This window comes from Sebastes umbrosus, chromosome 1 (genome assembly GCF_015220745.1).
Source record: "Sebastes umbrosus isolate fSebUmb1 chromosome 1, fSebUmb1.pri, whole genome shotgun sequence".
Taxonomy (NCBI): domain Eukaryota; kingdom Metazoa; phylum Chordata; class Actinopteri; order Perciformes; family Sebastidae; genus Sebastes; species Sebastes umbrosus.
In genome coordinates, this window is record NC_051269.1 from 9,632,845 (window position 1) to 9,921,202 (window position 288,358).

General features: G+C 40.0%; 11 protein-coding genes and 1 long non-coding RNA gene across 30 annotated transcripts; 8 read left to right on the forward strand and 4 right to left on the reverse strand.

Annotated features, from left to right (window-relative positions):
• Positions 1-21,385: 21,385 nt before the first annotated feature.
• Positions 21,386-63,135, forward strand: cfap20dc (CFAP20 domain containing). 5 transcript variants are annotated; one of them, XM_037787351.1, is made up of 18 exons: positions 21,386-21,589; positions 21,758-21,847; positions 22,468-22,517; positions 23,678-23,771; positions 23,857-23,929; positions 25,139-25,253; positions 25,421-25,568; positions 25,972-26,118; positions 28,779-28,951; positions 29,059-29,167; positions 32,097-32,195; positions 32,914-33,048; positions 34,474-34,796; positions 42,682-43,023; positions 44,529-44,783; positions 51,381-51,442; positions 61,577-61,671; positions 62,515-63,135. In XM_037787351.1, exons 4-18 carry the CDS (start codon positions 23,741-23,743, stop codon positions 62,634-62,636), a joined length of 2,229 nt encoding a protein of 742 aa, XP_037643279.1. In that variant the 5' UTR covers positions 21,386-21,589; positions 21,758-21,847; positions 22,468-22,517; positions 23,678-23,740; the 3' UTR covers positions 62,637-63,135. The 5 variants fall into 5 exon arrangements, with proteins under 5 accessions (XP_037643279.1, XP_037643270.1, XP_037643289.1 ...); XM_037787342.1 differs by lacking the exon at positions 22,468-22,517; XM_037787361.1 differs by lacking the exon at positions 22,468-22,517 and having other exon boundaries at positions 21,758-21,791.
• Positions 63,136-74,224: 11,089 nt separating this feature from the next.
• si:dkeyp-67f1.2 (uncharacterized protein LOC556106 homolog) lies at positions 74,225-76,687 on the forward strand. Its single transcript, XM_037763960.1, has 8 exons — positions 74,225-74,237; positions 74,494-74,559; positions 74,654-74,771; positions 74,855-74,913; positions 75,743-75,793; positions 75,907-75,991; positions 76,067-76,193; positions 76,297-76,687. The coding sequence occupies exons 1-8, from the start codon at positions 74,225-74,227 to the stop codon at positions 76,399-76,401; spliced, it is 624 nt and encodes a 207-aa protein (XP_037619888.1). The 3' UTR covers positions 76,402-76,687.
• A 2,731-nt stretch (positions 76,688-79,418) lies between these two features.
• Positions 79,419-85,910, forward strand: LOC119495282 (actin-associated protein FAM107A). 2 transcript variants are annotated; one of them, XM_037781628.1, is made up of 6 exons: positions 79,419-79,615; positions 80,792-80,825; positions 83,114-83,312; positions 83,392-83,548; positions 83,699-83,807; positions 85,102-85,910. In XM_037781628.1, exons 1-6 carry the CDS (start codon positions 79,592-79,594, stop codon positions 85,209-85,211), a joined length of 633 nt encoding a protein of 210 aa, XP_037637556.1. In that variant the 5' UTR covers positions 79,419-79,591; the 3' UTR covers positions 85,212-85,910. The 2 variants fall into 2 exon arrangements, with proteins under 2 accessions (XP_037637556.1, XP_037637566.1); XM_037781638.1 differs by lacking the exon at positions 83,699-83,807 and having other exon boundaries at positions 79,433-79,615.
• Positions 85,911-87,231: 1,321 nt separating this feature from the next.
• camk1a (calcium/calmodulin-dependent protein kinase Ia) lies at positions 87,232-112,531 on the reverse strand. The gene is made up of 12 exons (XM_037781616.1): positions 112,199-112,531; positions 110,681-110,799; positions 100,675-100,806; positions 96,133-96,207; positions 94,973-95,111; positions 94,760-94,886; positions 94,404-94,479; positions 94,207-94,319; positions 94,047-94,125; positions 91,887-91,974; positions 91,596-91,767; positions 87,232-89,759 (listed from the first exon to the last, which is right to left on the reverse strand). Exons 2-12 carry the CDS (start codon positions 110,764-110,766, stop codon positions 89,656-89,658), a joined length of 1,191 nt encoding a protein of 396 aa, XP_037637544.1. The 5' UTR covers positions 110,767-110,799; positions 112,199-112,531; the 3' UTR covers positions 87,232-89,655.
• A 3,480-nt stretch (positions 112,532-116,011) lies between these two features.
• On the forward strand, positions 116,012-133,622 carry pbrm1l (polybromo 1, like). 6 transcript variants are annotated; one of them, XM_037764179.1, is made up of 30 exons: positions 116,012-116,157; positions 116,489-116,666; positions 118,031-118,128; positions 118,315-118,462; positions 118,584-118,733; positions 118,853-118,969; positions 119,060-119,128; positions 119,223-119,321; positions 119,409-119,494; positions 119,929-120,020; positions 120,108-120,324; positions 120,816-120,957; positions 121,145-121,230; positions 121,393-121,672; positions 121,774-121,879; positions 122,430-123,069; positions 124,087-124,307; positions 124,413-124,604; positions 125,297-125,454; positions 125,561-125,803; positions 126,818-126,963; positions 127,072-127,229; positions 128,091-128,274; positions 128,391-128,589; positions 128,986-129,184; positions 129,263-129,418; positions 130,877-131,032; positions 131,401-131,465; positions 131,734-131,929; positions 133,187-133,350. In XM_037764179.1, exons 2-30 carry the CDS (start codon positions 116,523-116,525, stop codon positions 133,348-133,350), a joined length of 4,911 nt encoding a protein of 1,636 aa, XP_037620107.1. In that variant the 5' UTR covers positions 116,012-116,157; positions 116,489-116,522. The 6 variants fall into 6 exon arrangements, with proteins under 6 accessions (XP_037620107.1, XP_037620123.1, XP_037620133.1 ...); XM_037764195.1 differs by having other exon boundaries at positions 129,263-129,334; XM_037764205.1 differs by lacking the exon at positions 130,877-131,032 and having other exon boundaries at positions 133,187-133,622.
• Positions 133,623-134,877: 1,255 nt separating this feature from the next.
• Positions 134,878-148,838, forward strand: stau1 (staufen double-stranded RNA binding protein 1). 3 transcript variants are annotated; one of them, XM_037764237.1, is made up of 15 exons: positions 134,878-135,091; positions 137,990-138,304; positions 139,034-139,155; positions 139,275-139,431; positions 139,534-139,690; positions 139,797-139,968; positions 140,075-140,170; positions 140,608-140,820; positions 140,901-141,044; positions 141,171-141,317; positions 144,154-144,229; positions 144,329-144,642; positions 144,753-144,875; positions 146,880-146,959; positions 148,059-148,838. In XM_037764237.1, the coding sequence occupies exons 2-15, from the start codon at positions 138,112-138,114 to the stop codon at positions 148,144-148,146; spliced, it is 2,082 nt and encodes a 693-aa protein (XP_037620165.1). In that variant the 5' UTR covers positions 134,878-135,091; positions 137,990-138,111; the 3' UTR covers positions 148,147-148,838. The 3 variants fall into 3 exon arrangements, with proteins under 3 accessions (XP_037620165.1, XP_037620172.1, XP_037620182.1); XM_037764244.1 differs by having other exon boundaries at positions 137,994-138,304; XM_037764254.1 differs by having other exon boundaries at positions 134,879-135,091; positions 139,275-139,419.
• Positions 148,839-150,212: 1,374 nt separating this feature from the next.
• Positions 150,213-159,597, reverse strand: LOC119496039 (retinol dehydrogenase 10-A). 4 transcript variants are annotated; one of them, XM_037783098.1, is made up of 5 exons: positions 159,016-159,597; positions 157,205-157,303; positions 156,838-156,983; positions 150,885-151,016; positions 150,213-150,775 (listed from the first exon to the last, which is right to left on the reverse strand). In XM_037783098.1, the coding sequence occupies exons 1-5, from the start codon at positions 159,466-159,468 to the stop codon at positions 150,655-150,657; spliced, it is 951 nt and encodes a 316-aa protein (XP_037639026.1). In that variant the 5' UTR covers positions 159,469-159,597; the 3' UTR covers positions 150,213-150,654. The 4 variants fall into 4 exon arrangements, 1 of the variants encoding a protein (XP_037639026.1); XR_005208653.1 differs by lacking the exons at positions 156,838-156,983; positions 157,205-157,303; positions 159,016-159,597 and adding an exon at positions 154,067-154,085; XR_005208637.1 differs by lacking the exons at positions 156,838-156,983; positions 157,205-157,303; positions 159,016-159,597 and adding an exon at positions 151,943-151,961.
• LOC119496176 lies at positions 153,586-157,044 on the forward strand. The gene is made up of 2 exons (XR_005208666.1): positions 153,586-153,806; positions 156,850-157,044. It is a non-coding gene; the product is annotated as an uncharacterized LOC119496176 (long non-coding RNA).
• Positions 159,598-163,978: 4,381 nt separating the features above from the next.
• On the forward strand, positions 163,979-174,403 carry si:dkey-7k24.5 (somatomedin-B and thrombospondin type-1 domain-containing protein). Its single transcript, XM_037787328.1, has 5 exons — positions 163,979-164,312; positions 165,764-165,955; positions 167,863-167,941; positions 168,052-168,234; positions 170,076-174,403. The coding sequence occupies exons 1-5, from the start codon at positions 164,066-164,068 to the stop codon at positions 170,191-170,193; spliced, it is 819 nt and encodes a 272-aa protein (XP_037643256.1). The 5' UTR covers positions 163,979-164,065; the 3' UTR covers positions 170,194-174,403.
• A 1,169-nt stretch (positions 174,404-175,572) lies between these two features.
• kcnb1 (potassium voltage-gated channel, Shab-related subfamily, member 1) lies at positions 175,573-215,038 on the reverse strand. The gene is made up of 3 exons (XM_037784323.1): positions 214,692-215,038; positions 211,304-211,958; positions 175,573-179,564 (listed from the first exon to the last, which is right to left on the reverse strand). Exons 2-3 carry the CDS (start codon positions 211,877-211,879, stop codon positions 177,645-177,647), a joined length of 2,496 nt encoding a protein of 831 aa, XP_037640251.1. The 5' UTR covers positions 211,880-211,958; positions 214,692-215,038; the 3' UTR covers positions 175,573-177,644.
• Positions 215,039-217,295: 2,257 nt separating this feature from the next.
• ptgis (prostaglandin I2 (prostacyclin) synthase) lies at positions 217,296-225,698 on the reverse strand. Its single transcript, XM_037784333.1, has 10 exons — positions 225,557-225,698; positions 224,900-225,023; positions 224,263-224,438; positions 224,027-224,164; positions 223,507-223,619; positions 222,863-223,044; positions 220,126-220,288; positions 219,646-219,827; positions 218,211-218,362; positions 217,296-217,640 (listed from the first exon to the last, which is right to left on the reverse strand). The coding sequence occupies exons 1-10, from the start codon at positions 225,616-225,618 to the stop codon at positions 217,481-217,483; spliced, it is 1,452 nt and encodes a 483-aa protein (XP_037640261.1). The 5' UTR covers positions 225,619-225,698; the 3' UTR covers positions 217,296-217,480.
• Positions 225,699-232,704: 7,006 nt separating this feature from the next.
• On the forward strand, positions 232,705-278,140 carry LOC119490136 (SLIT-ROBO Rho GTPase-activating protein 3-like). 4 transcript variants are annotated; one of them, XM_037773356.1, is made up of 23 exons: positions 232,705-233,284; positions 243,335-243,530; positions 248,702-248,864; positions 252,436-252,498; positions 257,462-257,653; positions 257,750-257,821; positions 257,939-258,067; positions 258,200-258,421; positions 258,552-258,653; positions 261,314-261,511; positions 261,615-261,699; positions 263,364-263,391; positions 264,502-264,604; positions 267,495-267,555; positions 269,104-269,181; positions 269,516-269,650; positions 269,746-269,851; positions 269,925-270,152; positions 271,681-271,754; positions 271,857-272,037; positions 272,854-273,000; positions 273,108-273,417; positions 274,765-278,140. In XM_037773356.1, the coding sequence occupies exons 1-23, from the start codon at positions 233,215-233,217 to the stop codon at positions 275,227-275,229; spliced, it is 3,408 nt and encodes a 1,135-aa protein (XP_037629284.1). In that variant the 5' UTR covers positions 232,705-233,214; the 3' UTR covers positions 275,230-278,140. The 4 variants fall into 4 exon arrangements, with proteins under 4 accessions (XP_037629284.1, XP_037629298.1, XP_037629292.1 ...); XM_037773370.1 differs by lacking the exon at positions 264,502-264,604 and adding an exon at positions 266,144-266,174 and having other exon boundaries at positions 232,706-233,284; XM_037773364.1 differs by lacking the exon at positions 257,750-257,821 and having other exon boundaries at positions 232,706-233,284; positions 274,765-275,229.
• Positions 278,141-288,358: the final 10,218 nt, after the last annotated feature.

Consider the following 288,358-nt stretch of genomic DNA (forward strand, 5'->3'; position numbering starts at 1 on the left):
TAGATCCTACCGGACCTGAAAAGCCTCGACACATCTCTCTGTGGTCCATGTGCAGCTGGTTGTATTTAAGACACACAGCTGGTGAAGTGATTCAGGGTGCTTTCACATCAGGGACCCGGGCCCGGCTCCGAGTACACTTGTCCCACAAAGTCCAGTTCGATTGATTAGGGTGAACGCTCCGTACCGTACTCGGAGACGACTAACGACGGCGGTTTTGGTTAATTTTATTTTGTTTCTGTCAAGTTTGAATGAAGTGTTTTACGATGCTCCACCAATAATAACAGCTGATCTCAACATAAACAAATAGAAAAAGCTGAGCGGAGGGGGGGGGAGCAATCGTACTCGGGCACGGTACAGATCAATCGTACCTAATGTGAAAACGCCCTCAGACTACTCATTCAAAACATTATCTGTCAGTGCTACATATTGCTCCTTTACCGCATTGGTGTGGTATGCCCTACTTCTTTCTTTTGTTACTTTTTTATTGCACCCAAAATAAAAGAACTGGAGAGAACGTGAACAACAGAGAGATTGAATGTGATCAAGCGTTCAATGAACACTTCCATCCAAAAGAATTAAGGACATTGGAAATAGAGTTGAACTATCAACAAAAGAGAAGTGTTCCCTTTTTTTTGATAATGAATTCATAGACAATCAGATATTTTCAGTTCTGCTTCAGATTTTTTTAGCCAGCACTTAAAACACCCGACTACACATGTTTCTGTGAACCGGGCAAACTGCAGAATGGCCCGTGGGATCACTTAATATGGTGCATGAGCACCGAGTGTATTGTGTGTCTACAGCGGGCAAAGGAATGACCTTACCTTCCCTTAAAGAAAAACATCCTTGAAGTAAAATAACTGTGATGCTCTGGGGCTCCGGAGAAATCTCCATCCCCAGAAGAGACGTTGGCGCAGGCAGACCTGCTTTGGGAAGAGGAGCGTCGGAGGGCCCCGCGGGCTGATGACTCACTTTGAGGCAGATCTGAGAATACCGTTATGGCTGCAGGGGCTGGAGGATTGTCAACCACGCCGTCTTAAACCTGAAGAGCTGCAGGAAGGAGGCTCCCCCACACTTCCTCACTAATATTAAATGACAATGAATGAATCATTTTTTATTTTAGTTCGTATTTATTCAGGACACAAGTTATTGAATTATTTTAGCTACTATATGCTCGCACGAAGCAGAGGTGGATGCTCGGAAAACGTGTTTCATGGCAAACACAGAGGTGTGTTTCTTATAGGGAAAAAGAACAGGGCCAATGACAGTGTTCAGGGAATAATAGTCTCTAGACTTGCAGATAGTAAAGTCAAGATTTAGCTTTAAGTTCAAAATGCCAAGCGGCAGAAAATGAAAAAATTCAGAGTCTTATCTGTCTGTGTATTAGAAATTACTTTTTTATCTTAAGAAGACGGTAGAAACCGATGAACTAAATGCAGTGCATAAGGTGTCCGCTAAGCAGAGCAAAAGATTACCTTACTCTATTATACAGTAATTTGAAAGTGAGGTAAAGGTTAATGATGAAAGGAGGGCCACTGTCTGTGGCTAAAGGTGCCACACAGGCAGACAGGGGATTACTCATGAATGTTTTACAGAAATGACTCCACGCTTAGAAAAGGTTTTCAGTGATGGGTTAATCACATGTATTCATTTTTTTTTTCTCTTTTTTATTAGTATTGCTGAAGTTAATTCAACTCTCCTTGCTGATCATCTGTCTTGCTGTCCTCCTGTTTATAGTCAGCTACAATGAAAACCATGTGGCATCTATTACGGTCCATTATTGTGTGATGGAGGATTTAAACATATGAATCATTGAAGGGGTGACAGCTTTGTTCTACATTGCATTCAAGAGAGGAGATGAAGTGTTTCTTTGATCATGTCAGAATGCTTTTGGTTATTGAGAATTCAAGGTCCAGTGTGTCGGATGTAGAGGCAGAAAAATAGCAGACATGGAATATAACAAATAATATTGGTTACTATGTTTTCATTAGTGTAAAATCACCTGAAACTAACTCGTTGTGTTTTCTTTAGCTTAGAACGAGCCCTTCATATCTACATAGGGAGCGGGTCCTCTTCACGGAGTCCGCCATGTTGCACCGCTATGTTTCTACAGTAGCCCAGAACGGACAAACCAAATACTGGCTCTAGAGAGGACCTTTAGCGTTTTTACGTAACCTGAAGGCCACCATAGTTCTCCGACACACTGAGCAAAGTGGTGTGAGCGGAGGAGTATTCAGTTAGTTGCCATCTGCCACCTCACTGCTAGATGCCACTAAATCCTACACTTGACCTTTAAAGGTATAATATGATACATTTGTCGGTTGGTGTTTGTAAACACAGCGAGTTGGCCCCTCCTCCACGGCTCAGTGATGGTCGAGCGAGCTGCAGTGTGAATGAAGAGAGGGAGCGTCGTTACTGACAACAAAGCAGTGAATCAGAGAATTAAAACATCATTTTTTGTATTGTTTCCCAGCGGTTAAGTTCTAAAGTACAAATAAACACAACGACATTCAATTAAAGAAATTCCATTTCTTGGAGTTGTTGGCGACTAACACAGTTTATTTCATTATTTTTTGATATCATCGTAGTTTCCTGCTGTCAGTCAGTTTGGCCTTTGAGCCTTTCTGCCCCCAGGTTGTGAAAAATTCTTTAAAGCAGCTTTTATTAATTGGGCAGTGATAAAGTTGCTAACCAACCTAGATTCATAACCATGGCAACATGCAGAAACAAGGGATTGCTAACTTTTTGCTTAAGAAGACTTCTCAGTTCAACAAAAATATGTGTATTTGATTTTTTTTTTCTTTTTTGCCCATGAGTCATATTCAACAGCTCCTTATGTCCACATCTTGTGTATTCAAATCATCCACTGGAGACATAGTAGAGCAGCAGTTCCATTAAAGACACAGTGAAACAAAAAAATAAATACATTTACTAAGCTCTTAGCTTGTGTTTCTGGGAGAATTGTTCAGTTATCTCTTGTTAGTAAAATGTCAAAATACTAATCTTTTAGTCTATTTTATCTCAAAGTCCCTCTATTTTCTCCTCATGAAAAATAAATATTTTTGATGACTCATCCTACATACACTCATCAAGGGGCATATACATACTAAATGATTTATACAATCAAACGACGCTCTAGCGAAAGTTCATTCAGGAAGAATATAAGATAAGATAAGATATTTCTTCATTAGTTCCTCAGTGGGGGAGAATATGCTTTTGCATGTTAAGGCCTGTAGTTTATTTCTCATTCATTGCTCTCCTCTCACGCATGCTCACTCCTAATTTCCTGCTGTCATTGTCTGGGGCCGTCCATCGTGATATCAGCTGCTCTCATCAGCTGGTCCCATCTAGCCAATAGCACAGTGACACACCTACATTGTTAACCTATCGTCTTGCTGCTGTCTCTTCTTAATGAGATTCTCTCTCTGCCTTTACGTTCATGCTGCTGTTACGCACGCCCCTTCGCCTCCCCATCACCATCACCATCACCACCCAGTCTTTGCAGATTCATCAGCTTCATGATTTCATCATCCTACCAGTCTCAGCAGAATCATCACCAACACCACAACCACCAGTGTCTGGACTCCATGGGGGGATTTATCTCACTGCTGCTCAGGGCAGACGCCCCTCGATTACAAATCTCACTGTAGAGTTTGAGCACCAAAGACGTAATGTCTAGACTCACATCATCTGTTATAATAAACAATTATCTTCATTCACTTGTCTCTCCTGATTGAAATGCAATTTGGGGTGAATAGCTTGTCTGCCCATCAGAAAAAAAAACACTTTAGCACATTGGCATGCCGATCGTAGCAGCTAGCAGAGGACAACCTGATATCACACCAAAGCATGTAATAGATCCGCCTGTCCACCAGAGGATAGCGTGTCAGTGTCACGTTTTTCCTCGCCGAGGCATGAATATTTCACGCGTGTATGAAGGTGCAGTAGCCTACCAGCAGGGGGCAACAAAACAACTTCGTTAGGATTAGGAAAAACGTCATGGTTGGGCTTAAGATAAGTACGTAAACTAAGTAAAATATGTACGGAAAACACGTCACTAACGTAACTTACAAAACAAAACCGGTCTCCTGGTTGAAAGTCATGTGTTTGTTGGACCCATACACCTCCCCTCCTGCTCTCCATAAGCAGTCTTTTTCACTTTTTATTCTTCGTGACTAGCTCTAAGTTTATCATATTCATGTGGATGCGTTTACATTGCAGTCAGTACTGACTACATGGCGACACAAAGGACACGCCTAAAGCAAGAACGGCGTTCTTATTATGTGCTTTTGCCTTCCGCATTATCGTGTCTTTCGCACGCCTTTTCGTGCGACCGGGCTGCAGAGGAACATCATGGCTCAGAGGTGCGTGTTTGGATTTCTGTTGCTATTTTAAATATCAAGAATGTGCTGGTGCTCTGATATATTAATTTCTCCCTCTTTCTCCTCCTCTGCATCTCTGTATTCACCAAACCAAAAATGTTCCTTTGCTGGTGCTTATTGCCACCTGAGATCCTGTTGGATTCTTTTATTTTTTAAGTTAAGAAAGTGTTTGACCCCAGTTTGAGGTCAAGCCCTCTGATGCTACGTGCTAAAGAAATAATCCCAAAGCATTAAATTGGTCCTAAAACAACAATGTGTGTTTTTTCTGTATCTTTATGTGTTAAAGCAGGAAACTTGACTTCACAGCTTTTCTAAAATCTATATCTAGGTACACGTGCAATGTGTTTCTATGATATAAAAATAAAATGAAGGCCACATTAATAATGCAAACGAGTTGACCTCAGGACCAACAAATCCAAGAGGCGGAGGTTACCATGGCAACGTGGAACAAAGATAGCGGAGGCATCCACAAACTGCATGTTTGACTGAGATACAACACAAACTGAAAATACTACAAACTGAAAATACTACAAAGCAACACGGCAACGCTCAACCCGAGATGCAACACAATGAAAAGTCTCTTTGTGCTGAACACTGCCAGAGTATCAATACACCTGAGAAATGAGACCAGCTGAATGTAACGCACTGAATCACTTCAACAATATAACTGTGTGTGTGTGTGTGTGTGTATTTAAGGCAGGGAGCAGTAAATGTAGTGATACCAACATGACCTTTAATGTTACATGTTACACCTTGGTGCTGAGCATTACAAAATGCCAACAATGGAGCCATTGTGTCCTGAACTAACTGTTGTTCACTCAGCCCAGTTTTCTTTTATATTGAGCCCTGGCTGAAATGCACACTGCATATAAATATCCCCTTTCCCTTAGAATACCTTGCTTGTAAGACTTACGTTGAAAGAATCCGGCCAAATGGACAGGTTTCCTCTGAATTTCATTATCAAGACCTCTTGGAGGTCTGCGAGATGCAATTCTCTCAAGTCTAACAAGCGGATTACTGACCTGTCACTCACACAACAAGAGCGATATCCAGAGCCGGCTTCTGTATTTGGAGATTTTCATGTCTCCGAGGAAACAGTTCGTCACCGCTCACAGCTCGTCCTGAACCAAGGAAATGAGACGATACAATTAAAGAAATTCCATTTCTTGGGATTGTTGGCGACTAACACAGTTTATTTCATTATTTTTTTGATATCATCGTAGTTTCCTGCTGTCAGTCAGTTTGGCCTTTGAGCCTTTCTGCCCCCAGGTTGTGAAAAATTCTTTAAAGCAGCTTTTATTAATTGGGCAGTGATAAAGTTGCTAACCAACCTAGATTCATAACCATGGCAACATGCAGAAACAAGGGATTGCTAACTTTTTGCTTAAGAAGACTTCTCAGTTCAACAAAAATATGTGTATTTGATTTTTTTTTCTTTTTTGCCCATGAGTCATATTCAACAGCTCCTTATGTCCACATCTTGTGTTTAAAACCGCCAACACACATCTCACTGTGTTGTGCATCCTGGATTATTCCTTACTTACACAACTTTATACCACTTAGGAATAACTATATTACATTAGACAATCTCAGCTTGTGGCAATGCAAGCATATTAGGTGAATAAATTCCCCCAGCGGACTGGACATTATTATGTGCAGGCATGTGTTCAAGATATAGCTTGCTTCAGCAAATGCCTCATACTCAGCAGCAAATTAAATTAAAATGACCGATGGGGATTGTAGAATAGCACGAGCCAAGTTAAACATTTTTTTTTAAGTTTCCAGCGCTAATGAGAATAAACCACGTGACCTGTTTTGATTAACATGTCGTATACATTAAGTGACTCAGAGATCATGAAAACATAACTGCATTTACGGTCGCATGAAGGGGTTAAAACAAAGGTGTGTTGAGCGATTTGGCAGCTCCTCATTAAAAGTGAATAAAACCTAACGATACTCCATTTGACAGCAACCATTTCCTCTCATCATATTGCAGTTACACAACCCTGATTTCCTCCAAAACAACAACAAAAAAGCCCTCTTGTAAGTGAATTGCAGCTGATTGCCATTGACTTTTAAAGGATTATATTCTTAGAAGTGCAATTCATAAATCACAGCTCAGGATACTGTAAAACTTTTTACTGTAAAATTACAGTAGAATACTGGCAGCAATTTCACCAGCAAGCTGCAATTTACAGTATCTCTACTGTATCAAAAGAATAAAGCAGCTTACTGTAATCAAAGCATACAGTAATTTGCATTAATAATTAAAAAATTACAGTATTTTACTGGCGGCAGTTTCACTGTACTGTTCAATTTACAGTATCTCTACTGTATTAGAGAAATACAGTAACTTATTGCAATTGAAATGTACAGTAATTTTGTGTAATAATTCCACATATTACATTATTTTAAGCATATTTAAAAATAACAATTTAGAACAATAAACACAACATGACATATATGGGGTCAGATCAGTCTCAATATTATATTTTGGAGAAACTATAAATGTTTGCAACATGTTCAGAATGGACAGCAGAGAGGTGAATTATGCAGCACAAATAGTTTGTGTGAGAAGACTCTATGGGCCTTTTTTTTTTTTCAAGCTGACCGCAGATGCTGAATCTATACTGCAAGGGCACATTTTGCATGAAATATTGCTTGAAACTCACATCCTGTTGTTTCCATGCGGTGAAATTTTCTCCCAACCAGGATTCACTCTGAATCGATAAAAACATCCTAGTGTTATTATTAGGACTGTCAAGGTTAGCGTGATAATAGTTGTACCAGGCTCAGTTTTAAAGCTATAGAGAGAAGATACTGGTATCATATGAAACTAGAAAACCTAGTTGATGATGGTGCTGACCATGTCATACTAGCTCGTGGAAGGAGGTTAAATAATGCTATGACGCCATACTTACGCTAAATTTTGGTGAGGAAAAACTGTCATGGACATTTTCAAATGGGTCCCTTGACCTTTGACCTCAAGATCTTTACAGACAGGCCCACTTCGACCTCTAGATATGTGAATACAAATGGTTTCTATGGGTACCCACGAGTCTCCCCTTTACAGAAATGCCCACTTTATGATAATCACATGCAGTTTGGGGCAAGTCATAGTCAAGTCAGCAGACTGACACACTGACAGCTGTTGTTGTCTGTTAGGCTTGAGTTTGCCATGTTAGGATTTCAGCATATTTTTTATGCTAAATGCAGTACCTGTGAGGGTTTCTGGACAATATTTGACATTGTTTTGTGTTGTTAATTGATTTCCAATAATAAATACATACATACATTTGCATAAAGCAAGCATATTTGTCCACTCCCATGTTGATAAGAGTATTAAATACTTGACAAATCTCCCTTTAAGGTACATTTTGAACAGATAAAAAATGTGTGATTAATTTGCGATTAATTACAATTAACTATTGACAATCAAGTGATTGATCGCGATGAAATATTTGAATGGATTGACAGCCCTATTATTATAACACATAGCGTATAGACCCCTATGCACACAAGTGACGTAGGGTTAATGCCTCTCTTATGTTACATGTGCATATAAAATCTGTGTATTGTGATTGCTTTTGCTCGGACACAATGAGGGCTATTAACAACAACAAAGCAAACAAAGCAGCCCCATAAACCAAATTGCTTGCAATGCAAATGTATGTGTTTTTTTTTTTCTGCTGATATGAGCAATCTGCAGGAAGCTACTAACAACCACAACATTGTCACGCTGCCAAGCCCACCTCCAGGGCGGTATACACAAACACACGCACGCAAGCTGGCGTCGGTGAGGGATCAAGTGCAAGAGACCACCTCCACCGAGTCGACATTAAAATGAGAACCTTTTCAGATGAAGCTGAATATAGATCAGATATATGGATCAAAAAACAAGAATGACAGGGCAAAGGTAACACTGTGATCATTTCAAAATGACAGAGCATTGTTTACTGGCAGGTAGCTGTGGGGGTGTACTGGGTAGCCAGTGATGTGCAGCTGTCGGCACCGCTGAGCCATAGCAGGGTTAAACACAACCACCACTGAGCTCTCAATAAAGCTGTGCCAAGCACCACAGAAAATAGCCAATTCTTTCTGTCTGTCTCTTTCTCTATCCAACTCACACACACACACACACACATCTACAAAATGGTAACTTTCACAAAGGAGGGTCGAATAAACCAGTCTGGAATCTATTCACAGCTGTCCAACAACATGAAAAGAATCGAGGTGGTTAGAAGAAATGCTCTTCCTTCCACCGCTTCTCAGCTGTCTTGACTGTCCAGCTGCAGCTTACCTCTCATTAAATGAACACAAAGCCTCCTCATAGTTACAGCTTGAGATTTTGTGCTTGACTCAATTCATAAAATATCAATAACATCAATAAGACGAGCAGCTTATCATTTTCCTTCTTCAAATCACTCTGTGCACATAGACTACAGCGCTACCTGGAAATGATGTTGCAAGTATTGGAAAGAAAAAAAGTGTCACGGAGGACACAAGAACAAAACAAATACAAACTGAGAAGGAGCCAAACTATTTTTAATGACCGACTCCACGACTGGAGTTGTGAACCCAGCTGGCATGGGTTGTCATGTGCCATGTAGATATGAGAATCAGAATCAGATTGATTTGCCAAGTACTGTACATACGGTTTTATATTCTAATCAACTTAGATAGATATTATAGATAAATATATATAGTCTTATATTAGATGTATAATCAACTTTAAATCGTATTAGTTGCAAACATAGACTGTATATAAGAAGTGGATGTAGTCGCCGTGACATCACCCATTGGTTTGTGGACTAACATTTTGAAGTCTTGAGTTTGTAATTTTGTTCGTCGACATCTTGGTTTTTTGCAACCAGAAGTGTCACAAGAAGGTGGAGTTAAGTACAACCGAAAGCTGGCTAAGACATTTTTAGGCGACCAAAATGTTAATATCAACTTTCGTGAACTGAAAACACACTATGAAAGGATTAAATGAAAACACAGACAAATCCCAGACCAGACAACGCCGTGGTAGCGACCTGTCAATCACAAGGTAGCCACGCCCTAAAGCATCCCCTGCTTTATGGTCTATTTCACTCTAAATGGGACCATCATTTACTAAATGAACATCATGCTGTATTGAAGAAGACTTGAAACTAGCGATTGAGACCATAAACTCATGTTTACAATGTTTACTGAGGTAATAAATCAAGTGAGAAGTAGGCTCATTTTCTCATAGACTTCTATACAATCAGACTTCTTTCTGCAACCAGAGGAGTCCCCCCTGCTGGCTATTAGAAAGAATGACAGTTTAAGGCACTTCAGCATTGGCTTCACTTTTCAGATCCGGAGGTTGCCTACTGGTTGCATAATGTTGTTTGTTATACTAAAATTCAATTTAAAAAGTTGCATTGAAAAGTGTCAATCCTAAAGAGATGGGTAGAATTTTAATCATGTGTAACTGTACAACTTTGCATCTGGGAGCTGCCACAGCTGCCTTCAATCATTGGCCGCTGAGCAGCAACGATTCTGTTTGCCCATTGTACGGTTTACCGGACCAGTGAGCAAAAATGAACATGCTTCATTGTTACTGAATGGTTTTACTGATCACAACCTGACAGAAAGGTAAATAAGAATTCATCAATAGATGAATAGTCAATACATTTGCAATATTTGATTAAACGTATGACTTACTGCAAGGAATAGTACTGTATACAAAGAGGAGCCCTCAAATGATCAGATTTAAGGATTTCAGCAAAAACAAACCAGTAAGTTAAATCAGAGTGGGAATTAATGAGGCCTCTAAATCTCCCGTTTATCTGACTCACCATTCATCCACCCAGCCAAAGCTTTAATAGAACCTGATGAGAACGAGCTATTAGCTTTGCCAGCGTACAAGTTCGGTGTTGCCAGCTCTTGTCATGTGGAGGGAGATTTTGCAGTAATTGCCATGAAAATCCTCCAGCTCTAGCCCCGTTTTTTGGACACCTAAAATGATGTAAGACAGGATACATCATTTTCAATCCAAGGTAACAGACTCTGTGTTTGCCTGTTTGGATTGGTTTGCGTGGAGGGCTTTATCCAGTGAGCAGCACTGGAGTTTCACAACCAGTACACAATTTTTTAATTATTAACAAAGGGGACGGACCGAGTTTGTTTCGTTGACCCGCAAACCGCCCCATGAATGACTCTTTTGGTCAGAGAAACAGTCACAATTACAAATCTGTCTGCTACTTCAGCACCACGGACAGCACCTTGGATTTATCAATACACGGCACAGTTAGGCTGCTGATATTTCAGAGTCATGGTCAGGGCTATAGATTCTAACACAAACCTCAGTCAGATAAAGGATCAATGAGTACGGCAGTCTAGACTAACATATTCAACTAAACAACCCCCTCTGCACTCTCTCTGCTGCCAGGGGATGGAGAGGAAGGATGGCAGGTTAACATCGGGGATGCATTTTGGTCATTTTGCTAACAAGGAGGATGGCATCCCCCCTCATATGCCCACTGGGTACATCAGTGCATATCAAAAAGCACATTGACATCTCATTAAAAAAAAACTTACCAAATGCACAAATGCTTAGAAGGAATGGGCAATACCAGAGGCCTGTACTACGAAGCGAGTTCAACATACCCAGGGTGTCTTCTCGTTATCTGGTTTAACTAACCCTAACAACCGCGATCCTGTTAAACGGTCATACGATGCTGGTTATCAACTCAGTAGGTCAGCACAGGGTTTCTCAATCTGGTTATGAGCGCGTCGACATAAAAGAGGGCAGTGTTTGCAGCATGTGACCAATCACAAACATGGACAAGTTTACGGTCAGCAGAGCGGCACATTTTACAAAGGAAGAGAGATATTCCAGGCTAATAGTAACACAGTTGTAGCTCCCAAATGCAGGAAGGACAGCTGGCAAAAGAAAAAATTGCAGATGTGCGAATGCGCAAATTAACAGACTTATTAATTTAACGGAATACTAAAAAGTCAGATATTCTAGTTTGGGCAGTGATATTAAAATACTTTTCAAAACAGAATGGATGAATACATTACAGTAGCCTACATCATGCCCTTTGACAAAAATGTGGCATGTATGACTATTTCAGACTTCTTTCAGCTGAGTCCCAAACTCCGGGGGTGTGAAACGGACTTGAGAGCAAGTAAAAAAACAAATATAAAAACATAATTCAAAGCTGTAAGCACCCACAGCATACAGCCAGCTGTCCGTCCTGCATTTGTCGGTTCAAACCGTGTTGTTTTTAGACTGGATTATGACTTAAACTTCTTTGTATTTTATGTAATATTAATGTAATGTGATGTACATAATGTAATATTATCATACAATCTGTGCACCGAGCTTTGAATGGTCAGTAGGCGGTGCTTTTATATAAGTTGATCTCTTATCTGGAACCAGACCTGCTGCGGAGCAGGTTAGGTGTTCAGCATAAATTACCATGGCGATCTACCCCGGTAAGAAGTGAACCACCGTCGTAGGACGGAAAACACAGAGTTAACCCTGAAGTTACCTCGCTAACCCCAAATCCTGCTTCGTAGCACAGGCCTCTAGGCTAGGATTGCAATAACAAAATAGATACTGATACTTTCTCAAAAGTTTTCACATTTAATAAATGTTCTGCTTTTACCTCTTTACCCTGTGTGGCGTTTGGCATGCCAGGTTGTGCTTAAGGAGCAGAGAGAGAGAGGGTTAAAGAGTGCTACCTTGAGAAACGTTCACTTTTTTCAACATTGGATGATCTTTATAAGAAGTAAAGAAACAGTCAAGTTTTTGTGTCAAGAGGAATCAGAAGCAGTGATACTTCATTACCGTTCTGCCCATCCCTAATGTGAATGAGTGGCAACATGGCGAGGGGCACCTTCTGTGATGCAAGTTTCAATTTGTGGTTGCAGATCTTTAGAATAGCAAATTGGCCGGCAAAAAATACAATATCGCAGCAGACTGTAGGCCTGGCCCTTGTCGGAATTGAGGTCTCGCGCGTGCACGGTAACTGTGCGGCTTATGCTGCAATGTTTTCATCCTCCTAGGTAGAAAATAATATTAGACTGGGGGGTTAGTTGAGCATGGGTGACTTAATGTGGCATAGTTCATATTTCATCATTTCCTTTTTGGAGCTAAGCTACTGTTACCTGCTGCAGAGCTCTCCGCTTATCTTCACAAAGATCGCAAAGGCAATGTATTTTCATCATGTGCCTCGTGGTCTTAGCCAATACAGAGATCGCCAGCTTAGTGTCTGCATTTCACAGACACACTCATCAATCGCCGCCGCTCCAAAGCCTTGTCTCAGGGCACAGTTGTGTTAAAGATGAAGCACACAGAAAGAGGTGCTACTTTAGAGGCACTACTGTGTGTATTCTGTCCATTTATCTGCTACCCTGCAGCCTGAGCAATAAACCTCTCTCACGACTGACATGATTATCCACATTCAGCACCTTAAATACTGCGAGCAGCCTGTGCGTCTGCAACCAGGTGAGTTACTGCCCGTCATAGAGGTGACCCATTCTTTCAGAGCAGAAAGGAAATGTAATTTGGAAACCGCACACTTTGACAAATTAATCAACACTCTCCCTCGTGTCAGATACTTTACTGACTTTGGCGTACGCCTCAGGCTAATTTTACTGAATGACATTGCCTTCCTCATTATCTGCTTCCAGCTCACTTTCTAGAGCAGGTGTTCTCTTTGAGGGTGATACTTGATAAGATCGCAGTGGGTTGTAATCCAAAATGGCAATGAAATGGAAGAAGATAAAATAAAAAACCATTGGAGAGAATTTGTGGAAAGATTGATTCACTGCGTTATGAGTTGAAGCCTGAATATTGATATTTCATTGCATAGCTTGTGTTACATACAGTAGGGAATAAAGGCACAATGATTTTTATTTCTTTATCGAATCACTTTGGAGTTTCAGGTTATTTCAGCACATTCGGTATCAGCAGAGGGATTGTCACTTCTGTTCAAGGCGGAGCAGGTCTGATTCGCCACCCCAGAATCCAATGTTAATTTCAAACCAAAGAGAAACTTCTTGGTCACTTAAAATGCATTAAATGTTTTCCGTATTTTAATAAAATATTACGTCTGCCTTGCAGGATAACTGACAGCTGAGGCAAAATAAATACAGGAATTATCAGGAATTAATGGACGACATACAGAACCGCAATTTCCTGATTATGGACACCTCGAAGAGCATTATCTATACCAGTGATTCTCAAAGTGGGGTCCCCCAGGGGTCCGTGGCACTCTGTCAAGGGGTCCGTGAAATAATTTGCCATAAAGTTTAAAATTGTGCTGTATCATTAAAATGTGCATATCTATCTACAGATGGGGAACAATTTGCGCCAATAAAAAAAGCATATTGTGTCCATTACTCCCGCCCACATTAGCTTTGGGCCAACACACAGCAATAAGCCCATTATTTTAAAGTTGAAGCACTAACTGAAAGTCAGACTGGTAAATTTAAATATTTGGATTTATTAGGACTATGTCAGTCTTGCTAGTGTTCATTTTCTGAAATTGTTCATCAATTATTTGAAATGTAGGCTATAAATGCTGTAACGTTTAGTCCAAATGCAATTTGAATAAAATCACCCTGTGTTTATAAAGGTATATAAGTGGTATTAACATTCAATAATATTACAAATTTCCCCACTGTGGGACTAATAACGGATTATCTCATGTTACCTTATCTTATATTAACTTATCTTAACGTGATTCAAATTGAAATGTGTTTCTGTTTATCACTATGAAACGGGTCTGAAGTATTTAAGTTGAAAAGTTTTAGAATACCAATAGCTCCTATGGCATCTAAGAGTACAAATGGTAGTAAGCTTCTGCGTTATCGGTGTTAGGATTAAGGGGGGTCCTGGGGAAATTCCCTCCACTGTAAGGGGTCCATGGCTTAAAAAGTTTGAGAACCACTAATCTATACCACATCTATATCACTTGCCAAAAAAAAAAAAGTTAAAACCATTAATTCATATTTTTATGCCTTTTGCAACCAAAATCTAAAGTTTTTCCTCAATCCCTTCATTCAGTTTCCATGGTAACCCTGTTTAATACCTGGAAAAAATCATGACCATCCCATGAGGTTCATATGTAATGGAAACGTTGTTCACTGCTCCAGGTAATAGGACGGACCAGATACGACTTGGCAACGGGAGATATCTCTAGTCCGCTCAGCTAAGAGCCAGAAAACTAACGTTATGCTAGCAGGATTCAAAGTCAATAACATTGCATACGGTTGAAACACGGTAAATATAATGTCAGTATGTTTAACAACAGGACTAGCTAGCTATCCAGCCCTGTCATTGTCCCCAAATCAATATCAAGATTTTCACAAACAAATGATATAGCGCTATATTTACTACTGTCAGCCTGAAGTAGTGAGTTGAATAGCGAATGTGAGAAGATAGTTTACTGTATGTTGTACAACAACAGTAAGTTCAGAGGGGCAGTTTAACTTATTTTTTGCAGCTTGTGTGTTACAGTCGCTGCCCTGTGGTGTTCAGAGGATGAAGAACTGAAGGACTAGTTAACGTTACACTTTGTGTTGTAGCCAGCGCATTAATTTAGAACGGTGAACAGACAGTTTCACTGGAACTACTTAGCAGGTGTACTGGTCGTTCTCTTAATACATCCATGGTGCTGGTACCATGAGGTGTACATTATCAGGAATTAATGGGCACCCGGCAGCCAATCAGAATGGAGTATCAACCCAGACCAGGGTATAAACCAAAATACCTGTTTATAATTAAATTAAATGTATTTATTTATTTTAAACATAATCTCTTTTAAATGAGTGAAACCGAAGCTATCTAGAGCTATTTCTTGATATATAATGTTTTTGTATTATTAAAGTATAGACTACAATCAATAGCAATATATACTTCAACTAGTCTTAAAATTATTTAAAATACATTTTACTGATAAAAAAAAGAAGAAGAAATAATTGAGGTAGTTAAATCTCAATTGTTACCCTTCAGCTTCAGTGAGTAAATATTAATAGGCCTTTTTCTAAACAGCAGACATTTTTACTTGTCATATAAGGAAACGTTTCTAAAGACATTAGTGATGGATCTGCTCTATTCAAGTGTCCCAGTAAGCCATGACAGTGGGACAGTGAGCTCGATAAGACCCTGAAACTGAAGCCGCTACGTGGACTTCAGCCATTAATTTTATTATTTATAAATAGATTTGAGAATTTTTTCTGTGGAAAAAAGCCCTACAGTATATGGCTTATGGGATAATAATGTTTAAGTAAAATGCTCTACAGGTTTGGATTTCTTTTAAGAAAGAAGTACCCCTTAGCTTGAACAAGAACACAAACACATTAAAGTCACAGGACAGATGTTGTAACCAGTTGATCACCATTATGCTGTTTAACACCTCGCAGGCCATGATTTTAATCCGGTTTAATACAAATGTGGTCTCATTGTCAACTCATCTCAATCAGAATAGAGCTCTTACATGTCCAGAAGAACCAGATAGTGATGCTGTATTTAGTTTAAGAATGTCTCACACTGACCTACTGATAATAATCACAGTAGACAAGCTCAATACAATCCTGTAGAGAAAACAACAAAGAGTGGAGTGACCTAAATATGTCCCCAGAAAATAAAAATAAAAGAAGGACTGGTCTTCAAGGTGATAGAGTTTATCAGGCCAGAGGCTGTGCCCCTCCACTCAGACCCCCACTGCCCCGTTAGATAACTCACTATAAAATCTGACACAATTTGAACACAAAGTCTATAATGACAGATTCCCCAGAGAGCAAATATTGGCAATAATCTAACACGGTTCAAGGATGTGGGTCAGAGATTGGGGCCTATTAGATTCAAAATAATAAGTAAATTAGCACTTGTTGGGGAATATGAGCAGACACAAGGTATATGATAAGCTTTCTGGTTTTCCTAGCTATTAAGGTTAGAATCATGGCTTTGTGGAGTACAAAAAGAGGTCATAGTGGTTGAGAATTTGTCCCACTTGCCACCAGCGAGAGCAGGAAGTGAGAAGAGGACGGTAATGACCCTGATTACTGACTTCACACTTTGATTCGTTTGTCTTTGTGAACTTTTGACAAGTCTTATGGCAAGTCTCTATAAATAGATGTTGCACATTCAAGGTTGCACATAGTGTCCAGACACTGTTAAAGGTGACTTGAACAGTAGCTATTTTTTAATTTGATTAAAGTAGGTCACAAATGGAAAAAGTGAAACAAGCATGTAACTTCTGATAAGATTGTTGTAATATTAATAACATATGGGGCAGGACAAATCATGCCAAAACCTCCTAGAAATGGACCTAAACTGTCTTAATTCTACCTAGCACTGCTACAAAGGTGGTTCATACTAGGTTGTTGAATGCTATTAGACTTCAGTAAGTCTCTGGCAATTACATCCAGCACTTCAATAGCTCAGAAGAAGTACAATTTGCCTTCATTGTAGTTCAGGCATCAGACAAAATTGCGAAACATATTTAGCATAACAACAAGAACAGTTTCAAAAATCATGACATGATTTTAAACGCAGACAGTCTGCATCGCAAATTGAAATTAACCATAAGGGACTAAAGGCGAGACACGCAGGGCAATAACAATGTTTTTCATGCACTGGTCAATTTTGAGATTTTTGGTTATTTTTGCTTTTATAACATGTCTTCTTTCAGACGAGTAGAGAGTTAATACACATTTAGGTGTTTATTTTACTACATATTTGAATACTATATTTGACTACTTTGTCTATTTGTGTCTGTTGATTTCTCCTAAATTCACCAAAAGTTAGCATTAGATAATACCTCATTTGCATATTTAAACATAAATGTCAGAAAAAAATAAATACAAAAAATAATTGTCTTAATGTCAGTAATCAACTGGGGAAGTTTCCTGGTGATATCTATTTTTTTTATTTTTTTTTACCCTATTCCCCTGTAGTGTCTTCGCCATGTATGGAACGTTATTCATATCTATAAAGGTTGTTTTCTCAAAATGAGCTTTTTCTCAGACTCTGAGCCAAATATCTCCACATCAGTAGCACTTACATACATGTACACCAAACTTTCCAGTTTCATTTCTATTATATTCGGAAGGTTTTTACAGAGGCGTTTGTTCATATATTATTCATACTGTAGCCTGGTTTATAGAACATTTTATTCCTAAAAACATGGTGAAAATTGTTTTTTTTATGGCTGTATGGCAACAAAATGAAACAAGAATTTTGAACCTAGCTTCATCCAGTGTTCATATTTCTGGAAATTGATGCAAATTAGATCATATTTGATAAGATGATGCCTCATTTACATATTTAAACATAACATTTCAGAAAAATTGTAATATAAAAAATAATTGTCTTATTGTCTCCATCAACTGGTGGAGTTTCATGCTGATATATATCAGTTTAATAGAACAATTTTTACACTGATCCGGGGTGTCTCCCCTTAAAAGACACACAAGGGGCTGACAAATGCTGCTAAAACCTAATATGTCCCCATTTACAGCAATGTTTGCTATGGTGACTGAAAACAAAGCCTCCTCACTTTAATGGATGGTTCACTCATACTAATAGATTCGAAAACAGTAGCTATTAAAAAATGTCTTTGGTTAAATGTCAGAAATAATTCACATGTGGAGGATATTTATTGCGATGAGCTTTTGTGTCATCGGCACGTGATAAAGATGAACTTTTCTTTGTGAGTGCAGGTGTATGTATATGTGTAAGTCGGGTTGTGGGCATAGATTTTTGTGGGTTTTATTTGTTGTTATGAAAAATATGTCAATAAAAAGTAATATTCAAATGTTAGAAATGTATGCAATGCACGATAACAACAAATGTTTTAGCTTTGGATGTAAATGGCTTTACGAATATACTGCACAGTATATTTGGCCTGCTGGGAAACCATTTTTCCACACTGTCTCGTAGTGATTACATTTTTTACTTTGAAAGAAGCTTCTGCTTCAGTGATGATGAGCATTAGGAAGAGGAACACAGACTGGATCAATACAGATAGGTTTACAGTAGAAATCAGCTGCTGTATGGAGCATCTGATCTACTCTGAGATGGAAGGGTCGATCCCTGCTTCACTCCTTACCCAAAAAAGGAAAGCTGAAATCAAATGCTGTGTAAATGCAACGCTAATTATCGGTCACGGTAATAATAATAATTTTAAATTTAGACCCCTTAATTTTATTCATAGTTTTATCATAATACAAATGCTTTGGGAATATCAGCCACATGAATGTGGTCAACAACAATGACAACAACAGCTTGTGTCGCTGTCACTCTGCAGTACATCAAAACTAACATTGTCTACACTAATTGATGTGTTTTGACTGATGCAAATGAATAGATTCTTTTCAAAATAATGAGTGAATAATTAGTCATAATTAAGTGTGCTAACAGGCGCTGATTTATTAACTGATTTCTCCATACCGCCGTCGTCAGCGTTCACTGCATGCCAGGCTTTATTTTAATGATGCTGTCTGTCCCAATCAGTGTCAAGCCATTCCTGTAGAGAGAAAAAAGTTAATTATGAAACTTTCACTGTGCCATGCTCTGTTGACACTGTTTCTATCTTACACAGTTCTGCATTGAGTGCCATAATAAAGGCAAGTAATACAGAGGGGACACTCTACAGTGATTGTAAGTCCAGAGGTGATGCAGCTAAAGGAATTACCAGGAGAAGTACTTCACATAAGTGCTCTTCATTACAGTTAAGAACGAATCACGATAAAGTTAAGTGAGCTTATACAGTAGTTATGCTTCTACATAGACGTACATTTTAGTACATTCATTGTACAAAAGTGCAATTCCATATGTGAAAATGACTGGCGTGTCAACGTGAGCAAATGAGTGAGGACATAATGTTTCATAAAGGAAGATGTTAGAAAAGAAACTCCTTAATTTACAGTCCTGTGAATGTGAAACTGGTGCAAGGAGAAGCAGCCAAAACAGCTCAAACAGCACATAAGATGAAGATGAACTATCTCAGATTAATTATACCCTGCCGAGTTGACATCATCTGGATACAGAGATATCATATAGAAAATCCATTTGCATCTTTTGACCTTTCATATATGTGTCCTAAAGATATGTTGTTTGGCACATCCAGCAAGGGTTGAAACAGGATTACCAACTATTTGGCATCTTATTCCTCTTTCCTATGTATTCTTATCATTCATTCTGAAAATGTTTTAGGACAGAAATGCTTAGTTTCTGCCACAACATCAGAAGAGCTTTTTTTAGTATCACGACAGCGAGCCTGAACACACACAAAAATCCATGAAAATGCAAATGGGGACAGTAATATTAAACGTTGTAGTGGTGCCTGTTCAAGAACAATAAAACTCACGGCAGTCATAGGTGTGACTGGACAGATTTCATTTTTTTTGTGCTGTCTTTTGTTCTATATCCATAAATAACTGAGACCACCTCGTGTTTGAAGTCAGATACATGCAAAACATGTTAATAAGCAGTAAGCCATACCGTTGTACTTCCGGATGTGGTCTCCCTCTGTAGCTAATTAAAAAGACATCTTTTTGATCTCATAATAGCCCTGCTGCCAGGGTAAACAAAGCAAGTGACAATGACACAAGAATGGATTTTTGCATTTCAAGAGAAGATACAACTTTAATACTGGTCTATTTTTAACTCAGTTTGTTTTTTTAGCAACATCTTTATTCAAACATCCCATATCACAATCACCCTATGGTGATTTTTTCTGGTATGATAAACTATTGTTTTGTTCTCAAGGAGTCCAGTGATGAGATTGGAGGGTGTAGAGTAAATACAGCAAACATTTTCTATCAACATTTAGCAGCCAGTCACCCCCCTGTCTTTCTTGATTGACAGATTATTGTGATGAAAACAGGAAATATGAAATAAAATGGCTAATGGGAAAATTTGAATTGTGAATTAATAGCAGACTGTGGAGAATGTTGATTTAAAAACAGCTGGAATATACATTGATAAAAAATAACCTGCAATAAAGTCTGTTGTTGTGAAAAGAAGCAGGATGATATAACATTTTATAATGTCAAGCTGAGTCAAAATTTCATGGTCATATCATATATTTTGTGAATATTTATTCATATGAATATTTATTTCACAAATGTGTCTTGCTGCTTTATGTTGAACATTTGATCCTTGGATCCCCAAATACAGATGGGGCTATGAACTGAAATACAATACTGTTCTGTACTGTAGGTAAATGATAACAAAGTCCCATGCAAGTTACAATAACGTTATGGCAATAAGTGGGCCAGGCCTAATGTTGGTGGGTTTAAATTATATATCGATAGTCTTACCTTGTGTTTCAATTACCCGACACGCACAGTGAAGCACTTAACGTCACAAAACAAATTATGTTTGAAAGTTCAATGTTTTCTTCTTAGTTACTGATAATATTGATTTTTGTTGTTCTATCATTATGTACTGTTTGGTTTCCACAATAACAATAGTAAAAAATTGTAAAGAATTATATATAATAAATTTGATCAGAATTTTGGCAGAATTTCACAAGGTCAAGGTCAAGGAAAACTTTATCATCCCCTAGGGGCAATTTGTTGTACAGTCAGCAGTACCACACAGTCATAAAAAAACAATAAACACAATAAATAGCCTATTAAAGGCAATAAATCAGATTCACATTCAAATTCAAATTCAAATTCAAATTTCAAATTCAAATTCAAATTCAAATTTCAAATTCAAATTCACATTCATGAATTCAAATGTAGTCACTCTAAACCCTTATTTATAAGATTTGAAAATGAAACCAAACAGTACATTAAAATATTTTGTAACCTTGGCTCTGACATTGTTTGTCTGTATTAATGACTCAATTATTTGTATATGTTTTGTTTGCAATAACGAATTTATTTAAATAAATAAATAAATACAAGTAGTCTAATAGTTTTCTTCGTCTACTTCCGGTGAGTCAGACATCGGTTGCCTGGCTGGTTGCTGGTTGCTAGGGTAGCGTCAGGTAACCATGGAGACACTTCCTGTGTTAGCTAAACTGTTGTCATACTACTGCGTCTTTACACCTTTTATATTACCTGCTTGTACAAAATGATAAGATAAGTTGCTTTCCAGTGTATCTGTCAGATATTAAAACTATATTTTATCTCGGTAAACACGCACTTCAATATTGTTTTCAACAGTTGACGTGACGTCACGTAAGATGTTCAGGAATAATTATCAGGTGAGTTTATTTTAACCAAACTAACCTCTGCCTTCTATTACCTGAACGCCTCGCTCTTTGTGAATAACATGCTCTCTGTTTGGGGCTCATATGAGTTAGCATGTTGTAGCATCACATTAGCTGCAGGCTATAACAGGCTAATAGTGAAACTAATGCTGTGTCTGGCAGGGTGGAGCTGTGGTGGAGATCTTCACTGGACAAGGTAAAGACCCTGTAGCCAGATGGAAACTGTATGGAGGTCCGTCAGCCATACATAAGGTGAGTTTCCAGATCTGCTAGTTTACCATAGCCTACTCTTATGGTGATTAAACGCACTCATTATTGCCCATAATCAGTTTAACTAGTACAGGGGTCAGCAACCTTTACTATCAAAAGAGCCATTTCAGACAAAAAAAATAAAATAATAATCTGTCTGGAGCCGCAAAACATTTGATCATTGTGAAGAAGGTAACACAGTTTATAGTCTTAAGTATATAGTATAGAAGTCTAATGCAGTGAGGGCCAAAGTGCAAATGTACTACAGAGTATTAACGCCACATTGAGGGAAAAAACATCTGAGATTTCCAGAATAAAGATATAGTATTATGAGAAAATAGTCATAACTTTACGAGAAAAATAGTCATAATATTACGTAAATAAAGTCATAACTTTAGGAGAAAAAAAGAAAATAACACGTAAAATTACTACTTTATAATATTATGACATTTTTTCTCGTAAACTTATGACTTTATTCTCAAAATGTCAGATTTATTTATTTTTCCTCAATGTGGCCCTAATACTCGGTCGTTCAGTCGTACCATAGACCTACAACAATGATAAATTAAAATTAAAATGTAAACAAAAAACAGTTATTCATTTCCATTTTTAAAAATCCACAGGGAGCCACTGGAGAGGAGCTAAAGAGCCGCATGTGGCTCCGGAGCCGCAGGTTGCTGACCCCTGAACTAGTCCTACATGTGTCCTTTACGTCAAGCTAGCACACAGGATAGACAGCAACAACATGCAAGCTAATGCAGTCCAATAACACACCACAGGTTACAGTTACCCAGCCAACATGGTTATGTGGGCCCCACATGGGTTATGCTGCGGGTACCTGGGTACCAAGTGGGTATGGGCCCAAAATGGGTATCTTATCAACTAAGTTGGTCCCACATGGGCTCCCCATGTGGGTTACCCAAGTTGGTTCCTAGTGGGTCACTAATGGGAAATTAGTTCATGGGCTCAGAATGGGCAACACAAATGGCGCCCACTTGGGTCAACTAAGTTGGTCCCAAATGGGCTCCCCATGTGGGCTACCCGTGTGCGTCCTAATTGGGTCACTACTGGGAAATGAGTACATGGGGCCAACATAGAAACTGTGGACAAACCCACTTACAACCCATATTTCAACCCATGGAGTCCCCATGTAGTACCCACATAGAACTTAAAGCTGGGACCAAGATGGGTCTTGGGTATGTTGCCCAGTTGGGACCCACATAACACCCAGTGTAATCCTGCATGGAATCCATGTGGGCAATTGGCATTGGGTCATTATGGAACCCGCAGACAATCCCATATAGGGCCCATTTTTCAGCCCATTTACTACCCACATGGGCCCCACATACAAATGTTGGCTGGGTAATGCAGTCCAACACACACCACAGGTTACAGTTACTAGTTAGCACAGTCTGAATGATTACCACAGGGCTGAATAGTGCATCAAACATTGAACTGTAGAGTTAAACTTACACTACAGCAGGGCTACATTGTTTTGAATTGTAAGAATTCACATGGGTGTCATCTTTTACAGCGTGCATTTGGGATGCTATTAGTAACGTTACAGTATACAACTTGTATGAGAGATTTGTTGAAAACTGTCAAAATGAGGGAAAATACAAACTCATGTTATCATTAAATTGTGTTATAAGAGAAATAGTAGATGCCACGGAGTACTGTTTATCTGGCTATACATTTTCCCCTTGCTCACATTGTATTTTTAAGCCATAATAGAGCTCTGCTCACATAAAACATGTGCTGTCTGCTCAATGACACAGTACAGGTACACAATCAGAATATAGCAAGGCTTCTTATGTATTATTTCTTCCTTAGGAGTACAATAAAGAAGTCAAAGGGTTTGTTTACTGTCTGGAGGGCAGCAGCCAGACAGTCAAGATGCAAATGCCAGAGAATGGGAAAATGTCTCGTAAGTCACGCACCCATTTGCAAATTCTATGTTGTCACACTCACGTGTTAATATTAATTCACTTCTTTGCCTATTTCTTTATTAGTCGGACTGCTCCAAAGATTCTTGGTCCTTCAAGTGAATATTCCCCAGTGCAAAGACTTTTCCATTGAGCTTGTGTGAGTACAGCAAGCTCAATATGTTTTTTTAAATTCTTTTTTTTTTATAGCATACACTGTTGTAGATCTCAGTAAATCTTTAATTCCATGGTTGATAAATGACTTTTATTACTGTTAGTGTGGCTCAATATGGTAGCCACAGTAATTAATGGAGTAAATTAACACTTTGTTACATAAGAGAATAGTTAATATTATAATGTACAGTGAAATATAGAAAATAATCATTTTGAATTCCCCCTCAGACCACTGAAAAGTATGATTAAAAGATATTTAGCTTGAAAACCCCTTGAACCACTTGGGAAATTGATTATATTAGCAATAACTATTGTAATTTTCTTAAATAATCATTTATGATTAAGATATTGTTAAACTTCTTGCTACAAAGCAGGCTTTTATCTTAAGGTAAGATAAAAGGAATAGGTGAGGAATAGACGGGACTGTTATGTACACAGGTAGTGAAAAATAGGTTTATATATACATATTATAAACATATATATATATATATATATATATATAAAAAACACCAATGACCAACAATATATTACAAATACAATAATAAGATAAAACGTCTATATACAAGTCAAGTGTTATGGAAATTGTAAACAATACAAACAGTGCAAAAAATAATTACTATTTGTAAAACACAGTAGCTTATAATGTTTGAATGTTTATTAATAGAAAGAAGAGTGTCTCTCAGTGAGTTACCACTGTTCTTATGATCAATAAAATACAGTTTGTGCAATCAAGACTCTACAAAATCTATATTTAAAGTGTTTATGGAGTCTTTTATTGTGCTGTAAACTCTTCATGTATGAATTCACTTCATGGTAAAATTCAATTTACTACAGACTCAGGCTGTGGTAGTAGCAGTGTAGGTGCTGCTGTTTATATTTTGTTATGTCATGGGAGCAATACAGAAAACAAACTAGGAGGACATACTGTCAGAAGTTGAAATAATTTCTCACTATAAAGTTACTTACCTACTTTTTTACTTACACACTACATCATTTTAAGAATCTGGGGAAATATTGCTGGTGTTGTTGTTCCTCCATTAGAGAGTGTCATGACAGCACTACATTAAAGTGAAAGCACCTTTAAGAGCTTACCTTACAGACCAATAAAGCTTGTGACTTCCTCTGCTCAGGACTTCTTAATGACACCATTGATGCTGCTGGTGATAATTTATGTTCTGTTGTCTGTTATTCGCAGGATAACTGATTCAGAGCATCTGAAAAGAAGACTTCACTTATCGACAGTACATAAAGAGTTGTCTGCTACACTTTTGCACGCAAAGATACCTTTTGTTGGACTGAAACGCAATATTGTGAGTATCTAACTCATCCTTGAAATGTCCTTTTAGTACTTTTAGATTCGCAAATTTCAGCTATATGCTTTATCGTTGGTATTCATATCTTATAATACGTATTGAGCTGCATCTCGAGGAGATCCTTTTACTGTAACTACAAAATCCTATGTTTTCTGTTGTCTCAGTGGTCTACTTTGTGCGTCGACCTTGTATCGTTCACCGGTGAGCTGTTCAAAGGGTTTTTGTCGCTGGATGGCATCACTTTGTTTGCTACCTGTAAAGTCCGCAGAATCTTCACCATGAAAACTGAACCTGCAGGAATGTCACATGATGGTAATAACTAACGTCAAAAAGTTTCTTTAGTCTACCTTAAAGTTCCCTCCACAAGTAGTTATTCAAGAGATACAATAGCTAAGCCCCGAAGTAAGTCAGTGGTCTTCACTTTGAGTTGATTTATTCTGAGTTTTTATGAAATTGTGTGCATGTGTGTGGAGAGAGAGAGAGAGAGAGAGAGAAACAGTTGGCTGTTTTCTGTGGTAGTTGGCTGAGAGATCAGTGGTGGTTATTGTTTAACTCTGAAATGGCTCAGCAGAGCCAACAGCCGCACTTGGCGCTGTCATTGTCATTTGTGTTTTTTTTGTTAATCAAACTGTTACCTTTGTTGTATGATGATATGTCACTATGATGTGTTTTGGTTTATTCTGTAGGCTAAATATCAGATTGTTCTCTTTTCTAGATATGTTTCTCAGTGGTGCTGGTCTCATGGACTTGATCCCTCGCAGTTGCCAGTTCCCACCAGATGTGAACCACGTCACTCAGGTGTTGAACATGGAGAATTTGCGGAAGGCAGATACAAGGGCTGGACTGTTGAGCTCTGACTGTGGTAGGTAAGAGCAAATCACAATGAACAGTGGTGGAGAGTATCTAAGTACATTTACTCCAGCACTATACTTAAATACAATTTTGAGGTACTTGTACTTTAGTATTTCCATTTTATACTGCTTTATATTTCTGCTCCACTACATTTTGGAGGCAAATATTGTACTTTTTATTGCACTACTGTACATTTATCAGACAGCTTTGAAGCCGTTTCACACCAAGCACAGATTTCCGTCGGAAAAATTCACACGGAAATTTATAAAAACAGATTTTGTGGGTTCTTATGAATGCTTGCACAAAAACATATTCAGACAGACCTCGATTTCAGCGGATTTCATCTGCGGAAATATATATTTGACCAATGAAATCCTTTGTTCCAACGGATCGTTGTCATTTGACATAATAATTAGCCATCTGCTTCTGTTTGTTGCACAGATAGTGTATATTTTCAGAGCAATGGGCCTTGGAACAAATGGGCTTTTTCCGGTCCAGTGGGACATTTTTCGGACTATTGGTGTTTCAGAATAACAATGGGCCGTCCCCTTCTCAACACCCAATAATGTACGACAAACACTTATACCTCAACAACCAAATAAAGGACAATATATGGCTTGAGATCGCCCAGCAGCTGGGATATGACTAAGATGCTAATGTAGCTGATATGCACTTGCTAATGTTAGCCACAACAGCTAGCATAAGCATCACATTTGGGGTCTGATTACTTTATGAATTGTATAGTTAACGTTAGCCCCCTTGACATTCTCTGTTTGTGTTTTTGTTGTGTGGAGTTGACACGGCACTATTTAGAAGGAAACTCATTGGGCCTTGAAGAAAATGGAACACAGCAACGCGGTGTGCATAGTTGTCAATGCGGAAAATCCGAATGCGGATTTTCCGCACTGGTTAGAAACAGCTTTTAGAGTGGCGGCTATTACAGCAGCATCTTAAAACCCATGGTTTTGAGATGTTCACCAATTACATATGAGTTTAAAATGTATGTATCCACATACTTTTGTCCATTTAATATACGTCTTCTCTAAAGTATCACAACATGTTGTAACTTATGACAGCCATACTGTAGGTGTGAATTTATACATTTACAACACAAGATAGCAGCCATAATCTACCAGTGAATCGGTTAATATAATACATCATGGTGCAGAAATTGTTGCACATAGAGAAATTGTTTTCTACGAAGAGACTGTGATGATAATCGATTTGTTTTCCTTGCATGAAATTCCTGTGGTCCTCATTTTTGTGTTCATTTGCACCTCACCTGTACTCGGAGAGCTGCAATTATCTCCTCATATAAAAAGACATGCACCAGTAATCCAGTTCCGCCGCCTCTGTGGCCTTTTTTATCAGCGCTTATTTATTTGTTCTGACAGCTGTCTAAGTCATGTTGAGTCAACCGGCAATGCCCATAGAGGAGAGCAGTAACTGCTCACAAGAAATAGCTTTTCATAATTAGCATCTGCATTATTAGCATAACATTCCTAATCATAATTAAAACGATTGCTATTAAAGTAGGCATCCATTTTAACTGTGACGAAGTCGCCTGGTGAATATCGTTGCTTCAGTATTCAATCTGTCAGAAACTGTTAAAAGTAAGTTTTTATCATGCAGCAACAAACAGACTGTGATTATCTCCCACACCAAAGACATTCTGTTTCAAGGTCGATGAATTTTATCACAGATCAAAATCCCTGCTCAAAATGTTTTTTTTCAGTCTATCAACTATCGTACATCTCATTTTATTCCTTATTGTTACCACATTCTTTCATGAGCCTTTGCAGATTTGAAGTACACTGAACTTTACTCACTCCTAAACTTGGGTCATTTTCTGAGTGTCGAATCGGCTGCATCAAAGGAGTGTGACTTCTTCTTTTTCTTCACTCTCAGTACACCCGACTCAGCTCCGTCTTTATCATCTCGACCATCTTGTGTGTTTTGTGGCATGAAAGTGTCTGCTCTCGCCTCTGATGATCAGGAGGAGACAAAAAGTGTGTTTTTCTGTTTCGTATCGGCGGAGTTGGTCCTAATGAGCCCTGGCACAGATACAGCAGGGTCAGTTCGTGGCCCTATCATCACTCCCTCCACAGCCCATTATTTTTACATGATGATAGGGAGCAGATTGATGGATTAAAGAAAAACACCAACTCAATCAGTTCAGCAGGAGAATCTAATTTATATACGACCATGAAACCCCAACCGTAAAGAGTATGTTGTAATCAATAGGTTCTAATTCAAAGTATAAAAAATGCGTGTTTATAAAGTTTTCTATTCACTGTAAAAAGAAAAAAAGTTTGAAAGGGCTTTGTGACTAGTGTGGAGGCGGCTTCTTGCTGATCTTTACAATGTTCGTCTGAGGCCTTCACAATGAACTGGCTTTAAGCCTGCATTTTTCATCTATATGAACTAAGTGACTTTTGCATATCTGAAGCATAACCTTGGGAAGTTTCCGCGGCTACTTGATCATTAACATGACTGACAAAAGATTAGGAAATTGCTTACAATTTCCAGCCCTACTTGCCAGGTAGTTTAGGTCTGAGGATTTAGAAAGTATAATCTTTTATTTGTTTATTTAGAATATGTGTGAGCATAAGATGTAAGAAAATTCGTGAAAGAAACTCTCCAAACAACAAATGGGAATTTCTTTTGCAGTTCCTGATCAGTCTACCACTGCCAGATCAACCAGTTATCGACGCTCCAGGCCCCAGGGTGTTTTACACACAGCCTCAGGCTCCAGGGTTTCAGGGCCGCCTCCTCAAACTGGAAGAAAAAGCAGTGCAGCCCCAGACGGAACGGATAGAAGTGTACTCTTTATCTCAATTGTGGTAATCTCATGAATCCCATAACAACATATATGCCTATATGTCTCACATTACCATAAGTACAAAATGGAACATGTTGTCTTTGAACTTGTTTTTCTTCTTCCCCGCAGGGATCCGCGTCCAGTAGAATGAACCAAAAAGTTGCTGCAGAGAGTGAGAGCAATGCCAAGCCGAGTGAGGATTTATCACACGGAGAACCTGCCCACATTCTTCTTGAGGGTAGATATGAATATGAGTTCATAGTGTTGTTTTATCCGGTCTGCATGCTTCCTACACCTACACCTATACATGCCCTGGTTAACTATTACTGTATATCACAAAATCACTTTTTAATCACTCTTTCAATAATTTATTTGTTCGTCTTTGTCTTGCATGCAGAGCATGGCGAGGACTTTAAATTCAATGATGAAAGGCTGTGTAGGAAAATTGGACCAAAGCTGGCTATTAACAGTGTATTTTTGTACAAGGTACTGCACATATCTGGGTCCAAATTTTTGTTTGAAGTGCATGTGCCAACCATCCTCTGGTTATCTGGCCAAATATGGAAGCTGCTACTCTTCTTTTTCTTTTTTCTTCTTTTTAAACACTCACAGAGTGAACTGTTGGCCACAGTAATCATCATCTCGTCTGTTATCATTTTTTTGACTTTTTTTCTGTGGATAAAACACAAGACTTTACTATTCAAATTCAACACATATAGTATATATGTATAGGACATATTAAGTTGATTAAAGCTGCAGTATTCCATAATAATATTTCAGCATATTGTAATTCAAGTGTTCTGAGAGAAAACTAGACTGCTGCACCTCCTCATGGCTCTGTTTTTAGGCTTTAAAAAATGTAGCCCGTGACGGGAGACTTTGACCAATCACAGGTCATTTCAGAGAGAGAGAGAGCGTTCCTATTGGCTGTGCTCCGGCTGGTGGGCGGTGCTTGGTATTTCTTCAGCTGATCTCAACATGGCTGCCGGGTCACACACTTTCTCCTTTTACAGCTAAACAGTACACTACAAGATGTTTCTGAAAACATTTGAGGAGAGAAATAGTCATTACAGTAACAGAATATTGATTCATATTTGATCAGCGCTGCCTAGTTTGAGCGTTTAATCGGAGTTTGTGAGTGATTGACAGGCTGATTGGTTGTTTTCCTCCGGGTCTGTGAAATCTTGCATATGCCATTAGGAGTACCTGAGGACACAGAGGCACATGACTTTTTTTACCTGTCACATGCACTACTGTCAGGATATAGTGACCGTGTAATAAAAATAACTTTTTTAAATCAAATTTGCTCCATTTCTACCCTCTGCTGCTTTAAAACAATCAGTTAAACAAAAATACTTAACACCAAAAAAGGAAAATAACGAAATGAAATACAAAGTGAGCCTTGTAGCAAATCTGTATACTCACACTTTGTAAGATACCGAGGACTGGAGCTGCCATCACATTCGCACACTGATTCACAGCACAGTTAAGAGGTGAGGGGGGTGGCCATTACAGCAGTGTTAAATACAGAACAGCAAACAGCAATAAAAAGCAAAGAAACTCATTAAATATTCAGTGAAATGAGCAGAGCAGAGGCCTGTTAGTCTTTAAGTCGATTGTTTTCCTTCTCCTGAGATCAGCTACTATGTGTTTAAAGACTGTGTCACTGGAGATCATTGATTGTTCAATTTACGACTTTGGCTCTTGCTTTCCAAAGGCGTGTATTCATGGCACACATCACCAACCAGAACAATCTTCTTTTAAAAAGCCCGTTCATAACTGTTTTTATATCCGATTGGGTGTTAAAACCCACAGCGGCCATTTTCATTCTTATCTCTGTAGTTCGGAAGCGGTGCCGTTGCTGTTCTTCCAGGACACCAATAAGAAGCAGCTAACATGGAAGCAGATAATGGGAAAGAAGGAAAACAATTGTCATATTTATAGTCTATGTTGTAATGTGGACCCAGAGGTAGAGCAGTTATCTTAAAAGGCAGTTGATTGCTTTGGTCTTTGTTCAAAAGCCTGGTCAATAATAGGTAAGCAATCAGCGAAGGCAAACGGAGCCAGAAAGGGAGCTGACAGGGAGGCATATATAAGGCACATAAGACAATTTGGCAAAGAGAATGAGTTGGTGGACCAGTACTGTATTTGTACTAAGTGACTGATAGGTGGGAATAAGGAGCGGAAAATGTGAAAATGAACTAAAAAAGAAGCTGAACCCAGGACAGAAATATAACTGACAAGTTATTGGAAGATCTCCAGACAATTACAGTTGAGCCCTGTAGCTAGATAACGTGATTCGGAGCAATGCCCACTGCCTATGCTCACATTTTTGCACAAGTGCTTGCAATCATAATTGATTATTAGGGAGATACTACTGTAATATCACCACCACCCAAACCAACATTAGTTCATAATGCCCCCAGACATTGTTTTGAGTACAGAGCTCAAATACCACTTTTTCGGGTGATTGTTGTGTTTGTGAAGTGGTTTCATCTTGCTTTTGTTGGTATGCAGGGAAAATGTCATTAACTGATCAAGTGACATGAAAGCCAATATATTATTTACTAAATTTAAATATGTAAATGGTTAATAAAATGTAGTGACTAGAGAACGAGGAGCTAGAAGACTTGTTAGTGAGTCTAGTTAACTTTGACTTAGTACCTCTAAATGCCACGGGTGACTGAGAATCTTCATAGATGGAAATCACTCAGCTTCTTTTATTTCCTGTCATGTGAATATAACGCACACTGTTCCTCTCATTACAGCTCTTCTTGGCCTTAACAATGCACCCGATTATTCTCGTGCATCGGTGAAAGCATTACATATAAACCAACAAAACAAGAGCCCGGCTCTGTCAGAGCATGTTCTCCCAAGCACCTAATAACAGCTTTTACAGTTGGTAATACACCATCCTTTGAGCATGACTGAATGCAAAAACCCCGATGATTAAAATTCCTTAATTCAGCTGAACATAATGTGGCTAGATGTATTCTCCCTGCGCTGAATGAATGTAAGAAGCTCAGTTTCTGAAATGCCTTCATTAATAGGGATTTTCACAGTGCATAATCAGTTCACAGATATGCTTCTGGCAAGCTATAATAACATTGTTGTTTGACTGTTTTTTTTGTTATAAAGCTTTTTCTAATGTTGAAAGTACTGTGTAGGAACACTATGCAGTTTGCAACCCCATCCCCCAAAAGACAAGCAGGGATCCAAGAAGCTACGGGTCTACAGTGCTGGAAGAGAGAGGTTAGCATCGTCAGGTAAGCTGCATTTTATATTCTCTGTGTATGTTGGAATATAATACTACGACGGAGTATTAGGGCCACAAATTAGGGGAAAAAAATCTGATATTTCAAAAATAAAGTCATAATATTACAGGAAAAAAGTCGTAATTTAATGAGAATAAAGTCATACTATTTCAAGAAAAAATAAAAGTTGTAATATTATGAGAAAAAAGTCATAATTTTACGAGAAAAAGAGTCTTAATATTATGAGAATAAAGTCATAACTTTTCGAGAAAAAAAGTAATTTCCTCCTCGCAATTTTAAACGCAATTTCTTGCACAATCTGGTCCTGATACTTATTATGATAATGTGGTGCTGATGTGCCAAAAGATTAAGTATTTCGTTATTTGTGAAACTTAAACTAAAGTATAACGTCACAAGATGCTCCACGTTCCTCATTTTCACACAGGCAGCACATTGCTCTCTTTCCTTTCTAAAATAACACGTACAATTACTACTTTATAATATTATAACTTTATTCTCATAATACTACAACTTTTTTATCTTAAACTTCTGACTTTATTCTCATAATATTAAGACTTTTTTCTTGTAAACCTATGACTTTATTCTTGAAATCTCCGATTTATTTTTTTTCCCCTCAATGTGGCCCTAATACTGTGTTGTAGGATATACAGTGTGGTTTGGTGAATGTGCCGAGGTTTAATATGGTGAGGTGTTTCATTCTGGTTAACAGCCTCTCCAGATGCTGTATCTGGTGGCCACAGACAGAGAAGTAAAACCAGAGAGAGGTGCACTCATCCACCCAGTAGGCAAGAGAGCACGCAACACCCTCTGACCCTAACAGAGAAGACAAAGCAGCTAACGGCAGGTGAGCATCACGTCTGCTGTGAATAGACAGGGAGCATGACAGCAGGAAGCAGCCGCAGCTTTCAGACAGAGTGAGTGGTGGTTAGAAAACTCTAAAAAGACAGCGAGGGATGGGACAAAAGAGAATAATATGCATATTTGACTGCATGTTCGGATTTTACCAAGGAGCTCCTTTTATACTTGGGAAAAATACCTATTTCTACTTTATAAATTAAATCACTTCAAAATAGTGCATGAATTTTAATGAGCCTCATTCTATGCTGCGTACACCGTCGCTTTTGTTCCCCCTTTTTAATTTTGCATAGCCCCCGTCAAGGCCATTTGTAGGATTTTTGTAGGAGTACCTTCTCCCGCGCCAGCCTAAGAAATCCCACCACCACCACCACTGCTGCCGCCGCCGCCACACACACGCACACACCAGCATTGTCCTCACAAAATGAGCGCACGTGCTCTGAAAGCTCATTTATGGATGTTTCTCCACCGCAATAAGCTCCTTTGCCGCAGCCCTGCCCACAGACGGAAAGTAGTTAGTTCATTAATGGTAATGTGGCACATTAAATAAAAGTCAGAGGGACATCTCCTGAGCCCAGGGTTTGCCACACAGTGGGCAATTAGAGAAAGTGATTATACTGTCGAGAGGTTCAAATGTGCTCACTCATTCAGATAGAGGTGCCTCTTTCTTTGATCTCAGGCCCATCGTGGAGTTTAAGGATTCAGTGTGTCTTTCACGCACACACAAATGTATGCATCTTTCATTTAAAAAAAAAAAAAGATTGTACCGTTATATTCAGGAACAAAGTGTCAGATATTGTAACACTGCTGTAAGATTTTCTCTTTTTAACAAAAGTGGAAAAACAAAAGATTAAAGCAGAATGGAAGCAGTGTTTACTTGGAAAAATAATGTTAGCTAGATTTTTAAGGATGTTTGGACAGATCTGTCATTTCATGAGTGACAACTTTGCAGTAAACTGCTGTTCTCACTGCTGATTATGTTGTTTTTACATTGTTATATTGTCATTAAGGTATTAGCATAGCAGAGCTATTAACAAAACCTACAAAAATGTCAGTGCGGGAGAAATGAATGTTCTCTTTTGGCAAGCAGTGGAATTCATTACAATTTTGCATATTGCTATTACGCATTTTTATGTGCATATAATCAAATGAAATTAGAATGACGTTAGTCCCATGATGAAAAAATTTGAAAAGGATTTATTGCTCACTGTAATTAGATTCCTATCATTATTCTCTACTCAGTCTTTGTGGCTAAGACCTTCATGTGTATTCTGAAAGACTTATTCATGTATTATACAATTTGTACACTCCAAGCCTCTTTATTTTATAGCATTCATGTGCAACAATGTTTCAAATAGAGGATTTACTCCTGCTTATGTTAAAGCTGTCTTGTTTTTGTAATCTCTTATTTTAGATGAGCGTGTCTGCACTCCTGCCAAGGAGAGTTCACGAGCTGCTCCCACACCAGCAGAGCCTCTCCCCGGCTCGATCTGTCCAGGTTCGTCCGGTGACCTGCGAGTCCGCAGCAGCTGGGAGAGTAACGAGGGGTGCGAGCCCCAGCTCACTCTGCAGGAGGAGGTGTTCACTTTCTCATCCCAGCCACACTCGCCCAAACGAGGGCAAGGCCAGGGTGACCAGGAGAAGATGGAGATGGGAGATGATCAGGTTCAGAGCAAAAACGCGAAGCGGTATGAGGCCCAGCCTGAGGATGACTTTATCGGCAGTGAAAGTGATGAGGTATGTTTGCTCTCGGGGAGAGACACACATGCACACACATTTTGCATCTTACGGTATGTTGCAATTTACGGTATGTGTGTTGCTCTGGCACAAGATATATTTCTCTGACACTAATGACCATCTGCCTTAAATAAGCAAACTTGTGTTACACCGCATACACTAACAGTACAGACAAACACCAGATTTCAAAACTGTGATTTGTCCATTTTTAGGGATGTTTTCCAATATGTGTGATCTATTTTAATCTCAGTTCATCAGCAAAGATTCAGTGTCTTATAATATCTCGCATTATGTACACAGTTTGACTTGATTCAGTTGAATTTGATTAGTTGCAGTTTACTTTAACTTCAAAGGTCAGTGGGGTTATTTATCATCAGATAATTTATTAATGTCTCCGAGACGTATAATAAAGAACAGTAGTTTTCTTTATGCTGAGCAGGGAAATTAAACTGTTGAACTGAGTATGAAGATGACTATCTTCAAAGAAATGCTAATTGCTTTTACTTATTTAAAATATTATAATAAGTCTGATAATTCAGACTTAAGAAGCTCATTTTGTTGCACAGCTGATTAGTTTAGTTTTAATTTTAAAAAATTGGCATTGAAGTAATGTATTCTATGCACCACATTAAAGACAGAACTCCCCCTAAAACACAAAATCCTGAAGAAAAACAGATACTGGCAATGTCTGATGCATGCATGTGTCAAATCTGATGGTTTGATGGTGTATTTTTTAACTTGATTACATCCAGAGACTGCATTCCTGTATGATGTAGATAAGGTTCCAAACATAGACAACATCAAGGTCATTTGTAATGAAGTCAACAAGAGAAAATCCTCTTTAAAACATTAATAGTAGATGTTTTGGTATCAGTGACTCAGGGCTTCTCAAGACTCCCCATTGACAGTGTGTTCATGTACAGATGTGCATGTATAGAACTCACATCAGGGTGATCTGGTTGGAAAAACAGTATAAGACAGGTTCTGTTTGGAGAAAATGTGATTCTTTTTATGGTGACCTTTTGTAAACTGCCGGTACTATGCCTGCAGTTTCTTTGTCTTCTGCAAGCTACTCAGAGTTGACATTTTTCTTTAGAATTTGCATTACTTTTTGGTTTGGAGAATGGTTTTATGTCTTTATTCACCTTTGCTGAACATGCACAACCTTTTAATTTTCCTTCCTCCATTTTACATTGCTCACAAGCCAAATATAACATATTATTAGCTTATTATCAGCAGTACCTTTTGGTACTACTTCCCAAAACAACCCCCCACACCCCTTTTAAAAAGACAGCTAGGGAGCTGCTTTATGTAAGGTAGGGAGAAATCATACAACACACACACAGATTGTGAGACAGGTTGCCTTGTTAAATGGCAAATGATCACATAGTCTTTTCAAACACTGCCCTAATAATGAGCCATCAGAACACTTCTATAAGTAACAAACACCCACCCGCCAGAGGAATGTATTGTCTGGACTTTGATTAGTAGCATATTATGTGCAGTGTGTTTTCTTTCTCTCTTACTTTCGTTCTTTCTCTCTGTACCCTGCTGTCTGAACCAGGACTTGCACTTGCTGTTGCCATTAATATTGTCATGCCTATAGCTATAGAGCTTATAGAGTTAGTCATTTTCTCCCTCCACTTTCACATGTGAAAACCACTAATGCAACTTTTTAGGGAATATCCATCGGCATTCTGGGAAATTAACTGATAGCAACTGTGTTAAACAGCCAAGGTTGAAAGAAAATTACAACATTTCACAATGAAATAACACAGACAGTGTGTGGGGGGTGTTTTAAGGAGCACTTTTCCAAATTAGCACATTAAAATCAGCTTCCGGTACGAACTGTGGTTAGAGGGTGAAGAAAGAAGCACGCCATTTCATTCTGTGAAAGCAGAGTAAGCAATTTGATCCAGCGCAATACTGTATTTTGAAACTACCAGCAGAAAGAAGACAACTTTTCTTTGAGATGGTCATTTTGGAAGCGAGGGGGAAAATGAGAGCCACACTTGTTTGTAATATCCAAAGAAAACACTTTTTTTTCTAAAAGGACACAATGGCTATTCCATCAGGTTTCACAAAGATCATATATTGGATAACCACAACTACTTTTTCAAGCATTGACTGCCCTCCAACAGGCTAGAGTATGCTCAAATGTTTTTCTCTGATAGATTTTTATGATTGCTGATGAAGCATTCTATTTGTGGTGGAGCACAAATTGCATATTGCCCCAGATGTGGTAGGAACATATTGTGGGCTACCTAGAGGTATTGTAACATCTTCCCTTTGGGCTAATATGACAAACATCGACTGAGAAAGTTCATTTAAAGGTTCGCTGGGGAGCTTTTGACCTCTAGTAGTGCCATAGACTGTATATAAGAAGTGGACGTAGTCACCCTGACGTCACCCATTGGTTTGTGGACTGCTGTTTTGAAACCTCAAGTTCTGCAATTTGGCCATCGCCTTCTTGGTTATTTGCAACCAGAAGTGACATGAGAGGGTGGAGCTAAGTACAACTTAATGCTGAATTAGAAATTTTTAGGCGACCAAAAAGGTTATAATTAACTTTCATGAACTGAAAACACACTGTGAAAGGGTTAAAGTTCTAAGACGAAAACACAGATTTAACAACAACTTTGCTGTGGTAGCGACCTGTCAATCACAAGGTAGCCACGCCCTAAAGCGTACCCTGCTATTTGACTCTAAATGGGACCATAATTTACTAAATGAACATCATGCTGTATTGAAAAAGACTTGAAACAAAGCGATTGAGACCATAGACTCATTTTTACAATGCTTACTAAGGTAATACAGTAAATGAAGTGAGAAGTATGGTCATTTTCTCATAGACTATATATACATCCGGGGCTAATCGTGTTGAGGGATTAGTTAGCTTCTCAACAGTGGTAAATAAAGCACAAGAATTGTTGATGACATCCAGTGTGTTGGCTGTGTGTTGGTCCCTTCACATGCTGCAACAGATCAACAGTTTCAAACAGACAACAGTATTCGCGAGCAGGATTATCACGGTGAATCATGTTAAAATCGCTCCATCTGTTGAGATGTCAGAAAGCAGCTCAGTGACGTTATCGACGAAATCCATCAATACTTGGTCTGTAAATTGTTATCAGCGGGATTTTTTTGTGTATCTTTCAACACAGTGCAAAGATATTCAGAGGAGATGGAATCACCACATGAGAACTGCTTGCATTGAAATGGGTCTTTAAATATAGCAGCAACGCCACCACCTTTCCTGTCAGGTGGAGAAGCATTCATAGAATTAAAGTATGGTGGGGCTGACTCAATGAGAAGTGATGTACTGCCACTGTTATCCAGCCAGGTTTCAGTAAAAAGACTAAAATACAGATTACATAAATGATGTAACGGCGACATATTTGTCAAAGCTGGCCGGGGGCTTAAAACCAATGGTGGAGGTGGACGCCGAGGGGCGTTAGGGGAGAGAAAAGTCCGAGGAGTCCAAGGCAAGGCAAGCTTATTTATATAGCACATTTCAGCAATTCAATGCGCTTTACATAAAACATAAAAAATTAAATGCATCGGGACAAAGTGCAAAAGAACCCATTATAAAAGATAAAATAATAAAGTAAGATTAAAATAATATGAAATAGAATACATATCATCTTATGCATAACATAAGATGGAAAATAAAGCCCACTGAATAATAATAAAATTAAAATCAGTCTACTCTGTTCCTTTCTTTTCTACATCAGTGGTGGAGATTTGAATTTTTTAAGACGAAAAACTCAGAGAGATGAAGAAAGTTAATCCTCACAGGTGGTAATTGGCGTGTGGGGGTGGAGACTTTCTCTCTCTTGGTTCTGACATCCCTCATGTTTTAAATTCTCTTCTCTTCCTCTAAAATGGCTCTCAAGGTTTCTGGTGTGTTGTGTTATTTCTCGTCGTTGTTTTGAATCCTCTTGTCTCTTGTCCTTGGCAGAGGGAGCAGAAGGGTGACGCAGATTGGAGATGAACAATTTTACTCATGACAGACCGACCTCCTGTTCCTCAGTAGACTTGTTGGTGTTAGTTAGCTGTGTGTTAGCATCCTCCGGTATGGTAAAGTGGTATGACGCCCACACAGTCCATCCACCTCCACATTCACTTCTAATCAGCGGATCTTCATGCGCTGCAATATTCTGGAGAAGTCTGTGAAAGTTAACTAGCATCAGCTAATCTCAGGTTTCCAGTCACTGTAGTTCAGTGTAGCGACCCAGCAAAAGGCTTGTTCTGTTTGTAGGCCATGCTTGTGTAGTGCTAAAGAAGTAATAAAAATGTCAAAAAAAATATGGCCATAGCCTTCTGTGTCCTTCATAAATTAAAGTCCTAGTGATTTATACATATCCAGGAGCCTCTGTCCATAATCTTTAGCAGAAAAAACAGGAATATCAACAAAAGAATGTAAGCAGAGCTGAGAGCAAACAGCAAAGCCAAACATCAAGATGAGGACGGCCAAAATGCCGAACTTAAGGCTTCAAAACGTCAGTCCATAAACCAATGGATAACGTCACTGTGACTACGTCCAATATGCTTGCGCATGACAAAAATGGCATTGTAACTACATCTGAGGAGTCCAAAAGCCCCACTAGTGGCTGTGCTGCTCTGGTTTAAACAGACGTACTTACCTTTCTTATAGAACACCATACTGTCATTAGCAGTGGTTATAATTGAGACATATTTCTAAGGCTATGGTAACATAGATGTACAATATAAAGTGCAAGACATGCAACACAGAAATTGTTTAACTCATCACATAAGCTTTGCATTCCTAGTAGCTTAATCTTGCTAAGCCACCACATTCTGCCACCCTGACTATAGTAATGCATCAGACTGTGGTTAGCCATCTGACACACGTTGGCCTGATTTTCATTCATTTATGGCAGGTTGCTCATTTTTCAACTTGGAGCAATATCATCTTTCAAGGTGTTGCATCAGTTTCATGCAATTCTTTTGAGCTAACGTTTGTTCTTAAACAGAGAGAAATATTAAAAGCAAAACAAAGCAATGAACCTGTGGTGTATGAGCTATTTTGAAATGTATGAGATACAACAGACCAATGTTAAATGTGTTAAATCATCAGGGAAATGCAGTTATCTTAATGCAGTAATAACCGAAAGAATGGATTATGCAGTAGTATAGCAACTGACACTCAAATGCTAGTCAAACAGAGCATTGCTACAGTACACGCCCCTCCACACACAGGCTGGCACACACACTTCATCACACACACAAACAATGCAAACCCACGTGCTCACATCCACACCCATATAAGGCCTTTCAATAATAAGAGAAAACAAATAACACATGGAGAAGGTGAGATAAAAACCTCAAGGGGCTGATGATAGCCTCTCACCCCGAAACAAAGGTCAGAGATGAAAGAAAACGCCTCAAAAAGAGACAGCAGAAGGAAGTAATAAAGAGACAGAGAGTGCAGTTCAATCAGTTTAATTCATGAGAAACAAGGTCTATAATATGAACTAAAAAAAGTCTAGGTGTGCTTGCAATCTGACTGGAAGTAATTGTGCTCCTCTGTATTTCATGGAGAATGGAAAAGGCTGTTGTGAAAAATTGGGAATATATTAATTACAGCATCGTGTGTTTTACATTTGACTGTCTCAATTCCTTTGAAAACAGGCTAAATCAAAGTATAACTCAAATTTGATATACTGTATCTATTTGTCAAACTAAGATATCAAGTGATCAATTATTGGTCTTGTCATTGTAGGGGTGTTTCATCGTGATACAATATTATATTGATTCTTTGGGCAACGTTACAATATTTGCTGATATCACAAAGTCTGCCACGATATGTTTTCAATCAGAGGCCTGTGATCGATATGAGACAATATCATATGCCCATAGAGTGCTCCAGGGACGACGTATTTTTGTAAGCAAACCAGGAAGTTAGCATCGCTATGGGTTACCTCGACAAAAAGCCAATGGGATTTTTCCATTGTGTTTTGGATCGTCGAGAAAATAAGATCTGTGGCTAACACACGTTTATGATACTTACATGATTTGTTCAGCAAGATAATCTTCACAAATGAACACCACTTTTAGGATTTTTGAAGCATGAATGCAAACGCCAGAAGTAACTTACGCTACGCTATAAACGAACTACACCACGGTCGCACACACAACAAGGCTGTAAAGACGGACGAGTCGGCTTGATGACGTCTTGACGTGTCATTTAGCCACTTGTTAGCAACAGCCTTTTTTAAGACACATAAAGGCTTCAAAATTCACATAAAGGCTTCATAGTGGGGTATTTATTGATGCATTTTATATCGTAGAACAAAATGTTAAAATCTCTTTAGCTTGTGTTAACCACAGACCTTATTTCAGGCATCTAACTAAAAACCCATTGACTTCCAGACGAGGGAACAAGAAGTGCTAAAATGCTAACTCATTGCCAGGTTTTAGGTCTCATTCCTGTAGCACTCTATTTAACACAATCAGTTACATTTATATCAACTCACAAAATGCAACTAAAATATGAGTTGATAATTGTATAACTGAGCTCTTACAGACATTTAAATGAAAAACAATCTGTTCTTTTTAATAAAAAGAATAAATATAAAGTGTAAATTTCCAAATAAAGGCGTATCTTAAAGATGATGACTTGTATCGATATTTTCACTTTGCATCGATGATATTGGATCGTTGATCACTGAATCGATATATCAATCCAGATGGATGTATTGTTACACCCCTATGAGATGGTGCAGAATGATGCCATTAAAGGAACACACCATCCAAAATCGATGTTTTGAATATGAAACATTCGCCCCTGTAGGCTTGAATGGTGGCTCTGAAAAGTGTGTAGCTTTCTCCTTCGTGGACAACAACAGCTGTAGTTTGTTTTGATTCAATAGTTAAAATGGATTCCAACTGTGACCCAGTTTCACGCTGCAAAAGACAACATATCAAAAATATCCACAGAAACTTTCCTCCAGCATCAACATGCTCTGTCCACACATGTTGTATTCTCAGTTTGGTCCAAAACAATCATATTTTCTCCAGTATGGCTAATTGTCCAGCTTTCATGTGCTGATATTTTGTGTTACATCTACTACACTTGCATTATTATAGGACATTAATACCAATTAAACCCATTCTCACTTTTTCAACTATTCCTACTACGTCACCTTCTGCTGATACATTTTAGCCAGCAATTCAGTGTATCGTCAGCTTTTCAGCATCCAGCATTCACACAGCAATGTCTTCAGAATGGTCCTTTGGTTTACCTGTGTTGTTGGTGACAGAAGTTGCAGGATTTTTTTGGAAAAGTTTCCATGGCCTTTTTTTTTTCTGCTGTGAAACTGGGTCACCATTGGAATCTATTGTTACCGTTGTGAATCCGGCTCCCGTCTTCAGTAAATGAGCAAGTTACAAACTTTTTAGAGTCACATATCTTTCTAGGGGCGTGTTTGATATTCAAAACTTTTTCAGTTTTCAGTGGAGTATCCCTTTAATGTTTAAAAGAGCCATGTACCGTGTCTGCATGTGCAGTGTGTCATGTAGCCTGATTGGTAGGCGACACATTGTGAACTGTATCGCTGAGTGTTAACGTTGGATCTGAAGGTGGGAAAGATTAGCAGACTTAAAGAAAATGCCATTACCCTCTTGAAATGTGAGGTTAATTTAAAGCTAAGCCACCAACACCTGGTCAATCCCAATGACTGTTTGCCATCTCATTATCATACTTCATTGAGCACATGTCAATCTAAAGGGCGGAACACGACATTAAAGTTGGTCAGGTAACATTAGAAACATTAGAAACAGTCTACCATATAATCAGGCCATGACTAATCATCCTTTTTACAATCATTTAAATCAACATTTGTCTCCGTTTTTCTCTCAGGACAAGAGCTACTCCACGTTCAACACTGCTACTCCCAGATCTCCAAGTCCAACTCTGGATGTGCAACTTGAAATCCATCTTGAATCTCACAACATTGACCAAATGACAGTGCTCAGACCAGCTACCACCGGTATGCAGCCTCCATCCAGTGGGAGAGCTGAACCAGCCGGGATCGCTCCCACACGCTGCCTCTCACCCAGCGCGACACCCGGCAGACAGGAACTCAAGTGTTGCCCACGTGGATCAGAGGTGGTGAACCAGGTTGTCGGTGAGAACAGCAGTGTATCACTTTCAAGGAGACTCCTGCAAGAAGTTAAATTGGATGACTCCCCACAGCAAAAGGTACTGCTTACATCTACAACAGGCTATGGCTCTATATATATATATTTTTGTGACAGAGAGACAGAGCTGAGGATGAGTTGTGTAAAAGTTTGTAATACCGTGCTGAGAAGGATCACACTATAGTCTGTTACAAATTGAGGTTGGCCGCTGCTCCAGTTGAAAGGATCCACGATCACAGGATAGTCAACTGGAGCGATCACAAGGCCTGAAGGGAGATCTGTCACTTGGCTGTTGCTTTCTGCATTTACGCAACTCACTGCTGAGACGTGTCCCAGCATCCTTCATCACTGCAGCTCTTGACTGCTGATTTGTGCCAACTCCAGCAGGCAGCATGCAGTGAAGGCTTTGACTGAAAGGTTGTCAGGGAAATATGACAAGGAGTTTGTTTCCCTCCCTGCAGCCCTGGTTTATTGACTGCCATTGATTCAACACCAGAGCAACACCAGGCTTCCTTGCACAAATCAAGTTAGCATAGCTCTGTCTTAAATCAATAGGTCCGCTGTTAAGAGACATTTCCTCAGAGGGTCAAAACACAGAATTATGTCCAGCACTGCCTTGAGCTCTGTCTGGGACTACTGTCTGCTGTTTACTCTACTTTGTTGGCTGCACACAACAGTGTATCAACTTTATGGCTTGAGTGTGTATCAATTGACATTTTTCGTGAATCCTGTTGGTCACGGGATTCATTTCACTAATCATCACGTAAGGAAGTGAAGTCAATGGGAGCGGGCGGGACGGGAATCACAACAACTATATAAGCCAGTTTTTATCAGTGAGCAACCTCCGGTTCTGAAAAGTGAAGCCAATGCGGAAGTGCCTTAAACCTGCATTCTTTCTAACAGCCAGCAGGGGGCGACTCCTCTGGTTGCAAAAAGAAGTCTGATTGTATAGAAGTCTATGAGAAAATGAGCCTACTTCTCACTTGATTTATTACCTCAGTAAACATTGTAAACATGAGTTTATGGTCTCAATCGCTAGTTTCAAGTCTTCTTCAATACAGCATGATGTTCATTTAGTAAATTATGGTCCCATTTAGAGTCATATAGTCCATAAAGCAGGGGATGCTTCAGGGCGTGGCTACCTTGTGATTGACAGGTTGCTACCACGGTGTTGTCCGGTCTGGGAGTTGTCCGTGTTTTCGTCTTAAAACTTATTATTCAGCGTTCGGTTTTACTTCGTCACTTCTGGTTGCAAAAAACAAGATGACGACAGCCGAAATGTGAAGATCGAGGCCTTAAAACGACAGTCTACAAACCAGTGGGTGACGTCATGGTGTCTACGTCCACTTCTTATATACAGTCTGATATTTTATATATGAATATGCAGTTCTATGAATAAACACGGGATGGGAGTCATTCTTCCAGGATTGTTATGGGACAGGAGGTTTTTGTGGGAGTGGGATGGAACAGGAGTGAAAATCCACTCCCATGTCACCCTCTAGTGTGTATGTGTGACCGTGATGAGGTGTAATTGCTTCCAAATAAGTTTTCTTTTTTTTTTTACAGGTGATTGTTTTAAAGGAAAAAGAAGATAACTCACTGACGCCTCTTGACTCCAGCGATTACAACTCACACCTGCTTAGCAGTCCACGGATGCACGGGAATGATGATGACGAGCTTCGGATGCTGGCAAGTCTAAAAAGGGAGCAGGAGGAAGATGAATGTAGAGCCTCAGGCATAAGTGCATCCCAGATCCACCACTGTAATGTCAGCATCAGCATGAGCAGCGACGACGCCTCTACCTGGACCCACATCTCCACGGTCTGTACCGTCATCCTCTGCTACTCTTGATCTTCTGTTGTTGATTCTTCACTAACGAGCAACATTCATGTGCAGCTAGTCTACTATTTACAATCATTAGCGCGTCGTCCCTCGCTCCATCTCCCGCCTGGAATAATTTTTTTGACCCTGGTTGATCCTCACCCTTGTTAATTTCCATTTCAAGCCCCCAACTTATGCCACCGTGAAGTGCTAATGCACCTCTTTCTCCTGCATGTTTTCTGCATTACAAAAGATTATGGAGATAGAAACACATTAATTGGCCTCTTACGGCTTTTAAAAGCACACTGGCATAATATCAACGGCTCCCCCCGGTGACTAAAAATTATTTAGGTCATTTGAAATGATCCCCAGAAGTCTTTTTAGAATTCAAAGATGGTATGGTTCGCTCTTGGTGATTGAAGGTCATTGAGATCTATGGCCCATTAGCATAAGCACATTGCTCTTATGAAGAGAGAACACTGCCCTGGCTGGCCCTACTGGGTCCACTGTAGGATCCCCCGGTGAATACAATCATTACAGATGCTAGGCCTGTTACCATTTCTGTACACGCAGGTATCCATTAATAGACTGAGATTCGAGAATAGTGGTGCTACCGCAGGGATTATCATCTCACAGTTCCTTTCAGAGGACACAGTGGTGTGGTCACCAATAAACACATGTATCTTTAGACCGTACAGTTGGTACGGTTTTCCACGGGGACAGGATGAGATTTACATTTGACTTGATCAAACCCCCGAAGTGATGTTTTCCGTATCAGCCGCAGTGCTTTACAATTGTAAATACATATGGCAACAGCACCACCATCAGCATATTAAGAAAAGGCTTTGCCAATAAAGAGAGAGGAACAGACATAAAGAAAGATGTGGGAGTAATAATGAATACAACTTTTAAAAGGATCAAATAAGTGTCTGTGAAAGATAAAAACAGGAGATGGTTTTGGGACTCAGGTAGAGGATAGTCACTGTCTGGGGCCGTGACTCCTCCACTAAAACTGAAAAGTAATTTCTAGTCCCTGGGTGCTGTGACTGGAGTGGCCCTGCTGTTGACATCTCTACTGTTGCTGCTGAAACTACTGTACCAGCCCAGACATACAGTAACTTCACCCCCAGGCGATTCTACACTATGCCTCAGTTACTAGGTTGAACACAAAAGACTCACCTTGTATGATTGTGTCAATCTAGATGAAGTCAAGTCAATTTAATTTGTATAGCCCAAAATCACAAATTTGCCCTTCACAATCTCTACAGGATACATCACCCTCTTTCCTTTACAGTGCAACCCATATCCTTCGATATGTGTATATTGTGTCAATTCAGAGTTTTTTTTTCTGTTGAACCATGACATCTGATTACAGCTACGGATGAAAAGCATTCCTTCCTTCACTGTGAATTTGTCAGTCACAGTGAACTCCAGTTGAGATGTTGAATAGTTATTTTCGACATGGAGGTGAACTATTAAATACATCTTGTGATGGGAGGAAAGGTTTATTCAAATTTTCAACCACTTTTATTAATAACAGGAGGACTTTCACACTTCATTACTGATGAGAGTAGTTTGAAGGACTAAACCCAATCTCAAATGTTTTCACTAAACTAAATCTGCACTTTAAAAATGAGATAATTATCAGATTTAGCTTTCATATAAAGATGATGATACAACTCTTCTGCTCTCTAAAACTCTGCCAGTCAGGGTTTTGTGCCAGGAGCTCTCGCAGCTTTCCTCTCACTGATACATTCAGAGCAACTTAGTCAACGTTCTGAAGATGAGTTGAGTAATCATACAGTGAGACAACTCTTTACATAAATCTATATATGTCCTTTACATTTCCTGTCAAAATCTGATGGAGTTATATTCAGCAACACTTGTGTCTCCGTTTGAACCCGCAGTGTAGCTACCCGGATGTGCCTGTGCCGTCTAAATCTCAAGCTGGCACAACCGGCATTATCATAAAAAATGTATGAGTAGACTCAGAGTTTTCCATAAGTGTCGGCTGCCGGCCAAACAGCCGACTATTCATTTAAGTCCAGCCGGCTACTTTATTATATTAATTTTTTTCATTGTAATAAAATAGTTTGGATTAATAAGTGGCGATTCGCAATGTGTGTACATTTTACGACCACTAGCCTCCACTTCAAAACAACGCAGGCATGATGATGATACAGAAGCCTGTCTGTCTGTGTCAGTCCCGCCTCCACATGCTCTATAATGTGTGTGTGTGCGCTCAGCTGAGAGTCAAGTCAAGTCAATTTTATTTGTAAAGCCCAAAAATCACAAATCACAATTCATAAATCACAAATTTGCCTCAGGGGGCTTAACAATCTGTACAGGATACAACACCCTCTGTCCTTTACAGTACCACCCTCTCCTCGGATAAGGAAAAAATCCCCCCAAAAAAATCCTTTTAACAAGAAAATGGAAGAAATTTCAAGAGGAGCAACAGAGGAGGGATCCCCCTTCCAGGATGGACAGACGTGCAATAGATGTCGTGTGTACAAAGTAACAACATAATGAAAATACAACATAGACAATCCATATGACACAGAATGATACATATAATGTGAATATACTGTATGTGAGAATGTGGATCCAGGAGGATGCCAAGCAGCTTCCCGGCGTCGCCAAACAGATACAGCCAGAGCAAAACGACCTCCTCTCCACGCCAAATAGATAGAGCCAGAGCAACACGACCTCCACTCCACGCCAAATAGATAGAGACAGAGCAACACAACCTCCTCTCCACACCAAATAGATAGAGCCAGAGCAACACGACCTCCTCTCCACGCCAAATAGATAGAGCCAGAGCAACACGACCTCCTCTCCACGCCAAATAGATAGAGCCAGAGCAACACGACCTTCTCTCCATGCCAAATAGATAGAGCCAGAGCAACACAACCTCCTCTCCACGCCAAACAGATAGAGCCAGAGCAACACGACCTCCTCTCCATGCCAAATAGATAGAGTCAGAGCAACACAACCTCCTCTCCACGCCAAATAGATAGAGGCAGAGCAACACTACCTCCTCTCGAAGCAAAATAGATAGACCCAGAGAAACACAACCTCCTCTCCACGCAAAATAAATAGAGCCAGAGCAACACGACCTCCTCTCCACGCAAAATAGATAGACCAAGAGAAACACAACCTCCTCTTCACGCAAAATAGATAGAGCCAGAGCAACACGACTTCCTCTCCACGCAAAATAGATAGAGGCAGAGCAACACGACCTCCTCTCCACCACGGAACCTTGAGAGAGGACCAGATTTTTGTTTTTAGGCCACAGTTGCTTGGTAATGTAAACATATGTTTCCCATGCCAATAAGCCCCTTTGGACTGAATTAGCACAGAGGTCGTGTTCAAAAGAATTGATGACAAAACACATGAAGAATTGCATTGATTGCACAGACAGGGGTCATGCTCAGTTAAGGTGTAAATATATAGTAAGAAAAAAATAAGGTTGAATGATTTCTTAATTACAAAACCTCTGATGAGTCAGGAATAGGTGTGGTTTTAAATATTTATTATATTTATTATATTATATTTATGACTATTTACAGACTGTGTGGGCTAAAACACACTAGAAGCCTAATTCTCCTTTACAATAATCGGGGTAGGCAAACTCATTAAAATATGCAATAATTAAGATCAGTGCATATGATGGAATAGTGGCATTAGGATGAGGCCACCAAATTTGGGCTTTTACGTGCAAATCTATCTCCGGGGGAGTCATGCCCCTGGACTGTCTTCGCTCACTTTGGTTCTTGCACACATTATATCCCACAGGCCTACCTAAATCTATATATTCCTGGCTACATGGTTGATTTGAACACTGGCATTGAGCCAGGTTCCTGTGGGAATAAAAACGTCTGGTGATGCTTCATTAAATAACACATGTACAAAGTGAAATTGGGGAGCAAGCTCCTTATATTTAGGTGTGCACGGCTGAGTCCAAGATATTTCTTGAAATAAATGAAGGATTATTAATATTAGATGTGTTAGGAGAGGTAATAATATTAAGAGGGAGAGTGGTGATAGGTCTGATATTCACTAATGCAATACTGCTCAGCCCTGCGATTCTGCAAGGGCAGTTGTACAATGGTGGTTAATAATAGGAATAGCATATACAGAGGAAAAAACAGCCACTAGAGTGGAGCTGATCCACCAGCAATCACCTGGAAACTGCCTTGATAAATAAGGCAGCAAGATGGACGTTAAAAAGAAATGATCTGGCACCAGCACTGTTTGGTGGAACATCATTGCCAAACATTGTTGCCAAACAAGCACAGAAATGCTGTGCGGCGTAGTTTCACAAACAAATGTTTTGAACCAAAGGCTTCTGCTGAGTTTATGTCTCCATGACAGAGGGCAGGCAAAGCGCCAGAAATGATTGAGTCTACGGCGATGCTGATCAGAGACGAGCAGAGCTCTTTGAGGTTGTTCTGATAGTTGTAGCATCATTTGACCCAGCGTGCAGGATAACAGATGATGCACAGGGGTGGATATGCAGCTCGAGCACCAGGATAGCTAAATGTTCAAGCATCAGTCAAAGAGACCGGTCAAACAATAGAGGTGCCAGCTATAGAAGTTGGGCTGTGTTTGGGCGTAGCCATATACCTGGTGTGTCAGTGACCTTTTAGCCAAGACCTACCCTGTGTTTTCTCTGGGATGCTGTACAGCAGGTAGTGTTTCAGACAAGTCATCACATTCACTGTACAGCTACAGGCAGCCAGTAGCTGCTGTGTTCACTCACCGTGCTGCTGAATAAAGAGGTGATCAAAATAAGTAATGCACTTCTGTTAGCAGCAGATGTACTTCTAATTCTTTTGGACCCAAGCCTTCCCTTTTTGATTATGTCGTTCATGCAAGTTTAAATGACCATTTGAGGCACTGGGGTTTAATATTACAGATCGAGTACAGAAACGGTTCAGCTCCCACCTCCCCAAAATAGTTTTCTCCCATCACCCGACAGGTAGCTCATCATCATCAGTACATATTACCTGCAGAATTCCACTGGGTACAATTTTAGGTCTCGTCTTATTTTTAGAAGAGGATTACATAAAGAAGGCACTGGAGCGCACAGATAGCTAAACATTTACTTAAGCCATGCGAGGACTACAGCTTCAGGATGACTGCTTCTTCATCAACGTCATGTAACGTAATAGCCTTTAAACAGGCACTAGATTTAAATAGCCTCCTGAGGCTATAATATGGTTTTTAGCTTTGACAAGATGGAGAGGCTAATGCACTTGTGTTTCGTACAGCTGAATATAACTATATATTGAATGTGATAGTATTCTTATCTTCTACCTCAGTTAAAGGTCTCTCATACTCACAGCTAACAAAGAATGAGGGTTTTAAAAATCAAAAATACAACCCAGCTCTAATCCTTTGTCACATCTACATTTCTGAAGGCATTATAGATTTTACTGATCCTTGATCTTTGTTTGTTCACCCTCCATTGTTCACTCATGTTTTTCTGTGTCTTGCTGCGCTCTCCATCTTTCCTGTGCTTTTCTCTTGTTGTTTCCAGAGAGGCAGTGATCTTTCATACTAGCCAGTTAACATGGCACACAGCAAAGAAGAGGGCTTTTTTGTCCTGACCTGAACAGGCTGCATACGGATTTCCATAAACTTAAGAAGCTTTAAGCTTAATTTAAGCCCGTACTAAGGTTTTTGTAAAAATGTTCCTTATCTTGCTTGTGCTCGGTAGGGCAATGTTGTTAATGTGTGCCTGTAGATTTCAATGAGGCGTTGTATGTGATATTGGGCTCTCCAAGAAAGACATATTTCTCCCTGTGACAGTTCATCTGTCATAAAATATACAATTTCTGTTGAGAGACAACAATCATTTGTCAAGCAATTAAGCTTAAATAGTAGTCTGATGGTTGTGGATGCGATGGCCATTACTGGCTATTGAATGAAACAGGTTGTTCTGAACCTGAAAAAAACATTTTCTATCTTGAACTGCTGTGAGTGTACATTATATTATTTTTATGCCCCGACTTAAAGGAACAGTGTGTAAAATTTCGGTGGATCTATGAGCAGAAATTAAGTTTATTATGTTTTCATTAGTGTATAATCACCTGAAACTAAGAATTGTTGGGTTTTCGTTAGCTTAGAATGAGCCCTTCATATCTACATAGGGAGCGGGTCCTCTTCACGGAGTCCGCCATGTTGTTCCGCCAAGAGTGTTTCGGGTTTTTACGTTACCTGAAGGCCGCCGTAATTCTCCAACAAACTTGTGAAACTGTGCTAACGTGAGCCACAGAGTGTAAAACCGTGGTACCGCCAGCTGCCATCTGACTTCCGTTGCTCCTAAAGTAGTGTTATTATGGTTAGGATGACTTCTGAGTAAGGTGAACAGCATTACCACGGTTTTGGAGGAGTGAGCAGAGGGGTCCTCAGTTGTTTGCAATCTGCAACCACACCACTAGATGCCGCCAAGTCCTACACACTGTACCTTTAAAGGAGATAATTGAATATTGATAATTTTTGGAAACATTTTGTAAGTACTTGAGTTATGAGTATTTGGTGACATTTTTAACACAACCTTTGTCTTTTTCCTTTATATCACTGATCCAGCCAGCTAATCAGGGTCATCACTATCAGAAGGAAATGAACCCCCTCCTACAATCAAACCCCAGGTACGTTGGCATGTGTCACACACATTTGTAGCATCAATTTTTTACTGCACTGTAAATTTATAATAAAATGTACACTACAAGACAAGGTCGACTAAGAATAGAAACAAAACTCTTGTTTAGTGATAACACACATTTACATTATATATTGTGCATGAAGGTCAGGCTATGAATAGAGTCGTTTTCTTTAAGAAGAACTGACACGCTGTCTCCAGAACCCTCTTTGGTTGTTAGTAAGTAAGTCTTGGTGAGTAGAAGGCATTATAATTGTAAAAAGTCCAAGCCATACTGATGTATTTCATGTACTGCCTGACAGAAAATGGCATGTTTTTTGTATTTGGTTGCATGTACATGAAACTCACCCCAAAATTCATAATCAGATGGTAGCCAGTGACTGCAGAATTAAGGCTAAATGTCAACTGTCAGATAGATATGCAAATTGGGGCTTTTCTCGCTCACAGATGAGGATGAATAAATTGAGTGTGTGCCAGGTACTGTAGTTTTCTTCTCCCTTAAGTGCTGTTGTCATTTTCACAAGTGCAGATTATTGGGTGTGGATGCTGGGAGCAATTAGGACATCATTACTATTACTTTATCATTCATATCTTTCATACTTTCAGAAAATAGTGTTTTCTGGGAAATTTTCTGCATTCAAATTGATGGGCGGATCGTTCAAATTTGACACTTTTTCAAACATTTTTCATGTATTTTCATTTGCTGATATCAGACAGAATTATCAACTTGTTACACTCCGTTTCCATCTTCAGTCTGACTCCACTCTAATCCGTTTTTCCCTAACCAATCACTAGAGCCCAACGTATCCGCCTGAATCTAAATGCATTTCAAGTCAACACTGTCAACATATTGGTTTTGCTGGGGTTTTAAGAGCGGAGCGAAGTGAGGAAGCCAGTAAAAACAAACTGCAATGTTGGGCGATATTGACAAGACATGCCGTCTACGGCGCACAGCTTGACAAAGCTCAACAACAACTTGAGAACGGCGTTAGTTCCGCCCATGCCGCACATGCTGGTCTGGACCAAGGAGGGTGGAAAGAGGAGATGTCACGGGTCATCATCGCGTCACATCTTTGGAGTACAACATATGCGCAGTAAAATCTGGTCTGCACTCGCCAAAATTGAGCCAATCGCAACGCACGACCGCAGCTCCAGTTACATTGCGCATGTGTTATACCCCAAGACCTGTGTCCGCCCGTGTCCCAGCCTCTTTCAATAGGCCTTGGTCTGGACCAAGCACCCAGGCACCGCGCTTTGAAGTAATTTTTACATGGTGGCCAAACGATGGAATTACAACCTCCGTATCCTTCACATGATGCCATTTGGCCCAATAAGACTTTTCCCAATAGACTTACATTGGGAAAGAGTCGTCTCAGTAACTCAGCGGATTTCTTTTTTTTTTTAGGTAAATCAACTTCCCAGTACGAACACTTGAATAGTCCTTATTTAAATCATTAGGTCCTAAAAGTTGTAAAATACACCAATAGCTGAATCCAGAGTTATTTCCCTTCCTCCGTTCATGTGAATGAGACCCAGACCGAGGCTGAACCGAGGGCTAGGAGGCGAGGTTGAAGGAAACACTACTGCCCCTGCTTCTACTCATTCATACATTCATGTAGAAACTCCATTCAACTTTAAAATGTTCCATATCTTTCATACTTTCTGGGTATTATTCAACTTTTAAAGCCAGCAAGTCAGTTTAGTGTCAGCTTTTGAACAACCCCTCACATATTCCACATCTTTCATTCTTCAGAAATTGCCCTCTAGTTAGGCTACTCACTTAGTATTGTGCTTGTCAGATTCATCCCTGGCACTTTTTATCTTCTAGATGATTGATGTTAGACAGAAAGTCCTTAACAATCAAAAGCAGGGGTTAAACTCACCATTTAGCACTGCCTTTCAGCAGTCATACAAGGAGAAATCTATCATTGATTAAGCAAAGGCCAACTTCTGCATGGCAGCAGCCTCAGTAGTTCATAATGCAAAGCAGCCATGAGACATGTTCCACCTGGTTTCACCTGCCTACAGGTTAAAAGCAGAGTACAGTTAAAGTTCTAACCTCAAAAAGAAAACATATTGATGAATGGGCTTATATTACTGGAGGAGGCAGAATAATTTATAACTGCTATTATTTGGGAAAGTGCATCCAATATCAACTTCAGGCAAAAACAATGCTAAGAAGAACACATACCCAGAAACAACCAAAAGAACTAGAAGCTGGCAAAGTGAAGAGAAAGAGAAAGTTGGCACATCAAAATGGTACATTACAACACGTCATATGAAAATATGCTCTGACCATAAACTGTATATAAGGAGTGGACGTAGTCACTGTGATGGCACCCATTGGTTTGTGGTTGTCGCCATCTTGATTCTTGTCCATCAACATCTTGTTTTTTTTTGCAACCAGAAATGACGAGGGTAGAGGTAGGTTGAATAAGACATTTTTTGGCTACCAAAATGTTATAATCTACTTTCAAGAACTGAAAACACACTGTGAAAGCGTTAAAGTTATGAGACGAAAACGCAGACAACTCCCAGAACGGACAACGCCGTGGTAGCGACCTGTCAATCACCAGATAGCCCCGCCCTAAAGCATCCCCTACTTTATGGTCTATTTAACTCTAAATGGGACCATAATTTACTAAATGAACATCATATTGAAGAAGACTTGAAACTAGAGATTGAGACCATAAGCTCATGTTTACAATGTTTACTGAGGTAATAAATCAAGTGATAAGTAGGGTCACTTTCTCAGAGACTTCTATACAATCAGACTTCTTTTTGAAACCAGAGGAGTCGCCCCCTGCTGGCTATTAGAAAGAATGCAAGTTTAGAGACGAGCTTTCAACCGCAGGTTTCCACCAGGCGGCGCTTCGCTGCGCACACTGGCTGCGCTCACTGGCTGCGCCTGCACCGTTCTCCGCACTGCGATTACCTCATTAACGTTTTGGTTCCCTTATAGCATTGGGTTTAAATCTGAAATATTGCCAGATGAGCGCTTTTCTTTTTCGTTTTGACACCAAATCCTCTGCCATCGTCTCGTGTGTGTGAAATCTGAGTCCTGCTACTCTGTGCTGAGACTCCGTACGGAGCAGACACTTTCACTTTCAGTTTGTAGTGTCCGTCGTCCGACTATTGGTAACATGGCGCTTGTATGAGAAAATTAACTAAATGGGTTTTATTTCTATAAAACAAGCAAAACAATAGTAGGGGCTGTGTAACACCGACTACAAGCCTTGTGTAAACCTAAATAGCTCAGAGTCAAGGCCCGAGTCAAATTGCTTTTGGAGGCAGGTTTTATTTGTTGAATCAGAGGACGTTGAGGTAGAAGAAACTCTTCAATACTATCATTAATAATACAATATCACACATTACCATCTGGGCAGTATCTTAAGGCTTACAAGCACTGTATATCCATCTTGTGTCACTTCATTGCAGCGTATGGATCCGTTGGTTCCCTTTGAGGTTTCTGGAGACCCTGCGTCACCCCACTGAGCCCCGCTCTGCACATCTCCATCTCTTTGTGGGTGTACACAAGCATGCGGCGTGTTACAAAACAAGACAAAGGGATTGCATCATAGGTCCGCTGCTCAAATTATGCAACCAACACCTTTCAAACACTTCTGATTTATTGATGAAAAGCGAAGTTGCCTGTTGTGAACATGTGTCAACTCCCATGTATTTACATAGCTTCAATGCTACAATGTTTTGGGGGCTGTTTAAATATTCAGTGAGGTTATGCTGTTTGATTGAATGTCCACTGAAATGAACATTACTATTGACAGCTCCCTCAAACGTACTCCTCGACTTGTCTCACACAGCACCACAGCATCCGCAGCTGTACTACTGAAATTAGACTTCGAAGCAAGCCTTGATTTACATATCGTAAGAGCAGCTGCACAGGATTTGTCGTTGTTTTCGCTCCTTTTCTTTTAGGCATTGCATTCTGAGACACCCTTACAGTGAATTCTATCATGGTATTATTTGAGCATCTTGGCATCACTGCAAGGCTTCCTCGCTGTTGAGAGCTACAGTTTTCTTGACAGCTAAAATGCTCCTGTTGCTGTGCTTAATGTTTGCCAGGGCTTTTCTAGCATTTTTAACATGTTTCTTTGCGTGTGATACTTGTGTCTGCCTTTGGCTGGAATACCAAATGTGAAACCACAAATCAGGCTGTCACAGAGACTGTGAGTAGCAATTGAATTGTTTTTACAATAAAGACAATTGTGAAATTCAGTACAATTGCCAGGGTGTCAGACAAACAGAGTTCTCTGACAGGGTTTCACTGGGAGATATTTGGAAAGATAAATTTCAATATACTCCATGCTGTGGAAAAACAGTGTACTCACTCAAATTAAATCAAACTAATTTATTCCCTTTATCACAGGTTCTTCCGTATCTGGATTATAATGACTTGAAAATCTAAGAATTTAATCACTCTCGCCAAGTTCCTTTTAACATTTGAAGTTCAATTTGCAGCTCTGTGGAGGCCTTTGTCCTTGAAAATTGCTTTCATTAACTTTTGTGCTATGTTCCTGCCTATCACACAGTCAAAGGGGTGTCAGAGTGGGGTAAATGCCTTTGTTAGAAAGAAAAATCAGCCTCAGTAGAGATAATGTACTTGGTCACTTTAAAGGCATGGGTTTAGAAATAAAGGAATCTCTAATCCAGGCTTAAATGCATGGAAAGTATAATCTATTTATAATCTATAAATGAATTGACCTGTATGTAGGTGTTAATGGGTTGGCATATTTTAGATGTTATTCAATCGAAAGCTGTGCATTTTACTTTTCACTATTTCATACGGTTGTTACCATATCCTTTATTTGACATACTATCAAACCGCTCTTTGAGGTAGCGTTGTCATCTTTGGTATTATTACTTCACTAGTGCAGATAGTTCCAGAAACCATCTGACTATAAAGCAAGGAATCTCTGTCCTTCACATATCTCATGAACTGTTCATCCGATCAACTTCACGCTTGGTGGGTGTATCGCTCAGGATCCAAGGGAGCACGGTGTGGAATGTGGTGCAATTTGGCCAGAGTGTGGTGCTATAACAATGACCTTTACGTTTTGGCCTGTAACTTTTTAACCATAACTCTGAGAAACAAAATTCTTTATTTCTGGATCTTGTGGGTCCAGACCATGGATGTATTAAGAGAACTGGATACAGCGTTGTAGGTGGGCTCCCGTTCATTCCTATGAGAGTTCCTCAGTGGCGCATGAAGCCAAAATGGCTCGACTGCCAAGTGATCCATTGGGCCCATAGAGCAGGGGCAGTAACGTTTTCCTTTAACTCCACCTCCCAGCCCTCGCTCCATCCTCGGTCTGGGTCTCATTCACATGAACGGAGGAAGGGAAATAACTCTGGATTCAGCTATTAGTGCATTTTACAACTTTTAGGACCTAATGATTTAAATAAAGGCTATTCAAGTGTTCGTACTGGGAAGTTGATTCACCTCAAAAAAAATGATCCGCTGAGTTACAGACGTCTCTTTCCCAAAGTAAGTCTACGGAAAAAGTATTTTTGGGCCCAATGGCATCACGTGACGGACACGGAAGTTTTAGTACCGCCGTTTGGCCGCTACGAAAATTTGCTTCAAAGGGGGCTTGGTCCAGACAACTCTATCCATATAAGCCACGCCCATTTGCATCCATCCATCCATCTTCAACCGCTTATCCGGGATCGGGTCGCGGGGGCAACAGCTCCAGCAGGGGACCCCAAACTTCCCTTTCCCGGGCCACATTAACCAGCTCTGACTGGGGGATCCCGAGGCGTTCCCAGGCCAGAGTAGAGATATAATCTCTTCACCTAGTCCTGGGTCTTCCCCGTGGTCTCCTCCCAGCTGGTCGTGCCTGGAACACCTCCCAAGGGAGGCGCCAAGGAGGCATCCATGCTAGATGCCCGAACCACCTCAACTGGCTCCTTTCGACGCAAGGGAGCAAGGACTCTACTCCGAGTCCCTCACGGATGACTGAGCTTCTTACCCTATCTCTAAGGGAGACGCCAGCCACCCTCCTGAGGAAACCCATTTCGGCCGCTTGCACCCGCGACCTCGTTCTTTCGGTCATGACCCAACCCTCATGACCATAGGTGAGAGTAGGAACGAAGATTGAACGGTAGATCGAGAGCTTTGCCTTCCGGCTCAGCTCTCTTTTCGTCACAACGGTGCGGTAAAGCGAATGCAATACCGCCCCTGCTGCTCCGATTCTCCGACCAATCTCACGTTCCATCGTCCCCTCACTCGCGAACAAGACCCCGAGATACTTAAACTCCTTCACTTGGGGTAAGGACTCATTCCCTACCCGGAGTAGGCAATCCACCGGTTTCCTGCTGAGAACCATGGCCTCAGATTTAGAGGTACTGATTCTCATCCCGACTGCGTCACACTCGGCTGCGAACCGATCCAGTGAGTGCTGGAGGTCGCAGACCGATGATGCCAACAGGACCACATCATCTGCAAAAAGCAGCGATGAGATCCTCAGCACACCGATCTGCAAACCCTCCTCCACCCGACTACGCCTCGATATCCTGTCCATGAATATCACGAACAGGATTGGTGACAAAGCGCAGCCCTGGCGGAGGCCAACCCCCACCGGAAACGAGTCCGACTTACTGCCGAGGATCCGAACACAGCTCTCGCTTTGGGCGTACAGGGATTGGATGGCCCTGAGAAGTGCCCCCCTCACCCCATACTCCCGCAGCACCCCCCACAGTATCTCCCGGGGCACCCGGTCATATGCCTTCTCCAAGTCCACAAAACACATGTAGACTGGATGGGCATACTCCCAGGCCCCCTCCAGGATCCTTGCGAGAGTGAAGAGCTGGTCCGTTGTTCCACGGCCAGGACGGAATCCGCATTGTTCCTCTTCGATCTGAGGTTCGACTATCGGCCGAACCCTCCTTTCCAGCACCTTGGAGTAGACTTTACCAGGGAGGCTGAGCAGTGTGATACCCCTGTAATTGGCACACACTCTCTGGTCCCCCTTTTTGAAAAGGGGAACCACCACCCCGGTCTGCCACTCCTTAGGCACTGTCACCGACTTCCACGCGGTGTTGAAGAGACGTGTCATCCAAGACAGCCCCTCCCCACCAGGGTAATTGATGATGGTCCCCCATCAGCTTCCAGCTCTGCCTCTACCATAGAGGGCGTATTGGTCGGATTCAGAAGTTCCTCAAAGTGCTCCTTCCACCGCCCGATTACCTCTTCAGTTGAGGTCAACAGTGTCCCATCCTTACTGTACACAGCTTGGATGGTTCCCCGTTTCCCCCTCCTAAGGTGCCGGATGGTTTTCCAGAAGCACTTTGGTGCCGACCGAAAGTCCTTCTCCATGGCTGCTCCGAACTCCTCCCACACCCGCTGCTTTGCCTCCGTCACGGCAGTGGCTGCTGCTCTTCGGGCCCGTCGGTACCCTGCAACTGCCTCCGGAGACCTCCGAGATAACATATCCCGGAAGGCCTCCTTCTTCAGTCGGACGGCTTCCCTGACCACCGGTGTCCACCACGGTGTTCGAGGGTTGCCGCCCCTTGAGGCACCTAAGACCTTAAAACCACAGCTCACCGCCGCAGCTTCAGCAATGGAAGCTTTGAACATCGTCCACTCGGGTTCAATGCCCCCAACCTCCACAGGGATGCCAGAAAAGCTCCGCCGGAGGTGTGAGTTGAAGATCTCTCGGACAGGGGCCTCCTCCAGACGTTCCCAGTTCACCCTCACTACGCGTTTGGGCTTACCAGGTCTGTCGAGAGTCTTCCCCCACCCTCTGACCCAACTCACCACCAGATGGTGATCAGTTGACAGCTCCGCCCCTCTCTTCACCCGAGTGTCCAAAACATGCGGCCTCAGATCAGATGATACGATTACAAAATCGATCATCAACCTTCGGTCTAGGGTGCTCTGGTACCACGTACACTTATGAGCATCCTTATGTTCGAACATGGTGTTCGTTATGGACAATCCATGACTAGCACAGAAGTCCAACAACAAACGACCACTCGGGTTTAGATCAGGGAGGCTGTTCCTCCCAATCACGCCACTCCAGGTGTCTCCATCGTTGCCCACGTGCGCGTTGAAGTCTCCCAGGAGAACTATGGAGTCCCCTACTGGAGCCCCATACAGGACTCCATTCAGGGTCTCCAAGAAGGCTGAATACTCCGAACTGCTGTTTGGTGCATACGCACAAACAACAGTCAGAGTTTTCCCCCCCATAACCCGAAGGCGTAGGGAGGCGACCCTCTCGTCCACCGGGGTAAACTCCAACGTAGCGGCACTCAGCCGGGGATTTGTGAGTATCCCCACACCCGCCCGGCGCCTCACACCATGGGCAACTCCAGAGAAGAATAGAGTCCAACCCCTATCCAAGAGTACGGTTCCAGAACCGAGGCTGTGTGTAGAGGTAAGCCCTACCAGATCCAACTGATAGCGCTCCACCTCCCGCACAAGCTCCAGCTCCTTCCCCCACAGAGAGGTGACGTTCCACGTCCCCAGAGCCAGCCTCTGCCGCCCGGGTCCAGTCCGTCGAGGTCCCTGGCCTTCACTGCCACCTGTGTGGCAGCGCACTCGACCCAAGCGGTTCTTCCCGCAGGTGGTGAGCCCACAGGATGGAGAGGAGGGGGGTGCCACGTTCCTTTTTCGGGGTATCCCCGGCCGGGCTCCGTGGCAAGCCCGGCCACCAGACGCTCGTTGACGGGCCCTCCGTCTGGGCCTGGCTCCAGACGCCCATTTGCATCTAGATTAATTTTCCACCATTTTGAATTGTGTCCAAATCTGATTTTTTTGCTACTCCTACACATTTTGAATAATGGTCACCAAATTTGTTACAAGACACCTCTGGACCAAGCTGGAAAATTACCATAGCTGCCCTCAAAGTTAGCTCAAATGCTCAAGGGCTTACATTGCAAAAAAATATTATTGCGACCACATTTGGTGCACATGTGTAGATATGATGTGAGTGACCATGGCAGATTTGGTTCCATTTGGCCAATAGGTGGCGCTGCAGCAACATCATCTAACTGTAAAGGAAGGAATCTCTGTCTGTGTATGTATGTATGACTGTCGCGTATCTCGACAACCGTTCATCCAATCAACTTCACACTTGGCGGGTGCAAGCAGCACTTCTGGGGGCCAAGTAATAGGCCCATTATGGACGGGCACACGCTCCGAACGGGTACTGCACTAGTATTGCTAAAGGTACATATACCTATGTTGTTATAGTATTTACTGTAATAATGACAAAGAGGATTCATTGGCACCCATTAAAACCCAACATCCTGTTAAGTCTACAATGGTAAAGTTTATCAGAGAAGATACTAGAATATGTAAATATTTTGAACGCAGCCTGCTGAACGTATTATTAACATGTCACGATTTTTAGTTTAGTGAACATACTATATCAATGTCGTTAGTGATTGTATTTTGTTTTCAGAGGGAGTGACATTATCAATCATTGATAATGAACGTTTGAATTGGGCGCTGTCAGCTAAATGTTGTACAGAAGAAGATTATAGCACCTCATTAAATATGCGATGATGTGCACTTATGAGATGTTATGTCCAGAGGCGAAAGATGTAAATGGATAATATTGCAACTGATGTATAGCCTAAAATGATTATGAATTCTGTTTAACAAGTGAATCTCGCAGTGCTTCGAGTAATAATTCATATTGTGGCATTTTTTTTTTTCCTCTTCCTCTAATCTGTTGCTCCGTGCTAAAAGAGCAGTGTTGCACTTTACTGGAAAATGATTGATGTGTAGTTGCACCCTGTGTTGCTCTCAGACGGGGAAGATAAACTCATTTAGAGAGAAAGGAAGTCCTGCTCTCACAGACACGGGCAAGGTTAAGACGCCTACTCAGGGCCAGAATGTGGACACTTGGAAATCACAGCTTGAGTCAGAATCTAATAAATGATCCTTCAGGTAAAACTGTGAGGCAGCGGGGCTAAGTGTGCAGGAGAAGTGGCTCAAGGACAATGGAGGCTTAGATGGGCTTCTGAGAGCGCACGATGATGGGACTTCATTGTTAAAATGTCATATGGAGGCAATTTGACGTTGGCGGTACAGTAGGATGGTGCGTGTAATGGCATGTGTTGTCATAACTGCGTGCTTTTATGGTCTCTTCCCCAGGGAGTGGATGGATGTGCTCAGCCCTCCCATCATGCCTCCCAGCCAGCGGAGAAGGTCAGGCAACACTCGGAACAATTTAGAAGATCTAATCGGAGGTACAGTAACCTTAATTCTGGTCCTTTTTGCCCCCAGACATCCTTTTATGTCCTTTAAAAGGCATACAGCAAACAACATAATACCTTAACATTAACCACACTAATTGCGCAAATGCATAGAGCTAATGGAAACATTCGCTGGTGTCAGAGCCTCCACCCAACAGACTGCACTCAACACGGTGGGAAAGCATGTGAAACGGTATCTAATTAAGGGTAAAAACCTATGAAAGTGGAGCTCTCTGTCCTCCACATAACTCCATAGGTCAAAAGAGACAGGCTCATTACAGGTCTGCACCCCCAAGACACATCGACAAGGTTAATTGATGAAACCTTTCCGGTTTACAACATCATTTTTAAACCTCTTACACAATGTGTCTCATAATTAGTTTTCATTATCGTCGCCATAGTTCTGATAAGATAAAATGTTCCTCCTGGAGCATTCCATAACCTTTTTAGCATTTAACTGCCTGTCAATTTAACGGCTAAATTCTCGCACTTTAAAGTAGCGGGGATTACAGGGAATCTCTTTACAGCTTCATAATGTGGTACAGGGGCTGAGCGTCTTGGGTCTTGATTGATGAGAGAAAAAATGGCAGCGACAGAAAACTTTTAAATCCACCTGAGTCTGAAGGTCACCTCGCCATCCACGCTTCTCATTTCATTCCGGTAACAGCTGACAGAGTAGGGCCTTACTCATATCTGGCATGGCTATGCTACTGTACATAGAAAATACAATATACATTTATGTATTTTTTATACGGGCAAACTTAATTGATTTGAATTACAGATGCACCGTTATCTATGTATGTTTTGAACAATTACCATCCTCTTGCGTTATCACAGGACGGGATGAGTCGGTGAATGAAGAGGAGAAGGAGGAGGACGAGTATTTGAATCTGCTCTATGATCCTTGCCTGAACTGCTATTTTGATCCAAAGACGGGGAAGTACTATGAACTAGCTTGACTTGAAGCTCAAGAGAATCTAGATTAATAAATCAGAAGTTATTGACAGAGGGTGAATGGTTTCATCAATTTCTTGAGGCCTACATGAATAGCCCAATTCACAAAAAAATCCTTCCATGTTGCTGCTTTTGTTTTTGAGAAACTAACGGGAGATTCGAGTCTCCATAAATAGTCATGTTAGTGTCTAAGGGAGTGGCACTCATTAAATCAGATACATGCTTTTTGCAAGAAATGGAGTAGTTGCCCATTCAGAAGCACATCTGATGGCAGAAAGGGTCTTTTTTTCGGAAGTCTTGGCTAGCAAATTAATATGTGCGCCTTTTGAAAGAACATCCTGGAGCTTCTTTTTACCAAGAAGATTTCTGACATGTTAAGTTTTTGCCTGGATTAGTATTACAGTATAGCTCATTTTTGTTCTTTATTTATCATAATGTGTGAAAAAAAAGTCATTGAAAATATATTGTGTGTATATATTGTTTGAATTAAATGTGAATTTAAGTGACCGTGTTGCTGATTTCATGTGTGGAGTTTAATGAAAGTGTCCTTGTAAGGCTAGTTGGACAGAGCTGTCCTTGCCCCTTATTTAATAGCCCAACACTTATAAAAGAAGATGGTTGATTTTAAATGTATGTGTAAATTGAATATTGAATTCCCCCCAGTTACAATTATGCCTTGTTGTAATAACTGTATTCATAGGTGAACTAGTTTTTTATGTAACCAACGGTAACAACAGACGGGGAGCTCACGGGGCTGGCAGGTCTTTTCATCAGTCTTGCCAAAACACTGATCACAACTGATGAGCGGCTGATACGAGATTGATTCATCATTTTCAGCCTGAGATGAATTGTCGCTTCACAGTGGCAGAAAAAAAAAATGAAATGATGAGGAAAACCAACATTCATTCATCAAATTGTGATTCCCAGTGGTTTTAATCAAACAGTACTCCCAACTGGATCAGTGGCTGACCATTCAGTCGGCCCAGCCGGCATACTGGGACAAGGTCAGATGACACTCTTTCTGTCAAATACTAACATATGGACAGCATATTCAATTACTTTACATAGGAACTGTCACAGAAATCTATTCGTAATTTGTGAAAAACACTTTTCACACAGTTTATGTTCAGTATTCGACAACAAACTGTTTTTCCAATCACAGTAGCCTAATAGTCATCGCTTACCAAACAAGACCTTGGACATATAAATCAACAATTTAGACACAAAATTGAAAATGGATTTGAATATACTTATGTGCCAAATAGAAGTTTATTCAAGTGTGCTATTAGTAGAGCTAAGTAGTACTTATTTCAGCCTTAAAGTAAGAGAGTATACTTTCAGTTTACTTTTTATGTACTTATCAGAGATATACTTAAGTATACTTGGCTCATACTGACAGGTATACAGGAAAGCCTAAGTGTACTTGGCTTATACTTGTACTTAATGTTTTGATTGAGATATACTTTAGAAAAGTATAATTAAGTATTCTTGCCTTATAGGCCTAAAGAAAGGTATACTTGGATGGTAGTTGTGCTGACTTTTTGATAGAGTAGCCTATTAAAGCGTGTGAGAGTTTGTAAATGGATGTTTTGATATGAATTTACATAAATTTGTATTTCTTTTTTTATCATCACAAAACATCAAGTCAAATAGCACTTGGGGGAAATATATTTAACGTTACTTAAAGTGGCAGAACGCAGTATATTTTTTGGCATCATTGGGCAAAAATTCCATAATAATCTTTCAGCATATTGTAATTCATGTGTTCTGAGAGAAAACTAGACTTCTGCTCCTCCTCATGGCTCTGTTTTCAGGCTTTAGAATATCTGGCCCGTGACGGGAGACTTTGACCAATCACAGGTCATTGAGAGAGCGTTCCTATTGGTTGTGCTCCGGCTGTGCTCATGTGACTGGAACTTGGCGTTCCTTCACCAGATTTCACAATGGCGGTGGCATCACAAATGTTCTCATTTTACGGCTAAACCGTGCACTACAAGATGATTCTGAAAACATTTGAGGCGAGAAATAGGCATTAACTTAACATAATATCGATTCATATTTGATCAGCGCTGCCTAGTTTGACCGTTTGGTCGGAGTTTGCGAGTGGTTGACAGCCGGCTCTCATAGACAGCAGATGGACAGCGGACCTCGTCTCAGGTCTTACTGCTTGTTTTCCTCTGGTCTGTGAAATCTTGCAGATGCCATTAGGAGCACCGGAGGACACAGAGGCACATGATATTTTTTCAGGTTACCTGTTTCATGTACTACTGGCACGACATAGCGACCGTTTTATAAAAATAACTTTTTTGAGTCATATTTTCTCCACTCTCGCCTACTAAAGCTTTAAGTATACTTCATAAAATAAACTTTAAGTGTACTACTTTCTTCTTGTAAGGGCTGTCATATGTTTTCATATGCTTAATCTTATGATGCATGACTGACTGTAGAAATGTACATGTTTTTGGCCAGACATTTTGCCTGAAATGAGCTCCTTTTACTGAAAAAACTTGAAAGAACTTGAGGCTAAAGTTATAAAGTCCAACAATGTATTAGCTTATGTGCATCAGAAACTACAAGCCTGTCTTGAACGTCTCATGAGAGAGCCACGTGACGTATGCTGAAAGGGGGCGTGGAAACACCTCCTGTTGTAGGTGAGAGCAACCAGGAAGAAAACAACCGGGTGTGTTCGACCCCCAGCACGGTTACATCCAGACAGACAACACTTGTATTGAATTATTAAGATGTTCCCCCACTAGTTTGGGATTTAATTCTGATTAAATAATCTATAATGAGCTGAGTTTACCACCAGGCTCTAAAGTCACCAGGATGTCTGCAGAACAACAGGTAAATAAAAACATCTGTTAAATTCCTGCTGGAACTGTCATTGGTTTGCAGACAGAATCCTGAACATGCAAACATACAAACAAGTCATTATTATGATCGTTGTGTCCCACAATATACCTGTAACTGTGTCTATTGTGCTCAACGTGAAGCTGTTTAAACTAGTTGACATCTAGTATGTGGAAGTAGAAATAAGGAACTATTTCCTTATTTATAACACAGGCTGCTATCATGACATTATGAAAAATGGAGGCACTTTAGAGGAGAAAACATACACTTTTTAGAACAGCTTTTAATGTGTAATTAATGTTGTGTTTTTATATTATGGTGTTCTTTTTTATGATCATTTGAACTGTGTAAAGTGTCTTTGAGTCTCATGAAAAGCGCTCTATGAACAAAATGTATTATTAATATTATTATTATTATTATTAATAATAATAATAATAATAATAATGTTATGCTCTATCCTCTTTTTTTGTTCAATTCAATTCAATTCAATTCAATTCAATTCAATTCAATGCTTTTATTGCCATGTCAACCCACAGTTGATTGGAATTTGTTTCGGTGCAGTGCTCATTACAAACAGACAAAAGCACACACATAAAAAACCATAGTGTACATAGGAGACAACCACCTGCATTTATACAATCATTCAGACCAATACAATCGTAAAATACTGTGAAGAGCCTCGTGCTATTGCAACTTCCCCTAAAGTGTCTAGTGCAAAACATTCCTAACTGTGTGTTATTGCACAATACTCACTATTTTACAGATCTATCTAGAATCATTCATAAATGCATAAAGAACCTTCTGCAATAATAATAATAGCTGTGGCTGACTTTGGGGTTCATGTGTCAAGGTCCATTCATGATCTTTCTGCACAGACTGCACATGCATGATGGAGCTAATTTTATAAGAAGCTACAAATCTGTCATTATCTTATAAAATGTATCAAGATAATGCCAGATTTGTAGCCTACAAATCTGGCATTATCTTTCTTTGAAAGATGCCTTTCAGCTAGAGCTGTCCCCAATACTATTTTTGGGGTTTCGGAGCTTCGGTGAGTAATATTTGAAGGTATTCAGAGCTTTGTTTCGCTTGGCGGCACGCTGCAGCAGGCTGACATGTTCTTCTGTCTGTCTTCATCTTCAGTGCCCGGGACAGTGCCGCTGCCGCACTACTGTACACACACACACACACACACACACACTTTTACACCTCTACACACAACAAACAGCGATATCCTTCTGAGAATAACTAATAATAATGAATGTTGAATATGAATTGTGGGATTGTTCCTTATTTCATGGGCTAATTAGGGATTTATACATTATTATAATATACTTATATATAAAAAACCGAAGCATTCGAATACTGATTCGGAGGTCGATTACCATGGCAACGGTCTACGCTTCGAAGCATTCGGGTCAGCCCGACTTTCAACTGCACCTTACATAAAGATAAAGCATCATGAATGGAATGACAGGCCAAAAATAGATTGATCTTACAAAAAAATTATTTGGATCTGTTACAAGTGTGGTGATATCTCATCACAGTTTCATTGTTTTTCATATGACACCTCCTCACGTGTGTGATTAATAGTTGAATTGTAACTTTTTGGACCGTGTGAATCCCAATTATCACTACAAAGATTAAAGTTCTCGCACTCTACTCATCACCTATGATCTTATGCATAGCTCTGACGTTAATAAAACAGTGGCTAGTGATCATATTTCTGATGCAAGTGATCATTTATTGTCAGAAATGTCCTGCTTGGCCTGTGATTCACACCCCCGCTGTTGAGCTTTTTGGTCGTCCACCGGTGTGATCCATAACACACACACGCTGCTCAGCTGTCATATCTCCTGCCCGTATTTCCTTTTTTATCTGAGCCACACATCATGAACTGAGCTGTTAGGTTTATGGGCTCTTTAACTACCCCACTGTTAGATCTTATTGGATTCATTTGTCTTTTTAGGCCGGGTTAAGGCTTCACCCCGGGATTATTGCATCGGTGGTCTTCGTCGCCGTGGCGGCAATAGTTGCCGCTCTATTGATCATCCGAAAATACTGCTACCCAGTCAAGTAAGCAGACTTCATTAATGAGCCGTAACAAGATTATTTTAAATTCTTATTGCAGTAAAAAACACATCACTGTCACATAACTTTATTTCAGTAATGTGAGATACAGATACTCCCAGCTGAGGCGGATGGAGGAGCAGGGTTCAGCGGTGACAGAGGGCGAAGGCGACAGGGGGCCCTCCACAGTGGGAGAGGAGTCAGACGAGGTCAGTGCGTCGTGGCTGCCCTGATTGCAGCTTTCACTGTCATCCGTCCCACCATACAGGCTGACACAGCTGTAACTTTCCTTATCACTTCACATGTCATTTTATTTCCTTCTGACAGGATCTTCTGGAATAGATTTCGGATGGGGATGCTGCTGGACCGCCTGAGAAGGAGTTTTTATTGTGGATGAATTGTGTGCTTTAGGGCTGCATATAATGATTATTTTCATTTGGTCAGCACAACTTCAGGAAACAGTAAGAATATACCCAGCACAATTTCCTACAACCCATGGTGACATCATCAATTGTGCTGTTTTGTTCAATCAACAGTCCAAAATCTTCAGTTTAGCAGCACATTTTCACATTTTAGAAGCTGGAACAAGCAAATGTTTGGCATTTTTTCTTCAATAATAGCCTAACCTAAACGATTAATGCGCTATATCATTTTCTGAGGACTGACTAATTGATTGTTTGATTAGTTACGCCTGTGGTGGGGTTTATGTTTCTGGATTTGTATTCATCGTCTGGCTTGAATTCTTATCAGAGTGTTATTTTTTGTGCTTAATGTGAAACGTGTTTAATCTGTATTATCACCGACACCAATGACGAGATCCTTTAAAGTGACACTTCACCAGTTTTAAATATTGAGGTCTTACTCCGTCTGTGAAAACAGTTGTATAATTTGTTCTGTGACTGTGGAGCAGCTTCTTAAAGCTAGGGTTGGTAATGTTGAGAAACTAGCAAGAGTACACTAGATTTTAAAAATGATTCAACTAAAACACCGAACCCAGTGTTCCCAACTCTTTTCCAATGAAAGTAGCTATCAGCACTAGCTCCAGGAGTCCCTAAATCTAGAGAGAAAATGGCCACGTCGGCAACACTGACAGTCCGTCGCTTCATGCCTCCCTCCAGAGCTACTCACCCAAAAATTATCATTATGAACGTAAACATATCATAGTGAATGTAAACAACGAACATGGCTATTGTTAGTATTTACAACTGTCAAGCTAGCAGCTTGTAGAAAACTACGGTGACACGCAATGAGTGCACGCAGGCACATAGACAGGCAGATAGCCCGTCCAATCATTACATTTGGGGCGAATGAAATGATTGGACGGGTTTATTACAGTCCTGCGACAGCCACAGATACCAGATTTCTTTTTCTTTTTTTTGGCCAGAGCATTTGATTTGTTGATTGCTATCAGCATGTAATGAGAATCTCAACAAATATAACAAAAAATGTTTTTAAAGAAGTTGGTAATCTTCTTCAATGATTACCAACAAAAGATTACGAAAGATCACCAACTCTAGCTTTAAGTCTGACAAAATCACCCTGATGTAGCCATGATATAGACAGGCATTTTGGGAACGCAGGATCCAGCATTTATTGGAGAAGATACATAATCGGTACTACAAGTCAGGATATTTCGGCCTTTGCTGTAGTCCCTCAACTCTGTGGAAGTCCAATACTATCTCTTTTACTGTTACAGTTACTTGCTTCTTCTCGTCCTCGTACTGTCCAGCTGTCAAAATACAGTTGTGAGAAAAGAGGAGCTGGTAAAAATGTCAATATGTTACACTGACAGCAATAAGCGTAAAGAGCAGTTGGAATTAATTAGTGACTTTTTTTGCCGTTGGATTCACCTCTCAGCTCACCTTTTTTTTTAATGTCAGATGTATAGGTTTCTCTTAAGAGATTTTAAAGTTTTATTCTATGATATAAAATGCGTCAGTAAACATCCCACTCGTGAATTTTGAACAATAAAGTGTCTTAAAAAAGGTGGTTGCTAACAAGCGGCTAAATGAGACTACTAGACATCGTCACGTCGACTCGTCCGCCTTTACGGCCTCGTTGTTTAAACTCGCGTTCACACCGTGGTGGAGTTTGTTTATAGCCCAACATTAGCTTTTTACTTCCGGTGATTGCATTTACGTTTCAAAAGTCATAAAAGTGGTGTTCATTTGTGAAGATGATCTTGCTGAACAAAACGTGTAAGTATCATAAATGTGTGTTTGCCACAGATCTTATTTTCTGCAATAATCCAAAACCCTTTTGGATCGGCTTTTTGTTGAGGGAACCCAGGGCGATACTAACTTTTCTTTTCTGGCCTACAAAAATACGTCACCCCTGCAGCAGTCTATTATTGGCAGATTAATACACATGCGAATAAAGAATGGAAAGATTTAACAAAAAAACCTGTGGAAACAAACCAAATAGTTGCTAGGTAAGAATGTAACAGCAACAAGGTAATAATTTGCCTAAATGTGGTTAAATAAACCTCAAATTATTAAAAGCAAAGTGTGTAGCATTATCTCACTGGCAGTGTAATGTGCATTCACTCTGTCATTATCCAGCGGTCATGAAATAAGCCGTAGGAGATTTGACATTTCAGATGTTTCAAACACCGTAATTGACTTGCAGCTAAACATAGTCCCACAGTGCTGCGAACCAGTCGGCCAGCTCCCTTTGAAATATATTTCCCTTTTCATGCTAACGTTAACCCACTTAAAGTAAATTTGCTGTAGAGTTCAGAGTCCACCGCCTCTTTAATGGACTTTCTAGGCTGAGTGATAATGCGTGATATTTTTTGACAGCTACATTTGCCACAAAGAAAAAAAAAAAAACCTTTAACTCCACCTGCGAGAGAGAGAGTCACGAGTGAACATTATTATGTGTCAGTGTTGCAGGATGCTGGTTGACAACTCAACCCAGTAAATCATTAATCAGAAAATCATTTCACTGTGGCTTCTGTTTTAATTCACAGTTTGTATGATTGTATTAAAAGTTCATGTATTATTGCAAATCTAAATGACAGAGTTTGCTCTACAGTTGTTGCTGATGATGACGTCAGTGATGACGGTGACGGCTGCATATTTTTTATTCTGGTGTACATATGAGAAATATTTATGTTGGTTATTAAATCTATTCATCCTGTTTGCCGTCTGCTTGGATCGTCCTTGTTCTGTTCAACTCATGACCGGCATGATGCATTCTCCCATGTCTCTTTTCTGAAGAGCATCTCTGCTTCTATTTTATTATTGCTTAAGTGGACAGGCACATTGTTTACAGGAAAGGAACAAAACATGGATATTTTTTTATTCACTCATGATTCTCTGAATGCATAATGTTCCATCTCATCAGTAAGAAGTGGTGCACATAGACCCTCTGCTGGTTGTCTTTACTATTACACTATGAGGATGCTGTAAACACCGGCTGTTATAATGCAAATCCCGTCATATGTAACACTAACAGCCCTCTATTTTGTTATTACACCAGGTTTGGGATGGATGTGGGAAATATTTTTCAATGGCATTTACTGTATCTAAACATCTAATCATCTAATGTTAGTGCAATCACGTATTGTAAATATGTAAATTGCTTTCAAGATTTGTCCTTTAATTCTCTCAGTAAATTTAATTTGTTATAGTCAAAGCTGGGTTATAGACTGGGCAGCTGTCCTAGGGCCCCAGACCTTTAAGGGCCCCAAAGGCTCTGTATTCACTGTGTGACAATTAGTTTGTGGTTTGATTAATGAATATAAATTCAAATGAAAAGGGGTTTAAAGGGATAGTTTGGGTGTTTTGAAGTTGGGTTGAAGGTTTTATCCATAGTAGGTGTATTACTTACAGTGATGACGGTCGGCACTCCAGAATCAGACAGGAGTACCGACACCGGAGCAAAGAGATACGGTGCTGTGGACGGGGCCAGCAGCAAAACGTATTTTAGCCACCTAAAAAAAAAATCTATATCCGTTTAAGTGTACGCTATATTTAGAATATTTTTCACCTGTTTTACCTTGGCGTCAGATAGCCCTTTCTGACAGGGAACTGAAAGTGAAACTTATCTATGCACTCTCAAAAGCCAGCAGGCTCAGATGACAGTATAGATACGTTTCACCTTCAGTTCAGTTCGCCATCGGAAAATATTCTATAGTGTACACTTAAAATGATATTGATTTTTTTTTTTTTAAAGGAACAGTGTGTAAGATCTAGCGGTGAGGTTGCAGATTGCAACCAACAGAAGCTTCTTCCATGTGTTAAGCGTGTAGGAGAACTACGGTGGCAGACGCGAAAGGCCCTCTCTAGAGCCAGTTGTAAGAGGAGCGAAGGTCATCTGGAGCAGAGCCAGTGTGTAGAGTGTGTGTGTACGAAGGAAGTGAGAGATGAAGCAAGAGAGAGAGTGGCGGCGATGGGAGCGAGTAATACTATCAACTCTGGCCCAAGCTGTTTTAGGCTACTGTTGAAACATGGCGGACTCCGTGAAGAAGACCTGATCCCTATGTAGATATACACGGCTCATTCTAAGGCAATGAAACACAACGCTTGTTATTATCAGGTGATTATACATTAAAGGTCCCATATTATGCTCATTTTCAGGTTCATACTTGTATTTTGTGTTTCTACTAGAGCATGTTTACATGCTGTAATGTTCAAAAAAAACTTTATTTTCCTCATACTGTCTGCCTGAATGTGCCTGTATTTACCCTCTGTCTGAAACGCTCCGTTTTAGCGCATTTTGACGGAATTGCAACAGAATTGCGATGCTAGGCAACAGCTTGGGTCCATGTTTACTTCCTGTCAGCTGATGACATTCACATACACTGCAACCAGGAAATAAACTGGGACACATTTAGAATGTGTACGTTTAAAATTATGTCAAGGGTCTAAATATTGTATATTTGTGACATCACGAATGGGCAGAAATCCTGACAGCTTGTTTCAAACGCAGAGTTTCTGAATACGGGCTGTGTGTATTTCCCCGTGGATTGAATGTTTCGATACTTTCACAGTAGTTATATAGGACTTAAACCTGCTTTATAATAAAAAAAACGTGGAAATCTCACTTTTTTATAATATGGGACCTTTAATGAAAACATACTTATTAATATTATATTCTATTTCTGCCAATATATTACCATAATGTTACACACTGTTCCTTTAAGTGAGCCTTTCTTTAAAAGACATTTTGCTGCTGTCCCCGTCCGCAGCAGTACATTGCTTTGCTCCTGTCTCGTTACTCGATACTCTTGTCTGCTTCTCCAAGCTGGGGGCGTGCCACCCATCATCTACTGTAGGTAATACACTGACTATGGATAAGCACCTCAAACCACCCCACCTCAAAACACACAAACTATCCCTTCAAAGTGAAATAGTCTTGAGCCCCTGTCTCATAGAGAAGCCCTGTTCCAAAATCAGTTTTTAATACTTACTTTACTTACTGTTTTTACTTACTACTTTAATACTATTATATTTATACTATTTCAGTTTGTTTTAAGCTCATGTGGTGCAGCCGAAGCTGTTATTTAATATATTTTGTGTTCATTTCCTGTAATTTGTCAGCCGTCTGCCGTCTGTATACGTGTGGTTCATTTGTCAAAATATGGCCGTGCAGAGGCTTTAACACCCTAATCAGCTACTCAACTGTTTCTTGATGGATAAATAATTACCTTATTATGATCTGGCCACAGTAAACTTCAATAACAGTCATAACATCAGTTTGTTACTGCCTGTAGGGAAATGCTATTCTAATTCGGAGACCTCAAGGCAGGTGAAAAGCTCGGACTTAGCTGCTGTTCCAGGATCAGCAGGGCGGATGCTTACTGACACCAGGGCGTGGCCTCTGGGATTATCGTGCCTTTTACCATTTGAACGTCTGTTATGAATAATTCTTGTGCAAACAGTGTTATACTTTACTTCTTGACAAATACGCCATATTGGTGTTGTGTTTATTGAAATAACTTTTGCACTCCGCTCTTGGCCAGGTTTCCTTCTCAGTGACATTTACTTGCAGCACAGGTACAAACCAGGGTAAAACGTTTTTGTAAATTGATCTGTTTTTAGTTTTGTTTTTTAGTTTCCGATTTTGTGTTTGTGCCTATTTCATGTTTATTTATTTCCTCTTAGTTTCTAGTCTGTAGCAGATGTTGTATATCAGCAGTTTCATACAGATAACTCCACACATCATGTGGGATTTACTACAAATTTACATACAAATAGAAAACTCTGATAAATGACAGAGGGATTCTATAAACATTTCTTTTTCATTTACACATCCAATTTGAAATATGAAGCTTTTGGCTTTTTTTTCCCCCTCCTCTTTGTGTTATTCCCTCTCCAGGTTTCGGATGCTTGTTTGCGCACCACGCTCAACACAATCTGCTGTTTGCAAACCACATTGTTCGCCACAGACAGTATCTGTTACTGGTGGATATTGTCCCATTTTTGACACTGTAAAAGAGAGAAACTTGATCATCTAGTTCACAGTGGGTGTGAATATATATATAATACCACACCCAGACCCACAAGGCATGATGGTAGGAATTATAAGGGAGCGTGTTCACAGATGAGATGACACCAAAGCTCTGCTGTATCTACAATATTTTCGTGTTGACAGGAAATACTTGAAGTGCATTTCAAAGGTCTCAGCTCTTCCTTTTAGGAACCGAGAGCTCTGAGTTTTTGCAGATATGAGATATCGAGGTGAGATTTCACTTTATTTCAAAAGCATGTAGTTTTGTTTGTGTGTCTGCCAATCTTCATCTCTTTGTGGTTGACAGCTGTTGTGCACCTTGCTGCTGTAATCGTTGTCCTCCTAATAACCTGGGGAATCGCCATCAATTCATTTGATGTACGGCAGAAAGCAAGAAATATTCTTGGTGAGCTCATTTCTACTTATTACATCATAAATCCTGAGCCTCCTCTTCTCATTCAGTTTTATTTGCCACATCTCAATAAGACTGCCTCCATTCTTTTATTTTAGTGTTTAATGACGCAGATCAAATCAAACCAAAACTCCAAACAGGTAAATTCAATCATCTTTTTTAACATCACTTCCACATTAACTGCATGTGGGACTTCCTGCAAGATCAGAAATACTTTTCTATTTGCATTTTCAGCTGCAAGAAAACCAAAGTGCGGCCTCTCCAGAGTCTGTCCGTCTGACCATTTTGCTATACACATCAGCAGCGGAGCAGCGAATGTTGTTGGGCCAAGGATCTGTTTTGATGGTGAAATGTGCGTGTTTGATATGCTAGTACCTGAATCAACTAAATGTGTGTGTGACTGTGTGAAACTCAAACTTATTGATATCTCAACAGCATTATGAGTAACGTGCTGAATAATGTGGGACCAGGACTGAACATTGTGGTGGTAAATGGTGAGTAAAAATACTCCCTGACAGATTTAAAGTTTCTTTAAAGGTGCAGCGTGTAGGATTTGGTGAGATCTAGTGGTGTGGTTGCAGATTGCAACCGAGTACCCCTCCGCTCACTCCTCCCTTTCCAAGACTGCGGTAACATTAGCCGCAGAGTGCAAAACCGTGGTAACGGCGTTTGCCTCACTTAGAGGCCATCCTTACCATAATAACACTACTTTAGGAGCAACGGAAGACAAACAGCGGCTAGCGGTACCACAGTTTTGCACTCTGCGGCTCACGTTACCGTAGTTTCACAAGCGTGTCGGAGAACTACGGTGGCCTTCAGGTAACGTAAAAACGTGAAAGTCTCTCTCTAGAGCCAGAGTTTGGTTTGTGCATTCTGGGCTGTGAAAACATGGCGGAGCAACATGGCAGACTCCATGAAGAGGACCTGCTCCCTATGTAGATATGAAGGACTCATTCTAAGCTAACGAAAACACAACAATTCTTAGTTTCATGTGATTATACACTAATGAAAACATAGTTATGAATAATATACTCTATTTTTTTCTAATAAGGCTGCACGGTGGTGCAGTGGTTAGCACTGTTGCCGGCTCCTATTACATGATTTTCATCAGCAGATGAAAAGGTGGAAAAGTCCTTAAAGTGCTCATTAAAAAAACAAAACATTTTAACCTTTTAACTTCCATAAAAATTGGGCAAACTCCATCTTCTGATGAAGATCAGGTGACATGATCAAAAGCTCCAGAAGAGCTGAGGTGAGGATCTTTTTTGGTCAGTTGTTAATGACTAATGTTGTGTGTTTGTTGTGTGTTTTTTCCCACCTCAGGTGAAAATGGAATAGTGGAAAAAGTTGACTACCTTAATATAAAAAATGGAAGTAAGTTTTTTTTGTTTTTTTTTACCTTTTAATCTTGTTTTTAATTTAAAAGTCTATTGAACCTTAAAATTATGTTTTTTTTTGTTTTTGTTATTGTTTTTAATCAACGAAAGTCACAAAAGACATCCTGGCGTACCTGAAGGAGATAAAACCTGGAGCGATCGTCTTGGTGGCCTCGTTTGATGATGTGACAACAAAGTGAGTCCAAATCTCAATGATTCAACGATTTCATATCACACAACAACGTGACCCGCTTCTACTACTTTGTGGCAGAATGACAAAAGAAATGAGGGAGGTGTTCGTCGGGATGGGAAGCACTTTGATCAACTCTGTGAAACGCAGAGATAGCTGGGTGTTTGCTGGAAGAGCAGGGACAGGAAACAAAAGCCTCTTTGAGAAGGTTAGTGAGCCTGTTCTATTTGTGTCAGAAAAGACCATCTATTTTAAAATACGCTAAAAGTAAAGCTAAAAAACAAATGTCTTCTTCCCTGTTCACCTGACAGCAAGCTGTTAATGATGTGAAAACCAACATTTATGAAGGCTGGCCGGACATGGTGGAGGTGGGCGGCTGTTTCCCCAAGAACCGAACTGAAGGAATGAAACCTTAAAGGACTTTTGTGATGAAAAGGAGAATATGACTTATTGAGACCCTACCCTGTAAATATGATGCCTCTCCGAATAGTTTGACACTCCTTCTGAAGCTCAGAACTTAAAGGTGCAATTGTTGACATCGATAACATTTAGCCGTTAGATGTCTCACTCTTCTTCCCTCGTTCCATTGCTTTCACTTCACAACAAGTGGTTGCCATTTTATGGTTGAGTGGAGTGAGACTTAGACAGTCACGTCAGGTCATGAATCAGCTATAGTTTTTCCACACTAACTGGCAACTTGATTGCTGAGGACACAGAGACACCATGTGATACCAACTAGAGATGTTCCGATACCGATTCCGATACCTGGACTTACGGTATCGACCAATACCGAGTAACAATTTGATATCAGCATGATAAATATAATATCTTGGTTGCTTTTGGGCTATCCTTTTGGAATTTATATCGTTGTTGGAATCTGGTTTCCAATGTTTGCTGATGCGGTTCGTCCTTTTTTCCTGTTTGCCTTGTTGAAGTCGTTGTGCTCTTTCGCGTGATGCGTCTTCATATGTTTTATAAGATTGCTGGTGTTGAAATTGGCAACACCCCTCAAAACGGAAGCCTTACTTACTGTACATACCTTTGTTTTACTTGGTGGATTTTCCACTGTGAAATATTGCCAAATGGCTGACATTTTCCTCACTCTGACTACCGTTACCAAAGAACGTATATTGCCAAAAAGTTAAAGTAAATTGTTCTATTGCAACATCAGCGCCCAGCAGCAAAGCTACACTTCTGCCATTTTGGACTGAAGGCAGCTACCGGACGGCAGTAAAACGGCCGCCTACTGGTATCAGTATCGGAACAACTCTAATACCAACGTTGTTATACTATTGGCTCACAAGCCTTGTTAGAAGTGGGAACCAAACGTCAGATATATTGCACAGAGATAAACAAAACATTAGTTTTGGAACCGCCAAATTTTGGTTTTTAATGAATAATACTTTTTTTAGGAAAAGCCATACTTTTATTCGGCACCTAAAAGCTCTCTATAGGTGTATTATTTGTTATCAATAAGTCCTTTAAATTACTGGAAATACTGTAGATAGATAGATAGATAGATAGATAGATAGATAGATAGATAGATAGATAGATAGATCGATCGATCAATGTCTGAGTCAAGTTTGTCATTTGTGATTCTAGGCTTTTAATAAAATTGACTGGACTTGACAAGTGCTGGTAATAGTAATAGAAAATGTAAAATTAATGTTCAAAGAATGGAAAGAAATTGAAACATTTGACACTTTTGATAGAGGTGACTGGATACTGTGAAGTTATCTACTACTGGTTGCTAGGCTATGGAATATGCCAACAGTTTTGTCCCTCTGGGATAAATGAACAATATTTGTTCTGCTTCCTTTCAGGTGGAGGATCATTTATCATTTCACTTTTAGAGCCATCTGCTCTCTTTTATCTTGTATCTCTCACTTTTTTCATTACTTTCCATGGAAGCACATTTGTTACATACCTTTCCATTTCATCCTGTAGTGGTGGAGAAAGTACTCAGAACCTTTACTTTAGTAAAAGTACAGATACAACTGTGTAAAAATACTTTGTTACAAGTATTACTCCTGCATTCAAAATCCTACTTAAATACTGAAGTATTATCAGTGTAACAATTTGTAATCAGTTTACTGTTGTAGCTGGTGGAGGTGGCGCTAGTTTTAACTACTGTATACTACTACAGTTAGATAGTTTAGTTTACTGGTTACCAACAAAGGGTCAAATTCTAATGTGAGGGGTTAAGAAAAAGATGAAAACAAACTTCTGGTACACAAATTTGGATTAATTTTTTTGACTTTTCAACAAAGCTTTATTTTTTTGTGAATATTTTGACCCTTCTGGGCATCGAGTAGTTAGACTAGACACTTTTACAAGGGGTCAAACCAAAACCACTGATTTCATTTTTAAAGAGGACCTATTATTCTCATTTTCAGATGCATACTTGTATTTGAGGTTTCTACTAGAGAACATGTTTACATGCTTTAAAGTTCAGAAAATGCATTGCTTTTTTCATAGCGGCTGTGTCACTGTATGCTCTGAAACGCCTGGGGGACAAATTATTCTGTGGATAAGCGATATGTCAACGAGTGGTACCGGAAAGGAAAGTAGGCTGCCTGGCAACAGTAGTAAACACTAAACACCGACGTACAGTATGTACCGCCAAACATTGCATTTGCGTATACTGTAATTAATACTGTCGCTTATCTCCAAGTCCAAATGATTTTCTGTCTCTCTGTGCTTCCCCTCGGGTCGCCACTCTTTCCATGAGACCTTTTTTTAGCTTTTACAAAATGATCTCTCATATTCTTTCACAGCCTGCAGCAGAAAGCCTCTTCTTTCCCCCAGTGTGTTGCCTTGTTTCTTTCCAAGTATTTAATGACATGTGACTGTCTCTGTGGTCTCTCAGTTCTCTATGAACAGTTGTAGAGATGTCCGTACAGGCAAACCTGCTCGGCCAGTCTTCCCTTGAAGGTATCCATGTTGAAATAAAAGCCACAGCACGTGCAGTGGGCGTGTAGTTACAAAAACTCAGAGGTGTACAACAAAGCGCCTATGGCGACCATAAACCAGGCTTAACTAGTTTTGTTCTAGGCCATGCCAAACTTGCCACTAGGCATGTATTATGCAAATGTGTTACTTGGTGACATCAGCACGTTACGGAGGAAAAGGCGGGACTTCAAGCAAGGAGTTTCAGTCAGTTCAGGAGCAGTGTTTCTGTGGGGGAGAGTGACTCCCTTAGGCGGGGACTTTGGGGCTTTGTAGCTTTTCAAACCATTCACAAAAAACTATATAAAACACTAAAGGAGAGGGAAAAAGCACAAAAGCATAATAGGTCCCCTTTAACAATGCAGTGTAGGCCTACTTTATATGCCGCAGGCTACTTGAGTACATGTACTTTCCACCTTCCACCACTGCTGTACATTAAATATTCTTGCAGCACTTTTGGCCTGTTCTCCAGGGTTTGTCTTCCACTTGGTTGCTGCTTCCCGGGAGAATCATCATTGGTCCAAACACAGAGCAGCTTCCTCTCTCTCTGCTGGAGTAGAGAGAGAGAGAGAGAGAGAGAGTCAAATTATTATTGCAACTCTGTCCGCTGTGAGACCAGGAGGTGTTTGTGCAGAAAACTAAATCTGGACTGAGGACATGGGAGTCACCCATGGAAAGAAGGTAAATTTGTCTATTTTTATTCTTCGTTTACTCAGTTTTCTCTGTGAGACATGTCTCGCTAAAATAATCCAGCAGAAGCATCCATGTGGCAGAAATACTTTCTTGGCATGCGTTGTGTGTTTGAGAAGATTAAGCCACTGAAAGATAATGAAGAACCAACTGTTACAGTATGTCATAATAACAAATGATAAATACAGCATTAATTGCGTCACATTTAAGCTTTTTGTTTGGCAGACAGTTTTTCCTGTGGTACGTTTATCTGTCACTGTTATCTCTACCTTTTTATTCCCAAAGACAGCGAGTGCTTGAACCAAACACAGGTCTTTATCCAATGAAAAAAAAGCCTTGCCAAGACTGGAGAGTGGGCCTTGGAGAGGGTTTACCCCGTCATGTCCAATTAATTCTTCCCCACACAGTATCCACTGTCTGAGCTTCAGCCAAACAGCACAGCTCTTCCCTCATCAACCAAACAGCAGCCAGCAGCAGAGCTGTCATTAAAATGCCTCATCTAGATCTCACCTTTTCCTCATTCTGACGCTTTACTATCACTTTTTGAAACACATTTAACAATGCTATTAAATAACCCAGACACGGTGCAGCTGAACTAATGCCAAGACTACTACAAAACATTATGTGCACGGATCAATAATGTAACTGTATAATAGATGGTGCTTAGAGCAAAAAGTATAAGCTGCCAAATTTTTTTTTCCCACATTCGAATGTTCAAGAAACAACAAACACTGAAAGAATCTCTTTATTCAGCCGTCCAGTCTGAGTCCCACGGGGGGAATAATTCCTGTCTGGACTATTATTTCTGCTCAAAACTCCAGCAAATGAGAATCTCAGTGGGAATCAAACTGTGTTGTTGTTTGATCCTTGTCATTAATGAGGTGGCAGCCCTCCACCTCACCAGTAAGGGCTCTCGCTTCACTGGACATGTGGAACCAGAGCTGACACTTCATTTGTCTGTCAGCATCATAATACGGCTTTGTGCTGCCGCCATTTGCATGAAACTGCACTGGTGACCCGACAGAGAGATGTCTATCTATTTGGAGGGCTATCGTGTGTCACACTATGTCTACACACTATATCAAAAACCTATATCACAGGGATAACTTGGTAATATGAGATGTATTCTATCGATTTGACATGTCATTTAACCTTTTCTGTTGACAGAAAGATTCTTCAGAGACACGCCTGAATGGGTCTGGTGAGAAATCATGATTATTATCATTATTATAAAGAGACAGGATAAGCTGTTTGTCTGTTTGTGTGACTACAGGGAAGAAACTGTGCAGAGGTAGCACACGTATAGGTGGATCTGTGTTATAAAAGCACATCTGGTCACCGTCGTATTTGTTGCAGAAGCATTTTTATTGATCCTAACTGTCATTAAAGAGTTAAAAAGGTCCTGCAACATATCAATAAACCATTTGCCTATAGTGGCATTCAACATTCAAGCCTGTATAATGTGTTTTAAAGGTTCCACATTATAAAAAAGTGAGATTTTCATGTTTTTTTATTATAAAGCAGGCTTAAGTCCTATATAAATACTGTGAAAGTATCGAAATGCTCAATCCACAGGGAAATACACACAGCCCGTATTCAGAAACTGAGCGTTTGAAACAAGCCGTTAGGATTTCTGTCCAGTTGTGATGTCACAAATATACAATATTTAGACCCTTGACACAGTTTTAATTGTAAACATTCTAAATGTGTCCCAATTTATTTCCTGGTTGCAGTGTATGTGAATGACATCAGCTGACAGGAAGTAAACATGGACCCAAGCTGTTGACCTAGCAATGCAATTCCGTCTCAATTGCGTCGAAATGTGCAAAAATGGAGCGTTTCAGACAGAGGGTAAATACAGGTATATTCAGGCTGACAGTATGAGGGAAATAAAGTTTTTTTTTAAACATTACAGCATGTAAACATGATCTAGTAGAAACACAAAATACAAGTATGAACCTGAAAATGAGCATGATATGGGACCTTTAAAGCAAGAGAAATAACACAATCATCCTTTTATAAATGAATAGATGAATTCATAAGCAACAAAACTCACCATTTCAATACACTCTAGGGGTTTTGTTGCTACAGACTTACTTGCTCTGGTATGACCAGTTGCTTAACCACTTACCACTATGCCTTATTTTATTAGAGGTGTAGGGGGTAGGGGACGGGATGTTCACGGATAGATAAATTGTCAGCAGTAGATGTCACATAGAAGTGTACATCATCTGAAAGTTGGGAACCTGAAGATTCATTTTGAGATGCAGCTAACACTGTGTGTGAAGTTGTTCTAGTCATTAATACGAAATGAAAATGAATTATATAAAATAAATTGTGAAAGTGTATAAGGGTTTAGAACATTATGATATAAGTATATGATTTCCATTCCCATGCTCTATTATGTCTCATGAATTGTTGCAGCAGTTTTTGGGTTGATATCATTTGTTACACAGATTTGGTGCTAAATTTAAAAAAAATGACCACTCGATAATTGATAAATCAATAATCCCTCCAAAATACCACATTAAGACACCAAAGACCTTGAGGAACACATAGAAAAAGCCATGCTGTGATTTGGTATAAAAAACTTTTGACATTTGGAGATTTCTGCATGAATTGTATTTTTAGGTTTCAGTCAGACTGATGAGCAGATCAAATGTTTATATCACCATTGCACTCCACCATATGAGTAAGATACTATCAAATAAGAGGGCTCCCAAATAAAAAATAAAAAATAAAAAAATTATAATCTTGACCTTGACGTTTTTATTGACCTTGGAAATAGCAGGCTAAAACCTGTTAGCTCAGGGTCCACTTACTGGACATTTTGTGGAGCGTTCAGCTGCATCTGATGTCATTCATAAACTGATGGTGTTTGTTTAGTTGTCACGTGACAACATAAAAAATGTTTATCGTATATATTTTTCTATATCGTTTCTATCGCAATATATTCTAGGCCTATATTTATTTCTTTTTTCTCTATGATTTCACCACTGTCTCTGTTCACATAATAATCTCTCTGGTGTCCTCTATCTTTTGACAGAGTCACTTAAAACTGATATAGTATGTGTTGTTAATACGGCTGTGGCTCAGAGGGTAGAGCAGGTTGTCCACCAATCGGAAGGTCGGAGGTTCAATCCCCGGCTGCTCTGGGTCACATGTCGATGTGTCCTTGAGCAAGACACTTAACCCCAAATTGCTCTCGAAGGCATAGCCATCGGTGTGTGAATGAGTGTTTAGATTAGATCCTGATGGGCAAAGTTGGCACCTTAGCAGCCTCTGCCATCAGTGTATAAATGTGTGCGTGAATGGGTGAATGTTGACATATAGTGTAAATATAGTTGGAAGACTAGAAAAGCGCTATAGAAATGCAAGTCCATTTACCAATACTTAAGCAGATGTAATGGTGAATGTTTAACTTGTACGATGAATACTGTATCACACACAAAGTAAAATGACCTTTATACTGTATGTTTTTCTCTTTAGCACCAGTAAAGCAGACAGACCAAACTGAACAGCAACAGACCGATGCAGAGCGATGCAGTGAGCTTCAGGCTCCTCCGTGCCAACTACAGAGTGAGGAGGAGAGCAGTCGACTCATCAGACCACAAAAATCTCTCAATCCTTTAACGGCTTCCAAGAGCCACCGGGAGCTCCACAAAGAACTGAGGATGACCCACAAGAGGTTGGAAAAAAGACACACTCTCACACTTCTCTTTCATTGTTTATATATGAATCATAAAGTCCTTCTGTGTTTCTGTCAGGAGAGTGTCTCAAGAAGGAAAGTCTGAACTCCAGCGGGCGTTAGAGAAGAGGAGATGGGAACAAGGGATGAAGGCGAGCAGGGATCAGGAAGAGGCCAAGATGAACAGATCACCACTTCATCAGGAACTGCAGAAGAGACATCAGAGGCTAGAAAAGGTTTGCAAAGCACACAGCTCTATTTATTTCTCACTTTTCACAAAGAAAATGATCTAACAAATCATCATAGTGGTTGACATTAAATTAAATTATCTATTCTGAGAGCGTAAATTACTGTGTAATATAAAAAGGTTCAGTATTTTCTCACAGAAGATTGACATTGGTGGTGTATGGAGTGTATGGTGGAGCATCATGTTGTTCTGCAGTCAGCCAGCGGAGGGCAGCGTAGACACTCTGCACAGGTCCAGTCTGGGCTCCCGTAAGAAAAATCATTCATCTGATAGACACTATACTTGTTTTGATGCCTTCTTGTGTTAAAGTTAAAGTTATATGAACTAAAAGACAGCACATAAAGATATATATTTTTTAAAATTTACTAACCATTTACAAATATTCATCTGTGTTTACAGTTTTTCTCATTCGCTTTAGCTCAATTCTTGTTTTTTTCAAAGTTCAACTCTCTGAACAATTAGTTTGTAGTTCACAACAGATCTGAATTTCTCATTCATTCAAGCAAATTGCACGTGTGCTAAAGAGTAAGTACAACAACCACTTGCACACATCTTGCTGATCAAAACAGATGAGTTGACAGTGAAATTGTCGAACTCTTCACAACTTCTAAACAGTATTTCATCGTTTGAGCCATCACATGCAAAATGATCCATTCAATTATCAAAATTCTGTCAGACATGCATGTATATTACATGAATATCTATGATGAGGAGGTACAATTTGTTCTTTTTGAACTGAACCACTGCAGGTTTTTTCATTGTTGCAGGATTGTTGTTGTTGTTGTTGTTGTTGTTGTTGTTTTTGGCATAGATATCAATTTGTGGCAAAAATTCTATTCACTTACATGAAAGATCAAAAGAGAATTTTCTATTTACAGTATAATACATGTAACACATTGTTACACAAACAAATTTACTGTATACATACAAATGCACATATCCTTTTTCTGTCTAGCTATTACATATTGACATTTCCCAGTAAACTTTGACCTACTGTTGAAACGGGAATCTGAACAGCTCAGTGCGATACACATTCAGCCAGACAAAACTGACATGCTGGTATCGTACAGTAAGTAGTCAGTGGGAACAGAAAAGTAGAACAAAACTGAATTTTGTATATAAGAAACATTTCCAGGGTTGACTGCCATGGTGACAAAACATCTAAACATTTTGACCAGTACGGCTTACACGATGACAAAACAACTTTTCATTTCGGTGACATTGGCCAGTTTACTGACACAATAACTGGGTTTTGAAGCATGAATAAAGTGTTTTAGGTGATTTTCTACCTTTTGCAGACATGCAATAGAGTTTCCATCAAACAGTTGTGACAATTGTACAGTTCAGAGAAAGTTAAGGCTGTTTAAAAAATGAGCCAAAGCGATTGAGAAAAACTGTAATATGCATTGTGTGGATCTTCCAGGCCTTTAATTTTAGGGACTTAGCTCTAAACCCAGACATTTGTAAAATATTGTGTGGAAATGGTGCTTGTTTACTGTGACTACACATAACTGTTATGTGTATATTTTCATTTGTCTTCAGCTGGAGAGCGACACAGGACAACAGCAGCGAGAGGGGCCAGAGTTCATCCGAGTCAAAGAGAGTCTGAGAAGGACAGCAGCGTTGGAGGAAAACAAGTGAGACAGTTCTGATTTGTGATTGTTTAGTGTCGACAGTCAGCACAGAGGACCGTTTGGGAACAAGGGACAAGTGGGTGGAGAGACTGATCTTCACTATAAACCTGTACAGCAAATAGCTAATACTAATGCTCAGCATTCAGGATGAACACAACAATCAGATGAGGCGGTGCAGTAAGACAAAATCAAGTAAGCAAATTGTCCCAGTGATTAACAGAGGACAGGTTCTAGAGAAGCAGCGTTCAGTTCTTCTGTTAGTAGAGATTAGGCTTGAGTTGGTTAAGATAGACTGCTGGATCATGTAGACAGTGATGACAGCTGAAAACTGGATGTGTCAGCGGCTGTAGTATCGTTTCTCACTCTATTCTCCCAACAATGCAAACAGAATTAATATGTGTGACTATTTTGTAACATCTTTTTTATGTGTCTGTAGTGACATATTTTGTTTCTATGATACTCGACAAGACGCACATTTTGCTATGCTGTCCGTATAATAAGGAGCGACAAAGTTTCACTGCACAATTTTATAATGTCTGTTTTATGATGTTTGGAAGTGTAGCATCGTCAGTATACTATAGTCAAAAATCTGGTATTTGTCTGGCAATGTGACTGATGTCCACACTGAGAATTAATATCATACTGAGATGACTATTAAGATTGAGTCTTTTGTGTGTCCTTCAATAATATTCACATTAATAAAAGATATTCAATAACTTGAAATTGATATGTTGAAATATTTTCTCGAAACAAATGAGTGTAATTCCACATTGATGAAACAGGAAAAAGTCACAACAGCTGGTTCTTGTGAACATTTACTTAATTATGATCAGTGGTGGTACATTTACTCAAGTACCGTACTTAAGTACAAATTTATGATACTTGCACTATGCTTCAGTATTTCCATTTTATGCTACTTTATACTTATACTACATCTAAGAGGCAAATATTGTACTTTTTACTTTACACTACATTTTCCTGATTGCTTTGGTTACTTTACAAATTAAGATTATTGCATGCAAAACATGCAAGGAGCTTATAAAATATTATGTTTTGTTAACAGTTTATACCAATGCAGCTGAAACGTTTAGTCGATTAATCAGATGATTAACAGAAAATGAATTAGCAACTGTTTCAACAATTCTGAAGTCATTTTTCATTTTTCAGTTTCTCAAATGTTAAGATTTGCTATTTTTCCTTTAATTAATTAAATAGATTTTTAATCATGAGGTTCGGACTGTTGGTTGGACAAAACAAACATTGTGATGACATTTCTCACTATTTTTCGAATTTTTACAAACCAAACAATCAGTCGATTAATGGAGAAAATAATCAGTAGATTAATCCATAATGAAAATAATCATTAGTTACAAAACAGTTAAAAACGAGCACCACCTCAACCAACTGCAACAGTAAAAACCTGCTGTTACATTAATGCATGAATAATAATAATATGTTAAATACTTTAAGTACATTTTCTTACTGTGTGCTATTAGCACTTTTACTTAAGTAAGGGATCTGAATACTTCTTCCTCCACTGATTATGCATGACGGGAGGGGAAGATTTCTTTTGGAAAATAATAGGTATAAAAAGGTATAAATCTTCTTATGAAATAATAATTATCAGGATACAAGTATACCATTTATACCAGAAGAATCAAGCTCATATTTATCTTTAAAAAGTCCAAGAACACCTATATAATAATAATAATAATAATAATACGATCCATAATAGTAGTTTACTGTGGTCATTGTTGAGGCTGTAGTTTACAGAGGTGCTATTTGGGTTGAATTATTGTACATTTGTTCATTGTTTCCACTGTTTCTTTGAGATCACTAGTTTTGCATATTGCTCACTCAGTGTGACAACAGGAGGAATAAGTAGCCTAATGCATAAAGTAGTAAAGAGGTAAAATAAGTAAGTAAATTCAGTAATCTGCACGTCATTAGTAATCTGCACAGTTTTTTAATGTTTGAATCGACTCCACTTCTTTTCAAATCCCGGTGAAGTTGTTGCATAATGACAGAACACACAATGCATAGACAAGGAAGTTTTATTTCATTTCCTGCGATCAAATCTCTGTGGGTACAAATCATTGTATTTTCTCACATCTTGTTCAATAACCCATGATGCATTGCATCCATACATTTGTAGCTCAAAACAGCTTTTACAAAAAAGGATATACAATATATACTTATATTTATATATATAATATACAGGTGTTTCTTTTATGCATTTAGATGTGTTTTTGTAATGGGTAAAATAAGATTTTAAAAAAACACAGCCGAGTGGAAACAAATCCCAGGTAAGGTTCAATATTACCAAACAAATAATAGCCAGGTTATCAAAGTGGTCAACGTTGGCTATCTTACAGTTAACATGAAGCCCTTCACACAGTTTGCATATTTTCCACAATTACAGTCGTGTAAATCCAGAGTGATTGCCTTCTTTTATTGTACTATGGACCTGTGAGTGTCAATGACAGATCAAGGGAACTGGTTTTATGTGGGCAACAAAAGTTTTCATGGATCTCTACAGCTAACTATTAATACGGCATTGTGTCGTGACCTTAAATTAACAATGGTATGATTATTATCAGGATTAAAGTATTTTCAGGGAGAATTATTTTTACATGAAATATTGTGCCAAAACCTCGCCATCCTTCATCTGATTTGTATGTTTATAAGATGACAACATGTCTGAATCTACGGTAAAACATCCCCCGAACTTCAGTGTATGGCTTTATAGTTCATCTACCCAGGAGGACACATCTTGCACACCCCCACGGCAGACAGGTGATGCTTCCAGCACCGCGATTTCCTTTTTTTTTTTTTTTTTTTCATGTTTGTACTGTGGCTGGCACCTGTGTAAAATTAGGATATGTGTATTTTTTTCTGTTTGTGCCAGAGAGGAATAAATAGATTCTACATAAGCAAGAAAACAGACTGAAAAAAATAAGATTTGAGTTGTAAATATACAGTTGAAATGTCACTCAGGTAGACTTGACTGTCACAGTCAATGCAAATGATAAGTCCACTGTGCTGTGTTGTACTTTGTCAACAACGTTACTTCTGGTGTTACTCACTTCACATTATATAGCTCAAAATTACAGTATTACACTTTTTTTTTTTTTTTTTCAATACAACAGAGTAGTAATAATAATCATGTGTGTTTATACTAATTGATCATCATTCATGTAAACATATTTAACCAGGTCATGCAAACAGTAGACCAAAACTTCTTCCACTAGAGGTGCACAGCACGGAGCAGGCGGAGCGCCCAGACTGAGATCCCTCCGCCTCGGCGTAAAAAGACCCAGCAGGCGGATATTTAGACGCTGGTCAGAAACAGAACAGGGAGGTGACGAGCGTGATATGAATGTGATTGTTATCTTCCCACGCATTCTCAACGCAATTGCACCTTTTAAACCTCCTAACATGATGTGAGCCCACGGAGGAAGGTCAGATTCCTGTGATTTAAGGGGGATCTCAGTTTGAGCCTCTGATAACAGAACAGCCATAAAACAAAAAAAGAAACGTCTCCTTTTGATATTCATACATTTTCGATGTTTTCCCAAACAGAAGCATGCAGACACTCCAGGTCAGAACCGCTCTTCACAAACCCAGTCTGAGCCAGAATATAGAGTCCATAACCCCCACAATTAACCTCTCCACTCTCCAAAAAAAACATAAACCAAAGTAGTAAATACTTATAAAAGGACAGAAACACTTAATATGAGGAAAAAAAGACAAACAGAACAAATGGGGAGGTGGCATCGGCAGTGAAGTCATGCCTTGAGATTTAATCAACTAAACAGCTACTTGGTCAGTGACTGGACCGAGTCACATTGATGGGTGAGGAGGAGTATAAAGACATGCAGGAGTAGCTCTCAGCAGGAAGCGTTCCTCTTCTCTTTGTGCCCTGTCTGGCCAGATTTTTGGAGAAAGCTGCCAGTAGCGTAGAGTGTGGGAGCCAGATGGAGGCAGACAGACGGTAATTGTGATTAGAGGTAGATGTGACTGATCATGTGAGAACAAAACTAATGGAGAAGACTGCCTTTACGCCACTGCCTCGTCTTTGTCTTTAGGACTCAAGAGGCTTCCTGAAGCTAACATCCAGGACCACACACTGTCAAATGACCCGTCAGCTACAGTATAACTGCACAAAGGACAACATCGCTAATCATGTAGACTGACCCTTTCTATAAATCACCGTCCACTCGGAGCGGCCTTGCATTCTGGTCTGCAAAAAAAAAGTAAAAACGTGTGTGTCTGGAGTCGGGTTGTGTATTTTTTTGGGGGGGGACAAAGACTTACAGTATGTTTCTCCACACTGTGACAGTGACCTGCTCGCTGTGGACGCACTCTGCCTGATAACTACTCTGCATTCCTGGCCAGACTGGGCGGGCGGGCTCTGGGCGCTCCAGGGATTCAATGTCACCATGACAACGGGAGGTTGTGCTCAAACGCGACTGGCTGGCCTGCAGCAGTAGGTGCAGCTCCTCAGGCTGTCCCGGTCTGCGCTGCCCTCTGTGCTTCCACGACGGCCGTCCTCGTAGTGGGACACTGGAGATTAGAGGGAAAACAAGGGAGCGTGTGAGGTTAAAGGGACATTCTGGTTTCATTCTGATTATGGGTCATAATAACTTTGCCCTCGGCACGTCCTTTGTAGAGATATGGGTAATTTGACTGCTGCAAAACAACATATATTATGGCAAGCAACCTCCTAAAGCTTTCCAAATAAACTCAAATTTTAAAGGTGCTAAATTCAGATATTCAGAACATACCTATTAAGTCCACACAACATGGCGACAACTGAGCCAGGGGCTGGAAGCTAACGGTGCTAACAGCGCTAACAGCGCAAACAATGGCAACACTGACTGAGCTAACAGTGTTAACCTGAGGGGGAACCGGAGGGTGGGCATTAGTGATTTGAGGGTCAGGTTTTTTTTATTACCCACACTCGCCCGACCTGTTAAGGGAGCCAATCCGCATCACTCGACCCGCAAAAATATGCGTTAATCAACCACCCAAACCCAAACAGACTTGCAAACCCCCAACTTTATGTATTATAGTAGCACAATTGTCGGGACTGAAGTCTGAGATAAGGACAGAGACAAGCGGACATGTGCCGCGGCTCACGGAATCTCACAGAAATACGTGAAATGACCACGACCCCTTGACAGCGCATTACGTGGTGGTGGATACGTTATTTCTGTAAGTTATTAATAACTCACTTGGAATGCTACCGTGTCACTTTTTGACCGGCGATTGACCTACGCATCACTAGTGGGCACCACGTTATGAGCTGTAACCGCTGTATGAGCGCAGTGCAGAGCAACGGCCGTGAGCTAGCCAGTCGGACATGCTTACATTCACAAACATGCACTAAAAGGGTAGTGTCTAGAAGGTGACCCACAAGTTGCGAAACTCTCGCGTGATGGTTAAGGTTCGGCATTGACCTCGAACAGCTAAGGTCAGGATAGGACGTTGGGCGGCGAGTCTCGCGAGGAGTTTTTACAATTTGTGGGTTACCTTCTAGACCACGATCACACTAAAAGGCACACGCAGCCGGCCCGGCTATGTAAACAAAGCACGGAGAAGCTCAGATTACAACACACACAGAGGGAGAGTGACTTCATTCTCTGCTCAGGTAGACATTACACCTCTATATCTTTACATAGCAAATAGTTGTTTGATGCTACATTAATGCTCTGGAAATTGAATAGAGAACCTTTAAACTTTTCCTTTCAGTCAAGAGTTTGGTGGTGGAAAGTGCAAGGTTAGCGCGACCAAAAGACCACAACTTTATGAGAATAAGACCTATAATTTTAAATAATTTTTAAAAATACAATCATTTTCCTTCAACAAGGTGACTTACTGTATGTTCAGGAGCCTCAGCTTAACCTGTCATCACCTGTCTGCCTACTTACAGTATATCTGGTTGACCCATCCTCTCCTGTTTGTCTAAGGTTTGTCGATTCCCTTCTCTTGCCTTCATCCACTCACCTCACTCCTCTTCACATTCATTCATCCCCTCATCCTCCCTCTTCCATTCAATCCCATGCATGCCTCTCCGATCTTCTCCCTCTCTGCTCGGTACTGTCTGTCCTGTCCTTCTTTTCTGCCTTCTATACATTTGTCCTGCCAAACCTGCATCCTACTCCTCCTAATGCTGCATCCCTGTCACATGGTAGAGATGGTAGAGATGAGAAAGATTCCCACTACTTGCTCAAGACAGTTGTATGATTGCAAAGTTGACCGCAAGAGGGTTGAAATACTGTGAATTTACAATGTAGCACTAAATCCATTAAGGCATGAATCTTGTAAGTGAAGAGAGCCACCCGTCTGAATAAGACTGAAGGAGAGTGTTTGTTCAATCACTGTGAACTGGTAACTTACAGCTCTCCTCCTCCCCGTTCCCCAAATCGTCGTCCTCCTCCTCCTCCTCTTCCTCTGGGAGCAGATGTCCATGGCAGGGACTGGTGGGAGTAATCTGACTGGGTCCCTCGAGACTAGTGCCCAGCTGCAGCTTCCGCATGTGGCGCACCACCGCTGTGGCATTAAATGCTTGCTACAGAGAGAGAAAGGGGAAAACTCATCTGTGTCTGACAGTTACTGAGGGAGAAAAACAGCAAAATGTGCTCCTACCAATTTGAATACTGCTCTTTCAGCAGGCTGCTCTGCACTGACCTTCCATTTACTTTTGGCAAAGTTCTTCTTGATTTGAGCGCTGACAGATTCGTGGATATTCTTGTCCAGAGCGGTGTCTCCACAGATCCTGCAAAGTCAGCAAGCATTAGAGGATTTACAGGTAGTTGCGGCACCTGGCTGGGACTTATTCGTTGTGTTATTCGTCGATTAGTAGATCGACAGAAAATGAATCTGCAACTATTTTGATAATTGGTTCATTGTTCCAGTCATTTCTCAAGCAAAATAACAAACTTAAGCTCGTTCCAGCTTCTCAAATGTGAAGACTGGATGCTTTTCTTTGACGCTCAGTAGCCTGTATAAGTGGTTCAACCTTTTCGAGTCGTGACCCTCCAGTTTTGTTTAGTTTGAACTGCTAGCGACTAGGTGTTGCCCAATATGCTCAAGGACATTTGTCTCTCCTCCTGACCTGCCAGAAATCCCCCTTCAGAAACTCATCTGCAGGTACACTTTGACTCTCACAAACACTCAATAAAATCTATTCTGAGGCCAATTATATCACTGGTGAAGGTGATGTCATGTAAAAACATTCCCCAGCCTAAAATATGTTAATTTATTTTTAATATGTTATTTGATTTTTTTCTCCACAACCATCTGAGGAGGAGATCAGGCAGGCTAACTCTGTTTTGTCTTTCAAATATCTTTAAAAAAACATACTCCGATTTGCTTTCTCTTAATCAGTTCTTCTTTTTATTCTACTTGTTCTTACTGTGTTTTAGTACTTCATACCTTGCTTGTCATTTTAACTGCATCAACTCTTATTTTTATTTAGTACTATCTGCTAATTTATTTTGCTTTTTATGTCTTCATAAAGCACTTTGTAACTTGTTTTTGAAAAGTGCTATACAAATAAAGTTATCGATATTATCTGGCGACCCCAGGAAATTATCTCGCGACCCCCTTGGGGGTACTGACCCCCAGGTTGAGAACCACTGGCCTATATGATAGTAAACTGAATATCACTGTTGGTCGGATAAAACAAGATGCTATGGGAAGCTATACTTGTTATAGACAAAGTGATTAATCAACTATTTGAGAAAATAATCAACACATTAATCAATAATGAAAATGATTGTTAGCTGCAGCCCTGCTGTCGATTACTTTTTCAAATGAATTGATTAATTTCTTTGTTTTTTCAGAGTTTTTCATTTTATCTGTAAAATGTCAGAAAATAGCTAAAATGGTCAGAATTATTTTCAGGAGCCCAAAGGGACGTCTTTAAATTGCTTGTTTTGGTTGACCAACAGTAATTTACAATATAAAAGCTGCACATCCTCACATGAAGCTAGAGAATGCTTGATAAATGTCGGTAAAATGATTAATTTATTATCAAAATAGTTTTTTCAGTTAAAGGGATAGTTTGGGTGTTTTGAAGTGGGGTTGTATGAGGTACTTATCCATGGTAGGTGTATTACCTACAGTAGATGAAGGTCGGCGTGCCCCCAGCATCGAGAAACAGACAGGAGCACCGACACCGGAGCAAAGCAATACAGAGAGGTGGATGGAGAAATGTATTTTAGCCGCCTAAAAGAAAGGCTTACCTAAAAACATCAATATCCGTGTAAGTGTACACTATATTTAGAATATTTTCACCGCTTTATCTTACCGTGAAACGGCCCTTTCCTTTCTCCTTTCTGACAGGGAACTGAACTGAAAGTGAAACTTATCTATGCTCTCTCCAAAGCCAACAGGCTCAGATGACAAAAAACGTATTGATACGTTTCACTTTCAGTTCAGTTCGCCGTCAGAAAATATTCTAAATATAGCGTACACTTAAATGGATATCATTTTTTTTAGTTGGGCCTTTTTTTTAGGTGGCTAAAATATATTTTTCTGCCGTCCCCGTTCACAGCACTGTATTGCTTTGCTCCGGTGCCGGTGCTATAGACTGTTTCTTGATGCTGGGGGCACGCTGACCGTCATCTACTGTAGTTAATACACCTACTATGGATAAGTACCTCATACAACCCCACTTCAAAACACCCAAACTATCCCTTTAAATTGAAATTGTTCCGTTTTTTCACTTCCTTCAATCAACTAATTGACAGATAGATTTCAGTCCTACACACAACCACATTGAGAGGGATGAGTATGAGTGTATTTTTTTTTATATAAAGACAATCATTATTACGGTTTTCTCACCATGGATGCTGGAGGGCCTGATCACACGTATATCTCTTGAGAGGTTCTTTCTCCATCAGGTGACAGATGAAGTCTTTGGCTGCAAACAAAAATCAAGTTCATGCTGTAAACAGTCCACTCTGATTTGTAAGATGTCACTATTTGTAATAGTCGGAAGTACCTGAATCTGAGATGTCGTCCCAGTACGGAGAGTCAAATTCATACTCTGCTTTCAGAATCTGCTCAAACAACTTGGCATCGTTTTCATCATAAAACGGAGGATATCCACACAACCTGAGGGAGCGATATCAGAACATATTCAATACTGGAAAATGGTCGCTTTACGTACTTTTCAGTGAGGAATGAGCTCAGACTTACAGAATATAAGAAATAACTCCTATGGACCAGCAGTCCACTGCTTTGCTGTAGGGCTTCTGAGCGAGCACCTCGGGAGCTGTTACACACACACACACACACACACAGCAGTCATTACAGACAAAATACTGTATACGACTCACAGCAGCAGTGGGGGTGAATTCAAGTAATCTTGACCTTTCGGTAATACCGTGTGATCTGGCGGGTCACGTTAAAGAGGCAGAGAGCACTTGTGAAACACTTGCAATTGACTCAGTAGTGGATGAAAGAGCCTCTCACAACGCAGTGAACAAAGAGAGGGGATATGAGCTGAAACAGCGAGCGCTGAGCTCACACGAGGAGAGAAATAAATACCTTACCCACATATCCAGGAGTACCGCAGGCTGTGGACATGACGCTGCCCGATCCTTCGATCTTTGACAGTCCGAAGTCACTGATCATGATTTTGGAGTCTTCGTCCATGCTGTAATACAGCAGATTCTCTGGCTGCAAAGACGAAGAAGAGTGATCAAACAGGAAGGTTTGCAAAGGGAAAGGATTGTTGTATTTCCGTCTTCTCTGAGCAATGATACCTTCAGGTCTCTGTGGACGATCCCCATATCGTGGAGGTATTTGACTGCGTCCAGGATCTGGTGGATGAGTTGGCTGGCGTCTCTCTCTGTGTAGAAACCTTTCTCCACAATCCTGTCAAACAGCTCACCTCCAGATACGCTGCCAGGAGAAAAATCACAGTGGTTTTGTGTTGAATGCAGCTCCTGCTGTGCAGCCAAATATTGTTCAAACCGCAGAACATTGTTTTAATTGTATAGATATATAAGTTACCAAATATATATAATTTGACAGAAATTATGTATAAAATGGTACACAAGACATCTACAATATTTAGTGCAGTTAAAGAATAACATCTTGAGTTTGAGTATTTCAGTTGATAAACTATATATGATGCATATGTGTTATATGGAGCTGCAACAATAAATCGCCAAGTAATCGATTAATCGGTTGAGTAACTTTTTTAAGAAAAAATTCTCTGATTCCAGCTTCTTAATGTGAATATTTTCTGGTTTCTTTACTCCTCTATGACAGTAAACTGAATATCTTTAAGTTGTGGACATACAAGACATTAGAGGACGTCATCTTGGGCTTTGGGAATCACTGATTTTTTGACATTTTATAGACCGAACAACTAATCGATTAATTGATAAAAAATAATCAACAGACTCATCGATAATGAAAATAATTGTTGGTTGCAGCCCTGGACCAGTATGTTGGTCTGCAAGAATGAATGTGTTAAATCCTGATTAGTTACAGCCCTAGTGATGTATATGAATATAGATATATATAACACTAGAATATGGAATAAGATGATCCTTAATGCTCTTTGAAACAAAAGGGAAAACTATATGTTAACTGATAATGTAATAAAATTACATAAATAAGTAGAAAACGAATCACAAGTTCTCAGATCCTATGGCGACATTTTTAAATGTCTTGCTTTGTCTGACAAACAGTCCAAAACCCCAAAATATTAAAATTTAAAGTGATGTTAAACCGAGAAAAGCAGCAAATAGTCCCATTTGAGACGTTGAACCAGACAAGGTTTGGCTTTTCTTCTTGATAAATTGATGACATTCAATTTGCAGTAAATCCACAGAATCGTCTACAGTAAAAATGCACGCTTCATAAATCTTCTGTTATGTAATTGTCCCTTTCTGTAAGATGAAGAGGAACTCACAGCTGCATGACGAGATATAGGTGGGATGTACTTTCAAAGATGTCCTCCAGCGTCACAATGTTGGCGTGCTTGATTCTGAGGAGGATAAATGGACAGAAATCATCAGATGGAATATGTTGCATTTTCACTTTCTCCCTCTCGTGACTAACTGCTTACTGTCAGTCGGTCACCAGATGGCATTCTTGCTGCATAATTCAAATTCAGAGTGCTCTCTTTTCTATGAAAAGCTATACAGTTAGTTTAGATCAAAACTTTGTGTTTGCCCTCTTCTCCTTAAATACAAACTCTCATGACTATGACCAATGTTCTGCAGCTGGAAAGATCAGCTGTGGAGATTATAGCTAAAGGGCTTAACAGAATGGTAAATGGTACACGGACGTGCATTTTATATAGCGCCTTTCTAGTCTTCCAACCAGTCAAAGCACTTTACACAACATGTCAGCATTCACCCTTTCACACACACATTCATACACTGATGGCAGAGGCGGCCATGCAAGGTGCCAGCTTTGCTCACCAGGATCTCATCTAAATATTCATTCACACACTGATACCACGGCTTTCGGGAGCAATTTGGGGTTCAGTATGTTGCCCAAGACACACACAGGCCCTTTTTTTAATCTAATTTCAGGAAAACTGTCATAGTATAAAGAACACACTACCATATGCATAAAAGCTGAATAATTTTTTTTTCCTTTTTTTATGCAATCAGAAGAGTGGGTCCTGCATTTGTATTTACCCCAGTCCAGAGGGCACATACACTAAGAGGGTGCATCTCTTTGCAAATGAAATACAGTATTGATAGAGTCAATCTTTGCATGTAAACTATTAATTAAAAATTGATAAAATGTTTTTGAGAATCAATACAGTATCATAAAACATAATATTGGGATATTAAATTTGTTCTATATTTTCTTACACCCCTACAGCCGTGGTTTATTAAAGAATAACTATTAGTCCATCAGCCAGACCCCACAAAATTTGGCCGTCGTGCCACTTTGGAGGTGCCATGTCTCATAGAGATTTTTTTAAAGGTCTATGTCCCTTGTGTTGGAAAATGCATGATAGCATTACAGCAATGGTAGCTTTCTATGTGCTATCACTCCTTTTTTCATCCCTTCATCATTAAAATTTGTCCATCTTTATTCGCCATTTTACACATAGATCCAGTATAAAAGAGGGTAACTAACACACCATATCATGAAGTCATATATCGTTGTAAAGCTTAGACTATAATCTATCCTTCAGTCACATTGTCATGACACTGAGGTCAAGCGAATTTGACCTTTGACCTTTTATGCTGCAATGGGGCAAATTCTGAATGCAACTCCAAATGCCCTTATAACTAACTCCATATTGATCGGATGTGCCCATGGATAGTTCCAGCATAAAGAGCACAAAAAGAGCTTTAAATTTATTTATTATATGACTAACAACATTTCTTATCAGAATAAACGTAACTATATGCAGTTTGTATCTGATAGAATGTTCAGAACCTTGCATTGGATTCTGTTATTGGGGGCGTTTGTAAATGGCTTTCTTAGCAGCAGAAACACAAAATAATACTAAAACTAAAAAAACTGTACTAAGAAATTAATTCTCTATCCATTATTTTTTTCTCATTGTCAATATAAACATGTTCCAACTGATGAGGCCCTGACTCAGTGGCAGTGGGTTATATTCCAGGTGATATGTGAAAATGATGTTCACTTTTTTATAAAGGCATGAAACTTGGTACACTTGAACAGTTTGGAGCCCTAAACATTTTGAGACATGGAGCCATCGCAACAAAAATTACCATAACCAAATTATGTATTTTGCATCATATCTCCTGTGCCAAACATGATAACACAGAAAAGGTGATGTCTATCCCTTTGTTTGGATGGCCAATGTTTACAATGATACCATTCACAATATCATAAACTGTTCAGGTGAATAGTTAATGGTGAATTCAGTGATGTTGTATGAAGCAAATCACACTATCTGAGAACCTAGGCTAGACTTTATAATATCCTGTCTGTTGCATATAAAGTCTTAATCCTTTTGATCATTAATCCTGACAATACAGTGACTGTGAAGAGTTTAACAATACTTTTACTTTTACCTTAACATGTTTGGCACAGGAGATATGATGCAAAATACATAATTTGGTTATGGTAATTTTTCTACCAAACAACTGATCAGGCTGGAACTAACAGTGTCCTGGAAAGAGCATATGGATGAAGCCAATGAGAGGAAGCGAGACCAAGTACAGGGAGCTAGTGTAAGAATGTAGAAGGCAAGGCTGGCGAACTCGCTGTGAGCCTGTGGAGGTGGGCTGCAAAGCATTTGGGCACTGGGCAATGGGCATCACCGGGGAGGCCATAGAGGAAGGCCATTAGATCCATTACTGAAGCTGCAGAGAAAGACACCAGACTGGCTTTGGATCAAGAGGCTAGATCCATGGGCGACTGCTGCTGGGACTCAAGCTGGGGTCTGATCAACCCTGGCTGGGTCGCCTGGGTGAGAGTGTCTGATGTTGAAAGACCCGAAATACCCAATGACCCCAGGTTCCATCACTGATGATGCATCCCGGCACATCTGCAGGATGTATCTTTCATCTTTTGTGTTTGACATTCTTTTTAAGCTTTAAGTTGTTATGGTCATATTGAATATTGCTCTCCTCTTAACAGTCACTGTATTGTCAGGGTTAATGAACAAAAGGATTAAGCTTTTTAAAACTCTATACAACATACATGCACATAACAGACATGATATTATAGTCTAGTTAAGTAGTAATAGTTAAGTCTAGCCTAGGTTCTCAGATAGTGTGATTTGCTTCATACAACATCACTGAATTCACCATTAACTATTCACCTGAACAGTTTATGATATTGTGAATGGTATCATTGTAAACATTGGCCATCCAAACAAAGGGATAGACATCACCTTTTCTGTGTTATCATGTTTGGCACAGGAGCTATGATGCAAAATACATAATTTGGTTATGGTAATTTTTGTTGCGATGGCTCCATGTCTCCAAATGTTTAGGGCTCCAAACTGTTCAAGCGTACCAAGTTTCATGCCTTTATAAAAAAAAGTGAACATCATTTTCACATATCACCTGGAATATAACCCACTGCCACTGAGTCAGTTGGAACATGTTTATATTGACAATGAGGTAAGAGTGAGAAAACATAAAATAATGGATAGAGAATTCATTTCTTAGTTAAGTTTTTTGAGTTTTTGTATTATTTTGTGTTTCTGCTGCTAAGAAAGCCATTTACAAACTGCCCCAATAACAGAATCCAATGCAAGGTTCTGAACATTCTATCAAATACAAACTGCATATAGTTACGTTTATTCTGATAAGAAATGTTGTTAGTCATATACTATATCAATTTAAAGCTCTTTTTGTGCTCTTTATGCTGGAACTATCCATGGGCACATCAGATCAATATGGAGTTAGTTATAAGGGCATTTGGAGTTGCATTCAGAATTTGCCCCATTGCAGCATTAGAGGTCAAAGGTCAAATTCTCTTGACCTCAGTGTCATGACAATGTGACTGAAGGATAGATTATAGTCTAAGCTTTACAACAATATATGACTTCATGATATGGTGTGTTGGTTACCCTCTTTTATACTGGATCTATGTGTAAAATGGCGAAAAAAGATGGAACAATTTTAATGATGGAGGGATGAAAAAAGGAGTGATAGCACATAGAAAGCTACCATTGCTGTAATGCTATCATGCATTTTCCAACACTAGGGATATAAACCTTTAAAAAAATCACTATGAGACATGGTCCCTCCAGAGTGGCACGACCAACCCCCTGGCTCATGGACTATATAACAAATACTATTCTTACTCACACACACACACACACACACATGCACACACACACGCACGCACACACACAGAACTGGATCATTTATTGTTATGAATGAGCCAACAGACAGTCGAGCATCTCTCTTGGCTCTCAAGTCAAGCTGACACACCATCGCTGTAACACATCAGCAGCTGAGACGTGACTTTCAGCAGAAACAGAGAATCCATCTGTGTTTTTTTTTTCTCAGATTAACTTTCTTCTCTCTCGCTCTCTCTCTCTCTCTCTCTCTCTCTCTCTCGCTCTCTCATGACTCTCACATTTATTTAACGGTGACTTTAAGTATTTGGCTAAACTCCACTCCTCCCATTCTGCCATATCTCTCTCCTTCCATCGTACCCCACCCCCCTCTCCACTTCTCCACCCTCTATGTCTTTTTCTCTTTCTTCAATACACTGCTGCGGGGAACTCCACACCATCTCCGCCTCTGTGTGCTGTTGCCCTGGCAACAGGGACACTAAAAATAGGTCTATGTTCTTTACTCCTGACATTTCCGGTGCACAATCCTACTGTTTCTACTGACACCGTGCATTTAGTCGCCCGTTCAATTGACCCCCCCCCTTGCACGTATTCTGCATCTGTGTGCATGCATTGTTGGGAGAGGCCGCCCTGACTAATTCCTCCCGGTGGACACGAAGCACAAAGCTGACGCATCACAGGGAACTCAGGTGACCTCACCTGTGTAGTACGGCGATCTCATTTTCAATGTTGTTCTCTTTGCCTTCCAGTGCTTTCTTGGGGATGCACTTAATGGCCACCAGCCTCTGGGTCCTCTTCTCCTCAGCTAGAACCACCTCGGAGAAAGCTCCCCTAAAACACACACACACACACACATATGCACACGTTGAAAGAAAGAAAATGTGTGGGAGTGTGGGGTGAAATGGCCAAGATGGGAGAGTAGGATTCATTCTTTTTAGGCCTTGATGGATTGAAAGTGTTGCACAAAAGAAGCTAGAATATTAGAGCTGCCTCCTCTTAGTCGATTAGTCAACTAATCGGTTGTTTTGGTCTTAGTCGGCGAAGATTTCTTCAGTCAATTAGTCATTTTTCATGCTTTTTTTCATGCTGAATGATTTATTTCCAAAAAACCTATGACCACATCTCTGGTGGTAAACACCAGATTTAAAGTGGCGCTTTTGTGAGATTCTTTGTGGAGAAACTCATCTGTCGATTAAATCAACTATAATCGGTTAGTTGACAAAATTGTATGAGTGTTAGTCAACTAAGAATTTCTTCGGTGGAGGACGGCCCTACAGAATATTCAGAGCTTTTCATGCAAATCATTTTATAATTCTTGATATCTTTTTTCAGTGTAAAGGTGTGTTTTGGGTTGATTCCCACACTAAATAAAGTTAGCACATATTTTTGTGGCCTCCTAAAAACGGTCTCTCAACTAACCACAAGGTTTAAAAAAAAGATCTCCAAATACCAGCCATCTGTGTGCGCGTGTGTGTGCGTGAGTGTGCGTGCGTTCGTGCGTGCGTTCGTGTGTGCGTTCGTGTGTGCATGTGTGCGTGTTCATGCATGCGTGTGATGAATAATTAAAAATGGTGACATTACCAAGAGTTTTTTGGGGGGCTCAGGAAATACTCAGGAGGTGAAGCATCAGTTGCGCACAGACATTTATATCACTTGTTTTTTTAAAAAAGGAAAAAGAAACTATTTTTGATCTGTTCAATAATAGATCCAGTAAATGTGGTGTGGCTGTTTCCGAGGGAGACCAGACTGCATTATGGATTATGGTGATGGTGAGAGGCAGAATAGTGTGTATTTACACAGTCTCCCCACAGGAGCGTGGGAGGGAGCTCAGGAGGAGGCCTGAACGCACAAACATTGTTAGCGACCGCAGGGATCCTTTATGTGTGTGTGTGTGTGTGTGTGTGTGTGTGTGTGTGTGTGTGTGTGTGTGAAACAGCACCGTCATGCAACACACAATGGGAGTTCAATGTTCATGTTTTAGCAAATATTCCCTCTTCTCTTCCGTCTGTCACACTGCGGAGCATTTGAGGACTTCTACATCTTAAGTGTGCAAACTTAAATAAAAGGATGCCGTTGCCAACAACAACCATGTGATAAGGAGGCAAACATCTCTCACTTTCTGTTTATTCTGCTCTTAATGGTTATTAACAGATAATTACAGAGCGGAAGAGTTATTGTGCAACCCCGAGCGTCTCTCGGTACACCTCCTCCCATCGTCGTGTCATAATAAATGTGGATCTGTGGTAATCCTTGAGATGGCTTTGTGCCGTGGCCATCTTGTGCTCAACGAACCAGCGCAGCAGAAACGTTTGCATAGAGAAGCTGATGGATGCATACGAGGAGAGACGATTCTCACACACATCTCCGGTTTCATTTTTTAAACGGCCCTTAAAATAATCTCAAAGCAAAATCACATAAAGCTCCAATTCTCATCGACCCATAAAAGCATTTTAATGTGTTTAAATCTGCCACATTTACAGTGGGAGTTTCCTGAGAGGGTCAGGAGCGTCAAAGCTCTGTTATAATCTATTTAGTCTTATTGGCTGTTTAAAATAGAAGGGTCAATGGGCCAAGATGGGGAGGGTGGGGGGGGGGGGGCAGACAGGTAAGACCCTAAAGGTGGTGACTGACATGTGAATTCATAACTGAAAACAATGTTTCTGTTTCTGGCCATTAATGGAGAAAAAGCTTTGTTGCTTACAGGGCTGCAACTGATGATTATTTTTAATTATTTTCTAGTGAAAAAATGTCTGTCACGCTGTCCAAGAACCCAAGGTGGGGTCTTCATCATACTAACAGTTCAAAACCCAACAATATTCAGTTTACAATGAGAGAAAAGAGGCAAAATCTCACACTTGAGAAGTTGGAACTGGAGAATGTTCGGCTTTTATGCTTTAAGTTACGGAATTATTATTTGATTATCAAAATAGCTGCCACTTCATTTTGTTAATTTACGATTCAATTAATCCACTAATCACTTTAGCTCAAGCTGGTTAGCTTCGAAATAAATCAATCTGAGACAAGGAGAAATGGTCATGTGACCTAATGTTAAGCTAGAGACGAACTGCACCACGGAGTCTACACAACAAGGCTGTAAAGGCGGATGAGTCGGCATGATGACGTTTTGTACTCTCATTTAGCCACTTGTTAGTAACCACCTTTTTTAAGACACATAAAAGCTTCAAAATTCATGAGTGGGATATTTACTGACATATATCATAACGTAGAACAAAACGTTAAATCCTCTTAAGATTGTGTTAAACAGAGACCTTATTTCAGGCATCTAACTAAAAACCCATTAACTCATTTCCTGGTTTTAGGACTCTTTCCTGCAGCTCTCTATAAGAGCCTACTACACCAGTAGTTTTTTTTAATAATTTAATCACATGGTACATCATAGATAGAATGTATAAAGAAACATGACAGCGACCTCTAGTGAGCGTAGTAATTATGAGAAGAGCAGAAGCGGAAGTCGGGCGCTGTAGTATTGACAGCGTGAAACTCAATAGGGGATGGAGGTCGGGGGCGATGGATGGGACACAAAATGCAGGGTTTTCACCCAGGAGGCCAACAACTAGTTGTCTTTGTGTTCACAAGCGTTAAGTTTCACTTTTGAAACGTAGTTATTGTAAGCCAAAACACGATGTTTTCCCTAAACTTAACTGTTTTTGTTGCCTAAACCTAAAGAAGCCTTTTTTCTGTGTGTTCAAAACGTAACGTTTTATTTAGTTTTACATGTTAGAAGGTGTTGCTTTTAAAGTAAACTATATGTAACGTTCAGAAGATCCTTTTTATTAATGACACCTGTGGCCGTTAAGCGAACTGCAGTCAGCATCCTGACATCTCTCCACGTCGTCCATTAATTCCTGATGATGGACAGTTCATCGGACATTATCCCTTACATGAGGTTCTGTAATGTTCCTAGATTTTATTTTGACCATTGGCTCCATGATACTAACTAGCTTGCAGCTAGCGAATTACTTTATCAGCTAATGTTATGAAGCAACCAAACAGATCCATGCTGCATAGCTACTGTAAGTCACAGCAAGCTGGCCAACCATAGCTTAAGCACTCAAGACAGTATTTTACTATATTAGCTGCACAGTTTTGGCGTTTTAGGGGAGCTGAAGAGAGGCAAGGCACCCGGGATAAACGTCATATTCTTTGGATTTTCCCAGCAAAACAATTCCAAGTATACTTACATAGAAATCAGTCCACAGGTTGTTATAGGCAACTGAAAGAGTCGGCGAATGTCTCAGTTTTTAAGTTTCGTTACAATCCATACACATACTGACAATATGAAGCGATTAAAACACGTATATTGTTTCATATAGTACCTTTAAGTTTCACTTTCACAACGTAGGAGTAGTACGCCCCGAATGACCCACATCTATGTTGCTTATAGCGACCGATAACAGTTATTTAATAGTCCGATAACAGTCAAATCGAGTGCAGCAGAGCAATGCAATCCTCAAAATCCAGCTAACCAGAACATTGTTTTTTAATGTAACAGACCGTTAAACATACAACTGAATAATGTCCTTTTCAGTCTTAGAAGAACCAATTATGACAGTAACAATAGAAACAGTATAGCAACAGTATCTGTTATTTTATCCATTGTCATCGCTCCTGTTGCCAGAGCCGTATACTACAGTAAATATCTGATTACAAATTTTGACTCAAGTTTATACTGTACGTGACCTGATCCCTGCTTTATCTATGCTTACTCCTGAAAAGAAAAAAATGCTTGCACACACTTCTCTGCTGTTGCCGAGAGACACATTGTAATTACTGTAAGCATCCAGTTGCTAATTTCTACTTGGAGACGCAGTAGGGGAGGACTCTCAGGGGGTTTGGGGAGAAGAGGAGGACAGGAAGCTACTGTAGCTGTTATTCTGAATTGATGAGATTTAGTCAACAGCTAATGTGTAAAGTCTCAGCATTAGACATGTCAGTGAAATGATTATTGTCCAGATTTATAGACTTCAATCTCTCCAGTCTCCAATTAAAACACGCCAGCAATCAGCAAACAGACCGCTGAAATCGTGACACATCATTTCATCTATTTTATGCCAATAAATAATCCTGGCACGCACATTGACTCGCTGTTAGCAAATTAAAATGAATAAGTTTCACATGAGTCATTGGCCTTGAGACTCATAGCTGACGCTCGGCTGTTTTTGTGTTCACGAACAAGACTGTCAACACGTATTTTTAGACATTTTTGAGATGGACTGAACCTCCAATAGATAGATAGTCAGATGGATGGATGGATAGATAGACAGAATCATGCATCTGTAGCAGAGTGATGGTGTCTGCCCCAAAGCCATCAGCACAACATGAACACCACAGCATGGCTCTCTGTCTGACACACACACACATACACCACACACACTCACAGGTTGCAGTAATCCCAGCTGTCCATATGGGAAAATATTGATTCACACATTCTCACACGGCTGTCAGCGTCTCTCACTGCTCTCACTATGATAAGTGAGCTCTCATTGCCTTCTTCCATGTCTTAAAGGCTTCACCTGACGAGAGTCAAGTGTGATGTAATTAAATCCCATTTGCACTTCCAAATGATGGATGTTTGCCGCAAACGTCACACAATGTTCATAATGGTCTTTTTTGTTGTTGTTGTTCTAAAGATACACTATCAATCAGGCACAGTCAGGACCTGTTGCAGACAGCGTCGAGCATCCGTAAGTCTATCGATCTCACCAACATGCCTCCAAGTCCTGAAAAAGCTCTCTCTTTTTTAGCCTAATCCATATTGTGTGTGTGTGTGTGTTTGTGTGTTTGAGAGAGAGAGAGACAAAGAGGAGAGTGGATACGTGCGGACATACAGTCGAAACAATCTAAATTCATTCTTACATCTGAGTCATTATGAGAAATAGCTTTATATATTCATATCAACAAAGCTTTGAACTGGACCATTCACCGTTTTCCATCTACTCTAGTAAATTCATGTGTAGGTCAGACCTCTTAACTCCTCTGCTCTTCTCTATAAACACCCAGCCTGAGTGCTTTAGTCCTGCATCACAGTGTTTATGCTCCTACACATTATCCACCTGGACTTCTTAAAACTCGCATCCACCCACATCTTCGTTTTTTTTTAAGGCACCATTGTTGTGCTTTCTTTCTGAGTACAACATTCAACCATCATATGCCAAATATCCATCTTTGAAGCCCAATTAAACAATATGTATTTTAGTATTCAATAAAACAGCCTACTGTGAAAAGGGGGTGCTGGTAATATACTGCTGCTGCCACTGAGAATCAACACCAAATTCTGCAGCTCTTTGCCGGTTTAGTTGATTTAAGCTCATTGTTTTGAGTCGGCAGACAAACTCCACAAAGGCCGACCGTATTCTCAGTGTTTTATTCTCCAACCGCTCTATCACCTGTTCAAACTGGCCCATTCACTGTAGTGTCTTTCCCTTAACATCGTTACTGTTTTATTCCCCCTCATATGTGTCTCCTAAATGTCTCTTATGTTTGCTCTGATGGTGTTTTCGTCGTGTTTGGCGGTTTTTATCTGTCCGAGTATTTATTTTATCTTTGTACGGTGTCCTTGGGTGTCCTGAAAGGCGCCACCAAATAAAATGTATTATTATTATTTATCATTTATTTTGTTTGGTGGATAGTTCTACGACGGAGAGCGTCAGCGATACACATGAGAAGTACTCTGTGCTGTGGATGTTTGGAACTGTTTTTTGTTTTTTTTTACTTCCGTTTGGTCTGATATTATTTTATTAAGTGGCCCCATGCTCTTCATTTCTGTCAGACAAGCTGCCAGCTTGCGGGGAGATCTCTGTCCACGGGACTCGTAAACTGAACTAATGTTCATACGTGAGTATCACTACTCCTTTAAGTCTCCGTCTGACAACGTCCTATTTATTTCATACAGACTGTAAACACATCAAAAGTTACGATCTCTAAGTTGATTCATGGGACATTTAATCAAAGTGTAAAAGAAGAACTCATCCATGATGTCAACATCCATGAAATACAGAGTTGATGACAACAATAATCCACACAGTAACAACTACAGTGATGGGCAGCGTTACTCTCTCCCCCATCTAGTCTTTAACAAAGTCACTGGGTAAAGATGGCTTCCAGATCACAATGAAGCAGTACTAGAGAGTAACTAAGTACTTTTATTCAAGCACTGCACTTAAGTACAATTTTGAGGTACTTTACTTGAGTATTTCCATTTTCTGCTACATTATTTTTCTACTCCACTTCATCTCAGGAAATATTGTACTTTTTACTCCACTATTTATATGATAACTTTAGTTACTTTGCAGATTCACAATAAAAAATATAATCAACAAATAGATTATGATGTATTTTTACAGATTAAGAAAAAACGTTATTGATCCCTCGGTGAAATTCACAAGCTACCCAGCAGTATATAAAGTCAAAAAATAAGGTCCACCTTTAGCAGCTGAAACATTAAATTGATGAACACATTAATTCATTAATAATTATAAATAATTCTGAAATGGGCCATTCGGCATAATGCATACTTTTATTTTTGTTACTTTAAGTACATTTTGGTTGTAAAACTACTTTTATTTAAGTAACATTTTGAATGCAGGACTTTTATTTGTAACAGAGTATTTCTCCTCTGTGGTATTGCTACTTTTACTCAAGTACAAGATCTGAGTACTTCTTCCACCAGTGCAGTTAAGAAAACCTGAGCTGGCTAGAATCTCATAAAGTGTGTTACGCCTTCATTTGACAAAAAAGCAACAGAGGTATCGCTCCATATTGACTGTGAATACTCTGAAATTAGATAGCTTCACAACTCAAAAAAGGTCAAGAGGCCTCACAAGTATATGGAGTTATATCAGAGCTACATACTTTGTCTGTCTCGTTCATTTCATCCTGGGTAAATCACAGAAGAAAAGTTACTTTAGAATAACAGAAAAAGCCGAAACACGTGCGACCAAAGGGTGACAGACATGATAACTGCAGAGCGGAGGGGGATTGTTTCAATCTGCTAACCCTACCTCGAGGACAGCTCGTCCTGAAGTGGACTCCAAACAGAGGTAGAACTGTGAGGATTAGCTGGATCTGAATATAATAATTCAACACAAATCAATTAACTTCACGCACTGAATTCCTGGATAAAGCTCCTCTGTAATCTTCTCTCCGAGCATAAGGAGCTTTCCGTCAACACATTAATTCTGCCCTCTGCCAGGTCCGGCTACTGTGACAGGAGGGAAAGAATATTACTACAGCTTTTGGTATGAAATATGGGAACATGCTATCCTGGCATTTCACTCTTTCAATCCTTGTTATATAACCCTTAATATCATGCTTCAAATTACAATCGCTGTTTTAAGTCTTAGTGGACTCATAACACAGAAGTTATCAGCGTTTAGCAACAGTCGTGAGTTCTCAAATAAACAGTCTGCTAGTCAAAGAGCATTGCATACAGCGTGCACAGCTCTGAGACGGAGACCGATGGAGTCTTATTTGATGTCCTCCTACAGCTTTCGACATAACCAGACATCCTCATCATCATCTACCCGCTGCTATTTCGCTTTTTTTTTGGATGTGAACCAGAGTCGCGCAGTCATTAAAATCTGGTTCTGTGCAGCCTCTCCGGGGAAGCAGGTGTGATTCCAAGAAGATAGAAAACAACCACACTCCATATGGCACGCTGGTGTCATCACAGGTGGACGTGTGCTAGGTCACTTGTACTTGGTTTGGGGGGGGGTTGGAGACCATCTGGGCTCAGTCCTGTCCCCCTGGAGAGTGCAGTCACAGGTCTGTGTGAGTCCAGCCCTCACCATTACAAGGCAACCTATTCCCTGCTGGTTGGAGATTAATCTTGCAGTTTATTATAAAATGAAGGTGTATTGAATTTAAATTGAGATGTAAATGTGATCTATTTTGGATTCCAGACTATATAGCAACAGGAAATATAGGTGGCTGCTCAATCACATCAGATAATCGAACTTTTATAAAAGTTTTTCAGACAAATCTTAAGGCAGCAGCTGCAGAAACGGGGTTCATGTCATCTTTCCTTTTTGCCCCGAGCATACTGTACATGTGCTCTGGATCCCTTTGTTCACACAACGGTCTGTCACATCCCTCCAGTCAATCATCACATTGGTAGCTGACTCATTCAGATATAGACGGGTTATATCAAAATACTGCAGGTTTCATTGGGTTTTGTATCGTTATTTGTAGGGCTGCACAATTAACTGAGTATTATTCGCGATCACAATTTTGGCCTCCCACAATTAAATGAACGTGATGGACTACGATATTGACGTTTAAAAGGTGTGCTCTTCTCATAGAAAACTCTGCTGTATATCAAATCAAACACTTCCTAAACTAACAACCAGCCGGGGTGCGATTCAGGATGTTTTGGCTTCACTTTTGGGGAGATGGCATGCCACTGCGCACGCACCCTGCAGCCTGATAAAAACGTTTGTGAATGTTGCCGCCTCAGTCCAGAGCAGAAAAGTAATGTACTATATATTTTACGGGCAAAACGAAAATGCACTGAATTCAGGTGAAGAAGAATGAATTTTATTTTAAGTCTTATTTTGATGCAACAATTTGTTAATTAGCAGGAATGTTGCACAACCTGAAAGTGAAGTGCTCTGTAGATTTTACTTTGGGTAAAACTTTTTTGGGGACAATTTTATTTTGCTTCTAGGAGACGCACCGTGAATATGGACCAGTCTTATTTTGATGTAAAGATTTGTACAGGAATGTAGCACAACATGTAAGTAAAAGCAGTGTTGTGTTTATTCAAATGTGAAAGTGAAATAAAAATATTTTGTCCCTAAAAATCAACAAATAATCGTGATAAATAATCGTGATCTCAATATTGATCAAAAATAATCATGATTATCATTTTGGCCATAATAAGGCCATGCTAGGTCATTTTTACTGAATGGCTAAAATAAAGTCTCCAGTGTGCATCTGCCATTAGCTGTCTAAATCATGTTGTTTTTGTTACATAAAACGGTTAAAATTGAAATACTCATGTTCACAAATATTGACGAAATGTCCAAGGCAGGAAGAATAACTAAACTGACAATGATGTTGAGTAACAAACACACTCATATGCAACCACACATGCCTGCACACACATATTTGCAGGTGCAATTAAACACATGCATGTCAAACACATACGCCGTAGCATTTTAAACTCATGATCAACTCACAGTCATAATTGTAATAGAGACCAACTTAGAAATAATGCAAACTGCTTCCAGAACTAGAATCAGTTAAGTTGCTTAATTTGTTATTCGTCTGCTGTTTTGTATTGCCTTTGACCAGTCAATCCAAAAAACGTAATTTTAATCCGAATATTTTTGCGCAGCTCAGAAGAGAGTCAAATTGGCCAGGGGGGGAAAAAAATGCATGTTGGAATACTTCTAGGCGAGTGGGAAATAGTTGAGTCAGCATCCAACAGCGGCCAAGAACAAGGCAAGTCTGAGTCAGAATAGGCAGAAATGACAAGCACGTCCAAAATGTCAGTCAAGTTTCTAGAGAGTCCCTGACAGCATGGACAGATGGAGGAAAGAATGAGTGGCGGTCAACCTTTGACCCCCTCGCTTTCTCCAACTCTCTGTGAAATGCGTATGTGCTCTGTTACCTGCAAGTTTTGGGCCCTTGAATGTCTGGGGGCCGTCAGACAACAGCACTAAACTACCAGCATATAACTTACGTTCCCAGCACTTCTTTGAAGTCATAATGTTCTTTGATGTCTGATGTCTTCTTTTTCCATCCAGTTCCATCCTCTCCAAGAGGCATCCTACAACGCTGATCGGATTCGCCACACTACAGCTACGGGGCAGAATAAAAAAAACAAACAGTGAATAGATTCATGCATGATTAAGTTTTGACCCATCAAATGTGGATAAATCTCTGATCAGGAGGACTGTGCTAAACTGAACCAGTGATTTACTGATTGGACCAGTGACTATTAATGAAAATAGGTTGTTTAAGACAAGAAATTCCCTTGAGGCACTACATGTTGTAGTGTGTTTTAACCACGTTCTGCCTGTTACAAGCATCATTCCAGCACACAGTGGGGGAAATAATAGATAACACTTGAAATATGACACCACAACCAATGGGCACTCTTGCACTGTATTTAATTAAGAGTATTTAGACTGCACTATATATTCTCCCTCAGTTTAATATGTCCATTACAGTTTGGCCGAGTGATTGTTACATAAAACCTTCAGCCATAAATAAACCATTGATTTTTTTTTTTATGGCAGCAAGTTTGATTGGACTCGCTGCCATGAAGACAAGTTATTTTATTCTTCATGATGACTGATTAATAAGCTGAAATCAAAGCGAAAGAAAACATTTAATCTGCAGGCCTGGCCTCCTACTGCAGTCTCCTATATTTAAAAAAAATCAGAGAATAAACTTGTATAATTCTGCGTAAAATGTCATGAATGTTAATAACAAATGAGTAAAACATAAAAAATAAAACTTGCACACTGAAATGAGAATATGACTAATCATGCCCCCCAAAAACAAGCTATACAGCCCACAACAACTATACCCTACAGCCTTACTTTGCTGACAACCAGCCAGGCAACAATAAATAGCAACAAATAAGAGAAAGTAGGGCAAACAGTGCAGCAGAGACAGAGACAGTGGCAATGAAGGGACCGACGCACAAACAAACGCATGGTCAGTAGAGGCACATACCAGCTGGGGGGGGGGGGGGGGGGGGGGGGGGACCTGAGCTATATTTAACATCTGAAGCTTTAAACAATTAGGCTGCTCTGAAGGAAAATAAAACCTATACCTATACAAGAGGTGAAATGGAAAGTGTATTCAAACATCTGATCTGCATTGAGGCTGCGGGGCGTGAATGGGAATAAAGAGGAGGTTGAATGGGAATAAAAATCGGTCTGCAATACTGAAAATGATTTTCCATGTTGGTGATCATGTCAGTAATATGTGCTACATAGAGAGAGAGAGAAAAGGCGGTGTGGGTGTGCGAGCTTTAGCCTGCTGCAGAGCTCAAGGGTACAGCAGTCAAAGGCAGCATCTCTGGGTTATAAACCAGGAGGCTGCACGCACACACACACACACACACACACACACACACACACACACGCACACACATGCGACAACAAAACAAGTTTTATATTCAACAGAAAAAACTACACGATTGATGATGCATTTCGGTGAATGAAATGGAAACATAATAAATCCATACCTGACTGTGGATGTGTGTCTCTGTGTCTCTGTGTCTCTGTGGTGGTGGTGTGTTGTCCTTCCCTCTGGGAGCTGATCTGTGGATGCTGAGCTCGAGCTTTAGTGCGCAGCGCCGGCTCGCTCACACTGCTCCTTCTGACGTCAAGACAACCAGACGTCTGTGGACGTAGTGCAGCAGGAGGAAGAAAATATGCTCTACTGCTCCTCTAAAACAAGCCTGATCCGCGGTGCACCGTATTTAAAAACCACCGTCTGTTACATGTGAACAGCTTTTGTTGCACATCTGTCTCGCAGCGCGCAGTGGATAGCGCGCATCTGTAAAGGATATGCTGGGTATGCAGATGATGTATAGAGGCTTTGCAAAACAGGCATAACGTGTCAATGTGAATAATGTAGCCTCTCATACAGGCACACACATTATAGCCAAGCAGCCTGCGTAAAATGTATTTTTAAACCAATGAATCTACACTTACTTGCAAGGAATTAAAGCTCTGATTTGCCACTAAACTTGAGGCAACGCCCTGCCTCCCTCTCTCTCTCTCTCTCTCTCTCTCTCTCTCTCTCTCTCTCTCTCTCTCACAGCATCAACCTGGATGTTGGCTGTCACAGGTCACAGGACCCATCACAGGTGCCAGACTAATTGTAAATTACAGGAAAAAAATACAACAGCAATTAAGACTAAAAAATACCAAAAAGTATACTATAAGGAAAATACACAAGTTGTTGATCTTGTATGACTCAAACTATCCAACCCCTCATCTCATTCTCCAATCTTACAACCAGGCAGTGAATACTCCCACTTTGATTTGGATTGTGCTCACTTTTAATGGGTGCATTTGTAGACAATTATATTATTTTTATTTTTATTTTTATTAAGAAATAAATGAAAAAATAAACTAAAAAATATATAAAAACAAAAATATATTGTAGACAATTAAGTTATCTGTAAATAGAAACGTTTTTTACATGACACTGGAACTCAACTTTAACATGAAACTTTAGATTAATGGACTGTATACAAACACTATCAACACTTCAAATGTAACTAAACATGTTTCAGCCACTAAGCAACATATACAGAAACTCTAAGTATATGCACTGGTAACACAGCTGTTTGATCATTATTTTTGGACCATAGTCAAACCCATAAATTGCTCCCCTTTGCAGAAATAAAAATGTCATCACCAAACAGTGAGCCACAACATCTGAGCTCTGACCCCATTCGCACACCCAGATAGGTTTAAAATTTGTAAGTTGCAGGAAGAAATACAACAGCAATTAGGACTAAAAATACCAAAAAGTATACTATGAGGAAAATACACAAGTTGTTGATCTTGTATGTTCTTTGTGTTTCTTTTTTATTCTCTTTATAGATGCATAAAAGTTAACTTGAACATATGTTAACATCATGCTGTAAACACAACAGCAGATCATTTCTACTATACCCCATCCCAAAACTATCCAACCCCTCATCTCATTCTCCAATCTTACAACCAGGCAGTGAATACTCAGACATTGATTTGGATTGTGCTCACTTTTAATAGGTGCATTTGCAGACAATTATGTTATTTATTTTTATTTAAAAAAAAAAAAAATTAAACAAAAAAATATATAAAAACAAAAATATATTGTACACAATTAAGTTAGATGAAAATGCAAACGTTTTTTACTTGACACTAGAACTCAACTTTAACATGAAACTTTAGATTAATGGACTGTATACAAACACTATCATCACTTCAAATGTGCCTTCTGTATTAACTAAACATGTTTCAGCCACTAACCAACATATACAGAAACTCGAAGTATACGCACTGGTAACACAGCTGTTTGATCATTATTTTTGGACCGTGGTCAAACCCATAAATTGCTCCCCTTTGCAGAAATAAAAATGTCATCACCAAACAGTGAACCACAACATCTGAGCTCTGACCCCATTTGCACACCCAGATAGGTTTAAAATTTGTTTTCAGCAAATACTCTTCATTTAACTCCCCCAGCTCCTCATCTAACAACCATAAACCTGCATAGCCTACATTTAGCACATTAAAGACTTTTTTTTTTACAAATTAGCTTTTAATTAGCCTATAGTTTTAAGCAAACATTTTATTATTATCATTTTATTTTCTCCTGTAAACTATACATGTATCAACTAAATATATAAATACATATTTCTAATTTTTTTAAATCTGTTTTTATGTCTGTAAAGCACTTTGTAGCCTTGCTGTCTGAAAAAAATAAACCAGAAATATTTAAGGCAGGCCTAGTGACCATACACTCAGTCTATAAAAATATATGACCAAGAGTCTTTTATTAAATACAGTGCTCACGAACACTTTTTATACGTCCATCTCGCAGTTACCAGCACCTCTAGCTCCACAGTATACACTGTGCACAAAGTTTTTTTTTTCTCTTAACACTTTGTAAACTTATTTTTGTGCTACAGTATATAAATGAATGTTATTATTGTTGTTGTTAGTGATAAAGGGTTTAATAGGGCACTTGTAAATTCGGCCTCAGCAAACTTAAAAAAAGGAGCACTCTCGTAGGTCTAAAGGTCTAAATCAGGGGTCAGCAACCTTTACTATCAAAAGAGCCATTTTAGACAAAAAATAAATAAAAACAAATCTGTCTGGAGCTGCAAAACATTTGAGCATTATCATGAAGGTAACACAGTTTATAGTCTAAGTATATATAGTATATAAGTCTAATGCAGTGAGGACCCAAGTGCACATGTACTACGGAGTATTAGGGCCACATTGAGGGAAAAAACCTGAGATTTCCAGAATAAAGTCATAACTTTACGAGAAAAAAGTCTTAATATAACAAGAATAAAGTCATAACTTTACGAGAAAAAAGTCATAATATAACGTGAATAAAGTCATAACTTTACAAGAAAAAATTAAATAACGTAAAATTACTACTTTATAATAATATGACTTTATTCTCGTAATATTTCGATTTTTTTTCTTGTAAACTTCTGACTTTATTCTCATAATATTATGACTTTATTCTCGTAAACCTATGACTTTATTCTCGTAATATTATGAATTTATTCTTGTAATATTATGACTTCATTCTCATAATATTATAACTTTATTCTCGTAATATTATGACTTTATTCTCATAATATTATGACTTTATTCTGGTAAACCTATGACTTTATTCTCGTAATATTATGACTTTATTCTCGTAATATTATGACTTTATTCTCGTAATATTATAACTTTATTCTCATAATATTATGACTTTATTCTGGTAAACCTATGACTTTATTCTCGTAATATTATAACTTTATTCTCGTAATATTATGACTTTATTCTCGTAATATTATGACTTTATTCTCGTAATATTATGACTCTATTCTCGTAAACCTATGACTTTATTCTCATAATATTATGACTCTATTCTCGTAAACCTATGACTTTATTCTCATAATATTATAACTCTATTCTCGTAAACCTATGACTTTATTCTCATAATATTATGACTTTATTCTCGTAAACCTATGACTTTATTCTCGAAATCTCAGATTTTTTTCCCTCAATGTGGCCCTAATACTCTGGAGTACTGTTTTACCATAGACCTACAACAATGATAAATAAAAATGAAAATGTAAACAAAAAAACAGTTATTAATTTCCATTTTTATAAATCCACAGGGAGCCACTGGAGAGGAGCTAAAGAGCCGCATGTGGCTTCAGAGCTGCAGGTTGCTGACCCCTAGTCTAAATGAAGATGAAGTAAAACATGTATTTTTATTGTGTATCTCCTGTCTGTGGTTCTGGTACACTGCTGGGTGCAGTACCGCCTCCTGTCCTGAGGGGGGCAGCACCGTCACTACACACACAAACACAATACAACCTCCACTTCCGGTTGAAGTTTTGAACAGCAGCAGCTAGCCAGCTAGCCGCTACACAGACCTGCTCAGGGAAACACGGATCACTCAGCTGAGTTTTGGGTGAGATGTGCTTTTAAATCACACTTTATTTGTTTATTTGTCACAGCTTGCACGTGTTTTCTGTGTAACTTAAGAATATGTAGGTCGGCTGTGTAGTTAGTAAAGCAAGAGAGAATAGCATGCTAACAGCTAACAGTCTGTTGGCTTTGTTTCATACAGCAGAGGAGCTAACATGCTAACTAACTGAGGCTGAGGCTGCTCTGCTTGTAGTTTCAGCCTTGTTGTGAATAGAGACATGAACTTCAAATGTTCAGTTTAAGCTAAATGAATCTCTTGTTAATCTGGTAAACAATCCCCAGTGAGTCTAACCATGTTGTTGTTGTGTTTGTAGCTAGCGGGCTAGCCTGTTGTTAGAGCAACCAGAGATGTCAGCCAGCTCCAAGAGGAGGAGAGCCACCTCTCCCTCCAGCAGTGTGAGTGGAGGAGGAGACCTGGAGGAGACCTCCTGCTCTACTCCTGGAAGTGGCAGGAAAAGAAGAAGGATCTTTAATGTTCCTCCTGTAGACACGGTAAATGCTCTTGATTGTATTGTATTGTTGATTTGCATCAGGCTTTGAATGTTTTTCTTTTTCTTTCAAAGGTCTTTTTATTAATTGTTAATAATCATTAGAACAGTCACTATACAAGGGAAGTTAATTTGTTTTTCTGAACAACACTCACCCGTGACACAACACATCAATCAATCATACCTGACAACAACATCCACACAGACAGACACAGCTGGCCACAAAGGACCTAACTGATTCTCAATCATGGATACATAACATTCAAATTGTAGAGAATACCACACAGGGAGAGTATCCACAAATAAGTCATGAAATAATAATAAGAAGAAGAGAAAAAAAAGAAAAAACATTTTAAATATATATATTTACAGTATATATACCTACATACACACACACATACTACTACATCCTTTTTTTAATAGTCCTGTATCACAGCTGTTACCCTGCACTATATTCACTTTTAACAGTTTTCTTCATCTCCTTGTATTTTTATATCTGGTATATTTTTTTGTACTTTGCACTACTAACTTTTTTACTGCATTTTTACTAACATGTTTTGCACCATGGAACTGTGATGCTGGAAACTTGAATTTCCCTCCGGATCAATAAAGTTACTATCTATCTATCTATCTATCTATCTATCTATCTATCTATCTATCTATTTCATATTACATGATAGACAGGAAGGCAATCCAGGCACTCCAAAATACTCATGATCACATGATCACTATAGTATTACAAAAAACACACAAACAAGTCATTTATGTCCAGCATCAATTCATGTGATTGTCTCCCATTGGTTGTTGATACCATATAGATGAGGCCACATCTGCTTTGTCTGTTTGTTTTTAAGCCCTGACAAAGACCTACAGTGGTCGAAACATGTTGGCTTTTTAACAATTTAGCCACTACATTAAATACTTTTTAATATATTTCCATCCTCGTTGCAACTTGTTTTAGTATTTTGGAGTGCCTTCCTGTCTATCCTGATTTTTTTACCCCCATTTTTCAAGAGCACCCGACACGTTTTGTCTTACGGTTGAATACACAGAGCAACCAGTTATCTCTCTTTCCATTTCTTATTCATATGTGCCAAAATTCTGAACCCAAACACTCATTCAGTCTATTTTTATATGCTGTTTTTTTTATTATGTTTACTTACTTACTATGTCTTTAATGTTTATTTGCTTATTTATTATTATTATTTTTTTTTACTTATGCCTCCTGCTGTTTGCACTGTCCCCCTTTGCTGTAATCCTGCAAATTTCCGTGCCGTGGGACTAATAAAGGATTCTCTTATTTTATCTTATTTTAATGTATGTGCATTATTAAACAGTTAAGGGATTTTGATTGCTTGCTCCCTCCAGATTGCTGTATGTCATGAGCTGTTCAATGCTGTCAGGGACCACAGGGATGACCAAGGGAGGCAACTTTGTGAAGTTTTCCTTAGGATACCAAAGAGAAGGTATTGTAACATAAAAGTCTGAGTAAAGCTTAAAATTGTCAAAAAAAAAAGTGGGTGGACCTGTCCAAGATATACCAACCATCATACATTGTACATGTGATATTGAGATTTGACAGTCTGACTGGTGGGTGGGTCTCTGACATAAGGAGATTACAATGAAGCCTGATTGCTCTTGTTCTTTTCCAGGAATCAGCCTGATTATTATGAAGTGGTGGCCCAGCCAATTGATATGACGAAGATTCAGTATAAACTGAAGTCAGAAGATTATAGTGATGTGGAGCAGCTTACTGCAGATTTCCAGCTCATGTTCAACAATGCCAAATCATTCTACAAGGTAGGGATGAAATAAGTTCACTTACAGTATATCTGTCACTGCAATATAGTGTAATAGGACAATTATTCTGTTAAGCCATATTTTCAAAACTCTATATTCCTTTCCATGTTCAACAACTCAGAGTGACACAGAGGAGTATCAAGCTGCATGCAAGCTGTGGGAGGTGTATCTGCAAACAAGGAATGAGTTTGTGCAACCCGGTGATGGAGATGAGGATGATGAAGATGGTGATGATATGATGGATAATCCAGGAATGTCAACTGAAGATGAGGTAAGTTCTTTTCCTCATTGCATTGCCTGCTTGTGTGACTGTCATTTATGAACTGTAATATCTGTATTATTTGTGTTTGTTGTAGCGAAAAGAGCTAATTTGTGCGTATTTGTCTTTAGACCCCGACTGGCAATTTGAAGGAATTGTTCGAGCAACTCTTGGAGGCTATAGTGTCACACGCTGATCCCGCAGGGCGTCTGGTCAGTGAACTGTTCCAGAAATTGCCATCCAAAGTGGTAAGTCCTTGAAGTGTCTTTGGACTTCAGTAGGTGCCTCTGAAATTGTTACACATTCTTGATATTAATAGGCCTGTCTGTCTTTCCCAGCATTACCCAGACTACTATGCCATTATAAAGGAGCCAATAGATCTGAGAACCATCGCTCAAAGGATACAGGTAGTGATTGACTGCTTTGTCAGGCATCATTCAGACATTTCAGAACTTCATGGTGTTTTAAAACAGCCAGCACTAATTTATGTTATTTGCATAGATTGGATACTATAAAAGTGTCAATGCGATGGCCAAGGACGTGGACCTGATGGCCAAAAATGCCAAAACGTACAATGAACCAGGATCTCAGGTTTTTAAGGTAAACTCTTCTTCTTGATTTCCTTTTTTTTTTTTTTAAGATGTAACATCCCAAATATTAACAATTGTTCTTTTTTGTATTGTATAGGATGCCAACACCATAAAGAAAGTCTTCATCCAGCGGAAGACTGACCTTGAACACGCTGAACCCACTAAATCTAGTCTTCGCATCAGGTATTAAACAACAATTGCCACTAACTATTTTCTCGATTAATGTCAGAAAATGGTGAAAAAATGTCAATCAGTGTTTCCCAAAGCCCGAGATGACGTCCTTAAATGTCTTGTTTTCTCCACAACTCAAAGATATTCAGTTTACTGTCATAGAGGAGTAAAGAAACCAGTAAATATTCACATTTAAGAAGCTGGAATCAGAGAACTTAGACTTTTTTTTAATTATTATTACTCAAACCGGTTTATTAATTATCAAAATAGTTTGCGATTAATTGAATAGCTGACAACTAATCGATTAATCGTTGCAGCTCTAGACAATTGCATAGTTTTTAGTGTATTATTTTTGTCTCAAATAAAAACCAGCAAATTATTCCCTGACAGAAAACACATTTTTCAAAAACTACATGATGTCTTGTGTCTTTACTGATACTATTCAGAAATCGCAGGTCTGGCCAGGGGGATCGACTGTCTGGCGTCAGCGTAGCTCTCCACTATGGCTCAGAGAGTGAGGACGACCCTGTGCTCTCTGGTAAGCATCAGCGCTTTAGGTGGCAGAGAAATTTACCTTGTGTTTGTGTTGAAAAAAATAACAGTTCATCATCCTAAATGTTTGCAGGCTCCGTGTGCTACGACGAGGGAGAGTCAGAGGCCGAGAGTCAGAGTTCTAGTATGGAGATGAGCAACCCTATCTTCCAGCTGTATGAAGCTGTGAGGGGTGCCAGGAACACCCAGGGCCAGGTCTTCTCTGAACCTTTCCAGCACCTGCCCTCCCGCAGGGAGTATCCCGACTACTATCAGCAGATCAAACAACCCATCGCTCTGCAGCAGATCCGGTAAGGAGCAATCACTCAGCAGTTATCGTGTCCAGAGGCAGAATGACAGATTGATAAAAAGTTAGTGATGGGTTTTATTTGTTTAAATTTTAATTGCACCTAGTGGTGTGGTAGATGCTTACTTTGCACGACAGCTGGATTCTCGCAATGTCACAAGATCATGCGAGAATCATGGGATCACATATCACACGAATATCCATCTTGTTAGGCTTCAAGTTATGTGAGGAGGAAATGTCTTCATTGAAAGAAGAGCAAAGAACGGCACTGAAGGCTTTTCTCGATGGACAAGATGTTTTCGCTCTTCTCCCGACTGGCTTCGGCAAGAGTTTGATTGACAGACAGCTCATCCAATGCCACGTATTTTTTGAAAGTGCCTGCTCTTTTCCAAACATTTTCTAATGACTGCTTCTCAGATGGTTCTGTGTAACAAACCATCTGGTGGGTCAGGTTAGGTAGATGCAGTCCTTGATAACCTTTTCATTATTTTTAAGGGCAAAGATGAAGAACAACGAGTATGAGAGTGTGGAGCAGATGGATGCTGATCTCACTCTGATGTTTGAGAATGCAAAGCGCTACAACATACCTAGCTCAAGCATTTACAAGCGGGCCTTTAGGCTTCAGCAGATCTTGCAGGTAAGGGAATCTGCTGTTTGTTTGTTTTTTGTCACGTTATGCTGGAAGATGTTTTTACTCTGGTTAGGCCAAGAATGAAAGAAATTAGCTGTCATTTGAAACAATAAAGCATCTTGCAGAAATAGCCCAGTGAATGTAATTGTCCACTGAGGTATCCGCCTGTCTGTTGATCGGTCTGTTGTTACAGGCGAAAAAGAGGGAACTTCTGAGGAGAGACGAAGAGGATGAAAACAGCGTTCTGTCATCCGATGCAGGGAGCATCAAGAAGAAAAGGTATGCAGGTTTTTCTCTCCTTTCAGATTTGTTCTTGAATTGTAGATCCATTGCTAATTATCTTAAAAATGAAGAATCTGTAGTTTGCTTGCTAACAACAAAACGTCTTGTTTTTATGTCTGTGTTGACCCCCAAGTTCATTCCACTTTGATTCTTTTTAAGCCACAAGAAAAATGTCAAAAAGAACCGAATGAAAGCCTTATACGCCGCAGTGACTGAGGCTAGGGAGGCGAACACCAATCGCCGTCTTTGTGATCTGTTTATGGTCAAACCCTCCAAGAAGGACTACCCCAGCTACTACAAAGTCATCCTCGAACCGATGGACCTGAAGACCATTGAGCACAACGTCCGCAATGAACGCTACGCGACAGAGGAAGCTCTGATGGATGAAATGAGGTTGATGTTCCGAAACGCCCGGCATTACAATGAAGAGGGATCTCAGGTAGACAGTGTAAATCTTTGCTATTATTTAATGCAAAACAATGCTGAGATGATGAGCTTTATTTTTCTGATGCTACCAATTTTTTGGGGGGGTTAACTTAGGTGTACAATGATGCTGATATTCTGGAGAAGATACTGAAGGAAAAGCGTAAGGAGTTGGGACCTCTGCCTGAAGAAGAAGACGTGGGATCTCCCAAACCGAAACTAAGTAAGTTCGATCATACCAGCGTTTTTGCATGTTTTACGCCTCGTTTCCACAGGGTTTTGTTTTGTTTCCGTAAATCTGTATAGTATATAGATTACGTCTCCAAGTGTTCAACACAAGGAAATGCATCTCTTTACGGATATAAACACCACCAAAGATATGGGAGAGAAGTTATTAACTACATATAAAACAGTGTTTTTATATGTGAGTTACTGTCTGTTTTTTGCTGTCCAGACCAACGTTTGACGAGTCACATTTATAACGTTATGATTTTTCTAAGTGAAAAGTTCAACCATAGGATTTCATTAATTTCATTATAGTATAAATATTAACTTGCAGCGGCTTGAAACAACTAACTCGCTAATCTATCACAGTAAACAAACTATCCAGATTTACCATCCACCCAACATAATGGCTACCTGACAGACTATTAGGTCTTTGCAGAGGTCTGTACTCGATTGAGTACCCTCGTGTTGCTGTTGGTACTACTGTTTCTAAGCTTTAATTTTGGTTTTACAATGCTGTCTAATCTTACGTGTATTTTTGTATCTAGGAAAGAGTGGTGTTTCTCCAAAGAAGTCCAAATACCTCACCCCTCTCCAGCAGAGGTTAAATGAGCTCTACGATGCTGTGCGAAACTTCACTGACCGTCGAGGTCGGCGTCTAAGCACAATCTTCCTTCGTTTGCCGTCTCGTGCTGAGCTGCCTGACTACTATGCTACCATCAAGAGACCAATCGACATGGAGCGCCTGCGGAGCCACATGGCGGGCGGCCGTTACCAAGACGTTGACGCCATGATGGAGGACTTTGCTCTCATGTTCAACAATGCCTGCATTTACAACGAGCCGGAGTCTCTGATCTATCGGGATGCTCTCGTGTTGCACCGGGTGCTGCTGGAGACACGCAAGCAGCAGGAGGGAGGCGAGGATTCGGAGCCTTCTGCTGTGGGACCTCTGGTGCGAGAGCTAATCAGGAACCTGTTTGTGTCCGTGCTGGGCCACCAGGACGAAGAGGGCAGATGCTACAGCGACTCGCTGGCTGAGATCCCCGCTGTGGATCCAGCCGCACCCGAGAAACCGCCGCTTAACTTTGATATCATCAGGATGAACGTGGACCGTGGCCGCTACAGGAGGCTGGACGTCTTCCAGGAAAACATGTTCGAAGTGCTGGAGAAGGCAAGAAGGCTGCACAGGTATATCAACTTATGTTTAAAAGGCTGTCTGAGGCTATATCAGTAAAAGTGAAGTGTTTGCTCTGTTCAGTCTAGAGACAAAAAAAAACTAAAACAGTCAGATCATTTATCTTGCATTGAAACAGCAAATAGAAAAGGGTTTTCATGCGATTAACCTTTTACATTGTATTAAATATAAATAAATATTTTTTAACAATATCCAATTGCACAACTTCTTAAAAAGAGTTGTTTCGATCCGTGAAGCATTCTCTGCAAGAAACTATCATGCTCTTGCCACAAATGAAAAGTGAAAATTATTAGTATCAAATGAGTAAATATGCTCTTTTCAATTCTCTAACTTGAAGAGCCCTTCAGATTTTTTAACTATTCACTGTTTTTTTACTTTTTTTTACTTTTTTTTTTTCTTGACTTTTACTGTTTACAAACATAATTTGGATGGTGGGTTGGGTGCAGATTTAAGAGTCAGCATTTAACATCTTTTACAAGAACTTAGTGTAAAATCTTATAAACATTTTAGTTATGCACGATTATCTAATTTGAAGTTAACAGATCAGGATTTAATACATTCATTCTTGCAGTCCAACATACTGGTCCAGGGCTGCAACTAACAATTATTTTCATTTACGATTAACTTGTAGATTATTTTCTCGATAAATCGATTAGTTGTTTGGTCTATAAATTGGTGAAAATGTTGATCAGTGTTTCCAAAAGCCCAAGATAACGTCCTCAAATGTCTTGTTTTGTCCACAACTCAAAGATCTTCAGTTTACTCTCATAGAGGAGTAAAGAAACCAGAGAATATTCACATTTAAGAAGCTTGAATCGGAGAACTTTGACTTTTTTTTCCTTAAAACATTACTCAACCGATTTGCGATTAATTTAATAACTAATTGATTAATCAGTTAATCGTTGCAACTCTATACTGGTCCTTCAGCTAAAACAGTGTGATGTTCTCCTTTAAACAGCTAAACTGTGTTCAAAGTGTTTACGTATTCATGTATTTTTTTGCATTTGCAGGACTGACTCAGAAATATTTGAAGATTCAGTGGAGCTACAACAGTTTTTCATTAAGATCAGGGATGAGCTATGCAAGAACGGAGAGATTCTGCTGTCAACTGCACTCAACTACACGTGCAAACACCTGCACAACGACGTGGAGCAGGAAAAGAGGGAGAAGATCCCCAAAGAGATCGAGGAGGACAAGCTAAAGACGGAGGAAGAGGAGGACGAAAACAAAGGTGTGTGTGTGTGTGTGTTAACTCTCTGGCATAATACACATACAGGTATGAGGAATGTGTTGATGTGGTATTCATTTGGAATCATTATGTATTTCTCACCTAAAGAGGGTGAGAAAGCCGAGGACCTGCCAGGTGAGGCGTGGCAGTCAGAGTCTGAGTCGGAGCGTGTGTACACTCAGGACTGCAGCTTTGAAAACAACACCTACCATGTGGGCGACTTTGTCTACGTGGAGCCGTCAGAGCCGAACCTGAAGCCACACATCGTCTGCATTGAACGCCTGTGGGAGGATGAAGCAGGTAAAAAAATCTTGGCAACTTAAAGGGCCAGTTTGTAACTATTAGGGGGATCTATTGGCAGAAACGGAATATAATATTAATAAGTATGTTTTCTTTAGTGTATAATCACCTAATAATGAGAATTGTTTTTGTTACGTTAGAATGAGCCGTTTGTATCTACATAGTGAGCGGGTCCTCTCCGCAGCATCTGCCATGTTGCACCGCCATGTTTCTACAGTAGCCCAGAACAGACAAACCAAACTCTGTTCCTGCTTTGGCCGGAGTCGTTAACGTTACTCGCTCCCGTCGCCACTGCCCTCTCACTCTCTTGCTTCACCACTCACATACACATACACTGTAATCACTGGCTCTGCTCTAAATGGCTCTAGAAAGGGCCATTCACGTTTTCGCGTCGGCCACCGTAGCTCTCCTCACCTCACCGCTAGATACCGCCAGATCCTACACACTGGACCTTTTAAGAAAGAAATCATTATCAAATGGCCACAATTCATACATAAATGGCAATGTTGTACCGTTGTATGACACACCCAAAAATCCAGTCAAAATCAATAGGCAAAATTAATTATTATAAGAAAGAAGCTTAAACTAACTTTAGATGTTTTTTTATTTTACTCAATAAATACTGAGATTTTTTGCAAATTTCAGCTTTCTTGTATTGATTATTTGTTCATGGCCTGTGTGTGTGTGTGAAGGTGCGAAGTGGCTCTATGGATGCTGGTTCTACAGACCAAGTGAAACCTTCCACCTGGCAACACGCAAGTTTCTGGAAAAGGAGGTCTTCAAGAGCGACTACTACAACAAAGTGTCTTTCAGTAAAGTTGCGGGCAAATGTGTGGTCCTGTTTGTGAAGGTAAGACCCTCTACAGAAACTGAATCACACACAGAATATATATTTTATTGCTTTGACACAAGGATCTGTTCACCTAATCGTGTTTTTCCTTTTCTTGTATCTGTAGGATTATTTCAAAATGCAACCCGAGGGCTATGGAGCCGAGGATGTGTACATCTGCGAATCCCGCTACACTGCCAGGAGCAAGTCGTTCAAGAAGATCAAGATCTGGGCCATGCCTGCGAGTTCAGTGAAACTGACTTCTCGGGAGATGCCGTTGCCCGTCGTCCGCGTTGCTTCCATGTTTGCCAAGCCTGACCAGGACAAACTGACAGTGTCATATGCAGGCAGTGGTGGATTTGTTGAGAAGGTGAGGTCACACTGTATTTTCTAAGGTTATGCCATGGCAATACATCATTTGTTGTATAGTTTTGGATTTTTATTTCCGACCTGAAGATAAGATTGATTAGTTACGTCCCTGACGAGAGGAATTTGCTCTAAATAAGGGCCTGACGGTATGTGTCCACATGGGTGTTTTTAGACACGAGGGATCGCCTCCCTTCCCAGCATTGGATGCTTGGTGGACTGCCACTAGGCACCTGATTGAACGCTCTCCCTCGTGGGCTGCTGCTCCCAGCTTTCAAACCCTAACCAACATGGCGGCTCGTTAAGAAACTTTTTTCTTGTATATTACGAAAATAGTTCACCTTCAAATGTGTTTTTGAAAACATTTTAGGCGAGAAATAAGTTATACATTTGATGAATCTGTCTTCATTTTAGATCAACAACGATTAATTTAATAGTTTTTTGGGAGTTTCCAGAGGCGCTGAGTCGCGTCTCTCAAAACGCAAAGCTACGCTACCAGAATGCATTGCACAGCTGCTTACATAGACACCGAATGGGAAGCGTGGAAAGGATGGAGCCTGTGGACACGTACCAGTGTAGTTCTAATAGTTACTTATGATCCTGTGTGAGGCTTTTTTAATTTTACTTTTCTGGAAACTGGGTCAGCAAATAAAAGGACACATAAAAGACAAATTCTGGGTATAGCTAATGGTGTCATACCAGACTTAAGTATTGAGCCTAATCCCAAAAGGCCTCCAGAATCAGGACACTGGCCCTCTAGTCAACTTCGGTGTAAAGGATAAGGCTGCAGTCCAGGTCTAAATTAAAAATAAAATATAATCCACAGTATATTGTTGCCGAGCAGGAACGCTGTCAGCTGGCCGACTACAGGGGATTCATTAACTCAGAGAGTGGTAGCAGGCATGTCCTGACAAGGAGCACGGTGACAGAGGAGCAGTTAGTTCCAAGTATTAAAGTTTGTTTGTCACAATATAAACAAACCCCTGAGTCCTCTGTGTGTCTGTGTTTATTCGTTTAGGAGAGAGAGGATGTCCTTACGGAGATGAGTGGAGCCGAGCCCGGCTGTCAGCACTATGAGCAGTTACGCTACAACAACATGTGGTATAAAGTGGGAGACTTTGTCAACATCCAGTCACATGGTCTGTCAAAGCCCCGGGTTGCCAGGTAGGGTGACAGTATATTTGGCCTCCCTGGTGTTGTTGAAACATGGTCTATGCAGTTATTGTTTAGTTATTAAGTATTGGTAACATGGCTCCCTTGACTGGGCTGCAGGATGGAGAAGCTGTGGGTGCAGAATGGAACGACTTTCTTCTTTGGGCCCATCTTCATTCATCCTGAGGAGACGGAGCACGAACCCACAAAGATGTTCTACAAGAGAGAAGTGTTTCTGAGCCATCTGGAGGAGACCTTGCTCATGACCTGTGTCACAGGTACTGTTTGATAACTTGTGTTCACACATCACTGTTGATGCCTTTTAAAGGAATAGTTTAACGTTGTGGGGGAAAAATATATTTGGCAGCGAGTTAGATAAACACGTTGATATCACTCGCATATCTGCAGGGCTCCACAATAAGGATTGCCCGCTTGCCCGGGGCAAGTAAAATGCCACGTCGGCTAGTAAATCTAGCAACTTGCCCGAATGAGCAAGTGGTAAAAAAATAATTAAACACAGTTGATGATGGAAGTAGTGAGCCGTCTCGCTTTCTTTCTCGTCTCTGTTGAGAGTTGCGCAGCGCCGATCGGGCAATCACGAGAAAATGGCAGTGGGTAAAGACAAAGTTTATGAGCTGAAGCGCAAGTGAGCATTTGAATTATCCTGAAAACAGGGGTTTAGTTGGAGGATGTGGGGCAAAACACCAGATTTATTTACTTAAATAAAGATTAAACTTGGCAATTAACTTAAGTCTTTGTTCTTATTTGATAACTGCTAATAAATAAAACAATTTGTATCGGTAAAGTACAAATTTTACTTTATTTTATTTCTGACCCACTTATCTAACCGGGCAAGTGGAAAAAAACAATCGTTGAACCCTAATCTGTCCGTCAAATATAAGGCTACTACAGCCAGTTGCTGGTTAGCTTAGCTTTGTGCTAAACTAACTGGTGTAAAACCAGCGTTTGTACAGTAACACTAACTCTCCACCAGAAAGCCAATATATTTCATTAGCCTTATTTTTTAAATTGACATTACAGCTACTTTTTTAACATATGAGGCTCTGTGCCCTCACACTGCTAGTGTGAATTCAGTTATTCATCAACGATGTTATTGATCTTTCCTGTCTGCTCTCCAGGCAAATGTCTGGTGTCCTCCTTTAAGGACTACCTGTCCTGCAGACCTACCGAGATTGCAGAAGAGGATGTCATGCTGTGCGAGAGCCGCTACATCGATGCAGAGAAGCTGATGAAAAAGTTCAAGGGTCTGAAACGCTTCTCATACTCTTCCAAAGTGGTGGAGGACGAGGTCTACTATTTCAGGTTGGTCAGTCGAGCAGCTCAGCGCTGTTTCTGATTAAAAAGCAGTTTCTTGCCCAGTCTGATTTTCTTTTTTTTTTCTTCTTTTTTTTCTCTTATGCTGGTCTGATCTTTCGTAGGAAATTAATGGTGCCACAGAAGGAAGCATCACCCCTTTTGGACAAGAAGATCAGCGAGCTTGAGGTTAAACTGGCAGATGTTGAGGATGATGACATGGAAGATATGGACGACGACGACGACGCTCCACGGACGCTTTCTATGCCTCAGATGCAAACCCCTCTTGCTAGTGATAATGAGGTCACGCCATACACTCCTCAGGTACTCATGCACGTCCAAAGTCTTCAAACATTTGCTACTAATATTAAAATTAAGACAACCTATTTGTTTTTATACCCCGACGACAATGTAGTCGGGTTATATAGCGCTCCGCCCGTCAGTCCTTCCTTCCTTTCGCGTGTCACACTTTCTTTTCCGGAGCAGAACTCGGAAACTATTTAACTTAGGAACTTCAAATTTGGTATGCTGATTGACACTGTTGTCTAGTTGTCCCTTTTGGGGGTTAGAAGTCCAGGGTGCCCAAACTTTTGAAATATTTCCAAAAGGGCAAAACCTTTGGCCCTACTTTAGCAGGGGTCAAGCAGTGAGCGGGGGGGGTATGTGAGCAATACTAACTTTTGCCTTGTTTTTTAACTTGCATCTTTGTTTTTCATCAAGTCCACTCCTAAAATGAAGGGCTTATCTAAGAAGGAAGGGGCCAAGAGGAAGATCAACATGAGTGGCTATATCTTGTTCAGCAGTGAAATGCGAGCAGTCATCAAAGCGCGACACCCGGACTTCTCCTTCGGAGAGCTGAGTCGACTCGTGGGCACCGAGTGGAGGAACCTCGAGACTACCAAGAAAGCAGAGTATGAAGGTGAGAAGAAGAAATTTGTGGGTATGAAAGTTCTCTGATGTGAACCGAAGTCAAGACAGGAATTATTTTTTGTTTCAGAACGTGCAGCCAAAATAGTGGATCAACAAGAGCGTGACCGGCCGCCCCAGAAGCAAGCGTCCCCTAGAGCAGGTACCCCCATAGGGGCACTGATGGGGGTGGTGCCTTCGCCTAGCACTATGGGAATGATAAACCAGACCATGACACCTGTGTCAGGTAACCCCTCTCAGAGGCAGCACGAGTGTTTGACAACAAGGCAGCAGGGAAATGAGGCTGGATTGTTAAAAACCCTAATCCTCTTAATTTTCTAACCGTTTGGAACTTACATTCTTAAAGCAACAGTTTTCTTCTTTTGCTGCTGTTTCACATTGTTTTATATTTTTTTTATTATCACCAGCTGAAAGTGCATGACATTGACTGCATGATAGATTTTTAACCGTAAATAACTTTTTCAAAATTTCATTTAACTTTCATGCTTGTTTTGCCTGCTAACATTCTCAGACTTGTTTGTATTGTCTGCCCCTTTCACACACTGAACCTTTAACATCATCCGGCCCGTTTATTCGGGTGAGGCTACCTCCTTGCTATTATCCACACATTGGTCTCTAAGGACGCTTTCACAAGCCATAGTACATTGGGTTTGTCCGAATCAGAGTTAAATTAATACTTTTGGTTTCTTTTCTATTTAGTCTGGTTCAGTTTTACAGTGCTCACATCAAAACAGACCAAATAAGTAAAATAAGTTGCTGAGGGAAGTGTACGAAGGAGCAAATTTATCGTAATCGCCTCGAGAGCTCCCACTTCTACGCAGGGAATTGTGGACTTTGATGCTCTGCACTGATCGACTGTGCACAAATCCCTTCTCCAGTTTCTGATTTTATAAACTATCACTATTTTTGTGGACTTTATGTAGCATATTCTATATGTTCTCTTCGGCCCTGATGTCAAGCAAACATTGGACTTCTGCAGAAGTCCATGTCCGTCCTCTCCCACTCATGTTAACCTGTCGTTTACCTGTGTCCATCTCAACAAATGTCCTTACAGGAAGCCTGGGTTTTGGTTCGCTTGGAAACGGTCCGAGACCACCTCTCACAAGCGGTCTCAGTCCGATTGTTTTTGTCCACACCAGAGTATGATTACTGCGTTCACAACCGCCCAAACGAATCGCACCAGAGTTTGATTAAAGCGGACCAAATGTTGCCTTGTGAAAGCACCCTAATACTGCAAATGTCAGTGTCAAGTCTCCTATGACATGAAATGACCGTCCCTGATAAGAAAGTTAGTTTATTTGCAAGAGGTACAAAAAAGTACACCACAGAAGATGGCCTTTATGAATTTTCAGAGTCTACCCAGAGGATTGAATTAAATCATATCAAAAATCGTATCAAAGTTTAACCAAATATACAATTAGCTTGGTGGCTATGTAAAACCATAATAAAGTCAGCTTTACACAGGTATATTGCTGCTTCTTTTACCACTAGAGTTGTAGTTACACATTTGTCAAATTCTATCTAGTCCTGAACAAACAGAGGAAACTGCCAGAGCCTTTGTGGCTTCAGGTGCATGTGTGAAAGGGGCCACTGTGTGTAGTAGTAGTGCATGTTATTATAGAGTCAGCTGCATGTCACTTATGCATGGATATGTTGTTGTCCTCTCCTTGCCCTCTTCCCCAAGGCATGATGGGAGCTTACGGCCCACCTTATATGCAGGGCCCCCATGAGGGCTTGTTGAGTGTGGCCCCAATGCTACCTCACCCTGCAGGGGGGCCCTTCCTGTCTCTCCACCATCTCCAGCCAGGTATGCCCGGGTACCCTGGCATGCCTCATCAGGGTAAGGGCCACTGTCCTAGCCACACCTGCTCAGTCACATCCAGTCGTGTCTCTCCTGCTGGAGGGGTTTACCTGGTCCACGGGCTGCAATGCCTGATCCACTCACCGAGCAGTCAAAGCTCTCTGGTCTCAAACAGCCTCTCTCAAAGTGTACTCACATACCACACCTAAAATATACAGGATCCACACACACATTTACACATACTGTATAGTGCATGTGAAAACAAACCGAACATTCAACTGATATTCAGAAACGAACATTTTCACAAGGGATTGTAAAACATTGTTGTAGATCTTAACATAAAGCAAACCAGCATGACTTTATGACGGTTACTAAATATACAGAAACTAAATATTGTTGTTTAACAGGTATGATGGGCGCTGGTATGAACGGCATGGCAGGAAGTCCTGGAGCGGGAAACTTTATGCAACAGGTGAGCGCCAGTCCAGAAAATACAGAGTTCACATACTTTTCAACTTTATATTACATTCAGTCTTGCAGCGAGTGCGATTTCACTGCTGGATGTTAGAAGATGAAGTCGAGATGTAGAAATTAGAAAAACAAAAGCGTCATGTATTGTTATTATATATAACACACATATTTATGATATATATTTATATAAAAAATAATATGTATGTATTTTTAGGATTCAATATTCCACATATTGTGCTAAAAAGTGTGTTGTCATTGTTTGATTTTAGCCTGGGATGTTCAGCCCTGCTCCTCCACCATATCCGGGACAGGGCCTGCCCTCTCACCTGCAGCCCACCACTCCCATGTTTGTGGCCCCACCACCAAAGACCCAGAGGGTGCTCCACTCAGAGGCCTACCTCAAGTACATCGAGGGCTTGAATTCAGAGTCCAACTCAGTCAGCAAGTGGGACCAAACGCTCAGAGGTGGTGTTCCTTAAGTCGTCTTTTCATTTGGGGCGTGTAGAAGCATTCTTGTGGACACAATATTGACAGGACTGAAACTTCATATTATACAACAGATTTTTCCCACATGATCTGATTATTATTTGCCTTTTAAATGTTTCCTCATAAATTAACTTGCTACCTTCTAACGTCTTAGTTATTAAGATGCTAAATTCATCATCTTAGAGCTTGTTTTTTTTAAGTCAAGACAAGTATTTTGAAGTAGAAATGTTTGCTGTTACTGGAAATGTGATTACCGTTTACATATAAATCAAGAACAGTACATGATAGAAGCAGGTTTGTTAAGTAAGGGATAATGTACAGCGAGCCGGTGTTGCTGCTCGCTGTACATTATGCTGCTTATTACACATCTACTTACTTAAACCTGCAGTAGGCAGAATGTTTTTAATAATAATAACCTTTCAGCATATTGTAATTCAGGAGTTCTGAGAGAAAACTAGACTTCTGCTCCTCTACTCCTCATGGCTCTGTTTTCAGGCTTTAAAAAAATCCAGCCCGTGACGGGAGACTTTGACCAATCACAGGTCATTTCAGAGAGAGCGTTCCTATTGGGTGTTCATTCAACGGAGGCAGCTGTCAATCATTTGTGAACTCCGATCAAACGCTCAAACTAGGCAGCGCTGATCAAATATGAATTCATATTCTGTTACTGACATTTGAGGAGAGAAATAGGCATTACAGTAACAGAATATTGATTCATATTTGATCAGCGCTGCCTAGTTTGACCGTTTGATCGGAGTTCGCAAGTGATTGACAGCTGCTCAGAGACGGCAGGCTCAATCTCGGCTCTGATTGGTTGTTTTCCTCTGAAATCTTGCAGATGCCATTAGGAGCACCGGAGGACACAGCGGCACATTACCTGTTTTATCATATTTGCTCCAATTCTACCCACTGCAGCTTTAAGAAATAATAATAATTTGACACAAAAATGGTCCTCCGGAGTCCGAGATCAGAGCCCTGTCCATAGCAGTGATCTGCTATAGAGAAATAACAGACCGTAGAATGCCGCAATTGACTAATCGGTATTGAGTATTCAACAAAGCTGTGCAATAAAATAGAAGTATTTATCTGGAAAGTGTTCAGGTTCTTATTAAGCATAATTAGCTAAAGTCCTTCTTGTTTTGTGTGCTTGAAAAAAGAATCAGTCATATAATAAGTTACATAAGTAAACATATTTCGCCTGTTCAATAAATCAAAACCCCTGTGTTTCCATCACAGCTCAAAGGCGTGAAGCTCACCTGACCAAAGAGCAGGAGAGCCGGCTGCCAGCTCACTGGCTGAAGAGCAAAGGAGCCCACACCACCATGGTGGATGCACTGTGGCGCCTGCGTGACCTGATGCTGAGAGACTCTCTGAACATCTCTCAGGGATACAACCTGTGACCTGTAGGGACTAACCACTATAACCAGCTCACCCACTGCTCCTATCCTCAACCAATGGGGTTTAGGGAAGGATCATAGACCATAGAAGCAATATTTTATAGTGAACCATGATCAATTTTATATTTATTAGCTAACATAATGAGTTTGATAGTTATTTGTGTGTGCATTTTCTTTTCTTTTTTTACACCACAGGATTAATTATGCTGCAAAAACAAGTGCTTTGTTTTGGGCTTATTGGTAATACCAAAATAAAATTCAGAATACCCTGTTTATACTGTTTTTTTTGTTGTTGTTTTTTTTCAAATTGTATTAGTCCTCAACAAGTGTGACTTTTTGCTTGTGTGCTTTCCAAGGTATACTTATGATAATAAGAAATGCGTGATGATGCCTTTTCACCAGTGATGTGTCGGTCGCGAACGAGCCGGTTCATTGAGCCGGCTCTTTTAAGTGAACGATAAGAGCCGGCTCCTCTCCGAGAGCTGTTTAGTTTTTTTCTTTTTTCTTTAATTAATTCAAGGCAGACTGATAGGATAATCTTCTCCGCACCACGGGCACTCCATGCATTGACTGTGACTGAATGTTGTGTTAGTGACGTCCGTGCGACCAATCAGGTGATGACAGACAAGGATCAAACGATCAAGCAGGGAGAGGCGGGGGTGCGCGGCGCGCTGACGGTCTACAGGCACAGAGCAGGAGGGAGAGGAGGAGAGAAAGAGAGAGAGGAGTGCGGTGCGGTGCGCAAATAGCAGACAAGATGAGTGACAGTCGGAAATGAAGCAGCATGTAAAATTATGGTACTCTGGAAATTATAAGGGTTCAGCATAATTATATTGAATAATTTAAAGGGACTGTTTGTAACTTTTTAAGCGTATAAATTTACCGGGTCGGGACAGATGCGCGCTTGCGTGTTTCCGGAGTCTCTCCTCCGCTGCCTGCTCGCCTTCACTCACACACACCCCGCGCGTTCTCGCTGTCTCGCTCCACCTCTAGACATGAACGCGCGCTCACTCCACACTGCAGAAGAGTTAGTTTAGCTCTGAGAATATCTAGTGAATGTACAGCGGACGTTTGTGCAGAAATAAATGCTGCAGCTCCTCCAGACCAACAGAGGTTTTCCCGTGTCTTGTGAAGTGACGGGGCTCAGCAGCCAGAAACGTTATCAGCGGGGCTGAAGCAGGAAGAGAAACGTTACTGTCTCCAACCGGGTGTCGCCTCACTGTTTTGAGTGATGCTCGTTCATGTCTATTTAGAGCGCGCGAGCCCGACGCCGACTTTTGTTGACTTAACGGCCACAGGTGTCGCTGTTAACAAGCATTTCTGAAAGATATAAATAGTCCCTTTAAGTGATATATGTGCACACATACTAATCAAAAATCAAAACAGTGCTAAATTTGGATGAATTACAAAAGGCAGAAGTGGTAAAATGAAGAGCCGTTTGGGAGCCGAAAGAGCCGGCTCACTAAGAAGAGCCTGAATTCCCATCTCTACTCTTCACCATCCAGTAACAATCCCTCCTGCGTTATTCTGGAAGTGCTTCCTCTCCGTGGTGACGTCACTTCCGGAAGAGAGACTCCAGATAGGGCCATTCTCTTTAGTGTTTGCCCTGTTCTCCCCAATGTCCACCTCCTCATACTAAAACAACACAGACTCACTCCTGAAACTGGCCCATGAACTCAAGCAGACGCCAGTAAGCCACCGTGTGCTATGGAGTAACTTATAAAGTGAACAAAGGAGCGACGAGGTGAGGTTTAATCTGCTGGTGGGCTTGAGGGATGGTCGATGGCTGCTAGCTAACGGTAGCTAGCTAGCAGTTTCACCGGCTGCTCCCTGCAGACTCTCTGGGAATCATTAACTAACTCATAAACTAGTGTCAAGTGCTGCTGCTGATGAGTTGTGAGTGCATCTTCCGTGAGACACCACTGCTGCAGCCATTGAACTGTTTAGGATGTTTATTCTGCAGTTTGTCCCATCATGTCTCTGCAGCTAGGAGGCGAGCTAGCTGGCTAACGTGGTCCTCTGGGAGAGCTCGCAGAGCTGCCTGATTGAATGTATAGCTTGTTAATGTCTTACTGACAGTGATGTCTGCTATATAGATATGTGGTAAAATCATTAAGACATATACCAGCCCTGTGATGTGAGAGACATCCTCCTGTTTGCATATTTGCAGCTGGATGCAGCTCCCTATTGTATCAGCTAGCTCAGTTTATCCTGTTAAAACAACTAGCAAATGTTGACTTTTTTCTATGAACATGGTATTTGTATAGTCAACATTTAGTAGCATGCATGTTAAAATCAGTGCATAGGATGTTTAATTAAATCACAGTGATGGGAGGATGTAAGGGCCCCACATCCCCCAGACTGGTGGACACCTCCCAACCCAGCTGCACCCTGGAGGAGGACAAAATGATCAGAAAGTCTGTGCATCAGCAGCATCCTTAATTGACAACCAGGGTACTGCAAAATGTTGGTGGGGACACAATTTAAGCCAAGCTAACAGTGATGGTTGTCACATTACATTGTGTGGTTGCCCTGGTTCTTGTTGGCTGTGGCTCTTTAATGTTGGCATTAAGGGGTGTCGTCCTCACTTGGGACCCCCTGCACAAATCTACCTATGATGATGATGATGTGCATTTTTGTGCAGGTCAAATGCACAGCATTCTGAGACTTTAATGAATGTTCTTATCGCTTAAGTCAATATAAATTTGTCCCCCAGAGTTGCAATCTTGTCCATTTGCACTGCTGTCAAATTAATTTGACTTGTTGTAATGTTGTAAAAGTCACAGTGAAACTAATAACTTCTTCATAATGACTCTCACTGTTGCCACAGATGGTGTGTCCATCTGAAGAGAAATGTTGTCGTGTGCAGTTTTTTCACAAAGGCTAAGGAAACATATTCTGTAATGTTGACCAATAGCAGTGCAACAAAACCAGAGCACAATAGAAATTTGTTTGTTATACACAATAGAAACCCTAATACTTATTGTCATATAATAAGAGACCTGCTTTATGTGTAGCCTAGGCTTTCTTCTGGACTGCATTGTGCTTTCTACTGTAGCCAAACAAGCTAGAAAATCATGTCAGTGGATTATTGTATTTTAAAGGTATAATATTATGCAAGAATTTCCTAAAAAACAAAGTATAAACTGATACAAAAATAATCCCTCTCAATCATCACTTATGCCCCACTAAAAGTGTGTTGTGGTGTCTGTTTCTGCAGAGATCCTGCCGCCCTCTGCCTGGATTTTCTCTTTTCTTATTATTTTGCTCTACTCTGGACGCTTCTGGGCATCTGCACAGTTGCTTTGTGCCCCATGTAAGGGTGTAACCCCCAGCCAATAACAGCGCGCAGGGTGTGCATCCTGTTCAGGTGGTCAAATATTGCCGCTTTGTCACGTCCCTCAGCTTCTCATACCGAGGCACAAGTCCCCCTTTAAGCGGCCGTATTTCACAGATGAGAACGGGTTGTGTTATGTGCATGTGTTCCAGTGAACCCCCTGCTCCTCTCTGTGCTGTGAGTGCAGCTATGATCGGTGTGTGTCTAGTTTTGATGAGAGCAGCGCTGAGCCACAGCCAGCAGACAGGAAGCCTGCATTCATTCAAAATCCAGCAACTTGGCACCTCCTTGCAGAGTTGTGCGGAGTTAGTTGTGTGTTTATTTGTTGTTTAGAACGTAACCGATATGAAACAATTAGAAAACAATGTTTTATTTCTCTGATCCACCAAACGGCAACCAACAATGGTTACATATTATACCTTCAAAGAAATGTTTTGGTCATGTGCAGTTTTTGCACAGAGGCTAATGATAGACATATTCTGTAATGTTGACCAATAACTGTGCAGAAATCAGAGCACGACAGAAACATTCATTTTAATGTTTATTATACACATCGTGCTACTTTTTGTCACATAACAAGAGAACTGCTTTATATGTAGCCTAGGCTTTCTTCTGGACTGCATTGTTATTTTTACTATAGCCGAACAATCTAAAAGAAAATCAGTGGATTATTGTATCTTCAATCTTACCTATAAGGCAACATATTCTTAGCACTGGTCAAAAGTCAAACATTGTATTATATTCATATTTTCAGTTTAACAATCATAATGATTTAAAGGTGCAAAATGTACCGATTTCAAGGTTTAAAGTTGAATTTGAGGGTGGAAAAGCTACCAGTGAAGCTCAGCAGTTAGCAGTGTTGCCCCCTCTTAGTTGATTAGTCGACTAATTTGTCGGTTTGGTTTTAGTCGACTAAGATTTCTTTTGTTGATTTGTCATTTTTTAAATGGTAAACACAGGATTTAAAGTGGTGCTTTTGTGTGATTCTTTGTGGAGAAACTCAGTTTCACAGATCTGTTGATTAAATCATCAATTAGTCGACAAAATCATATTAGTATTAGTCGACTAAGAATTTCTTTTGGTCAGAAGACAGCCCTAGTTGCCTGTCAGCAAGATGGTGGTGGTTTCAAACCTGAACCAGGGAGCACTCTTCGTCTTCTTCACTCTTCTCACTCGTTGGGTGCTGGAGGCTCCAGTATCTGTGACAGTGATTTTTCTTTTTAGATGAATGGAAAATTATGTAATTGTCTTCATATGTAGAAATGGGCACATCTTAGTTATTTCTTATATCCTCACTTTTTCCAGGCAGAGCTTACATTCAGACCTCCTCAATCAACAGTTCCTCCCACTTTGGCATTCACCATTGCTGCACTACAAACTTCTTATCTTGACCTCGGCCTTCGACTGACTAAACTAGACCAACGAGGATGTCCCAGCTCCAGTTTCAGTGTCCGGCCAGCCCCATGCCTGCTGCCTCTGCCCCACAGCAGCTGGGGCAGCCGCAGCCCGGCTACAGCATCCCCTGTGCCTCTGGCACTCTGCCCTCGGAGAGCGCCAGCCAGCCCATCAGGAGCTCCGCCCTTCCCGCGGGCTCAGCCACTCCCTACAATACCACCATAGGTTTGTTTCATTCATTTGTTTGTTAAAAAAAAATCGTGTTTTTCAGTGTTGCCATTTATTTGAGTTTTTTTTTGTGCAAAGTAAAATACTTTTTGTTTAGCCACTAACATTTGTGGTTGCAAATATCAAATGCAAAAGTATACAGTGTGTATTTGTTAGATTCACACTTTGTTTTTCTGCCGCACTTATGGAGAGCTTTCTGGATTCCACAGTCACTGCATTTGAAATATTTAGGATTGTATGCTTCTTGTTTTCAAAGGTTTATCAAGCCCTTCATGTCTATAGATATATAGATAGATGCACTTTATTGATCCCAAATTTGGAAATTATTGTGTTACATCAGGAGGTTATCCAGACAATGCACAGGAAGAGTAAATATAAATATCAACACTAGAGATAAATATCTATAGAAAAACAATATAGTAGAATGCACTATAAATATACCAGACTACTACAACAACTGACATAAAAATATAATATACAAACATAGAATAACCTGCTATATACATTAGCAAAGTGTGCACATCTGGTGCATTTTTTTTTTTTAATTTTAAAAAAGGTAGTATGCTGCAAATTCAACATGTGTAAGGTTATTTAAGGAGTGAAACAGTGGAGTATGTTTCTCAGACTCATCGTGTATTTGCTGTCAGACTTTGGGACTTTGTGTTCATGATCATGTCCGTTTGCTTAGTTGTGAGTATTTTGGATCTTGTTTTTGTCTCGTCACAGTATCTAACATGGCAAACCCTAAAGAGAAGACCCCCATGTGTTTGGTGAATGAGTTAGCCCGTTTCAACAAGATTCAACCCGAGTATAAGCTGCTGTGTGAGCAAGGACCAGCTCACTCCAAGGTACTGACTTTATTCTTTTTCTTTACAGACAAACTAATATGCTCTTTTTTTGTCACAAGTTTATGCTAGTTACGTGACGGCGAATCTATTGTCTTTCCCGTTTCTCCTGCGTCTGTCAGATTTTCTCAGTTCGACTCACACTGGGAGATCAGCACTGGGAGGCAGAGGGGACCAGCATCAAGAAAGCCCAGCATTCCGCTGCTGCATCCGCCCTCGCTGAGACGACGCTTCCCAAGCCCACCGTGAGGACGCCCCGCAACACAGGCAAGGACCCAGGTGGGCTCTTCCCACTGGCTCCGTCCCACTCTCTGTCTGTTAACGCTTAGCAGAAAAGAGTTTTCTCATATATCTTTGTTTTTCTTTGTATTGGCCTTACAGCAGATGGCATGACACATACCATGGAGTTAAATGCACTATGTATGAAGCTTGGTAAAAAGCCCATGTATAAACCCATCGACCCATACCCGGGGATGAGACCGCCAAACTTCAATTACAACGTCCGGCCTCCAGGACCTTACCAGCGCTCTATGCAACAGTGAGTTTCCTTTACTTTGTAAATGAGAAAAAGATGACATTTCATGAAGTCTGTTTTTGAGATGGAAAAAAACGGTTGCATTTGATTTCTTTTTTTTTATGTCCAGGTACTATTACCCATTTCCTCCAGTGGGACCAATGATATACCACATGGAGCTTTCCATCGGAGGCCAGCAGTTTATTGGGAAAGGACGCACACGGCAGTTGGCCAAACACGAAGCTGCTGCCAAGGCCCTGAAAGTGCTGCACAAGGAGCCAATATTGCAACAGTTGCCAGTAGTGAGAAAAGAAATGCAACAGTCAGCACGAAATAGAGCTAGAAAAGCCTTTGTGCAATTTTTATTCAGACTTTCTCTTCCTTTAATATCTTTTCTGCTCTTCACAGATGAACGGAGAGCCCGAGGAGGAGAACCTCAACAAATCAGAAATAAGTCAAGTGTTTGAAATTGCACTTAAACGCAACTTACCTGTCAACTTTGAGGTGATTTGTACAATTCCTTTTATAAATGTTTATAGGAATACTAAAGCTGCAACAATTAATCAATTAGTTGTCAACTATTAAATTAATCGCCAACTAATTTTATAATCGGTTTGAGTCATTCTTTTAAGAAAAAAAGTAAAAACTCTCAGATTCCAGCTTCTTAAATGTGAATATTTTCTGTTTTTTTTTTTTACTCCTCTATGACAGTAAAGTGAATATCTTTTGAGTTGTTGCCAAAACAAGACATTTGAGGTCGTCATTTTGGGTCAATCAAGAAAATAATCGTCAATGAAAATAATTGTTATTTGCAGCCCTGAGGAATACATTAGCTAAGTGATATGTAGACAACATGTATGACTTAGCACAGATTTTTATCCAGTTTAATTATAAAACACAAATGCCCCTCTATATCATGATTTGTCTCTGCTGTTTTCCAGGTTTTAAAGGAAGAAGGCCCTCCCCATATGAAGAGTTTTGTAGTGTGTGTTACAGTCGGGGAGTTCGCTGGAGAGGGCGAAGGAAAGAGTAAAAAAATTGCCAAGAAGCTGGCGGCGGCGGCGGTGCTGGGGGAGTTGAAGAGGCTGCCCCATATACCCAGTGTGGAAAAGACGCTGCCACGCATCAAAAAGAAAACCAAATCCATCATCAAGGTAATTGTAACTGCTGAGCTGCACTAAGAATAATCAGTAAAGACTTCATTAAGTGATGATTAACCTGTCACACTTAACAGCTGCAGACCAGCCCAGAATACGGTCAGGGGATGAATCCCATCAGCCGCCTTGCTCAGATCCAGCAGGCCAAGAAGGAGAAGGAGCCGGAGTACAGCATGGTGACGGAGAGAGGTCTGCCTCGGCGCAGGGAGTTCGTCATGCAGGTGATTTTAGAAGCCCTTAGAACGTGACTCATGCAACATCCGTCTCCGTTGTCCTCGCCCTTTGCTTGTTCATTTCTCACCCGTTCAGTTCTTCCCTCTGTGTTTGCTGCGTGCTTCCTGGTGCAGGTGACAGTGTGTGGCCAGACTGCAGAGGGCATGGGACCTAGTAAGAAGGTGGCCAAGAGGAACGCAGCAGAGAAAATGCTGGAGCTCTTGGGATATAAAGTGCCTCAGCCTCAACCCCCGAAACCGGCACTCAAAACGGATGAAAAGGTACTGCTACGCCTTTTTAACAAGTCTTGTAAATATGGCTCCAAGATATATCCCCAAATGGAAATACAACGAACACACAGTCACAGACAAACAAACACAGCCGCCTAAGCACAAGACACATACACAAATCCAAACATGACAAAGGAAGTCTGAGGAATTTATCTATCTTATGTTACTTTTCTCCTCCTATCCCATGCTTTACAAAGATATACAGAAAATACAAAAACATTATCAAGAAGATATTCAACTAAGGCTACAATCTCCAGTCCTGTATCAAATCTAAACCATGAACATGATTTTTTTGTATTAATATTTGTCTTAAATCATGATATAAAGGACAAAACAAAAAAATGAATTCTTCTCAACCTCATTTAGTTCACAACATTGACACAGTGTTTCATCTACAGTTACACTTCTGTATCTTCCAGTTTCAATATGTTGTGGTAATATACCACATCTTAACTGTGCACACAGGGACCTCTGACTTTTAGGGAAATTATATTTAACATATTTTTCACATTTGTAATCTTAAATACACAATAGGTTCTCAATTTTGGCTTTTGCCAGATTTCGGTGACACTTCATTTTACAGATCTGCAAATATCATGTTAATTAGGTGATATTTCTTTGGAATTACTGCCAAATTACCCCAAAATTGATCAAAAATTACTTTATTATAAACATTATTTATTAATTATTTTCCACTATTTCCCAATAGCTGGTCATTTATTTAATACATTTAGAGGAAAAGAATACAAAGTTAATTGTCTGCTGATAAGTTATTTGCTCATTATTATCTATTTATATGAAGTTTTTTTTAAAACTCCCTGAATCATGACATTAGCTACCAGGTTACATTTGTGTAGACAACAAGTCACACAATGGTGAGATTTGTGCCTGATCAGAAGTGTCTTCTATTAGTTTTGGTTTTCCACCTCCGATGAAGAGCAGCGCACAGCCGCTTCTCAAGCCTAAGGGCCCTATTTTAAAGATCATTAAATACTATTTTAGCATATAATTATTAAATAATGTTTATAATAAAGTCATTTTCGATCAATTTTGAGGTAAATATCGGGGTAATTTGGCAGTAATTCCAAAGAATTGCTAATTATCACCTAATTACCATGAAATTTGGGGACCTTTTAAAATGAAGTGTTACCCAGATTTCTTCTGCCCATGATTGTATGTGTTTAGCCCGGACCTGAGGTCTCATTTATAACCATTGCGTACGCACAAAACGGGGCCTGAAATGTGCGTACGCCACTTCCCACGCAACAGTTGTAATCTATAAAAACAAACTTGACGGGAGAATGTGCGCACCGGTACGGAAACTTTGACCCGTGCGTACGCACATTATGGAGGCACCGAGATAGGGGAAACTGGAGACGCAGGTGGTGAGGTGGTGGATTGAAGCCAGACTGTAGACATTAAACCTCATTATACGTATAATGATGCCTCTCACACATTTAACTTCACTTCATACTTATATCCACTGTATCATAAACATTTAAAACAGCAGTGTTCTTTGTGCTAGTGAGCCATAACTATTCCATAAGCACCTTACAAATGTAAAATATATCAGCCAACTCAAATCTCAAAATCAAATTCAGCTCAATATCTCATCAGCGCTGTGTCACCATCACAGTCCCTCCACCTCCAGAGCTCAGAGGAGAGGGTCGGACTACCGACAGTCGCAGTCAGCTGTAGCGCCAATAGTTTTAATAATATTTTCTAATAGTGCAGCATATATCACCAAGTACCATATTAGTTTTCATAAAGTTGTTGTCTGATAAATCGCTGCAGTAAACATGACATGTCTTATTCATTTATTTATGGTTTATTTGATAGGGACAGATACAGTATACCTAGACAAAATGAAAACAGCTATATGCAACTATCAGACTGTCTACAGTGCGCCACCGCGGTGCGCCACACACACTACTCTGCTTCCTCCAGTCACCTCCACCCGGCACATCTCCACCAGTATGGAGAGTGTAAATAAACAAAGTGGGGAAATAAAACCAGTGACAGCTCTCACACAATCGTTACTCTCCATATCCTCATTATCATTGTCAGTCCTAATCATAATGCAGGACAAGTTCGCCATAAAAAGTTAAATAAATAAATAAATAATAAATAGTGTACACCTGTCAAACTTCCTTTTTCTAACGATATCCAGCGTGGGGGGGCGGAGGGGGATATTACTGATTGTCTTGATCATTTTAGCAAGTTGTGAATGGATAGGGGCTGACTCCTGTAAACATTTAAACACAGCAGTGGCACTGGTAACATGCTGCATGGTGCTGGTGGATTATACCGGCACTGAGGACTACAAGACGTGAATGACAGAATCAGGAGGGAAAACGTGTTCAGAGACCTCCTCACCTACAAGCGCCTCGATCTGTGTGTCAGAAAAACTCCTTTTCTCTGTCTTCCTCTCGGTAGTTGCCGTGATTCACTGTAAAGATCCACTGATCAACAACAGGCTCATTTACATGCAGAAACATTCATGAGGTGCTCTGCATCGACCATTTATGGTTGAATGTGGCCGTGTAGAGGGCGGAATATGAGGCGGATCCACGTGCGCACATTTCCAGGTGGAGTGTGATTTATAAAGGGAACATTGCGTGCAGATGTGCGTACGCACGGTTTTATAAGTCGGATTTTCTTTTGGTGCACGCCATTTTCGGCTTTTGTGCGCACGTACATTTTTAGTATGGATCCTACGCACTGTTTTAGAAATGAGACCCCTGATATTTAAACTCCTCCAGACACAAGATTTGATATCTGTGACAAACCTTCATTCCTTCATGTATATTGTTTTTGTACTATTTAGACCCCAGTGAAGAAACCTGGTGATGGGCGTAAAGTGACCTTCTTTGAACCTGGCTCCGTGGAGGAGGTGGCAATGAGTAAGTGTCAACAGATCTACTGGACTCTGATATTTTCTAGTGGTCATATTGTGTTATTATTATTAATGCACCCCTCACAAATGTGCGTTTCCTTTCCAGTTTCCAAGGAGGACGACTACCGCCTGCCTTACTTGAGCCACCAGCAGCTGCCTGCAGGTATCCTGCCCATGGTCCCCGAAGTGGCTCAAGCAGTCGGGGTCTGCCAAGTATCCCAGGACTACAGTCGAGCTCCACCCAACCCAGGCAAGATCACAATCACTGCCATGATTGCCAACGAGCTGCTTTACGCAGGGACGTCGCCGACCGCTGAGACGATCCTAAAGAACAAAAATAATCTGACCGGGCTGCCCCACGGACCCCTCACCAGGCCTTCAGAGCAGCTCGGCTTTCTTTCATCGGTGCAGAACCTGCAGGTAACTGACAGCAACCTTCTGCTTCGGTCAATTCATTAGTGTGCATGCGTTTGATTTAGACTTTAAATAAAAGGTAAAGATTCAATGAAATGTTTTTATTTTGCTTGCAGGTGGAATACAAAGATTTTCCCAAAAACAATAAGAATGAGTTTGTGTCACTGATTAACTGCTCCTCCCATCCACCGCTCATCAGTCATGGGATTGGGAAAGATGTAGAATCCTGTCATGATATGGTGAGTTTGTTTTTTTTTGTTTTGTTTTTAAACAAAAATAAAATACATAATGTATCGCTACGGTTTAATACTCTTTAACAATCTTATGTCTAGAATGCATCTGTCTTCAACTTACAGTCATAAATGGCAATTGCCAGAAGTAAAAAGCTAACTTTAGGCTATAAACGAACTACACCACGGTTGCACGACTTCACATCACCACCAATAAGCTAAAGGCGTATTAGTGTTTGACGTCATGACATTTAGTAGTCTCAATTAGCCACTTGTTAGCAACCGCCTTTAGGTTGCTAACTTTAAAGACAAAATTCACGAGTGGGAAATTTACTCACATATTTTTATATCGTAGAACAAATCGTTAAAATCTCTTGAGCTTGTGTTAATCACAGACCTTATCTCAGACATCTAACTTAAAACCCATTGACTTCAAGACGAGGGAACCGGAAGTGCTAACATGCTAACTCATTTCCGGGTTTTAGAACTCGATACCTACCACTACTACTAAACTCAATTAAGTAGCAGTTGGCTCTTTAAAATGGTCACTGATTCAGATGCAGATTACTTTATTGTTACTTTACTGGTGGTGGTTGCAGAGTGTAGAAAAAAAGCTATCTTAAAGGTCCCATATTGTAAAAAGTGACATTTTCATGTTTTTTTTTTATTATCAAGCGGGTTTAAGTCCTGTATAAATATTGTAAAAGTATTGAAATGCTCAATCCATGGAGAAATATACAGAGCCCGTATTTAGAAACTGTTGCTGACAGGCGTCAGGATCTCAACAGGATCAGGATCACAGCTGTACAATATATATTTACCATTACACAGTTTTAAACGTAAACATTCTCAATGTTCAATTTCAGTGTAAGATTTCACTTTGCTAGGCGTAATATAGTTTTTAAATGAATTCAGACTTTCATTTCATTCATTCTCACAAACCGTCGTTGAGGTTGGCACGGGTTACCATGGTTACGCGTCTCCAACCGTCAAGGAGGGCTCTCAGGAACTGACGATGTAAATTACTGCTCAGAGCGTCTGAAAAGATAAATACTATTGTTTATTCACACAAAAGTATGTTGAACGATAGTACACATATTATTGGGTCTGTGGTGCATAGTATGGGATTTTCGGTCGCAGCATATGTGAATGACATCAGCATCAGGAAGTAAACAGTGACCCAAGCTGTTGCCTAGCAATGCAATTCCGTTGAAATGCGCTACAACGGAGTGTTTCAGACAGACGGTAAATAAACATCATGTAAACATGTTCTAGCAGAAACTCAAAATAAAAGTATGAACCTGAAAATGAACATGGTATGTGACCTTAAGTGCCTGGGAGGACGCTTCGGCGGAAAGAGTTAAAGGTCCCATATTGTAAAAAGTGTGATTTTCATGTCTTTTATATTATAAAGCAGGTTTAAGTGCTTTATAAATACTGTTAAACTATCAAAACACTCAATATACGGAGAAATACACACAGCCCGTATTCAGAAATTGTGCGTTTGAAACAACCCGTTAGGATTTCTGTCCATTTGTGATGTCACAAATATACAATATTTAGACCATTATACGGTTTTAAACAAAAACATTCTAAATGTGTCCCAGTTTCTTCCCTGTTGCAGTTTATGTAAATAACATCAGCTGACAGGAAGTAAACATGGACCCAAGCTGTTGCCTAGCAACACATTCCGTTGCAATTCCGTTGAAATGCACTAAAACGGAGCGTTTCAGACAGAGGGTAAATACAGGTATATTCAAGCAGACAGTATGAGGAAAATAATTTTTTTTTTTTAACATTATAGCATGTAAACATGTTGTAGTAGAAACACAAAATACAAGTATGAACCTGAAAAGAAGTATGATACGGGACCTTTAAGATGAGGTGCGGGAGGGGGCAGGCCTATTTAAACAGGCTCTTATTGAGAATGGTCACAGCTGATGAAATAAAGGATTTCTTGTTCTTGTTCTCCCTAGCCACTGCAATAAGCTCTACTGTTCTTCACCTCTGCAGGCTGCATTGAATATATTGAAGTTGCTCTCGGAGTTGGACCAGCAGCAAAATGAAAGGACAGGAAATGGACCAGTCTCTCGGTAAGCTGTGACAAACAAACACCGTCTCTCTCTGCGTTCCTTATAGCTGTGTTTACAATAAGCCTTTCATTCCGCTAATAATCATAATGAGTAATCAGAATAGAAAGGCCTCACGTAAACACTTCAATCAGCATAAAATGGCTTGTTCAGAAGACGTTGTTTGTCATTTGTGCTCTCTACTAATTTTCCGAGTGCTTCATGTTTCCCAGGGAACCTTGGGAGATAATTATTCATTTTCTGAACATAAACAGAAGGCTCAGCTTTTGCTTAATAACCCCGGTTGTAGTATACGCTGATAAAAAAACAAACAAAGCTGTTAGAGTACTAAAAGCACAGCAGGAAGCTAATAATAGTTTCAAGCACTCAACACGGTCGGATTTGATGTTTTGCTTGTTTGTTTGTTTTTCTGATTGTTTATTGTGTAAACAGGACAACTTTATCAGATCATTTTATTCAGCGCACATATAAATACTTCTATGGGAATCATAAATTAAAATGAATACATTTAGATGGATAAACACCAAGGTGAAAATAGTTTTTAATTTCCAAGTAGTTTTTATTTTATTTTAGTTTGATTTATTTTGTCTCAGAAGAATGTAGCTACATATACATACAAAATACATGCTTTGAGAACTGTGAATGGCCAAAATGTTTAGTGTTTAATCTTTACGCTACTTTCATGAATCAATGGCGGCATAGCGCCATCTTCTGGTGTCAAGGCCGTTCAGTTTCTGTGGTTCAACGTCACGAGAGCTGACGGAAATTCATGCAGTCTCCTTTTTTCGGTAGTGATATATTATTATAGTTAAAAAACTGAAATGAATTTACATTTATTATTATTTTATTTTTTTATTTTTTACTCAGGCAGGCAATATCGTTTCAGTTTATTTTTTCTCAAAGGGTATAGTTTTTATTTAGTTTCACTAAAAAAAAATATAAAAAAAATATATTTTTCACTGCTTATTTTCATTTTAGTCTCAGTTTTAGTTTATTATAATATCCCTGATGAACACTGGTGCATGTAAACACAGCCATCAAAGGAATATTTTGGGACTGATAAACTTAACAGCGACACTATATGTGACTTATTTTCCCGCAGGTGTGGCAAGCAGGACATGGACGGTGACTTGCACCTCAAACAGGCTAACTCAAGCACATTGGCACAGACCCTGGACGGCACTGTTTAGATGATCAGGTTTGGTTGTCTGTAAAAGCACTAGAGAAAACTCAGACACTGTGTTCTTAGTTTTAGGAGTTCTACAGGAAGCTCTGGGCGCTGTAGGCTCTAAATCATCACTGTTCATATTCATCGTTCCAAAATGTTCACAGTTAAACAAGATTGATAGGAAAAAAAAGATTTGTTTCCTCCCCTTGATTTTGTTTAATTGTACACAGTATTTATTTTGTTGCTTTGTAGAAAAAAGCAGCTGCATCCTAGACAGTGAGTCGGGGGTTTACTTGCTGGTTAACTGTGAATTCTGTTTAGTTTAACTCGTCTCCTCTCTGGGAGACCTTCTAATTCTTGTTTTTAAGTCTTTTTACGTTTTATCCCCCCGCTGAGGATGGAAAGGTTCGGACCTCGTCTTTGTCTAGGGTGCAGCTGGCGAACCTCTGTTGATTTTCCTTGAGTGCTTTACATCAACAACCACAAGTGAAGTGTTATTGACATTACCATGTAGGGCCGGGAAGAATTTGTGACTAAATGTAGCGTGTGATGTAATGTGACGTTGTCTCTGATGTGTGTGAACAGGGACGTTCCCCTGTTGAGTCAGTTTCCCCGATAACTCCCTCTTCATCCCTAATGTCATCCTCCTCCTCTCTCTCTCTCTCCGCTCCCCATGGTAATTAAACTTAACGTGCTTACGTGCACAAAACAAAACCTTCTGTTATCTCGTCTTTTTCTTTACCTGCCGATGACTACGAAGTTGAGGTTATCTATTATTGAATATTATAATTATTCCGGTGTGGCATAACAGTTGAACACTAGTGATTGCATGGAACAGAAATCAGATTATTTAACGTGTTATTTTGTATGCATCTGCCATATCGTGATATATATATATATATATAAATTAGGGCTGCAACGATTATTTTCATTGTTGATTAATCTGTTGATTATTTTCTCGATTAATCGATTAGTTGTTTGGTCTAGAAAATGTCAGAAAATGGTGAAAAATGTGGATCAGTGTTTCCCAAAGCCCAAGATGACGTCCTCAAAATGTATTTTTTTATCCACAACTCAAAGATACTCAGTTTACTGTCATAGAGGAGTAAAGAAACCAGAAAATATTCACATTTAAGAAGCTGGAATCAGATAATTTTGACTTTTTTCATAAAAAATTACTCAAACAGATTAATCGATTATCTTTATTAATCTTTGCGGCTCTATATACTATTCTTATTGGAAAAACTATTACCATAGCTCAAATATTGCTCAACCCTAGGGTCCAATGTAGGCTTGTGAATCGTTTAAATTTGATCAATGCTGATGGTGATTCTGTTTATCAAATCCTAGTTCTTAATCTTGTGATAATATTTGAATTATTGAAAACAAAAAGCACCTTAATTTAGATCAGAATTTAGCTGTTGTAAGCATTTATGTCGCATAATAACGATATATTCAGTGATGATTGTTTTGATACAAAGCTAAAATCCAGAAATGTAAATTATAATCGTCAGTAGTCGTAGTAATAGCAGAAGGAGCAGTAGTAGTAGTAGTAGTATTATTATTGCTTAAGAGCAATGCACCAATCAGAAACAGGTAGAGACTGATCATCATAATAATAAAAGTTTGCTGTTTTCATTTTTATTCGAGTGCCTAAACATAAGGTCATCCTAGGAAATTATGACTATGACTGGAGACATTGTAAACAGTACATTCTTACATCACGCTGTAGGAGATGCCTCATTGTTAGTCATACTTGCTCCCTTGCATGGAAATATTGTGATTACGTTTTACTGTATCACTGCTGTCTTTTGAGATTAGTCAAACTTGTAAAAACTGTGTGCATTGACACATAGTCACATAATCCACAAGGTGGAGGGGAGAAAGTGCAGTAGCTTTGAAATTGGCCACTGAAAAGTCCTTTTTTTGTGACAAAAGTGAAAAAGAAAAATGGAAAAAAGCATGTTTCTGAAAGAATTCCTGGTAATTATACATTTTTAGAACTGGTTCCTAATACCCCCCTATTTACTGCTAGCGTCATTACGTTGTTGCCTTTATTACACAAGCATGGAGATGTGTTTAGAGAAGTGGTTTTCAATCATTTTTATTTTATGTAAACATAATACAGCACAATACTCTGGTACATTATTAAGTTACAGATATTAAACACGCTCCCATTCCCCTTTCGGCCGGTCCAGGATTCAGTCACTGTTGCGTGTGGTGAGAACAGTTTGAAGAGACTTTAAACTTCATCTGAACATTATTAACATGTTTTGGGGTGCTGATGACCACTTGGCTGAGTCGTCATCTAGGACACAATGATCAGTCTAAAGATGTAAAGCCTCTGCATTACTTTTCATCATCCGTATGTGATTGAATCCTGGCTGTAGCCGGGCAGTAACAGTTTGGCCTACTGCTGTCCACACAAGCAGGACGATTTTACTCTTTTTTTTATTTTAAGTTTTTTTTTATATATATTAATTTTAAGGTTTTGACTCTCAAAAGTTGTCTTAACTGCACTCAGGAACGATTATGCAACCTTAACGGCGCCGTTAGACACTTGTTTCCTCTTGGTGTCAATGAAGGGGTACATGCACTTGTCGGACCCCATGAAACGATACGTGACCACGTTGGATTCCCACGGCAACAACCTGAAAAGGAACATGAAATACTGAGCTTCTAAGCAATGGAGGTGCACAAAAAAACAGACTTATGTATGGTCCATTTGTGGTTGATATGAATTGGCAGCTTTGTACTCACGCCCTGGAGAGGAAAGGCAGGTATGTGAGGCGAGGGATGCACACTAAAGGCTGGTCTATCAGGATGGCGTTCATGGCCTGCTCCACGCAGTACTGGGGCTCCAGAGGGGGCAGCACCAGTTCCACTTCCTCCCTGTTAGTGGCACCAAAGGACAAACAGCCTGTTACTTAGGAGTTACTATGCAGCGTTTTGACAGCAAACACAAACAGCCACTCGTTGTTGAAAGTCAATATAACCATATTCATGTGCTGCATTTTTATTGTACAGCAGTAGACGGGAATTTAGTTTAGCTTATGACCCGAATCATTTCAGAACAATTACTGCAAGATACACCTAAACCTAGAGGAACAGAGGCAAGCCAGGGAACTCTTTAAAAATCGAGTTTTAAAATAAAGTTTTATAAAGCAAACTTAACAACAGAATGATGGATATTTGGTGTGTCTGTGTTGATTGGGTCGAAATCACCCCATTCTAGGAAATACAGTTAAATGAGAGGATGTGATTGAATTAAGCCAGTGTTAGGCTGTTATAGGCGTTATCAGATGCTAAGCACCATAGATGTGGCTCAATAGGGGCCTACTACACCCACTAGTAGGTTTTTATCATCTATTCATATAGATTACTGAAAGAAGGTATGAAAGAAGACAACAGTGACCGTAGTAATTATGACAGGAGCAGAAGCGGAAGTCAGGCGCTGTATTATTGACAGTGTGAACTCGATATAGGGTGGAGCTTGGGGGCAATGGATGGGACACAAAACACAGACCGGTGTTTGCATCCCGTGTGAAACGTGTTGTTTTTGTGTTCACAAGCATTAAATGCTTACCCTTCAAGTTCATGAATACTACTATGTTAATGTTAATTAAAAAAATCTAAATACAGTAAAATATATTACCTAAAAAAAAACACTAAGGCAAATGAAAAGCATTAATGCTTACCCTTCATATTCATTAATACTACTATGTGAATGCTAATTAAATGTAAATGTTAATTAAAAAAATCTAATACTACTATGTGAATGTAAATTAAAAGAATTGAAATAATGTAAAATATACTACCTAAAAAAAAAAGAGCAAATCAAACCCCGCACGTTTGATGGCGTTGCCTAGCGTCTGCGTCGAGCAACCCTCCGTCTGCTGACAGTGGAGGACTGGTTAGTCCTTCGTCTGCGACAGCGGAGGCCAAAAACACTTGGTTTTTGATCTGTGATTGATGGGCGTAACGGGGGTCCTATAAGTAAACTTTCGGCGACGTTCCGTGATGTCACTTATGATGTCACAGTTCATGTGACATCATAAGTGACATCACAATGGCAACATTCCATCATGTCACTGATGATGTCACAGGAGAGTTAGTTTAATCTGATTGTCAAGACTTTCTGGCAATTGTAGTGTCCCATGTGTCTACTACTACTCTGTCAATCTCTGTTAGAAATTATTGACTTCATTGGAGGAACTATGACTACTTCTATGTTGATGTTAATTTGAAAAACCTAAATACGGTCAAATTTATATAACTTTTCTATGCATTAAAGGACCCATATTATAAAAAGTGAGATGTTCAGGTATTTTTTATTATAAAGCAGGTTTAAGTGCTATATATAAATAATATGAAAGTAGTGAAATGCTCAATCTACAGAGAAATACACACAGCCCGTATTCACAAACTGTGCCTTTAAATGAGCCGTCATGATTACTGTACTTTGTGATGTCACAAATCTATGATATATAGAACATTTAAACGTAAATGAGTCCCAGTTTATTTCCAGTTGCAGTGTATGTGAATGACATCAGCTGACAGAAAGTAAACATGGACCTACATGTAAACTGTTGCCTAGCAACGCAATTCTTAAAATTAAGGGCACTGTCATGCACTAAAACCAAGTCCATACTGTAGATGCAATTTCAGGCAAAGCCTGTGTGTTTTTTGACAATCCTTCGCTGTCCGCAGACGTAGGAGAACTTTCCGACGCAGACGCTAGGCAATGCCACTAAACATGTAGCCCAAGCATCAAAATGACAGTGCCCTTCATTTTTTTTAAAGGTCCCATTCGTTTACATGCTGTAATGTTAAAAAAAAACTTTATTTCCCTCATGCTGTCTGCCTGAATATGCCTGTATTCACCCTCCGTTTTAGTGCATTTCAATGGAACTGCAACAGAATTGCGTTGCTAGGCAACAGTTTACATGTAGGTCCATGTTTACTTTCTGTCAGCTGATGTCATTCACATACACTGCAACTGGAAATAAACTGGGACTCATTTACGTTTAAATGTTCTATATATCGTAGATTTGTGACATCACAAAGTACAGTAATCATGACGGCTCGTTTAAAGGCACAGTTTGTGAATACGGGCTGTGTGTATTTCTCTGTAGATTGAGCATTTCACTACTTTCATATTATTTATATAGCACTTAAACCTGCTTTATAATAAAAAATACCTGAACATCTCACTTTTTATAATATGGGTCCTTTAAGGCATAGAACAGTTAAATAAATTTGACCGTATTTAGGTTTTTCAAATTAACATCAACATAGAAGTAGTCATAGTTCCTCCAATGAAGTCAATGATTTCTCACAGAGATTGACAGACTAGTAGTAGACACATGGGACAGTACAATTGCCAGAAAGTCTTGACAATCAGATTAAACTAACTCTCCTGTGACATCATCAGTGACATGATGGAATGTAGCCATTGTGATGTCACTTATGATGTCACATGAACTGTGACATCATAAGTGACATCACGGAACGTCGCCGAAAGTTTACTTATAGAACCCCCGTTACGCCCATCAATCACAGATCAAAAAACAAGTGTTTTTGGCCTCCGCTGTCGCAGACGAAGGACTAACCAGTCCTCCACTGTCAGCAGACGGAGGGTTGCTCGACGCAGACGCTAGGCAACGCCATCAAACGTGCGGGGTTTGATTTGTCTCTTTTTTTTTTAGGTAGCATATTTTACATTATTTCAATTCTTTTAATTTACATTCACATAGTAGCATTAGATTTTTTTAATTAACATTTACATTTAATTAGCATTCACATTGTAGTATTCATGAATATGAAGGGTAAGCATTTAATGCTTAATGCATTAATGCTTTTCATTTGCCTTAATGTTTTTTTAGGTAGTATATTTTACTGTATTTAGGTTTTTTGATTAACATTAACATAGTAGTATTCACAGTTCCCTTGATGAAGTCAATGATCTCTGTCATTCAGACTAAACTAACATTCCTGTGACATCAACAGTGGTTTCATCTGTGAGATCATAAATGATCATGTCATATAAACTGTGACCTCATCAGTGACATCACAGTTTGTGGTTGCGTCCAAAATTCCATTCTAGCATGCTATTTAGTACGCTTAAACAGTATGTGAGATATTTTAGTAGGTCCGAAACCTTAGTATAAAACCAATAGTATGCGAATTGCATATTATTTCCGGTAAAATATTACAGTATGCAACGCTGAACATTACGGTGGCATAAATATCCCACAATGCAATGCGGTAGTGAAGACAACGTTCATGATAGACGTCGACAGACAGCTCTGTAACATCAATAACACTGCAATTTAACTGTAAATATAAGATTTCACTTTGCTCGATTTAATACATATTTTAAATGAATTCAGACTTTGCATCTCACCAACCGTCGATTCTAACACATGAGGTTGGCACAGGTTACCATGGTTATGCGTCTCCAACCGGCAAGGGGGAAGTAATGACGTTAATTACTTCTCAGTGTGACCGAAAAGATACATACTACTGTTTATTAGCACAAAAGTATGTTGAACTTACTATTGTACTATTGTACACCTATTGAGTATATAGTGCATAGATGCTATTTCGGACAAAGCCTGTGTGTTTTTTTGACAATCCTTCGCTGTCCGCAGACGTAGGAGAACTTTCCGACGCAGACGCTAGGCAATGTCACTAAACATGTAGCCCAAGCATCAAAATGACAGTGCCCTTCATTTTTTTTAAAGGTCCCATTCGTTTACATGCTGTAATGTTAAAAAAAAACTTTATTTCCCTCATGCTGTCTGCCTGAATATGCCTGTATTCACCCTCTGTCTGAAACGCTCCGTTTTAGTGCATTTCAATGGAACTGCAACAGAATTGCGTTGCTAGGCAACAGTTTACATGTAGGTCCATGTTTACTTTCTGTCAGCTGATGTCATTCACATACACTGCAACTGGAAATAAACTGGGACTCATTTACGTTTAAATGTTCTATATATCGTAGATTTGTGACATCACAAAGTACAGTAATCATGACGGCTCGTTTAAAGGCACAGTTTGTGAATACGGGCTGTGTGTATTTCTCTGTAGATTGAGCATTTCACTACTTTCATATTATTTATATATAGCACTTAAACCTGCTTTATAATAAAAAATACCTGAACATCTCACTTTTTATAATATGGGTCCTTTAAGGCATAGAACAGTTAAATAAATTTGACCATATTTAAGTTTTTCAAATTAACATCAACATAGAAGTAGTCATAGTTCCTCCAATGAAGTCAATGATTTCTCACAGAGATTGACAGAGTAGTAGTAGACACATGGGACAGTACAATTGCCAGAAAGTCTTGACAATCAGATTAAACTAACTCTCCTCTGACATCATCAGTGACATGATGGAATGTTGCCAGTGTGATGTCATAAATGATGTCACATAAACTGTGACATCATAAGTGACATCACAGAACGTCGTCGAAAGTTTACTTATAGAACCCCTGTTACGCCCATCAATCACAGATCAAAAACTAAGTGTTTTTGGCCTCCGCTGTCGCAGACAAAGGACTAACCAGTCCTCCACTGTCAGCAGACAGAGGGTTGCTCGACGCAGACGCTAGGCAACGCCATCAAACGTGCGGGGTTTGATTTGTCTCTTTTTTTTTAGGTAGCATATTTTACATTATTTCGATTTTTTTAATTAACATTCACATAGTAGCATTAGATTTTTTTAATTAACATTTACATTTAATTAGCATTCACATTGTAGTATTCATGAACATGAAGGGTAACCATTAATGCATTAAGCATTAATGCTTTTCATTTGCCTTAATGTTTTTTTAGGTAGTATATTTTACTGTATTTAGATTTTTTGATTAACATTAACATAGTAGTATTCACAGTTCCCCTGATGAAGTCAATGATCTCTGTCATTCAGACTAAACTAACATTCCTGTGACATCAACAGTGGTTTCATCTGTGAGATCATAAATGATCATGTCACATAAACTGTGACCTCATCAGTAACATCACAGTTTGTGGTTGCGTCCAAAGTTCCATACTAACATGCTATTTAGTACGCTTAAACAGTATGTGAGATATTTTAGTCGGTCCGGAACCTTAGCATAAAACCAAATGTATGTGAATTGCATATTATTTCTGGTAAAATATTACAGTATGCAAAGCTGAACATTACGGTGGCATAAATACAAGGGGGAAGTAATGACGTAAATTACTTCTCAGTGTGACCGAAAAGATACATACTACTGTTTATTCGCACAAAAGTATGTCGAACTTACTATTGTACTATCGTACACCTATAGTAATAGAAGACACTCCTGATCAGACACAAATCTCACCATTGTGTGACTTATTTTCTACACAAATGTAACCTGGTAGCTAATGTCATGATTCAGGGAGTTTTTAAAGAAATTTAAAAGAAGTTATTTGCTAATTATTATTTATTTATCAGCAGACATGGAAATAAAGCATATAAATTAACGTTGTATTCTTTTCTTGGAAATGTACTAAATAAATTACCAGCTATTGGGAAATAGTGGAATATAATTATCAAACAACGTTTATGATAAAGTCATTTTCAATAAAGTTTGAGGTAAATACTGGAGTAATTTTGCAGTAATTCCAAATACATTTTTCACCTAATAAGCATGAAATTTGCAGACCTGTAAAATGAAGTGTAATTTTATTGACATACCGTATCTTGCAGCCTTCAAACATGCCCGTGTCCACAATGTAGGGGCAAACGAGAGTAGTCTTCACTCCTTCAACCTCGTCAGCCAGCAGCTCATGTGCCAGAGACTCGTGGAAGCCCACTGCTGCAAACTTACTGGCACAGTAATCCTGTCTCAAACAACAAATCAAAACTTGTATGGAATATTTATAAATTGATTGTGATTTTCCACATCTTCTACTCAGACTGCTGTTTTTTTGTAATATGCATTTTAATAGTCCCTTTAATTTGCTGAGTTAGGCAGAGAAGTGTGTGTGTGTGTAAAGACTATAACAACGGTAAAGCTGTCGTATCTTTGTGGTGCAGTAATGTTTCTCCCTCTCTGGTTCACCTCCACACAAGCTGTGCTGAAAAGACCGAGGACGCTGGCAATGGTGACGATGTGTCCATGATTCTGGGCCTTCATCTGAGGGAGGAAGGCCTTCACTGTCTGAGGCACACACACACACACACGCACACACACACACGCACACACACACACCACATATATTGTTAGATCGCTGCAGGTTATTATGAGGCAAGTGTACTGACTTAAATGTTGCTCAACATTGAAGGAAGCTTATGTTGCACAAGCAGCTTCACATTAAGAGGCTTTATGTGGGAATCCTAGTGTATAGTCTATAGTGTGAAGGGGATAAAGCTATTAACGCAATACATTTAACGTGCCATGTGTGCACAATGACCTGCTCTGTATGGCAGCTGATGCTAAAAAGATTGTGAAATTCAAAAGCCTCATTTTCAGCTCTCTGAATTTCAGTCAGTGCTGAATAATCAGTGTCTGTGTTCCACTTAAAAAGCCTGCAAAACAGAGATGATTTGATTCAGAGAAATTAAATAGTGTTTACCAATCAGGGAACAAAATGGGAAAAGAAAGGTGGCACAGCATCAAAGTCAGTGTGTGTGTGCAGCTTTATGTTTTATTAAAATCTCATTGCTGACGTGTTTCTGCCAAAGCAGGAGAAGTGTTTAACATTCACTTATATACCACCCAATCAGGAAGTGTTGGTCATTGTCTTGATTGTATAAGTGATTTGCTGCTACACCACTCATCCACTGAGCATAGCTCTAGAATGATGTTTTTAATAAAACATGAAGCCACACCGACAAACAGACTGTTTTCATGGTGCACCACCTTTTTCACTTTGACAACTGATTTGAATTTTAAGGGATTGTCTTTTGTGGAAATATTTACTAATACTGGCACACATGATCGAGTATTCCTGTTGGCGTACAGCTGAAAAAAGTCATAGAGTTGTGATCAATATTTGGCTGTTATTTACAACAAGAGATTACTTCTTTACCGTAATTAGCATTATTGTTCTGGAAAGGGCGATATGGAGAAAATAAAATATCATAATATTTTTGTAAATACCTCGATATTGAGACGATATTGTAGGGTTTACTACCGGTGCTTTCACAAAATATTATATACAATGAGATTTTTGATAAATATTCATCAGTAATGTGGATATAATGACTTAGTGGGTAAGTAAGGGATAATGTGCAGCGAGCCAAATCAATAATTTGGCACAAAAACGGTCCGCCAGAGTCCAACATCAGAACTGCGTCCGTAGCAACGGTCTGTTATACATAGCAACGGTCTGCTATAAAGAAATAACAGACCGTAGAACGCTGTGATTGACCAATCAGAATCGAGTATTCAACAAAGCCATGTAATAAAAGCAAATAATAAGCTAGAACAGTCTGGTAAGTTCAGAGGATGACATCACTTTACTGTAACGCAGCCTTCAAACCCAGGAAAAGACAACACTTATGCCATATTACAATATCCAAAATCTAAGACGATCTGGTCTCATATCACGATATCAATATCATATTGATATATTGTCCATGCAGCCCTAGTTATAGATGAGCACATTAAAGGGCTTTATCTTAAGTACCTGTATTGAGTTAAGACTTAAAATAAATACTCAGATCCGCACTGTCCTCCAGGTAATAGGGCATTTAGTACTAGTCCTCCAGGTAATAGGACATTTAGTACTAGTCCTTCAGGTAATAGGACATTTAGTACTAGTACTATGTAATAAGTGAAGGGCAGCTGGACTTCCTGTCTGTGTTTCATGACTCAACACTTCAGGTGTGAGTGATGACATGTCTTAATGTTGACTAAAGAGTTCTCACCCAGAAGAGGGCGTGGCAGTTGACCTTCATGGTCCTCTCAATCAGTTCATCAGGACAGTCCAACATGCGCTCCCCGGCCACCACTCCAGCGTTGTTCACCAGCATGGTAACGTCCCGGCCCAGGTCCTTTCGTACCAGCTCTGCGCTGCGATACACGTCCTCCCTTTTGGTCACATCCACCGTGTACGTGTGCGCCTTGCCCCCCATCTCACGCACCAGCTTGGCTGTCTGCTCGTTGGAGCTGCTGTTGATGTCCCACAGCACCACCTCTGCCCCGTGCTTGGTGAACTCCTGAGCGAAGAGGCGACCCAGGCCGCCACCTGACCCGGTGATCAGCACCAGCTCGCCATCGATGGGCTTGGTGCGAGGGCGCAGGACGACCCGCAAGGAGTTGCGAAGGATGAAGTAAATCACATCCAGCAGCATCATCTGGAGGTCCATTAGAAAGATCATGTTGATCTGCGTTACTGCTGGTGGTCAGTGGGTCAAACTGGACAGGTGTTATCTGTTTCCTACGGACTGACTAAGTGTTGGAGTGAAAAAAGATGCAGACAGCCAAGCTGGTGTTTCCCTCCTTCTGTGACCCTCATCCTCCATCCAGGGTTTATTTAAACACTCTCCTCCCGGATTAGAGGAAATACCTTGAGCTCCTCATAAAACCACTGTTGTTGCGAGCTGTGAATGTATGCTGTTTCATCATTACTTAGGAAAATAGCATGTGCCATGTGGCAGTACACTGAGTTAAAGAAGTTTCAGGGTCTTTGTTATTCAAAGTTCACAGATTGCACATCATGTACATGTGAAACTCAACATCTACCTCTAAATACTATCACACATAACTATATGGAAAAACTTGCACCTTTATATGTAAAATATCTGCATTATATGTCAGTTTATCTCTCAGGTTTCTCAGTATAAACAGAAGGAAGGAAAGATAAGGGAAGAATAATGCTGTGCATGCTCACATTGAGGTGAAGAGAATAAATGGGACAAATTGGTGATGTTTCATCATTAGTTTCTATTAGTTTAACGCCCCATAATAAATCCAAATAATCCAAAAAGTCCCACTAATTGTGGGAGGATTTCAATGCAGTTTGTTTCTAAATCCATCCTCAGCTGAGTGAGTATTTTTAAAAAAATATTTTTAAGTAATACAAAAGTAAGAAAATGAGAATGAAGAGCTGCTAATTACTCTAAACCAGGCCTATTTAATTGGCGGCCAATGGGCTGAATCCGCCCCTTTACGACCTCAATCTGGTCCTTTTATCATTTATAAATATGAAAAAAGTATAACAAAATAATAATAATGTCTTCCAATAAGAGAGTTTATTCCCGTTCATCAACATTACCGCACATGCTATTGTTATGGAATGTTAAAAGCAATGCCATTGTGTTTTTATTTAAGTAACCATAAAGATTCCAAGTTTATGGGTGTTTACGTTGTTTTATTATTAGAAGATCATCATTTTATTTCTAAGCTAATTAGCCCATTCATTAGTTATGTCTTGTTAAAAGTTTGAACCCAGGCTGTTTGAGCAGAGGGAGTTTAGGAGAGTCAAACTGAATTTAAAAAGACGTTAAATACAACATTGTGTTTATTAAAACAATAATCTTCTAAGATTAAAAATGTGTATTGTTTCACATTTAAATTCCTATCTTTGAAGATCAGACATAGGAAACGTAAATGTCCAGCCCCTTGGCCCTTCTAAACATGTAATAGAATAGACCTGCTCTAAACCTTATAGACTCCCAGACATCTTGTACCTGTACACAGAGACGCTGCAGTGGCTCAGAGGTTATAAAACCGCTGACTCACAGTAAATTTGTAGTTAAGCAGTGAGATAAAGTTCACATTTTTTGTTCACTGTTCAAGGACAATCTATAGTCACAGTTCTACCTCTGCCCTGCAGTCATAGGCTATTAAATGAGAACATAAGCAGATTATGTATACGTGAACAGTAAATCTCTGCGTTGTTACTTATGTCCTATAGGAATGCTGCTTCTTGTGTATCACGCTTTTGTTTTGTAGGTGAACACTGGCAGCCTTGTTTACTCCCTGTGTTGGCACGTGAGCCATATTTAGTGAATTATATGAGCAAATTTGCCGTTGTTTTAAACCACTTATTATAAATCCTGAATTTAAATTCAGCATTTAAACTTTTTTATGCCTCTGTGCTGGCGGCCTGTTTTTGGGTTATCCGTCCATCCGACCCATTCTTGTGAACGCAGGGATGAACAGATTAGAGTTTGGTGTTCAAAGGTCAAAAGTCACTGTGACCTCACGTTCGCCCCATTCATGTGATAACTCAGGAACGCCTTGAGCGAATATCTTGAAATTTGGTACAAACATCCACTCCAATTCTAGTTTAAAGCATTTCATGGCTTTTTTCTGCCTTTCAGTAATTATTACTTTCTGTTTAGAATATCAATCAAACAATCAATCAACCTACATCTACATTTGTTGTTGCCATGCAGTTATGTTATTGTTGCATCTTAGTTGAAACTTCCACCAGTAATGTAAAGAGTAGCTCTTGTATGCCTATATACAGTATATTCTAAAGAACATTTTACAGGTCCACTAAATTCATTGGTAATTATGTGATAATTAGCAAGTAACCTACTTGAAATTTCTTTGGAATTACTGCCAAATTACCCCAATATCTACCTCAGAAATCCAAAGAAATTCAACTAGGTTACTTGCTAATTATCACATAATTACCATGAAATTTGCGGAACTGTAAAATGAAATGATACCGAAAATCTGACAACATTTTAAAAGTGGTGAAGCTTTTTACCTCACAACAACATGATGTGAAGACAAATAAATACTGAATATATTTACAGAAATGGGTCGAGGTTGTAAGAAGGAAGTCAGTTTAGATGCTGCCAAGAATGTTGCCCTACTGTGACTTGTTGAGCAACACTTGGAAACCTCAGAGCCTTAAATCTGGTGGTAATACCTGAATATTGGCAAGCAGCTCAAGTGATGTGGATCCAGTGTGTGGAGCTGTGTCTGATTGTTTGCCAGCGGTTGGATACGCTGTAAAAATGATACATTTTTGACTGTTTTCTACTGGCGGGAAGCCATCCAACCCTGCTGGGCCATTTCTGTCTTTTCAGAGCAGAGTTTATCGAATCTGTGCAACTTTTAAGACACAACCCGTGGTCCAATGTAAACAAGTAGTCATTTTGTTGTGAGAACTGCTTTAGAAATATTATTTTGGAAAGAAAATCTTCAAGTTTCCTGATAAAAAATGAGATAAGAAGAGAAATAAGAGCAGGAGAGAAGGCGTGAGTGGTGTCAATATGGGCCCGTATCCAATAAATGCTGACTGCCTGTTTACTGGAGCAGTAAATGCTTGTCGTCTCTGCAAGCAGTTTTTGCAGGGGCCCACGAGGTATAGGGCCACACACAGGGAAAAAGATCCACAACTGTTTTCGCTCTATGTTTCCCTCAATTCTTCAACTTGTGGTAATTTGAGCAGTGTAGTCTTTTCAGCTCCCCCCTCTGTCTGTTCCTATCTTCTCCCTCAACACACACATCAGAAGGCTACTGGGAATCTTAGTCCGAGTAGAGGCCCACACTGTCCACACTGTTGTTCTTTTTGCATGAATAACCTCGGCCATACTAGTTTCATTAATCCACTCTTTTCACATGTTGAGGCTCACATGGGCCTGGGAAGCCGGCTGCTTCGCCAACACATTGAGAGAGAGAGAGAGAGAGAGAGAGAGGCAGTGAGAGACTTGTTTAGGCAAACAGACATTTTTCTACTGTGGTTTAGCGAGTAAAGGTGGATTTTACTACAGGCTACATGTTGCTGATGGCTTCTAGAAAATGTAAAATGCCATGCAAATGCATCCCAGCAGGGGTCTATATCTTATCTTTTATTCTGTTTCTGGCATTCAGCACCAGTAATTAGGTCTGATGTCTTGATCTAATGAAGGCAGGCTAATACTTTAAGCTGCAGTGGGTAGTAATGGAGCAAATATGATTAAAAAACATTATTTTTATAAAACGGTTGCTATATCCTATCAATAGTGCATAAGACACTGTTGTCCTCCGGTGCTCCTAACGGCATCTGCAAGATTCCACAGACCGGAGGAAAACAACCAATCAGAGCCGAGCTGGAGCCTGCCGTCTCGCTCACAAACTCTGATCAAACGGTCAAACGAGGCAGCGCTGATCAAATATGAATCAATATTCTGCTACTGTAATGACTATTTCTCTCCTCAAATGTTTTTAGAAACATCTTGTAGTGTACGGTTTAGCTGTAAAATGAGAAAGTTTGTGACCCGGCAGCCATGTTGAGATCAGCTGAAGAAATACCGAGCACCGCCCACCAGCCGGAGCACAGCCAATAGGAATGCTCTCTCCCTGAAATGACCTGTGATTGGCCAAAGTCTCCCGTCACGGGCTACATTTTCTAAAGCCTGAAAACAGAGCCATGAGGAGGTGCAGAAGTCTAGTTTTCTCTCAGAACACTTGAATTACTATAGGCTGAAAAAGGTTATTATGGATTTTTTTTTGCCTAATGATGCCAAAAACTTTCTGCAGGTTTACTATCTTGTAAAGCAGGGTAAAAATAAATCTAAAATGAAAATATGGTGGGAAAAAGTTTTCTTTTCTGTTTTCTTTCACGATGCTTTGGCAAAATAAAGCAATGCATTTGGTGACAAGGTAACAAATTAACTGTAAAATCTTGTGGAAAATTATAATAGCCTAATTATTATGTTGTATATCTGCTACTTGGGTCTAATTGATCTAATCTAAAGCTTTCCTAATTGATCTTATACATAGCCAGTAGAGAATTGTTTCTTGTTCAGTATACATAGAGTGGTGAACTGTTCCTTTAAGGGACACAGAGTTGACACATGAATAACTTCCAACTCACCGACCAGCTTCAACTCCTGCTGGTCGCATTGCTGACCTGACTGACCACCACAGATGATCCTTTAACAGGAAAACACTCCTCTGGTGAATAACTTCACACACTACATCCTTTAACTTGTTGCACAGCCGAGCACTAACAGTGTTGAGGTGCATGCTGTGATGCCAGTGAGCAGCAGCAGCAGCAGCAGCAGCAGCTGTGTCTCTCTGGTTTGTCTCCTAGTGTCTCTGTTCCTGGTAGGTCCGGTCTCATCGGGCTGTCGGGATGCAGGTCTGTGCTGCTCCGGCCGGGACCCGGCATGCATCAGCAGAGGATGGAGGTCTGACCGCTCCTATGGGACCTGCTACTGCGACCAGGCCTGTGTGTCCACCCTGGACTGCTGCCACGACTATGAGACAGCCTGCCCAGGTGACAAAACCACTTCTGTTTATCACATATCATTAATCCATTACAGCACAGTGTGATGATATTAATGATGTTTGTTTAAAGGTCCCATATCATGCTCATTTTCAGGTTCATACTTGTTTTTTCTGTTTCTACTAATACATATTTACATGCTGTAATGTTAAAAAAAAAACTTTATTTTCCTCATGCTGTCAGCCTGAATATACCTGTATTTACCCTCTGTCTGAAACACTCCGTTTTAGTACATTTCAATGGAATTGCAACGGAATTGCGTTGCTAGGCAACAGTTTGGGTCCATATTTACTTCCTGTAAGCTGATGTTATTTACATACACTGCAACAGGAAATAAACTGGGACACATTTAGAATGTTTAGGTTTAAAAACATGCAATGGTCTAAATATTGTATATTTGTGACATCACAAATGGACAGAAATCCTAAAAGTTTGTTTTCACCTCACAATTTCTGAATACAGGCTGTGTGTATTCTTCCGTATCTTGAGCATTTTGATAGTTTAACAGTATTTATAAAGCACTTAAACCTGCTTTATAATATAAACGACATGAAAATCTGACTTTATAAAATATGGGACATTTAAGAGTTTTCTCAATAAAATGCATCATATGGGTATAGGGTATACATCATGAAAAACATAAATAGGCCTAACCAAAAATAGAACTAATAAAATGACTTTTAGAAAATGATTATGATTTTGTATTAAAAGACAAATTTGTATGCCATTGGATGGCTCTAAAAAATCCTCCCAAACTGGCAAATGTTCACTGTGAGTCTGTCCTATATTAACAAGAGGACGAAAGTGTCACTGAAATGTTCTGATTGTGGACATTAATGTGGCATCTTGATCTGTAGACATCTGACACCAGTTAAAGGAACAGTGTGTCACATTTAAGGGGATCTATTTGCAGGAATATAATATTGAAAACTATGTTTTCATTAGTGTATAATCACCTGAAAGTAACAATCATGTTTTTGTTAGCTTAGAATGAGCCCTTCATATCTACATAGGGAGCAGGTCCTCTGCATCGCCCGCCATGTTTCTACTGTAGCCCAGAACGGACAAACCAAACACCAGCACTAAAGAGAGCCTGGCGTGTTTTTACGCTACCAGAAGGCCACCGTAGTTCTCTGACACACTGTGATAACGTGAGAGGCAGAGTGAAAAACCGTGGTACCGCCAACCGCCGTTTGACTTCCGTTGCTCCTAAAGTAGTGTTATTATGGTAAGGATAGTCTCTGAGCGAGGCGAACGGCGTTCGACGGTTTTGCACTCGGCGGCTCACGTTACCGCAGTCTTGGAAAGGGAGGAGTGAGCAGATGGGTAATCAGTTTATTACAATCTGCAACCACACCACTAGATGCCACCAAATCCTACACACTGTACCTTTAAGTTATTTCTATGATGCTGGTTTTGTGCTCTGTCTCTTTGTCCCTCAGCGCTGTCCTGTGTGGTGAGCGAGTGGACGCAGTGGTCAGGCTGTGCCGAGCAATGCAGGGCCACAGTCCGCAGGCGGAGCAGGGAGATCCTGCAGGAGCCGCTCAACGCAGGCAAACCCTGCCCCCATCTGGAGGAGCACGCCGGCTGCGCAGAGTACTGGTCCCAGCAAGGGAACTGTCACAACCCACTGGGTGAGGAAAAACCTACTGGGATCCTTCTGCACATCCTCATCCATGTGATGATCACATTCTTCTCTGACATTTGGTGGAATCACTTCATGCTGTAGTTATCCTATCCACTGGAAGACAGCAGAATTTGTGACATTGTAAGATATTAAAGGAAAAAAATATGGCTGATTTATAGGGCCACTTAGGTAAACATGGTTATTTAAACTGTGATAAGGCCAGGTCACATTTGAAGGTAATAGCTGGGACAGACTGCAATGTAAAAAAAAAAAAACACCTCTTAATTGTTAACTGGCCTGTAAAAGACACATAAATAATAGTAAAAATCACAGTACAATATCCATTCATACAGCCGCATCTGATTACCTGATCAGAAGACAGATCATTACATATCTGATTCTGGTATTTTATTCAGTGAAATGGAGTCACATGCAAAACAATGCATGTTTTTTTTAAATTACTGCCTTGTTGTCATTTTAGATACTAGTGCAGTGCCCATGGTCGTTCTGAGCAGGCCGATTGCTTTGCCACCCGGAAGTGCTCCTTGCAGGGTTGTCGAGAAACGATCATCGCTCGTTGACTCCAGGGAAGTGTAAAAGAGTTTAGTTGTAATGTAACAGCATCCAGCAGCAGAAGTTAACTGCAGTCAATGAGCCTGTAAAGGCCCACTGTGGAAAACATGTTCGACTCAGTCCGCAGAGCCTTGAAGCCCCGTCCCCGCTGCTGCAAAGATTGCTCTTCCCTTGTTTATTCAAAGTTTATTGATATTGAACGTGTCGCGCGTCCAAATTGCACCAACTTCGACAAAACACATCCTTGGGTCCCCGGCAATACACCCGCCAAATGCAAAGAAGATTGGATAAGCGGTTCTAGAGATATGTGAAGGACATACAGACAGAGAGCTTTATAGTTAGATGATGCTGCTACTGCACTACCTATTGGCCAAATGGCACCAAATCAGCCACAGTCACTCAGACATCATATATACACGTGTCTACCAAATGTGGTTGCAATACCAGAAAGCATTTAGTTTTTTTTTTATTATTAGGTACCCACAGCATTTGAGCTAACTGTGAGGGCCAGTTATAGCAAAACTGTACGGAACATCAAAAATCCAAAAAGTAACTATTTCCGGCTTGGTCCAGAGATGTTCTGTACCGAAGTTGATGACGATTGCTAAAAATTTGTAGGAGGAGTAGCAAAAAACCCAGATGTGGACACAATTCAAAACAACGGAAAAACAAATCTAGATGCAATAATTTTGTTTTTGAGAAATATGGTTCAGAAGTTACAGGCTAAACGTAAACTTCATTGTTATACTACGACCAACAATACACCCGCCAAGTGTGAAGTCGATCGGATGAGCGGTTCTCCAGATATGCGAAGGACATACAGACAGACAGACAGACAGACAGAGATTCCTCGCTTTAGTTAGATGTCAACAGTGTTAGATAATATTAATTAAGACTTAGTAAATATAAAAGTTCTGATAATCCTTCATGTGCTGTCTTTAATCATTTAATGAATATGTTTCATAATACACTATGCTGCTGTGGCACTGAAGAGCTGAAATACTACCCATTCTATTCTATTCTACCAATTATACTGAATGCAGCTATGTTGTTGTGATGTATGTTTCGCTGTAAAAGAGTGATGGGGATACTGATATGATACATGGGGCCTTTAGACATACTGTAATAGTATATGCAGTATGATTTATAGCCACTGCCCCTCCAGCACATATCTGATGAAGCACACGAGCAAAAGCTGTTTCCTCCAGTTTTCCGCGCTGTTTCACACCAGAGAATCACACTCTCGTGAACATTTTCCCAGCACATGCTCATTTTAAATGTATGAGCTATTGCAACATATGGTCACATGTAATGTTCTTATCATGGATGCTCCCTCTGCAGTGCCAGCGCTGATTATCACGGGTGGCTATGGCAACGCCAGGAAGAAAAGAGACATCCCCGACGGCAGCGACATTATAGGGTAACACGTTCAGAGAGTCCCTATGCCATGCCTTTGATATGTTCTCATGTATCGTCCATGTGCTTCTAGTCTGAGTTTGGTGTGTGTTTGTGTGTTTGTGTGTAAAATAGGTATTGTGTCCAGTTTCAGTTGGCCTCTCTGACAAAAGGATGCCAGCAGAGTTCGGGCCCACACACCCAGTGGATGCAGCACCTGAGGGAGGGCCACCGCGTGTGTGTCGAGTGCCAGCCGCCCGCTCTCGCCGCTGGACAGACACACTGTGCCGGAGACGGAGAGGAAAACGGCGAGGGCAGGTAAGAATGGCGAATATGCATCCTAAGATTATTGGTTTCTTGCATGAAAACATTGTCATATCACAACTTGATGATTGAACAAATAATAAAAAAAGAAAACTCTTTGAATTCAGAAAGCCTTTACACACATTTAAGCTTGTGTTTGTTGGCCAGAAGAGAGAGAGATAAGGTGTTTGTTTTTAAAGCCCAGCCAAGAGTTTATTCAACCATGAAATTGGCTTGGAGTTAAATTTGCTCACATGTAAAGAAACTCAATGTTGCACACAATTTCACTAATAGAGGCGACCTTTCTGTTTCACCCTATGACAGTAGAGTCAATTATTCTGTAATTACCCACTAAAAACAGTATAACACATGAGTAAATTAGAAAGTAATTGTGACTGTTATTACTCATAATAAAAACACAACACTTGTCCTTCATGATTAATAATAGGTAATCATTATTACACAGAGAAGTGAGTTACAAAATACCACAAATATGGTTTAAATGCGTTGACTAATGTTTGTGTAAATTATATATTTGTTTGTTTGGTGCACTATGCATAGGAAATGTGATCATATTGTATTCTGGACATGATCTGATACTGAATCCTAAGCTGTTGTCAAATCGCTCCCTTTGACTAGAAGATTCCCTTTTTTTGTTCATGAAACATCACTTAAACATTATACATTTTGCCTTTTTTCCAAGACGAGAAGAACAATACCACTCTCATGTCTGTACTGTAAATATGTAGCTGCATGTAGCCTTTAAGGATAGACGTTACTTAATTATAAATTAAGATTAGGCGATTTTATTTTTGGACATGGCCATGGTTGCTGTTTTCCTGCTTCCAGTCTTTGTGCTAAGCTAAGCTAAGCAGCTGCTAACGGAAGCGTCATATTTAATGTACACACAATAGTGATATATACTGTAGATCTGCTCCTCTAACTTTCAGCAAGAAAGCAAATTATCCCAAAATGTTGAACTGTTCCTTTAAGGATATATTTAATAATTATTTGTATATAATAATCCTGATTTATATATAATTATAAATCAGGATTATGATAACTGTTGCCCATTTACCATAAAATATAGACAGCAAAAAGGTAATTTCTGTAATTGCATTAAGGAGAAATGATTACACCATATTAAATTATAAAAAAAAGAGAGCAGTCCATTTGCAGACATCACTTGTTGTTTATGTCAGTGTTATTAACCAAAACACATTGTGTGTATGCTTAAGGTCTAAAAAAAAGTGATGAATGCATTTCCTTACACATAAAACACTTTCAAAGCTGATTTTCTGGATCTTAAATGTTTGAAACTTGCATTGTTTACACCCATGTTTACTAGTAAGAAGTCCTCTTTATTGGTGCATTGCTGCATATCTTTACCGCCACTAGTAGATTAGTGGAACGCCATTAGCATAAATGTGTATAGAGTGGGTGGCGTGTGCATGTGGCATGCACGAGATGAATAGAATGGGGAGAAAAAACTGCTCCATAGCGCTACTAGAGCTCCAAAACTCCACAGGGAACCTTTAATCCCAAAACACATCCATCCTAACTTTAACCTTAACCATATCCATATTGTCGCACTGCACAGACAGAAGATCCTAGCCGTGGTATCTGTAAAAATGTAGCATGCATAACACCGTTCTACCTGTTTGTGTTTCTGACTAGTCTGTTTGAGAGGGGCAGTGATGGATATAGAGTACTGATATGTGGATTGTGATGGATTTCTTAGATCTGATTGGTAACAGTGAGGAGGACTACCACTAGATGGCGACATTGTTTATCACTTGTATTTAAAGAGAAATCTTGTGAGCACTAACTCCTTCCTTCCTCCATCCTCCCTGCAGAAGACAGTCTCTCCAGTGGCAGGCGGTGGGAAACCCTCGATGCAGGGGTGTGTGGAGGCGTGTGGGGAGGCTGGAGGCCTGTTCCTGCCCAACAGCCCACAGCTTCCTCTTCATCTAACCTCCTCCTTCCTCCCGTTAGCCTCCCTCCTGCACATGTTCACTCAGACTCTATGTATAAAGAACAATCTGTCACCATAATAAACACAAATGTTCTCTATGTAAGAGTTCTGCTCAATGCTCAGTTGTGCTTCTTCTCCAGATTAGTGCAACTACATGTAAACGTTTTATTAATATGGCTGAATGTGTGCCAATGAAAATCATATTTCTTAGTCAGAATATAATACATTTGTTGTCCTCACTGCTCAACAAAAACTTGAATAATACATATTTTTGGTTTGCATCAAAAACGGCAAATGAACAGTAAAATGAAAGTCAGAAATTCCTAATCAAAATGTAAAGTGATCTGATTTATTTCATTTTTAGTCATCCAAGGGAAATGTTGCTTTTCTTAAGAAATAGAAATATCTCGGGACATTGAGACACTTTTTTTTTTTTTACATGAGAAGAACTGGCTCTGTGTGATTCACAACCAGTCACAACGCCAAAGTTACAACATGCACTGAACAATAGAACATTTATACAGAAACAACAGCATAGAAAGTCAACAGGTAAAAATGAGTTGTTTTTTCTTTTACAAAACAGACAGCCTCGGGACCTACAAACAACATTGTATAAGAGCTGGCTAAGGTCGTTCAAATATTTTTTTTCAATTCCCTGGAAAGAGTGTACTTTACAAAGACTGATGGCTTAGGCAAGGTTGGGGTCAATTCCACTGAGAGCTTAAACGTAGAAAAAAATAGAGTTTGTGTTTTTTAATTTGTACTAATTAGTCTCATGCTCTAATACTGGTTCCTTTTATAGTGTGATGTGTGTTTTACTCCATCAAGGCATCCTGAATCGACCCCAACCCTGTAATACAGTGTTCGATTCAGAGTATGTGGAACTGGGCTACTTGCTAAAGCACTGGTTCTCACTGGGTTTTTGAAACTACCTTGAAAAGGGTCCTATATGGGGTTCTAACAAAAAATGAAAAGACTTGAACCTCTTTACAGTTTCATTTAGCAGCTAGTGCGACAACCAAGTTCTCCTATAGGTTTCTTGTTATGGAAAGTTTGAGAATATGTGCTCTTCCTCTTAGTTTGTATCAATAAATGAGAAATAAAACAAGTCTTGATTGTGTTTTCTTCATAAAGCATGATGGTTTAGTCCTTTGAATCACTCCACAGGGATCTCAGTGAAATTAAAAGCTCTTTTAGACTACTAGATTGTGTTAATTTGAATGGCTCCCTTGGAAATGGAGGTTAGTAAAGTGCCAAAATGAAGTAAAAACAAGGATCTTCTAAAATAGATGAATATATTTTTTTGTATTATGGTGGTATCATGTCACAGTATCACAGTCAGGTATCAAATCACAACACCGTGCTTGATGTTTCTTTTGCACTACCCTGTCTAAAAGATTAAGAGTCTCAATACTAGTGTCAGGATTTAAATACGTGTTTGTGTGTATGTGCATGGGTGCACATTTGTGTAATATTTGCAGACAATAAATCTCTAAAATAGTGCTTGCTGTCTATTCATGGAATATTGATTGTCATTATTGTTGTGAGTTATTTCAGTGAAACATGGTCCCTGGGGGTGAAAGTAATGAATTACATTTACACTCTACCTTGACAAAGTTTTTTTTTTGTGTACTTGTACTTTGAGTATTTTTTTGAAATTGGTAATTTTACTTTTACTTTGCTACATTTCAAATCGCATCCATTACAGACTAAAAACAAAATTCACATGGAAAAAGTCCTGACAAACTGTGAGAGAGGAACAGATAAAACAGCAGCTGCAGCAGAGAAGAAGCTGCAGGTGTTTCTGCGGTGTTGTGCTGTGATTGGTTAGTACTACTGGGCTGTGATTGGCTAGTGCGCATTGCCTTTACGTAGAAAAGTTTGCAGAGTTCACGGCTGAGTTCACGGCCGGGGCTAGCACTTCTAACACAAATGAAGGTTATCATTAACCTATGGAGTGTGGTTATAATAATATAACTATTGTACCTATGCGTAGTTAAAAAAAATGTTGCATCTATCTCAATTAATGACTGACCTCAGCGAGCACGCTAAGTGAAGCACCCACGATGTCTGGCTAATATGCTAAATGCTAACATGCTAACTTCAACCTTCATTGAGTTGATTGAGGACTTTCTGCTGTTTGAGACTGTTAATCCTCCATGTGATGGCAGAGCCTGGACTGGTTATTCTTTGAGAGTGAACGAGTAGAGCAGTTGAAACTGGAGCAGATTGTGGAGGACTTGGCACTAGTGCCGTTCAGACAGGTGAGTACAACAACACACTGTTGAACCAAAGAGTATAGAAGCAAAGAGATAAATCTTTACTGGCGTCCGGGAAGTCGCTTTCAGTCCAACATGGCGGAAGCGTAGCTCTGCTGCTGGGCGCTGATGTTGCAACAGAACGAACAATTGACTTTCACTTCTTGGCAATACACGTTCTTTGGTTGAGAACGTTAACGTTGCCTAGCAACGTAGGTAAGGTGTGTGTAAAAACTGTGCTGTAGGCTAATATGTGTGTTTATAAAAACAAGTTCATATTGTTTACATTGTCTGCTTTTGTGCGATGTTTTATTCTACTGGTTATTCTAAAATAAGTTTCAGGCGCCTTGGTGTCCATAGCTCTTTTTTTATTTATTGGTGATCATTTTTGTTGACATATCTGAGTATTCTGGTTCATTCTTGTGTGGCTACATTGAGGAAGGCAGTTGTATATTTATATAAATTATAATCAGTTGTATGCACAGACTGCAGAGTGTCCATTTGTTGGTTTGGACAGAAGGTCTTGTTGCTAATGTTGTTCCACTTGTATATAAGTTGACATTTAATGCAATCTATTTTTTGTAGCCGAAAGATGGTCTTTAATTTATCATCATACCCCTTCCTCCCCCTTTTTTCTAAACGTAAGGCAGTAACGTTTTACTCTCGCTCATTTTAACTGACCTAATATTCACTTTTAACATTACTTAAGTACATGTTTTACACAAGTAGCCAACTTTTACTTGAGTAAAAATGTATTTAAAGTTTTCTAGTACTCTTTCCACCTCTGTGTAATATAGAAAACCTAAATGATGGGACAGAAGCTCACATTATGCTTCACAAGAGGTTATGTAATCTGAATGTCCTTTATGTTGAAAATGAAACTTAGTTATCCATTTTTTTAATGATGTAATGCACTCAGAAGGACATTTCTGACTGAAATTTGTTTCATCAAAATTAAGAAAACATTTTGAAATCTCCATGGACAGGGTAAAAAGATGTTGGCATACATTGGCCTTGACCTTTCATAAGAGAAAGATAAATATACAAAGAAAAGTTAATCAGGAACTAACATCCAACTGGTCTGAACTAAATGCCTCTCTTGTTGGGACTGATGTTGTCTAACCCTACGAAAATACAATGTAAGGTACTAAGCTTGCATGTTTATCATGTTTTCATTGTATAATTGGACGTGTGCCACTTCCACCTCGTAATGTCATATGAAGAAGTTTATTGTGGGAATAATTAATTAATGTCTAAATATAGCTAAAGGAGTAGCCATTCACGGCAAGTTTATGGGGAGACTTCAAAAATGATTCAATCTGAATATCACCAGAGGCCATCTGGAAAATGTTTAATATCAGCAGTGAATTGTTATGCCATAGGACATTTTCTCATTTTAAAAATCAAATCATTTCATTTGTTAACACCTCTTTGCATGCGATACTTAAGTTTAGGTCTATATTTTAATATACTTTTGAGTGCGATCATTTTTCTTTTTTTATGTGAATTTAGCTTCTAATATTAGCAGATACTTAAGTTTATGTGCAACAAAGGACAATGATTAGACATTTCACTTGAATAAAAAAAAGGGATGTTGTGATACATAGTCTATGAAGCTGGATGAAATGAATTCATCACCACCTAATTATATGATGTGTGTTAAATAAGATCCATAAAATGTGCCTCCCATCCCTCTCTTCTCAGCAGTAAATGAAGCTGCAACTTCAAAAATGAAACGTACGCAAAAGTAATCTTAATTTCTCATTTGAAAAGAGTACAATCTGTGTTACTGTTTACATGTTAGAGTCACAACTGCAGATATAATATGGAGAAAACAGAAGCAGGATTCCCCCCGACATCATGCACACATTCGTAAATAGTTCATTCTTTTCCATTAAGCAGCAGCCACACTGCTCTAATGCCCTGGCTTTACAGCTGTCACACACGCACACACACACACACACACACACACACACACGCACACACACACACACACACACACACACACACGCACACACACACACACACACACACACACACACACGCACACACGTTTACGCACAAACACACACACACACACGGTTCCCTCAGCCTCTCACAGTCATTGTTATTCCTTTCACGCGTCAGCTCCTCTCACTATGGGAGAGCAATATGAAATGGTTCAACTCTGTGATTAAAACAGGAAATGAAATCAGGGTTTGTGATTTGACTCTTAACCACAACACTTAAAAAATGTATGCCGATCACATTCTGTTGACTTCTGACTAAAACTGTACTCAACACCTACATTTATAATAGTGCGGTGACCTCTTTTATTTGTATCTCTCACCAATATACGTTGGCGTTTAAAATTTGGTCAGTTTTTCTTTGAGAATGTGTTTAGTTGGCAGTGAGGGTCTTCTTCGCTCATCTCGTTAACATGAGGAAGTTATGATAAGACGTGCTCTTGAAATTTTTAAATTAATTAGAATTATAAAAATGTTGTACCTTCACATTTGAAATGAGATTTCAAAGGGCTGAGGGAGTAACAGTGGGTTGTTAACTCTTTTTATTACTTGATTGGTCAATCACGGCGTTTTACGCTCTGTTATTTCTTTATAGCAGACTGTTGCTATGCATAACAGACCGTTGCTATGTGTAACAGACCGTTGCTATGAGCGCAGCTCTGATGTCGGACTCTGGCGGACCATTTTTGTGTCAAATTATTGATTTCTTAAGTAAGTAGCTGTGTAATAAGTTGGATAATGTACAACGAGCCGGTCATTGTTGTGAAATAAACCCTGACAGGGTTTGCCTTGCATTGCCCCATCGTGGTTTATTTCACAACAATGATCGGCTTGCTGTACATTATCTCTTACATACTAACTCTGCTCATGTTAGCATGGTCTATACGGATATAAAGTCAGTCGATCTTAATATACGATTTAGAGGCTGGGCAATATGACGATATATGTCGTCAAGACGATATAAAAATGTCTATCGTATATATATTTTTCTGTATTGTTTCTATCATGATATAGGCTAGGCCTATATTTCTTTCTTTTTTCTCTATAATTTCACTTAAAACAGTTATGTTCATTTTGCACTCTAGTTTTTAAAATGAGAAAATACTCTGTACTTTTCATTTGATCAGTATTTAATTCACAGAGAAGTATACAAAATAGGCTTTACCATGTGGCTATTTCATATAGACTATTTATTTATTTAATTACCAGAAAACATGCTATATCGTGATACATATCGTTAAAGCGATATGAAAAGACCTATATCATGATAGAAGATTTTGGCCACATCGCCCAGCCCTAATTTAATTCACATTTTTACGGTTGGGATTATGGTTAAAATACAGCACTTTTGTCCCTCTATATTCTGTGTATGGTCATTCATGTAATATGTTTCATAAACAGTGATAAGTGACACTTGCTATACTCTCTGCGGTATGGGAATATAAACAGATAGTAGAGAATGCATTCTGGGGAGTTGTAATATTTATGAAATGCTGCAGAGATTTTAGACATAAACATAACAACGTACAAGGTCCTTACATCATAATGTTGCTTTTACTCATAAATATGCACAGTGAGGAGTGGCTCTGCTAACATGTGACTACTGTGCATACCTATCACTTTATGGGAACATGCCTGTGTGTGTGTGTGTTCTTGTATATGCGTTGAACATACGTTACATGCAATCAGAGCTTCCTGCCCCAATTAACAAAGCGTTGCTGAGCTGCTGCCAGCCTTTGTCGTCACCATGGAAACTAAGTGTATCTATGTATCCTGAAAATTGTCTTTCATAACTGTATGTATCTTTAGTGGGTGTGTGTGCTCATGCATGGGTTGGTAGCGTTAACCTGGCGGTGTATATTTAATGCCATTAAAGTTTATTTTGACAATTAAAGGAGCAAAGTAGAGATGGAAACCCTGCTTTAAATACACACATAGTCCATTATCTGAGAGTGTGATCTCTTGCGTGTTGGTCAAAGGAAGGCCAATGCATGCTGAACATCTGTTACTGAAATCTAAACTTTATGACAGTAATCATAATGCTGTAAACATAAAAACTATATTAGAGGATTTTCATATATTTCCTTTTTAAAAGCGTCTCATGTTTTTGTATGTTGACCGGTTGGGTGCATGCATGCTTCATAAATGTGCGCTTTATGCAGCAATCAAGCTTATTATTTCTGGCTCTTATGTTAGCCCATATCAAAAAATCTTGGTCCACTACCACTACCATCCCTTGAAAAGGATACTGAGGTGCTAAGACAATATTCACTGGTCAAGATTTGAAATCCATTCTCACCATGACATGATAACATAGGGGATAGCAAAATACTGTTTAAGAAAGAGCACTCATTATGATGGATGATGGGCTGGAGCCTCCGATAACTGCAGCCTCTGTGCCAAGACATTGAACCTTACACAGGATTACTCTTCACATATGACACAGCAGACTAGCAAATCACATATTTCTATAAGGAACTCTCTCTTATCTATATAAAAATAAATCAGGTAAGACAATCTCAAGAGTGTGTATACATGAATTACCATTAGATCACCCATCAACATTCACGCTCACTCACACACATGCACGCACGGTATATGCAGACATGCACACCCCTACAAATGTAAATGACTAAGGCCTGTTTTGGGAATGGAGGGCACGAGTAAGTAGCTTATAGGCTTCTAGGTCCTCTCCTGTATCTCCAAGACTACAAAATGAAGTGGGACTCAGTAACGGGATAGTGGGCAGCTGGGATTTTTTTTTCCTGGAGAGTTTTGAGATATCCCCCTGCCGCTAAAACCACCATTCAGTTTGGTTACACGAGTTATAGCCACATCTCAATTTCTCTGTGGACTCTGCTTCCACGTGGATCTCTGAACAGACCCTTTGGCTACCTGGGAGTGCTCTTTGTTTTGTGTAATACCACTAATAGGAATGAGTTGAAGGAGGGGCAGTGACATTCTCCAATTTAGAAGTGTTTTTCTCCCAGAGTATTCACTACACATGTTGACCCTGAGCTCAGTGCCCAATGGCGTGCTCAGGTAATTTGTGAAATGTTCCAGTGAGACCCTTCGTCTCTCCCACTTTCGTTGTCTCTGGCTGATAGAGTGTTTTTAGTCTGTCCGGTGTCTCCATCACAAACACTCTGGCTCCAGCTTCCTGTTTATATCTGCTGTACTTCTACCTCAGAGGCTTTTATCCAAAGTGTTTTGACGCCCCCTCTCAACCTTTGGTCTACGTGTCATCTCAGGTCCTACGTGATTCTCGTGAGCTATCCCACGAATCCCTTCAATGGGGAATAGACAGTTCTGGCCCAGCATTTTTTGGGCGGCTTCTAAATGGTTGGCGCCTTTCTGGTAATTGATGTTGATGCTGCGTTTTGGGCTTGAACCAGCCAAAAGACGCTCTGAAGGACTGGCATCAGAGATGTCGCGGAGGTGCTCATCATCGTCCGTATCGGCGTCTATGTATTTGCTGATTGAGGAGTCGTGGAAGGTGAAGACAGTTGCGGCCAGGGTGGTGCTCTCTGGGGACTTGGGTGGGGTTCTGCTGCTGGCAGTGGTGTAGACAGAAACTTCAGGGCTTAACAGAGAGTGGTCTGACATTACTGAGCTATCTGAGAGCGGGGACAGGCCTGAACCCCCCTCGCTGCGACAGCCTCCTTTGGGGATAAGGCCTTTTGAGGAGTTGCCAGAAAAGAAGAATCTCCGTGCATTCTCTGAGCATGAGGGCTTTGTGATAGACATGGGAGTCAGCATAGGCTCACGCTCCCCAGTGATTTGCTTGCCTGCTTTTGCACTGCCGTGCTGGGAGAAAGCTGTAGCCGGACTGTGAGAGAACCGATTGCTTTCCTGAAGACCAAGGTCCATTGCTGGACTATGGGGGTAGCGTGGATTCTCCTGGAAGTCTGTAGCACAACTGATGTAGCTGTCAATGCTCGACAAGCTTTTCATGTCCCCAACTCCTTCTCTGGTTCCTATCGCCGATGGCCCGTGATCTTGGATGGCCCCAAGCTCTATCTCATCCCTCTGTTTGCCAGCTCTGGAGCCCCTGTCTTTAGCATTGAGGTTTGGCTGGGATTGTGTCTTGGCCATCTGGTTGTACATCTCCTCGAGCTTCTGAACATTTAGCCTCTGGGGACTGGTGGCCTTGCTGGGAGAGCCTAACTCCTGGGCGTTGAAGGAACGGTTTGAGCTTGTTTCTGATGCAGCTCTCTTGGGGGTCCATTTCCAATGGCTTGGAGAGAGATGGTTGTCATTAGGTCTCTCACTCTTCTCTACCACCACATCCATAAGTTCTGCACTACGAGCAAATGCCTCTTTCAAGTTCATTGAGACAATGCTACCATTTCTCTTTGCCCTATCTAGGGCCTCTCTTCGTTTAGTTGCTTTTTCCTGCCTCTTCTGCTCTTTGTAGAATTCAGAGAAGTTATTTACAATAATGGGAATAGGTAGGGCAATCACCAGTACTCCAGCTATGCAGCATAACCCCCCCACTATCTTTCCCAGTAGAGTCTTTGGGTAGATATCTCCGTAACCTACTGTGGTCATAGTAATAGTAGCCCACCAGAAAGAAGCTGGGATGCTTTTAAACTTTGTATCCTCCTCATCCTTCTCAGCAAAGAACACCAGACTGGAGAAGATCATGATGCCCATGGCCAGGAAAAGAATAAGCAGGCCCAGCTCATTGTAACTCCTCCTAAGAGTGAAACCCAGAGACTGGAGACCTGTGGAGTGACGAGCCAGCTTCAGAATACGCAGGATACGCATGATTCGAAAAATCTGAACCACGCGGCGGACGTTCTGAAATTGCAGCACGCTCTTGTTGGATTCTGTCAGGAAGATGGTGACGTAGTAGGGCAAGATGGCCAGCAGGTCGATGACGTTCAGAGGACCCTTAAAGAACTTCCACTTGTTGGGGGAGGAGAGGAAGCGAAGCAGGTACTCCATGGTGAACCAGGCGATACATACAGCTTCCACGTGGGCCAGTTGTGGGTTGTCTGAAGACTGGCCAAACTCATCTGTGTCCTGCAGCTCTGGAAGGGTGTTCAGAGACAAGGCAATGGTGGATAGCACAATGAAGAGGATGGAGATGATGGCCAGGATCTGAAAGACAAATTTATAAAAGTAATATGAGTAAGGTTTGCAGGATCAGGGAATTATATATATATATCAGTTAAAATTGGATATCATATATGCAGTTAGTCATTAAAAGGAAAATTCACAGATGTCCAACCTTATCTCTGTCTTTCTGAGTTATGGATATAGTTTGAAAAAACGCTTTCTTGCCGATATTCTCTGGGGCGCAACTGGGCACAGCTGCAAAATCTTTTTGTTTGTCCTCCTTGCCTCCGTCTGGAGGCAAGGAAGAACCACAGAGTGCTATTTCAGCTTTGGTAGCTGTGAGGCACAATGCCATTCAAAAACATCTTTGTTCTTTTCGCTAGGGCTACGTTTCCAAGAGTGAAAATGGCATCCCAAGTATGAGTGCAGAGCAGAGGTCTTTTTCTTCAGGTTGGTAAACAGAGACTGTTGTCTTTAAAGCATTGTTTTCAGCTCATTTACCTTCTTTGTTCATAGAATGATACCAGTCGGAAAGATTGGATAGAAATTGTGGAATTGTGTTATCAAATTATATATATAATATATATATATTTTGTTTATTTATGAGATGTAGCGAACTCGCCGCTTAAGTGCAATGCATCCTGGGACGCGTAGGCGCAGCCGATACAGCTCCGCAGCAGGAGAAATTAGCTTTATCGATCAATATAGCACACACTGGGGAATTTATTTCTTCAGTGGACTACATTTACCATCAGCACTGATTGGACATTTACATAAAAGGTGGTGAATTTTCCCTTTAATTCCTTATTCTGATTAGACAATTACTGCACGCATAAATGCACGTTCAGTGTATTTATAATGGTTACTTTTGATTACAGTATTAAAGTGCTAATAATAATTCCAATAACTTTACACTCTAAAAAAATACATGACTGTGTGAAGTGTGGTTGGTTCGGACCACTTATTTATTCATAGACCCACTCAGCAGGCTTATACATGAGTGTGTTTGCTTGAGTGGAAAAAATGTTCAGCAACCAATAAACAAAATCAACAGCATCACAGAATACAGTACATGTGACTCGTTGAAAATCTTCTCGAATGTCTACAATTTTCAGATATTTAATAAACAAAGAAAAACTCTTCTTTATAGGTGGATGAAGGTTTTTAGCAATAAAATGTAACGAAATTGACCAAACTAGAGTTAGGATGTTTCCATACAGTATAAAAGAGAGTCTACAGCCGTGCGGCCGTATGTCAGCATGCTTACATGCTCACAAAGACAATCTGATGTTGCCACAAGCTGATGTTATGCAGGTATAATGATTACCATGTTCACATGCATGCTAACATTTGCTATTTTGCAATTAACCGTGTACAGCTGATGGTGATGGGAATACCATTAGTTGTGCAGGTATTTAGTCACAAACCAAAGTATTGACAAAAGTGAAATTTTGACCTGAAGATGGCGCTAGATGAAAAATCAGGAGATCAGTAAGGTTATTTGAATTTACCCTTAGAGGGGCATGAATGTCTGTACCCATCCATTACTACTAGCATGGCTAAATAAGTCTTCTTAGATTTAGAATGAGCAAAATTACTTGCATAAAAAGAACGAGTCAAGAACGAGTCTGGTCAAATAGAAACTAGCTAAATGGTAGATGAAAACTAATTATGACCTGTAACTGCAGATCTATGATCACAGAAAGAGCCCTTGCATGGACTCTTGACCACTTTCTTCTGGACTGAAAATTGCAAGTTGCAGAGATAATCAGACAAGCCTACTGTTTTCACATGGTGCTGACCCTGCTGGATTTTCACCAAATCAGTGACATGGTGAATGCTAGATAAAATAGCCAGGTGAAAAGGCCTCAGGACTCTGTCTGTGATCATAACACTGGGGTTAAAAACATTATTCTTTCATGCTTCTTCCTCCTTCTAATGGTCTCCCTATATTTAGACGGCAGAAGCCTATTACTGCCTGTCCCGTGGTGCCACCTGCTGTGGGACCACCATAACATGCAATAGTCACATAGGAGCAGAGTGTCACCAGAATCCACTGCACTAGACTACCCCACCCACACTCCACCAATCATCCTAACAAGCAAGTATACGTGTCGGTAGACTACACCTCTTTTAGTACGGTATGACAGCTCCCCTCTCAACCAGCATTCATAGTGTAAACAAATAAATCACTGCATTTGCTTTGAAGCATATTATTCTTGTAGCTTGAGCTTGTTTGATCTGACTAAGTGACGACTCGTCTATACCACAGTGAGAAATACCAAAGGAAATGTTTCACAGCTATCCAGCCTGTAATAGCCCACTTACAGCTCAGATAAAAGATACAGTATGTGTAACAGTAACCAGAATGATGTTATGTTTATATGGCATAATTTGTAATGAAGAACTGATAGCACTACTGCTGTGTGCTGTTAAAGTTGTTTGAATCCGTGAATTCATTGATGTCACATCACAAACTAAATGTCAGTTTACCAAAATCACATAAAATCACATTTGCTCTTCACTTAGAGGTTTATACACAAGCAAATGTTTTGGTTTTATTTGCTCAAGTTTTTACATATCAGCCACCGAGATTAGAGCTGACACCCCAAGGAAGGTGAGCAGATTTTTTTGCTACCGAAAACACTGAAAAAATATGTGGAAAAGAATATTTCCTGAATCGTTAGTCACTTTCATTTGAACTAGTCTTCAGGGGAAACAGTTTATGAAAACTGGTCTGTGGATTGTCCAATAAGAATAAGTAAGGGAATAAGAAAATATCAATACACATGAGTATCATGATATTATGTGTTGTGATACTTTATCGATTCTCCAAAACACTGCATTGATTTTTAATTAAACTCTCAAAAATCCGACGGCCCACCGTTGGGCCTGGCCGCTATTAGATTTTCGGAGGGTTGTAGTGGGCTAGTTTTAAAGCTTGAGTGAAGATACTGGCATTATATGAAACTAGAAAATCTAAGGAATCCATTGGTACCAACAATGTCATACTAGCTTGTCGCGAGAGTGGTTAAATAACGCTCCAAAGTAACGCTTAATTTTGGCGAGGAAAAACTGGCATGGCGATTTTCAAATGGGTCCCTTGACCTCTGACCTCAAGATATGTGAATAAAAATGGGTACCCACAAGTCTCCCCTTTACAGACATGCCCACTTCATGATAATCACATAGAGTTTGAGGCAAAAACAATGTAGATTTTCGCATGCAGGACAAATGTGTTATTTTTGCCTATTCTAAAATGGTGTATTTATTTTTATTATTATTATTATTATTATTTTTTTTTTTATTTTTTTTTTTATTATTATTTATTTAAATTATATATATATATATATATATATATTTAATTAAATAGTGTATTTCTGGTGTATTCTTTATACCATGACAATTTTCCTGAAATTCGATTTAAAAAATCGCAATATATCGCCTTACTTACAGTATCGCAATATATTGAATCGATACCCCTGTACCATGATAGGTATCGTTTCACCAGATTCTTGCATACACAGCCTGAGGAATATGTAAGAAAGTCTCTCTTTTTCCTCAATTTGATTTTATTTTCTGTAATATTATAAATTATAAATGACCGTTTAACATTTTCGTTCTGTAGACAGTGGAAGATTTGCTACGCTGCCATTTGGGCTGTGTTTATGCCGTGTCTTTTAAGGGTTTATGTCATTACTCTTATAAAAGTATCCATGTCAGACATTGGCTACCCCTTAGTGCAGTCCACTGATAATAGTTTTATAAAGAGGTTCCAAAATCAGCTTTCCTCAAACATGGGGATGAAGGGCCCAAATTCAACAGCCCTCTCTTGATCTTAGTGCCGAGGTATAAGAGCAGGACTGCTGCCTGACCTGAGTGATGATGATTCATAAAGGCAGCATAATCCAGCAGTGTATATTTATCATAAACTAACATATGCTTGATATTTTAATGCTTCTACACAGGTATTACACAACAAAGCATTACATATATTGACTACTGACTAGACAGCTTCAAATTATGTGTAACCGGGCCTCCGTAATCCACGCTAAATGCACCTTTTGTGGGAGGTTTCAAACCTGACTATAGAGCAGTGAACTCAGTTCAGGTTATGTAGCAGCAGGCGAGCATCTGTTCCTTTAGTGGAACCAAGGACAGGATTGCTTCATGAACTATAGTCTGCACTTGTTATATTAACCCCGAATGACTCTGAGAAATCCTGACACAGGACCAAACGGCACAACTTGGAGGATGAGTAGGAGGTTGTAGCTGGAACACAGAGCCTGTTTTGGCAGTAGCCCACACGGATCAGGTTAAGATGTTATATGATGAAGTAAATCAGAGAGAAGTAAAAGAAAATTCTCAAAATGCAGTGTAGGCATAAGACATATTCACCCATGTAACATTTAATATAGATGAGTATGAAATTAATTATGTCAGTGGGATTTAATTTGAGTCATAAAATATAATTATTTCCTCCTCCCTTTTCTTGCTCAATGTAAAAATCTCATCCATGAACTGGATCTACTGGTTAAACACACAGTCGCCTGTGTAAACAAACAGACCAAAGGCCGGTGTAAAGCACATGATGCGGGGTTTCCCTCCATATCGTCCAGAGGAAATTAAAGCACCGCAGCAGAAATAGGGCAATAGCAACGGTTGTTAGGAGGTGATTGACAGCGCAGCACCTTGACAACGGCCTGATAATTCGGAGCCCACTCCCGAGAGTAAAAGTGAGGGCTAAAGAGGCAACCTTATCTACGACCAATCAGAGCAGGAGGACACTGTTGCCATAGCGTCACGGCAGACATGAATAATGACCCTATCTGTTTATTTTCTTCCCCTCCGTGCTCCTCGCCTCCTGCCCTGGAGAAAATCTATTTGAATCAAACACTTGAAGAGCAGAGAGGTGCTGCATGGGGATCGGAGAAGGTGGAGCTGACGAGTGCAGCAAAAACCTGAATGAATAGAGAGGGAGCAGGAATGGGAAATTATGATGTTGATAAAGAGAAATTTGTACAAAGTAGGGATGCTAATTTTGAAAAGAAAAATGTAACCAATAACCGATACTCGTTAACCGATTATTAACCGTTAACCGACAACATTAGTGCCTCGCATGCAGCACAACACCCAGTTCACCCGTCCGAGAGAGTTACTGTAGCAGCCACGGTGCTGCGTGTAGTGTTGTGGACATGCAGCCACTTTCCCAGTAACTTTCCACCCCATATTTAGTTCAGTTTATCTTGTTGTCAGCTGTTATTTGTCGGTGAATAAATGCTACAACTCCTCAGCTCAAGCGAGCTCAAGACGGGAGTCAACTTCCTGTATTTAACAACGCCGGCTCAGACTCTCTTAAGGTGGGCTCTTACAGTCGAGCTTTTCTACTTTAAGTGACAAGCCGCTCCTCTGAGTTTTGCTCAGCTTTTTAATTCATTATTTATATTTCTTTGAACCGTTTAACCGATTACGTTAATTGGTTGAAATTCTTAATGTCGGTTAATTATTAACATCCTTAGTACAAAGTAAATAACAGGGTGCATTGCTTGTGTGAGGTTGTACCAGTGGGTTTGAAAATGAAGCAATGAGGAAGTGCCTTAAACTTGCATTTTTTCTAATATCCAGCAGGGGGCGACTCAAAAAGAAAAAATATAAAAGAAAAAGAAGTCTGATTGTATAGAAGTCTATGAGAAAATGACCCTACTTCTCACTTGATTTATTACCTCAGTAAACATTATAAACATGAGTTTATGGTCTCAGTCTCTAGTTTCAAGTCTTCTTCAATACAGCATGATGTTCATTTAGTAAATTATGGTCCCATTTAGAGTCAAATAGTAATTTTTTTTGAGGTGAATCAACTTCCCAGTACGAACATTTGAATATCCCTTATTTAAATCATTAGGTCCTAAAAGTTGTAAAATGCACTAATACCTGAATCCAGTTATTTCCCTTCCTCCGTTTATGTGAATGGGACCCAGACCGAAGCTGGAGCGAGGGCTGGGAGGCTGAGCTAAAGGAAACACTACTGCGCCTGCTCTAGAGCCCAATAGATGCGTAAGATTATACTCATAGAAATGAACGTGAGCCCGCCTCCAACGCTGTATCCAGTTCTCTTTACACATCCATGATGGTAACGGCCAAAATGCCGAACTCGAGGCTTCAAAATGGCAGTCCACAAACAACTGGGTGACGTCACAGTGACTACGTCGGCTTCTTATATACTTCCTATGGGTTGTACATATCTTTGTAAAACAGTTTGTTTATTGAGTACCAGACGCAACAGAACTGTAATGAGTCAGAAAAAGGATGTTGATAACAAATCTCTTGAACTTGCTGGACAAAAAAAGGGCAGAGGTAATAGGATAGAGAAGCTATAAAAAGGTCGCTAATGAAGGTACACTGGTGCTGCTGTGTAACATTATGGTTATGAGGTCAAGTTCCACAAGGAAACACTGCTCATTTCCCACTGGCCTATGTCCCTGTTGCCCCCTGCCTCTCTACACACTCTGCACTCACTCACGCCGCCCTGCTTGTCTTTATCTCTTTCTATCCTGGGTTGTTTAATGTCACAGGGCGCTAATTGCATCAAACTATTGCACTGTGAATCTGAGATAAAACCTTTCAGTGCACATAAAGGGGACCAGAAACAAGCACATGTCTAGGAAAAGGTTGAATGGAGCCCCAGACGTGACTGTAATGACATCAACACAATTACAGGCTATTTTTAGACTCTCAGTGGACCTGGAGGCACACAGAACAACAATGATGTTAATAGGGACCACACCCTGAATTATGTCCTTTAATGTCGTGCACGTTAGGTATGATGAATACGCTATTATAGGGACACAAAAAAGGGAGAGTGACTCCCAGCGATTGCTCCTTGGTGGCCTACTAAAGGGAAGAAAAGATGAAGGGAGGGAGATATTTATATGTAGCGGAGAAGAAAAGACAACATGTGTGCAAGAGCAGATTGACAGGAAATCCCACTGTGACTCTAAACAAAGCCAGATATCACACTGGTTTGAGTCTCTCGTCGTGTGGCTCGGCAGACACAATAGTCCACACACAGAGCCCTGTCTTCTGTAGGACAAGGTGACACCAGACCTCATTAGTTTGAAAGGATATCTGGGACACAATTGGTGTGAATGACGCCCTCACACACCACCCAAATACATATATATATATACATCCCTGGGACATTCTTCTCTGAGCTACATATGGGATGTAAATTATTTCATACGCCGTCATTGCTGAGGGACTATTGGCTCACACACTACATACACCAAAACAATTTCAGCTCTCCAGAGGCTCGTCCACTTGGGGCTCAGAGAGAATAAAAACTCATTCGTTTACAATTAGTGCTTACTGTAGTTGTACTCGCTGTTTGCTCTGCCACCAGCTCTCGCTCGGATACGATGGCCTGGTTTTATGTTGGCTGCGTCCCAGCAGCTGCGATTAATTTTCTTTGTGCTACATTGGGTTTTGTCAGGGTCGGCTCCATTCATCTGTCTCCTCCCCAGCACCCGTCCAACAAGGAGAGAAACCTTGAACCTTTTAGACTGACTTTAAAAAAAAATGAGTAGAACTATAAATCAGATGTTAACCATTAAATTGCTGATGGGAATGTGGGCACAGCACTGAGGGAAATTAGTAGTCACTGAGGCATCAGCTAATAAAAAAAATCGAATGTAGAATCATGTTGGGCTATTTTAAAGCAGTATTGATAGGGTTTTTTTTGGCAGCGAAAAGACCCTTCAACAACACACTGTCGCATTATATTAAGTGTTACCTATTAGCCTTCATCTGGAGTTGTGTTTGTGGCCACACCACCACCAATATACATTTTTTACTAATTCTGGGGAAAATATTTTGGCTCTTTAGCAGCTAAATGCATACCTATGTTCACCAGCTAGTCGCTAACTTTGACTGTCTCCCATTTGGTAGCATACAATGGGTCTATCAGAGAGTTTCAGTTGAAAACAGCTGCTCGCTGTGGCTGGAAACGAGGTTAATGAGAGCTGTGAGAGTGAACTAAACAAAGTTGTGGGCCATAAAACCAAAACAAGTTGAAAGATGCTAAAATGCTCTGTAGAATCATTTGATTCATTGCTAGTATAAGAATATTGTTATTGTGAGAATAGTGCAGCTTTAAGGTCTTTACACACCACGGGCGTGACAAATAAACAAGAAAATGCAAAATACTCGCCTGTAAATATTACATGTCTAGGGCTTTTATTGTGAAAGGTAAGAATGGAGGAAGTGGGTCTGCTCTGCGCTGACTTGTCAATAAAGTTTGCTATTGTAGTTCGCACTACGGAGCCTCCGTGTTGTTTCATAAATATAGGCATGACTCAATCCGTGCCGCACAACGTGATTGGTTGATGCCTTTAGAAGCAGTGCGAAAGCTCATAAATCAACCTTGATCCGAAGAAAAAAAATACGTTGCTTTTTCGCCGCATAGTATTCGAGGTCTGTGTGAAATTACTCAAGACAAAAACAACAATTCGAAAAAAATATATTGATGTGCGAATTAATCGCACGTAAAAAACTCTGCCGGTGTGTAACGGTCTTTAAAGTAAGACTAACTAACAGCCACAATTAACAATTATGGAAAAACAACTATTTTGGCAACATTAAGAGGCTAGATCTTCGAAGAACTTTGTGCTCTAGTAAACACTTTAATCATAAACACATTGGTTGTATAGAGATAAATGGTGATGACACGGCAAAAAAGTCACACCCGTATAGCATGGTAAACAAGACGGGGTCCTTGTTTCAAGATGGGCCAGGTGGTTTGCCGACACACTTGAGGTGGTCTGCCTCACAGCGAGCACTAAGCAGCGAGGTCCAGGCAAGGCGTGCTGGCATGGTGCGCCACCACGGAGCAAATACGCCCAGCCGAGCGGGGCAAAAGTGCACCGATGTAAAGGAAAGGGTTGCGTTGGATTCATAACACAAGACCAAACGAGAGCGTCACTGCAAATCGGAATGCGGCACAGTAATCGTTTTATGTTGAATATATTGTTTTTTTTATAATCTTTGGAAGCCAAAATCGTAATCGTAATTGAAATTTGATTAAATACACAGCCCTAGTGAAAGTACATGATAATTAATCTGACACAGTAATGGCAATTCTACAGCAATATCTATCTATAATTTAACAAAAACCCCGAGTGCTTCGAATGGAGCAAGAGTACAATGTTTTGCTTACTAGTTTGTTTCATTTGTAAGAGGAAGATTGTGTTATTTCTGCTTTCAAAAGTTACATAGCATTAAAGGTTTCTGCACGCTTGATGGTTTTGTTAGTCAGCTTGGTTTTAGGTTTGATTTAGTGTTTTATTTGGTTCAGCCACCTCTGGTTCAATGCAGCTCAGGTTAGTGTTCTCACACTGTATTAAGTTTGGTGGCATCCCAAGTGTCACTTCAGGAACTCCCACAGTCCCAGTGCTCCTGCTGGCACCGTTCTCATTAGCAGCAACAGGAGCAACAGACACACCGCTGTGCTTTAGTGGTGGAAGTTCCTGTTCCTGTGAATCCCAAGACCATTGTCTGTTAACTCTGCCAGCACTCGCCCAGGGAAACACATTGGATCTGCCTAAGAATGACATGTAATACTTTTAAACTTCCACTTAACACTTAAATAGGAATGGACTGAAAAGGTGTATTTATTTTCGGGTGAGTAAATCCAGGTCTTGCTTGATCACTAAGATCCCCTGACTGGCTGACTTGCTTTCCCATCATCCCCTGAGCCACATCCGAGGCCACAGGGATACCATGCAACACTCTCCCAGCCTCGACTGCCAGCCACTGTCACCATGACAACCCCCTTGAAGCTCGACAGGAGGTGGCTACGTGGACCTGCTTGTGAAAAGCAAGTCTGACAGAGTCTCCTTCTCTCTGTCTCTCCCTCCCTCCTTCGCTCCTTCCTTCTCTCCATGATTTGTACCTTATTCAAAGCTCATCCAGCTTTGAACCATCTGCACTGCTCTCGCCTCTGTTCTGTCTCGAGGTTTTTTCTCCTATTTGTGTCAGATTGCTGTTTGTATTTCAGGTGCTGTGCTGCCTTCTTTCCATGCATTTTTAACATTGTTTTCTTAAAAGGGAAAGAGTACTCAATTACTAAGCTCTTTTCAGTCTTTAAAACTGCCAGACACCATCTCCAGGAGCAGATGTTTACATTTTATACCACATTTTAGCTGTCACATCATTCAATTGGATTAACAGGCACCGCACAACCACAATATTGATCTTCATCTTCATCGAGATATACATATTGTCAGGTCGATTATAGTATGAGAGTAATAATATGAGCGATAAATAATGTGGAATAATTCACACCCCTGATTGTGAATGTAGAAGGGCTCTGCCTCTCTGCCTGTGAAAGAGATGGGGTTACCATGGAGACGGGAGGAGACTGTCTTCCACATTTCCCCCCAGCATGATAGCTTGAAACACGCACACACACACATTTGCAGTGGCTCAGCTGTGGTCTCCCCACCCTACATCACTTCTGCTTGTAACTTTGAACAGCAGAGCCTCGTTTATTTTCACCTCCCACATCTTGCCAAAATGAAGAAGTTGTATGTTGTGAGCTACTGCCAGTTCAGCTTTCTACACAAATGCACAGGCCTGTAGATTCAAACTAGTGACCTCTGATCATGATGACCTTGCTTCTCTAACATTAAAAGTTCTCTACACGATATGCAGAGCATTAATATAACAGCAAACAACTATTTGCTATGTAAAGATATAGAGTAGTGTCTACCTGAGCAGAGAATGAAGTCACTCTCCCTCTGTGTGTGCTGTAATCAGAGTTTCCACAGGCTTTGTTGACGTGCCTTTTAGTGCATGTTCGTACATGAGCGCGCCCCACTGGCTAGCTCACGGCTGCTGCACTGCGCTCATACGGCGGTTACAGCTCATAACGCCATCCCGACCGATGGTGCCATTGTTCGCTCTTATCGCATTGCTGCTGTTGTTTTCAATGTTAGCGCTGTTATCACCTTTAACTGCTAGTCGCCGGCTCAGCCGTCGCCATGTTGAGAGCCGTGCAGAGGCAATAGAAATCCTCCCAATCTCGCATTTAGCACCTTAACGGCATTTCTAACCCCCCTCGTATTTGTCTTATTGATTGGCAGCTACTCCTGCTGAATGCTTGGTTTCTGTACATTTATTAAATTTTTTTAATTTAACCAGGCAAGTCAATAAAGAACAAATTCGTATTTACAATGGCGGCCTAGCAAAAGGCAAAGCCTCTTGAGGGAAGGGGGTAGGGGATAAAAAGAAATATCAAAAGATAAAAAGACAGCACTGGCATACATGACGAGCATTACATATAGCAACAGCATTACATAAAAGAAAATGCAGGCAGGCACACAATCAACAGACAGTACCACACAAACGGTATGAGGCAATAAAACAACAGTACAAGAGTACCAAGTAGTTAAGACAATCACAACAAGATTTACAAAAAAATAAATAAGAGTCTTGTGCTTAAATAATCTTTACATGTATTGGAAAAGACAGTCTGAAAGCCACTGAATTATATTAAATTTACATTACAAGCTCTTTGACTCAGCTTCACTTCTGAGTATATTCCACATATTTGCTATATTCTTTTTACTTTTTACTTCTTATTACGTAAGATTGGATGTATAGTTAGGAGTATTCAAATTCAATTATATCTGCAAGCCTCTATATGTTATTAGCTCTTATTTATTTTCTTATTTCCTAATTTATCCCCCTAAAACACTGCGTACTTTGAGGTCATAGAAAAGTCAGACAAACAAGCCATTTTGGGGCCTTCGTCCCAACTTTTCTCTAACTCATGCAGCGCTTGCATGCACAAAGTGCACCACAACCCCATTCAGTAAATGTACTGTAGGTATGAATCTATGCCTGGACCATCCATCTCCTGAATGAATCCCACCTCATCTCCTCTCCCTCTCAATTATTCATGCATTTCAGATGAAGAAGAGAATCCAGACTCAGCATCTATATTTAAACTCTGACTGGTCCATGGTGGCTGTATAAATAGAAACAGTATAGGGTCTGGACTTGCACACCAAAGGAGGCTGTCTTCATCTGGAATTTTAACTTGGAGTATGCTGCATTTTTTGGATGGAGATGAAAGACAGTGTTGTGTAGAGGCGTTTCTGGATTGAGAAAACTCTCATAGAGCAGTTATGGCAGATAAGCTTCTGCTGTCCATTAAATGTCTGAAAGAAATCGTATCCCCTTGGTAGTCTCCCCACTGCTCAAAATAACTTGTCCTTTGCAATGGTGAACAGTCATTGCACAGTATATAGAAAGTACCAGCTATGTAAAGAGACAGTTTGTTCAGGGATATTGCCTCTATATTGTCTAATGATGAACGTGTGACGCAGTCTTTGCAGTCCATGATAGTTTATTAGAAACCAGAAAACGTCACAGTGTACTCTGCAGACTGCAGCACAGATGGAAAATGTAAACATGAGAGAAGCATTGATTTGAAATGCAAAGAGAGAGATGCAGACAGAAAAAGACACACGCAACCTCTCTATACACACACACACACACAGTCAATCAACAATGATGCCTGAATAGAAGGCAGCTGCAAGTCTCAGCATCACAGAAATGACAGTTGCCATGGTGATAGCGACAGTGAACTTTTAAACATTTTAGTGACGGCAGTGGGAAATAAAAGGGAGAAATGGAGAGAGCACAAAACCATTGAAAAACAGAGAGAAAACGACAACACTTGGCCGACTTTGACTGGAAGATGTGAATGTCACGTATTGTATTCACAGAGCAACACCAAGCAAGATTACTCTTAATCCTGAACTCTGCTTACTGCAGATAGTTTACTTACTAACGGCGTAACATTACACTGAGTCCAAATTTCACAGTTTGTGGGAGCTCAGTGGCCATTCAGTGTCACGCTGTTAATCCCTTGGTGAGTTATACTCAGGATTAACACGCAAATCCTTAACTGGACAACTATAAGCATACGATTTTTGTACTTAAAACAGGCTCTTATTATAATGGTCTGAAATAATTCAATAACTATGCTGACTGATGCAACTACCTTTCAGGTCAAAGGGAACATGTGAGAACATACTGTAGCATTCTTCAAGGATGACCACAATATGCATGTACAATGTGTAATTCAATTACTGCAGCATGTACAGGAGGCTTCGTGCTGTACTAATGTAAATGCAAGAGGATAATTAACTACAAACCGCCCCCCTTAGTTATTGTTGCCATGCCTGTCAAGCTTTCCACTCCATTCTCACATTGCACATTGGTTTACAGTGTAAACGGTGACAGATTTACCACTTGTAATTCTTTTGTAATTTTTGAAACAATGATTGTCAAAGTCTATGATTTCAGACAAAGACAAAACAGTTGACTGCTTTCTAGGAACCAGAGTTGATCAGCTGGTAACTTATTAAGCTAATGTTGTCATCTAAAACGCCATCTCCGGCTGACTTGTTTTGCAAGGACAATCTCTTAAAGGTGCAGCGTGTAGGATCTGATGCCATCTAGCAGCGAGGTTGCAGATTGCAACCAACTGAAGCCTCCTCCGTGTGACAAGTGTGTTGTAGATCTACGGTGGCCTACTTGAAAATGCAAATGTTCCTCTCTAGCCAGTTGTTGTAAGAGAAGTGTAGGTCATTTGGAGCCAGTGCGTAGAGCGTGTGTGTACGTTGGAAGTGAGTGGTGAAGATAGAGGGAGAGAGCGGAGGCGACAGGAGAGCGAGTAACGTTATCGACTACGGCCCAAGCAGGAAAAGTTAACAGTGTTTGGTTTGTCCGTTCTGGGCTCCTGTTGAAACACGGCGCACTCCGTGGAGAGGGGACCAACTCCCTATGTAGATATAAACGTAAATATCGCAAACATTTATCCATCCATTATCTGTAACCGCTTATCCTAGTCAGGGTCGGTGGCGGGCTGGAGCCGATCCCAGCTGGGTGAAGGAGGGCTACACCCTGGACAGGTCGCCAGACTATCACATGGCTGACACATAGAGACAGACAACCATTCACACTCACATTCACACCTTTAGAGTCAACAATTAACCTGATTTGCATGTCTTTGGACACTGGGAGGAAGCCTGCGCAAGCACCAGGAGAACATGCAAACTCCACACAGAAGAGCCCCAAGCCAGTCAGCGGGTTCGAACCTGGAACTCTCTTGCTGTGAGGCGACAGTGCTAACCACTGCTTACACACATACTACATACAATAAACGATATTGCGCTAAAAGGCTGAGTCTAAAGCTGCATGTGAGAGGCAAAAAGTCAGCATCTTCACCAGTTGATGAACCGAGTTGAAGACATGAAAATAAAGAAACTACATTGTTCTTGTATTGCAGTGTAGAACCAGTTATTATTTGTATTATAAATATGATGAGGAAAACCATTTACAACCAAATTGCTATTTTGTTTTAACATAATCCTGTTTAGCTGCCTAGCTTACACACTTGGACAAACAAGACAGAATTTTGACTGATTATTGCTATCAGTTAAACAGTTAAGTTTGAGCAAAACTCAGAGGAGCAGCTTTTCACTTAAAGGAGGATAGCTGGTCCACCTTAACAGCCCACCTTAAGTGAGCCTGAGCTGGATGGAGTTGCTACCTTTGGGGCTAACCGCCTTCACTTCAATCAGCAGGTGGCTGGCGAACGAGACACGGGAGCTTGGCTTGGGTCTTGAGGAGTTGTAGCATTTATTCACCGACAAATAAACTGTACACACACTGCTACTGCTACGTTTATCTATAACGTTACTGATAACTTCATATTCATTGTCGTCACATACACGGTCTGTCGGACACTCCCTAACGTTACGCCAGGCAGACATACAGCTGACAACGTCGCAGCTAAACTAATTTATGCGGTTGAGACTTACTGGGAGAGTGTCCAGGACAATGCATGCAGCATCACTCAGTTGCCTGTTTTTGCGCATACACTGCAGCTGGCGATAAATTATGGATTGAACCTGTTTGTGCATCGGCTTATTGTTGCAGCTGGGCGGATTGTTAGGCACTTCAACCACAGCACGCTGCATGCAACGCACTAATCTTGCCGGTTAATAATCGGTTAATGAGTGTCGGCAATTGGTCAGGAAAAAAAAGAAAACTAAAAACTAGCATCCCTACAGAGGTTACATTGTTTTGCATTTTATGTTTCACTTTTATCATTACAAGAGATAAGACCTTTAGGACGAAGACTGATTGATTGATCTCTCAGATAACAAGTTTGGCTGGGGCTGCTGGAGTGAAAACATACCCGAATTCAATAGGAGCAGGACAAAGCTGCTAATGTTACCCTAAATTCTGATATAGTAGCATCCAGTACCGGCTTTCACACAGTGGGGAAATTCTACACACAGTGGTCGTGCTGTTGTGAACAAGCCTTAACCTTTAACCCACCAAAATACGGTAATTTTAATTCCTTGTATTGTTGGTTTTGAAGCGACTAAAAAAAACACACACCGAGATCCAAACTCTAAAAGCTATCACTTCCATACAGCCTCAGAAACCTAAAGCCTGACAGATATGCCGTGCCTAGTTACAGTTGCTAAGCTATGATTGGACAAGCACTGTATGGGGGAGGGGCTTGGCAAACAATCCATTTGGATGTAGAAGACGTTTTAGTAATAATTAGTAAAAAGAAATATAAGAATGCAAAAAATACTGTGAGCTAAGTGTGATTATGTGTATTAGAGTGTGTGTATTAGAGTGTGTGTGTGCCTGTAGTAGTAGTAGTAGTAGTCCCAGGCCAGGTGAAAGTGCTCATCAAGGTGAAAGGAGTCTCGCACCAGTAGTCAAGTGCTCTCACCCCACTCTCACAATCGCCCGTGGGCTTGATGAAGGTTTCTCCTTCACTTTAGTGGATTCTATTTCTGCCTCCGCCCTTCACACTTTCCTCAAAGTCGTGCCTTCACCTCGCCACACACCCGGCGCAGCGGAGCGAAATCCTCCAATGAGGAAAGCTACAAGTGGAGCCGCTTCTGGGCCTGAGAGTGCTGATTTATAGACCCTGTTGTTCTTTGCACATATAGATGTTGAGTGTTGGATATGGTGCGCAGGGGGTTGCATATCAAAGTAATGGTGATGTGGCCATCTGCCGCCTCAGGGCCACTCTGCTCTGTTGTGTGTGTGTGTGTGTGTAAGAAATTGTGAAAAAAGGTAATGAAAAAATGGTAAAAAAAAAAAAAAAATCACATATACCTGTTACTAAATATCCAATAAATTGCATAGCACAGACATCAAAGGTCCTGATATACACCTCAGAGGCCTGAACCTGGACACCAAATATAGAGTACATACTAAAATAAACCGTTCCACGTGGGTTAACTGACTGAAGTGGTTATTTTATACTTCATTGGACAGAGTGCGAGGGAGACGGTGGGGAGTAACATGTGACAAAGGTCTCATGTCGGATCCATATATCCATCACGGTGTTCATCTTCACCAACCGAGCCAGCATGATTTGCTTGGATGTCTGTACTTATCATTCACTGAGCAGGTGATTTTGTCATTGTAGTGACTCATTCTTAAAAGCATGACAGAGATTATTTATAGACTGTAGTGTAAATGATAAAAATACAACCAATTAAATGTAAATGTACTTCTTGATTTTAGTTTATATCTTTGTAAACTTGATATAAAACTGGCCTTCTTCCTTCTTTCTTTTGTTTTGGATTTAAATTCTCAATGTATCCTCATATAATGATATATTAACGAAAAGTTATTCCTCATTTCTAGTGCGTTTTTCTACGACTGCCCTGCAACTTTTGACGCAAGTGTCAATTTCCGCTTGTTACTTCTGTCTCCACAGGACAGAACAACCCGCTTAGTTGAAGGAAAAGATCGTGGTTTGGTTTAAAATAACTCTAGACGTGACATAGCTTAAGTATGAAAGTTACGTGACAAATAAATCAACGTTGACTTCTGGTTTCACACGAAACATGAACCACGGTGTCCATGGTGAAAGTCCTCCCTACACGCCGTTTGTCGTGGATTACATACTTATTGATTTTATGGGATATATGTATACGAATTACGGTGCACTACTTTTCATAGGTATAGCTACGAACGGTGTATGAGAGCTGCCTGAAATTCGACTTTACTAACTCAAAGTCTGTGTTCACAATCGATGATGGCACTGTTTTACTTTGACTTATAGGCTCTTCGTTCTTTGAAACAGGACCACTGTTTTGCCAGAGGGCTCCAGCAAAAATACAGGATTGTCTTGCAAAACAGGAAGCACACCTTGGGTTGTTGCTTGTCACCTGTAGCAATGTGTTAATTAACGATTTGCCTCACAATCATTGAGTCAGAGGAGAAAACTATTGCTGCCATGCCAACTCTCCAGAGTTGTGAAATCTAAAAAAATATTTTCAGTTTTCCCTGCTGATCGCCAGAAAAGGGAACATTGTTGCTCAAATGATGTCAGGGTTTTACAGTATACCGCGTCATACGTTCATGTATGATTCAACAGTGACAACAGTCATTGATGAGCACTCTCCTTGACGGTAAGCACTGATTCAGGAAAACTGACACACAGTTTCAATATGAATCACTTAATTACAGATTATACTTGAAACTGAGACTGCATGTCACTCCAACTGTAGTAAAACTACTATGTCTTCAATGAAATATACTAACTACTACACTGCCCAGGTCCTTTTTTTTTTATATAAAGGAAGGACAAAACACAAAGCGTATGGCTTCACATTGAGGAGACACAGGTTGATCATCGTTGCTTTTTCATATGATGCATCTTGCGTTGAAGTATTACATAAACCTGCGTGTCCATGCTCAAATTGATCTAGCTTTTACAAAATGCTAAATGTTTTCTGATTATTTCAACTATAGGCCTACATGTTTGTTTGTTTTTTCCTATGAACAGGCTGGCATCTTGGCAAGATGTGGGTCTTCGATTCTGAACTTTTGTTTTCTGCTCTCATAGCAGAAACAAAATACTAACCAGATGCTTTTGTTCCTTTAGCCTCTGGGTATGTGGGTGATTGTCCTGCATATTAGGCTCGTCCTTTAGAATTTAATCTGGTCCGAAGGCAACCACAAACTCAAATGGCTAATACTCTACATGAAAGTATTTATTAAAGACTTTCCCCCAATCACTAAGTTGTTTTTCTAAGGTTATTTTTTAGGGCTTTTATTGCCTTTATTAGAGCAGCTGGAGAATGACAGGAAAGGGGGGCGAGAGGGGGGGGCGGGTGACAGGCAACAAAGGGCCTCAGGTCGGCCTCGAACCCGGACCGCTGCCAAGATATGATATTATCATGATGCCATTTGAGATTTGAAACATTTTGCGATATGCTGAGTATTGCGATAATATATATTGCGATATATTGGGAATTCTTTTTTCAACTGCAAATTTTTGGCAACATCTGTTTTATCTAATAAGATACAGTTTTCACTCGGTTCATCTCAGAATTTTCATTCACATATCTTGAGGTCAGAGGTCAATGGACCCCTTTGAAAATGGCCATGCTAGTTTATCCTCGCCAAAATTTTGTGTGAATTTGGCAGGTTATTTAGCATTCTTCCCGACAACCTAATATGACATGATTGGTACCAAGATTCCTCTGGTTTTCTAGTTTCATATGATACTAGTATCTTCACTCTAGCTTTAAGACTGAGCCCGCTACAACCTCTGGAATACAGAATAGCAGCGGGGATCGTTAAGAGGTTAATAGTTCATATAATAAAAGATCAATACTTGACGTCCGTGTATTGATACTATGTTGTATAGATTTTTCTCCCACCCCTAGGAGCTGTACTATTTAGTCAAGAGACAGTCATGTTATTGAATCATTAATATCTAATTAGTAGTCTGGACACTTGAGTATTTTATTACTAAGTTGAAACATCCTTTTTATTAACACAATAACACAGAAAACTCTTATCCCATGTACGATATCTGAATAAAAAGCAGTGGAATGCTAAAATGATGGTTTTCTTACCATAAGAATATATTGTTTTTTCATAATACAGCAATATTTCTGTTTGTGATTTGAAGGTCCCAAAAGCATGACCTAAATTTCACCTTAATAATTAAATGAGAATTTGTTAATAATTTGGAGTCGTGACTGTTATTTGAGGCCCTATACAGACACAACCCTATGACTCATATTGATTCCCATACGTATGAGAAACAGAAATGTGAGCAATGTACAACGTCATACACACCCAGAATTTGAAGTGTTCTTCCCACAGGCTAAAGAAGAGTCAATAACTATCATCATGTGCTAGATTTTCCCCTTAGTCATAAACCGACTTCTTCATTCAGTTCCTCTGATTCAGCCTCCACGTCTCACAGTAATTTTCTCTTTCATTTACTGTCCCCGACTCTCCAGATCTCTTGATCTGTCGCTGTTTTTTTTTCTCCCTTACAGTCTTTGCTCCTCAGGCTTCCTCTTCTCGGGGACAGTGGAGTCTTATTGTCTTTCGCTCAGTGCTCACGTAACAGCTCAACTCTAAATTGAACGAACAAAGGAGCTGTCGAGCTTTTGCAGCAGCAGCGCACTATTCTTGACCACCTCCACTTTCTTGTCATCCACGACACAATCTCAGAGCCATTTCTATGGAACGAAAGCATATTCCGTTCATCGCTGACAAAAGCATTTATTTTTTGTTAAACCCCTTTTCAACAGATGTGTGTAATCACTTTGCATGAACTCAAGGATTGTCGCTCTGATGACCACAGTTATGCAACTTATTGCACACTTGTGAATTTTAGTCACCAAACAGACAGACAGAGCACGTCTACTGAAATAAATTCTGCTATAGTAAAGCGAAAATGAACAATAGTAGAGCGAAATGAACAAACTATCCTTACTAAACCTTTTCTGCAGCATACATATACCAAAGCCGTGCCCTAGTTCAAGCCTGAAAGGATGAGATGACACTACAAATCCTGGACTATCCACTACAAAATGCATGACATGACTTGTAAAATACTCACAAACATAACTCAACCACTAGAGAATCAGACCTCTGCACATTAACAGTGAGTGAGCGTTAAAATATGCAGCACAATGTTAAGACAGATACTAAATAGATTCCAAATCCTCTGTCCAACATTAAGCACTTCTACGAAAGAATATCAATCAAATAAGCAGTGAAAAGATATATGTAGCACGACTGATGATCGTAATCTTGATAATCTCTTGGTCATATGGCCTGCTATCTCATGTTTCATCACATAATGTACCCCTGACACATCAAATGATCATTACAACTGCCAGTGTGGTTTCGTAATCACCTCTGTTCCCTCGTTTGTTTCTTTATGTGTGACTGAATTATCATGAAATTTGCCATGAACATTCAGTCTCCTCCTCAGAAGAAACATTGATTTATTGCAGCCATCAGCCCATAAAATTTCAATAAATATTCCATATGATATACCGCATAGACAATTTCTGTGATATATGAAATATGAATTATTGATATCATGTTAATAATACACATTGATATTATCTGGTAAATAATCCAGCGCTTCCGTTTCTTACCCATTCTCACTTTGTCCCCCCCCCCCCAAGAAACCCACACACAAGTTATAGATGATAGCATTATTTGATTTTTTTTTCAAAATTTTCGCCATAATGTCGTCTTTGTGAATTCTTTTTGCCACGATAACCGTGTAGTGAAGATCTGATATCGTGACAGCCTGTCAAAGTTAATGCGATAATAACACGTTAACGTAAATTTGTTTTAACGCAACAAGTTTGTTTAACGCATTAATGCAATCAATATTTCGGAGGTTGTAGCGGGCTCAGTTTTAAAGCTAGAGTGAAGATACTGGTATCATATGAAACTAGAAAAACCTAAGAAATCCATTGGTATCCATGTCATAGCTTGTCGCAGTGAAGGCGAAATAATGCTCCAAACACTCCAAGCTAAATTTTGGCGAGGAAAACGGTCATGGCCATTTTCAAAGGGGTCCCTTGACCTCTGACCTCCAGATATGTGAATGACAATGGGTTCTATGGGTACCCACGAGTCTCCCCTTTACAGACATGCTCACTTTATGATAATTACGTGCAGTTTGGGGCAAGTCATAGTCAAGTCAGCACACTGACACACTGACAGCTGTTGTTGCCTGTTGGGCTGCAGTTTGCCATGTTATGATTTGAGCATATTGTTTATGCTAAATGCAGTACCTGTGAGGGTTTCTGGACAATATCTGTCATTGTTTTGTGTTGGTAATTGATTTCCAATAATAAACATATACATACATTTGCATAAAGCAAGTATATTTGAGTATTAAATACCTGACAAATTCTCCCTTTAAGGGACATTTCGAACAGATTAAAAATGTGTGAATTATTTGCGATTAATCGTGATTAACAATGGACAATTATGAGATTAATCACAATTCAATATTTACATATATAACAGCTAAGAGGGGGGATCATCAAGCCTTAGTGGACATCTGCGCTCTACTGAGAGGTGCTTTCCCTAAAAGTATGGAAAAATATGAATTCATTATTTCATATGTTGTTCTTGCTGTCAGACCAAACCTTGGTACTTTAAACTGGGATCTTGGTTAATGCAAGTATATGCACAACTGTGCTGTATAAAAAGCTGCATTAATCAATATTTTTGTATTACAAATGAATGAAATTAAGTATAATGTGAAAGGAGTCACTCATGTGATGCTCCACAGAGAATTATTTCACAACTCTGCAGTTCTCAGCTCTAAGGAATATTTCAATGTCTGTTAGCTTTGTTCTGGTTTTCTGGCAAAAGCAGGCCGTTGTTCGCACAAAAGCATTGATACACCCACTGTAAGCTACCCGTCCAGCACCAAACAGCAACGTTAGCTACTAGCTGGTAAACACAGTGGAGTATACAACAACTAAAGAGCCAGATGTTACCTTCAGGATTTGGTCGAGACCAAAAAAAGAGACTTACATTAATCAGGTGGCCAGAAATATGACTCCAACTGAATGCTACTGCTGCTCTGTGTCTGCTGGATGTGTAAAGAGGCATTTGTTTGCTAACACGTTCGCCATATCAACTTTACACAGTGATGATGCTTAAATCTTATGTTCACAGCTTGTTCCGCTACCCCCATGTGGCCAAAATAATTAGTCAATGCAGGTTTAAGTTTCTTGGATCAAGATGAAGTTTAATCCTACAAATATGTTCTTGTCAAATTTCAACAAAGTTATTTGGGTGCCACACAAAAACTCACTTATTCTGCCACACAAAGTTGAACCAATCTTCACCATATGTGAGGAAAATAATATTCTGGATGCCTCCATCATGGCATGGCAAGTGTTTGGCTGTGACTTGAATTTGTAATGAGGATGCAGGATGAGGAAGGGAGCCATCTCTCACGCATTAAAAGATCTTGATCATAATCACTCAGCAGATACACAAAACCCTCAATGTGCCACCATCCATCTGGCTAAATGTTAGGTCACTCTCTGGCCCACAACGTTCTTGGACAAATTGGGAAAAAAAAAAATACTGAGTTTCATAGATCAGTCTTGGTCTTGTCAATTTCAGCTGGTAAAATGATAAGTTTTGTTAAAAAGGTTCACTGTTTTGAGTATAAAAAGTAGCAGCTCAGCTTCCTACACCTCAGCCCTCTTTGACTGTATCACAATTCATCATTAATGCATTTTTTGACAAATATAGCAGTGATGTAAGTAACAATATTAACTAAGAACGGTTTACTCTGAATGTCAGCCTTAATCTCCCGGGGTTTTCAGTCTGTCTGAGTAGTGGGGCGATTCTTCATCATAATAATCCACTATAAACTCTGGGGACAATCTTTCACTACATTAGAAACTAAACAAACTATGCAAATATAGATATGTGTGTATGTGCGAGGGTGTATGTGATAACACAATCTGTCATAGGTGAGAGCTGTTAATCAATTCCCTCAGCTCTTCCCCGACAGGCAGAGAGAGCCACCGGCGTGAAAGCAATCGTTGAGGCACTCTGAGTATACCAGCTTATATCTCTGCACCACACTAACCCAGACAACACACACAAATAACCTGTGAAAGTCTGATATGTTATTTCCCCCATAATCCCCTATCAAGCACACATTCGTGACTGCAGTATGGCATGGTCACTCTGCAGCTTCCTGCCAGAGAGTTACATGAGATACTTGATACTCCCTGTGTTAGTGCCCTCGTCCTCTGTGGTGTTCGTAACATATAGGACTTAAACACTTACATAGGTCTACAAAAAGGTACATCCCGGTGCTACTTCACTCAGCCAAGGGCGTAAATGGAATCTTCAAAAAAAAGTAAACATTTCTTTATCTTAATTTTTTTTTATTTTACGACGTTTACAATCCTTCAAGATTAATGTAATTATTAAATACCTTAATTCCTAGCTGTTGAAATGACTGGTGGAAATAGCTGGTCGCATTAATTTGATCTCAGATTTGTCAACATCAAGTTTTTAAAGATTTGGACATTTGATGTCATGAAGGCGTGCAAGAAGAATTAGTTAGACGGCTGAAATTGTTGGATGGCACAAATAACTGTGTTTTTGTATCACCTGACGTAGGGAAAGTATGTAAACGGAAAACAGCAGTGTGCCGATAATGGACCCTTGGGGAACACCACGATTAAACTAACTTACAGAGGAACATGAGTCTGTTGTTACAACAGAGAAGATTCTGCTATAGAGGTATGAAGTGAACGCAACAAGTTTAAAACTGTACCCTTAAGACCGACCAACGTTTCTAGATGATGTGGGAAATCAGAGTGATGAATCTGTCATAAGCAGCACTAAAAACTAAAACGTAATACTATCAAAAGCCGGCCCTTGATGGCCTTGACAAGGCACACAACTTTTAAAGCAATTGACCCTTTGCTGAGCAAAGGGTCAATTGCTACTCCGTCAAGCTGTCAGAGCTACCATAGAGCCCACACTGTCACTAACTGAACTCCCTGCATAATTATCTAGCTAATTTTGGAAAAACAAAAAAGTGGTTTCAGAGAGAAGCAGACAGAAGAGTCGACAATATGTGTTCTGAGAATATATCACGATGTCAAACTGATTCAGCGGTGAAAACAGCTTAAAAAGATAAAGATAGAAGCTGAAAGCCTACAGATCACAGTGTAAAAGTGAATCACCACATCACCCGGCGATCGAGACAGAAGACAATGGAAATAAGTAGATCTTTATTCACTGTTATAATAATTACAAAGCAAAAGCAGCATGTGCTGACATACTACGCTACTGTTAGCTCTAGGGATGTTCATAATTAACCGTTAACCGACATTAAGCATTTTAACCGATTTACGCTATTAAAACGGTCAAAATACATATTTATAATTAATTAAAAAGCTGAGCGGCTCGTCACTTCAAGGAGAAAAGCTGGCCCACCTTAAGAGGCGGAGCCGGAATTGCAGGATACAGGAAGTCGGCTCCGGTCTCTGGCTTATTCGGGGCTCGCTTGAGCGGAGAGGAGGAGTTGTAGTTTTGTAGCATTTATTCAGTAACAAATAAACTATACACACACTGCTACACCTACGTTCACAGCTAGAACGCCACCAACAACCTCACACTCACCGCCAACACACACACGGACACTCGTTAAAGTTACGTCGCGCTGACAGACTGTGTGTGTGGCAGCGGCGAGCAAGAAGTCTCCGGCAATGCTAAAGCTGCTAACGTAGCACAAATACACAAACTGTTTATCGGACATTCGCTATCGTTAATCAGAGTAGACACACAGCTGACAACCTGCTAAATTAAGCTAAATGTGCAGTGGAGACTTTTACTGGGAAAGTGGCTGATGTCCGCGACACTACACGCAGCATCGTGACTGCTAAGTTAAAGCTCCCGGACGGGTGAACTGGGTTGTCTGTTGTGCTCATACACTTAAGCTGGCGCAAGGCACAAATCTTGTCGGTAAACGGTTAATAATTGGTTAACGAGGACGGTTAAATTCAATTCAGAGCTGGCCGATGATTGGCCAGTCTGCTTACAAAGGGCGGGAATTAGCGAAGTGTCAATTCCAGGCTGAATCTTCTTCATAAGGATATGAAGGCCAGGCTGAACCTGCATGTGCCTCTTCCCCCAATGAAGCTGTCTAGCTTCCAAGTAACCATAAAAAGTTAATGAGGACTGCCTGAGCGCTCTAACCTCGGCTGACATCGCCTAATGTTATGGCGTGACTGATGTAACCAAACTTGAAAGCAGCGTAACTCGTCGAATTGACAAATGATTGGCAAATAATGATTTTGTGTCAGAAGGGGGCAGGGTGTCTGTGAATTTGATTGGATAGAAATTTAAACCGGTTTACAAAGAGACATTTCCTTTGAATCTGAGCCACTCAGAAACGGGTAGCGAGCTACTGGTAGGCAGTACATCATCATCCGTTTGACTGCCTGTGACTTTCCAGCTGTCAGAAATAATGATCGATTCTAGTCTGGTTGCTTCATGTCTTGGATTCTCCTGCAGACTGATTTATGAGGAGGAATATCGCCAAACTGCATGTATATGTCATCTTAAGTGTGACATGAGAGGAGCATAATTGGAATTTGTTGCCTGCCACCTGATGCACAATACCCACCGACAGAACAGGAACCGGTTATTCTTAATTTTGGATTCATGGAGGACAAAAATGACAGACACATTCATGTTCGGCTTTGGTTTTTCTGTAAATTGGATGAAACCAAACCCATGTTGAGACTGGATTCTATTTTTCTGCTAAGCATCAAACATAATCTTAAAAAATGTAGTGAACTCTATCTCAAATTGGTTGGTGTATCTGAGATCTTCAGTAGGGAAATATTTTGAACAATTTCCAAATTTTACTCCAAATTGTAAATCTTCTAATTGCAGTATCCTAATAATTAATACGTAGATTTACATCACTACTTTTTAAGTTGATGCTTTTGTAAGTGACAGTATAAAGAAGGATATTCTCAGCACCCTAATCCGGTGACGTCCAATTGTTTCGGTTTTATTTAATATAATAAATTACAAGAAACACCAAAATTCGAAAATGACATTACATAAATGCCACTGCAGGTGAAAGAGGGCTTTCCTTGGCTCTGCCTTGCCAGCCGACAGACACAATCTTATTTTATGGTGACTCAAATCTGATTTGAGAGCCAGACAATGCCTTGGCTCACAAAGAATGTAAACAGAGAGAGAGAGGGAAGCTTCAAATTGGGCCTGGAGACTCCTGGAGAATAATTAACGTGACATTTCCCTGACATTTAGTCGGAGGTATAGTGGAGGAGCCTGAAGAAGGGGAGGAAGGAAGCAGAGATATGAGCCAGTGAGGGAAAGATAGAGGCAGGAAGGATGACAGGGCAGAAACAACACAGGCTGGATTTTTCCTTGCACATCTTGACTAATATATCAGCTGCTATACTCGCTTTCTTGCATTGCTCTGTGCGGACATTAAAGGGGATAATGCTTTTGTGCTTTTTCCCTTTCCTTTAGGGTGTTATATAGTTTTTTTGTGCATGTAAAAGGTCTGCAAAGCTATAAAGTCCAAAGTCCACACCAAAGGGAGTTACGCTCCCCCACAGAAACACTGCTCCTGAACTGCCTGAAACGCCTTGATTGACTTTTCTTCTGTAACATAGTTATGTCAGTTATGTCTGATAAAAGAATTGTTGAGTTTTCGTTACCTTACAATGAGCCCTTCATATCTACATAGGGAGCGGGTCCTCTTTACAGAGTCCGCCATGTTGCACCGCCATGTTCCAACAGTAGCCCAGAACAGACAAACCAAACTCTGTTAACTTTTCCTGCTTGAGCTGGAGTCAATAATGTGACTCGCTCCCGTCGCCGCCACACTCTCTCTCTTGCTTCACCACTCACTTCCCACGTACACACACACACTGTACACAGAGAGACCTACGCTACTCTTACAACTTACAAATGGCTCTACAGAGAGGATCATTCGCGATTTCGCGTCAGCCACCGTAGCTCTCCAACACGTTTGGCACGCGGGAGAGGCTTCAGGCCCTGTCTATACGGATATTTTCAAAAATGGATATTTTCCTCTTAGTTTAGGCCTAAGATATTTCTGAAAACGCCTTCTAAGTTGCAGATTTTTAAAAACTGGTTACTTTGTATCAGTGTGGACGTGTAAATCGGAGCGTTTAGGAAACAATGACGACCTCTCCTCATTCCGCGCATGCCCGTTGTTGTTTATGTAATCAGCATGCGCCAGAAACAATAACAAAGATGGCAGACTTCCAGCTTTTTTACATTTTGTTAGCACTGCTCGGACTAATTACTACTTTATATTTGAAAAATGTTACAGTCACAGGAGGCCAAAGCCGGGAACATATTAAACATGTCGAGGCTGAATGGTGATTGAATGAGCTTTTGGCCGAGGCGAGGTTTGGAGCACTCAGAAGGGCTGTGGACATAAACCTGAATGACCTCCCTTTCCTCATTCATCCCCACCAACAATAACCTTTTATCAAACTGACTGTAATGAAGCCGAAGGAAAGGGAGTGAGAAGGCTGGTGACAAAATTCCTTGACCCTCAACTTGTGATCTCACTTGTGGTGACATGTAAATATTACGGCGAGCGTTTGGCCTGGTTTTTGCGTTTGAGTGTGGATGGAGATATTTTGTCAAACGAAGGTCGTGTGGACAGATTTTCTTTTTTTAAACTGAGGGGAAAATATCCATTTTTAAAAATATCTGTACACCTGTAGACAGGGCCTTAGTTGATTGCAATCTCCTCACCTCTCTGCTAGATACTGCCAGATCCTATACACTGGACCTTTAAAGCACATAAACACATTCTAATAGAAACCTCAAATACAAGTATGCCCCTGAAAATAAGCATAATAAGTCCTCTTTAAAATACAGAAACTAAGCAGAAGTGCGTTTACACTCACACAAACAGAAACACAAATAGACCTACTCTAATGTTCAGTACCCACTCCTTCAGTGATGATAAAATTATACTTTTGTTGCTTGGCAACCGTTTGTTTTGTGCTCAACTCTACCATTCACCATCTGTTTATGAGCTGTTACACATACATTTCCATCTCCGACCAGGATGGGAGAGCACAGCCTGATGAACGCTGGGACAATCTGCGGTCGGAGCCGGACCGCTCGACAAACCCACAGTGTGCTCCAGCCTATTAAAAAATGACTAAGACAATACATCAACCTCTATCAGTGCTTTTAGTAGTTTGGTCTGCGGTTTCACATTGCCCTTTTAAGCTAATTAGGAATTGATAAACTCTGCCTCTTGCTGTGTCAAGGTTGCTCTTTTTTTTCCTGGCACGCCGTCCTCCGCTATAGCCTTATAATGATGCCAAAAGAAGAGATGATGAACTCTTTTTTCAATGGCGAGCACTGCACCCACTCATCAATTGGTGGTTATTGAGAGCCATATTGCAGGAAACAATATGCACAAGCACTTTGCTGTGTCATTATTCAAAGGAAAGAGCACCCATCTTGGTTAAGCACTTCAAAAACTGTTCTCCAGTGATGTTCTGATAAATTGCAGATATCAGGGTGCGATAATGGAGACAGCAGCGTTATGGTCGACTCAGAGTGGTCATCTCCTTTTTGTAGGCAACAGCACTTTCTTAGCTCTAACACAATAAACATTGATTTTACATCTCTTTGATTCCTATGAAGAAGACGCTTCACTGACAGACTCGCAGCACTCATCTCAGTCCAGCGCTGGCAGTTCTCAACAAATCCTCACCGCAAAGCATCAGCCAGCACACACATTGCTAATAGTTCCATTTCCCATACGTTTCCCAAACAAGGCACTCCGCTCCCTTTTAAAAAACAGTGTGGGAAACAGAGACAGTGTCCTCTTTGGTCCCTGCAATCAAACCTGGAAGAGTGCGATCAAAGGCTGCTCATGTTTAACACCGTTGTGGTCTCCCAAGTTGCGGTTGCAGATGTGGCTCTCTGAAAAGCCCGCTGAGGGCCAACTCTGTCTTTTTTTGCAGCGACTAAAGGGTTGATAGAAGTCAGCATGCTCAGGCATGGCTCTCAGATAAGGAACTATTGTGCAGCAGGGTGACAACTTCAACATCTAATTATGACCGGAGGCATTCAACGCGCAGATGTTACAAACTAAATGCAGCGTTGCATGCTCATTCGACCAAATAGCGCCTAATATCATTAACACACATGGGTTTAAAATTCCAGCAGCTGCGTTCCTGTCATTTTCCTTTTTCCTAAATTCTTCACTAGTAAATTGCTTGAATATGGTTCCCTTATAGCATTGGGATTAAACATGAAATATTGCCAAATAGGTGCATTTGCTTTTTGCTTCCACAATAAAGCCTCTGCTTCCTGCTCCTACTACTCTGAGCTGACGGACCAGATGCATTCACGGTCAGTATGTAGTGTCCGTCGTCTGACTATCTATTGATAACACGCCGCTGATACGCCAAAATGAACAAAATGGGTTAATCTTTTTATTTATTACTTAAAGGCTACATGCCTCTGTTTTTTGTAATGTTCAAATTTTTATAATAAAAGAGTACGTGTTGAATTACAGTACAGGGGGTTTATTGTTGTTGTTTTTGTTTTTTTTACCGTGGTATCGAATTGGTATCGAGAAACGTGGAAATTCACTGGTATTGGTATTGATTACTAGATTTCTGTTATCATGACATCCCTAGTCATGACTGAATATTTAGAATGATTTCGACAATGTGGACGAGGTCTTTGAATTCGATGGCCGCCCAAATTTATTTGAGCCAGAGTATACGGATATTCAGATTTCACAGCAAGACTTCTCCTTGAGCGGGACTTGGACACAATATCAAACAGACCGGATCAAGCTAAACGTACGAAAAAAGTTTTATTTCTCTGTAGGGTCCTTTCCATATTGTTGTCAGACACTTATAATAAGAAGCTGAGCCTGTCAGTGGCAAAAACAAACACTTTTAGTGGACGTAACATCGCATTGATGCTGCTCACTCGCCCTCGCAGCTTGTTTAGCTTGCTGTTGGGGGAAATAGGGTTCAGGTTGAAAAATACCAAAATAACCCTTTAACTGACTTTATCATGAGATAAACTCCACAGTTACAAACTAACCTTTTCTGGGTTTCTAACATTTCTCTCTTACTGTAGTTGTTTATTGAAATATGCGCAATAATGACATGTCACAACCTTCCTCTATTGATCTGAAAGAGTTCCTCCCAAAGCATTGATTAATCCAAATGATTCAAACAATCCCAAATCATTTCTGACTTGTTGTTTATGTGCACAAAGATATAATTCAATATCCCAGCCTCCTGCAGAATATCTCAAATTCAATTGTCTCAGGATGAAGCAGGGTGGGGTTGTCACAAACAAACAACTGACAGAATGCAGAGGGCAATCAAAAATGATGTGTATTTCATGTTGTGTGCGACGGCAGCCAAGTGCTATATAAAAGATTTATTGGTCAAGGTCAGACGAAGTGTAAGCATGCATGTGTGTGCATGTCTGGATGCTTGTGTAGTTGTACATCTGTGTGTTTGACGGTGTGTTTTGTGAGTGTGTACGTATATGATGAGATAGACATAGCTCACATATTTTCAAAAGAGAGTTAATGGTATGGCATTGGACTTTTGTTACATATCTGGTACTAAGAGCAAGGAGAAACAGATACTGAACCTTGTGTAATGTTTTAAAGATGGTTACCAGCGATGCACACAGAGAGCTGCTTTCACTGTGAGACTAAGACATGCTTTTTCTAGTTCTTGAACAACCATAATGGCAGATAATAGCACAATCATCCCTCACTGATAAATCACATCCGCTGGCTTTTTCTATAATTTTCACTCTTTACTTTGTGTTCCAACCTTGGAACAATCAAAACATGAGTAAACACCGAGAGCACACAACACACGGAGGTGTCCTAATTGACTCATTTTGTGCAACTGTAAATGTCTTTTAAAATGTGTTAGTAGGTCTGAAAATGGCACATTTTCACTGGTGCAAAACCTTTGTTTTCCTATTTTGTTTTTATGGTATATACAGTAGGCCTATTAATACAGATTCAGTGGTCCAAAAACTACAACATCCCAAATGAGTTCATTTCAAAATGCCAAAAACATCCACTTACTTCACAAGAGAGACTATATAATGTATCAATATGTCAAAGCAGCCCATTTGCACCAAAAGGCGTATGAATACCATGATAATGCACAAGGCATTTAGCTTGGCGGGTTGGATGGGTCCAACAAACATACGACTTTTAATCAGGAGACCAGTTTTCAAAACCAGTGTTTTGTATTGTTAGTCACATTAGTGACGTCTGTGACGCATACTTTCCGTACTTATGTTACGTTGTTTACATACATATTTTACTTGGTTTACGTACTAATTTCAAGCCCAACCATGACTTTTTTCCTAAACCTACTGTAGCTGAGTGGTTTTGTTTCCTAAACCTAAACCTAAACCTACGTTACTGTTGTTTTGTTGTGTGGCGTGCAAATGACACTCGGAAAAGCGGCGTACAAATGACGTAAAATGCATCCTCATGACATCTTCATGATGAATGTCCATGTAATGTTTTATTTATACACCTTCCCGTGAGACCGGGACTATAAAACAAGATTAAGAGTCTGCAGCCATGCTAGCATCTCTGAGGCTGTATTTAGTCACAGTGGATTTTTGAGCTAAATGCTAATGTCGGCATGCTAACATGCCCACAGTGAGCAGGTATAACATTTGCTAATTTGCATTAAGAACAAAGGATGACGTGTCAATGTAGTTTTGCCGGTTTCATGTTTCTGTGTTTGCATCTGTACCCTCATCTCTTACACCCAACATCCAATGGCAGTTACCTTTGCTGCAACAGATGAGCTGGGCTTTTCCAGGAGGTCCCAAAGTTTCTTTCGTTTTTCGGCACAGCAAGTGTTGTCAAACTCTTCCCCGTCGATGTCTTTCATATTGTCGGCCTCTCGTTTGAGCTCCTCATTCATTTGCTCCTTTTTCTGGTGGTACCTCGCCTGGCAACACGACTCCAGGTAGATCTCGTCGATGCCCCAGTAGTCGAGTTCTTGACTGAACGACAGGGCGCACATTTCCTCCATCATGTGCAGCTTTCCCGTGCGGTAGAAGTTCAGAATTGACGTGAACGCCCCCGGATGTCGGTCAAAAAAGTACTCATTCTCCTCGAGGTTGTAGTCGTCGCACACTTCCATCAGAGATTCGTGGGTGTTGCAGTCTCTTAACTTTCCCAAACGTGTTCGTGGTAGCCTATCTAATGTTCGCCACAAGACCTCATGTGGGAGACCCCCAACATTCAGCCTGACTCTGCGGAAACATGACTTGCTGCGAATGATATCCACCGGTTCAGGTGGCAGCGACGTTGTTGAGCGAGAGCCAGCTTTATTTAACTCTGCCAAGGATTTCTCCATGATGACTTTAGGTTGAGGAATCAGGCAAACATCCAGGGCTATGGACTACAGTTGGTCCTGTTTTCTTCCATTATTGTATCTAAAGGATTAAAAAACAAAAAGGAATCATTAGTTTTCTATGATTAGCCCCAAATGTCAAGACCCACACCTCAACCGTCCGACTCCGAGCTAATATAATGATAAAAGATTTAGGCCTAGGCCCCAGAGGTAGTTTATAGCAGTGGTTCCTAACCTGAGGGTCAGGAGTCAAGACGTATAAGACAAATCTGACAGGTCACAAGAGGATTTCAGAAGAAAAATGAAAATGGAAATAAATTTGTTACAACAAACTAATTTAGATTTTTTCTGATTTCCTAATTTTTGCCTTTTCATTGTGAAGTATTGATGTCTTTAGGCCTCTGAAAATCCTTTAAATGAAAGAATCCAAGAGGGCAAAATCCCTCTTTGGTTAAACTGCTCGCAGTTAATGTCCACATGATGAGGGGTCACAAGCACAATCACAAACACAAATCACTGGTTTAAAGGCTCCAGGGTGCGAAATAAAGGACAGATAAATTGTCATTATTTGAGGATATTTCACTATTGATTACTGTTATTGCAACATCTGTATCGCACTCCTTGAAATTTTAGAAAATGCTTCCCTGAGTGAATTTGACTCAGGAATGAATTTGTAAAGAAATGTAAAGGAGTCTCTAAAAATCTGAGGGTATGTTTATTGTCGAGTGAGTCATCAGATTGTGATTCTTCAGATGACTCACACCTATTATGAGATTTTTTTTTTTTTTTTTTTTTACTTAATATTGTACTGTCTTTAGCTACAGTTATGGAAAGAAACCTAATTGAATGTAATTTCCAACCTGATGTTTAAAAACCATCGAAAACCAGTGGGGGAGCTGAAGACCAGAATTGAAAATCACTGTCTTAAAAGGCTCCAGGGGAGAGAGAAGAAGAAGAATTGTATTATTTTTTAAATTATCTTTTGAATCAACAATAATTCTACCCTCAGATTTAGGGCTTTGTATTGGCAAGAATCTGGCGATACGATACGTATCATGATATAGGGGTTACCATTCAATATATTGCGATACTGTAAGTAAGGCGATATATTGCGATTAATTTTTAATCTAATTTCAGGAAAACTGTCATAATATAAAGAACACACCACCATATGCATATAATCATAATCACTTTTTTAATAGTCCTATCACAGCTGTCACCCTGCACTATATTCAATTTTAACAGTTTTCTTCATCTCCTTGTATTTTTATATCTGGTATATTTTTTGTACTTTGTACTACTAACTTTTTTACTGCCTTTTTACTAACATGTTTTGCACTATGGAACTGTGATGCTGGAAACTTGAATTTCCCTCGGGATCAATAAAGTTACTATCTATCTATCTATCTATCTATCTATCTAATCTTTTTTTATGCAATCAGAACAGTGGGATCTGCATTTGCAATAATCACAGTCCCGGTAACATCATTGCACTACTTTCAGAGGGCACATCTCTTTGAAAATGAAATAAAGTATTGACTAAACTGTAAAGAATCGATACAGTATCACAAAATTGCGATATTCGATTTCTTCAATATTTTCTTATACACCCCTACTCAGATTCAATTATGTCCTGAATCAAGAATAAACACACCCTAGTAGGAAGTGGTGGGTTCTTGAGATGACTCATAGCAGTCTGCAGAATCCTACATTTCTATTTGAGGGCTAAGAAGAAGAAAAATATTTGGGGAACCATGACTAACATGTTGAAAACTTCTCACCAAAACTTAACTTGACTTTATTTTTTGGAGACATCTCCTCTCATGGCTCCTGATATAATATTAATAATTTGTCTTAATGATCTGTTTGTATAGTATCATTGATCAGTGCTCTGTGTGTGACGCCCATGCGGTGCTGTCTGTGGGTGTGGACGCAGGACGCAGGACGCACGGTGCTGAGCGCTGTCCACTCTAATGGTGCTGAAACACACCAGGAAGCTGCTGCTGCTCAACATCCCTGAATCACAGAGAGAGGCTCTCTTGGGTTAGGGAAGAAAGGAAGGAAGAAAGGAAGGAAGGCAGACTCTGAGAAGAAGAAAAATATATAGCCTGCATACATCATCTCCTGACAAAAAGGGGTGTCTAACATGTTTGTGTATGTGTGACTGTAGACGTGGCTGGATGCTTGTTTATGTCTGTGTGATGGGCAGCACCACCACCACCTCACCACCTCAGGCCTGCACATCTCTCATCATTGATCGCTGTCACACAAAGTTTCTAACACTTCGCAAACACAATTAGGCCTGAACATTATGTCAACACACATTACAAAGCACATAGAAGATACAAAACATGAGCACAGGGTGAATAATGGAAGATGGAGACATTGTTTGGATGATGTGCAGTAACAGGCTGCAGGGAGGAAAAAAAAATGTTAATTTGAAGGAGCCTCCTCCCTCCTGTTTTTTTATTAAAGTCTTCCATTAAATCATTTAGCATTAAACGAGCCACCTGAACAAGCAGTATTCCTCCTTTGTGTACACACTGTACTGTTACGCGCAGCTCAACTGAGCTCATTGTGATGTTTAATCATCTACACAACTGCAATGTTGTGAATGCAAAATCCTCCATCGCTCCTTGTTTTCCAAATGCTGCCTGCTCCATATTGGTGCAGTTTTTAATGCAGATTATACTCCTATATCATATTCCACTGATAATCTATTACAAATGATGATCAAAGTCAAATAAGCTTAATAAAAATACCGTAATAGTGAGTTGTTGTTGTCATCCTGCACTGAAACCAAACCGGCACGTACCTGATCTGTGAACAATCAATCCTGCTGGCACAAACGGAGATGAAGCATTTATAAAAAAAAAAGAAAAAGAAAAAGAAAAGGAGGCTCCCTTATTGGTTTCCTATGTCCAGGGTCTAACCCAATCCATGTCTCCTCCTCAGCCTCCGACATGGCTCTCTGCGTGATGATGATGATCCTCCTGCTGCTGCCGAGCCGCCGGTCCGCTGCTCCTTGGTACCAGATCACAGCAGCGATTCACCCCCGAAGATCAACAAGTCCGCAGCCGGGAGGGAGAGAGCCCATCCGGACTATAGACTATACAGACTATACCTGTGTTCCTCCAGTCAGTCAGCTGTGTGAGGAGGCGCCACCGCATCTCTCTCTCTCTCTCTGAAGGTGGATCCATGGCAGCTCAGAGCTCTCTCTTCCACAGCTCCTTAACTCTTTCAGCACTGGATGGATCACTATAAACACTCGTGTTGTTGTGTTCAGGCAAGATAAAGGCATCATGTAATGATAGTGCACATAAAAAAATATGGGTAAATATTAGGTTAGATTAAACTATTTAAGTGTGTCTATGATTGATCACACATTTTTAACTCTTCAAAATGTACCTTAAAGGGAGATCTGTCAAGTGTTTCATACTCTTATCAACATGGGAGTGGGAGAATATGCTTGCTTTATGCAAATGTGTGTATATATTTATTATTGGAATTCGATTTACAACACTAAACAATGACAAATATTGTCCAGAAACCCTCACAGGTACTGCATTTAGCATAAAAAAAATATGCTCAAATCATAACATGGCAAACTGCAGCCCAACAGACCTCAGGTGCTCCTAATGGCATCTGCAGGATTTCACAGACCGGAGGAAAACAACCAATCAGAGCTGAGCTGGAGTCTGCTGTCTCTGAGCAGCTGTCAATCACCTGCGAACTCCAATCAAATGGTCAAACTAGACAGCTCTGATCAAATATGAATTAATATTCAACAAACAGATGTGGGAAATCGAACCAGATGTTTGACTCTTGTATGCATACTAGGTGTGTCAATCGATTGAAATATATAATCACGATTAATCGCATGATTGTCCTAGTTATTCGCGATTAATGATTCAAATTCATTATTAATCAAATTAACCACACATTTTTTTAATCTGTTCATAATGTACCTTAAAGGGAGTTTTGCAAAGTGTTTAACACTCTTATCAACATGGGAGTGGGCAAATATGCTTTCTTTATGCAGATATATATATATATATATATATATATATTTATTATTGGAATTCGATTAACAACACAAAACAATGACAAATATTGTCCAGAAACCCTCACAGGTACTGCATTTAGCATAAACAATATGCTCAAATCATAACATGGCAAACTGCAGCCCAACAGGCAACAACAGCTGTCAGTGTGTCAGTGTGCTGACTTGACTATGACTTGCCCCAAACTGCATGTGATTATCATAAAGTGGGCATGTCTGTAAAGGGGAGACTCGTGGGTACCCATAGAACCCATTTTCATTCACATATCTGGAGGTCAGAGGTCAAGGGACCCCTTTGAAAATGTCCGTGCCAGTTTTTTTTTAAGTTTGGAGTGTTATTTAGCCTGCTTCGTGACATGGTTGGTACCCATGGATTCCTTAGGTTTCTAGTTTGAATGATGCCAGTATCTTCACTCTAGCATGAAAACTGATTGTGTTAATGCGTTAAACAAATTAGTGACACTAAAACAAATTTGCGTTAATGTGTTGTCATTGTGTCATTATTTTAGGAAAAATGAAAACATTCACATATCTTGAGGTCAGAGGTTAAGGGACCCCTTTGAAAATGACCATGACAGTTTTCCTCACCAAAATTTAGCAAAAGTTTGGAGCATTATTTAACCTCCTTCCCGACAAGCTAGTGTGACATGGCTGGTATCGATGGATTCCTTATAGTCCTTCTGGCGGCCTACCTTCTAGTTTCATACGATACCAGTAATCTTCACTTCTAGCTTTAAAACTGAGCCAACGTTTCAGTGGCATCTCGGCATGCTGAACCACACCACAGGCTGTATGGGTTGTAGCTGCCGTGTAAGTGAGCCAATCACACGTTGCATTAAATCAAAGATACCCAGCCCTATTTACTGTTGTAGCTGTAACTAGTTCTAACTACTTTATAAAAGGTTGGGTAATTCAGTCCGGTGGTTCCCAACCCAGAGATCGAGTTCCCATCCCAAAGGTCACATGAGATGCAAGAGATCTCCCACTTCACTCCAATAAATCCAAATCCAAATTCATTTTCAGTGTACTGTATGTGCACTGGACGTTTTCAGTTTCACATTTCTGTGAGTTGCAAACTGGACCATGGTGCTTCCAAACTAGTTGTGATGTGACAAAATCTTCTCGTGCATTGCCTACATGTGTTAAACTCACGTTTAAGGTGAGCACAGAGAGACATCCCCCTTCAACCGATGAAAGTGAAAACAAACTCTACACACACATCTTTCTGTGCAGTGAAGGTCAAACTTCCAAGTGAAGTAACAATAAGCTAAACATGTTTTCGAGTGAAGGGGGACTTTAAAGCCTACGAATGTTCAATTAGGTGTTTCCCAAAGTATGGAGGCAAAAATATAAAAATGAGAAATGATAGGTTTACTTTGTTTTTCCTTTTTATTGTAAATATTAATAACAAACTAGTTAAATATGATATATAGATGCAATGAGTAAATATAAAATAGTATAAATAGTGCTAAAGTACATATAATAAAAAGCTTTGTCAGTCAACATTTTTACAGTTCTATACAATTGATCAAATTATGGCATCACATTTCACGCTGTGTCCTCTTCAGTCTGTATCGGACCTGAAGATCTCCGTCCGGCTGGAGCATCCCAAAGCCGTAGCGACTGGGATTAACTGGCGGCAGTTTGGCCTCGGGGTCACACATCTCCAGGTCCAGATGGGTCAAGAGCAAGAACACAAATCTAGAGACACAAGAGGCAAAAAGCAGTTTAGAACAAGCACCAAACTGCCCACTAATAAACGCAACTTATTAAACAATATTAATGTTAGGTTTCACACATTCAGTTAAATGCAGAAACTGTGTGAAAATCACATCAAATCTGAAATAAACAGCAAAAAGCCTAAAAATAACTGATTCCCAAAGTCTTCCCAGCCTACTCATCATTAACTAACCTGCTCCTCCTTGTTGTGTGTTGTGGATTACAAGGATTGACCTTTTAACCTTTGCAACTGGATATGATGTCTGACAAAGACACGCTCTCCCTATTGACTGTCCATTATCCTTATCCTTTTTCATACGGTTCATTACAGAGTATAAGCGATTACTATACTATAGCGTGTTGCTAATAACGACAGAGGACATGAAAGCAGGACTGACACGATAATGGGGGGAACGTTATGTGAAGATGGATTTTGCTGGTGATCGGGATGAAATTGCAGGAAATGCTTTGATCATGAATGTTTCATATTAAAACTTAAGATACATCGTTGAAAGATATAATTAAAAAAAAGCAGTGGAACTTCACACTCACTGTTTAATGGTTGTAACGGCAAACTCTTTCCCAACGCAGATGTTTCTCCCTGCACCCCAGGGCATGGTGTAGTACTGCAGCCTTTTTCCATCTTTGTAGAATTTATCCTTCACTGTTATATCATCATTTAAGAAGCGATCATACTTGAAAATCTGTTAAGAGGAGAGACAAGAAAAATAAACATGAGCATAAGCATAAGATATGTGCATTATAATATCATGTAAATAGGCTTGTTCATATGTCTCCATATCTTCTGTTAAAAACAATATGGAATTATAACCTCTAGGAATACAGAATACTTACATATATACATACTAACATAATATGTAATTATCACCTCTACCCATTGAAGACAAATGAACGTTGGGAATTGATCTTGCTCTTTTGCTAGTCAACTCCTACTTGTTTCATTTGTAGGCATTTAGCAGCTCATCCCAAAGGATGTATTTTGTCAGTAATTTAAATCACACCGCTTAATCCTCCTCAAGACTCCTTTGTGCTCAATAATATGGATTAAAAATATCACAATGGAGATACACAACTATATGTATCATGACAGTGGAGGCTCCGTATCCCACAAAATGTTACGTCATTACAGCATCTCGTGCACTTATCACGAGAACAGTTGTTCATGTTTGTGCTGTAAAAGAGGCCTCCTAAAAAGTCCAGTCTGCTCTGATTGGTCAGCCGAACGTAAATTTTCGGTTAGAGCTCCGCTCTAACTAGCTTTGTTTGAGGGCGCTAGGCAAAGTAGCCGCTAGGCAAAGTGTGTCATGGTACATGGTTTTTTATCGAGAGGGATCGCCTCGCTTCCCCGCATTGGACGCTTGATGGGCTGCCACTAGACATAAGGCACTAGGCTCCTGATTGGACGAACACTTTCCCTCGTGGGCTGCTACTCCCAGCTTTCAAACCGGAACCAACATGGTGGCTCGTCTGGAAAGACTTTCTTCTCTTATATCACAAAACATAGTTCACCGAAATGTGTTTCTGAAAACATTTTGCGCCCGACTGCCCTCATTTGCATAAAGTAGCCTGGACCTCAACTTTATGCAAATGAGGAGTGGCCAATGTGACGCCTCTCAAATTGTGCCGCCACGCTACCAGAATGCATTGCACCGCTGCTTACATAGACAATGAATGGGAAGCGTTGAAAGGACAGAGCCTATGGACATGTACCATTACTTGGTGACATCCCCACGTTACGGAAGAAAAGGCAGGACTTTAAGTCAAGGCATTTCAGGCAGTTCAGGAGCCGTGTTTCTGTGGGTGGGAGTAACTCCCTTTGGCGTGGACTTTGGGCTTTGTAGCTTTGCAGACCTTTTACATGCACAAAAAACGATATAACACACTAAAGGAAAGGGAAAAATCACAAAAGCCTAATAGGCCCCCTTTAATGCTTTGATCGCGGACTCTTTTGTGCGAACTAAAGTACCTGTGGTTCTTGGTGTATCTGTGGGTCCATTTGGGGGCTGAGGAAAGGGAACAGACACACTCTGTCCCCTCGTCTGAGGTGGTACTCCTGTCCACTGGACATGTGCAAGGTCTTGTCCTGCACCACCTCTCTGCTGATCATTACCGCGGCGGTGAGTCGTAGGGTCTCGCTCAGAACACTATCTGCAAAACAGAGAGGACAGAAGAGTGGATGATGTCAGAGGGGTGTTAGAGTGAGATAAATCAGCGGTGCCCTCGGGCTTAATTTGGAGAGCTCCAAACATTTGCACGGATATTAACGTATGAAAAAGACAATCATTATTTAATCGAATCAAAGGTCAAACTCTTATTGTCACTATCGTTGTTTCAGTTCGCTGCACTTATCTCGTTATTTCCAACAAATCAAATGAGCCTTTGTTTCAACCTCGCTGCAGCGAAGTGAGTCAGTGAAAAGAGTCTGCTAGCAGCAGCTGCTACGTACCAAGCACAGGTGTGCTGTGTGCTTCCAGCAGGTTGATGGGGGAATGCTGTAGGGAAGTGTCCCGGAGAGGGAGGCCTCTGATCTCTGATTTAACAGCCTCCATGGCCTCAGGATGAGTGAGCAGGAAGCCAAGGAGCCAAAAGGCAGCAGGTCCAGCGTTGCACTGAAAGGAAAAAACACACAACTTAGCACAAACTCAGTCCTTTTACATAAACTTCTAGGAAAAACTATGCAAAAGTCTGTGTACATTTTGCATATGTGGACATACAATGCATATAATATACAGATAATTCTAATTATTTACTTTTGGGAATATCATATTTCCTCAGCTTTCTGTAATGCTGCTTATCTGAATATGACTGATATGACGGGAAGTCAGTGAATCGGCCCACACTGTGTAGACACTGCCTCTCAGCCAGAGACATCTGAGCCTGTCAGACAGTAATTGCTGCGGGTTAAGGGAGCTGCTCTTCTTCCCTCTGCACATCTCAGGTCAGCCCTCTATTGACAGCCAGGGCAAATGCCCAAAAGTGACTAAAGGTGCAACACAGTGACTTTCTGACCTCTTAGATCTTCAGATCAGCAGATCTGATGCCTCGGATAATGATATGTGCCTGGTTACCTTAACCCAGGGTGGGGATTTTTAAAGGTATAGTTTGGTATTTTGGGAAATATGCTGAGAGAGTTAGTTAGCTTTTAGGACTGCACAATTTTGAAAAAATATCTAATTGTAATCATTTTGACTGATACTGGAATTGCGATATGATTTGCGATTTTAGAGGGAATGATACATTTTTCATCATTATTCTCATTTTCATTGAAAGACATATTAAATTGATGATTTTTGTGAGGATCTGTACCAAAGAAATATGTTTTCTTAAGCCAGTGACTTGCTTTAAGTGACTTTCTCTAAATGATCAGGAATTCTTACATACAGTATGTGGGGGTGAGAGGTGTACAGACACCTCAACACGTTAAATCACCATCAAATAAATCCATTTCAGTCTATATATGTTTCAGTCAATAACATTGATTGTTTATAAATGGAAAGAGATCAGCAACCACTAGCTTGTGCAGGACTCATGATGATGATGATGATGAGGTGGTAGGTGGCTTTAGTGAAATGCTAGCATTGCACTCTGAAATATCTGCCTGTAACACATGTATAAGCCACATTCACTCTGCCACGTCCCACTGGACTCGCTTCTAATGCCTCTATTCTCTGCAGTGGTGCTCCAGTTTCCGTCCCAGACTGAGACTGTGTGCTTGTGGTTCCCAGCAGACGTGATGAAGCACAAACAAACATGCTGGAGGAACAGCGGTATTCCCCTAACCAGCAGAGCATCTGAAGGAGCCCTGTAGTGGGTGGTTTCTCCTCTGCTTAAATTACTGTGGTGCTACCGGGGTGAACAACATCATTGATCCAGTGAGACTGGCAGGTTAACAGAGGGCTGAGGCTATTACAACTCAAATGTAGCAGCAGAGATGGACAGCAGACATTCAAACAGCTCGCTATCTCCTCCAGCTGGCAGCACAGAGCAATGACACCATGTTGATCTGAGCATGTCTGGACTAGTGAGGCTCTATTCCCACCTGTGTCAATGTTGTAAATCATGGAAACTTTGTGCACTGTAGCCATTTGAACCTTTATATACCCTTAAGCAAAAAGAAGTTTATTCAAGTGTGCTATTAGTATACTTCTTTTAAACTTAAATGCATACTTTCAGTTTAATTTCTATATACTTAACAAAAAGTATACATAAGTATGTTTGGCTCATACTGAGTATACAGAAAAGTCTAAGTATACTTGGCTTATAGACCTACTTGTATTTAATCTTTTGATCGAGATATACTTAAGAAAAGTATAATTAAGTATTCTTGCCTTATAGGTCTACAGAATATACTCGGCTTGTAGCTTGTGCTCACTTTTTGATAGTCTATTAAAGTGTGTGAACCCTTGTCAAAAAGTAGTATACTTCAGTGTATTAGAAATGTAATTCAAGTATACATACATTTACTAATTCTGTAATACTTAAAGTGGTATTCCAGTGTACTTTATTGTAAGTATATTGTAAATTGTACTTTGGAAAAGTATACAAAATTGAAATTACTTATAGTGCTAATTTAGTGTACTTATTGAAAGTATAATTATTTTCAAGTCCCTTATTATACACTATTATATGCTTTTTTTTTATTTCACTTCTTTAGTGTATTTATGTTTACTTACAAAAAGTGCTCTTTAATATAAGATTATTTTAAGCTGTATTTCAGTGTACTATTTAAAAGTATATTAAATTGCAAATACTTATAGTGGTAATTTTGTGTACTTATGCACATGGGTTAAACAACATCTCCAGTGGAGCTGTGTTGTAGTCAGCAGTAGAAACTTGTGCAAGAAACTGTTTAGTTTCAGTCAGATATAGGAAAAAGTGGAAGCAGCTGACTAACACAGCTCTCTTACGCACCGTGTAATTACCAAACCTCAAAAAGATGAGGTGTCATGGTAACTGATTCACATAACCATAACTGGCAAAGCTGAACTCTGAGTTACAGGTTGAGGCAGGTAGCTCTGAGTATCTGCCAGAGAGGAATTGTTGGCATAGGCTGAGCACCGCGAAGAGGTATTTAAACAGTCTGGGTGTGGAAGGTTTGTATGTTTTGGCATCCTTGCGTGGACTTGTGTCTGTAGATCTGTGTGTGTGGGAGAGAGAGAGACAGACAATAATCCAGCTCTCACCTGTGTGGTCCACAGCTGCAAGAGTAGAGCTCTGTTCTGCATCTCTTCCTCGACTCCCTCCTCCTGCAGGAAGTGATGGTAGCTCTGCTGCCAGGAGTTGGACTCGGACCCTCCGTTCAGCCAGTTTGGGGACAGCAGCTCACACAGTCGCTCCCGGGATGAGTTGGCTGTTTTGCTTTCCCCTGTTGAAGATCACACATGCATTCATTTAGTACAGTTAAGTACATATGTTCATTCATGTTCTTGTAATGTGGGCCCTTATCAAACACGCTCAAATGATTTAGATTATGTTGCAAGCGCTGGCTGTTTTTAATGAGCTTGGAAAATCCAGTTTTTCTCATTGTGCACCTGCAACATCAGGTGCCTGTGATAGTTTGATTTTATCTTTTCCAAGATGATGCCGTGCTAGGTGGCAGCCTTTTCGTGTGTGTTTCCTCACAATAATTTCCCAATTTGGGATCAATAAAGTACATCTATCTATCTATCTATCTATCTATCTATCTATCTATCTATCTATAATGTATTTCTGAGTTAAACTAAAGTTTGAATGAATGAATAAATACCTTACTGTGCTGTATAGACATGAAGTTGGATAGGGCCGTAAGCGAAATCATTTTACTTTCATTATGTATTGTGCAGCTTACCTCGCTTGAGTGAGCCACGAGCCAGTTTGGTGAGAAGATCGTCAAACTTGCGAAATTCCTTGTAGACCGCGGAAGCATTGTCTCTCCTCTCAAACAATGTAAGATATCCAGCCCTGAAAAACAACAACACAGTTAGAGAACTTCCTCTTTGTCACTCCTGGTAGTAAAAGCAGCACTTGATTTACAGCAGGGGTATCAAAGTCATTGAGTACTGAAAGGTGCTGTGAACACACAAAGCACAATGGCTTCCTATTGACCTCTGTGAAAAAAATAGGAACTGGTCCATTTTTCTTTTCATTTCTTTTTTCACTTAGTCTATACGTAAGCACGTTGGGATTTATAATAGCCTAACCAGCATAGGGCCTGCTACTCTTATCAGGACAGCAAATAGACAAATAGGAACAGCAGTGCATTTTATTGGCATTAATGACTTCTCTGCAACTCTTCAAAGTCATCCAGTGAGCCGGATTGGACCCTTTGGCAGACCCCTGATTTACAGTATTTAAATGCTGCGTGTTACCTGAAGAGTAGACTGTAACAAAGGCTGAAGAGTCCGTCCTGTCTCCACTCACAGCCACTCTGGTCGCTCAGCAGCAGGCTCTGGAGCTGAGTGTTCATGGAGCTGCTGAGCTTGGAGAGACTGCGACCTTGAAAATGCCTGAGGGAATAAAAAACAGATATTGAGATTTTGCAACACTCATTTAACTGCAGCAGAGTTTCTCTTCATCATCTGTGTTTAAAAGTCACACTAATTACCCTTCCATCCATTTCCTCTCTGCTCTAGGTTCGATACTCGGCAGCTGCAGACCGAAGACCCTCTTTATGAGCTGGTTTCTGTTGCGGGTGAAGTCCAAGAAGACAGTGTCATTCATTACAGAGTTGAAAGAGTTTGGGTCCAACAGCACCGTCACGTAACAACCAGCAACACGAACCTGGGTGGGAGGACATCATTTTAGTTGATACAATATTCATTGTTTTTAAATTGCATTCTTTTAACCAACTCTTATTATTATCTGTTAGTTTGAAGCTATGTGGAATGGACAGTTTTTCGATTCAATGAAACACTTTGTTCTACATTGGAAGAATAATGGGTTGCAGAGGCCTCTGCAGTACTAATTTGAGATATATTCAGATTAAAAGTATCATGGGGGATTGATTAGCTTGCTATCACCACACATGCATGATTGTTAAAATGAATATTTTGTTGTTATCGTGTGAAAACCTGATTTGAATTTCAGATGTTATATCAGATCTGTTGACAGACTTCTTGCGCCTTTATGCAAAAACATCTTTGACCCTTTTCTTCCAAACCATTACATATTCATTTTTTATCCTATTTGACAGTCAAATATGCATCAGTATTGCAGTTGCACAGTCTTTTATCAGGACTTACTGTGAAGATGTCCCCATGTCTGGCTTTCATCCGGGCCAAAAACTTCGCGGCATCTTTTCCAAATTCAAGAGCGTGCCCCAACCACGGGAGAAAACCTTTGTCCAGAGGTGGCTCATTTTTCTGCCTGTCAAGTATGAGGAAACACGTTAAAATTAAATCAATGGGAAGTTACGCTGAGGTTAAGAGCATTACTCAATGGCTCTATGTCACCAGATCAACTCTGTCAGTCCGGGAGATTTAACCAATGACCTTCCAGTCACTCGCTTCCCAAACCTTTAGACCTCTATCAATGCGATAGAGTTAGTTTATCCACCTTTCATTCATACATGAATCTTAACCAACAGCTTTCTGTGGTGTAACTGAAACATCAGCCACAGTATAAGCACAGTCAGCATTGCTCAGACATCCAAATTCTATCAGTCAGATAATATGCTGATTATATGAATGAAGAGGTATTATAATATAATTATTACTATTTACATTAATGTCTTTGATTAATATTATTAACTTAAGAAAATAACAAGCTTTTCTAAATGACAGTATACTATGCTTTTGCAGTATTTTGCAGCCCTTTAGAATCTATTACAATCTCTGAAATGCATCTTTGTTAATAATCCAATATCTGCCCAATATCAACATATTAATAAATGTATTTACCTTGTGCGAGTGGAGTAAAGGAGAACTAGTAGAAGCAGTAGTAAGAATATTGTCCATAACATGTTTCGCTGAAGTCTGATACTTGTCCAGTCCCACGGGTAATTTATTGCAAAGCTGCTGGCAACTCAGTTATATGTGTGAGCCCGGCTCAACTGCACCCACTGCTTGTTAGGAGGTGTGGAAAGGTGTGGCTTGTGACACAAAGTGTTGCTCAACACTCAACAGTACACAGTGTGCGACACCACAAAAGAAGCCACATTCTGAGTAAATAACACAATCTGTAATTATTCAAAGTACCACTTAACTATTTCATTTAGAGTTTAGTCCACATTAAGTAACAGAAGATAAACAAAATCCTTCTTTTACACTTCATGCAGAGCATGAAAAGTCACCTGCCTGAACATTTCCCAGCAGTGACATCATCTAGGTAAAAGGACTCAGGTTTCATTAGAAAGAGGTGATGTCAGGGGCAAACATATTTTATGGAGGGTGTCATAAAGTTTAGTTATCAGTTGTTGATGTCAAAAATTCCTATGACAACGTTAAATTTTCCTCTAACATTGTGAAATGTTTATTTTTAACCTCCCTTCAGATGACTTCTAGCCAAAAGTATCTACTGATGACGTTGTCTGCCACACTGAAACCAATGATTCAGTTCATTCTGAAGAACAGCTGTTCTTCAATACGTCAATACTATGATTCTATTTATATTTTTACTGGTAAATGAATGAATGACTATTGTGTCATACCATACAACAATAGATATAATTCATAATTTTTATGATTTTGGTAAAAAATAAATAAAGCTTGCATACATGTATGTGGGCAAGCTGCTGGGTTACTTGGTGTGTCTTTACAGTGTACCAGCAGAGGGTAGTCATGCTCTTACAGTAGCCTCCACCTTTCAGCAGCTGGAGAAAAAGTTCAGTAGTGGACACACTGAAGTGAAGTCAGTCTACTGTTTGTTACTTCAAATGAAAATCGTACAACTCAGCAAACAGCAAAAAAGACATCTCTTGGCCGACACTTTTCACCTGAAAATGACAAATAACGTTAACGTCAAAGCGGCAGAGCTTGACTATCAGTGCTTAGTTTTTAATAATTAAAGCTGCAGTTGGTAGAACTGGAGTAAATATGATGAAAAAGCAGAGCAGCTGTCAATCACTCAGAGCAGCTGTCAATCACTTGCAAACTCTGATTAAATGGCACGCTGATCAAATATGAATCAATATTCAACAAACAGATATGGTAAATCGAACCAAATGTTTGATTCTTGTATGCATACTAGGTATGTCAATCGATTGAAATATATAATCACGATTAATCGCATGATTGTCCTTAGTTAATTGCGATTAATCTCAAATTAACCTCATAATAAACCTCATAATTAATCTCATCTAACAACACTAAACAATGACAAATATTGTCCATAAACCCTCACAGGTACTGCATTTAGCATCAAAAATATGCTTAAATCATAACATGGCAAACTGCAGCCCAACAGGCAACAACAGCTGTCAGTGTGTCAGTGTGCTGACTTGACTATGACTTGCCCCAAACTGCATGTGATTATCATAAAGTGGACATGTCTGTAAAGGGGAGACTGGTGGGTACCCATAGAACCCATTTTCATTCACAAACCTTGAGGTCAGAGGTCAAGGGACCCTTTTGAAAATGGCCATGCCAGTTTTTCCTTGCCAAAATTTAGCATAACTCTGGAACGTTTTATAACGTCCTTTGTGACAAGCTAGTATGACATGGTAGTAATGGATTCCTTAGGTTTTTTAGTTTCATGATACCAGTATCTTCACACTAACTTTAAAACTGAGCTTGCTATAACCTCTGAAAGATCGAATTGCGTTAATGCCTTAAAGAAATTAGTGGCGTTAAAGTGAACGTTAATGCGTCATTGCGTTAACTTTGACAGCCCTAATACATACATACGGAGTACACACTAAATCAACTTTATACTTGACTCAAAGTTATGATCACAATCTAAATTTGTACCTAATGTGTTTTCTGCCTAATCCATTATGTCTGTGGGGGCAAGGGATGATATATGTGCCAGTTTGACTAGAATGTTACAATTAAGTTAGTTACAGTATATTGCAGTTGTGTGCCACAGCCACTGATGTTGAATGGACTTTGAAACACCCCTTGCTTGATTGTCCAAGGCAGTGGTGGACTCGGGGTGTTTGAGGGGCAGGGGTGAAAACAATAGAAAGGGCACCAGCTGCATGCGGTGGGGCACGAGCACACAGACAGTTTTCTCGCATGTAGGGCGGCCTGTGTGGCATCGCATCGTGTTTTTTTCCACTGGAAGGGCACCCTATAGACGGCACTTTGTCACAGTCACTGTAAAGGAAAAAGAAAAGTAACTATCTACAGCTGTTAGACAAATGTAGTGCAGTTAAAAAAAACAACAACATTATTTACCTCTTGAGATGTAGTGGAGTAGAGGTATAAAGTTGCAAAAAATGGAAATACTCTAGTAAAGTACAAGTAGAATTTGGACTTAAAGCAGCAGTAGGCAGAATGTTTTTGGCATCATTGGGCAAAAAGTCCATAATAACCTTTCAGCATATTGTAATTCAAGTGTTCTGAGCGAAAACTAGACTTCTGCACCTCCTCATGGCTCTGTTTTCAGGCTTTAGAAAATCTAGCCTGTGATGGGAGACTTTGGCCTGATGTCAACATGGCTGCCGGGTCACAAACTTTCTCATTTTACAGCTAAACAGTACACTACAAGATGTTTCTAAAAAACATTTGAGGAGAGAAATAGGCATCACAGTAACAGAATATTGATTCATATTTGATCAGCGCTGGCTAGTTTGACCGTTTGACCGGAGTTTGTGAGTTATCGACAGCCGGCTCAGAGACGGCAGACTCCAGCTCGACTCTGATTGTTTGTTTTCCTCCGGTCTGTGAAATCATGCAGATGTCGTTAGGAGCACCGGAGGACACCGGAGGACACCGGAGGACACCGGAGGACACAGAAGCACATGATGTTTTTTCCGATTACCTGTCTCATGCACTACTGTCAGGATATAGTGACCGTTTTATAAAAATAACTTTTTTAATCAAATTTGCTCCAATTCTACCTAATGCAGCTTTAATTAAACATAAACAATGCTTTGTTTAGTGATTAAATAGTAAACACATAAGTAATTGTAAAGTCTATTCTTAAATTATAAAAATGACATAGTTTACATCCTGAATAACTCCACAAAGGCCGCTGTAATTCTTACATTTACACAGCGAGGAATCTTTATTAGCCTCCTGGAGAGAACTAATGTTTTCTAGGTGGACCTTGTAATGATCACTCCTCCCGTAAAGGCCTATAAGTGGATGGTGTTAAAGTTTCCACAGCCTAGTTAGACACAGCTTTTTCACATTATTTTCACACCCACTGCAACTTTTATCAGGCTCACTCTGAGATTGCATGGTGACAACTGAACAGTTTCTCCTGCAGATTTCTCCTGGTTCTCTCTCCTAGTTGTCACAGGCTGACAGTAGCCCACAGATTTACTGAGAAATGGGTGCAAAGGCGGAGCGGGATTTCTTGACACCATCCAAATTGCAGTCTCAAAACGAGAGCGCTTCATTATCCCCGTCCTATACACCAGTTTACATTGCTTTGAGACAAAAACACATTAGATCGAAGACGCAGTCACACTTGAGAAGCCACAGGAAGTTATTTGACAGCATTTGTCAGCGAGCTGCAGTGAAGAGCACTGAGAGGGAGAAAGAGCAGAGCAGGGCAGAGTGACACATTGAGCCATCATGACTTTCTCAGGGGAGATGATCCATCATCTTTATATATAGCTGTGGAGTGGAGAATGGCTTCAGTCAGTCATTTGTAACACCTCAGATTCTTCCACTCAGAAATACGTTTTTGTGATGTCAGTTAGTCGTCTTGTTCAGAATCCACAATAGAATCCAGTTTTGCTGATTTTCAACTGAGGCTGTCAATCGATTAAAATATTTAATCACGATTAATCGCAACACTATCAACATGGGAGTGGGCAAATATGCTTGCTTTATATATATATTTATTATTGGAAATCAATTAACAACACTTAACAATGACAAATATTGTCCAGAAACCCTCACAGGTACTGCATTTAGCATAAAAAATATGCTCAAATCATAACATGACAAACTGCAGCCCAACAGGCAACAACAGCTGTCAGTGTGTCAGTGTGCTGACTTGACTATGACTTGCCCCAAAACTGTATGTGATTATCATAAAGTGGACATGTCTGTAAAGGGGAGACTCGTGGGTACCCATAGAACCCATTTTCATTCACATATCTTGAGGTCAGAGGTCAAGGGACCCCTTTGAAAATGGCCATGACAGTTTTTCCTCGCCACAATTTAGCACAAGTTTGGAGTGTTATTTAACATCCTTAGAGACAAGCTAGTATGACATGGTTGGTGCCGATGGATTCTTTAGGTTTTTAGTTTCATATGATGTCAGTATTTTCACTCGACCTTTAAAACTGAGCCCTCTGCAACCTAAAAATTGCAAATTGCGTTAATGCGTTAAAGAAGTTAGTGGTTAAAACAAATGTGCGTTATTATCACGTTTACTTTGACAGCCCTATTTTAAACACAAAATTGCTGTTTTGTAGTATTATTTTCTGTATAAGTTTGTGATGGTAATAGGAAACTGATCTAGAATGCAGGCTACGCGGTGACATCATAGGTACTGTGATGAGCTTATGGCTCAGCATTGGCAGAACAGCAGATCTTTAGTGTTTCTTATTGGTCTATGTATTATCCAGAGATGCAATGATTCGTCTACTAAGCAACAATGCCAAACATTTGCTGATTCCAGCTGCTCAAATGTGAGGATTTGATGCTTTTCTTTGACGTACATGATAGTAAATTGAATATTTTCGGGTTTTAGACTCTTGGTCAGACAAAACAATACATCTGAGGATGCCAGCTTGGGCTGTGAGAAACTATAACAAAATGTTTCACTATCTTCTGTCTTTTTACATACAAAACGAATAATTGATTAATTGAGAAAATAATCATCAGATTAATCAACAATGAAAATAATTCTTAGTTGATGCCCCGGTGTTACCGTGCCTGACACTGTGGAGTCAGTTGTAACACATTTTGAGACTGAACTTATAAAAATCGTATTGTTTTTCATAAATATATGGTATCCTAGTTTTGTAGATATGATGGTCAAACAGACTTCAAATGATTGTTTCAGTAACAAAAGATTCAAGATTCAAGATTCAAGATTCACTTTATTGTCATTTCACTGAGTATTTTGCATACACAGAAGGAAACAAAACATTGTTTCTCCCAGCTCCTGTCAGTGCATTAAAAAGGATAGAATAAATAAGTATTCAAATTAATAATACCTAAAAATAAAAAAATTAAATAAGTAAACTTTTCAGACACAATTTCACACAATTTGCAGTCGTGTTTAGCAGCAGAGAAAAGTACATTCATGTCCATTGTAAAGGGCTGTTTGCATTACTGTTCCAAAAATTGTCTTTGACATGTGACTAGCTTTAAAAACTGTTTCTGTTTCAGTGTTACTGCTTGGGGGTTGGATGTTAGTGTGTGTGTGTGGTGAAGCCTAACCACTTGTGGGAAGAAGCTGTTCAAAAGTAAATGTGTCATCAAAAAGACAATAATGCATGTTTTTTTTATTTGCAGTGCAGTATGAAGATAGCAGTAGCAAATTGAATCCAATTTCTAACACTCAGTCTTATGTTCTTTGTCTCAAAACTATGTTGGGGTTGGCCAGATATATATATTATCAATAGGCCTAACATAACATAACCCAAAAATATTTGAATTTGAATAAAAAATTGGCTGAAATTATTGTTACAGTTAATCCTTCATGTCAGCTTCATGTACTTACTTAGTCCTTGATGCGCCTGGTGGCACATAGGGCAAGGACTAAGGATCTCCACTCATCTCTGTTGTTTGCTTTCTTCTCAATGCCGTTCCAGCTGTATCCTCTCGTCTTCATCTCTCCTTCGATGGTTCGCCTCCAGGTTGTTTTGGGCCTCCCTCTTTTTGCGTTTTCCCTCTGGTGTCCAACGCAATGCCACTTTTGTCATGTCATCAGATGGTTTCCTTAATACATGTACCAAGCCATCTCCATCTTCTTCTTATCAATACTGTTTCCATGTCCAAGCACCATGTCTGTCGTTTTGTGTAGTTCATGGTTTGTGATCTTTCTAGGCCAGAATATCCTCATGATCTTTCTGAGGCGGGTATTGTGAAAGCTGGAAAGCTTGCCTATATGTCTCTTTCAGTCATTCTCCAGCACTCAGCACCATATAGAAGTGCAGATAGTACACAGCTGTTGTATAACTTTATCTTGGTGTTTCTAGCTTCATGTAACAGTTGATCAAATCCTAATCACCAACAATCTATTTATGTATTCCAGGGCTGCCCAAAGTTGGCCCGCCATCAGGTTTGATTTGGCCCGCCAGATGTTAGCAAATTCTTTTTTTTTTTTATTATTAAAAGACCCAACCGACTTTACTGTCTTTTGGAGGCCGTACCAGGCTCTGGTTTATGGTTAGAAGATAGTGGCATCATATGAAACTAGAAAACCTACAGAGAGGACTCCATTATACCAACCATGTCATGTTAGCTTGTCAGGAAGGAGGCTAACACTCTAAAGCTGGGTGAAATTTTGGTGAGGAAAAACTGGCATGGCCATTTGTCAAGGTGTCCCCTTGACCTCTGACCTCAAGATATGTGACTGAAAATGGGTTCCATGGGTACACACAAGTCTCCACTTTACAGACATGCCCACTTTATAATAATCACATGCAGTTTTGGGGAAAACATGCAGTTTTTTTTAATGCAGTATACATGGGAACTTGGGATCCAAGTACCATTTTGCATCTTAACAATACAATACAATAGGTGTTTCATTTTGAGTTCCAGTTTTGGCCCTCCAAGGGAAAAGTTTGGGCACCCTTGATGTATTCCTTCATCAGCTGTGGAGCAACAGCAATATTGGCAAAAGGTTTTGCACATTATCAGTTCACACAGAGACAAATCTTAAATCATCCATGAGGAGAAAAGTGGTGAAGGAAGAAGGAAGGAAGGGAGGGAGCTGGAGGAGGAGGAGGAGGAGGAGGAGGAGGAGGAGGAGGAGGAGGAGTCTCAGATTGACTTTCACATCCATTCAGCCTTTTCTGCAGCAGCAGCAGCATTGAACTTGCAGAGAGAAAAAAAAAAGCCCAGGCAGCAGCAGGCTGGACAGTTGTTGTGCAGAAGAAGAAGGAGCTCTAGGAGGAGGAGGCTGCAGCCATAGCTGATCCTTTCAGCAGGGCTTTTATATGAAATGTACATCAAACGTGAATTGTTTACCGATTCACTGGCTGAAGAGGAGTGGTCAGGAGACTAGTGGATCATTATGCACTTTTAGCTTCGACGCAGCGACATCTCAAGAGCAAGAGCCTCTCTCAAGTGCGTTTGATCTGTGAAGTTGTGATGATTCGCATCTGATTTGTTGCTCAACTATCCGGAGAGGACTGTCTGACTGACTGACTGTCTGACTGCGGATCTCTGTGATCGCTGCTGCTGCTGCTGCATTGTGGCAACCGAGACGCTGATTCCTGCCTGAGGATTGCACAACAATCCTCTCTCTCTCTCTCCTCTCCAAAATGTCATCATCACATGCGAAAGTCAAGAAGGACAAAGAGATTATTGCCGAATATGAGACCCAAGTGAAAGGTTGGTACAACGTGTGCAGGGCCTGATCTGATCGCATTGTTATTCTGTATGTCAAAGCCACTATTGCGTAACTTTAACCACAAACATGGCTCTCAGTGTGCTGTGCAGTGTGCTGTGTGTGTGGGGCGGGACAGATTGCATAGCTGACAGCCATTATTTTTTGATCTTGAAAAAAAAAAAATGTATTATAATGTGGATCCACGTGATGTGTATTAAGATGTGCAACTTGGCTGAACTGGTTTCTCTGTTAGTGTGCCTCATTAATTAACATGCCAAGCCCTGTGTGCATGTGTGTGTGGCTGCATGTACTGTATTTATAAGCTGCTGGAGCTTGATGGTTTGTTTCAAAGAAGTGCATGTGTCTGATGCTGCTGCTGCACACCCAACAAGGGAATGTACCAGTTCACCTTGGACAATCACTCCAACTAGACTGGAGGTCATGCACCTACACCAGGTATGCTCTCTGGAGACATCTGGGTACATTTTGACAACTTTGTCCTAGAAATAAAAGGTTGAAATATACATTAGATTATATCATTTTACAAGAAAATTGTGTTTTTTTTCCTGCACAATCCAGGACAATGTGTGTATAGTATCAGAAGGTGAAAGGGAATGCTTGAGAAAGATCACACAGCAAACAGTTCACAAAGTCCATAAATAATGTATGCTGTCTGTATGAATTATGAACCGTGAAAGGATTTTACTGTCTGTGCTGCTAAATATGTGACTGTGGATGAACCACCCAGAGAGAGAGAGAAGAGAAGAGAGAGTCAGGAACAGTGACACTGCAGGCTATTTGAACAGACATGGATGCATATAGGTGGGTTGTCCTCTCAGCCTTTTAGTAGAGACAACTTCAGGCAGTGTGATCTTTGACACTTGTGCATCAGCAAGCATCACCCTCTCAGTTGTGGTCTTGCTCAGTGTTATGTATCCGGTTTCTGTTCACAGAGATGGAAAGGCTTTCTTCTGAGTAAGTTGTGAACCAGCATAACTCACTGCTATGCATGTTAATACGGTTTCATGGACTGTAATTATTGTCTGTTATGAAGCGAATAGTTTCAGTATAAAACAGGCAAACTGAGATTATCTTTATCTTATCGTTACAGGGTGCCTTTACTGAGACACTTTGGTTCAAAAACAGCCAACAGGAGCACAGTGCTATACTCTAAAACACCCAGACAATAAAGTTGACTTTGGCAGAGAAAACGCCAATTAAAATGTCCACTGTGAACTCCCTCTGGGAGTGGTCCATGTAGCAGTGCTAGCATATCTTATATTGAATACATGCCATGTGGACATGTAGGCTAACTGGGGCGCTACAAATGAAATGTAGATCATGCAGAATCTAAAAGGTGGAAACTGCCCTTTAAATTTTATTATGATATTACCACGGTCTGGGTCATAGACACATAAAAGCAGCATTGACTCCTGGATCATACGTCAACGTGGGCGCCATATTGGACCAGGCAAGGCTGGCCTGTAACCCTGTACAAGTGAACAGGGGGGCTGCCGTTTTTCTGGATAAAAAGCACTATAACGTCTACATTTCTCAACTGATATCAACAAGTCGTAATTATATTCAAACGTTTATGATCTATGATGAGTAACGTTCAGTAAACGTTACGATTTTTTTTTTTTCTTTTCCCAAAGATTTTGGTGAAAAACTGTTAAATATCAATAAATATTTCGTTAACGTCACTGCTTCCGGTTCATGGATCACCGGTCTGTCCTTCGATATGGTGGGATTCAATCAATTATTAGGTAATTAATTCAAAACTAGTACTTTCATATCACATTAACCTTTTAGGCATTTTTCACATTATCAACTGTTCAAGTTAGTTACATCTTTACAAAACGTTTGCTTCCGTAACATCAGATAAGAGCTAGCTAATTACGCTATTAGATTATTTAGTTTTTTGTATTATCACCATCATTTCAATAAATTCAGATCATAACTCTAATATTATTAAAATAATATTTATTGTTACCATTATTTATTTATTTATTTATTTATTTATGTACTACTATTTGCCTGTTATTCTTAGTACATAGTAGTAATTGCTGTAGCAGTGTTAGGGGTAACTAATAGATTGAAAGCATGATCGCTAAAACGATCAATTTCATTGTACATTATATTATATTATATTATACAGGGATCTCTCTACAAGTATTAACCTTAACCAAGGAAAATAAGCCAAAGCCATACTTGACAAACGTGAGTTTTAACAATTCCTTCTGATAAATGAACTATTTTCTATCATGTAAGTCTACGGTACACACTCGTCTCCTGAGCGTCTTACAGTGATTATAGCTTAACTATTGAAATTCTAAGTAACTCGAGACAAAACTTTATTTTTCTACTCCACGTAGATCATAAACCCTTTAACATAATAACGACTCATTGAAATCGGTTGAGAAATGTAGATGTTACGGTGCTTTTTGTCCAGAAAAACGTCAGCTCACCCGTTCACTTGTATAGGGTTACAGGCCAGTCTTGCCAAGTCCAATGTGGCGCCCACATTGACGTATTGGGTGAATACTCGATTCTGATTGGCTGCGTATGCATTAATTCCTGATACGGGTCACCTGCTAAGTAGTTCGGGTGAAACTGTCTGTTCACCGTTCTCAATGAATGCGCTGGCTACAAACATATCTGAATATCTAACGTTAATTTACAACACTGAGTGTAACGTTAGTCCTTCAGTTTCTCATCCCCTTAGTACCACAGGGCAACTGTGCTTTCAAATGGGGTCGTGTTTAATGTGTTTACAAGTTGGGCCCCTCATGTCGTATTCACGACCTCGGAATTGAAAGTGTCGGAAATTTCCGAGTTCATGACTCGTGTACACGACTTCCCGTGTCGTAAACACGGGTTCACAAGTTCCATTTTAAGGCACCATAAGTTACAATAACCCCTCTGAACTTACTGGTGCTTTGTAAAGAAACGATCATCTCACATTCCATTCGCTATTCAACTCGCTAAATTAACGTTACTTCAGACTGCGGTGGACAGTATGTGTACATGTGTACGTGGCTTCTCATTTATTCGTGAGACGCTTGGTATTGATTCGGAGACAATGACAGGGGCTGTATAGCTAGCTAGTCTTGTCGTTAAACATACTGTCAAATTATATTTACTGTGTTTCAACCACACGCAACATTATTGACTTTGAATCTTGTTAGTATAACGTTAGCTTTATGCTAGCGTTATCCAAATTTTGTGAAAATCTTGATATTGATTTGGGGTCAATGACTTTTTGTTAAACATACCGTCAAATTATATGTACTGTGTTTCAACCACACGCAATGTTATTGACTTTGAAACTTTAGCATAACGTTAGCTTTCTGGCTGGTAGCAGAGCCAAAGGGTTCGATGAGCTCAGCGGACTAGAAATATCTCCCGTTGCTAAATTGTAGCTAAGGCCCGTCCTATTTGCTGGAGCAGTGAACAACGTTTCTATTGCAAAACATTATTTTTTTTTGGTGGTTCTTAACATGTACATTCCTTCATGCATGGCCTGACCTATTTGCTTATTAATTTGATATTACACCCAAATACACATTAAACAAAACAAACAAAAAAAAACACTATATCTGTTTGTACAGCTTTTCATTATTTTAAATGACATTGGTGTCTCACTGCAGCAAAAAACAGTTTGAACATATTTCAAATAGGGATGCACCGATACCCCTTTTTTCAGACCAAGTACAAGTACTTAAATTTGGGTACTCGCCGATACCGAGTACCGATACGAGTACTTCTTTGTGCCAAAAGACCCTCGTGAACAGCCAGCTGGAGAGTGTGAGCGACACACGGCAGGCTGGGTAGTCCCGCATACGAGGCGGTGCACGCTGCCGTAAAGTGGTATCGGTGCCGTTGTATCGGAGCCGTTATACGAGTACATGAGCATAGTATCGGACCCGATACTGGTATCGGTGCATCCCTAATTTCAAATCCATGAAACACATAGAAATTGGTGAAACGGTGATGCCACAGAAGACAATACTGGTGTTGATGTAGTCAATAGTCGGTGCAAATACTATAAATATTTCATCAAAGTCAAACTCTCCTTTTACAGACTTGATTTAGATCTCACTGCTGTTGTAACCTTCATAGAGCGGAAATGACCAAACCTTGTGAGCATGTGTCTGGAATGAAGAGCATGATTAGCATTTTGCAGACAGAGGTGTGGTTTACTTTCTCCTCGTCATTCCCTTTTGTCTGTTTATTTGTTTGACTCTTTCTCTCTCTCTCTCTCTCTCTCTCTCTCTCTCTCTCTCTCTCTCTCACTCTTTCTCTCTCTCTCTCTCTCTCTCTCTCTCTCTCTCTCTCTGGTCTCCACACCAGCTTCTGTGGCTGTGAGAGAGCCATCACAGTCTCTCGTCTCAGTTTCAGGAAAAGCTTTTAAGCTGACATCTTAAGCTCATTTGCAAACTGGGCTTAGATCAGTTTGGAGCTGTGGGGGCTTTACTCTGACACTGACACGGGCCTCCAATAATGCTGAGTTGCTGACTGCACAGCAGTTCAATCAGGCACAAACCTAATGCACTTTGCGGTGTTTTTCAGCGTGCCACATTTCAGCAAACAGCGGGGTCTCAGTCACATTTGAACAATGATTGTTGGTGTGCTGTTGTGAGCCCAAAGCTTTTTACAGGTCTGGGCCTGCATTCGGGATTATGGTCACATGTCATTCCTGATTCATTGATGACTGAATAGTCACTCAGATACTGCTTTGTATCATAATGGTTATCATCAATGTCATCATCTAGTCATTATCAGACGCTGAAATCATCTTGTTTGTTTGATTTTTTTCTTCCTGAATGACACTAAACTAATGACTTGCTTTTACATTATTTGAATTAAATTAATATTTTGTTCCTCTAAGAAGTGTAGTCGAACATCCTGAGGTATCTCTGAGCTTCCTGCTGATTCCTAAACCAAATCACAAGGAAATGAGGGGATACCCTTCATCGTGCATCATACTGTACCTCTAGCTGTAGGCCACGTTATCTTTAATGCCATTTGATCTGTTTGGAGCCTAGCTGTTTTAGTCTTGTGCACAAATTGCTCTAATAGGGTAAACTGTTTATTGCAAGGTTTGCTGTTGCTAGGGGAACATGTGGCAATGCAGAAGTTGTGTAACGTTGAATTTACACGGATATCTGTCCCTAAGACATTCTAAAAATAAGTGGAATAGGAAAGCCTGTGATATTTGTAACATTTGTAATATTTATTGTTGTGATCTGATTTTATTTATTCTGGCTCGGTGACAATCTGACTTGTCACAGCTCACTTACTCCTACTGCCACCGTATTCACTGTAGAGATGCATTCCTCGAGGAGCGTGTAGACACAGCACTCTTGTTTGTATTCATCATAATGAAAGAATGCTTGGACTGATACTGTCTTGAAATGTCAGTGTTGCGACAGTGAAACAATATCTTTGTTTCCAGTGTGTTGCTACCACGGTTGCTGTGATGACAGGTACATACCCAGAGTCGAGCGATATATAAGATAGAAAGAGAGAACAGCTTGGAATTCTGCTCACTGCATCCTGGATTTTCCTGTCCTGTGGCTGCACAAAGAGCGATGCCTTTCCCTCTTAGAGATATTTTTATGGCGAGAGAGAGAGAGAGAGAGAGAGAGAGAAAGAAATGTGAACTCGAGCAGCTAGACTGTAAAGGCATACCATAGCCATTACTGCATTTAGAAGACAAGTGTTCACAGAACACAGCCTTGATTTGTACCAAATTATGTCAACGTGTCAGTCTGGGTTAGACCACATGTGACTAGCCACGCATGGCTAACTGCAGACACGGCCCCGGAGACTGCTGCCGGCCATGGCAATAGCTGTGCTAGGCTAATTTTGAGCTACCGTGGTGACAAGGACTCCTCGTTATGTGATTTTTAGTGCTCTCTGTTGCAGCAGTATACAGGACAGGAGCCTAACTGGCAACCCTGCAGGGCAACAGTGACCAATAGTTTCCCCTATTTCATTACATATCTGTCAGAGATCCAGGCGCGGAGCTGTGTTTGAACTTGGCGGGCGGATGTGGTTTGTCGTTTTGAATGTGCAGGGTAAAAGAGGAGCTCGAGGCGTCGTAACAGCTGAGCTCAGGCAGGTACTTTCCCTTTTTCAATCTCCAGACATGACTGAACTATGTGGGGGATGTGAATGATCATGTTTCATTTGAGGGATATTCTGTGTTTGGGTGGCTTGATTTTAGTTTTATGTATTCAAAAACTTTAACATGTCTATTGTTTATGTTGGATTCGTCCAAACTCGCATACTATGCACTCCATACCCAACAGGTGTACCATCGTCCAACATACTTTTGTGTGAACAAACAGTAGTATGTATCTTTTATTATAATTGATGTCGTCACCTTCTGAGAGCTTCCTTACTGGTTGGAGATGTGTAACCATGGTAACCTCATGTGCCAACCTCATGTGAACAAAATGAGGATTTGTGAGAATCAAAGTCTGGACTAATTTTAAAACTATATTACAGCTAGAAAAGTGAAATCTTATACTCACTTAAATTGAAGCGTTACTGATGTTACAGAGCTGTCCGTCAACGTCTGTTACGAACGGTGTCGTCACTACGGCATTGCATTGTGGGATACTAATGCCGCCGTAGTGTCCAGCATTGATATACTGTAATATTTCACTGGACATAGTATGCATTTGCGTACTATTGGTTTCATACTAAAAAATCTCACATACTGTTTTAGCATACTAAATAGCATGTTGCTAAGGAATTTCAGAACCAATATAGTAATGCTCAATCAAAACCAGATTAATAAAGACGTTCTTTTCATTGTACTCTGCTTCAATGTTACTCTTAAGTCTCTGGGAATTAATCAATTTATGCCCCTCAAAATGCTTGTTGAAGTCACCAGAACATACCAGGATGTTAACCATATAGGTTAGGAGAAAAATAAACATTACAAATGGGTAAAGTCTTGTTAATGAAATGTCCTCAAGCCTTTGGGTGTGGAACATTTTATTCATTTTGGCTGCACACTGTTCCCAGGCAGAGAACCTGGTGGGTGTTGCATACGACTCTGCATTTCACTTAAAGACATCTGTACTATTGTGTCGCCAATAAAAAGATAGAGAGAAGAGGCTGCTTTCAGCTTTTGAGGCTTGCTTCATTCTTGGTATATTTACTCACTTGAACTCCTCGCCAGCTTCCTCCTAATTATGCATTACTCTGCAAAAGGCTTGAATCATTCATCGAATGAAGCGCAGTATTGCACAGTCCCTAGTAGCAGTTTAAGTTCTAAAAATAACATGCTCACAGGAGAGAGAATGCTAATATCATGAGTCTATTTGATGTCTCGCTGATAAAATTATGCAGTTAAATCAGTTTAGATTTGCTCATTATCTATATTGTCCGCTCATTCTTTTATGCTGCCACCGAATGATTAGGAAGGATTAAAGTCGCAGAGGCCGACAAATTGGGTTTCTCTATTTTAGCACAGGAGTACATTGCGGTAGCATTTCTTTCTATTTCGAACTTGATTGCTGCCTCGTTCATCAGCACAGGCTGTTTATTGAGTATTTCAAAGCAGAGAAAGTTGCCCTTGTCTTTGGCCATTATGCTAAACAGACTGACTGCTGCGACTGTCAGAACAGGGAACTGGCCGGCTCTCATTGAGATGCCTCCAGAGGCATGTAACCAGGCAACCGGGCAACTATGGGGACCATGAGGGGTACATCTCCAAACAGCAAGGGACTACATATTTACTCAGTCTTTCTCGCGCTCGCTCGCTCTTTCATTCACATTTTTCGCTCACACACTCGCAGAAGATGGGGGAAGCATTTTTTAAATCCTTTTATTGTCGATACAGAAACAGCATTTAGATGTGAACAAAAGGGCTTTTCTTCTGCAGGGCCATCTTTTCCATTGATAAATTTCTACAGAGATTCTGTGTGCAGCAGCAATCGTGTGCGTGGTTGAAACAGTCTGTCATAATGGAGTCTTCAGCCATCTCAATGTTGCTTCTCATTGTCTCGAAGAGAGTGAAGCTTTGTTGATTCCCTGCGTGTGTGTTGGTGTGTATAATCTACAGATGTGAGCTCAAAATCATGTTGTGATGATATGATCGCATGGTGTTATTGATTTTCAAATTTCTGTTTTCCAAATTGATGATTTCAAAACTATTATACTTTTATTAAACTATAACTATTAAAGTTTAGAGCTACGTTGATTAATCGATTAGTTGTCAATTATTAAATTAATCGCAAACTATTTTGATTATCGATTAATCAGTTTGAGTAATTTTTTAAGGAAAACCAAACAACTAATCGAGAAAATAATCGACAGATTAATCAACAATTAAAATAAATGTTAGTTGCAGCCCTCTTAAAGGTCTCATATTATAAAAAAGTGAGATTTTCATGTTTTTTTTTATTATAAAGCAGGTTTAAGTGCCATATAAATACTGTGAAAGTATCGAAACGCTCAATCCACAGGGAAATACACACAGCCCGTATTCAGAAACTCTGCATTTGAAACAAGCTGTCAGGATTTCTGTCCATTTGTGATGTCACAAATATACAATATTTAGACCCTTGACACAGATTTAAACGTAAACATTATAAATGTGTCCCAGTTTATTCCTGGTTGCAGTGTATGTGAATGTCATCAGCAGACAGGAAGTACAGATGGACCCAAGCTGTTGCCTAGCAACGCGATTTTGTTGCAATTTTGTCGCAATTCCGTCGAAATGCGCTAAAACGGAGCGTTTCAGACAGAGGGTAAATACAGGCATATTTAGGCCGACAGTATGAGGAAAATAAAGTTTTTTTTGAACATTATAGCATGTAAACATGTTCTAGTAGAAACACAAAATACAAGTATGAACCTGAAAATGAGCATAATATGGGACCTTTAAAGTTATATAGAAAGAGTTTGGTCTTATGTAGTGCATAACAATGGATCCGTTTTTATCTTTCAGCATCAGCTTGAATATTTTATTTCAGGTATTTTTATGTACATTTGCAAATATTATTATATAGAGAGGGAGATTTTGGAAAAACAATCCTCAGCCCCAGGCTCTGACATGATTTATGGTTCGTCTGCAGCCACACATTCAGCAGCTACTTAGCCACTGGATTTATGATGGCCTTGCAATAAACAGTATATATAGATGAAATAAAATGTTATTTGTATTCCTTTTCAATGTTAATGTAAGACCGTAAAAGTGATGTTATTACTTCAGTGGACGTTTTTATCACCTGAAATCCCAGAGGTCTATAGGAACAGCCAAGTACCAGCTGGCCAGCAGGGAGTCTGTGGATGTTTATTCCTGGTCATTTTGAAAAAAATAATAATAAATTAACTATACTCTTAACACACAACCTACAGCAGTGAAATGTTCAGAAAGGTGAATCGTTAACTTTACAAACAGGAAATACTCTAATTTAAGTAAAATATTGTAAAAAAAATCAATTTGCAAATGCCATAATCAACCACATTTTCAAAATTTAGACCGAAACATATTTCCTCATTCTCAGACTATGAATAGGAGCAGCGAGTTTCCAAACCTCATAAGCAGAAAAACCACAGCAATCTTATAATCGAAAGAATGCCCCCAATTTGTTTTTTCAAACTTCTCTGAAGGCTCGCTCAGCAGTGTCAGCACAATGCATTTTGAGAAGCTGACCTATTTTATATTTTCCGTGCTGTCTGCTGCAATCATCAGACATGCATCTCATATGCACGTGCTACCCCAGCATTTAAACATCCCCACACTCCCTCCCACTACGCACGCACACACACACACACACACATCCACACAGTGGATAAATGCACTTTGACATCCAGTTTTATCCAATTATGATGACTTTGTTATTTTATTAATGCTCGTGCTTGATCGTGTCCTCACGTTTGTCTTTAATACTGAGGGACTGTGGGTTAAATGTTGACCTGCAGCGCTGTTTGGCAGGCAGAAGTGAGGCCCAGCATGTAAGCCCACTCCCCCCAGAGAGGATCTATTTATTCTGAAGGTGGTCTCTCTCTTTCTTTTTGATCTGCAGAGATCCGCAACCAGCTGGTGGAGCAGTTCCGTTGTCTGGAGCAGCAGTCCGAGTCCCGGCTGCAGCTGCTGCAGGACCTGCAGGAGTTCTTCCGTCGGAAGGCCGAACTCCAGCTGGAGTACTCCAGAGGCCTGGACAAACTGGCCGAGCGCTACTCTGCCAAGATCCGCACCTCGAGAGAGCACCATCACTTCAAGTGAGTCTCCCCACTGTCTGTCTGCCTGCCGAGCAACCGGAACGTCTGCATCGGATGTGTTTGACCGATAAACAACTGTTACATATTTCATACTGATCACTGGCACGCCACAGAGAAGAGATGGAAAAAGAGAGAGAGGGGAGGAAGAGGAGGGATAAGCAACAGAAAGGAGAGGAGGGATAAAAGCAGGAGAAATGACCTGAAATGAAGCCAGGGCCAAGGAAGCCTGTGGCCTCGGGCTGCTGTGTTCCTCCCAACTAGGTCAGACTCTTTATCCCCCCCCAACCTCCCCACCACCCCGTCTTTTCTATGTGGCTGTCATTTCATTTCCATTCTCACACTACACTTCACGCTAGACTGCTACCCAAACACTCATATTTTCTCAATGGACACAGAAAAAACAAATTAGTGCTTCAGTTAGGCGTCTGAAGAAAGCAACAATATGGGACATTTTTACTCAGATTGATTTAAATAGTTCTAAATGTTTGTGTAAGGGAGATCTGTATGAACATACCCTACAGCACGTTGAGGAACTGCTGCTTACAGTATACGGTCTGACCAGCCTGCAGCTCGTTGTGACTTTTAGATAATTTTCCTACTGTATATGCTGCCCACGGCCATGTGGTTGATTTGAATCAGTGGTCATAAATAAAAGGAAATGAATGATCAGAATTAAAATGAATAAATTAGAGTATGTTCAATGAAAATTTTAAGCGCAAAAGTTTGATCTTTACTTTGGAAACAGGCCAATTAAGGCTGCCAAATGTGGTTAGCTAATAAATGGACGTTGAGTTAAGATTAAATCTGCTCTTCTCTAATAGCCAGTGGAATAGTTTTGAATTAACAAACAGTGCAGGAGTTAAAAAACGTACCTTATGAAGCACTACAGTAAAGATGGTCTAATTGATAGGCAGTTGCACACCCTTTCATGTGACCTGGCTGTGTCAGTCATGCGTTACAAACACGTTGGTTTATTCAGGAGAGGTCTCTCCGTCTCTCTTTCAGTCTCTCCGGCCAATTGGACGTAAAGCGTAATCGCGGCGGAGAGCTCCCGTCACTGGGACATTGATAAATGGAGCATTCCCTCAAAGGGAGACCCCTGGAAGAGACTCCCATTGCATGACTTCTCTCTGCACCCCCGCTGTCCCAGATTCTCCTCCGTCACATCAAATGGTCATCATTATGTCTGTCTGTCAAAGGCTAGATTCACACTCACGGACTACAATGGGCCGACTAAGTCTCTATCATTATTAATCCTTCGCGGTCGTCTGTGCTCTGAAATCTCTTTTGTTTAATTTTACCTTTTTTTTTTATTCTTAAGCGGCAAAACCTCAGTGACCTTCTGTCTTATCGGGGATTCGTTCCTATTTTCATTTCTTATGTCAGATCTAAAAAAGCGTCTGGCAGGAGATCGCCAAGGAACATTTTCAAAACCGCCTGTAATAGAGCGGCTGCAGCAAAAAATGTGATTATAAGAGAACACGGTGCCGTGTACCATTTGGAAAAGACAATTTATATCCAACTTGTTTTATATTAGTTAGTAGATGCAGTATGTGTTTGTATTGTCAGTTCGCTGTAGTTCAGCTGGCTGGTGCTACTTTATGATGCAGAGACCTTGTAGTGAAACAGGTATTGTTGTACTTTTCGTAGGCCGCCGTGTAGAAAACCTTCTTCTGTCATCTTCAGTTCTGCATCGACTCCTTTGTGTCCTGAATACTACAGTCTCATCCGTATTCAAGAGCAGCCAACAGCCAAAGATTTACAGTCAGGTTCCTGGCATCCCATGTACAGGATCAAACACCTGCTCTGCTTGAAAGGACGGTCTATAGGGAGCGCTTGTTCATGTTTTTTATCAAAGTGTTAAAGGATGAAAGGAACCGAGATGCTGATGCCCAGCAGTCTGGATTACCTTTAGCATCAGGAGTGCAACTCCTTTAACTCGCTGTCGACACACAACTTTTCAGATTGCTGTTCTGTTGTACTGAGACGGTGCTACTTTTTTCAACATCATTCATCTAGACAGAAGGATAGAGTCATCAACTGAAGTCAACGCTAAGCGTGAGAATCCAACAGGCATTTCTGAGAATATAGATTACAAATGTGGCTTCAGACCTGGAACAAATAGCAGAAAACGTAGATGTAAAAATCATAGTTCATATCTGAGGTGGTTTTAAAGGGAGACACCCAAGATGAACAGGGTAAAAAATGGAACTAATAGATATTACAAGTTTTCTGAAAATACATGTTTGAATATGTAAATGAGGCATTATCTTATCTCTATAACATTTTGGATATCTCTATTTATCACTCCAAAAAATCACAAAATGTGGTCAAAAGCCATAAAGAAATCCATTTTCACCATGTTTTAGGATTAAAATGTTCTATAAATCAGGCTATGAATGATATATGAACAAAGCCCTCTGTAAAAGAATATAGGTAGGAAGGAAACTGGAAAGTCTGGTGTATGTAGGTGCTGCTGAAGTTCAGATTTCTGGCTCAGAGTCTGAGAAAAAAAATAATTTTGAGAAAACGGCCTTTAAAGATATGGATTGTAAAATGCCTTACATTTTGAAGACTCTGCAGGTGAATAGGGTAAACAATGTAACTAATAGATATCACCATGAAACTTCCCTAGTTGATTACTTACATTAAGACAATTATTTTCTGTATTACAAGTTTTTTTTTAATTTGACAGTTTCAAAATGCAAATGAGGCATTATCTTATGCTAACTTTTGGTGAAATTTAGGAGAAATCTACAGACACAAATAGACAAAGTGTAGTAAAATAAGCATAATGAAATAAACACCAAAATGTATTTTGGATGTTTTCTTTCCACTAGTCTGAATGAAGACATGTTATGGAAGCAAAAATAGCCCAACGTTGACCAGTGCATGTTTTTGCCTGGATTCTCGCCTTAACTTCTGAAACAGTATTAAAGAAACTTGTTGTTAAGATGTTAGTGCAACACAGCAGATTTTGGTATTAAGGCCAGTTTCTGATTAAATTTCAGCACAGTTTTGGATCCATGGAGGGAGCTACAATGTGACCCTTGTTATAGTTTGGAGGCATAGCTGAAGATCAGACCGAGCTTCACCAAGACAGGAAAACAGTCATAATTCACTTCAGCATGAATAAACCTCTCCAAGGATAAAATGATCAAAGTTTTGAAGCAGTTGACAGGAAACAAGTCAGGACTGCTCTTTCAACATGATCTTCAAAACTGAGATGAGAGTCAAAAATAACTGCTGCATTTCTGACTCAGCTACAGTCTTAAGATGCTGCAGTGGATCGGTTTTTCATCAGATGATTTGCACAAATGAGTCCCACAAATAATTTGGAATAATGTTTTAGACCTCGCTTTCTAGACAATATTTGATACTGTAGCATCTAGTTTTTAAGAGAAATAAGAAAATAGCAATGAATAATGTAATTGGATCAACTTAAAGATGTCTGATAGAAATATCCAAAATAAGCCTTTTTAGAGCAACAAAGGGTCCCTTAAATTCAGTTGCGAAAAGTATTATGATCGGCCATGTGAAATGTCATTGTGTACTGGGTAGGAACCAGAGAGAATTAGTTCATCTTAAAATTATTGAAACTCATTCAAGAATCCATTGGTCATGTCTGTCTGTGGCTGCATCTTCAGCAACCCTACCTTCGCTGTGTAATTCATGTTATATTGGTATATTATTTCTGGGTGTTATGTTTTGTCTTGGGATGTGTAAACCTGCAGCACTATTCTGCAACCTGTACCACTGCTTCTGATGGCAGCTGTCAGTGTTGCTAATACTGTAGCTGGCGAGGTATAAATGTAGGTAATAGCTAACTAACCATTCATGAAAATCATAGGCCATAGGGCTGGGCATTATGATGATATATATCGTCAATATTAACAATATATTGTTTCTATCGCGATAACAGCTAGGCCTATATTTATTTATTTATTTCTCTATAATTTCACTGAAAGCCGTTCATTTTGCACTGAAGTTCTTAAAATAAGAAAATACTCCGTACTTTTTATTTGTCTGGTATTTAATTCACACAGGAGTATACAAAAAATAGGCTTTACCATGTGGTTATTTCATATAGACTTATTGGATTACCAGAAAACATGCTCTATCGTGATATATATCGATATATGAAATTACCTTTATCATGATAGAAGATTTTGGCCATGTGGCCCAGCCCTAATAGGCCACATCATAATCATTGCATCACCATATCACTCATCTTTGTTCATGTACACCTGGTTTGAGTTTGCTGCGGGAGGTTTATTAGGACGGTCAGGATATTGATGCTGGTGGAGCTCGGTTAGTGTGTGCTTTGGTTTCTTGCCAAAACAAGGAGAGCGGGCAGTCTTAAGTCACAAGCAACATAATGATATTCAGTATAAGAGAATATTACTTTTGTTTTTTTTACTTCTCAATTAAAGAGATAACCGTGGCAGCTGTGCTCGTTCAATACTCCTTCTCCAGCTACTGACTGCTTGTGTGATATGATAAAAGCTAATCAGCAGAGATGACTATCAGGGTGTGAACTGCCTTCTGAATGTCCTCTCTCCCCTATCAACAAAGACATGCAGATTATTAAAATCATTCATCTTAACTTTCACTCTTCTCCTTTCACCAGTCACTAAAGGAGAAATCAAGGTAGATAGGTCAGCTATCAGCCAAGAAGAGCAAACCTTTTTCTTTTACACAGCTTTCAAGCAGGCTGTGTACAAAAAGTATGATGCAGCATTTTTTTTTTTTTACTTTAGTCACATATTGTTGGAGGTCAGAAAAACAGTTAAAGTCTCTCTAAAGACAAAAGAAGGAGACAAACAAACTCTTCGGTGTGAGGATAATCGAACTCACATGCTCCCTCGAGCAAGGAGGCGATGCAGTCAGCATGCCTTCCTCTATGTGTGTGTGTTTGTGTGTGTGTACAGCTGCCTCCTTTATGGCTGATTCCTTGCTATGTGTGTAGTGACCCCTTGATCTCTAATACGTAATGCCTCTGTACCAATGGATCAAATGTAAAATCTGTGCCGTCTGTAAGATCATGTTCTATGTTCAAGTGCACAGACATGAAGCCTGGTCTGAATATTGCAGTATTAGTCTACGCAGGCAGCTTTGTAGAAATTGGTTATTGAAACTGACTTTCTGAAGTCTTTCCTTCTCTTTTTCAGAAAGGAACAGAATCTAGTATCCACTGTGAACACATGGTATTTGGTCTTGGAGCAGACCAGACGGGAGAGCAGAGACCACGCCACTCTCAGCGACATCTACAACAACAACGTCATTGTCCGTCTGGCACACGTGGGCGAGGATGTCATCAGACTCTTCAAAAAGGTCAGAATCTGAATTAAATGGATGAGGGCACGCAACCCTGACCCATTACTAACGCACACAGTCACATAACTTATCTGCTCAAAACCGCATGACTGATGCCCACAGCTGAGAACTTGACGCCACAACAACATAAATATGTAAAAATATGTTGAACTATATGAGGACGTACAGTATATGTCATGCCGTGTGGTTCTCATACAGTATATTCCTTCTGAGGGCTGATTCTGATTCATGTGATTAGCTTTACTGTGTCATCGTCTCTTGTCGTGACCAATGATGTTTAATCATTAATTCAGTTACTGTACATTGTTTGAATGGAAGGTTCTCCCAGCTACTTTACAGCCTGGTTTCAAATAATGGCCATTACATTGACTATTCCCTCCATCACGATACTTCACGATACCATTTTGTAGCGATTTAAAATATTTTGTGACAGTATTGCAATAAGATATATTGCAATATATTACCCTTTTTCAACTGCAATTTATGCAGTTTGTTAACATCTGTATCTTGAGGTCAGAGGTCAAGGGACCCCTTTGAAAATGGCCATGCCAGTTTTTCCTCGCCAAAATTTTGCTTAATTTTGGAGCATTATTTATCATTCTTCCTGACTAGCTAACATGACATGGTTGATACCAATGGATTCCATAGGTATTCTAGTTTCATATGATGCCAGTATCTTCTATCTCTGAAAAACAGAATAGCACCTGGGCTTATGGCAAGCTGTTTTAACATTTAATAGCTAAGCTTGATTATTCAGAATTAACATTAGAGATATCCACAATTGCGTTTTGACTAGTCGTAATTACATTGTGACTAGAAAGAATTCAAGACATCCATAATGTCATTGTGACTAGTCAAAACGACAGTTAGAGATATCTGTAATTCAGTTTTGACAATCCTAAAAAACAGTTCCAGATATCTCAAACCCCATTAATACTAGTTAGAATTGTTGTGCATGACGTTGCTCATCAAAGCTTCCCATTGGATATCGGCCCAACAAAGCATCTGAACAGTGTGAGCAGAAGCTTTTGCTAACTTGGATAGTTCGGTAAAGTTGGAAAGATATTCACAGATTCTAACTTCCGGGATCAATAACTCATAAGAGAAACGTTGTTAAAACACCAACGAGGGCTCTTTCTTACCGTAGTAAGGTAGACAACGAGCTATACAACCTCATTTTAATCAAACCGAGCCGTCCTACGAGCTGGACTCATAACATCGGTCTCTATGTGCAGCTGGCTGTGAGACGAGTGGTCAGGAACCGCTGTGGATAAGATAGTTAGAAAATGACATCAAATAGAGAGAGCTTAACATCAAGGAATCTGTGGCGAATGTGCTTTGTTCTCTAGAGAGTTGTGCTAGAAATTGACAGCGTATTGTAGATTTATTGTCTCCAGACACACTTTCTAAACACATACGGCTGCAGCGCAGCGCCATAGTATGTTTGAATAGCTTCCGCCTTCCATCCCATCCCGCCATCTTCTGACGTAATTACAGATATCTTCAACATCATTTCACCTAGTCACAACTCTAATTCAAGATATCCGTCATTACATTTTGACTATCCGTAACTCCAGTTAAAGATATCTACAACGTCATTCTGACTAGTCAAAATGTAATTTCAGATATCTAAAAAGGACAATGTAGATATATCTTCAGCTGAGGGAAATTAAAGATATCTTCAACTGGAATGCTGACTAGTCAGAATTAAATTGTAGATATCTGAAACTGGAATTACGACTAGTCATCTGACATTCATTCAACATGCTAGAGTGTCGCTGCTAACGTTAGCTAACTAGCATTATGGCTAACTAGTATTATGGCTAAATAGCATTATGCTTAGCCAGCTGACTAGTTAGCTTGTCTCCTGAACCTTTTTCAGTTCAAAAAGAGATAAAATGCAAGACTAGATTGTGGATATCCGTAATGACAAACCCCATACACATGAATGGCAAAAGTAGTTTGGATCGTACTAGTCAAAATGTAATTACAGATATCTAAAATTAGTTTTGCCAAGTCCAAATAGAGTTGGGGATATCTTGAATTAGAGTTTTGACTAGGCAAAATGACGTTGCAGTTATCTCTAATGAATATCCTGTCTAGCTATTAAATGTTAAAACTGCTTGCCATACTGAGCTCCCCGGCGGGCCCTTGGGTTATTAAGATGTTAATAGTTTATATAATAAAAGATAAATACTTGACGTCTGTGTATCAATATAATATTGCCACGCAACTATCGGTTATTCCTACCTAAAGTTGCACCACTTTAGCCTTACAGTACAGTAGACCATGGCTATTGTGAGAGTATCATGTGCCGACATGGTTGGTGAGAGATTTTGTGTCTCTTTTTAACCTCCCGCATTCATCATGTGTATTGTCATTCTCAATGTCATGCTCAGTTTGCTCCCTATTTAGATCACTAACCTTTTTTTGATGCTCTTTACACCTCATCACCTGCTCATCGCCCACACTCCCACTCATTCCACTTCACACCAAATTAACATTAACTAGGACTCATTCAATAACCTGCAGAGAAAGAGAGAATTAGATTAGTAACTTGTTTCTTTTATTCAAAATGTTAACGTCAACGCTCCCGTTCTTGGTTTTACTCTTGCATCTCATAAGGCGTATGTGCAGGATGTATTGTATGGTACGTGGCGTGAGAGTGGCAGCGTGCCTGTGGTTCAGGGGCGGTGATGAACAATCTGCCTCGGGGATCCTAGATCAGTATCGTTTGACAGCGGCAGGAGTCTACAATAATTTATGCCCTCTAGGGGGCTCTGCACTGTCACGATGGGAAGCCTCTATGAGACTGGGACGGCTTGTAGCCAGTAGAAAAGAGGAGGACTAATAGCTGCCTGCAGAAAAACTCTCTCCCACTCTGCCAGAAGTTAGCTCAAATTGTGACAAAGTTCTCCAAAACAATAATCCTGTTATGCTGTAGCATCCCGGTTCAGCTGCAGTGCAGTCTCACTGCTAATGAATTACACATGCAGGGGAAAGGGAATGAATCAACTCTGCCGTTTGTTGAGTCAAAGTTTAAAATGTACTGAATGTGCAGAGATTTAATTCTTGTCACATGTGAAAATGCAAGGTTGCTTTTTTTGACAAGTGGTCCCTGAGAGGTGGCGAAAAAAAAAAAAAATGGGGATTGATTGAGCTCAGCGTCGCTCCATATCCCCTCAACAGGATTTCCAGAGTCGCTCTCCGCTGGCCCCATTCCTCCTCTTGGGCTGTAAGCCCTGTCATGGGACATGTCCAATTCATCATAGGCTCTTAGCGCCTGTAACTGAGCTGAAACTGTGACACAACTCCTTGGGAAATGTGCTGCAGTTACTGCGCTGTTCTATTTTTGTCTGCATGTGCACTTTGGGCATTGTATTAGATCTTTTCTGGTGCAGAGTAATGACAGCATTTCAATGCCTGCTGACATCCCTCACATACAAATATAACTGGCACACACACACGCCTTTAAGTTTTTCACAAGTCAATTCTATTAGATAACCCAGTTCTTAGTCTTAGATGTTTGAATACCTGCCTTCATTTGTCATTTTCTCCTCTTTTCCAGAGCAAAGACATCGGGGTGCAGATGCACGAGGAGTTAGTGAAAGTCACCAATGAGCTCTACACGGTGAGTTGAACATTCATCACTGCCCCTTCATGCCTAACCTTTCTCCGTCTACAGCAACCTGCCTGTGTTGCCTTTCCCCCATGTTAGCCCGTGTCACATCAGTCCTGAGCCGGAGCTTTTTTTCAGGCCTGAACCTGTAACCTGGGAAGCAGCTGGCCTGACACTGCAACACGACAGATACGCCTTATCAGCAGAGCAGCCTCTAACGGGTCATTTCTTCCATCTCCTGAGGTCGTGAAAGGAGAAAAATTTGCATGCTTCCTCCCGCTGTGAATCTCTCCATCAGTTGAAGGGGAGAGCGTTCTTGCCGCTGGCAGTGCTTCAAGCGGACTCAGCAGTCTGTGCCGCAGAGGTGCTCTGTGCTCACAGCACACATGAGCTGCTGTAATAGTTTCAGCTACATGTAATCACACACATCTGTCTGTGTGTGTTGTCACTCTGTCTATTGTTATATGTCGTACTGTACATACAATAGACAACCCCCATGTGGAAACACGTGTACACACATGGTATTAAACAGTCTTTGTGTGGTGGTGGTGGTGAAGATAGCCAACAGCTGTGTTCAGTGCTGAAGCCTCCTCATTTGGCTGAAGAAAGCTAACTGATGCAGTGATATCATCTGCTGTTTGCGGGACAGAGTGCTTCCTTCTGGCTCTTACTGCTAAGCGATATCGTGACCGTTTGTTATCGTTCAACAGATAATCTGCAAGGAGAATCAGTTAATACGATTCGAAACATGCGGCAAGTTAACATTGTTAAACTGAGCTCATTTAAAAGCTACTTATGATGTAATGAAAGCAAGAGGGCAGGTATCTTTAGGTGAGCAAGGAAATATCCTTCATCATAGGTTTTAAATGGCTCTAACCTCCGTTTACTATAGCATATAAACGCTTTTAAAATTAAGTTTCAGAGGTCTCAAAAGTGTTCCATCACAATAAGCTGAGTCACACCTTGATACTTCAGTGGTTTTGCAGTAGTTATGATTTTCAGATGTATCGTAATTTGATCATACTGTTATTCTGACTTTGGTCGTGCATTGTATAGAATTTAATTCTATAAAATATAAATAAGACCAAATACTAACTTTACGATACTCGGTGTACACTCACATTCTGATTAAAGCTGCAGTAGGTAGAAATGGAGCAAATGTGATTTAAAAAAAGTTATTTTTATAAAACCGTCACTATATCCTGACAGTAGTGCATGAGACAGGTAATCTGAAAAAAATCAAGTGTCCTCCGGTGCTCCTAACAGCATCTGCAAGATTTCACAGACCGGAGGAAAACAACCAATCAGAGCCGAGCTGGAGCCTTGCCGTCTCTGAACAGCTGTCAATCACTCACAAACTCCAATCAATCGGTTAAACTAGGCAGCGCTGATCAAATATGAATCAATATTCTGTTACTGTAATGCCCATTTCTCTCCTCAAATGTTTTCAGAAACATCTTGTAGTGTACTGTTTAGATGTAAAATGAGAAAGTTTGTGACCCGACAGCCATGTTGAGATCAGTTGAGGAAATACCAAGCACCGCCCACCAGCCGGAGCACAGCCAATAGGAACTAGGAGATAGATTTATTTAAAGCCTGAAAACAGAGCCATGAGGAGGTGCAGAAGTCTAGTTTTCTCTCAGAACACTTGAATTACAATATGCTGAAAGGTTATTATGGGATTTTTGCTCAATGATGCCAAAAACATTCTGCCTACTGCAGGTTTAATTCATTATTATTTTTAATTAAACTCCACCTTTGGCTACTTGCTGCACACTTAATCATCTGCATCGAGAATGTCATTGAGTAAATACTGTAAGTGATCAATCAAAGATAATTAAGAAACTTTGTGCAAAGTCTGGTTTTTTTACTTAGTACACATTTATCACTGCTGTGTTGTAAAATTGATTGTGACCATAACTATAAATATAACCAGGGTGCGATTTGTGAAGGGGGGATGTTTTGAAACGCTTTTATTCATGAAAATAAATTATGAACCACATAGAGCACATGGCCTATAGAGACGATGAAGCGTTTTGGGCTGTTTCTTGCAGCTGTTGAAGTAACATTTATAGAATAATTGTGAACTTGAATGATTTCAGTAGTTGAACTTAACCACCACATTTGCAGGAATATTTTGATAATGTTTATAAACTAATCAAGTAGCACAACATTTTCCCTCTCTTGCCTTGTCCTTTCCTCATGCAGACACATAGGGGATGCCATCGTACACAACAAATCAAAAGGTTAAGTGCTAATTTAACATGCCAGAATTAAATCCCCCTTCCAGTAACACGGTTGCCGCCACTCGGCAATTTATTACTTATTTATGAACTTCAATATTTCGAAGATAATCTCAAAATGCAATAGCACAACGTGCTGTCAGCATACAAATAAATAGGCTACAGTATATATGCCTACTTGTCAGACTAAGAAAACGGTCTGCTTTGTTGACGGACTTCTGTCATCTTTTTCTGAGGGGTCATCTGCAGCGTGTCGCCCCTCTTTCACCCACATCCCTGCAAATCTCCAGGCAGAGAAGGAGGCAACCCCTGAATACATACCAACGTTTTATACAGCTTTTTGGTCCGTTTAATGCGATGAGGAGCGTACTGTTCAGTGTGGAGATGTTCATCAAGTAGCCTAGATGCGGTGTCATCGATTTCGCGTGAGCGCAGACAGTGAAAGTCCAATTCTGACAGTTCATTTCTGCACTGTAGACTGTTCTCACGTTACAGCTTTATTTTTACTGTAGGTATTTTGTATGGTCTATTGGTAAAGTAGCATTAATCACTATTAGGGAGGAATACATTTGGTCCCACCCTGGGGATAAAGATAATTCAGCAGAGGCAGGAATATATAGACCAGAGAGGGGAGAAATCCCTCCCATCCCCCCGGGCAAATCACACCCTGACTATAACTATAATTGCTCCATAATGCTTTTAAGTGAAATATTAGTAGTTTGGAGTGAAGACATACAGAAAGCTGCGTAGTGCTAATATGAACCTGTGCAGAATTTAGCAAATAACTGTACAAGCGATTCTGTAACACTTGTTTTAAAAGGACGTTTGGTACAAGTGAATGTGCACCGAATCGCTAATACTCGCATGTAATAAACCACATGAGAAACATTCTCACATGTAACACTATCCTGCACTTTGCTGCTTTACTGATATTGATTTTTCCTCTCTCTGGTTCATGCATTATTAAATGCCTGTCTGCAGCTCCCGATCACAGCAGCAGAAGGAATTGCAGTAGTCTGTTAAGATTAGGGCTGGATAAAGTTCTATAGCTTCAACTAACTTGTATAATTTGTTTGTATTATCAGTTATGAGTTAAATGTGAAATTGGGTATCAGGTGGATTCATCTTTGTCAGCCTGCAAGTCTGCTTATTGATCTGCTGCTGGATTTTATTTTGTGGAAATCAAGTAGTTTCTTGTTTCACTGGTAGCAGGGAAGGTTGCTCACTGTCACTTTGTAACCTCCTTCCTCCCCTGCTGATCGATCTCGCTGTCCTCTGCACGTCCGCTTCAGTCACGGTTGCTAGGAAACCAGAACTTGAGAGTGAGTGATGGAGGAGCAGATGTTGTTTAATTGTACTGTGGATTCAGGGTTACTAGTTAAACATTTGCATGTGATCTCTTTGACAACACCAAAAAACGTGAATCTGTTTATAACAATTCCTCAAAAGCGATCTGAACGGTGGGAGTGTAGATTGTATTTTTGAAGCAGCGATGAACCTCGGTTGTAGTAAAAAACACACAGTGCTTGCAGTACATTGGGATGACCTTTTTTAACCTGCTGCAGTGCTGCGGTGAAGACAGACACAAAAATGTAGACACATTATGACGCTCGCAGCACAACGCCTCCGGCTCAGTTGGGAAATGTCAATCAAAATGTGACGCTCCCATGAGTAAGCGTCACTCCCTGTTCATAAGTGCAGTGAAAAATCTAGATATTCTAGGGTTACATAAGTTCATTTGTAATATACATTTAGAGCTGGGAAACATTTGTGAACCATATAATGATTATGTGGTCATCAAATTGATAACCGGCAAATTGTATTCAACTGCTGTGTAATATTCCTGCATGGCAACATTTTACATATATTTTATTGAACCATCACATATGTTTCTGTTTCACAGCCGTTTTATTTGTCATGGTTTTATTCCAGTAGCTATACGACTGAAGTAAACGAGATGTGTATAAATGTGATGAATGCACTTGGCCCTTTTTGCACTTTTTGACACAATGTGCCTTCATGGTGTCGGAAACATTTGGCCAGCCATGGACCGGCCACTGACGTTAACCCATGCATCTTTTTATTGTCATTTATATTTTGTATTTTTGTGTGTGAATGAATTGTTTGTTGTTCTTTTGTGTTTGCTAACCAGCTTGCCTAGAATTGGCCATTGAGGGACAAATAAAGTCCCACTAGGGCTGCAACTAACGAATATTTTCATTGCGGATTAATCTGTCGATTATTTTCTCGATTAGTTGTTTGGTCTATAAAATGTCAGAAAATGGTAGAAAAATGTTAATCAGTGTTTCCCAAAGCCCAAGATGACGTCCTCACATGTCTTATGTTGTCCACAACTCAAAGATATTCAGTTTACTGTCACAGAGGAGTAAAAGAAAAACAGAAAATATTCACATTTATTAAGCTGAATCAGAGATTTTTTACTTTTTTCTCTTAAAAAAATTACTCAACCAATCGATTAATCGCTACAGCTCTAAACTGGAAAATGGCAAATTTTTAATTGATATTTCCGGGAAGTCATAGCAGTTATATCACTTAAAAACCTGCCTCATTAACAGCAGTTAAATGTGACCGATATCAATATAACATTTCAGCATGTGGTTCTGCACACGTCCTCCATTCCTCCTCAAAGTCACATCCCTCTTTAACAAGTCCTTGTTTGACTGGGATGCCCTTGGTGCCGAATTTGACAGGAGATGTATATGTTGTTCCAGGTGATGAAGACGTACCACATGTACCACACTGAGAGTCTCAGTGCTGAGAGCAAGCTGAAGGAGGCAGAGAAACAGGAAGAAAAGCACATCGGCAAGGCCAACGACATCGGCTCCAGCCTGCTGCGGTACGGTCACGATGAACGTCCGCAGCGACGAAGCTCCGTCAAGAAGATGGAGAAAATGAAGGAGAAGGTCTGTTTTGGTTTATTGTATGTGTTGTACACTACACGCATTGTATCTACACTCATGTACAAATGCATTTTTAATGAACTTCTTGAATTTCACCAGTTGCTATTTGCAAAAATTGGACATTGGATATTGGAAAATGCAGTTGAAGCTACAAGGAGCCCATCTCTACATGTAATACATATATTGACAGATTATATAAGATGAAATCAGATTGATGTAGTAATGCATTCTCTGAGTACATTTGACATCCTGGCACTGATGGGACTCTCTCTTTCCCTCTCTCCCTAGAGACAAGCCAAGTACTCTGAAAACAAGCTGAAATGCACAAAAGCCCGGAACGACTATCTTCTCAATCTGGCAGCTACCAACGCCCTGGTGGCCAAATACTACATCCATGATGTCTCGGACATGATAGACGTGAGTAATTACTGTCTGAGCCAGAAATACAAAATGTTGAAATGACTAGCTTTTCGTCTCAGCGTTTCTTTTGTAAGCTCTCTACCTTTTTATTGGTTTATAGTAACTATATGTTTTGCTTCTTGTCCTCAGTGTTGTGACTTAGGTTTCCATGCAAGCCTGGCACGCACCTTGAGAACCTACCTGTCTGCAGAGTACAGTCTAGAGACTTCTCGCCACGAGGGACTGGACTTGCTGGAGGGAGCGGTAGATGCCATGGACTCCAGAGGAGACAAGCTGAAGTTTATGGACACACACAGCCAGATCTTCTGTCCTCCAGCACGCTTTGACTATCAGCCTCACATGGGGGATGAGGTGAGTCACTAGAGAGTTGGGTTCATTTGTAGGTCTTTACTTCTTGATACAAAGTGCATCTCTCGTTGTGTTTGATGTTCTTGATGTTAAATCCTCCCGGTAAACTTCCCTTTTTCTTTCTTAATCCCAGGTGTGTCAGGTGAGCGCGCAGCAGCCTGTGCAGACGGAGCTCTTGATGCGCTACCACCAGCTGCAGTCTCGCCTGGCCACGCTGAGGATAGAAAATGAAGAGGTGAGAGTGCACCCAAGCCTCACAGAGCTGGAGGTAGCCAGTGTCAGCGTTTCATTTCAAGATGAAGCGAGCTCGCTGCTAGTGTGCTGTGATCAGTAAATGTGCTTTTCTGCTGACTCAGAAGAGGACATATGGCCAGTTATACTGAGTCATAGACTTGTATACAGTAAATATGGGGTTTTCTCCAGAAAACTTTTTAGCCACAGAGGTAAGCTAACCAGATTATGGAGCTTTTTTTTCCAATATTTATTCAAGAGTGTGGTCTTTCAATTTTGAGAGCATGACTCATTGATTTCACTTTCAGATTTTGCAATGCTTTTAATGCAAATAGCCACTGCTTGCGCTCGGATTTGCTCTGCTTCCGCTTAAACTGTATGCTTGCTCTCAGATATAGTTGCTTGCACAGATTTTCCTGCGCTCCAGCCCTTCTGCTCGCACTTCTTCTGTGTATTTGTGAAATATCTGCTCTCAGATTTCTCCTCTGCTCTCTGATTTTTTTTTGTTCAACGACCCCTGTCAAAATTCCCCAAGCAGTAGAATGTCAGGTGTAGTGTTGACCAATGAAATGGCCTATAGCTATAATAATCATTTCTGACGGCAAAGTTGAAAAGAACCACCTTGTGCCCGAGCTGCATCTACCAAAAGCACAAAGAAATTCTAATGAGAAAGTTAGATAATCGGTTAAAGCATGAAACACCGCGAACGTTGGTGAAAGACAAACTGAGTAACATGGTGTGCACATACTGTAATAGTCTGAGTCATACACATTTAAAAATGCAGGGGCCATTGTATAGCACCAGGTTATTGCAAAATACAGGCAGGAAATTAATGTCTTATCGTTCAAACTATCAATCAAGTGAGACCGCATGTAGGAGAACAGGGAGATGCATATCTGCTCCTCTATATGTAGGAAAGTCTATAAAACAATGGTAACAGGCTTTGGGCTCTTTGAGAAAGATTTTTTACAGACTTTCTATACAAAATGTATCAGATTTATAGGAACAGTTTGACATTGACATTTCAGGTGCTGGAAGGTGGATTTGATATCCTTGAGACAGAGCCAGGATGGCTATTCATTCACCATTTCCAGTATCTATGCTAAGCTAAGCTAACTCTAACTCAGCTAGCTAAGCTAACTCAGTGTGCAGTTTGACAATGGAAGTACGGTGGAGTGCAATAGCTTGTCAAGCTATGCAAGGGCATTAAGCACCAAAGATCACGAATGCAACCTAAACAAGTTGACTTTCTAGATCCGTGTGCTATTAGTGAGTGGGTAGAAGACATTAGCAAGTGGCCCAGTATTCAGTGGCCAGATATTTACATATATTTGGTGGAGAAACCTCAGCGAGAATTTACCCGCATACACTAGATCACTAGATGCTAACAACTATTGTATCTGTAATGTCACATACAATGACAAACTCAGAGTTTTGAGTTTGAGTTTTAAATTGAGCACTACAAACACAGGCATTTTTCATTGTGTCCTCAGTCCAGTGGTAGTCAACACCTTAAATAGCTGGCAGCCGGTGTTTTGGATTAACAAGTGTCTGTGTTAACTGGTGACTCTCAGCTGAATGCGTTGTGGTTGCTCGACGTGATGGCAGCTGTTGAAAATATGAACAAAGCATGTGGGTGTCCTCGTAAAAAAGCCTTCAAACAATTTTAAAGACATACTCGTCTATGTTTATTACACCAACCATTTAGGTAATTTACAAGAAGCAACCGCGAACGCCTTCGGCTGAAAGTCACCAGTTAACACAGTCACTCATTCAACTGAAACACCTGTTGCTCTGAAGCGGTCATGATCCTGTCGAAATTCTCTAAAATTTGAGTCATCAAGACATCAACCAGACATTTTGATGCTGTTAACAACTTTAATTATATGTTTAAAGCTTGCAAATTTAGTGTGAAGAATTACCACTCTTATCACTCATCACTTATCAAAGGGCTGGTAGTTAAAGCAACTGAGGCGTTAAGCGTTTCAATACCTTCTTTGGCTTTGTTATGTTTTGAACTGGGATTGGCAGCCAACACCCTCCCTTGTGTCACACTAACATGCAATTAAAAGCAAACAACCAGTCACCCTGCATTTCTGTTCATCTTTAATCTGTCACTGACCTGTGGGGTTGTCTCTCATCATCCAGTCTCCTGCCTCCACCCGGAGGGCCGGAGGGCCACCCACCCCAGCATGCTCCCTGGCCTGCTGGCCTGGAGCCACCAAGGCCACTGTGACTCACATAGACCTGTTTAAAGGTCGCCAGGGTGTGTGCGTGTGTCACTGGCTGTCTGTTACGAATATGGAAATGCACACCGCCTTCCTGTCTGCCTCACGTGGAAGGAACATAGTTAATCTTTCATGTCACGATGCCTCATGCTAGGTGGCTAATTAATTGTTTAGGGTGTGTCAGTCAAACCGCTGTGAAAATGACCTGCGGTGATATAATCTTAGACTGTGCTGGCTTGTTTACACCATACAGCTGGTTTGTGACATTGAGACGATGTATTGGAAGTATGTACATTAGGTATAATTACAATATTATAAGTCATTTCTTACTGATTTCATATAATTATACATAGCAAAAAATTTAAATTGTGGATGTTTTTTTAGAATTAAAGTCGTGGTTTCAATCGTATTTGTATGCTGTGTGTGTGTGTGTCAGGTGAGGAAGACTCTTGACGCCACCATGCAGACCCTTCAGGACATGCTAACAGTGGAGGACTTCGATGTTTCGGAGGCCTTCCAGCACAGCCAGTCCACCGAGTCGGTGAAATCGGCTTCCTCCGACTCCTACATGAGCAAGGCAAACATCGTTAAGAGACGAGCCAACCAGCAAGAGACTGAGGGCTTCTACTTCACTGTGAGTTCTCAGACAAGTGAGAGCACTGCGGCATGGAGCACATACATTATAACTAAAAATAACCATGTCGCTATTTGTCTTTTTTTATTTATGTCATCTGCAGAAATACAAGGAGTTCTTGAATGGCAGCAATCTCATTATCAAACTGCAGGCCAAGCATGACCTTCTGAAGCAGACGCTAGGAGAAGGTGAGACTTATTGTGCTAGACGTTAGAGGAGCGGGAGGTGGTGGTAATAGTTGGGGGTCTATCTTTTACATTAAGTTTAGTATCAAGGGGGTAAAGTACCATTAATCACATTGGTCTGAAATACTGTATTCAGTAATACATTACCTATCTGGAGTTCCCTCCATGATTTTGGAAATCAAACACAAAATTATGTTAGACTGAACTCGTCATTTACTTGAACATTTTTATGCCCCTGCGCCGGCGACAGCCGTGGCTGGAGAAAATATGCTTTCGGGGTGTCTGTCCGTCCCATTCTCGCAAATGTGATCTCAGGAACACCTTGTGGGAATCTCTACAAATTTGGCGCAAAAATCCACTTGAACTGAAGGATGAACTGATTAGATTTTGGTAGTCAAAGGTCACTGTAACCTCACAAAACACGTTTTGGGCTGTAACTCGAGAATTCCTAGGCTAATTAAGACAATTTCACACAAATTGTCTAACAGGATAAAATGACGACAGAGATGGATGTACCGTATATTACAACCTACAAACTGCAACTTGACTGGTTGGCTGAGACATACATCCACAAGGCGGTAATTTTAGTTTGACCTGAAACAAGGTAACTGGCTAAAAAAAACTACATCTCATGGTGAGAAGTACTTTGCATTAAAGTCTATGACATGCCATAGTTTGTTTTTATATTTAATGCACATTAACCCGAGCCAAAAGTTTGAATAAGGATGTGTATAGTCCTACTGTTTGTCAATGTGCTGTTACTAAATCTTGCAAGCATCTGCTGTTGGTTATATATTATTCTGTGGGTCAGTGCATAGTTGTTCAGACTTTATGGATATACAGTATACTGTATATAGCACACATAGTGGACATACAAGAGTGTTTATGGTGGAATTTGATTGATTGATTGTTTGATTGAAATTGAATACAAAATTGTAAAGTTGTCATTCACTGGACAGCTTGAGAGATCACTGGGTAGAAAAGACAGAAAAAAAACCTTAGGACTAGTAGTACTGTACTTGAAGGATATTCATATATTCCTTATATTTAATATGCAATAACCTAAGCCAAAAGACTGAATAATAAAAATGTACTTCAGACGCAAACGTCTGCTTTAGGTTTGGAATTCTGTGTGTTTGACATAAAGTAGGGTTGTGCTGGAAGCTGCTTTACACATGACGTGATCCTTGAACAAACATTTCTGATTGACTGATCAAAGTGAAGCACTAATTAGTTTGCGTACAGTGAATGTGTGTGTGTGTGCGTGTGTGTGCGTGTGTGTGTGTGTGTGTGTGAATGTGGTGCAGATATCGTGAAATCATCACACTGTACAGATCAGCTCCCACAAACCTCCCACTCTCGTTGCCCCTGGATACATTTCCACTTTGCAGAGCCAGTAGACAAGCCATCCCCTTCTGGGGCTCTTGTGCCGTTTCTAGGGCAACCGCTGAATGACTGCTGCCTGGCGGTGAGTCAAATGCAGCCATGGCGCTCACCCCATTGAGCCTGCCTGAATAGATGCCCGTTTTTCTCATAACACCCCTTTCCGTCTCCATCTGCCAGCCTCGTATAGTCGGCCAGCACTCAACCGTACAGCTAACTTCTGTGATTGTAAAACTAGCGTATACTAATTTTGGCTCTTTCTCTGCTGTTTTTTTTGCTCATAGGGGAGAGGTCTGAATATGGAACAACAAGGTAAGATGTCCAGTGACAAGAGGGTGAATAAAGTAGGCGATGGTGTGTAAAATCCTTCCTGTGTCCCTGGATGTGTGACACGAATGAGATCACAGTGTGGGAATATGAATGTAGTTGAACAAAGGGTTTGATCCTAATCAGAGGAGGCGGTGCTCTGAGTTGTTCCACCTGGTTTTAATCCATCAAAATATGTTAAGACTAAGAAATGAAATGCCACGCAGATGGATCATGTCCTGCTGTTGTTTCTATTTATTAACAATTCAGCGAGTGCAAAATGAACAAATATTGACAAGCCAAGCTCATGACTAATTGAATACAAGTGTTTGGCTTTTACCTATTTAGAACTATAGTACATTCCGGTAAATGTAATCAAATCTTTATTGACTTTTTTAGCTATTATCCTTGACTTTGATAAAGTTTGCTACAGCAGCTCCGTCTCAGCGTTAATTTAGAGGAATAGTTTGACATTTGGGGAAGAATGCTTATTCGCTTTCTGGCCAAGAGTTAGTTTAGAAGATCAATAGAGTGCTGCAGGGATGATGTATTTTTGTAGGCCAACCAGGAAGTTAGCATTGCCCTGGTTCCCTCGACAACAAACCAATGGGATGTTTCCATTGGATTTTGCATTTAACTAAAAAACAATTAAAAAACCCCATTGACCTCCAGACAAGGGAACCGAAAGTGCTAAAATGCTAACTTATTTCCGGGTTTTAGGACTCATTCCTGCAGCACTCTATAGGCCTACCGCTCTCTTGATTTTATGCTCAACATGAAGCTACCGCTAACAGATCGTTAGCTTAACTTAGCATAAAGATCGGAAGCAGGAGGAAACAGCTAGCCCGAAATAGCGAGCAAAACCACGTCATTTTTGTTCACCATTTGTACAGATGAAACAAACGAGCCAGGCTAGCTGTTTCCATTCGTTGTGCTAAGCTGAGCTAACCGATTGGTGGTACAGATTTGAAAGTGGTATTTAAATATTGTGTTTTTGGAGGTAAATACATGGTAACATTTTAGAAAAAAAATGTGTTTTGATGTGTACACCAACTGCATTATTGTTCATATTGACCCTGTACCAACCGTACACCCCCCCCCCCACCATCTCCCCAGGCCCCCCACTCTTCCCCCTAAACCCCAGAGAATGCGGAAGTCTAGACCTCGCTCCATTTTTAACCGTAAGCTGTTTAACGGCAATATGGAGGCCTTCATTCAGGTATTAGCCCATCTGTGCTCTTTGTCTCTCCATGAGCTCAGCTGTCTCGCTAGCGGTCCTTGGGGGTTCTCTTGCCTTTGACCACTCTTTTACCCAAATGTTGGCTCACTCATGCACTGACTTTCCTCTTGCTCACTGCCTTGTGTTCACCGTCTTGTAATTTGGGAAAGACAGGGTGAGGTGAATACCAATCAAACAATTTCTGGAGATGGTTTGATTTCATAAGCGCTGCACCGGTGCTGGGTCTGCTCTCAACATCATTTCGCCTGTGATCCCCCAGCCTCCAGACACTGAATTAATTTGGCTTCATGTCAGTTGGCAATGCACCAGCCATGTCAGGCTATATGCAAATAAACACATGGCCACATCCACTCTGATGTGCAATCAAACAGGGGCAGCCGAGACCGAGTGTGCATCTACAGCATTGGAGCAGTACAGCTAAAATGATCAGTCGATTGGCAGGAAAAAAAGCAATTGGGGGTTTTGAAGTGGGGTTGTAAAAGTACTTATCGATTGTAGGTGTATTACTTTCAGTAGATGACGGTCGGCATGCCCCCAGCTTGGAGAAACAGATAGAAAAGCGTATTTTAGCCACCTAAAAGAAAGACCCAACTAACCCAACTAAAAAAGATTGATTTCCGTTTAACTGTACGCTATATTTAGAATACTTTCACCCGTTTTATCTTACCGTCAGACGGCCCTAGCCTTCTCCTTTCCGACGGGGAACTGAACTGAAAGTGAAACTTATCCGTGCTCTCTCCAAAAGCCAGCAGGCTCAGATGACAAAAACAGTATAGATGCATTTCACTTTCAGTTCAGTTCACTGTCAGAAAATATTCTAAATATAGCGTACACTTAAATGGATATTGATTTTTTTAGGTTGTCTTCTAGGTGGCTAGAATACGTTTTTCTGCCGTCCACAGCACTGTAGTGCTTTGCTTCAGTCTGTTTCTCAATGCTGGGAGCATACAATCCCACCTCAAAACACCGAAATATCCCTTTAAAGTAATTTTTTAAGCATAAATTACAAACGTTCCCTCATTCCAGGTTATAACTTTTTAAAGATTTTCTACTATTATTTGTCTTATATGATAATAAACTGAATATCCTTTGCTTTTACAGTGAAAAAAACAACCCCAAGTGATTTGATGATGACACCTTTAGCTTTAGGAGATTGTGATGGAAATGTGTCACTATATTCTGACATCTTACAGAACAAATTATTCAACCAATTAATCGAGAAACTAATGGGCACATTAATAGATAATGAACAATAATTGGTTAGTTGCAGCCCTAGAAAAATGCATGTAGCTTTCACCCCCATCCTCTCTGGTAGCACCCTCCCTCCCACACACTCCCCCTGCCGAGCCATGTCCTCGTGTTTCACACCCCACAAGGCACTGATGCTTTGGCTATTCTCTGAGGCCAAGCCTCCTCTCTTTCTCTCTCTCTCTGTATGGTCTGTCTCTCTCACTAACCTGTTGTGGTTTCTTGTTGCCTCTCTTCCTCTGTCTCCGTGCCTTTCTGCTCTCTGCCCAGGGGAAGACGGAATGTCCGTGCCAGGAGTCAGGTACTCGGTCTTACAGCAGGGCGGGATAATCGCACTGTGTTCACTATACTAACCTACATTTCTGTGCCTCTGTGCTGTTGGCATTCCTGTGAAAATACTGTAGTAATAGTAACATATGGTGGTGCAAACACTAACACAATTTGTTCTATACACTTAAACATCAGTTATTTTGAAAATCATTAAAGGTCCCATATTGTGCTCATTTTTAGGTTCATATTTGTATTTTGTGTTTCTACTAGAACATATTTACATGTTTACATGTTCAAAAATACCTTTATTTTCCTCATACTGTCTGTCTGAATATACCTATATTTACCATCGGTCTGAAACGCTCCGTTTTAATGCATTTCAACAGAACTGCAACAGAATTGTGTTGCTAGGAAACAGTTTGGCTTCAATGGTGCCTTCAAATGAAACTCTTGAGCTCGTGTCTACAACATGGGAAGTCGTGTAAATCATATGCTTGGCGTTCAAGTGGTTAAGTCATGAGAAGACCGCTGCTAAGCAACGGCACTATTAACGTTACTGTTGCCGTCTTGAAGCCACAGAGGCTCACAATTCAGCAAGCTAGCAAGTAGGTAATATAATGCAGGAAATGCAAAGGCACAGTAACAGAGGAAAATATTAGGTCGTTGGGAATATCAACATTTTCCTCAGACATTTTATAAAAGTACGATGAAAAACAATATATGACTAAAACTACAATATATTAACTTATTATGTACCGAAACATTAACTTCCATGGGCTGAACCATTTCCGACAACATCAACAAACATGTCACATTTTCAGAAACTTTCCACTTGCGAGGTCGTGAATACCACATACCACAACACGGCCCCATTTGAAGGCACCACATGTTTACTTCCTGTGAGCTTATATCATTCACATACGCTGCAACCGTAAATCAACTGGGACACATTTAGAATTTTTACGTTTAAAACTGTGTAATGGTAAATATATATTATATATTTGTGACATCACAAAATTACAGAAATCCTGACGGCTTCTTTTACGGTACAGTTTCTGAATAGGGGCTGTGTGTATTTCTCCATGGATCAAGTGTTTTGATAATTTGACAATATTTACGCAGCACTTAAACCTACTTATAATATAAAAGACATGAAAATATAACTTTTTACAATATGGGACCTTTAAATGTTTTTCACTCAACTTTGTGAAGTTAATTCATTTGAGGGGCTGCCTCTATAAGCTTCTGATGATAACACCCTGCTGGCATGACTTTTGTTCTCTATTATTTATTATTTTCTGTTCATGTGTTTCCATAATAGTAATAATAATCATTTGAATCTGCCTGGTAGGACTCAGGGCAGCCTATACCAGTGGTGGTTGAGAGCTGCGTTCGATACATCAATCTGTATGGTAGGTTTCTTTGTTATGTTCAGTGGTCTTTCCACAAAATGACAAAGCATGTGCTTTCACATACTCTGACTCTCCCTCTTTATATATATGCTAACATTTGGTTATGAAAACGATTAACTTGAGCAGTTGTGTCAGGGAATCATACATCAAATGTATTAAACAAAGCAATACTATCTATCGATTAGTGAGAAATATTCAAAGCTTCACTGCACAGCGCTGCAGGCTGACATATTCTTCTGTCTGTCTCCATCTCCCCCATTTCAGTGCCGCTGCCACACTAGTGTACACACACGCACCTCTACACATAACAAACAGCGATATCCATCAGAGAATAACTAATAATAGTTAAAGTTGAATATGAATAATTGATAATGTTGTGGGATTATTCTTTATTTCATGGGCTATTTTGGGATTTCTAGATTATTATTACATACTTGTGTATTAAAAAAAACCCTGAAGCATTCAATTACTGATTTGGAGGTTGGTTACCATGGCAACGAAGCTCGAAGCTTCAAAGCATTCGGGACAGACCTATAAAAATGTATTGAACAAAGCAATACTATCTATTGATCATATTTTCAATAGGAATGTCCTAGACTGAAAAATAAGCTTTGAGTCTACAAATAGCCCTTTTCCACCACAGAAACCTTTCCAGGAACCAAAAAAAGTCCATACCCTGAGGGTAGTAATTTCGTATAGCCCGGGAACTATTAGGGCAGAGTTTGCAGTGCTGACATCTCTGATTCAAACGGCTGTACAGCTTCTTCATTCACACAATAAGAAAGCACTGGATGCCCCTTGTCTCAATATTAGGACGAAGGGTGGACAGGGTGGTGTTGTTTTGTCTTGATGTAGGAAATGTTTCAAAAGCCGCCATCACTTTTTACAGACTGTTACAGACTCATTTGCTTAAACTTCATGGTTCTTCAGATACGATAGAAACACAAATATGAAAACACCAAAGAGGACGTATAGTTACTTTTGCTCCATAGTTCCTGGAACTATTTGGTTTTTGACTAATCAATTTGTTGAATTAGCTGACAAAATCAGTCAAGTATTGTTCCTTTGCAGCAGAATACAGTCATACTAAAGGATCTCATAAAATCAAGTGTTTATTATTGTTTGTGAATATTATAGTGAAGACAGACCTGTGACTAAAACAAATAACGAGTTTCCCATAAAAGAACCAGAAAAAAAAAAATTCACTAAAAAAAGACCTTGATGAACAATTTCCGAGAAATCTTGACACCTCCTCTCATTTATTAAATGCTGCTGCACACTGCTCTGGTCTTTCATATCCATTCTCACATCATTTTTGTCACATACATTTGGTACATCCCCATGCTCACAATGTAGCTTAAACTAACATTTCTGGTTGGGTTTTGTCGATTTGTATAAATTAGTTTGTTTATGTGCTTTAACCTTCAGGCTTTAAGTGCTGTGCACATACTGCGAGGACTGGTTACTAGTCTTACATTTTTAATTTGAAAAGAAATGAAATGAAAGGACATGTGTACATTTAACACTAACTGGTCTGTCTGTCCACAGGTATTCAGCAGCAAGGTATATTTCGAGTTCCAGGCTCCCAGGTCGAAGTCAACGATATTAAAAATGCATTTGAAAGAGGTTAGTCCCAGTGCGCTTGGCCATCTTCTCTTGATTGATTTTAAATTGCGTTTTGTCCACCTCAAAAGCCACAGTCTCTTCCACAGGCCTCTAAAGTGCAAGTAAAGAGCCCACGTGTCACATGTAATGGACATGTAAACCATGTTAGATGCATAATACATAAGATCAGCATCCGGGAGTAGTAATAAATGAGGAAACGTAACTGCACTATCAATGTTTATATTAACCTCCCAACTTGAAATATGCATAAAAAAACTGCATCAGTGCCGTGTTACATGAACAGTGACAGGACTGAATGATTAACGAGAGGATTTAATGTATGCCGTTTCTATAGGAGAGGATCCACTGGTGGATGATCAGGCTGATCATGACATCAACTCTGTGGCCGGCGTTCTTAAGCTCTACTTCAGGGGGCTTGAAAACCCGCTGTTCCCTAAAGAGCGTTTCCTCGACCTCATATCCACAACCAGTGAGTCACATTCCAGGAAAACATCTACTACATGTAAGCTTTTCATTTAGTGTAGCTTTCTGTATTTTTCTTTGTTTGTTTCTTTTTTATTTCAGAGCTCGACTCCGGCGCAGAAAGAGCTCAATACCTTCAGCAGATAATTGTGACTCTTCCGCGGCCCGTGATCATCGTCATGAGATACCTGTTTGCATTTCTAAATCAGTAAGTGCTGCCACATCACATTTTGACCTATTTGACACTCATGAATTGAGACTAATTGCTTCTGTCCTCCCAGTGTCTCTCAATACAGTGATGAGAACATGATGGACCCCTACAACCTGGCCATTTGCTTTGGCCCCACATTGATGCCAATACCAGATGAACAGGACCCGGTGTCCTGCCAGGCGCATGTTAACGAGATCATTAAGACCGTTATCATCCACCATGAGGTCATCTTCCCGGCCCTGCGTGAGTTGGACGGACCTGTGTATGAAAAATGCATGGCTGGTGGGGAAGAGTACTGGTAAGTGCAAAGATTAATCGATTAGTATTAAATTAATCGTTAACTATTTTGGTAATCAATTAATCGGTTTAAGTAATTAAAAAAAAAAAAAAATTCAGCTTCTTAAATGTGAATTTTTCTGGTTTCTTTACTCCTCTATGACAGTAAAATTAATATCTTTGAGTTGTGGACAAATCAAGACATTTGATCGACATTTTTCACCATTTTTTGACATTTAGACCAAACAACCAATTAATCGAGAAAATAATCAACAGATTAATCAACAATGAAAATAATCGTTAGTTGCAGCCCTAAAGGTGTCCAGCATGTGTCAGTGTATAGTGTATGAGGTGGCTGTTGCTCAGAGTGTGTTTAAATGGATGATTAAGGAGGCAAATTGTGAAGCACTTTGGATAAAAGCTGCTATTTATATGCAGCCATTTACTGCCCATTTTGCTCAGTTAACAGCTTAGAAGAAAAATGTCATTTTCTTCTTTTTACTCTTACTTAAATGCTTAAAACACAATATGCTTAATTCTGTACATTTGGCACAATCCTCAATACTGAAATATCTTCTAGTTATGTAGAAAGAGCTTCTGGCCAGAGTGAAAAAACTGAGCTGTGGACAGATTATATATACTTATAGATACTTTATCCACTGCCTAGTCAGGTAAAAAAAAAAAGATCTTGTGGCCAGACAGAAACCCAAGATAGGATTAGAGCTGCAACGATTTATCAATGAATCGATTAGTTGTCAACTATTAAAATAATCGCCAACTATTTTGATAATCGATTAATCGGTTTGAGTAATTTTTTAAGAAAAAAAAAGTCATAGTTCTCTGATTGCAGCTTCTTAAATGTGAATATTTTCTGGTTTCTTTACTCCTCTATGACAGTAAACTGAATATCTTTGAGTTGTGGACAAAACAAGACATTTGAGGACGTCATCTTGGGCTTTGGGAAACACTGATCGACATTTTTCACCATTTTCTGACATTTTATAGATCAAACAACTAATCAAGAAAATAATCAACAATGAAAATAATCGTTAGTTGTAGCCCTAAATGGGATGTAGGCTTATTTTCTTATACACAGTAATCCTGTTTTCTATAGTTTATTCTATTGTGTGTATTGTTTGTAGGACACTATAAAGCAGCAACATTTTATTATATTTGCTTGATAATTTTATGTTTCAGTAGACCAATAACCATTTTATAACCATAACCATATTTATACCTTTTAGGTGTTCAGTTGCAGTTACAAAGATGTATACTACTGTGTGCATTTATTATATGGATGCAGCATTTATTTGTGAATTTCATTTAACAGGTAGTTTTGGTTTAATTTTCGTTTTCTGTATTTTTGTGTTGGAAGATTTAATAAAAAAAAGATGAAATGTCAGTGTAAATTCAGTGACAACAACAGCAAAACACCAAAATCATATTGAGTCAGATATTTTATTTGTCTATTACTCACATAAAAACATCTTATTTTGCATGAATATTAAGTTCAGTTTGGGTAATGTCTGTCTCCATATTTCTCCATCCAGTGAAAGCCCCCACAGTGAGCCAGGAGCTCTAGATGAGGTAGACAATGGTACCGGACCCAACACTAGTGATGAAGGTGAGTCATCAAACACAGACTGCAGCACCTTACCTGTAAGAGATGAAATAATCACAAGTCTCAAATTGGATTCTGTCACATTTCTTTTTTTCTATTTGGCAGAGTTGGAGCAGATCGAGGCCATCGCAAAGTTCGACTACGTGGGCCGAAGTCCGAGAGAGCTTTCCTTCAAGAAGGGAGCCTCTCTGTTACTGTACCTGCGAGCCTCTGAGGACTGGTGGGAGGGCCGACACAACGGTGTGGATGGGCTGATTCCACATCAGTACATTGTGGTACAAGACATGTGAGTAGCTACATACATACCGTCTATGAAGCCCACAATAAGAGCATCGTAAAACACTTCATTCAAACTGGACAGAAACAAAATAAAACTCACCCATTCTGTTCGTCATTAGTCTTTCCAACAATCACCAACTCTGGTTTGGCCAAAATAAACTCTTAACTGCACCAGAAAGGTGACCTAGTCAAGAAGTCAGTGCCTTGGGTTCTGCTGCAGGACAACAGCTACTTTGGGCTCGGTCATTATTCATGTTGCTCCATTTTCCCAAAATGCATGTTCCTATTCTCACCGTCCTCGCGAGCTTGGTCTTATGAAACCTGCGCCTTCGTGAGGATCAGTGTGAATAAAATGCTCCTTTTTTTTTGCATATTTTTCTTGTTTTCTTGACACAACTAGTTGCAATGAAAACAAACAAACCCCTACCCAATCAGCTTCTATCTGTAGAGCTGTAAGGAGGACAAGCGTTTTGGTCATTCCTCAAATGCAGCCTTTAATTTCTGCTCCGGCCTCTTGCCCGATAACCACTCCTGCATCACAGGTAACACAATTAAAGCTAAATTAAGAAAAGTGATGTATGTACTGCCAACAGTGGCTTCCGGGTAAAGATAAGTGATTCATTCTGTCTGTTAAAGTAATGAGGCTCACTCTTCTGATCGCATTTTTTGTGGCAAGAATGTAATTGTTTAGGATTCTTATGTGCCGTTCGGGGAGATTAAACTTTTGCAAAGTTCGATCTCTCATGGTAAAAGCCAATATCACCATTTCCCCGAGGGCAGAAGTCATTAATCGAGATCAATCTCTTCCGTCTGTCCGTATCAGGGATGATGCATTCTCCGATAGCATTCAGAGGACTGATAGCGCGTCCAGCGGTGGACCCCACCACGACGAAAGAGCCTCGTCCAGAAATGACCACCAACCTCATTGCGAACACACACCTGAGCGCCGCTTTGGAGCAGCATTGGGCAGGTTAGTTAAAACTCCAGTCAGTGAATACATAATGTAGACATCTTTGCATTTTGAATCATAGTGCAAGTGTTCTGAGTCAAAAGGATCAAACTGTGATTTTTTCTTAGGGTGAGGGTGCGATCAGATGGAGCTGCAGCTCCGCGCCACAGGAACGGCGCCGACAGTCACAGCCCCACCAGACCTGCAGACCAGCCCCCCAGGGTTCTGCCGAGGCCCTGCAGCCCACACAAAATAGCAGTTAGGCTAACAGACAGCCCGGAGAAACGGCGTCTCGCCGCATTTGGCAGCGCCGGCTGCATCAACCACCCGGACAGAAAGGCCTTCGTGGATAGCCTCTCTCAGCGGTCTTCACCCAGTACCACTCGGCACGCAAGTTTAGGAGATCACAAAACCCTCGAGGCTGAAGCACTCGCTGAGGTGAGTGTTAATACTGGAATAGACTTTGAAATAGACAAATGAATACAATATTAATACACTAACCCTACTAGTTTTTGTTCATGGAGACCTTGAACTTGGATTGATCGATATTGCACGTCGATCTTCATTAAAAAAGAACACCGTCCTTTATTGCCTTATCTATTATTTAACATTTGATTCATAATGAATTCTAGCATCTTTTTAAGAGGATATTGATTGTAAATAAAAATAGATTTAATCATTTTTATACCTGAAAAAACATGCAGTGGAGGTTGCAGTGTTTTTTTTTTTTTAGCCGAACCTCCACCACTCAGAGGTAAGACTGTATGTAGCATGAGAGGCAAAGAAATTGAGGTAATCACTTCACACGTTGTTCCTGAACATTACTGCTCTGAGGACACGGTAATAACTGAATTTGAAGCATTTATCCATCCAAAGCGTTTTACAGTTTGCCTCTCATTCACACAGTCGCTCACATCTGGATTGACAGTAACAGGACAGAGACATTTTAGTGCGTAAAAATCAAAGTGGAACTGTACAAATGAGGGAGGGACATGTCTCCCCCATCCTCAGTGGAACTTGGTTTTAGTTAAGCTGAGCATACACTGTCGTTTGCCATGCAGCATACATGGGGGACAGAGGAAGGATTAATCCTCCCGACCGGCCGTCGGACAGTCAGATGATTTTCTGACATGCCTACAGGCTCTCGCACAGTTGAAGCAGAGCCACGAGCCGATTCCCCAACGTCAGTGCCTTATTTCTCCTCTTTTTACAGTAATCATACTGTAGCTATCAAGATCACAATGTGCAACAGATATAGTAAAACGTAGCTATCTTACCTCCGATTCTCTCTGCAAAATGTACAAGCAATACTCTCCACGTCTTCCTCGCTACCTGCGAATCCATATACGCCGGTACCTCTTTTTTTAGACGTTTCAGCAGACAGGGTGGCACAGATGATCAAGGCAGCACGTTTCTGCCTTGTTAGCATTGTGACCCGTACAGACCTCTGCTTGCAAACAAACTTTACCTGCCTCGGAGCTTTCAAACAAATCTTTAGTGACAACTGTCAACAGCCAGAACGGTCCGTACGGGCCGTGTTTTTTCTATTTTACATGTACAATGTGAGCACTCAGGTCGTGGCTGACGATCGGACTGAACAGTGTGAGCGCATACATCGTGAGCGTCGGCTTTACATCGCCAACTATCTACTCGTACAGTAGGAGTAGGAATTACACAACATATCTCAAAGCGTACAGTGTGAGCCCAGCTTTACTAGTTGCCTGATTGTTTGATATTCATTTCAAAATGTCAACATATTTTTTTCCTTCTGCTCATGTTTGTCAGGACATAGAGAAAACAATGAACACAGCTCTCCATGAGTTGCGTGAGCTGGAGCGACAGAATGTAGCCAAACACGCCCCTGATGTTGTTTTGGACACATTGGAGCCCCTCAAACACGCCGCTGGAGCCAAGGATCCGCCCGGCAGCCCCCTCCACACCATGGTGATCAGGGATCCAGACGCAGTCCAGCGACGTAGCAGCAGCAGCTCCTCCTCCGAAACCATGACCACTTTTAAACCCGCTATATCGGCACGTAGGCCGAGCGCACCTCTAAGGCCCCCGCCCGTCAGACCCGTCCGGCCGGCTCCTGTGATCGGACCGGGCCAGGGACCGCACCGCTCCAGCAGCTCTAGCTCCTCTGGTCTGGGCAGCCCCGGCATCACACCCACCGACAGGGTCTTTCCCAAGCCTCCCTCTCCGTCACCGTCCACCTCCTCCTCGTCCTCAGACAAACAAGGTAACATGTAGCTCCAGTGAGTCACAAGCCAAGTGCTTGAAGAACACTGTGGATACAAAGTGATTGTGATTAACCATCACGCCCCTGATCTCTTTTTTGACAGCAAAACAAACATTGACACCTGGTCTGTATGATGAATATTTACCACTAATCTTCTATAGTGTAGGACGGCTACTGCTGGTTTCTGACAACTGTGCGCCCACACATTAACTTGCTGATGGACAAGTCGATGTACTGTATTACAATATGACACAGAAATAGGGTTTTAATCTACGAGAATATTTTTTTTTAGAATGCTAACGTGCTGAACAGTCATGCTGGAATTAAAAGGGATGCACTGGAAACATTTCAAGTTATGAGGTTGCAGAAATGCTGCGAGCTTGGACTTTGTGTCTGGTTCCATTATGAGGGAACTCTTATTTCACCACTAATTCTATAGACATCCAGTCTGCACTGGTGGTTGATGTAGTCTATTAAAACTAGACTAACTCCTTGGACATCATTTTCCTTTAGAGAGCCTGTCCCAGCATATCATACCACTCTGTGGCTGTGTCTGAAATCACTCTGTTTACTATGTAGTGCACTATATTAACTGACCAACATTTTATTTCAGCATCTAAATTCTGAGTGGGAAGTTTAAATCTACTGTATACTGTCCCCAAGAAAATCTAATAATGGAATGAAACATAGTGTGCATGGCATGTAAAGTCTTTTCTACCAACAAGGCAACGCGTCACATTTTATAGATGCAAACATTCCAGTTGTGCGACGCTACACCTGTGAATGATGACGCAAAATGATGCTGAGTCATGAGTGTTGGGTATATTTATTGTTAATTATAGAGTAAACTATTGAGTGTCTGTTTTTATAGGGAGGTGTGAGCGAGGGAGTGATTTTAGACACAGCTTGAATGGTAAAACAAGGGTAGAATTGCATGAAGCAGTTCTTCTGAGGCCTCTACTACGAAGCAGGATTTGGGGTTGGTGAGGTAACTTCAGGGCTTTCCGTCCTATGATGGTGGATCACTCCTTACCGGGGTAGATTGCCATGGTAACTTATGCTGAACACCTAACCTGCTCCGGAGCAGGTTATGTTCCAGATAAGAGATCAACTGGTATCGGTGTGCAAGATCGTATGATAATATCACACAACACAAAGAAGTTATTGTTATAATCCAGGCTAGAGGTAACACAGTTTCAACTGACAAATGCAGGACAGACAGCTGGCTGTATGCTGCGGGTGCTTACCAGTTTGAATTAAGTTTCTATATTTATTTTTTTTATTTGCTCTCAAGTCCGTTTCACACCGCCGGAGACGGAGACGCAGCTGAAAGAAGGCTGAAATAGTCACACACGCCGCATCATTACTAAATGTAGGCTACTGTGATCTATTCATCCATTCTGTTTTGAAAACTATTTATAAAATCCCTGCCCAAACTAGACGGATATCTGACTTTTGAGTAGTCCGTTAAATTAATAAATCTGTTAATTTACACATTCTTACATCATACATTTGTTCTCTTGCCAGCTGTCCTTCCTGCATTTGGCAGCTTTAACTGTGTTACTATTAGTCTGGGTTATGTGTTTGTATTTGTCTGATATTATAGTTTGCTCTTGGTTTGTAAAATGTGCCGCTCTGCTGACAGTAGACTTGTCCATGTTTGTGATTGGTCATTTGCTGCAAACATCACCCGCGTTTGTACAGTCATCGCGGTTGTTTGGGTAAAATAAGCCAGATAACGAGAAGATACCCTGGTATGTTGAACTCGCTTCGTAGTATAGGCCTCTGGCTCCAAGGAAGTAGTATCTGTATTAGAGACACTATTTGACAAAAATCTGAATTGTAGTATAAAAAAACAAAACTGTGGCAGACAGCAGTGCTTGCTATACACCCCACACCAATCTAGCCTGAGGATTCAAAGTACAAAGAGCTGAAAGCAACTCATAAACGGCACCAAATGTCACTGGGATTGGCTATTTTTCTACAAACACATTTAGCAGAATAATAAAAAAAAATAAAAAAATTATACAATTATACAAAAAAAACATACCCATACATTAATTGCTTTAAACTAAATGAAAATATCCTCCAACTTCTCTCTTTGAAATGCTAATTTTTTCCCCCACAAGAGTAAGAAGTTTCAAAGAAATGGTCCCAGTAAAACTCACCAAGCAGCTACAAACTCTTGTGACTCTGAGATTTGATAAATCCGCTGCATGCAAGCTGTTCCAAAATGTACTTCTTAAGCAACAGAATTAAACTTATTTCAGCCCAAAGTGTGTTTTTCATTAATCTCATAACAGGTCAGGGGACGGCAGTAGTAAACCAGGCTGCAGAGGGCTACACAGTTACAAAGAGAACATTGACAATTATTGTGGACATTATAGACATGCCACCCCATATAACTAATACACAGAAATAAAGATTAATATCAGCAAAATATTCTTATAATAGTCATCTCTCTATATCAAAAGATTAGCTGTGTTACCTCAATAAACAAGTCAAACGTTCTCCTTACAATTCAAGTGACTAATGCACTTAAACACTACAGGGAACTGAGCTGCATTTGTAGGTTCTGTGTTTTCATTTTGATGAAGTTGTTCTAGAAACAAGATATAGCACATCAGTATCATTGAAGCTTACATAATGTCTAGATTGCACACGGTCCGTTCAGGCTGTGTGGGTGTTTAGATGAACTCGTTTACTGTTGGTGGTGTTTGTCGTCCCTATTATAAGGCTGATCAATATATCTTTAAAGTGTAATAGGTACATCGGATTGAATATATACATACTGTTAAAGGATACTTGTATAAATAACATTGTATGATAGGAACAGGATATATTATCATGTCTAGTCTGTAGATTTTTGTAACTCTTATCCTTGCACAAACATTAACAAAACATTAAATTGGTGAAACCTTACACAAATGTCTCCTTTTTATTGTCGTTCAGTGAAACGCAAAGTGCACCATATTCGTATCCGTAGTCCTTGTTACACTGAACATCTGTGGTGAAAAGTTGCAACATACATGACTGTCTGTCCCGATTCCAATCCGGCCCCTACATCTACACCCTCTCCCAACCCACTTCCACTCAGTTTGCTTATTTGCGTGGAGGGTCCGCCATATTAAGTGCAATCCCAAACCAATCAGCGGGGAGTGGAGGCTCAAAAACCAACAGCGAGCCTGCATCTATGATGAATTAACCAGCTGCCCTTACTGCAACGCCGTTTTGTGTTTGTCATGAAACACGCTCCTTACAAAAATATAAGTTCTATGCAACTACCGGTACAAACAAAAAACTGAACTGCTCAAACTAAAGTAGACATTTAATATTGTCAAACAGACATGAACAACTTAAAGGTAACCTTAGGATCAAATAAACCCTCGCTTAGTCTAGAAAACAGTAGACATGTTCATTTGATTGCAAAGTGTTGTATACTAATATACAATTATGTAGTATATAATTATTTATATGCAATTTGCGATTTTTAGGTTGTAGCGGGTTCAGTTTTAAAGCTAAAGTGAAGATACTGGCATCATATGAAACTAAAAAACCTAAAGAAAGCATTGTTACCCAACATGTCATACTAGCTTGTCACAAAAGAGGCTAAATAAAGTTCCAAACTTGCGCTAAATTTTGGCGAGGAAAAACTGTCATGGCCATTTTCAAAGGAGTCCCTTGACCTCTGACCTCCAGATATGTGAATGAAAATGGGTTCTATGGGTACCCACGAGTCTCCCCTTTACAGTCATGCCCACTTTATAATAATCACATGCAGTTTGGGGCAAGTCATAGTCAAGTCAGCACACTGACACACTGACAGCTGTTGTTGCCTGTTGGGCTGCAGTTTGCCATGTTATGATTTGAGCATATTGTTTTATGCTAAATGCAGTACCTGTGAGGGTTTCTGGATCAATATCTGTCATTGTTTTGTGTTGTTAATTGATTTCCAATGATAAATATATACATGCATTTGCATAAAGGATCATATTTGCCCACTCCCATGTTGATTAGAGTATTAAATACTTGACAAATCTCCCTTTTAGGTGCACTTTGAACAGATAAAAAAAATGCATGATTAATTCGCGAATAATCGCGATTGAATATTTTAATTGATTGACAGCCCTATTTATTTATACTAGCCTTGCATTTTTACACACTTAATCATAGATCCCATTTTTCAGCATTATTATTTGCCTTATTATATATTGTAGTAGTAGGCCTATATATAATTTACATATTTCTTATTTATATTTTCTTATAAATATTTTTATTCTAGAATGAGAGAAACTGTAACGTAATTCAATTTCCCCCTGCGGATCAATAACGTATTTCTGACTCTGATATTTAATTATAGTTTCCTTGCCAGAGGGAGGGAAATTCGTCCCAAAGCTCACCACTGTATTTATACCCTTCACCTTAAAGAAGGGTGCTTCATTGAGCTGTGAGTGTGACTACAAACAGTCACAGAGTGCGAGGGTGGAGGGGCCGGATTGGAATTGGGCCTCTGATTTACACAGCAGAGCTCACTCTTACATGCTCTTACCAGAGTGGTTCTGCAGTGCCATCTACTGGTCAGCATGGATTTCACATTCTTCCTGTTAAAAGACAATCAGGTATCAGTTAAGGAAATATTAAGGAAATACCAACATAAAATGCACCATGAGCTGTACTTAGGTATTTTCCATTTTATGTTTCAAATTAGTGCATTAATGTTAATAATATTACAATATGATGAATGTAACAATATGACTCTGGAAGAGACTGTTCTGTATAATGAGTACTTTTACTTTTGATACTTTAAATATATTTAGCTGACATACTAATGTACTTTTACTTCAGTAAAACATTTGAATGCTTAACTTTTACTTGTAATGAAGTATTTAAGACCCTTTACCTAAGTAAAGGATCTTAGTACTTCTTCCATCATTGATAGTAATGTTATCGTTTACATTTCTTACATGAAGGCATGCAGTTACCACTGGTGTCCTATGGATGGAGGCATAGTCCTCCTGGAACACTCTGAACAAGAGAGGAATTCTTTACCAGTTGAGGAGAGTGCCAACTCAAAACTACATACGAAGACGTACTATAGTATAACTTTTTCATGACTTTTTCGACATACTATTGTGACTTTTGGACATACTATAATATGACTTTTTAATGACATACTATACTATTCATTTTTTTCGTCATACTATATTGTGTCTTTTTTATGACTCTTTTCGACATACTATACTATGACTTTTGGACATACTATATTCTAACTTTTTATGACATACTATATTATGACATTCTTCGACATACACTATTTTTTTCGACAAACTATATTATGACTTTTATTCTTTCCACATACTGTACTATGACTTTTTTTTTTTTACATACTATGACTTTCTATGACATACTATATGAAATTTTTTGACTTACAACACTATTTTTTTTGACATGTTTAACTATGATTTTTTTTTCGTTATACTATACTATGACATTTTTTTGACATACTATAATAACTTTTATACGTTTTTTCAACATACTATATGGTGACTTTTTTTCGACATACTACAATTCGGCTTGCTGTACTATGACATTTTTTTTTACATACTATACTATGACGTTTTTAAATTCTTTCGACATACTATATTATGACTTTTTTTTCAAATCTTAGCACATAAACTCATGTTTACAATGTTTACTGAGATAATAAATCAAATGAGAAGTAGGGTCAATTCCTCATAGACTTCTTTTTGCAACCAGAGGAGTCGCCCCCTGCTGGCTATTAGAAAGAATTTAAGTTCAAGGAACTTCCACATTGGCTTCACTTTTCAGAACTGGAGGTTTCCCACTCCACAGTACGGAGCTATAGAGGACTAATGCTCAACACACACCTCTCTTGTCGTTAAAAGTTGCAGATAAGATTGATGGATGGATGGATGTCATAATATTATTGGTTGAAATTGGTTGTTACTAGCTCACGTAAGCACACGTCATATTTTGTTTTACAAGAAGATGAGTTGTATTTGATATAAAAACATGAGGAAATTGATTTTTTGTAAAACATTGTTTGCATATATTGTTAAATAGGTGCACAACATGTCCGGGGGTGTGATCTAAAAGGGTTAAAAAAGGCATTTTTCATTTCATCTCGACTTTAAGTAGGTACCCTCCCAACAACATGGTGTGAGTGGTTCCATTCTGCACTTTTTTGCCTATTGGTTCAAGTTTCAAGGTTCTCTTTATTATCCCCGGGGATAAGTTCATGCTCGTATATGCTTTTTGAACCTGTAAGGCTTGTGAGGAGCACGTGCAGCCCTCCATCCTCACCCCCACCCCAAGCTTAGCTGCACATATTTTGATCATTTCAGTTGGATGATTTAGAGGTCAATGTCCTGAGAGAAATCCTGAGCTGAAAGAACTAATTACTTGTTGTCGTCTCAGATTATTTACAGCTAAAAGAAGGTTTAGACAAGAATATATAAAATGGAGATAGACATGAATATATAAAACAGACACACATGGTCTTCACTGCCTTGTTTTGTTTTCCCTATCCTGTTTAAAGGTAATTCTGGTTTTATTTTTTCCATGGACTGCACTCAGAGCCATATTTAATTCATTTAGGAGTGTTTATTGAGATTAAAGTGGGAATATAATCCGATTATGACCTTTCCCGAGGCTTGAATGGCTGCCAAGAGGGAACGGACCACCCGTGGACTAACACCCAGCTTCCCGGTTGTGGCTTCCCAGTTCAAAAGGCCTTTTCATTAGTGCTGTGATTTGATTACTAAGGCCACCAGAGTTGCAGCTAACACAAGGACTTGTTTATTGAGGCACCTCTTGATATGTTACAGTCCATGTTCTGTAAAGCCCTTTAGAGTAATGACCCTCTGACTAAAACATAATGTTCCTGTATGTACAGTCCCTCCGAGGGCTTCCTGATACTGTATATAATGCAGATCCCAAGTATCACACAACTTTCAATAGCATAACACTTGAAACAAGGTTTAAATGTCTCTATGCTTGTAGTTTCCAATATACTGTATTTTAAAGGTTCTCAATATGGAATTCAGAGCGTATTTATTTACGGTGACCAGACGTCCCGGTTTGTCCAGAATTGTCCTTGTGGTTTTCCCCACAATAAAATAATAACAATATTATACTTAGACGTTTATCATGTTCTGTCCCACTCACGCGCATTAATTTGCGCAAGAGATAAGTATATAAGGGAAAGTAGTGAATGTGATAAGTCATGATTGTCACAGCCTCTAATGCACCCATCTAGAAATTATCCCTGATACCACCCCGTGCTCAAATGGACCACAAGTGCTCCAAGCGAGCCATCCTGATGAAAACGCCTGTGGTGAGTGCATATTAGCGCGTGTATGAACGTGCGGTGCACTTAAGGGTCCTAGTTTGAGGGTTTAAAAATATGGTCACCCTATATTTATTGCCTCCCCACAGCTCTCAACAAAGGTGACGGCTGAGCCGGCAGCTCGCAGCTAACGGTGCTAACAGCACGAGCAGCGCTGACAGAGATAACAGTGTTTACCTGAGGAGAAACTGGAAGGTGGGTGCTACGCTTTCATGATGACGCTGTCGGTCAGGATGGTGTTATCAACTGTAAACATCTTATGAGTGCAGTGCAAAGCAGCGGCCATGAGCTAGCCAGTGGGGCACGCTCACATGAACTAACATGCAATAAAAGGCATGCGCTGTCGACCCGGCTATGTAAACAAAGGAAGGAGTAGCTTGGATTACAACACACACAGAGGGAGTGACTTCATTCTCTGCTCAGGTAGACATTACTTTACTATATCCTTACATAGGAAATGGTTGTTTGCTGCTATATTAATGCTCTGAATATTTAATTTTGCACCTTAAATAATAATTACTTACTATTGATTTATGTTGATCCCTGTTTCTTTGTGTATCATGCCCATTGACAGAGATCATCATCTGAAACAGGTTCAGTCTTCCATCCTAAATTGCCCAATGTAAATACATTACAACAGTTCCCAGCCTTTGTTTTGCTGACCCTTAAAACCTGCAATTTAACTGATTTTTCGGCCACTTGGGGACAGCGGAGACAAACTCTTAACACAACATAGTGACATACTTTTAGGTTGATATGGTGAACTTGTTGGCAAACATGAGTTACAAGTTATGTTTGTGTCCACTTCATATCTGCAAGTCCAATATTTATTCTTCTGTTAACTCTGTTCCACCAAATCCTACTGAAATGTGGCCCTCAGCTGCGTTAGCTAGTTACTAACTGTGTCGGTTTGTTGCTTTGTGCTGGGCAGGTAGCAAAGGGGTTTATAGAGCTTTTTCGCTGAAGCCGAACAGTAAAGTTGCAAGCCACAAAAAAAAAGACAATGACCTAAAAGACGCTTAAAAACAAAGATGAGGGAGACCACAGAGTCAGGTGATAAATTCTCTGTGGGTTCTTCACTATGAGCGATCCAGTTCACATACAAGTAGTCAAGTGTGAATATAAAAATATAGATAATAGCCGCTGAAATGCAAAGCGTGGTTTACTTGGGGGTCCTCTCATCACAGGTTACATGTCTATGAGTTGTGAGCGATCCAAGCCCTCAGATTCATCTTGTAATCCCTCATGTTGGGAACCACCGTCCCAGAGAATGACAAGTACTGAGATATAATTTGTCCTTAGCACGAGATGAATCAAAATAATTCCAGATATTTAGCCGTGTAATTTATAAACACTGCTAATGCAGACTCATTTTCTCCATTTACAACAAATCTGTTTGTCGTTTGATCAGGTCTGTTTGTGTGTTAGTCAGAGGTAGGTGTGTGTTTGTTGCAGCATTTGTTTGACAAAGACAAGCAGTTGCAGATTTCAGTCGCTGCTCGCTTGATGTATTGGCCTGTGTTGAATCAATCAGTTAAACTGTCTGATTCAACCCATTATGGTCCTTTAACATGCAATTAACTGATCAGAGGCTCTTCCAAAATCAACACAGCTAAGACTTACTACCGTAATCTGCACATGACAATGAGTTATTGGTGTTAGTATTCAATAATGCGTGTTGTTGGGAAACAACAGAAGGTATATGCGTTTATTAATCTTATATAGTAATATTATGAGGTATATTTGAAACCCTTCATGTTGGGATTTAAACTAAAAAACTAAAGTGTTCATTGTGTTTCACTATGAAAAATAGTTGATATCTCAGTCACATATTCCCTAGTTTTGTTTTTAATTACTTGAAAATCGGACTGAAATATGACTCAAGGATAACTCAAGCTAAAGGAACTATTTTTATTTTGAATAAGTTAGAGGAATAGAATACGATTGTATTGATTGTTCCTGAAAACATATGACTGAGCAGTCCTATAGAGTGAATAATTCACCACAACTATTTTATGCTGTTTCATCTAATGTTTCTGTGAGAAAATGAAACAATCAATGTTACAAGGGGCCCGGTTTGAATTCCTTCCAGTCCCACGTTGGTTCACTCGCTGGTGCAAATACCCCAAAGTCATCTCAGTGTCATAAATGTGATTAACTCCATGTTTCTGTTTGATCAGTGCATTTTAACAAGTTCAACCTGACAGCAAAAAGCGATTCACACACACACATGGGTTGAAAGTAATTGAGCGTGTCTCCAAACTAAATTGCTCTAAACCACAACTCTAAAGTAGAAATTGAATGCAGTCACTTCCTGAAATTTTTTTTTTTTCTTTAATCAAGTATGCATGACTTTCTATATTTACTGTACAAATCACGTTCTCCAACCCCTCCTCATCCCATCTTCCACACCATTAGGTTTCATTAAAGCATACAGTTTCAACTGAGCTCAACTAATAGCCGACAACAGGCCAACCATGTAATGTGACTCATTACAAACTTTTTACATTTCCTGTATGCTCACTGTCAACCTTAAAGTCAAACATCAACGAACTGCTGAGAAACTGCAACATCAGCAGTGCGGGTCTTTTGCACTGCTGCATATCAGGATACGACCACCACACAACATTAACACGAGGCAATAAAGGATCCAGCAGATTTGAATTACTATTATTAATTACTGTTTACTCTTATTAATACTTTGTCCATGATTTATGAAATAGTTCATGTTTAAAGGGACTGTTTGTAACTTTTTACAGGTATAAATCTACCGGGTCGGTTTCCTATGCGCGCTCGTGTGTGACTATGCTGTTCAGACAAGACTCCAACACAAACTACAAGGAAGCACCAAAACCACAAAGTTATATCTAGTGAAGCCCGTCTTGCAAAACAGTGTCAACTCTTCCTGCTCCAGCCCCCCGACCACGGCCAGAAGACACAGGGGACACTAGCTTTGGTCTCCAGGGCCGGAGTCTCTGCTCCTCTGCTCCGCTGCCTGCTTGCCTTCACTCACACACCGTGCGCGTTCTCGCGCTCCACTCTCACGTGCATGCGCGCACATTCCACACTGCAGAAGAGTTAGTTTAGCTCTGAGAATATCTAGTGAATGTACAGTGGACGTTTGTGCAGAAATAAATGCTGCAGCTCCTCCAGACCAACAGAAGTTTCCCGTGTCTTGTGAAGTGACGGAGCTCCACAGCGAGAAACGTTATCGTCTCCGACCGGGTGCCGGTGTCTCCCTTGTTCCTTGTCGGGAGGCTGAAGCAGGAAAAGCCAACACTAGGATCAGCAGTGATTCATGGAGAGACCTTCGTCTGGTCAGCTAACATTACTGCCAAGCAGCTGAAATATAGAGTGATATTGTGGTTTTAGCTGACGTGTGTCGCCTCACTGTTTTGAGCGATGCTCGTTCATGTCTATTTAAAGCGAGCATGCGCGAACCCCACGCTGACTTTCGTTGACTTAAAGGCCACAGGTGTCGCTGTTAACAAGCATTTCTGAAAGTTAAAAACAGTCCCTTTAAGATGAAGAGTTCCTATGATAGCTACTGGAAACCATTACACTCCTCAGAAAAATGTATCTTGATGTAACTTTCGTTTACTGTTAGTATCTATTACAGTATTTCTTTCTGAATCCCCTGTGAGTATTACAACCTACGTTTTTTTTTCCCTGGAAAAGATGCACCATGCAGATTATGAAGTAGAATAACCTGACATTGTAAAGCAGACTTTGGAGAATATCTTTCTATCTCATCTTGACAAGAGGTGACTGACAGGAGCGATGAAGCAGAAAAACACAAGCAGTGGATTTTTCTGTTTCACCAGGTCTCACCTGTTTCTGATTTGACACTCAGGATGTTGTCTGACTCACAGGCAAATAGTTATATTCCCTATTCCCTATATTCTCTCAAGGCTGTATTTTATACTGTATGGGTGGTCAGAATAACACAGCATGATATTCATTCATGGTCAGGAACAGCTGCCAACATTTGTCTTTGTTACCTTGTCTTTGTGCTGTTCCGGTACACTCCCTACAGTAACATGCCTGGATACTGTATGTTTCCCTTCACCTTTATTCTCCTGGACTAGCTGACTGGGTCAGCCTTAACGCAAACCTGCTGTCAGTCCTTAAAATTTTCATCTGTTGTCTCTCTGTTTGTTTAACTTGAATTCAATCAGGCAAGACAGCAAATAAAGAAAACGTTATTATTAGTGCGATGACGGATTGGAAAAAGTCAAGAGAACTCTGAGAGGTAGTGGTCTAATTGAACTAACAGCTTTGAAGGACATTTCAGCCAGACAGAGACTAGATTAGGGATGCGCTGATCCAAATGTTTCAGTCCCGATACCTGGGCTTTGGGTATCAGCCGATACCGAGCGAGTACCGATCCAATCCCATTCTTTAATTAATAAGCTGTATGCCTCACTATGTGGAAGTGACTGGGATCATTATTTTATGTGTAAGACAACATCAGGCTGGACTTAAACATTGCTTTTCTAACTTTGTAAAACAAAATGTAACAAATAAATACATAGACATACATTTAGTGAATTGTTATTAAAATAATAAATCGTGCACCAACAACTTGGCAAAAAAAAATCTTCAAAAATTACAATTCAAGAATAAACCTTTTAATGAAGCAACAAATTGGTCAAAACTTAAACAGCAATTCAAATTCCAGTATATAATGTACAGTATATAGTATATAACATAGTCTTGAATTGAATGGATCGGCTCTATTGTCACCGATATCCAATTCAACTATTTGAGTCAGTATCGGCCCGATATCTGATCCGTTACCGGTATCGGTGCATCCCTAGACAAGATGTAATGTAAAAGAAGATCCAGCTGACATATTTAAGCATAAACACAAACAAAAGTCTCATCCTGAGATATTTTCAGACAGGTTCCACCGAGTGAAGAAAATGCCAAACATGCAAGTTAATTGTGAATTATTGGGAAGCAGATGTGTCGTACTGAAAAAGGTATTTCAGCTTAATCTCTTGTAGCCTATCACCTTTAGTTTAATTCAGTATTTAAAAAGACCCTTCATAGTTTTAGCTTTTGCTTTTGATGTATTTGTACCTTGGGTGTCAAAGTGTAAAGCAAAAGCACCTATTTGGCAATATTTCGGATTTAAATTCCACACCATAACCATAACATTAATGAGGTAATCGCCGTGAGGAGGATGAAACGGTCACAGCCGGTGCGTAGTTTTGTGTTCTGCTAGCATCCTTGTCACTACTTGTAGCATGAGGCGCTACCTGCAGCCCAATCAGGTTGATGACTTCCGTTTCCATTGACCGTTGTTACGTCATTTTGTTCTCAACAAATTATACAATGTACATCAGTAAAGATTTTCAACCTGAATAATTCATTCATCAAGATCTGAAGTGTGATTTAAGTGTTCCCTTCATTATTTTGAATCACATACAGTAACTTCCCATAAACCTACAAATTGTTGTTTTTAAATTTGTTTGTGTACGGATAAAACTGAGATATGTGTGAGGTAGTGAGCTTTAAAAAGGTGTTGATATTTTTAGTTTTTTACACTTGAGAGAGCCAGCTAGCTGCTTAAAAACAAAAAAAATATTCTGTCATTAACTGTTGAAAAAAAGTATGAAATACAAATCTTTACGTTTACTTTATATGGATGTAGCATTAACCACAGTATAGCCACTGCGCCATGATTCCAGTTTGTGTTCCCATTTTACCACCTCAGTCATTTACCATAAGACGTCAAGCTTTGGTAGAAAAGTGGTAACAGAGAG

Coding starts and splice junctions, on each gene's coding strand:
- si:dkeyp-67f1.2 (XM_037763960.1), top strand. Junction 74,772..74,854: donor ATCTGTTTTGATGGTGAAAT/GTGCGTGTTTGA, acceptor ATATCTCAACAG/CATTATGAGTAACGTGCTGA. Junction 75,794..75,906: donor CCTTAATATAAAAAATGGAA/GTAAGTTTTTTT, acceptor AATCAACGAAAG/TCACAAAAGACATCCTGGCG.
- LOC119495282 (XM_037781628.1), top strand. CDS start 79,592: ATGGGAGTCACCCATGGAAAGAAG. Junction 80,826..83,113: donor GACACGCCTGAATGGGTCTG/GTGAGAAATCAT, acceptor TTTTCTCTTTAG/CACCAGTAAAGCAGACAGAC. Junction 83,313..83,391: donor CTGAGGATGACCCACAAGAG/GTTGGAAAAAAG, acceptor TGTTTCTGTCAG/GAGAGTGTCTCAAGAAGGAA.
- camk1a (XM_037781616.1), bottom strand. CDS start 110,766: ATGCCTCTTGGAGAGGATGGAACTGGATGGAAAAAGAAGACATCAGAC. Junction 96,208..100,674: donor GAGATCGCCGTACTACACAG/GTGAGGTCACCT, acceptor TATCCTCCTCAG/AATCAAGCACGCCAACATTG. Junction 94,126..94,206: donor GGACGACATCTCAGATTCAG/GTACTTCCGACT, acceptor TTTTGTTTGCAG/CCAAAGACTTCATCTGTCAC.
- LOC119490136 (XM_037773356.1), top strand. CDS start 233,215: ATGTCATCATCACATGCGAAAGTCAAGAAGGACAAAGAGATTATTGCC. Junction 263,392..264,501: donor TCTGAATATGGAACAACAAG/GTAAGATGTCCA, acceptor CCATCTCCCCAG/GCCCCCCACTCTTCCCCCTA. Junction 269,852..269,924: donor CTGTTTGCATTTCTAAATCA/GTAAGTGCTGCC, acceptor CTGTCCTCCCAG/TGTCTCTCAATACAGTGATG.
- cfap20dc (XM_037787342.1), top strand. CDS start 21,569: ATGTTCAGGAATAATTATCAG. Junction 34,797..42,681: donor TCGGCAGTGAAAGTGATGAG/GTATGTTTGCTC, acceptor TTTTTCTCTCAG/GACAAGAGCTACTCCACGTT. Junction 44,784..51,380: donor CCTGGACCCACATCTCCACG/GTCTGTACCGTC, acceptor TCACTGATCCAG/CCAGCTAATCAGGGTCATCA.
- LOC119496039 (XM_037783098.1), bottom strand. CDS start 159,468: ATGATCTTTCTAATGGACCTCCAGATGATGCTGCTGGATGTGATTTAC. Junction 157,304..159,015: donor ACTGCCACGCCCTCTTCTGG/GTGAGAACTCTT, acceptor TGTGTGCCTCAG/ACAGTGAAGGCCTTCCTCCC. Junction 156,984..157,204: donor TCAGCACAGCTTGTGTGGAG/GTGAACCAGAGA, acceptor TGTTTGAGACAG/GATTACTGTGCCAGTAAGTT.
- ptgis (XM_037784333.1), bottom strand. CDS start 225,618: ATGTTATGGACAATATTCTTACTACTGCTTCTACTAGTTCTCCTTTAC. Junction 225,024..225,556: donor CTTTACTCCACTCGCACAAG/GTAAATACATTT, acceptor CATACTTGACAG/GCAGAAAAATGAGCCACCTC. Junction 219,828..220,125: donor ACACAGCACACCTGTGCTTG/GTACGTAGCAGC, acceptor TCTGTTTTGCAG/ATAGTGTTCTGAGCGAGACC.
- kcnb1 (XM_037784323.1), bottom strand. CDS start 211,879: ATGGAGAAATCCTTGGCAGAGTTAAATAAAGCTGGCTCTCGCTCAACA. Junction 179,565..211,303: donor GCTCATCTGTTGCAGCAAAG/GTAACTGCCATT, acceptor TTTGTCTTTCAG/ATCCTGGCCATCATCTCCAT.
- pbrm1l (XM_037764179.1), top strand. CDS start 116,523: ATGTCAGCCAGCTCCAAGAGGAGGAGAGCCACCTCTCCCTCCAGCAGT. Junction 121,231..121,392: donor GGGAGCATCAAGAAGAAAAG/GTATGCAGGTTT, acceptor ATTCTTTTTAAG/CCACAAGAAAAATGTCAAAA. Junction 125,455..125,560: donor GTGTGGTCCTGTTTGTGAAG/GTAAGACCCTCT, acceptor TTGTATCTGTAG/GATTATTTCAAAATGCAACC.
- stau1 (XM_037764237.1), top strand. CDS start 138,112: ATGTCCCAGCTCCAGTTTCAGTGTCCGGCCAGCCCCATGCCTGCTGCC. Junction 140,821..140,900: donor AAACCAAATCCATCATCAAG/GTAATTGTAACT, acceptor CACACTTAACAG/CTGCAGACCAGCCCAGAATA. Junction 146,960..148,058: donor GGAAATGGACCAGTCTCTCG/GTAAGCTGTGAC, acceptor ATTTTCCCGCAG/GTGTGGCAAGCAGGACATGG.
- si:dkey-7k24.5 (XM_037787328.1), top strand. CDS start 164,066: ATGCCAGTGAGCAGCAGCAGCAGCAGCAGCAGCAGCTGTGTCTCTCTG. Junction 167,942..168,051: donor GACGGCAGCGACATTATAGG/GTAACACGTTCA, acceptor TGTGTAAAATAG/GTATTGTGTCCAGTTTCAGT. Junction 168,235..170,075: donor GAGGAAAACGGCGAGGGCAG/GTAAGAATGGCG, acceptor TCCTCCCTGCAG/AAGACAGTCTCTCCAGTGGC.